This window comes from Rattus norvegicus, chromosome 19 (assembly GCF_021556685.1).
Source record: "Rattus norvegicus strain SHRSP/BbbUtx chromosome 19, alternate assembly SHRSP_T2T, whole genome shotgun sequence".
Lineage (NCBI taxonomy): Eukaryota > Metazoa > Chordata > Mammalia > Rodentia > Muridae > Rattus > Rattus norvegicus.
The window spans coordinates 54,759,957-54,983,052 of record NC_141552.1 but is presented as its reverse complement, the minus strand read 5'-3'; the positions used below and the strand labels follow the sequence as shown (position 1 = coordinate 54,983,052).

The 223,096-nt window shown below is 47.3% G+C and overlaps 4 protein-coding genes and 1 long non-coding RNA gene across 17 annotated transcripts; 4 read left to right on the top strand and 1 right to left on the bottom strand.

Annotated features, from left to right (window-relative positions):
* The first annotated feature begins 954 nt into the window (after positions 1–954).
* Cfdp1 (chromatin remodeling protein CFDP1) lies at positions 955–89,250 on the top strand. The gene is given in 7 exon segments (NM_199378.5): positions 955–1,172; positions 9,388–9,505; positions 12,001–12,208; positions 13,715–13,842; positions 23,653–23,772; positions 77,167–77,325; positions 87,132–89,250. Coding segments are annotated over 7 exon segments (888 nt in total). The 5' UTR covers positions 955–1,108; the 3' UTR covers positions 87,223–89,250.
* On the bottom strand, positions 54,289–81,986 carry LOC134483372 (uncharacterized). Of its 9 annotated transcripts, XR_015644162.1 has the most exons (5): positions 81,785–81,873; positions 78,205–78,384; positions 68,801–68,926; positions 63,405–63,538; positions 54,289–54,575 (listed from the first exon to the last, which is right to left on the bottom strand). It is a non-coding gene; the product is annotated as an uncharacterized LOC134483372 (long non-coding RNA). The 9 variants fall into 9 exon arrangements; XR_015644157.1 differs by lacking the exon at positions 63,405–63,538; XR_015644158.1 differs by lacking the exon at positions 54,289–54,575 and having other exon boundaries at positions 63,164–64,100.
* Positions 89,251–109,645: 20,395 nt separating the features above from the next.
* Bcar1 (BCAR1 scaffold protein, Cas family member) lies at positions 109,646–144,495 on the top strand. 4 transcript variants are annotated; one of them, XM_087593886.1, is made up of 7 exons: positions 109,646–109,877; positions 131,394–132,026; positions 139,048–139,209; positions 139,414–139,530; positions 140,513–141,610; positions 142,260–142,349; positions 143,577–144,492. In XM_087593886.1, exons 2-7 carry the CDS (start codon positions 131,469–131,471, stop codon positions 144,087–144,089), a joined length of 2,538 nt encoding a protein of 845 aa, XP_087450012.1. In that variant the 5' UTR covers positions 109,646–109,877; positions 131,394–131,468; the 3' UTR covers positions 144,090–144,492.
* Positions 144,496–166,029: 21,534 nt separating this feature from the next.
* On the top strand, positions 166,030–170,757 carry Ctrb1 (chymotrypsinogen B1). Its single transcript, NM_012536.2, is given in 7 exon segments — positions 166,030–166,104; positions 168,303–168,406; positions 168,495–168,574; positions 168,679–168,757; positions 168,964–169,144; positions 170,048–170,181; positions 170,537–170,757. Coding segments are annotated over 7 exon segments (792 nt in total). The 5' UTR covers positions 166,030–166,052; the 3' UTR covers positions 170,699–170,757.
* Positions 170,758–176,574: 5,817 nt separating this feature from the next.
* Positions 176,575–200,561, top strand: LOC147999463 (chymotrypsinogen B). Of its 2 annotated transcripts, none has more exons than XM_087596669.1 (7): positions 176,575–177,146; positions 198,084–198,187; positions 198,276–198,355; positions 198,460–198,538; positions 198,745–198,925; positions 199,852–199,985; positions 200,341–200,561. In XM_087596669.1, exons 1-7 carry the CDS (start codon positions 177,059–177,061, stop codon positions 200,500–200,502), a joined length of 828 nt encoding a protein of 275 aa, XP_087452795.1. In that variant the 5' UTR covers positions 176,575–177,058; the 3' UTR covers positions 200,503–200,561. The 2 variants fall into 2 exon arrangements, with proteins under 2 accessions (XP_087452795.1, XP_087452796.1); XM_087596670.1 differs by lacking the exon at positions 176,575–177,146 and adding an exon at positions 195,677–195,886.
* Positions 200,562–223,096: the final 22,535 nt, after the last annotated feature.

Sequence of the window (223,096 nt, the reverse complement as noted above, 5' to 3'; positions counted from 1 at the left end):
CCTGCACGTGTGTATCGAAGGCAGTAGCGAGCCACCAAGTTGGGAATGCTAGAAACCGAAACTAGTTTTGCTGCAAAAGCAACAAGTACTGTTTTCTTTTGGCCATCTCTCCCTTTTCTTTTTTTTTTTTTTCAGAGCTGGGGACCGAACCCAGGGCCTTTCGCTTGCTAGGCAAGCGCTCTACCACTGAGCTAAATCCCCAACCCCCGTCTTTTGGCCATCTCTCCAATCCTCACGAACTCACAGATTTAACTGCTTTTCCATTCATCTTTCCCGTTGTTTCATCATGCATTATAGGGTCAATTTAGCCCTTTGTGCAGTGGCTTCCCTCACAGATAAGCGGATTTCCTTTTCTCTCTTAGGTGATTACCGGATTGTTGTTGATTCATTAACGTTGAACTTACTGCCAACAGTACTTGTAACTCAGGCCTAAAGGTAGCTTACTTAACAAGCATTTTTTCTCAGGTAGGCACGTAGCAGCCTTCTTACGCTTAGAATATCAGACAAGAGTTTTGGTAGTTATCTTGGAAGCCGTTTTAGACAGTAAAATCACCCAGAAAAAAAACAAAACTGCAGGGGGAAAGGCACTAAACTGCATTTAAAGACTCGACTCTAAAGAGAAATTTGAATCAAGAAGGCGGAACCTCAGCCTTGCTTAAAAGTTGCTGGGAAGTTTAGCAACTCTTCGACTCTCAGTTTTTACTCGCTGCGCATGTCCGGGAGTAACATTTTAATCACTGGTTTTAGACTTACAAAAAAAAATAGTGAGTAAGCAAATTTGAAAATAGACAAGTTTAAAGGGAAAGAACTTTCCATAGATAAGCCATTCTCCATCAAGGATGCACGGTAGCATCTAAAACTACAAGCCCCAGCATGCATCGCTTCTGGGAGGGGCCGGAATCCCACAAGGGCCCGGAGAGTGTAGAACGACCAACCGCAACAGCCGGAAGTGTCGTCTTTTATCACGTGACACCGTCTACGCATGTGCGCTCCCCTCTAGGGCGGCCCTAGCTGCTGGTCCTGTACCTCTATGGTCTCGCCCTAGAGCTTCGCTATTTTGGGGCAGTGGCCGCAGTCGTGTTGGTAGCAGGCCCCAAGTGACAGCAGCATGGAAGAATTCGACTCTGAAGATTTCTCCACATCGGACGAGGATGAGGACTACGTGCCATCGGGTGAGCGATTCGGCCTGAGGCGAAAAGAGGGTGGTTCTCACGCTTCACGTCTCACTCGAGACTTTCCTGGTCCCCAGGGCGTGGGCCTTGTGGTCGCGGGGCCCCCGCGGCGCGTGGGCTCTGGAGTTCCGGTCCTCAGGACCCTGGCCCCTAGCCGGCCTGGAACACGTGTGTGTCGGTTCTGCACAGCTGTTCTCCTGGGCCGCCGCCCCCTTGGAGCGCGGGAAGAGAAGCGCGAAGCTGGCGGGCTGAGCGTACGGTCTATCGCCCTGAAGCGTTCTAGAAGCCGACCCGGACATTGGAGGTTGTTTTAAGGGAATTGCCAGCTTCCTCCAGGTCCGAGACTGAATTGCCCACCTCTGGGTTCAAAAGGGATCGGCTTGTTAGAAAGTTCATGTGATAATGTATTTTGTCTCTTTGCAGTAGCTACCCATTGCCCTCTTTTAAGAACTCTTAAAAAAAGTTTTATTTTTAAAGATTCATTTCATGTCATGTATATCAGTGTTTTTCCTGAATGTATGCATCCTGTGCGTGCCTAGGGCTTCTGGGACTGGAGTTACAGGTGGTTGTGGAGCTGAGCCACCTGGCCAACTCCTTATTATTTTTATTTGTGTGTATATAGTAGTGTGTTCAGGTGGCCAGAGAGGACGAAAGTGGGTATTGGATCCCCAGGTGATGGAGGTACACTCAGTTGTGAGCCGCCCAACTCTGGAACCAAAGTCAGACAGAGCCTTTGGAAGGGAAACACACACTGTTAATGGCTTAGCTATCTTCTTTTCTTGGGGTGGCGTAGAGGAGCACACTAAGAATCCAGCTTATGCGAGGTCCAGACAGATCTCCTTTAAAATTTTTATTCATTTTATTTATTTTATGTATATAGGTGTTTTGCCTACATGCACATATACCTGTATATTACATGTATACCCAGTGTCCTCAGAGCCTAGAAGAGGGCATTGGATCCCCTGGAAGTTGAATTATAGACGATTGTGGACTGGTGTATGGGGGCTAGGAATTGAAAGTGGCCCTTTGAAAAAGCTGCCCGTGTTCTTTTTTTTTTTTTTTTTTTCTTTTCTTTTTTTCGGAGCTGGGGACCGAACCCAGGGCCTTGCGCTTGCTAGGCAAGCGCTCTACCACTGAGCTAAATCCCCAAGCCCCTGCCCGTGTTCTTAACCACTGAGCCAGCCCTCCAGTTCAATATATCTTAATACCAAAGCATACCCCCTCCTCACCTTGTACCTGGCCCTGGCTTAACTATTTTCCTAAAGTTATTTATTCCAATGTAGTAGCTTAGGTGAAAAGCAGCTCCAGAGGTTGTGGATGAGAAAGCCAGCTCTACAGCATAAGATCCTGTGTTCAAATGCCCAGCACCCACGTAAAAGCTGGACATGTCTTGTGGATGCCTCTAACAGTGGCATTTTGAGTGTTGACACAATCCTGGGATCTCACTGGCTTGGTGAGTTTCTGTTCAGTGAGAAATACTGTCTCAAAAAATAAGGTATAAAAAGTTATCTCACCTGGGTGGCCTAAGACCATCAGAAGATACAGATTTTTATATTACAATTCATAACAGTATCAAAATTAAGTTATAAAGAAGCAACAAAAATAATTTTATGGTTGGGGATCACCACAACATGAGGATCTTTATTAAAAGGGTCTCAACATTAGGAAGACTGAGACCCTAGAACAAGATGCCCACATCTTCCTTTAGAGACACACACACACACACACACACACACACACACACACACCCAGTCATTCTTATTTATCTGTCCAATCAAAAAGTTATGTTGTGCTATGTATGGTAGTATAAGCCTATAACCCAGAAACTTGATGGGTTCTGAGGCAGGAGGATTGCTGTAAGTTTGAAAATAGTCTGCTCAGCATTGTGAATTCCAGACCCTGTCCTGGGAGAGGAAGTGAGTCTAGAGAGATGCTTCAGTTGGTAAAATGTTTGCCTTTCGAGCATGAAGGCCTGAATTCAATTTACAGGATCATGTTCTATAAAAATGCCTACCGTAAATGCTCAACACTTTGATGATACTGACGGTGCTGGGAAGAGACAGACTGGAGGGTGCCCTTCTGCACGCTGTTCTCACCTAATTTGTGAGCTCCAGCCCCATGAGAGACCTGTCTCAAAAGAGGTAGACAGTTTTCTTAGGAGTGATACTCTATGTTGGCCTCTGGTTCCAGAGGCCCTACAGGGAGGCATGCACATGAGTACCACAGGGTGTGGGGTGTGCAGGAAGAACTTTAAGACTTACTTTTTTTTGTTTTTTTTTAAGATTTATTCATTTATTATATATAAGTACACTGTAGCTGTCTTCAGATACACCAGAAGAGGGCATCAGATCCCATTATAGATGGTTGTGAGCCACCACGTGGTTGCTGGGAATTGAACTCAGGACCTCTGGAAGAGTAGTCGAGTGCTCTTAACCGCTGAGCCATCTCTCCAGCCCTAAGACTTACTTTTTAAATTTCATGTCTATGTCTGTGTGTGTGTGTGGTGTGTGTGTGTGGTGTGTGTGTGTGTGTGTGTGTGTGTGTGTGTGTGTGTGTGTGTGTATGTGTTCCTGAGGAAGCTAGAAGAGACTGTCCGATCCTCTGGATTTAACAGGTACAGGTATTTGTCATGGGTGCTGGCAGTGGAACTCCAGTCCTTTCTGTAAGAGTAGCAAGGGCTCTTTTTTTTTTTTTTTTTCTTTTTTCTTTTTTTCAGGGCTGGGGACTGAACCCAGGGCCTTGCGCTTTCTAGGCAAGCGTTCTACCACTGAGCTAAATCCCCAACCCGTAGCAAGGGCTCTTAACTGATAAACCATCTTTTTAATATCTTTCTGCCAATTTTATTTTCTTTTTTTCGGAGCTGGGGACCAACCCAGGGCCTTGCGCTTGCTATGCAAGCGCTCTACCACTGAGCTAAATCCCCAACCCCATTCTGCCAATTTTTAAAAAAATTTAATAAAATTTAAAATCTCTTTAAATTGTATTTTATGTCCATGAGTGTTTTGCCTGCATGTGTGCTTGTTGAATGTCATGTTAGGTATCTCGTCTGTTGAAGAAACCTCTTTCTCCTTTCGTAGTCTGCCTGGCTAGTTTCCTTTGACTTTATTCATACAGTGAGTCTCATTGAGCACCCAGGGCTCATTCTCCTGTTTCCACCAGTCATTCTTCAACCTTTAGGCCCTCTCCAAGTCTCCCACCTGCCCTTGTACCTGTTTTGATTAGATAAGTAGGCCGTGTTTATCTTTTTGCTGATTGAAGGCCACCCTGTTGTTCATAGCTGAGCCGTATGATATGCTGTGATTGCTTTACTGGGCTACCTTTCTCTGGTGTTAATGACTGTTTTACAAGTAGAGAGAGAGCGAGAACAGGAGAGAGAGGGACGGCGGAGGGATTCTGTCTGTTTGTCTGTCTGTCTGTCTGCCTGTCTGTCTGTGTGTCTGTCTGTCTGTGTGTCCAAGTATATGCCAGAATGTGCATGTAGGAGTTAGAGGATAACATGGAGGAATTGGTTCTCCTGTCTGTCTGTCTGTCTGTCTGTCTGTCTGTCTGTCTGTCTGTCTCTTTGTGTCCAAGTATATGCCAGAATGTGCATGTAGGAGTTAGAGGACAACATGGAGGGATTGGTTCTCTCCTTCTACCATGGGGCTTCCAGAGATAGAGCTCGGGCTGTCAGGCTTGGTGGCAATGCTTATATCCTCTGTGCCATCTTGCTGTTCCCTGTTTTAATTTAGCTGCCTATGCCCTTACCATTAATTTGACTCTAGATCTTCACAATTGCCCAAATCGTCTCCTAGCATCCTTAGATTCCTTGGGTTTTTATTCCATTTCTTGGAAGTTGATCTCTGCCTTGGCCTTGTTTTCTTTTTGGTGTGATTTTTCTCTGCCTTTTGGAATCTTAATCCTTGGGTCTTTCAGCATCATTACTACTCTTTTGGGTCACCTTTATTTCTTTTCTGTATTCTCATGTTCTCTCTCTGTCCTTCTGGGTCTGTTTTTCTGTCCTCTTTGTCTGCTGGCCTGTCTCTGTCTCTCCCTCTGTCTTTTTCTATCAAAGGGTGTTATATATACCAGGCTGGCCTTGCAGTCCACATGTAACTGGTCTAACTTTGAGTTCCTGATCCTCCTCTCTCCACCTATGCAATGATTCTAGGTGTGCGCTACTGTGTCCGCCTCAGATTTCCTTGTGTTCACTGTGCTGCTCTTGTGTTTTGCTGTGTCCCACCAAAATGAGAAGAGACTGTGTAATGGCATCTGAGGAAGGATGCGTGGCAGAAACATTATTCTGAGACCTGGGATGTCTGAAAGTTACCTCAGGCCTGTTTGATGGTTGGTTGATAATAGAATTTTAGGTTGGAAGCAATTTTCTGTAAGAATTGTGACTGATAGTGCTGCTTCACTTGCTTGATGCTGGTGTTGCCAGCAAGTCTGTCTTGTGGGCTGGAGATGCAGCTCAGAGGTAGAGGACTTGTTTGGCATGAGCAGTATCTTGGGTTTGATTCCCCAGTGGATCTGTTTGTCTCAGAAGGAATATTCCCTTTGCTCCCATTTTCCTGATGTTAGAGATCGACCTCATTGTCATCATTGGATACTGTGGCGTGACTTTGCAGTCAGTGAGCCTGCTTCTCTCAAGAATTTGTTTTCTGTTTTGTTTCTCTGGAATCTTAGTTATTCCAGAGATGTTAGACCTTCTGCACTGTCGCAGTTACTGTCCCCTTCTCCCAGCACTTTGCCTACACCCAGATAGGTTCTCTTATGGCTCGTGTGGATTAGTCACTCCAGAAATGCTTGCATGGGTTTTGTGGGGCATTGCACTGAATCTGTAGGTCAGTTTGGAGAGAATTGGTAACTTAACAATCTTCTCTACCAGTCTGTGACAACAGACGGTTTCATGTCTATGTAGGTCTTTTATTTCCAGTTGCTTATTGGTTGCTAGAACATGAGAACACAATACTTTAACATGCTAAAGTGTTGCATTCTTCAAACCTGTTAAACCCATAACTTCAGCTCTGGAGGGTTTTGTAGATGCCACAGGATTCTCGAGGTAGACAATGATATCAAAGCTGAATTTTTTTGTGGTACTCCATGTTTCTTTTGCATGACATGCTGTACTTGATACTTCTATGATGATGTTGAGCAGGAATGATGAGAAGGAACATTCTTCTCTGCTCCCTGCTCTCAGTTGTAAGGAAGTTCAGAGGACCTTAGTGATTTACCATTGGTAAGAGGTTAGCTGGTTCCCATTCTCAAATGCCCTTTGTGTGCACACACCTTTGAAACAGTTCAGTGACAACTTACTACTAACTCACACAGTGCTTTTGTACTGTCCATTTTACAGATGAAAAGGCTGAGGATCAGAAAGCATAAGCAAATAGTTCACGGCCACCAGTCTGGATAGTAGCTGAGGGCAGGGTGTGGTGCTACATACCTGTGATCCCAACACTTGGGAGGTAGAAGCAGGCAGACAGACAGGCTCAGAGATGAATTTGAGGCTAGCTTGGTTTACGTAGTCAATCCCAGACTAGCTAATGGTGCTTAGTGAGACCTTGGTGAAAAAGTGGGGGAGAGGGGGGGGACAGACGGACGGATGGACGGACGGACGGACGGACAGAAGAGGTAGCTGAGCTACCTGAGCAGGCATTACTTAGGCATCTCTCCATAGTGTTCCTCACAGGTAACTTGCAAAGACCTCTGTACTCTGGGAGGTGAGCTGGAGAAGGCCAAGCAGCATGTGCTGTGCCCCAGCCTCCTTTCACGCTCTCCCTCCTGCTTCATATACACCCTGTGAGCCTGCGAACTGACAGCTTTGTGTCATTCACAGCCATAGCAATGGGTACCTCAGCAACAAGGTGACAAAGGGGCGAAGAAAGAACATTGGTAATAGATGACTGCAGAGGAGAGGCACAAAGAATGTTTATGGGCCATGCTCCTCTGAACACCGTTCTGTTGTAGAAGGAGGAGCTGAGGGAGAGAGCTAAACCGTGTACAGTAGAAGTGGGAGAGAGAACCTGAGGATCCTTGCCTGCATCAATCACATCGTGGAACAAAACTCTTAAATCTAGTTTTTAGTTTAATAAGGCCCATTGATGACATATTGAGAAGATTCTGTTGTGAAGAAGCTGTGAGCAGTGTTACTTGGCTCCCAGGTGTGATAATGCACTTCTGTAGTCAGCATTTGGGAGAGAGAGGCGGTAAGATCAGAAGTTCGAGGCCAGTCTTAGCTGCATTGTGAGTTTGAGGCCAGCCTGGGGTACATGGCTGTCCAAACAGTCCAAACCCAAACAGAAAGACTCTTGGAAAGAAGGCAAACAGAAAGAAAATGTGTAGCTAGAAACGTGGATTTTATTGTTACAGGGCTTTTTTTTCTGCCTCATGGTTCTCATCTCTTCATTTGTTCTCTGTGAACCACTTTGTTCATAACTTTGTTGTGAATGCTTCCTTGCTGGCTGGTTTTATGTCAGTTTTACACCAGCCAGAGTCATTTGGGAAGTGAGAACCTCAATTAGAAAATGCCCCCAGCAGGTGGGTCTGTTGGCAAGCCGCACACATTGATGATTGGTGCTTGGTGTGGGTGGTGCTCCTCCTGCACTGGCGCTCCTGGGTGCTATAAGGAAGCAACCTGAGCAAGCCGTGGAAGCAGGACAGGAAAAAGCATTTTTCCGTGGCCTCTGCATTGGTTCTTGAACTCAGGTTCCTGCCCTGACTTCCTTCATGGTGGACTATAAGTTGTAAGATGAAATGAGTTCTTTCCTCTTCAAGGTGCTTTTGGTCATGGTGTTTTATCACAGCAATAGAAACCCTAGTTAAGACAGCTTCCAAGATGAGTCAAATATATGCCTGTCAAAACTGACGAAGTCTACTCTTAAGTTTGGAGAGATGGCTCAGAGTTTAGGAAAGTGAGGTACTCTTGTGGTGGATCCAAGTTTGGTTCCCAACATCCACATGGGATCGCTTCAATCACTTGTACTTCCAGCTCTGTATGTCACAAGTATCTGCCCCCACATATGCCCATAACCCTGCCCACACACATAAGCACTTGAGTCTTAAAAAGTCTTTTTAAGAAGTATCATGTGTGTGCTACTGTATCTAGAGCTTTGGGTTTTTGTTGTTGTTTTGTTTTTAAGATTTATTTACTTTATGTATGTGAGTACACTGTCACTCTCTTCAGACACACCAAAAGAGGGCATCGGATCCCATTTCAGATGGTTGTGAGCCACCACGTGGTTGCTGGAAATTGAACTCAGGATCTCTGGAAGAGCAGTCAGTGCTTTTTTTTTTTTTTGGTTCTTTTTTTCGGAGCTGGGGACCAAACCCAGGGCCTTGCGCTTCCAAGGCAAGCGCACTACCACTGAGCTAAATCCCCAACCCCGCAGTCAGTGCTCTTAACTGCTGAGCCATCTCTCCAGCCTCCATCTAGAGCTTTGTAATGTGCCCAAAGGCCAGCAATGTTGACTTTTGTCAACAAATAATAAGTTTGAAAAATGAATGTGATTCACATTGTCACCTTTCTGATTTGTTATCAGCTGACAGCTTGATATAACTGAAATTTTTACTGTCTTTTTTAGAATTTGTGTGTGTGTGTGTGTGTGTGTGTGTGTGTTTCTGTGTGTTTCTGTTTCTGTGTGTTTCTCTGTCAGAGTTTGAGTGTGTTCACAGGAGTGTAGGTACCTACATGGGCCAGAGGAGTTGGATTTCTGTGGATCTGAAGTTATAGGTGTTGGTAACCTGGACAGGTCCTGGGTATTGAACTTGGAACCTCTGAAAGAGCAGTGCAGTCTATGCTCTTTTTTTTTTTTTTTTAAAGACTTATTCATTTATTATATATAAGTACACTGTAGCTGTCTTCAGATACACCAGAAGAGGGCATCGGATCTCTTTACAGATGGTTGTGAGCCACCATGTGGTTGCTGGGAATTGAACTCAGGACCTCTGGAAGAGTAGTCGGGTGCTCTCAACCACTGAGCCATCTCTCCAGCCCGACTGTATTATTTATTATTAGACTCTATTCTGTCAATGATAGGAGGCATAAACCAATATTACATTCTTTTTTTTTTTTTTTTTTTTTTTTTGGAGCTGGGGACCGAACCCAGGGCCTTACTCTTGCTAGGCAAGCGCTCTACCACTGAGCTAAATCCCCAACCCCTCCCAGACTTCATTCTTAATATTTTATGAAACATTTTCATTTCGATCGTCTGACCAACCTGTTCTGTGGTTTCAGGTGGCGAGTACAGTGAAGATGATGTCAATGAATTAGTGAAGGAGGATGAAGTGGATGGTGAAGAGCAGGCTGAGAAAACCAAAGGGAAAAGAAGGAAGGCTCAGAGCATTCCAGCCAGGTGACCTCACAAGAAGAGACGTCTTATGACTGAGTGCTCTCATGATAGATGTCTGTCTGCCTTTTGTTTGTTTTGTTGCTGTTTTTTGAGACAGGATTTCTCTGTGTAGCCCTGGTTGTCCTGGAACTTACAGAGATCCATCTACCTGTGTCTTCCTTCTGAGTGCTAGGATTGAAGGCCTATGCCATCACCACCCAGCCTGCCCATCTTTCCTTCCTTTGCTTCATCCCTCCCTTCTTCCCTCCCTCCCTCACTCCCTCCCTCCCTTTGTTTCTCCTTCTCTCTCTCCCTCCCTCCTTCCTTTCTTCCTTAGCATTGTGTATGTACCTGCACTGTAGCACGAGCTGGTCTATGTAGCCTAGGCTAGCCTCCAGCTTCAGCCTCCAGAATTGTAGGGGTTTTAGGCATGAACCATTGCTCCTAGCTTTATTGCTAGGGTTTTTAAACCCCTTCCTGTATGAGGGAAATTTTTGTTGATATTCTAAAATTAAAATCTTGGCCTTCAGCCATTTTCTTTTTTTTTTTTTTTTTTTTTTTGGTTCTTTTTTTCGGAGCTGGGGACCGAACCCAGGGCCTTGCGCTTCCTAGGTAAGCGCTCTACCACTGAGCTAAATCCCCAGCCCCTAGAAACATGGGGAACTTTTGCCCATGTCTTTTTTAGCCATTTTCAAAAAGTTTTAGGTCTTAGTTTAAAAACAAAATCACTAAGTAAAATGTGCATGTGGTTAAAGCAGTCTTGTTGCTATAGGATACCCCCTCTGGTCTTACCCTGGAAAGCTGTTACCTTAGCAGCTGTCATACTCAGTGTGGGTACATATTTCCTGCTCTCTCTGTTTAAAAATAAAAATGGTGGCACAGTATGTCATGCTCACGCTCACTCTTGGACAGGTTTCACTATGTTGCTCAGGCTGGGCTACTCCTAAGCCTCTTGTCTGTCTTCTGAGTAAGTGCGATTCCAGGGAGGCCTCACGTGGAGATTCTCACTTAGCCATTGCTTTAAAGGCAGCATGGCAGTCCATTGGATACACCCTGTTCTTTCAGGGACTATAGTGTTACACTTTATGAATAGGCCTGACTTGACTTAATCATCCCCTTATGGAGGATCAATTAGACTGTATAGTCTTTGCTATAGCAAAAGGCTACAGAAAACATTGTTAGAAGATGCCATTACATTACTGGTACAAAGATTTTTTTTTAAGATTTATTTATTTTATGTTTGAGTATACTGTAGCTGTCTTCAGACACACCAGAAGAGTGCATCAGATCCCATTACAGATGTTGTGAGCCACCATGTGGTTGCTGGGATTTGAACTCAGGACATCTGGAAGAGCAGACACTGCTCATAACTGCTGAGCCATCTCTCCAGCCCACAAAGTAATTTCTTAACAGAGACTGTCCATATAGGAGTCCATGAGGGGCTGTTATCTACTGGGAGACCTGAATTTTAACTTTTCCTTAAATATTCCTGAAAGATATAGTTAAACTTTGTAAGTACTACTAGACTCAATGTGTTTTATTATTTAAATAAGAATTTCAGCTCTTCAAATTATAGACTGTTAAGATAGAAATATGTTTAAAATATAATATTTAAACCTCTGAGAATGGCTAGGGTATTGATTTATTGTTCCTGAGTCTCAAAGAGTAATATACCAAGAATTTGAAAACACTGAGAAACTTGTGGGTTTGGTTTTTTTTGTTTTGTTTTGTTTTTTGACTATATGGTGTAATTCTAAATTGTACCATTGTTGCTGAATAAACATACTTAAAAAAAATTAGTTAGGGCTACAGAGATGGCTCAGTACTTAAGCACAGTCACTGCTCTAGCAGAGGACCTGGGTTCAGTTCTAAGCATCTCCATGCTGCCTTACAAGTGCCAGTGATTTTAGTTCCAGGGGATTTGACATCCTCTTTTGACCTCCACAAGTAAATGTGTATATAGTTCACATACACGCACTCAGGAACACACGTATGTACATAAATAAATGAGTAATTTTTTTAAATAGTCAGCTTTTTTTAATAGTTTTTTTAAAAGATTTATTTATTTTATGTATGTGAGTGCACTGTAGCTGTCTTCAGACACACCAGAAGAGGGCATCAGATCCCATTACAGATGGCTGTGACTGAGAATTGCACTAAGGACCTCTGGAAGAGCAGAGCCATCTTAACCACTGAGCCATCTCTGACTCTCTGACGAATAAATATTTCTTTTTTTTTTTTTTTTCTTTTCTTTTTTTTTTTCCGGAGCTGGGGACCGAACCCAGGGCCTTGCACTTGCTAGGCAAGTGCTCTACCGCTGAGCTAAATCCCCAGCCCCCGAATAAATATTTCTAAAAAATTCAATCTCAGTTTGCCTTCTCCATTTCTCTTACTGCGTTACTAGTGATTCCAGATTTAAACTTTGAAGTGTGTAAGGTGATCCGTGGATTGAGGAAAGGAAGTGAGTGACTGTGCATTCTGTCTTGTCTTCCTTTTTCTGGGTGGCTATTGGCGAGTAGGAAGAGAAAACAAAGTGGCCTCTTGTTAGACGAAGAGGAAGACGGCGAGGAAGACTCTGGAGGCAGCAGTAGGGAAGAAGATGAAGAGGAGCAAGAAGGAGGCCTCGGGTCAGAGACTTCGAGGAAGAAGAAGGAAGATGAATTGTGGGCCAGCTTCCTTAATGATGTAGGAACAAAGTCAAAAGCAGCCTCAAGTTCACAAGTTAAGGTAAGCTTAGAGATTGATGGGATGAACGCCTCCCCAGAAACACCCTCAGTTCCCAGGAGCTTCCTAGTGTTAATTTGCAAACTGACTTGAGATTGGCATCTCAAATCAAAAAGCAAACTAGATGTCTTTTGATAGTGACTTCTCTAAGGGAAAAACAAAACATTTCTTTTTTTTAAGGTTTATTTATTTATTATATATAAGTACACTGTAGCTGTCTTCAGACACACCAGAAGAGGGCATCAGATCCCATTACAGATGGTTGTGAGCCACCATGTGGTTACTGGGATGTGAACGCAGGACCTCTGGAAGAGCAGTCAGTGCTCTTAACCTCTTAATCTCTCCAACCCCGAAAGCATTTTATTCTTTTTTTTTTTTCTTTTTTTTTTTTTTTTTTGGAGCTGGGGACCGAACCCAGGGCCTTGCGCTTGCTAGGCAAGCGCTCTACCACTGAGCTAAATCCCCAACCCGAAAGCATTTTATTCTTAACAGTAGAAAAAAATGAACTGTTTTAATCAGGTCAATTTCCAGCAGACTTTTAAAATCTTTTAAAAAAGTTATTTGTTGGGCTAGAGAGATGGCTCAGTGATTAAGAGCACTGACTGCTCTTCCAGAAGTTCTGAGTTCAGTTCTTAGCACCTAAGTCAGGTAGTTCACAAAAGCCTGCAACTCTAGCTCCAGGGGATATGATGCCTTCTCTGGCTTCTAAAGGCACCTGTACACCTACGCACACACATAAATTAAATGAGTAAAAATAAATAAAAATGAGTAAAAATTTAAAAAATGCACTCGTTATTTTTAATTATGAGTATTTGCTTGTCTTATGTGTGGGTGTGTGCTTATTAGTACAGGTGTCCGCTTTGGCCAAAGGCATTCGCTTACCCTGGAGCTCAAGTTACGGGCAGTTATGAATTGCCAGATGGAGATGCTAAAAAGTAAGCTCAGGTTCTCAACGAAAACTCTTAACTGCTGAGCCATCTGTCTATCCAGCCTCTCCAGTGTATATCTGCGTTATATTATTTTTTATATATGTATATTTTTACTTGTATGTCTATGCACCACATGCATGTAATACCTATGATGGCCAGAAGAGGGCATCAGAGATTTCAGAACTGGAGTTATAGGTGGATGTGAGCTGCCTTATGGGTCCTGGAAATGTAACCTGTGTCCTCTGGAAGAGCAGTCAGTGCTCTTAACTATACGTCATCTCCAGGCCCTCCAATAGTGTTTAACTGATTGGAGATGAAACATGAGAGAGCAGCCCTAAGCAGCATGTTCAGACAGTTCTTTTAGTCTTACACTTTGGTCAAAGTGATGTCTGTCTGTCTGTCTATCTATCTAACTTTTTTCCAGGTAGGGTTTCACTGTGTAGCCCTGGCCAGCCTGGAGCTCTATGTAGACCATGCTGGCTTCAAACTCAGAGATCAAGTCCTTGAATCTCTGCCTCCTGGGTGCTGGGCTTAAAGGTGTGTGCTATGCAGGCCTGATTCCATTTCTTACTTGTTTTAGGTAGCAGAGGAGACTGAAGAGACTAGTTCAAGTAAACCATTGGTGAAAGCAGATGAACTAGAGAAACCTAAAGAATCAGAAAAGGTGAAGATTACCAAGGTGTTTGACTTTGCTGGCGAAGAAGTAAGGTAAGAGGATTTCTGCGGTTGGAAACTAGCGCTTTTACAAGGCGGTGCTGTAAATTCTGCTTCATGTCTGTCCTTAGAGCATTTGGGAATTTGTATTTCTGTTTGCTCATTGCCATGCTCTGTGTGTGCTTTGGGTAAATCCTTTATTTCCTTCCATCGCTGTGAGGTAGCATCTCTGGTGAGATCGCTTAAGTCAGGCAACAGTTGAAGTCCTAGGAAGTTTAGCCTCAGTATTATTTGTCCCCTTAGTATTGTTTGAGCTGGCTTATGAGTTTATCTTAGTTTATAAAAGCAGTTTATTTTAGAGGCTTTTGAGTAGTTCAGCCTCCTGGATGCTTTGTTTAGAGGCAGAATCTCACTATGTAGCCCTGGCTATCCCAGAACTCACTGTGTAGACCAGGCTGGCCTCAGATTCACAGAGATCCACCTGCCTCTGCCTCCTGAGTGCTGGGATTAAAGTCGTGTGCCACTAAGACCAGCTTGTTGGCATTTTGTTTGATTAGTTTTTTGGGGGAGTTATGTGGCTGTTTTAAGTAAGACCCACATGCCTAGAATTTTCAGTCTCTCATTTATTTAAAATTATAATGTAAAAGCTGTAGTTTATAATTTAGAACAATGAGGTCAGAATTCGAGCAATAATTTTGTAATAATAATTTTTTATTTTCTATGTCAGTAACAGATTAGACTTGAATGTGGTCTGATAATAGTTTCTTTTGTCTTTATTGCTTTCAAAAGCAATGCCTGTTTGCCTGGATTTGCATCCTTCCCTCTGTGTGGGGTGTAGATTGTAGAACCCCTTGATGATGCTGGAGTCCTCAGATTCCTACATCCCATATATATGGTGTCAGTATATAATCTATACATAACTTCTTTTGTGCATTAAATATCCGATTTGTAATACTTGGTAATGTCGACCCATGGAAGTGGCACAGTATGTAGGGACTAGTGAGAAGGATGATAATGTGTGCGTGTTCTGTACAGATGTATTTCCCACTATATGTTTTCTGCCTATATTGGTTGATCCATAGAATATAACCCACTAATACACAGTGTTGCCTGTTTTTGTCCAGTGAAAATACATTTTGAAAAATTGAGGGTTTGTATTTATAGCTTTATAAGTAGTATGGAGCTCAACTTTTTTCTTTTTTTTAAAAGATTTATTCATTTATTATATATAAGTACACTGTAGCTGTCCTCAGACATACAGAAGAGGGCATCAGATCTCATTACAGATGGTTGTGAGCCACCATGTGGTTGCTGGGATTTGAACTCAGGACCTCCAGAAGAGCAGTTGGGGCTCTTAACGGCTGAGCCATCTCTCTAGCCCGGAGCTTAACTTTTAAAATGTTTAGACTGGGTCTCACTGTAGCCCAGACTATTCTGGAATTTACTGTGTATCCCAGAGTGGATGAAGTTGTGATATTCCATCTCCTCAGCCTCCTAAGTGCATAAGCTTCTGCGTACAGCAAAACTTATTTTTAATGATTTTATGTATGTGAGTCTTTTGCCTGGTGTATGTCTGTGTGCCATGTACATACCTAGTGCCTGAAGGTGTCAGAAAAGGGTGTTAGATCCCCTGGAACTGTAGTTACAGAGGGTTCTGAGCCACTATGCAGGTTCTGGGAACAGAACCCAGGACCTCTGGATGAGCAGCCAGAGCCCTTAACTTCCGAGTCATCTCTCCAGTGCCAAAGTCACTCATTTGAAAATTTTTCTCAAAAAACCTTTTCTTTCGTGAAGTATCCTTAGGACGGTTTTACAGTGAGCACCCTCATGCCAACACTCTTCACGGGTTCACCTGTGTTCGGTCTTCTGTTGTCCTTCTGTGAGGGTGTGGGCACTCCTGTCACAGCATGCGGATGAAGACCAGAGGACAGCTTGTAAAGTTGCTTCTCTCTCCACCACGGGGTCCTTGAGGAGTCAACTCAGTTTGCCCAGCTTGGCAACCTTTATCTACTAAGCCTTCTTGGCAGATCCTGTTGCAAATGACTCATCTTGACAGTTTTATCCTAACTGGACTGATCTCTGGTTTTTAATTGGATGTTTTATTTATTTACATTTCAAATGTTATCCCCTTTCCCAGTTTCCCCTCTGCAAATCCCCTATGCCATCCTGCTTGGATGAGGATGCTCCCCCCACCCACCCACCCACTGTGGCCTCACCGCCCTAGCATTCCTCTACACTGGGACATCAGTCCTTCCCAGGACCAAGGGCCTCTCCTCCCATTGATGCCAGATAAGTCCATTTCAGCTCCTTCAGTCCTTCCCCTAACTTCTCCATTGAGGTCCCTGTGATCAGTCCGGTGGTTGGCTTCAAGCATCCACATCTGTATTGGTCAGGATCTCTTTTTTTTTTTTTTTTTTAAGATTTATTTATTACATATGAATACACTGTGCTGTCTTCAGACCCACCAGAAGAGGGCATCAGATTTTATTACAGATGGTTGTGAGCCACCATGTGGTTGCTGGGAATTGAACTCAGGACCTCTAAGAGCAGTCAGTGCTTTTAACAGCTGAGCCATCTCTCCAGCCATACTCTTTTTAATGCAGTGGTTATAATGGCTAAGTATGAATAATGTAATGTGTTCAACCGATGTCCCTATGCTCATTGAAGTTACTGTACCTCTTCTCTTAGGTCAGTAACAGGTGGCTTTTTTTTTTTTTCTGGAGCTGAGGACCGAACCCAGGGCCTTGCGCTTGCTAGGCAAGCGCTCTACCACTGAGCTAAATCCCCAGTCCCCCCCCCCTCCCCCTTTTTTTTTTAAGATTTTTTTTCACTTTTTTCCCAGTAACAAGTAGTTTTGAAGCCCATATTCTGAGTAGATCTGTGTATGATTCGGTTACAGCCTTTTAGGCCCCAGTTATTCCGTTGATATTCTTTCTAGTTGTTCTTACACAGTCAGGACCCAGTTCAAGATTGAGTAGTGAGTGCATTTGGTGTTTTAAGGGTCCAAACCATTTATATTGGAGAATACACAGTTTAGATTACTGCTTGCCTTATATGTTTAGTTTCCAGTTAATCACCTTAGACTTGTAGTTCTCAGCCTTCCTGATGCTGTAACATTAGGAATATAGTTCCTCATGTTGGTATGACCCTAACCTTAAAATTATTTTGCTGCTTCTTCATAACCAATGTTGCTACCGTTATAGACTGTAACATAAATATCTGATAGCAGGATATCTGATGTGTGAGCTTTGTGAAAGGGTTATTTGATTCCCCTCCCTGCTGGGGTTGTGACCCACAGGTTGAGAACCACTGCATTAAACACTACTGTGATGACAGTACTAGATGTCCCTCAGTAACTCAGTGTTAGTGTTGAGTTAAAGGACATGGGCAGCATCTGTCAGAGCTCCCGTTGTAAGGCACTCTTGGCAGTTAGTCACTTTGAGATCTAGCACATAGTTATTGATGATGTCAATTACTAATGGATTTTGCCTCCAAAAATCAATTGTAGAACATTGACAGTAAACCACCAGTGTTTACAGATCCACCCCGGAGGTGGTGATGCGGGTGGTGATGCGGGTGGTGATGCGTGCCTTCAATCCTAGCATTTTCGAGGCAGAGGCAGCAGATCTCTCTATGTGAGATCCATAGATAGCATGGTATACAGAGTGAGTTTCAGGACAGCTAGGACTATGCAAAAAACAAAATAAACAAAACAAACAAAAACCCTGTCTTGATAAACATAAAAACAAAAACAAGAAAGAAAAAGGAAAGAAGCTAAACTTTTTTTGGACACAGCAGGGCATTTGCACATGAGAAGTTGGAGCAGCTCTGACAGTGTGCACACGACCTGTTGGGGGCTGGAGAGATGACTTCAGCGCTGACTGCTCTTCCAGAGGTCCTGAGTTCAATTCCCAGCAACCACATGGTGGCTCACAACCATCTATAACAAAATCTGATGCCCTCTTCTGGTGTGTTTGAAGACAGCTACAGTGTGATTATATATAATAAAATAAATAAATATTTTTTAAAAAGCTATAATCAAATGCCTTTAAAAAAAATCATCCAGTCAAAATCCCAGCATAGGAAGTGGGTGACAGAGTTGAATTAGCTAAGAAGCTGTTGGTCATTGATGGCTGCTCAGAGAGGGAGGATCAGTCTTCTTTACGAATGTGGCCCCTGAGAGACTATCCATGTTCTAGGTTCCCTACACCCAGGCTTATGTTAGCAGCACTGAATGGGATCAGTGGGTTTTAAGAAAAGAAAAAAAAAAAGATAAATACACACAAAGAAGTAGGAAATGGATATGGTACAATGGTGGTGAGGGAGAGATCAGAAGAGAGGGAATAGGGAGGAACTTAGTCAAAGCGTATTAAGTGCCTGATTAAATTCTCAAACAATAAAAATATAGAGAGTGAATTAACATACCTCAGAAAATACAAGTTAAAAAACAAGGCATTTCAAGGCAGAGTTGAGAGCTGGCCACGTCTGTAGATCAAGTTCCATATAGGACAACATGTTGAGACCGTCGCAAAGCCTGTGTGGGCTGGGACACTTCCCACATGTAAGGTAGAGCATCTGCAGGACAGGCTTCATAAAGACCAAATTAGCTAATTACTGTTGCTCTGAGAAGTCAGCGAGCTTCTGATAAAATTATGAACTTCATAAATTTGTTTATAAATACTATCATTTAATATGTCCCTGATTTTTTTTTTCTTTTTTGAGCCAGAATCTAATGTAGCCCAGGCTGACATTGAACTGACTCTCTTGCCTGTTGCTTCCCAAGTGTACATATTACACTCATGTGATACTACTCTGGTATTTTTTGATTGTTTTTTGAGACAGGGTTTGTTTGTAGCCCTGGCTGTCCTGGAATCACTTGGTAGACCAGGCTGGCTTCAAACTCAGAGGTCCACCTGCCTCTGCCTCCTGAGTGCTGGGATCAAAGGCTTGCCCTCTCACTGTCCACGTTTGTAAATAATGAAGAGTACTCAGGGATCCTGCATGTGTACAGTTTGTCAGAAGAGGGCAGCATCGTCTGTCAAATAAAACAGGACACACTCAGCACATGGATTTATTTATAGTTCTCAGTAAGACACGTTAATTTAAAAACAATTATATATTATTGGGATTTATATATAACAGAACGAGTGAGTGTCTTCTCAAACTCCTTCTCCCAAAAGAATACAAAAGAAAGCTGGAGAGATGGCTCAGCCGTTAAGAGCACTGACTGCTCTTCTAGAGGTCCTGAGTTCAATTCCCAGCAACCACACGGTGGCTTACAACCATCTGTAATGGGATCTGAAACCCTCTTCTGGAATGTCTAAAGACAGTGACAGTGTGCTCATATACATAAAATAAATAAACAAATCTTAAAAAAAACTTTTTTTTTTTTTTTTTTTGAGACAGGATTTCTCAGGCTGGCCTCAAACTCAAATTCATCTGCCTCTGTCTCCCAAGCACCAGAATTAAAGGTGTGTGCCACCACTGCCAGGCTATTGGCAAGACTTTTTTTTTTTTTTTTTTTAAAGATTTATTTATTTATTATATATAAGTACACTGTAGCTGTCTTCAGATACACCAGAAGAGGGCATCAGATCTCTTTACAGATGGTTGTGAGCCACCATGTGGTTGCTGGGAATTGAACTCATGACCTCTGGAAGAGCAGTCGGGTGCTCTTAACCGCTGAGCCATCTCTCCAGCCCTGGCAAGACTTTTTTAAAGAGCACATATTTAAGATACTGTAAGGAGCTTTCTTGAATGATCTTAGGAGATTTGAACTTTGACTTCCAAGGCACAACTTGGTGTTTGTCTTTGAGATATCTTTTAATTTCTTGACATCATTGTTTCCTTTTTTGTCTTTGTCTCAAGAGCATCCCTGCATCTTTAAGAAATGTGAAAGAGCTAGTGGGAGAAATGTCTCAGTGAAAGCATGAAGTAGTGTTGGCATGAGATTAGTCTTTTTAGTTTCTCTAACTTGCTCGTAATGGCAGAATTTAGGATTTGGCTGTTCTGTTTGTCTTTCCTCGGTGAGCACTGTGTACTTTCTTGAAGCCTTGGGAAAGGGAGGTGATTGCCGTTCTTACCCTTTCCTATGGCAGAGCCAGCTGACCCTGTGAGCTCAGACTTTCCAAAATGATTCACCTTTTGGAAAATTCCAGTCATGGAAAAGTTCCATCCAAGTAAAGACCTTCCAGGAAGTTGAGTGAGTGAAAATGAAGTTAAAATGGAATTTCTGTTGAAAAGCAGGTGAATTAATTATTGTTGCTAATAGACCCTTTCCTATCCGGAGTCCCTCATGCATGAGATGATTATAAGCTAACCATTCCCTTACTTAAAAGTACTATGATACTAAATCCTTCACTGCTTCCTAAAAGGGAGCTTACTCTCTGGCACCTGGGGCCGTGAGCACAGGAGAGGGCCAGCTTGGAGCTTACTGCGAGAGACAAAATGGCAGGAAGTGGAGTTGCTCTAGGGATGCTACCAGCAGAGAGCAGTCTGCTGTTACTTTGTGTCAGGGATTAGGTTCCTTCAGAAGTACCTCAGGCTACATAGTGTTTCCAGTGGGGGCTGTAGACATTGGCAGGGAGGTTAAGAAGGATATTCCCATGGGTTAGATTTCCCCACCCTCCACTGTGACTTGTTTCTTGTCTTGTCATTGCTTTTGTGGTTGGCTGTGTGACTGGACTGTGAGGTTTTTTTTTTTTTTTTGGTTCTTTTTTTCGGAGCTGGGGATCGAACCCAGGGCCTTGCGCTTCCTAGGTAAGCGCTCTACCACTGAGCTAAATCCCCAGCCCCGTGAGTTTTTAATGGCAGAAGTCACATCATGTTTCTTTACGTGTCCTGTTGCATCTGTTGCATGCTTTCCAGAACATGTTTACCAAAGTGTGTACTGGGGTCTTGTCAGGCCTGCTACAAGACAAGAACAACAAAGCCCAACATAAGGTCATGATTGCTGCTTTCTTCTCTTTGCTGCTTGGACCACTCGTTCTTCGTTTCCTAGCATTCTTGAAGTCAGCTGTGATTTGATCCTTTAAAGTGCCGTGTCAGTCAAGTATTGTGTGGCTCTTTGCTGAAACTCACCCGTCAATTCTAGACTCTTTTTGTTGTATTTTTCCCTTTTTCTGAAGTGTGTATTATTTGAATTCAGACTAGACTGCACTATAGTTGGGCAGCAGCTGTGTGCCTCAGTAGCGTAACAGTAAACTATTTCTTAGCAGTACTACAAACGTTATGGGTTGGTTAGCTCTTTGCCTTGTCCCTCAGCCCTTGGCAAATACAGCTTTTAAGGACGGCTTTGCATTAATTCTTTAATTTCAGGATGGGGCTTTATTCTTCATGCCTGTCCTTCTGTGGCTTTTGTTTTCTTTAAATGTATTGGATCCCTCTGGATCAGCAGTGGTGGGATAGAGCCTGTGTTTTGATGTAAGAGAGGCTTTGTTCCTAATGCAGACTTTGAGCTGGTTGTGACTGCGCCTCTCTTCCACCTTTGATCATTAAATTTAATTAGCCTTTCTAGGGTTCTGTAAAACAAATCAGCTTTCTTGTTGTCATCCATTCCACATGGCAACAAGCTCCCGAGATCAGAGGAAACCAAAGCCAGCTAGTACTTCAGACTGGCTGCTCCTTTTTGAGTCAGAATCTCATTTAGCTGAGACTGGCCTTGAACTCCTGCACTCTTGCTCACTGTCCTATGTGGAGATGTCGCAGGCGTGTACCACCATGCCCAGCTGGTGTGTTACTTTCTGAAAGTTAGATGGACGTCTTTCTCTGTCCCTCCGCTTACTGCTGTTGTGGAGTTGGTCACATTTATCTGTCACTGTTGTGGGACTTTGACAGGATGTGGACAGTAAAGTATGTGCTGGTTCTTCATTAATCTCACCAGTCTTCTGTAGATCTGTACAAGACAAGGAAACCCAAAGGTTCTATTTTCAGTATAGTATTTTGAGTTCTGCCTTAAGCCCAAGATTTTGATGTAGGTTTAATTTGGGTATTGATTTGGCAATATAACAGATGACCCTAAAGTTTGCATGAAGCAGCTGGCTGTCCCGTTGCAGTTTCTCAGAGTTGCCGAGGCCGCTGGGTTCCCACAGGCAGTTGCTCAGCCTCGCTTGTTCCCTTGAACCAGTGTTGGGACCACTTTCAAGACCACTTACTTCCTCTCCTGATGCTCTTACAAGGACTCAGATACCTTCACACTAGGGATGATTGCCCAGCCGTCTGTCTGTCTTTCCGTGTGATGTGTGCTGTAGAGTGGGTAGAGTTCTGAAGATACATTCCCAGAGCACACAGAAGGCCTTGCGCAGGACTCCCTTAGGTGACACAGTCTTTTTTTTTTTTTTTTTTTTTTTTTGGTTCTTTTTTTTCCGGAGCTGGGGACCGAACCCAGGGGCTTGCGCTTCCTAGGTAAGCGCTCTACCACTGAGCTAAATCCCCAGCCCCTAGGTGACACAGTCTTAAAACCCCATTCACTTTGCAGGGGTTTGCTTAAGGTTCGGGAGGAGCATATGGACAGGAAATGTGTGACGACCAGTTTGGAAAATACCATCTGTTGACAGAATTTTGACTAGCATTGCTGTGTAGACTCTGGATCGTTGAATAAGCCGAGTAGCTGCTTAGATTTCAGTTTTAATCCTTAGGGACAGACGTAATGAGCTTCCTGTCAGGGTGACAGTGGTGTAGACCTGCCAGTATCAGCTGCAGGCAGCAGCAGTGTGTAAGCCTCGGAGTGGTGCCGTGTGTCTCTACCTTAGCTGGAATTTGTCCTGTGTCATCGTAGCTCCTCGCTTAGCTTTGTGCTGCTTACACAATGTTAATTCAGTGTTAAATACAGCAGAGAGTGACTCTTCATTAGAAAAATTATCCTAGAAGGTGGTAGAGACTAGTACATCCTCATAGATGGGTTTATTTTATCATTTTTGGCTAATCTTTGGTTGAATATTTATAATACACTGATGTAGTTTTGGATCTGCCCACTGGTAGATTGGAATTTAAGCAAAATTCCTTAAATGTTTGTGTTGTTCTGGCATGTCAAAACAGGGGTTGCATGTTTCTCCGCTCTTTACCTGAAATATGAGGCGCCTTAGTGTCTTTATTTCATCCTTTAGAACTTTTTATCTGATTGTGTTGCATTCTGTCACTCCCTAGGTAGCTCTAATTTGCCGAGTTTGAAGAAATTGCATTTTGTTTTGGGGTTTTAGGAATAGAGCGGGTAGGAGCCTTCTGTGGGATATTCCCATTTGTTTGCTTTTCTTCTTGCAATGACGGCAGTGCTTTTGTCTCTGTGTCCCATCCCCATCTCACTGTTCATTGGCCCTCTGAGTTGGTGCTGATCTGGTAAGTGAGGGAGAGTGCAGGCAGGGTCTCTATAGATCTGTTAGTAACAAGTGAGCTGAGCCTCGGTGGAAGCTGGAGTCTTCACACTGGCAGATAGAATGGGAGACTTGAAGGTGACTGTTGAACTATACTGTTGTTTTGTTTGTTAGTGTCAGTCTGGGAAATGCCTATTTATAGAACTGTTAGAGTGAACTTATTCATAAGACTCAGTGGCCAGAATTTATTGAAAATTCAGTGGCATGTTCTTGGTTTTCATTTATTTCCTTTGCTATAATTTTTGCTTCTTTTTAAACATTTTATTCCTTTTTAATTTTATGTACATTGGTGTTGCTTGCATGTATGTATGTGTAAGGGTGGATCCTCTGGAGCTGGCGTTACAGACAGTGGTGAGCAGCCATGTGGGCCCTGGGAATTGAACCTGGGTCCTCTAGAAGAACAATCAGTGCTCTTAACTGCTAAGCTATCTCTCTAGCTCCTTAATTTTTGCTTCCTATCCCACTTGTAAGTTTGTTTTCTCTTTCCTTGAAATAGGGTGACTAAGGAAGTAGATGCTACATCTAAGGAAGCCAAGTCTTTCCTCAAGCAAACAGAGAAAGAAAAACCACAGGCTCTTGTCACTTCAGCGGCAACACCACCCCCTGCTGGGTCAGGGTGAGTATTTGTCTCAATTCCAGGTGTAGTTGGCACACTGGGAAACTCTTCTCTGTGTGAGGAGCTGTTTCTAACTGCAGCTGTCTCCACTCCTTTATGACATAAGGAATGAAACTCTGCCTTGACAGAAGTCTACCCAGATGGCGTTTGCTAGAAAAATTAGCATGAATTGCTTATTTAATAATCCCAACCTGAAAGAAGTTAACCACCAAGATGAACGTGTAAATTGCATACCTAAAATTATTATTTTTGCATGACAATATTAGCAGTTCATCAGAATGTTTAATAAATTTTGAATAGAGTTCTTAGTTCCAGACCCCTGATGGCAAAGGAACATCAGAGGGTCAGGTAGGACAGGAATCTACATCTGTAGTCCAACTACTTGAGACTGAGATAGGTAGATCATGTGAGCCAAGGAGTTCCGAGCTAGCCTAGGCATCAGAGTAAACTCCCTGTCTCAAAGAAAACAGTCAAAAATTATTTTTTTTTAAAAAAGAAACTTTGATTGTTTACTTCTTTTGCTCCTAAGCTGACTTCTGTGACCTTTTAGATGGGGACTGTCACCTCATTAAACATAGACACCTTTGGTGTGAACAGGAAAGTTGGTGTTTGTTTGTTTGTTTTTCTTGTTTTTAAGACAGAACTGTACTATATAGGCATGACTTTGCCCGGAGCTAACTGTGTAAAGCAGGCTGGTATCAAATTTACCAAAATCTACCTCTTTCTCCTGAGTGTTGGGATTAAAGGTATGTGTCATCTTGTCTGACAAACAGGAAAGTTTTATTTTACATTTTTTTCTCCCATTAAAAATCCACCAGCTTTTCCTATTAAACTTTGTAGGCAAATTTTCATCTCTCTAGCCTGATTTTGAATAGTGGTGTTAAAGTGGTGTGTGTTGTGAGGATACACTCACTCAGTAGCAGAATCCAAGACAAAGGTTTATTTATGTGAGAAGTGACTCCAGGGAGACCCAGGAAGTAGGTGAAAGGAAGAGGCCTCTCAGATACTGCCAACTGCCTTTTCTGTTACTTATCAGGGTATTGATTGTCCTGAAGACTCTTTCTAAGTGCATCTGGGCCGATTCAGCATAGGACAGTCTCTTTAAATGGACTAGGAGGGATTCCTCCCAAACCTGAGCTGTACAGCCCTGGCATAGACAAGGGTCAACATGGAGACTCCTGAGAAAAGGTCTGAGAAGAGTCTGACTACAGTAAGGGGGGAGTTGTCCTCAGGCTGTGCACAGAAGAGCTCCTGGGGTAAGGGCAGCTGGAAACGGTGCTATTATTGACAGCCATTCTAGTAAGCTACTTTCCAGTAGATGAATGACCTACTGACTCCGTGACAAAAGGTCAAATGAAATCTCTGCTAATCAACTTCTGTGAAAGCTCTAACGGAATATTACCAGAATAGAGAATATCTAAGTATCTGAGTGAAAGTGCATGAATGTGGGACATTTAAAATCTCAAATAGGGGGGTGGGGATTTAGCTCAGTGGTAGAGCGCTTGCCTAGCAAGCGCAAGGCCCTGGGTTTGGTCCCCAGCTCCGAAAAAAAGAAAATCTCAAATGGCCCTTCAAGGTGTATCTGCTTGTTTTTTAAACCCGTGTCTCAGAAAAATGCTTGGAATGCCAAAAGAAATCATCTGCTTTGGGGTTTGAAAGTAGATTCGTTTTATCATTGAAAACATTAGAATCTGCAACAGATTCCATATGTATGGGAGGTCCTTTCAAGGGGAGAGTTTACAGGAGTCATCCAATATATAAAAGAAAAGTAATACAGTAAAATGTTTTCCTGCCCCCCCCCCCCCCACACTTTGGGAATTGCTTTAGTTTATAGAAATATGTGTTTTCGTTTTCTCTAAACAGATTTAAGCAATACAGGAAAACCAGTGCAGCAGAGTAAAACATCCTGTCCCACATCCTTCAGTAACAAATAAGGACAGATACAGAGAGCCAGTGTTTGGATCTGAAAATGCATTTCCTCCACATGTTTAAAATAGCATGCACTTAGGCTATAAAAAGCCAGAATTAGTGTGTCAGGAATGGAGCAAACCCTCTTTTAATTAGAGGACAGTATCAGGCTGTTACATTTCGTAGTGGAAAACACAGTGCTTACCAAGTGTGTCTAAATCCCATGGCTTCATCATCCAAGCCTCTTGATCTCCCTTTTCCTCTGCACACTGAATTCTTGTATTGAGCTTCTAACAGCTGGAAGCTGGCTGGGTTTTGACCCCACACTGCTCTCTTCGTCCAGTCTGACTTGATTACCCCTAGTCTCATCAGAACTCAGTCCTGGCTGTAAGCACTGAGTTGTTTCTCCCATGTGCTTTTGTCTTGCCTTTTGGACATAGGAAAAAAGGCTTTGTTGTTGAACCTCAGACAACCTCCTGGTGGTATCAGGTTAGGCATATTTGTCCCAAAGACAGAAAAGATTTGTGCTAGAGCCATATGAAAATTATGTCTCAAATTGATGATCTGGGCAATAGACTGTCATCCTGGTACCTAGAGGCGAAGTAGTAGGATCTGGGAGCTCAAGGCCAGCTTTGACTGCATGGTGAGTCTGTGCTCCTTCTGGACTGCATGAGATGTTTTCCCCTGAAAACCAACAGTAAATAATGCCTGGTCCAGTGGTCTGTCAGTTGTCGTGTCTCTGACTGTCCCAGGAACCTCACATTTGTGGATAGTTTTCTATCTAAACAGCTAATGTGATTTTTCCCAGAGTCCTGAGAAGTTGGTAATTATGAACTTGGCTCATTTTTAGTTTTTAAGTGAGCACAATCATTGAGTTTTGATAGAGTAGTGAGCATTTCTCTCAGAGTGTTAGAAATCAGACATAGCCACAGTACTGGAGGAACTGGTTATAGAATCTGACTGTCTCAGTTGGCTTCTTTTCCTTTGCTGTTTGGTTGTGTTCATATTTTTCTCCTATGATGTGTTTACAGTCGAATATATATTAAAAGCCTGCACACACTCCAGAGCTGAGTCCTTTGAGTGGTTCAGTTCAAGAAGTAAGACTTCCAGCAGGGTCCTAATAGAACTGTCTAGGATGTCATGGATAAAAGTTTATTGGTAGTTATTAATAATAGAGGAAAAATAGATATTTTAGCAAACAGACCTCTGGTTATATGAGAGATAGGAAAGTAATTTTTTATAAGAAAACAAACAATGCATTGTTTGTTTGTTTAGAAATGTGTAATTGGGGGCTAGATGGCTCAGTGGTTAAGGGCGCTGACTGCTCTTTCAAAGGTCCTGAGTACAATTCCCAGCAACCATATGGTGGCTCACAACCATCTATAATGGAATCTGATGCCCTCTTCTGGTGTGTCTGGATAGCTACTGTGTATTCATATACATGAAATAAATAAAACTTTTTTAAAAAAGAAATATATAATTGGAATGTTTGTTTGTTTGTTTGTTTGTTTAAATTGCAGAGTCTTACGATATGAGTAGGCTGACTTCAAGCCTGTGATCCTCTTGCCTCAACCTTTGAGTGCTGGGGTTACATGTGTGCATCACCAAACCTGGCCTCAAAACAACAAACAGCTTCCATGAGTCTAAATGTGACACTATGTAATTTATCAGTTTGAATTTTACCATTTATTAGTTTCTCGCATACTCATGGGATATATTCACAGTAATGGGCAGCTACAACACTAGACCTGTTACCAGCTACTCTCTGTCTTCACCCTCAGTCTACTCATGGACTTTCTGGGTCCAGGTTTGTTTATTTAGGCATTTCATGAGTGGAATCCCAATATTTTTCCTTTTTAAAAGATGTATTCACGTGATATATATGTATGTATGTATGTATGTATGTATGTATGTATGTATGTATGTGAGTTTGCCAGCATGTGTGTCTGGACGTGTGCGTGCATCTGTGGGAACTGGAGTTATAGGTAGTGATGAGTTGTCCTATGGGTACTCAGAACAGAACCTGGGTCTTCTGTAAGAGCAGCAAGTCAAGCTGGGTGGTGGTGGTGGTGTACCACTGTAATCCCAGCATTCAGGAGGCAAAAGCAGGTAGGTCTCTGTGAGTTCGAGGCCAGCCTGGTCTGCAGAGCGAGTTCTGGGACAGCCAGGGCGACACAGAGAAAACCCTTGTTTCGAAAAACAAGTCAGTGAGTCCTCTTAACCACTGTGGTTCCCAGTGGTTCCCCAGTCCTCGTTCTGACCCCTCTGACTTAACATAATATCTCCAGGGTTCATGTGGCAGCATCTGTCTATAATTTACTCTTTTCTATGCCCTTTGTAGACTAATGTAATTGTAAGGTTATACTCCATTTTGTTTATGTAGGTGCTAATTAACGGACTTAGGGTGGTTAGGGTGGTTTTGTTTTGTTTTGTTTTGTTTTTTAAGATTTATTCATTTATTATATATAAGTACACTGTAGCTGTCTTCAGATACACCAGAAGAGGGCATCGGATCTCTTACAGATGGTTGTGAGCCACCATGTGGTTGCTGGGAATTGAACTCGGGACCTCTGGAAGAGTAGTCGGGTGCTCTTAACCGCTGAGCCATCTCTCCAGCCCCTTAGGGTGGTTTTTAACGTTTGTTTATTGCAAATGTTTTGTGGATATTTATGTACAAACTTTTGTGTTATTGGGTGTTTTCATTCCTCTAGAGTATATCCCTACAAGAATTTGTGGATTAGACAGTAGCTAGAACAAGCTCTTTTTAATTTTTCAAAAAATTTTAATCTATGCATATGGGAGTTTTGCCTGTATGTGTTTCTGTGTCTCATGCGCCTGATGCCCACAGAGGCCAGAAGATGTTAGATTCCTTAGGGGGTAGAGTTAAGGAGATGGTTATGAGCCACACTGTATGTAGGTTCTAGGAACTGAACCCGTGTCCCCTGCAAGAGCAGCCAATGCTTTTAACCACTGAGCCATCTCCGGCCTCCTTAGGTGCTTTTAAACTGTTCTTTAAAAAACAAAATAAAGGGGTTGGGGATTTGGCTCAGTGGTAGAGCGCTTGCCTAGCAACCGCAAGGCCCTGGGTTCAGTCCCCAGCTCCGAAAAAAACAAAAAAACAAAAAAACAAAAAAAACAAAATAAAAACAAAAAACTCTCTAACTGGCTGTGGTGACTGAAGTCCTAGAAGCCAGAGGTAAGAAGATTGACTCATGCAGGTTTGATGCCAGCTTGATCCACATAACAGATTCTAGGCAAGCCAGGGATGTTAGCAAACCCCGTCCTAACAAAATAACCCAACAACAAAAGATCTGTGTGTGAAGTCTTCAAAAAGTACAATTGGAGAGCTGGAGAGGTGTGTCTGTATCATAGACCGTTTCTGTTGGATTATGGTCTTAATTGTGCTACACTTCTCCTGGTGTGAAAAATACTGAAGTACTTTTGAGCCTTGAGTAGAATGGGCATGTGAAGTGACTGCACTTGCAGAATTTACTCAGCTTAATGGTGGGGATGGGTTTGTGAAGAAGGAGGGGAAGACCTTCAGTAAGAGCATTGTCATGATCTGGGGTGGAGTCTCCTGGTCACTTACAGCAGTGAGCAGTGAGTATGCACTAGAGGGCAGAGTTAGTCCTGAGAAAGCAAGCACTCAGGCGCACAAAGCAGTCCTAAGCCTGCACGGTGCTATATATTTTTGTTTATCTAATTAGATTAGTCTTTGATAAGAGATTTCTTTGTTCTGTTTCCTTTGTTTAGTATTTCTAGATATATCAAGTTACAGTTTGGTTTGTTCTCAACTCTGCTTTGTTTGGAAAATGATTTTCCCTCTCTCATTTTTGTAATACTAAGTTTTATTTGTGGAGATTTTTTTGTTAATTACAAGTAGGCGTGCTAACATATGGCACAGCTGTTGTCAAATCTCATGAGAGAACTGACCTCTGTGAGTTGTCCTGTGGCCTCCACACACCGGATGTGATACTCATGATGGTCTCCAGGTTCACTCCCTCCCCCCAAAAAAGAATAAATATAAAAAAGTTAAAGAGAGACATTGTGGCCACTTCAGGGACTGCATTTTTAATATTGAAGCTTTAAAAACGCTCTATGCTGTTTCTCAGGCGCTTTTGTGTGGAAGTTACCATTCTCATCTGTTCTAGTGTCACTGAAGCATGCCGTTCACCTGGAGCATGACAGTCAGTGCATCTGTTCTGACCAAAGTTCTGCTAAGAGAGTCTTAGCACTATTTGTGATGGTTATGAGTATATAGTAAGACTCACATCATATTACATTTTTGATTTCAGTTGGGATTTTCCTCACAGGAGAGACTGAGCAGTGGTGTTCTGGTCATTCTGGTTGAGGATGAAGACCAGGCTGACCTGCATCTGCTGTGTCCAGTTACATGGTCCGGGGCTCTTGCCAAAACCCTACTGTTCAACAAAGCTATCGTTTATGTAAGGTGAAAGAATTTAAAACTTTGAAAACAGGTGATCTAGAAAAACCTAAAGAAGCGAAAGGGGAGATGACAGAGTCTATGCGAGCATATGTCTGACCGAGGAAGCCTGAATGTTTAAGATGTTAAGCACAATATGCTTCTTAGCCGTACCTGACAGCTACCAGCTAACTTGAGGAAGGATGGGAAGCCTGTGCCTTGTCATGCCTTCCATTTTCAACTGAGAGCCCTTCCTTCACTCCAGATGTTTGAGAAGTGTGGAGGAAGAAAAAGGAGTGTACCTCATAGTCAGAAGTTTGAGGGAAATCTCTTTTACTATAGTAATTGTTGGGCAGGTCCCTCACTCCCGTCTCTTGGTGAGCCCTGATGTTAGAAGTAGCTTTGCCAAAAGCCTCTCTCCAGTCCTGCAGTTCCACCAGTTCTCTGTGTTGGGGGATGGGGATGTAACTCTGCTCTCTTGCTCACGAGTGCCCAGACTTCAGAGTTCTTCTCTGCCCCTACCCTGTACCCAATCCAACAAGTTCTTTTAATTTTGGGCTTTTTAAAAAAATCATTTATTTACATTCCCCTTCCCAGTCCCCTTCCCAGTCCCCTTCCTTTCTTCATCCCATTCCTCCTGCCCTTTGCCTCCGAGAAGGTACCCCCACCCCCACCCTCAAGCATCCCCCTTCCCCGGGGCTTGAAGTCTCTACATGATTAGATGCATCCTCTCCAACTGAGGCCAAACAAGGCAGTCATCTGCTACATAAGTGTTGGGGGCCTCGGACCAGGCTGAGTGTACCCTTTGGTTGATGGGTTAGTCTCTGGGAGCGCCCAGGGGTCTGGGTTTGTTTGTACTGTTGTTTCTCCCATAGGGTTGCCATCCTCTTCAGCACTTTACATCCTTCTAACTCAATCATAGGTGTCCTCAACCTCCATCCAATGGTTGGCTGTAAGTATCTACATCTGTAGGGCCTCTCAGAGGACAGCCATGCTAGGCTCTTGTCTGCAAGCACAACGTAGCATCGGGAATAGTGTCAGGCTTTGTTGCCCTCCTCCCCCACAATGAGATGGATCCCAGTTGGCCCAGTCACTGGACGGCCTTTTCTTCAGTCTCTGCTCTCCAGCTTTGTCCCTGCATTTCTTTTAGACAGGAACAGTTCTGGGTCAGAAATTTTGATGATGGATTGGTAACTCTGTCCCTGTACTTGGGGCCTTGTCAACTGGAGGTGTTCTCTTCAGGTTCCCTCGCTCCATTGTTGGGCATTTTGGCTAAGTTTACCCTCATTGAGTCCTGGGAGTCTCTCACATACCAGGTCATTGGGGTTTTCTAGATGGTCCCCTCCGCTTACCCCAGAAGCTGCATATTACCTCCTGGCCCTCTGCTCTTCTTTCCTATCCCCCTCCCCAAATACCGGATCCTGTCCCCTTTTCTCCTCTCCCTTCCCTCTTCTACCCAGGTTCCTCCCTCCTGCCTCCTATGATTATATTGTTCCCTCTTCTAAGTGGGATTGAAGGATTCTCACTTGGGCTTTCCTCCTCATTAAACTTCTTACAGTCTGTGGGTTGTATCCTAGGTACACTGAACTTTTTGGCTAAAATGCACTGATCAGCGAGTACATGCTAAAGTTAAGATTCTAGTCTTGAATCCCCAGTTCATTGCTCTCTCGTGACCCTGAGCAGAGGTGAGCGCTCTCCTGTGCTCCCTGCAGCATCACATGAGCATACTCCTCAGTCCGTCTTCTGGATGTCAGGCCTTAGGTTTCGCCTCTCTAATACCAGACAAGTTCTGTTTTGATTTGGTTTACAAAACCCAGGCCCGGAAGTTATTAAAACCCACTCCCCGCCCTCAATCATTCTGTCAGATCATGTGCACTACTGTGGTTTTTCACTTCCTCTTTGAAATGTAGAGGTTCCCTTTCTTTTGTGAGTCTTTAAAATAGTGATAGTCTGTCTACTGTTTCTAGGTCACAGTGTGGCAGATGTTTAGTTTATCTTAGCCGTCCTTCACAGACGGCCGGTTGGCTTTTCATGTTTCTGAGTCTTAGGTTTCTGTTAGTGTGATGAGTAATGTCCTGACCAAAAGCACCCGGGGAGGAAAGGCTTATTTTGCCTACACTTCCATGCCACTGTCTTTCATGAAAGCAGTCCAAAGGAGCTCCTGGCAGGAACCTGGAGGCAGGAGCTGACCATAGGTCACGGAGGGGTGCTGCTTACTTGCTCAGCCTGCTCTCTTATATACCCAGAGCCACTGCCCAAGATAGCACCACCCACAATGGCGTGGGTCCTCTCCCACCAATCATTAATCGAAAATGCCCTTCAGTCTCACCTACAGCCTGATTTTAGGCATTTTTTCAATTGACATTCCTTCCTCTCAGATGTCTCTGGCTTGTGTCAAGTTGACATAAATGCTAGCCAGCATACTGAACAACTAGTTGAGAGTTGTGATTGCATTTGGTGAAATTTGAAGTGATCCAAGCAATTTCTCTCCCTCTCCTACTCCCCTCCCTCCCCCTCTCCCTTCCCCTCTCTCTCCCCCCGCCCCCATTACATACATACATGATCCTCAGCGTCATCGTTACAAAGAAAGCAACAAGTAAACGTTTGTCTCTGGAGACTTGCTATCCTTTATGAATGTCTATTCTAGTGTTGGTCATGACAGCAGGTTGCTGTGGTTCCATAGCTTGTGTTCGGCAAGTAGCTAAGTCTGAAACAGTTTGCAATGCCAGAAATGTGATTGGAATGGCACCTCCGCTTAATCACATAGTTCAAGTGTAGATATGTATGGAGTTCTTTACCCACCCCACAGGCCTATTTTGCAGTTTCTGCTATTTCCCTTCTTTCTTGTCAACTTGTCTGTGTGGAAGTGTTGTTTCCACGATAACATTTCAGAACGCACATCCTTATTGGGATACTCAGAAGCCCTGCCGTGTGCCTGGTAGCCTTGTTTTCTAGCCAGGAAACACATGGCATTCATTCTGTCAGCCTTTCCTGTCTTAACTTGGGCTGCCTTGTGGACAACAGGAAAGCCCTTAAGTTGCTCTCTCCCCGTAGCACAGGTTCCAGATTAAAGTGTGCTAAAGGGCTTTTGATCTATAGTGCCCGTTACCCAGTGTTTAGGCCTTGGTGGATAAAGTCGTTGGGTGATGTAGCTGTAGGGGCGTAAGCTAAAACCCCGTGCCGTCGGGTCTGATGCTGTGTTTTGCTAAGGCACTGGAATATAAATACCTGTTGTAGCTTTGGGGAATGTTTCTGGGAAGCTTGGTGTAAAGGAAAAAGTGGAGGCATCACTTCTTTTTATTTGTCTTCTTTTTTGAGATAAGTTTCACTAAGCAGCGCTGGCTGACCTGAAGCTTGCTGTGTAGCTCAGGCTGGTCCCTAACTCACAGAGACTCACCTGCCTCTGCCTCTTGGAATTAAAGGTGTGTGTCAGTCACTATGCCCAGGGAAACTTTTCACTTCTGTTTTCCTTTTCGGTTCAAGCATGCCAGATAGCTTCATGTCCTGTTCTCTTGAGATTCAACTGACTAGATTCTTCCCTAACCCTGTGAGTGTTTTCTGTATCTTCTCATAGCTTCTCTCTCATACTTCATTCCCCTTCCTTCCCTCTTTCTTCCTTCCTTTTTCTTTTTCTTTTCTTTCTTTCTTTTTTTAATTTGGACATTGAAAATAAGATTTCGCAGAGAGACACCATGGTGGTGGTGTTCCTATGTCAGTCAGGGCAGAGCAGATGGCAAGGCCTTTGTTCATCCTAGCTTGATGCCTGGCTTGGTGGCCAAAGCTATTTCATGCCTAGGGCACATGAAAATAAGATTTCAGAGACAAGCATGTGGTCTTAGTTGTGGTTAGTGTGCGTTAATATCATTTATAAATAACTAGGTAGTAAAATTGAGGTGATTGGGTGGGCCCACGGCACTGTACGATGAAAGAAAGAAGGAAAGCATTTGAGTTCGAATTCTCCACACTCCACACTCCTCATCTGCATGGAAGCTTAGTCGTGGATTTAGCAGCCTCTGTTGATTGTTACTCTTTTGGCCTTGTAGCATGTAGCTTTCAAGACAGGACGTAGGTTAGTTACCACAGGGACCCTCACTGTGCAGCTCAGTGGGTTTTGACAATTGTATGCTTCAAACCCCAACTAGGATGTTTTATGCCATCTCTCCAGAAAGTTTCTTCATACTCTGTCCCACACCTCTGCACCTATTTCAGAATTTTATGTGAACAGATTGTATGGTATTTTGCTGTTTGTTCCTGGCTTCTTTGACTTGCTGTTTCTGAGATTTTCCTTGGTGTGTGTATTAGTAGTTCATTCCTGTTCATCTCCATTGTATAGATGTAGCAGACTGTGTCCATCCAGCCTACTGCTGGGCTGGCTTACAGGTTTTTTGGTTTTGTTTATAATGTTTTAAATTCTCCTGTGTGTGTATAAGTGTGTGTATACACACTCGTGGAAGCCAGAAGGGAACTTTAGGGGTTTGTTTCTGTTTTTCTACGTTGTGGGTTCCAGGGATGGCCCTCAGGTCATCAGGCTTACTGGAAAGTGCCTTTACCCATTGAGCCATCTCACCAGCTCATGGTTATTTTTAAATCATTTTTGGGATGGGGGTGGGGAGTGTGGCGATGTGATGGGAGGTTGTGTTGTGTAGCCTTGGCAGGGCAGGCCTTGACTTGCTCTTAAGCTACTAATCTTCCTGCCTCTACCTGGGGTTCCAGGCGTGCATCACCATACTCGGTCTCCTAGTCTTTCATAGCCAAACATTTATACTTCCTTTGGATAAATACTTAGGAATGGGCATGGCAAGTCAGGATAAAAGTGTTAAATATTACAACAAACAGAAAACTGTTCTCTAGGGTGGTCATCCCATTTGATTTTGCCATTGGTCCATGAGAGCTCTGACTGGCCCATATCCTGTCTACATTTGGTGTGGTTTGTCTTTTATTTCAGTGTGCAATGGTATTTCCTGTCATTTTAGCTTGCATTGCCTTGAAATTTTATACTGATAATGTCTTTTCACATGACTGTCTGGCATGTGTGCATATGTGTAAAATCTGTTTTCTAGTCTTACTCATTTTTTAAATTTTTGATTTTAAAGACATTATTAAATGTTAGTGTTATTTTATGTGTGTGAGTGTTTTTCTCCGTGTATGTATGTGCACCATGTGGTGGCTGCTATCCCAGAGGCAAGAAAAGGGGGTCAAGTCCCTCGGAGCTTGTTAAGGAGAGCTGTGGGCTTCCTTGTTTTAGGCCTCTGCTGTCTGATGTAGTGGTCTCTAAGCCATGTGTGGCTGTGGAGTGTTGGGAAGAGGTCAGTCTAAAAGAGCTGCTGGAAGTATAATACACACTGAAGTTTGAAGAATTAATAATGAGAATAAGAAAGTCTCAATTTTTATAATGATATTGTTGATATAATATTTTAGATGTATATAATTAAAACTTTAGAATGGCTACTATAGAGTTTTAAATTATATTTCTGTTTTACATTTCTATTCTAGACCTCCTGTGATGGTTTTAATAAGTATAGCCCCATAGACTCATGTGTTTGAATGCTTGACCCACAGGGAATGGCACTATTAGGAGGTGTGGTCTTGTAGGATAGGTGTGGCCTTGTTGGAGGAAGTGTGTCACTGTGGAGGTGGGCTTTGAGGACGCCCTCCTATGCTCAAGCCGCGCCCAGTGTGGCTCATAGTCTCCTTCTGCAGCTGATGGATCAAGATGTAGAACTCAGCTCCTCTTAACAACATGTATGCCTGCTTGCAGCCATGTTTCCCAACATCATGATAATGGACTAAGTCTTTGAAACTGTAATCCAGTCCCAATTAAATATTTTCCTTTATAAGAGTTGCTGTGATCATGGTGTTTCTTTTTTTTTTTTAATTATTTATTTATTTATTTATTTATTTATTTATTTATTTATTATATATAAGTACACTGTAGCTGTCTTCAGATACACCAGAAGAGGGCATCAGATCTCCTTACAGATGGTTGTGAGCCACCATGTGGTTGCTGGGAATTGAACTCATGACCTCTGGAAGAGCAGTCGGGCGCTCTTAACCGCTGAGCCATCTCTCCAGCCCCCAATCATGGTGTTTCTTTAAAGCAATAAAACCCTAACTAAGGCGTCTTGCTATAGGCATTTAGTAAAGAATATATAACTGTGTGAATTATTTTTAATTCAACTGTATATTAAAGAAATCACCCAGCCACTTTCTTCAGTGAAGGATCCACAGAGTGTGAAATGTAAGGATAAGCGAGAATAGACGAGGTGGGGCAGGCACGAAGGCACAGCAGGTAACGCTGTTGACCTGACAACCCAAGCTCTCTGCCCAGGGTCTGCACAGTGGAAGGGAAACCAGACTCCTGCAGGTTGTCATCTGACTTTCACATTTGCACCATAGCTTGAGCGCATGCATACACACACACACACACACACACACACACACACACACACACACACGTAAGTATATAATCAAAGAATGAATGAAATGAGATTGCTTAGGTGTCAAACGGGGTATTTTGTATGAATGTGGCCTAGGAAATGTGCTTGCTTTTTCTCTCGGCAAATGTAGCTGAGTAAACCCAGGTCTGAAGGGGCTTCTAGAGCAAGCAGTGGACATGGACAGCTGAGAGCAGTTGCTGCAGAGAGGGGCACCCAGCAAACTCTCACTGCTTCACCTCCAAGCCAGAACTATGTCTGTTCCAGGTCAGGGAATTAAGCCTGTGGTCTGATTTAAACAACAGAAAACCAAAACCCACTGGCCGTTCTAAGTCCTGTCTTTATAAGTGCATGTACAGTGTGTGCACATGCACCTATGGAACTGAGAACAACTGAGGAGTCACTGTCCCCTTCCACCTTCACATGGGGATCATGCCCGGGTTGCTAGGCTCATGTGGCATGGGCTGTAGACCCACTGAGCCATCGGCCAGCCTATCTTTGATGGCTTGTTTTTGTTTGAGGCAGTCTCACCACATAGACCAGGCAGTCCTTAAACTCCCAGAGATCCACCTGTGTCTGCCTCCCACGTGCTGGCATTAGAATACTGCTCCACTATGCTCACCTTTGTTTTTTGACACAAGGTCTCTTGTAATAGTTCAAGTTGGCCTAGAGCTGCTGATCTTCCTGCCTCTACCCTGAAGTGCTGTGATTACAGGGGTGTTTGAGGCCTCCTGGCGTAGCATACATATGGTAAGTGCTTAGGGGCTTGGCAAGGAAAGCATTTGTTTTGCAAGTATAAGGACTGGAGTTGGGGGTTCGTAGAAAGAAAGGCCTGGTACAGTAGCATGCTTTTATAATCCCAGCTCCTCTGTGACTGGGAGACAAAGACAAGAAAATCCCCAGAAGCTGGCATCCAGCTAGCCTGATTTATTCAGCAGTGAAGAGATCTGCCTCCAAACAAGGCTGAAGGACCTGGCATTGTCCTCTGACCTGTAAACACAGGCGCTTGCACTCACACCCTCCACACACAGTGAGATGATTTTGTAATAGAATGGCAAACTGTTGATGTGGCTAGCATAATTTTGTGTGTATTTTGTAAAGCAAAAATGGCTCTAGTATGAAATGTGGCATTTTTATATTTTTTAAAATCTCCTTAGTATCTGTTTGCATAGAGGATGGCTCGTTAACAGCTACCTAGTGTTTCCACTAGATGTCAGAGTTATAATACATGGTCTGTGGAAAATGCCAACGTAGCTTATATGAGAAAAAGGGAAATACTGTCTCATTGTTGTCACAAAAGTGATTTTAACCTTTTCAGCTCCCTGGAAACATGTGAGGCCTCTGTAGGTCCTGCGACACTGAGAACTGTAGGTTTGGTGATAGTTCTTGGAGGCAAAGGGTCCTTCGCTGGTTCAGAGGCAGCAGAGAGTAAAAGGCAGACTCTCAGATACTTTTTGAGTATATTTTGCTTTGTGTATTAATAGCCATTTTAAGTTTAATTATTAAATAAAACCTTTATCTTCTGGCCAAAAAGATGCTTTAATTAATAGATTGATGCTTGTGGGCGTGGTTTTGTTTGTGAGACAGCATCTCGCTCTTTAGCCTGAGGCGACCTATAACTCACGCTGTAGTTCAGGCTAGCCTCAAATGTGAGCAAGTCCTCCTGCCCCAGCCTGACAAATGCTGAAATTACAACACCGCATCATCAAGCTGGGCTCCAGCCCTTCGTATGGGTCACAGTGCTTCCAGCCTTCTTGTTTGTGTGTAGGTCCCAGATGAGCATTCAGGGTTAACCGTGGAAAGTGGCTTCTCAGGTCAGACTTCAGCTGTGAAGTCTTTCCTCTGTTGTAAAGATTGTGTGGTCACTTTGTTGGGGGGTGGGGTGTGTTTAAGTGTTTTTCCTAGATGAGCACTCCTTTCCTCCCTCCCTCCTTCCCTCCCTCCCTCCCTCCCTTCTTTCCTTCCTTCCTTCCTCAGACTTTAGCTTTGTCAGGGCTCTAATGCAGAACATTATGCCAAGCACTGTATACCTGAGTATAGGTGGCCTAATGCTCTGTCTTCTTGTGATTCTTGAGTATTTGAGCGGACATGCCACTGCATTGCAGAAAGTGAGTGGCCAGACTCAACAGTTAGGCTCATAAACTGTAAGGCTGTCCATTGCTCAAGACCTACAGCTGCCACAGTAGTAGACTCTCAGCTGGACCTTGTGCTGCAGCTTGAGTTCCACGAGAAGCCTCCTGCCCTGGCCTCTGCTTTCATGCAGTCTCTTTGTTTAAAGGGAGACTTAGCAGTTATATATAAAACAGCCCTGCAGGATAGAGATTTTGCTGTCAGAAGTAAATGGGATTTGTGCCTAGTGACTCAGGCCCACAATCCCAGCGCTCTGGAGGCCACTCAGTGGAGAATTGACCTGAGTTTGAGGGCAGTCTAGGATGCAATAAGACCTTGCTTAAAAACAAACAACAACAACAACAACAACAAAAATACACACAAAAAAGTATAAAGGTCGGGTTGGGGATTTAGCTCAGTGGTAGAGTGCTTGCCTAGCAAGGGCAAGGCCCTGGGTTCGGTCCTCAGCTCTGGGGAAAAAAACACATACATTTATTTTTATACGTTTTTTAGCTCAATGGCTGGACACATCTAAGCCTGCTGCCCTTACCTTCACTCCCAGCTCAGCACCTCTGAATCTGCCCTCAGCTTAGATGCCTTTCTAATTTCCTGTCTACTACCCCAGGCCACTCCACCCGAGATCTCTCATGTCTGGTGGCTCTCTCTGCCTCCAAAGCATGGCAAATCCTTTTTCCTCCGGCATCTTCTATTCTTCTAGCCTGCCTGTAGGAACCTGAAAATCCCCCCTCTTCTGCCCAGCCATTGGTGCTAGCATCTTTATTTATCGATCAAGAACCAATTGAGGAGCAGGACATTCATTGTTCACACCCAGACTCCTGCTCGAAGCATCAGAACCACATCCAACGTAGCAGCGATCCAGGCTTGCTTGTGAGGGACAAAATGAAGAGCAGCAGGTAGTCTCGTGGAAGGTACAGTAGTCAGCCCACAGGCTTACGGCTTGTGTTATGGGCGAAGTCTGGCGTGTGTGTGTGTGTGTGTGTATGTGCTGCATATTTTCTTGAACTATAGTGAGCATATTTTCTTAAGCAAAGTCATACCTGCTCTAAAAGTGCCTTTCCCCATCCTGGGATTGAATCCAGACCTTACTTACACTGGGCAAGCATGCTACTTCTCAGCTCTACCCATTTTTCTTCCTTTTTATTTTAGAGTACAGTTTCACAACACTGAGCCCAGACTGAGCTCACACTCAAGATTACCTGCCTTAACACCCCGGAAGATTAGGGGAGGCATGCAGTGCTATACCTGGCCCAACCATATCTTTACTTGTTAACTTGTTGACTTACTTCCTAATATATATTAATATCAAAATAGTATTATTTCATAATTTTAAAAACAAGTCAGCTAGGTGGTGGTTGGGATGTTGTACACTTGTATTCATAACATTCAGTAGTGCGAGGCAAGAGGATCATAAATTTTAGGCCAGCTTAGGCTAAATTCCATGAGATTCTGTCTCTAAAACTCTTTTTGTTTGTTTTCTTGTTTTTTGTTTTGTTTTGTTTTGTTTTCCAAGACAAGAGTTTTTAGTATAACCCTGGGTATCCTCGAACTCACTCTGTAGACCAGGCTGGCCTCAAACTCAGAGGCCCCCGCCTCTGCTCTTGAGTGCTAGGATTAAAGGCATGCGCTGCTATCAGCCTGGCTTCAAAAACTGTCCTCTGAGGTAGGTTATGTAGCTCAGTATTAGATGCTAGCTGTGCCTCAAGGACAGGACGCTGACTTTTCCGAATTGAAACTATGTTGGTCAAAGTTCAGCTTTAAGGTATGTTAACACATTACTGCTATCAACACTTCTGAAGCTGTATCCTGTTCCTGTCTCTGTCCAAAGCAATGTGCCACAGAGTGCGTTGAGCCTTGGCCTGCGTGGAGACTTGCTATTCAGTATGAAGTGTTCTTTCTTTCTCTCTTTTGGATTCTTTGTTTTTACTGGGTTGTTTGTTTTTGAGACTGAGTCTTGCTGTATAGTCTGAGCTATAACCTACGTTGGTAGTCCTCCTGCCTCAGCCTCCCTAGTGCTGGATTACACACAGGAAATACCACACCCATTCCCAAAGCTTCCTTTGCCTTGAAGCCTATAGGATAGAAGTAGAAAGGGGCCAGCATTCCCCACCCAGGATTGTCCGTCTGACTACTGACAACCACTAAAGTTCACATGAGATAAGAAATTGAATATGTTTGATCTAAACAGAAGCACCTCAGGATCCAGTAACTTCATTAAATTCTTGAACTTTTTTGTCTTCTTGAATGGATGGAAATTGAGGTCAAGAGAGACTTTTTTGTTGGTTTTCTTAAACCATGCTTCAGCCCATGCCATGGCTACACAATGTGGGATAGAAGAGGAAGACAAAGAATTAACAAAAGTGCTGAAAATGAATATAAGAAAACAGGAACTGAAAAAGAAACAGCATCAAGAGATTCAGAGAAAGCAGACAACAGAGAGAGCACGCCCATGTGCTCAGAGTGGTTCTGTAGGGGCCTGAGAGCTCTGTTGAAACAAAGTGTGTTTCATCATTGGAGCCTTTTAAAAGATTATCCCTAGCCAGACTCAGTGGTCCGTACCTTTGATCCCAGCACTCAAGATATAGAGGCTAACAGATCTCTGTGAGTTCCAGGACAGCCAGGGATATGTAGAGATTCCTTGTCTCAACAAAGGAGTAGGAAAGGTTATCCTTTCTAAATTATTATAATATCTGACCTAACATTTAGTTTTTTGTTTTTTGGTTTTTTTTGGGAGGGGGGCTGGGGACCGAACCCAGGGCCTCGCGCTTGCTAGGCAAGCACTCTACCACTGAGCTAAATCCTCAACCCCCTAACATTTGGTTTTTAAATGAGATTTTTAGTTCTTGTCTGAAAGAAGCAAGTTCTGTGATATTTAAAGAAGGATCATTCTACCATTAATATTGGTGGCTGCTTATAGAGATGTGAGTTGTGGCTTACACCCAACATTTTAGCTCTAACAGTTTACTGGGCAGGGTCACCTGCATGCATACATAGGGCCATGTTGACAGAAGGAGGCTGTAAACTCTAGGCAGTGGGAACCCAGTCTGCTTGCTCTGGCTTGCTTGCTTCTGTATCAGCAGTATCTATCTTTTCTTTATTTTAGACAGGGTCTGTTTTTCTTTTTCTTTTTTTTTCGGAGCTGGGGACCGAACCCAGGGCCTTGCATTTGCTAGGCAAGCGCTCTATCACTGAGCTAAATCCCCAACCCCCAGGGTCTGTTTTTGTAGTCCTGGCTGTTATGGCTGTTCACTAAGTAGCCTTCAGCTCAGAGCCATGCCCGCCTCTGCCTCCTGAGTGTTGGGATCAAAGGTGTGCACTCCCTGTCTGAGTTGGGGATCACTGCTATGAGCAGACACCAGGACCAAGGCAAGTCTTACAAAGGACAACATATATTTGGGCTGGCTTAGAGGTTCAGAGGTTCAGTCCATAATCATCAAGGCAGGAGCATGGCAGCGTCTAGGCAGGCATGGCTCGAGAGGAGCTGAGGGTTCTACATCTTCATTGGAAGGCTGCAGGTGGGAGACTCCAGGAAGCTAGGGTGAAGGTTTTAAGCCCATGCCCACAGTGACACACCTATTCCAAGAAGGCCACACATCCCAGTAGTGCCACTCCCTGGTCAAACATATACAAACCATCACACCCCACACCCAGGTGAAGGTACTTCTGGTAGTAGAGCTTTGCTTTCTTTCTTTCTATTACATTTCTTGCGTACAGAACATACCTAAGTGAGTGGGTAAGCGGTACAGCACATTTTCAGGCAGCCTTCTTCATGTGGTTGCCTTCTGTAGCCCTCAGGGGAGTTGTTTGTTCATTGTCCACTTACCTCCCTCCTTCCTTACTGAGACACAGGGTTTCTGGAGCCCCAAAACAACTTTATTAGGAAGATGAAGGTTTGGGTCAAGTGTTCTCTCTTTCCATACCATGACAAAAAGCTAACACTGGCTCTGAGTCTGCGGCGGTCTGAACGTGCTTGGCCGTAAGGAGCGGTGCTATTACCTTCTTGTGGGAAGTGTGGGAAGCTGAGGTGGGTTTTGAGGCCGTCTATGTTGATGCTGCCTCCACTGTGAAAGAGAGCCTCCTCCTGGCTGTCATGCTGCCCACCATGATACTGGACTGAACCTCTGAAACTGTAAGCCAGCCCCAGTGAAATGTTCCCCTTTATAGGACTTGTCTTGGTCATTGTTTCTTCTTCACAGCAATAGGACCCTAACTAAGACAGCCTCTTAGTTGATTCATGACCCATTGAGTTACAGCTAGAAGTTTGAAAGAATTGTAACTATACTCTGGCTTGTCTAGATATGGTGACTGTTAAAGTAAGGAGATGGTATATGTAGTTTTCAGAGAAGGCAGAGCTGTCACTCCAGTGCTTACTGTAAGAAGGTTGGAAAGTTGTCAGCCATTCAAGTGTGCAGTGCTGTTCCTAGAGGTTTGGTTTGCATTTCCTCATCACTAATTACATCATCTAGTGAGGAGGAGTTACTGCAGACTGCTTACTACAAGGCAGTCCTGGGACTGTGCGTATGGTGTGGGGAAAGCTAGACATGAAAGCGCCCGGCTGGTCTGCAGTGTTCAGAAAGAGCACTACAGTCAGCCAGGAAGGTTCGAATTTCAGAAGGCATCTCTTTCTTTTTTCCTCCCTCCTCCTTCCCTCTCCCCTCTGTCTGTGTCTGTGTCTGTGTCTGTGTCTGTGTCTGTGTCTGTGTCTGTGTCTGTGCCTCTCTCTCTCTCTCTCTCTCTCTCTCTCTCTCTCTCTCTCTCTCTCTCTCTCTCTCTCTCTTTTCCAAGGGGTTTCTCTGTGTAGCCCTGGCTATCCTACAACTTGCTCTCCTACAACCAGGTTAGCCTCAAACTCAGAGATCCACCTGCCTCAGAGATCCTGAGTGCTAGGATTAAAGGTGTGCACCCCCGGCCCCAGAAGTCATTTCTGATCTGACTTCTTAGATGACTTCTTATTTACTCTCACTACACTTTAATATTTATTTACATTTCAGGTAAATCTTAACCTTTTTTATATCTTAAATGAAGCCTTTGATATTTGACAAAGATGATGGACCTGCTTCCTAGAAAAGGCATACACATATGCAGGTGTGTAAACTTGGCATACAACTTGACTCTTTGGCCCTCAGGAACCCATAAGGGGAAGGGATAGCAAAATGCTATTTCTCCCTTCTGCTCTGAGACATTACTGTGTTGGGTGAGACCCTTCTTTTCCACTTGCCCCTCCTCCCAGGCCAATAACCGGTGGAAATAAGATGTGACCTACAGCCTTACATTTGGTGACAGTTTTGAGTCAGTGGCCATGATGGGTCTATCACCATCTAGAACATTGTGTGCATACAGACACAGTGTGGGCTAAAGATGAGTCATGCTGATGGAGTACTTACTTGCCTAACTCACAAAACCCTGAGTTCAATCCCCAGCACACCAAAGTCAGGTAGGGGTGGGAGGGGTGTAGTAGAAGGGCGAGGCAGGTTAATCATAAAATAAGTTTTTAATACTCTGGATGGTTTTTGATCGCTGTTTTTGAGACAGGGTCTCAATGTAGCCCAGATTAGCCTCAAACTTGCTGTGGTGGTCTTTTGTGTTTGGGGAGTTTTTTGAGATAGTCTCGCTGTATTGCCTGAACTGATCTTCAGTTCAAAGGCTCAAGTAATCTTTCTGCTTCAGCCTTCTAAGTAGTTAGGACTGTAGTCATACACTGGGGACAACTATTTCCTTGAAAAGTAGCTCAGTCAGGGGATTTGAGGTAACACAGTAAACAAAGCATAATATTTAATGGTCCTGAATGTCTAGATTTGCTGGCTGTTAACCCTTGTAGGAGAGAGAATCTGGCAGAAGGTGAGCAGAAGTGGTTAGTCTTGGTATAGTGATGACAGCTTACAGGTCATAACTACGCTGTTATTTCAGGGAAGACTGGTTGAATGGTTTTCAAAATGGCCGTGCCTCGCCCTCCCTCTCCTCCCCTGGGTCTTTTTGCAGGGGTTGGTGCTAATGCACTGACTAGAATCTAACACTTAATCAACAGCATAGTTGCTTCCACAGAGCTTTGCTATTTTAGAGCCGTGGGTGTGAATTATTCCCTGTTAATAGAACCTCTGGCTTCCCCTGCTAATGTGTGAGAAGCTAATGTGCACAACGCTCTAAATCCGCGTTCTGATCTTCAGGCTCTTTCCACTCTTCAGAATTATTGAGCAGGTTTATACATTTTGTTTTTATTATTTTTAATTATGTATATGTTTCTGGGTGTGTGCGGTGTGCGTGGAGGAGTGAGCTGTCTTGGTAATAGGAACTAAAGTCAGGTCATCTGGCAAAGCTGAATGCTCTCTTGACCACTGAACCATCTCTCCAGCCCTTGGCTGAGTTTTAATTTGTTATTTATTGTAAGTAAAATTAGAGTTGAGAGAAAATAAAAATATTTGATATCCTTTTCTGTTTGTTCATTTTTGTGTGACAAGATCTCACTGTGCAGCCCTGTGCACTTGTAAACCAGGTAGCACTTGGCTTTACAACAATCTTCCTGCCTCTACCTTTCAAGTGCTGGGATTATAAGGATGTGTGTCTGTGCTCAACTTGCAATTCATTTTTTAATAACAATAAGGATAAGCCTGTTGCATGTTAATATGTTTTTTTTAATTAGAAAAAATAGCATTGTTGTACATCCCTTTAATGTCTGGCTTAATACAGCATAGCTAGCCTCACATCTGTGTGAGCATGTGGTCTGCCCTGACAGATTGCTTTCTGCAGACAGGTAGTTGAGAAAGGAGCGGTTTAGCAGGTTGGCTAATGTTGGCTGTCCTGTGCTGTTGTGCTACAGTGTGGAGAGTGCTGGTGTCCTCAGCTTTAGTTATGAGTACAGTCTGAGCCCTGTCTGTGCGCTTGATACAGTTTCATCGCAGCCTGAGGAGCTTCTCACCAGCATGACCTGTAGCACGACATCATTCATTTGGAAGATACCTAGTTGCTGGACTATGCTGCTCTTCTAATGTTGGCTGACATCACTCAGTAGCTTCAGTAAATAACATTGATTATTATACTGCCAATTTCCTGAGAAACAGAAAGCACTGGGAGGTTGTCCAACCCATGGTCGTATGTATAAGTTTTTCAAAATGCTAAAGCTCACAATTTGACATTGGCAACCAGAGCTGTTAGCCATTCTCCTTGAAGTGACAGACTTAGTTCATTTTTGAGAAATGAGACTGTGTCTGTGAAGTTTCCAACTGTGAATGAGTATAGTTTTATCTGCCAGTCACTCTTTTAAAATGAAATGGTACCAATTCTTCCTTTCCTCAGAGACACTTTGCCGCCCCTCAGGTAGTGATGGCTATAGAGCTTGGCTCTCTGTTCTTTTAGTAGGACAGACACAAAGAGAACAGAAGTAACAGTTACTTAGTGAACTCCTAGCTTTTTTTAAAAATATTTTTATTTTTTAATGAGGTGTGGGGGGGGGGTGGGAGAGGCTGTATATACACGTGATGTATGTACCCCATTAGTCCAGAAGAGGGTATTGGATCCTCTGAAGGTTGAGCTACAAGCAATTGTGAGCCACTGTACATGGGTGCTGGGAACTGGATTGAGTCTTCTCCAAGAGCAGCAAACACTCTTCAGCCCTGGCTGTCTTTCCAGTCCCCATAACCCTATCATGACTTTCTAATCTGCATCATCTCTAAGACTAGGGAACCGTTTTATCCACTTCTACACATCTAAAAAAACAAGTTCATACAGTTGTATTAGTTTGCTCAGTGTCTTAAGAGACAAGATTATCTGACTTTACAACTGGGGTTCTTCTTCCCACTGTATCGTGACATTTTTCCAAGGAGGTGGGAGCAGGAGGCAAAGGCAGAGAGACAAGGGTGACGGATAAGTATCCTGGTACCCTATAACTGATCATGGCTGCCATGTTGGAAGAGGAACAACCATCAGCGTGGGGGGTATTGGGCATTCCTGGAGTGAGGATGCTTTTGTCCATTTTCTAAGTGAAGGGCTTTCCCCTGTGTGGATGTCATTCATTTTGAGAACTAGAAAATACATAAAGGTTGTAAATCCTAAAATACTCCCTCAGCGGGAAATACTGTGTTCGCCCCAGCAGTCCAGCTTATTTCCTGTTGTGATGTTGGTATGAGGGGACTGCACCTGTTTCAGGGGAGACATGGGTGGTATCATTAAGATTCCTTATGATAATTTCTGCAGAAATCCTTTTAAACATAATAATACTGGAAGCAGAGCGGATAAGCGTTCTATTTCAGTTACAGATAGTCTTTTCTGTTCTCTGAAAGGCACAGAGCAGAGAGTTCAGTAAATGATACAAAGCTCTCGGGAAAGAAGCCAAAACCCTCCTAACGACTTTTAAAATCATTATTTCACAGGCCTTTCTTATTTACTTATTTATTTATTTTTACTCAGCTTCAGTATGTAAAAATTAAGTTAGTTTTATGCCACATCCTATAATTCTAGCGCTTGGCAAATAGAGTCGGGTCAGGAGGTCATTCAGGTCATCCTCAGCTAGAGAGCAGGTGTGAGACCAGCCTGGACCAGGGGACTTTGTTCTGCTGCAGGCATCCCATCATGGTCAGAGAGCCCGTTGTTGTCTGGTGTTCACTGGCTCTGCAGTTACTTGGATCCAATTCTGCCCATTAAAGGTAGTGTTGGTAGTCTCCGTGCCTTTGAGCCTTAGTGAATATTTATTTATTTACACCTGGACTGTATATGTTGAAGAAACTAGATTGTGCTTATCCCATGGCATCTCCCATATCCTAGATTTTGTTGGATACATTCTCAGAGAAAGGCTTTTTTTTTTTTCCCGACAGAATCTTGGGTAGCCCAGGCTGGCCTTGAATATCTGGACCTCCAGTCTTCAACCTCCAAGTGCTAGTGTTACAGGCATGTGCACCCACCTGACTTCATGGTGACATTTAATGTTTCTCTGACCTTTGTGTTTCTTACAGATTGGGAATTGGATCTAGAGACTTGATTAAATCTCATATATATATCTGAGCATATATACATATATAAATGTTTGTTACTTGTTTTGGGGACTGAGTCTCACTGTGTAGCCTTGGCTAGCCTAGAACTCACTGTGTAGACCAGCTTACACAGCTCTATCTCTGCTCCCCCAGTGCCAGGAACAAAAGTGCTACCACCCCTCGCTGAATTACTTTTTTATTACCAAGACTGTATCATGCTCGGTATTAAAAATGTTGAATAAAATTTTGGTACTAGGAAACCCACAAAATTTAAATTTTTGTTTCAATTTTAAAAGTGTTTTGTGGTCCCCAGCTCCGGAAAAAAAGAAAAGGGAAAAAAAAAAAGTGTTTTGTGATATTAGTAGCTGCTGATGGTTCTAAATCTGGTCATGATTGGAAAATGCTGAGGGAGGAGGAGAAATTGATGTCTTTATAAGTATTGTAAGTAATAATCAAAGACTAACAAAATTTCTCTTTAGTTCATATATGAAAAGTAAATGTTTTTATTTATTTACGTGTTTGCAGACTGACTCAGTTATTAACATTTTTCAATAGTGACTGGTTAAGTATTTGTATCATGAAGCCATTACATTATTTTTCAGATTCTGATTGTCATTTTTTGAAACTGTGAATGTAATGAATACTTGGTGTTATTTCAGTTTATTGTAGTTCCCATCTTTACCGATTTGCACATTTTTCATCTTTGTCTATCATTACTTCATATAAGTTCACATGCCCTTTGACAGCTGCCATTTTTTCTGGCGTGGCCAAGTAATCAAGACCCATTTTGTGCATTTTCTGCTTGTGGTGGTTGTCAGCTTGACTATATCTAAAATTAGCTAAGACTCAGGTGGCTGAGTACACCTGTGAGGGATTTTTCCCCCTTAATTAAATCATTTGAGGGTAGAAGACCCACTTTTAATGTAGACCTTTTGAGGTGGAAAGATCCACCTTTAATGTGGGCCCCACGGGCTGCTGGCAGCTTATCTGAAGGACATGGAAGAAGGACACTAGCTCTGTCTGCCTGCTTGCTGTCACTGGCAAGTCTGTTCCTTTCCTGACCTTAGAGCCTATGTCTTTGGGATTCTGTGATAGACTGAAGACCAGTGGAGACTTCCAGCTTTGTGGACCAAGCAGCTACTGTTCTCTTTGACCTTCCATTGGTGGGCAGCCATTGCTGAGCCGGGTAGACCACTGCCTGTGAGCCATTCTGATAAATCCTCTTTCTCTAGAGAGTCACTGAACACCCCGGCTCCTTTTAGTAGGAAAATCTCGAGACAATAGGGATAAGAAGCTGTTTCCTAGTTGGTTTTACTTCTAGGGCTTTTCAATTGACTGAAAAAATACCACCCCTGGCTTTGTTTTTTATTTTGTGACTCTGAAGGCAGTCTGGCACCTTTTTTTTTTTTTTTAATTTATTTTTATTTATATGAGTACACTGTAGCTGTCTTCAGACACACCAGAAGAGGGCATCGGATCCCATTACAGATGGTTGTGAGCCACCATGTGATTGCTGGGATTTGAACTCAGGACCTCTGGAAGAGTAGTCAGTGCTCCTAACCGCTGAACTATTTTTCTCATCCCCCCCCCCCCCCCCCCCCCAGTCTGGCTTTTCTAAACCAAGTTTGGAAGAAGGAGTCTTCTTCCTCCTTAACCCAGGAAGAACAGCAGGAGGGGTGCAAGATCTAGATACACATCTACGTTATCTCAGGACACTCACCCTCAGAGTGACAGACAGCGTCACCATCATTGCCTGTATGATAAGTCAGTGTTGGCTATCTATTATTTTTGGTTCTGTTTGTCCTTGAAGTGTATTTTACTAGAGATGTGCTGGTGACTGTGGAAGGGCTTTTCCCTTCTTTATCTTTGTAATTCACTATTGGATACAAATTAGGCTCATTGGCTATAGAGAAAGATGGCTTTGTTTCTACATAAGCACGGCTATATTTGCTTCCACAGATGAAACTTCTTGTACCAGAGAGCTCCCCCCATTTGGTTTCCATTCACATACCCTGGAGTCACGTGATCATCCACTTACAAGTTTTCTTACCGGTTGTTTGGCAACCAAGGTAGTTGTGGTATTTGGGTAACTTTCCTTGTTAAACTTGGATCCATTTCTCATCTCTGTGACAGCATAAAGTCCTGCAGTGAACAGACTTACACTGTGTGTTCTTGTGGTTTCTGGCAAGAATTTCAGTGGGATTCAAGGTTATCTGGTACTTAAAATCTGGCCAGTTAAGATAATATTTACTTAAAGAGCTTGCTATATATAATTAATTAGGGAAATGCAGATCAAACCACAATGATATTCCACGTCACTCCCACCAGGATAGCTCATATAATAATTGGGGGGCTTACAGGTTAAAAGGTCCTCTTCCAGAGGACCTGGGTTGGATTCCCAGAACCCGTATAGCAATTCTCAACATCTGTACCTTTTTCTGGCCCCACCAGGCACCAGGTACTTTTGTGGTGCATAGATGTGTATGTGGCAAAGCACCCATGTAAAATAAAATAAAAAGTAAATAATTTTTTTTAAAGATGAGCCAGTAGTGGTGGTTGGGTTCATCACTTGTTATCCCAATGTTCCGTAGCCTGAGGCAGGAGGATTGTGTTTCAGGTCAGTGTGCACTGCAGAGAGGCTGTTTCTCAAAAACAAAAAAAAACAAAACAAAAAACCAGAACAACAATAACAAAACGCTGAGCATAATAAGAGTTAGCCTTAGAGTGGAGATACTGAGACCCTTATTGTATATGATGTGCTTTGCAGCCTTTTAGGAAGGAAGTTGACAGTTTCTCAAAAAAATAGTTACTATACAGTTAGGGTCACTATTGATGTGATGAAACACTGTGACCAATGTAATTTGGAGAGGAAAGGGTTTATTTCAGCTTACGATTCCAGGCAACTTTCCATCACTGAGGGAAGTCACGACAGGGACTCATGCAGGGTTTGAACTTGAAGGCCGGAGTTGCTTTGAGTCTTGCTCCTCATGGCTTGCTCAGCCTGCTTTCTTTTAGAACCAAGAACTGCCTGCCTAGAAGTGGCACCACACGCAATGGACTAAGTCCTCCTCTAACAGTCACTCCTTAAGAAAATCCTCCAGCGGCTTGCCTGTGGACCAGTCTATGGAGGCCTTTTCTTAATTGGGGCTCTCTTCTCTCAGATGACTCTAGCCTGTGTCAAATTAACGTTAAACTAGCCAGCACAGATACCATGTTCCCCATAATTCCACTCACTATTCCTGTGAGAAATTAAAACAACCACAGAGGTGCACAAAGGTGCCGAAAAGTAGTTTGTAATTATTACCATTAATGGTCATTACAACCGGTAAGCAGATAAACTTTCAACAACCTCGGAACACCCTGATAAGGCCTGTGTAGGAAAGTCGCATCTCCAGCATACGTACTGTGAGAAATGCGGTACCTTCCAGTGAGATGAGAGCACGACAGGATGTCCATTCCCGCCACTCCTCGCTCGTCTACCTCATTCGAAAGCCGTCCACTCTTCTAGGGTCCATGAGTTTTGTCTTGTAGTAAGTTGCCAGATCTTCTGGGTCTTCACCAGTTGTAACAGGGTCTCTGTTCACTAGCTTCCTTTTTTTATTATTCAGTTTTCTATTTGTAATAAAGATATAATGCTTTGTGTAGTGGTCCATGTCTGTGAGCACAGCATTTGGGAGGCTGAGGCAGGGAATTTCTGTAAGAGTGAAGTCATCCTGAGCTATGCAGTGAGACCGTAACTCAAGTCAGTACTTGGTTCTGACCACTGTCAGATGAAAGGAGAGGAGGCCGTATGCACTTTCCCAAGACAAACCAAGTCATCTCTCAGGGTAGGGAGGCCGCTGACTGACAGAACTCACAGCGCCTTTTTAAGCAGTGGAGCAGAGAGGAGTAAAGGTTTGCTTCCAGAGTGGGAGTGGGTGGCATAGACTCTCTTGCAGGAGTGTTGACTCTTTTTTGGTGAAGTTTTTAGAGCTACTTTGGAAAGTCAAAATCTGACTATTGTAGATTGTGTAGTTGTGGCTTCCCGCATCCTCTCTTTCAGTCTGTATGACGTGCAGTGGATGGTTCCCTGAGAGGTTTGTCAAGTTGACCGAGCCTGAGGCTAAGCAGTTTGCCTTTCTGTCTCTGTTGACCTGTTTCTTTCCTGTCAGAGCCAGGACGTAGTCTCCTGACCTTCAGCACTGATCTCAGGCCTGTAATAGCAAACCCTGAATATGCAGCACACTTTGACTAGGCCAGGTCCTCACAGGCGATTATCATGAAGGCCAAAGGTCCACACCGGAGCCATTGTTTTAAGGTTATTGAACCTCAGTCCTTGTAATCCATGTTGCTCCACCTCAAGTCATCCACAGTAGGAACCTGATCTTCCTCTCCTATTACTGTACTGTTATGCTTGGGGTGTGGCAGGGGTGGTGTTTCCTTCTGTGCAGACCAATGACAGACATCTTAAAGCTCTAAGCTAAAATGTCTATCGGGTAAAAGCCTTGGGGCTTTAGGTGTGAAACAGACTGTGGGAGCTGACTTTTTCGTAGGGAAATGGACCTCAGCAAGGTCAAGAACCAAACAGAGATACGAGATTGGAACAGTTGATTCTTCCAACCAGAGCTGTTGGCATGGATCCATGCATGGTGCCTTTTTATTGGAGAAAAACATGAACCCAGCATGCAAAGAGGATCTTAGCAGTGAGAGTAAATGAAAGCAGGAAGAGGAACAGAGCTCTGCCTTCTTCAGAGGTGCTGAGTTCAAAGCTATGAAAAGTATGGGTATTGTGGGTCAGTTTTCCCACAACCACCCTGTCCCCATTTCCTGCCCAACTGCTATGGATATAAAGTTGAGAGAAACCTTCCTGCCTGTGGTTGTGTCAGCACCATGCTGAGTACACTCTGTCTCATGTCCATCACTGAGAGGCTTGTCTAAGAGTTGTGTTTTGGATCCCTCTGTCAATCCACCAGTCTCTTGCTTCAGAGAGAACCGCCTGGCTTTCTCTTGACAGCATGGTAATCTTGACAGCATGGTAATCTTGACAGCATGGTAATCTTGAATGGTTTTCTCAGATTAGGTGCTGAGGTTCGACATTGTACAACAAAGCTTTCTGAATGTCACAGGAAAGCTTTGAATCTCACTTGGGAGTAGGAACGGGAGGTCAAGGATGGCAAGCGAGAAGAGTAGCCGATGCCAGGCTCTACAGGTCAAAAGGAGGCAATTACTGCAAAACTGTCCTAATGATAACTGTCAGTATGGACACAAAAATCATTAAAAACCAGTGAAGTAAGCAAGCATCATCAGAGCACAGTTAAATGGAAAGGGGGGCATTAGACAGTGCCTGGGGCAGAAGCCCTGTCCTTGCTCATGATGTCTTTTGGCCAAATGTAACACCAGCCTAAGAAAAGAATAGTCATCATGAAAGTATTTTCTTTCCTTCCCAGTCAGGAAGCAGACTCACAATAGAGACCATGGCTCTGCTGTGCGTTCTGAGATGTACAGGAAACAACTAGCCATTACCAGTGGAGCTTTTCCTGCTGCTGATGAACCCTGAGGCCACAGTGAGCCGTCCTGTTAACGAGTTCATGAAGAATCTGGTCCTTGCACTGACCCTGTCCTTAGAAGCATTCTGTAAAGCTGAAACAACATTCCTCTAACTCACAGTTAACTCTTACTGAGCAAATGAGAACCAGAAGCGAGAAAAGAAGCCGAGGCAGAGAAGTAGAGTCTGCAGAGGGGCTTCTATGACTTGGAGTTTTTATTTGAATTTTGACTCCATTTGCAGAGAAATTTTTTATTCCATTTTCTTCTCTTACTGCAGGACCATAGTAAAACTGTTCTTTTTACTGTGTGGTATGTGTATAGTGATCAGACCTACATGTTTGAGAATAGCAAGGCCGGCACCTACCACTCAGCCTTTGCCCCAGTCCAAACCGCCCTCTACTTATATGGTGCTTTTATCCCATATTCTTTAAGAGTTTCATACAGTGAGTTTTTATTATATTCATCCCTCTCCCAGATCTACCCGTCCTTTCAGATCCATCCCACTTCAGAAACAAAAAACAACAAAACTAATTTGTGCTGCCCAAATACTCTTGGCTGTGTGGTCATCCGCTGGAGAAGATCCCTTCTCTCCCAGCATCTAACACATGCCAGCGTGCGCGATTCTGTGCCCAGGCCAGCCCCCCCCCCCCCCCCCCCATGCTGGGGTTTGGTCTGGTCTGAGCTTACACAGGACCTTAGCGTGCTGCTGCCCACTGGGTATAGAAGAGACCTGTTCTTGATGATCATCTACTCATCTACTGCCTCTGACTCAGACTCTTTCTCCCCCTCTTCCTCGATGGTCACTGGGCCGTTGGGGAGGGGAGAGTGGGCTCTGTTCCACTGAGGGATGGACGAACATTATAGTCAGTCTCCTGTTCTCTGCCCTTTGGCCAGTCACCACCCACTGTAGCTAGAAGCTTCTCAGTGAGGGTTAAGAAGTGCACTGATCTGTGAGGACTGATGCTTTAAAGTATTTCCCCCGGGGTTGGGGATTTAGCTCAGTGGTAGAGCGCTTGCCTAGCAAACGAAAGGCCCTGGGTTCGGTTCCCAGCTCTGAAAAAAAAAAAAAAAAAAAGCAGAGAGCAATAAAGTATTTCCCCCTCCTATAATTCAAACAAAAAACTTTCCAGTAGAGCAATTTAAGTGGCTTGGGTTTTATGTAACTATTTCAGTGTGGTAGATGAGGAAAAGAAAGCATTATTAAATAAGTATCTCATTAAAGGAAGCAGATCTCATCCGTAGCCTGCTGTACAACAGAAGTCTCCTTTAAATCAGGCTGTATTAGAGGAACCAGAAATTATTTCTTCTCCCAGATCATTTTTTTTCTCTTATGATTGATTGTTGTTGGTGTCCTGTGATTTAAAAGAGGCCACGGGAGCTGTCAACGCTGTCTCTCCTCTAGGGTCATTTCCTAGTCCTGCAGATCTAGAGAAACAACAGAAAAATCATTTAGATTCTGATAAACTGATTGTGGTACTTGTAAGGCTGGTGTTACATTTATTTAGAAACCCAAGAAGAGTTGCCTCCAAGTCCGATAACCTGAGTTCAGGTCCCATAACCCACGTGGTAGAGAGAAGCCAGCTTCCACAGGTTGTTCTCTGACGTGTGTGTGTGTGTGTGTGTGTGTGTGTGTGTGTGTGTGTGTGTGTGTGTGTGTGTGTGTGTCAGTGTGTCATGTACACACACATAAATAAAATCAACACAAAAAGAAAAACCCAGATGTTTGGGGTTGTAGATTTGCTTCACTTTCTAGAATATTTGCCTAGTGTGTACACAGTCCTGGCTTCCATCACAAGCACTAAATAGGCCAGCAGGATGTCACATGGCTGTAATCTCAGCTCTGAGGATGTGGAGGTAAAAGGATCAGGTTCAAGTCAACCTGGAATACATGGGACTTTGTATAAAAAATAATAATACATAAAGAAGTGGTAAGAATGACAAAAAAGAAATAGAATGAGGAGGAGGAGGAGTACCATTTCCTAAGTCCCAGTATCCAGGCAGTGTGAGCTGTGGGAGAGTGGGAAAGTAGAGAGGAGCAAGAATTACACAAGAAGAAATGTTCCCAGCATGGGAAGAGCCAGGTGTGGTGTGGTCGCTTACCATCCCGACACTTGGAAGGGTGGCATCAGGAGTGGAAGATTATCCTCGGAGTGCAGGAAATTCTAGCTGGAGGAGGGATCCAGGAAGGACGTGGGAGGGATTGGGGGCTTTCTTTTGGGGAGAGAATACATTCTGAATTAAGTGTTGGTAAGAGTTAATGGAACACTGAGACTACACTAACAAGCCACGGAATCATACAGTTTAAGGTGGTAAACGGTGGGCCAGGGAGATGACTTAATAATGCTTGCTTGTTTCATGGTTTTTTGCCACTCAAATCATCTTCTGAGAACTGTTCATTCCATTATCCTGTTTAACTGATTGGATCTTTTGATTCCTTGCTATTTAGTTTTTTGAGTTGTATTACTACTCTGTCTGATGTATAGCTAGCCATATGTATATGTTTCTTCCCATTCCGTAGACCATCTCCTCTTCATTTGATCGTGCCCCTTGCAGTGGAGAAATGTTTAAATTTCATGGGTCTTGTTAGTTATTGGCATTCTTTCCTGAGTGGCTGAAATCCTACTCAGAAAATCCTTTTTCTGATTTTCCTCTTAACAGTTTCAGATCCTACAGAAAGGTCTTTGGTCTCTGTGGAATTGCTTTTTGTACAGGGTGAGAAATAAGAACTGAGTTCTACTATGTGTAGATGCCTAGGTTCCTCTTATTATTTGTTGAAGATTGTTTTTTTTCCCTCTAACGTAATTTTGACATCTTTGCAAAGTAAAATAAAATAAAAAGTAAAGCCGGGTATGGTGGCAGATGCCTTTAATCCCAGCACTTGGGAGGCAGAGGCAAGTGGATCTCTGTGAGTTTGAGGCCAGCCTGGTCTAGAGTGAGTTCCAGGACAGCTAGGGCTACACAAAAAAAAAAAAAAAAAAAAAAAAAACAATAATAAAATAAAACAAAACATACATTCTACAGATTTTGTTTTGCTTTATGTGTATGGGGACTTTGTGTGTATCATGTCCAATCACCACATGCATGCAGTGCCTGTGGGGCCCAGAAGTGGGCGTCCGATCCTCTGGAACGAGAGTTACTGACAGTGCTGAGCTACCAGATGGGTGCGTGGACTCGAACCCAGGCCCCCTGGTAGGGCAGCTGGTGCTCTTATCACTGAACCCTCTCTCCATCCCCAAACCCTCAGATTCAGGTCATAAGAAGATGTCTTTTTTCACCAGGTTTGCAGAAACCATAAGTTCAGAACCTGCTTTTTCAAGGCCTGTGTTTCTTATAGGCCGCCTGTACATTGAAACATCAGTGACTCGGCTCTCCCACACCATCCTCTTCTCCTCATCTGTAGTAACCAGGATAAATTATGGTCCTTCTGTGCCATCGAGTGTCATTCACCTTCAAAGGAGGGAGGATGTCCTTTGTGTATTGGTGGGAAGTGGACTGTAAATGATCGCCAGGGAGGCTTAGGACCATATGGCAGATGAGAGTGTCCTCCTGAAAGTTGTCCTCTGGGTTCCACATAAAACACTATGGTGTGTGCAAGTGTATGCACACACTTCACACAATAAGTTAGATAAGTAAATGGAATAAAAAAATTTAACCTTTTTAAAGCTTGGGTGAAAGGGTCTGTGAGGAACAGGTAGGTAATATTTGACTGTTATCTTCTCGCTCATTTTAAAATATGTCTCCATATGTTTCTCTCTCTCTCTCTCTCTCTCTCTCTCTCTCTCTCTCTCGATTTATTGTGTGTGTGTGTGTGTGTATGTGTGTGTGTGTGTGTGTGTGCGCGCGTGCACGCACATCTGTATGTGTGTGAAGACACTGGGTGCCTGCCAAGGCCAGAAGGGGTCATTAGATCCTTTGGACCTGGAGTTACAGATGTTTATTAGGAATTGAACTCTGGTTCTCATGATTGAGCAGCAAGGACTCAACCTCTGGGCCGCCTCTCTAGCCCACGGTGAGCATAAGTAGTAGAAAAAGGCAGGAGATTTATTGTGCCTTTGCTTCGGCTTCTGCTTACCGCAGTCAACCTTGTAGACTGTCTCTGGCTTGTGCCTCAGGTTGTTAGAAAAGCCAGCGGAACTGCAAGATTCTCTGTACAGTTGAGGTCACTGTGACAGTTCTGTTCTCAGCGTCATACTCTTCTGGCCCTTGTATTCATCTTGTTGTTTTAAAGGAGTTTGTTGGGATTTAAGAGGGGAGGAGGGTCTTGGATGGATACAGTGCTATAAAGGGCTGGCAGGTGCTACACACACTGCGGGGAGCCCAGTTCTGGGCTTTTCTAGAGGACCATGAGGGAACTGATAACCCAGTACTTCTGTTCTACATAGGTTCTTGAAAAGCCTTAATAATTAGTAAAGCTCTCAGTGTCTCCTGACTTCAATAAAGCTTCAGTGTCGGCCACTGAAGGGAAACATGTGCCCAAGTGCTTTCTCCAGGGCTGGGGCAGTCCACATAGCAGAGGAGTTAGAAGTGCAGCCCAGAAGCCTTGTCATGGTCACACCTTTCTCTAACCACCACAACTTCCTTCCTTAAGCATAGTCAGCTTGTGTGTGAGAAGAACAGTGTTCGAGGTTATAATCAGTGTGGAGCAAAGGCTTTGAAGTGCTTCCTTTCTTGTCTTCTTTTGGTTTTAAAGCCCCACCACTGTGGTTTGTAGCAATCTCAATAGCCTTTCAGGGCTTCCCTTCTTGATTCCTGTTTGACAGAGGCATGTCCCTTGTAGCCATCTCCTGTGGGTTTTTTTTTTTTTTTTCTTTTTTTCGGAGCTGGGGACCGAACCCAGGGCCTTGTGCTTGCCAGGCAAGCGCTCTACCACTGTGCTAAATCCCCAACCCCTCCTGTGGGTTTTTTTATTCCTGGAGCAAACACAGCATGTATCTGAAAGAGGCAGCCGTCAAAGATTTAACTTTTTAGAATTAGCTTGTGCTTAGGCAGTGGGATGAGTATAATGTTGTAACTTTCCTTAGAGGCAGTTTTCCTTTTGTGGGGTGGGGCATTGAGACTGTCTTCACTGCAGTGCAGGCTAACCTGGATCTCCCAACCTTTCCCCAGTGCTGAGTATGTACATACAGATAGACACCATCTATGATTCAGACTTCTAAATATAAGCAAGTTGAAATATTCCTTTTCTTTTTTTTAAATTATTGGTATGTACATACATATGTGTGAGCATACATGCCACAGCATGCACGGAGGTCAGGGATGGTAGAATCAGTTCTCTCTGTCCAACTTTGTGTGGGTTCTAGGGATCAAATTCAGGGTGCTACTTTGCATAGCAAGTGAGCCATCTCACCAGCCCCTATTTGATCTTTAAATCTGAGGCATTGATCTCTCTCTCTCTCTCGTGTTGACCCAGTAGCCATGTGGGTACCTCTCTTGCTAATCAAGAAATATTATTAAGAAAATAAGTAGGCAGGGAAAGATAGGAAATGTTTACTGGAGGTATTTTGGTATATGCATACATATCTGTATATATAATTTGACTGCATAAGACAACCCAGTGTTTTAAATAAAAATTGATAGACTTTATAAAAGAAGATAGATAACTAAGTACACAAAACTATGTTCCTCATAAAGAGATTTCAAGGAAGTGAGAGTCACCCTCCATGTTACTTGATGAAATGAGGAACACTGAATGTTGGCATGGACACAGAACTTACCGGAAGTGCTTAGGAGAGTTTGGAGAACTACTGGGCATTGTCGTTGGTTTAATGTGCACCCACTGCACACTAGCAAGTCTGCTTCTGTTTTTATTCAAAAGAAGTGAGAATGTGTGGAGTTTAGAGACTTCATGCAACCATTTTGTTTTATTTACACTGTTTTATCCCTAATAGTGTAAAAGTGCAAACAGCCCAGGTGTCCCGGGATGGGAGGATGGATTAGCAGAGGTGATACCGAGGACTGTTCACTAGTACACGTCAAACCCGAGTCTGAGGAGCACTGTGCTGGTAAGGACAGCAATCGCACAAGGGTAGATACCACACTGCCCTATCTCTTTGTAGTTCAAGATGAGGTGGCACGTATGAGAGGAGTCAGAACAGTGATTACTGGACATAGGAAAGTATCAGAGAACTTTCCAGAATGGAAGTGTTCTCTGGTAGACTGAGGGCCAGTGTTTTACTATGCATAATACATCTCAGTATGGGGGTGGGAGGAATAGAGTGTGGGAAAAGATTCAAGATCCATCGCCCTTCTGCCATGCCATGAGTGCCTGACTCTAAGGTACAGTCCGCTTGGCCTCCATTGGAACAAGACAGGCACAAAGACTACACAGTACTGCTCCTTTGACATTTCTTTTTTTTTTTTTTTTTTTTTTTTGGTTCTTTTTTTCGGAGCTGGGGACCGAACCCAGGGCCTTGCACTTCCTAGGTAAGCACTCTACCACTGAGCTAAATCCCCAGCCCCACAGCCAGTGCTCTTTTTTTTTTTTTTTTTTTTTTTTTTTTTTGGTTCTTTTTTTTTCGGAGCTGGGGACCGAACCCAGGGCCTTGCGCTTCCTAGGTAAGCGCTCTACCACTGAGCTAAATCCCCAGCCCCACCTTTGACATTTCTGAGGTGGAGTTTCACTATGGAGCTAAGGCTGGCTTTGGATTGATCATCATCCTGCCTCAGCCTCCTAAATGCTGGCACTACAGGAGTGAACCATCACATCAGTGGTGAGTTTGCTTTGTTTTGTTTTGTTTTTTTCCCAAGCTCCTGTCTCCTGGAGCAACCCTCACAGCTGCAGAGTGGTGCTACAGCATCGCCCACAGAAGTAGCCCTGGTCAACAAGACCAGCTTTGTGTTTTAAGAGCTGGAATTTGTTTCATTTTTTTTCCTGGAGATTAGATAGCCCGCCTAGAGCCTTCAAAATAAGAGCAAAAGTGTGCTACTTGGATGCAGTGTACTTGGAGAAGAGCTGATTAGTTGTAGAGGGAGGGTCATTGTCACAGACAATTAACTCTTCGTGCTCTGGTTATCAGTTATCCAGCATCCAGTCATCTACTAAGAAGTGGGATTCTGAGAAACCTTTTCTGTCAGGTACTAAAAGAATATTCTAGCTTCTCACCGGTCTTCATTCCAGCACTGTACTCAATGAGAGTTTTAATGGAGAAAGAGCAATAAGTTAAGTGAATTTTGCCTAAAGAGGGGATTCAAAGCCAGATACAGAAGATGAGCTATCCATTCTGGCCACTCCTGAATCTTATTTTATTTATTTTATTTATATGAGTACACTGTAGCTATCTTCAGACACACCAGAAGAGGGCATCGGATCCCATTCCAGATGGTTGTGAGTCACCATGTGGTTGCTGGGAATTGAACTCAGGACCTCTGGAAGAGCAGTCAGTGCTCTTAACCACTGAGCCATCTCTCCAGCCCCACTCCTGAATCTTAAGTCTATACATTCATTGTTTTCTAAACCTGCCTCTTTTTAGTAACCACACCCAGTTACGGCCAAATCAGCTTCTGTCTAGGCTTTAATGTTTGGGTAACTACTTGTGCTTCAGCAAAGAAAGCAAAAGTATGCTCAAATGCTGGTCCTCACCCCCAGTGTATTCCTAGTAATGTGTAGAGGCTGTTGCCTTCCTCCTAAAGGATGCTTTAGGGACCTAGTGGGGTCCCTTTTGACAGTGTTTCTATTTGTATGCACACATATGAAGGTAAAAGGACAACTTGTGGGGTCAGTTTTCTCCTACTACGTGGAGTCTAGGAATGAAACACAGGTGATCAGGCTTGGCAGCCTTCACCCACACAGCCATCTTGTGGGGTGGTTCTTAGACAGAATTCTAAGGAACACTAAACAATATTTAGCAGCGTTGGAGGGAGAAGCAGGCAGCAGAAGTTCTTGGTATTCTATTTATCATGCAGTGTTAGGAGCCAGAGCTCCCAAGAACAGGAACCTGGGTACACTGTGTCCCTGGCTTCAGCATGGCTGCTGGCACGGAGGAAGGAGTGCTGGGCATTGTGAATGAGCACATGGACTAATTGAGAGGTGACACACACAGATGCCGGGAAAACAGCCCCATCTGGGACCTTTGATGCCATGGAGGGACTTGCAGATCCGTAAGCATGGTGTTCAGTAAGAGCAAGCAGGGTGCAGAGGACTGCAGCAGGAGAGGAGGAAAGGACAGCCTCACGGTGGGAAGATGAGGAAGACACATGGGGCAGACTCCCTGGATTTTCCGCTTTAGGTGGATGTTAAATTGAATTCACATAGGCCTGGCATATGCTACACAATTGAGTCACACTGCAACTTTTCCCCCAAAAGGAGGCTTTAAGGTTAATCAAAATTTGCTATCAAATTTTTTTTTTAAGTTTTTTGTTGTTGTTTAATATAGGTTAGGGTCTTACTATGTAGTCCTGGCTAGCCTGGAACTCTATGAATAGTCTGGGCTAGCCTTAGAGAGAACTGTTACCTGTCTCTGCATTTTGGGTGCTAGAATTGAAAGTCTGTGCCATGAACTCTATCATATCCCAGTGAGAGTGTGAGTGAGTGTGTCCGTGTGTGTGTGCGCGCGCGCGCGCGTGTGGTGTGTGTGCGTGTGTGTGTGTGTGTGTGTGTGTTTTCTACCATATTTTAAAATAATATGCTTCTGTAGTTCTGCTTGTTAGAAGTTTTACATATTCTGTTATTTTCCTCTAGTTTTTAAGAAGCTCCAACTTGGCTGGACGTAGCTCATTGGGTAGAACTCATGTTTAGCATGCAGAAGGCCCTGGATTCTGTTTTCAAGGTAGAAAACCTAAGCAGCTGCCTGCCCTCCCATGTGAGGCAAGGAGGTTAGGAATTCTTGCACCAGCTTTCACCCTCAGCACCTTTTCTTCATAGCAGTCATTGTGTGTGTGTTGCTCAGTACCTAAAGGGTGTGGACTCTATGTTTTTCACAAATAATGTATGTTTTATTATTTGGTTGATTGTCTGTGTTTCAGTTTCTTCCATGCTCCATCAAAGCTTAAAATCTGCCTGAAGAATCTACTATATTATATACTTATTGTCTTATATTCTCCTAAGTTGGATTTTTTTTTTTATGATGGAGTAACAAAGTCAAGTCCTCACAAATGCTAGGCACCTATTCTGATCAAGCCATAATCCTAGCCTGCGTTCTATAATCTACCCATCTTTCTCCAGTCCTTCCTAGTCCCGTCTCAAGTCTTTCCTCCTCAGTTCTTTGCTCTTTGGTCTGTCAGTCTTCTGTGCAGCTTTTTCTAGGGCTGCCTTTTACCCTTTTGTGGACCTTTCCTATTCCCCTGCCTGTAACTCCCTCCTTTTAGGTTTATTTTCTGGGTTGTGATAAGCCTCATCTTTTAGTGCCTTCCTGAGGAACAGACTTGGGAGAGGTTAAGTGTGTGGAATGACTGGTCTGCCTTCACTTCACTGCTCATCCATCCCTGCAGGTGAGAAGTGCCTTCAGGATGGCGGGAGGACTGCTCTGCCAGCCGTTAGGCTTCCAGTGTCCAGGACTGCTCTTGAGAGTGCAGAACTATTTAGAGTTTGGGGGTCTTTGTGTCTGACCTCACTTCACCCCTCCTCCTCTGAAAGTTTCTATGGTCCTCTTGTTTGTTTTTGAGACAGGGTTTTTCTGTGTAGCTTGCCTAGCCTTTAGGTCATGGTAATTCTCCATGATCGATCTGCCAAGGACTAAATCACAGATCTGAGCCATCGTACCTGGATCTTAGGAAGTTTTCTAGTCTTCTTTTTGTCTCTGAGGCCCGTAGTGGGCACTAGGAACCCCACCAGTGAGAAACACCAGTTTCCTTTTGCACCTCTTCTAGCTAGTGTCACTCACTGCCTTTCATGTTCTGCTGTGCACACAGCTCAAGTCCCCAGGAAATAGGAAGCTAGTGTCTGCATGAGTCTCACTTTGGTGTGGCTGGGCATAGCTGGAGGGAGGGCTCCATTGCCTGCAGCTATCTTTTGCCTGTAGCGAATCTGCAGTTGTGTGAGTGTTGAGTTAGCTAACTGCTCCGATGATGTTCATGTTCATCAAGTTAGATAGAACTTTATTATGTTCACCAAGTTAGATAGAACTTTATTATGTTCATCAAGTTAGATATAACTTTGAAAATAGCCCTGCTTCCCAAAGACCGGAGTATACAGTGTTGGGGACAGAATGCTTACCTAGTGTCCTGTTGCTAGCAACACATCCTTGTACATATGCCCACATACAACACTAACCCCCAAAACGCATACACAAGCCCTACTGCCCCTCCAAAAACACACACCAGAAAAAGTAGCTCAGCTGTGTCATCAAAGTGAAGAAAGCCTGCACAATAGGAAGTCTTCAGTTGGTTTTATGATTGTTTTTACAGAGTTCCATTTTCACATAAAATTTCTTTCACTTTCTGTAAATTCTGTCCTAGAAGAAGGAAGAAGATTCATCAGCCTTCCTTTCTACTCTTCCTCTGTGGTTCTTGTCATATATGGGATTGTGACTAAGTATCTAGGATTAGAGTTTATGACAAGTAATACAACATTCTGCAGACCTCAGGAAGGTACAGGCCAGCTACAGTAAGTTCCAAGCTGCTGACAACTGTGTAAGAATGTCTGTCATATGTGACAGTAAACAGTTTTCCTCTGCATATTCAAAGCCCACAGCTGCACTGGGAGTGGCTAGGGAAGGGCAGTCACGAAGACCCTAACCCGTGCAGTTTTCTTAAATGCATTTCACTTAGGAGAGTTTATGCATGATATACAAAATTGATATTTCCCAAGATTCATACATTCTTTTAACAAATATTTATGGAGTGTATAGCAGGACCAGGAAGTGTGCCAAGTATTTAGGTCACATCTGAACAAAGCTCACTGGGGACTAGCACATTCGTGTAGTGTTTGTCTCTGGAGCCTAACAGTATAGCTTTGATCCTCGGCAGTGGGCTGGGCAAAGAGAAGTTGGTTCAGCTCTCGTGGAATTTCCATTTCTAGAGGGAGATACAAAGAAAGTATGCAGTAAATACATACTGCGTAAGCAAGTATGTACTGCATAAGTATACGTGAATCGTAGGCACTGCAGGAAAGAGGTAGTGTGTGGGGAATACAGAAGATGAGGAGGGGTGGTGGAGCAGGAGCGTGAGTGTGACAGCTGAGTGTTAACTGGCCGGCCAGTGTTCTCTCCAGCAGAGACTTCGGGAGGCGAAGAAGCTGACCAAAAGGATATGAGAGAGAGGAGCCTAGGTTGAAGAAGTGGCTAGAGACTTGGCCCATGTGGGCTATTTCCTGAAGTAGAGGTCAAGGCAACAAGATGGGTTAGCTAAGATGTGGAGGGTTTCAGGTAGAGCATATCTCGTGTATCCCCTTGGAGACTGCAGTGGGCAGTTGGGTGTGTAAGACTAAGTTAGAGAAAATAGTCCAGACTGAAGTCAGAACACTTGTGTGTCATGAGAGCATTATAGTACCAGTGCCTTAGAAGTAACACATCCAGTAAGTGAATGTTAGGAAAAATGTCCAAAAGGTGACTCTTAGAAGCTCCCAAAGATCTTCAGAGAAACTGAAATTACCAATCAGATCAAGGCTACATAGAAAGCTGTTCTGGGAATTGGGGAGTTTTGACGCAATAGATAGACTTTTCTTGGTTTGAAATTCAAGGTTTTTTCTGGGGGTGTGGTGGGTGAAATGTACCTTGCTGCCAGACATGACTTACCTTCCCAACAGCAGAACAGGCAGCTCTTAGACCCCAAGTCCACTACTGTCCCTAGCAGTAACAGTTTAAACCTGGGGACCACAGGGACCCTCATCATTCAACTGTGCTTTCTGCTCTTCCAGGGCCAAAGTTTGGTACCTAGCGTTCATACCAGGTTCACAACTACCTTAACCCCAATTCCGTGGGATCCAAAACTCCTTTTAGAGCCCTCAAAACCTACTCAAAATGTGGACAAATACACATACATAAAAATAAATATTTAAAAGTTTTAAATTTGTATGTGTATGGATTTTAGAGTGCACTTGTTTGGGACACATGGAGACATCTGGAAAACCGTATTTTCTGTAGTGTGCCGAGCACTGTGGCATTCTCCACTGTGCAGATGCTCTGACCTTTGACCTCTGTTCCACTGCTTCTGTCACATTTCTTCTGCCCTTCTAATGAGACACTGCTTTCCTCTCTTCTTTCCTCACCTCTTCAATCCCGGTCCTGCTCAGCTGCACTTCCCGTGTGCAGTTTTTAAAGAAAGGAACTGCCTGTTTGCATATTTGTCTCCTGTGACTGAGTTAAAGGAGAAGAACTCTGTCTCCAGTGGCCACCAGGGGGTTTGGCTCACTGAAGGCATTCCATAGATAAGAGTTTATCAGTGTCGTATTTCTGGCTTAGTTATTAATTATCATCCTTCAATGTGGTTATCATTACTCTCATTTTACTAATTGATTACTTGAGATTCAGAGAACTTAACTTGTCCAGATTACAAATAAATGTTTAGTAATTACAGGGTAGGGTAAATAATTCTCTTCATTGGTTGCAAAACCTTAGTAACCAGTGTTTTTCAAAGATCCAAGGTAGTATTGGTAACACCTAGAACTTTGCTACACAAATACTTCTCAGGCATTGTGCTATCCTACCCATACTCACTATGAGAATTTTTGTGGTAATGGCAAAGTATTCTAAAATTAGATTATGGTAATATATTGAAAACCATTGTGCTGACCATGGTGGTACACTCCTTTAATCGCAGTACTTTGAAGACAGGGACAGGCAGATCTCTGAGTTCAAGAACAGCCAGGGACACCACATCTTGAACCTTCCCCCACGTCACCCCCTTCAAAAAACAAAAACAAAAAAAAAACCCCACATTGAATTATATGCCTTATGTGGGTGGACTCTGTATTCTCTGAGAATATGAATTGTTTCAGAGCATAAGGATAGTAGCGTATACTTGGATGATGTCCGTCATTTTCATTCCCAGGAGAACTTTGTTGAGTGGTTGCGGCTAAGCTTGGGTTGGGTTCTGGTTTTCTTGAGGGCCCACGTTGAGCTGTGACAGTCAGTGGTCATGCTCAGTCTCCTTCCTGTCTGGACTGTGAGAACATTCATGGCAGAATTACTAGCCCAGCCTCAGGGTGACAGGGGGGCAGATAGCACAAAGCCACTGGTCCCCCAGGAAAGAGGAGCAGCCATACACTCCTTTAAGGTGTGCGGAAGCTTTGTACTGAGAAACCATGAGAGCCACACTCATCAAGGGAGTTTGGCACCACGTTCCCCAGAGCATGTGGCCAGTTCATGGGGACAAACAGCAAACTCTTCTCTTTTTCTTTCTCATCTGTTTGTTTGTTGTTTGTTTGTTTGTTTGTTTGTTTGTTTGTTTTCAAGACAGGGTTTCTCTGTGTGGCCTTGGCCATCCTAGAATTTTCTCTGTCAACCAGGCTGACCTGAGTAAGCGGCCATGTTGGAGATCCACAAGGCATGTGCTGCTACTGCAGGGTCAGTCACACTCGAATCTTACAGCAGCCTCTTAGTTGGCTTAGTTGTCTGGTGGGTCTGCTAGCTTTGTTTCATGGCCTGTCAGCCAGTGACAGCCTGCGATTGTCATCCCCTTTGGAGATGTTTTGACCATGAACACAAAAGCAGGTGCACTGAGGGGCCTGGATGCAAATGGGAGGCAGCATCATTTAGCGTAGGATTTGTGCATTGGAGAACCTTCTAATTTGTATATGAGAAAGCTGCTTTAACATCTAATGATCAGTCAGAGGCTGTGTTTAACCATTTTCTCTTGCCTTAAAGATGGGAATTTGGGGCTGGGGGGGTCACTGATGGCAATGAGTAAAAATCTCCCACCTGTTAAAGAAGCAATATTGTGGTTTACAGATAGCCTGGCTATGGGTACCATCTATGAAAACCACTTCTGAGTTCAACAGAGAGGGAAAGGGGAGTGAAGGGGAGAAAGAATTTTCTCCCGCTGATCCCAAGCAACATGAGATTATTTCTTTGTTAAAAATCCTTTGCATTTTCTTAGCAGAGTGAAGCGGGATTCCAGCTACCTTCCAGGAATCACTTGCATAATAGATCTTTGCTTCTCAGGGATCCCTTAGATTCTGGATTAGCAGGGGTGGCATGACAAGGCAAAAACTGTTGTGGAACATTCTGAGGAGAGACGGAACTGCCCTGAGAGGTAGAAGGATAGGTCGAGGTAAACATTGCATTTTCCAGTGAGGTTTTAGCAGGATGTGGCTTCTCTGAGACTAGAGACACTGACTGTTCTGGCAGCTGAGTAAGCGGCCATGTTGGAGATGCTGACCAAAAAGGAGTTTCGGAGTTGGGCCCCATAGGAGGAGGGCTAGGGGCTTCCTCATCTAATAAAAGGACATCTCTCCGTGGTAGTAGTTCACACCTTAAGTCCCAGCACTCCGGAGGTAGAACCAACTGATTTCCGTGAGTTTAAGAGTAACCTGGTCTACAGAGGGAGTGCCAGGGTGGTCGGGGCGACACAGAGCAACGCTGTCTCACAAACACAAACCGTATCTCACATTCCTCCCCAGACTGAATGCTGCTGTAGGAGAGCCCCATCTCCTCACTTGGAATTTCACATAATATTTAGTGGTAGTCAAAAGTTTAGCAAAGGGGTTGGGGATTTAGCTCAGTGGTAGAGCGCTTGCCTAGCAAGCGCAAGGCCCTGGGTTCGGTCCCCAGCTCCAAAAAAACAAAAAAGTTTAGCAAAGGCTTGGTGAAATGTCTGCAAAGTGTATGTGAGCCAGGTCGTGTAAGTCCATTTAGTACCGTGTGCTTAGTGTGCCTCCTGGTCCTGATAAGGGGCAGACCAGCCGGTTTAACTGGGGTGCCTATGGTATGGGACTGAGGGAATTGTTTCTGCACTGATGGAGACTACCACATGTCCTGACGTTTAAACATGACCTCAACCTTGGAGATGCCTGTGAATTCTAAATTTATCTTAAGTTGACATCTGGGTTTTTCCTTGTTTTTACTGAGGATCACATGTAGTTCATGCTGCCTCAAGCTGCCTTTATAGATGGATTTGAAGTTGAACTCCTACTCCTCTCTTGCCTCAGTACCCCAAACCCTGAATTATGGGCATGCACCACTAAACCTGTCTTTTAAAATGTTGACCAGTGGTTGGTTGTTCGGTATTCTCTTTGTTTTGAGACAGGGTTTCATGTGTCCCATGCTGAGCTCAGACTCAATGTAGCTGAAAATGACCTTGAATTTCTGCTCCTCCTGCATCCCCTTCCTGAGTGCTGAGCTGGCATGCTTAGTTTCCTTGACACTGCAACTGAAACCTCGGGCGGGCTCTCTGCATCCTAGGAAATGCTAGGCCAATGCCGCATCAGTGGGCTGTGTCTCAGCCTCCGCAGGGTTCGTTTGTTGTAAGGAGACAGGGTTGGGGGAGGAAGGGATGCTGAAAGTTCTGGAAAAAGCAGAACACCAGGGCTTAGGAAATATGCCAAGTCTTCACTCAGCAGATAGACAAACAGCCCATCATTGAGACACGTAAGTCTCCTGCTTTGCTTCTCACCCTGGCTAGTTCAGAAAGATGTCTTCAGCCATATTGTCCTAACAGGAGTATAATTGTGTGAGCATATAGCTCTGTCCCTCAGACCAGCACGTGCCTGACCTTCATGGGCTTGGCAGGGTCAGAGCAGAAAGCTAGGCACTGTTCTCCTTCAGAGAGATCCTTACCTTTTAAATGGCAGATTCCGAGTCTGCCTGGGCTCCCCTTAGCTTTGTTGTTTGGAGTGGTTGGCAGCCCATATGGAATCAGTATCTGGAAAATGAGCTTCGTCTTCCTCCACTGAGTTCTCAGGGCTGTACATAAAGCAAAATGTCAGCACGGTTTTTCTTAGAAGCTGTGTTTAATAATTTGTTTAAAATTCCATCTCAGAAGTGTAAATGGTCTGTTGTGTTGGTCAATAAGTCATTCAACCTAATGTGATAATACAAAGGAAAGCAACAGCTGTTTGCAGCTCAGGGACAAAACATCCTCCCCTCTCTGTGCATGATCCTCTTCCATTAAACTGGATATTCCCTCTCAACGTCCTCACCTCTCCCTTCCTTCCTTACTGCCAGGAAGCAGTGGCGTGCCTTTCCCTGTTTACCATGAGGCTCCCCTACCTCACCTTGGGATGACTCCCGGAAGGAAGCTGCTGGAAGGGCTGTGGAATTACCTTTCCCTGGGAATAAGTAAACTAACTGCACTGGAATGGAACTGGACAAGGGAAACTTAGGAGTCGGATGTCCTAGATGTCTGAGAGTCAGAGACTCTGCCTTCCCACCAGCTTCTCATCATTGACCCCTCATGGTTTACACATCTAAGTGCATTTCTCGTGTGTTGGCCTGGGAGGCCCTGTCCTTACTGCTGTACTGTTGAGACCAGGACTCTGTAGTAACCTCAGAATCCTTTGCCATGTCTTTAGTGTTGCTCTCCTGAGTTTCAGAATTTCTCCTGCAGGAGCTCATCATCCTGGAGGTCTTGTGTCCGCTAATCCTTCTAATAGGATCCTGCACTGTTCATTGTACCACGTCTGTATTTAGACATGGCTGGGCTTACAAAATGAGGTTCTAGAAGAAATAAGCAACCAGGACTAGCTGGGCTGCTGAGAACATTAATTCTCAACAGAGGGAGGCCGTGTAGCTATAGTCATCCCTGACCATGGGACCCACACTGTGTCTTCACTGTTCTGACCTCAGGTCATACACCACTGAGAGGGTGCAGCAGCAGATCAGCCTCACAGTAGCAAGCTCAGCAAAAATGTGTAACCTCAATCTGTCCCCGAGAGACAGATAAACCCAGTGAGCTACAGTCTATGAGACAGCCAGAGTAGACTCTTAAAAATTAGTAATGACACCAAGGCCAGGAGGCAGAAGACTGTTGGAGATGAAAGTTTAAAAGGAGATTAAGACTCCTCCAAATGTGCTGTGCTGGGATGTGTATGACCAGGGACTGTCGCTGATGAAAATTCAGAGGTTGCCCTGTTAAAGCTTTTGTCAGCATTGTTTCTTCAGTATAAATGAGGCGTTGAGTTTGTAGGAGTCTTAGGTGCAAACTCAAGTATTGAGAGGTGCTGTGGTATAACGATTGTTCCTTTAAAATAGCACCATACTCTCCCCCAGAGCAAAGTGTGCTTCCAAAGGTATGTGTGGTAAATGTGAACTGGTGAGTCTCAGTGAGGCTTATTCAGATAACCACAGTATCTCTCGCTTTGACACTTTCAAATTGGAACGTTTTCTACTATTTCTCATGACCTTTCTAAATTATCTTCATATTGCTATAAAAACAAGTGGTGGTGTCGGGGTGAAGGGCAACCACCACAAACCGCTGACTAACCCTGTTCCTGTTTCTTCCTTCTAAGAGCGAGCCAAGCCCAGCCCAGCCCTCCTTAGCATCTCCGAGCGCGGTCAGGGAAGTGTGACTAGAGACTGAAGACCATTTCCCTCACTAGTGTCATTATAAACCAGGTGCCAGAAGCCGCTTGTGTCTTTGGTTGGCCGTCTGGCTGTCTGACGAGCTGGCTGGCTTACTTCTTGAACAGGATCTCGCTATGTAGTCTTAGCTGGACCAGAACTCACTAGTAGACCAGGCTAGCCTTGAACTCATGGAGACCTGCCTGCCTCTACCTTATAAGTGCTGGAATCAAAGACATGTGCCACCATGTCTGGCCTGAAAGCCTGATTGACCACATAATTCAATTTTAAGGTACTTTTGGGAATCTGAGTAACATTTTTACTTTAAAAATAGCTTTTATTTCCTTTTATTTTCCCCGAATGATGAGAAATTAATTAGGCACATAAGTTCAGCGTGTAGAGAAATGGTTATATTATCTGGAATAGCTTTCCTGAGGGAGACTGTCCCCATTGAGAGTAGTGTTGCTGACTTTGCATCTGGAAGCACAGTTTTAGAACCAGAATCTGGAAAGTGAGCCGTGTCTTCCAACAGCTCCCGTGGAACACTCCAGGGGAAATTCCATTATCCCAGAAAGGAATCCTGCACCCCTTTTCTGCTATTAGTCAGCTTTCATTGCTGTGGCATACCTGAGAAAAATAGCCTCAGGAAGGAAAAGTTTATTAGCTAAAAAATTGTTTTACATTTATGTATTTTGTGTGTGTGCTCAGGGGTGGTAGATCTGTTCCTTCTTTCCACTGTCTAGGTTCAGGGATCAAATAGCAAACTCCTTATCTTCTGAACCACCTTGCTGGCCCTTTATCTATTTAATTTTGAAGTTATGTATTTTCCATAGTGGTTTTTTTTTTTAAAGATTTATTCATTTATTATATATCAGTACACTGTAGCTGTCTTCAGACACACCAGAAGAGGGCATCAGATCTCATTACAGATGGTTGTGAGCCACCATATGGTTGCTGGGATTTGAACTCAGGACCTTTGGAAGAGCAGTCAGTACTCTTAACCACTGAGCCATCTCTCCAGCCCTTCCATAGTGGTTTTAAAAGTTCAGTCAGTGGTCAGCTTTGAGATATGTGACACCAACACTTTTAGTTATCTATTGCTGGGGGGAAAGGGCTTATTTCCTATATACTTCTATAACTCAGTTATCATCCAAGGGAGTCAAGGGAGGAAGTTAGGCAGTGACCTGGAGACCTGGAGGTGGGAACTGGGGCAGAAGCCGTGGTGTACTACTCACTGGCTTGCTCCTGCTTTCTTATACCATCCAGGATCACCAGCCTAGGGATGGCACTTCCCACAATGAGCAGGGCCCTCCCACATCAACCATCAATCTAGCCATACAACAGGCTTGCCCACACAGCAGTCTGGTGGGGACAGTTATTTCCTAGTGAAAGTTCCCTCTTCCAAAAGGACTCTGACTTGCGTCAGGTTGACATCTTAGCCAGCACACTGGCAGAAAGGCATGGTGGGACAAGCTCTTCACCTCAGTAGCCAGAAAGTAGAGAGAAAAGGAAAGGTCCAGGGACAAAAATACACCCTGAGAAGACATGCCTGAAGCTAGATGTGGTAGCACACGTCTGTAATTCCAGCACACAGAGGCTGAGCAGGAGGAACATAAATTTGAGTCCAGACTACGTAACATAGCAAGTCTGTATCAGGTTTTAAAAGTAAAGGAGGAGTACGCCTCCAGTGACCCTCTTCCTCTCACCAGGCACTGTTTCCTGGTAGCTCTTACAGCTTTGAGCAGATTGATCCGTTCCTAGGCTAGTGATCCACTTACCTGCCAACAGCACCAGTCTGGAATCCAAGTCTTTTTAGTACTTGAGCCTTGGGGGAACAGGGTGTGGAGAGTTCCTATCCCAGCCATAGCAGCTGCCATTGACTGACTCCAGCTCTCCAGCTCCTTCCATTTCCCTCTGTCGTGGAAATTCTTAACCTCGTAGTATTTCTAGTCTGCACGGATTTGCCTGCTCTGGACATTTCATGTACATGGCATCATGTCATCTGCAGTCTCATGACTTTTTCTTTCTTTTAATGTAGTGTTTCCATGGATCGTCCATGTTGAAGCATGTACTTAGGGATTCCCTCCCTCCTGTTTTGCCTCCTTTTCTCCCTCTTGTCCCACATCTAATGTATCTGTAGGAGAAGGTGACCTTAACCATCTGAGCCCTGCTAGGATCATAGGTGTGGGCCACAGTTCCCAGTCTCTGGTTACTTGACTTGAATGTGTCAAATCAGTTAGGGTTTGGTTAGAGGCAGATTCAGCAACTCAGCTTTGAAGCTAAAATCGACGTCTATTTTATATATTTCAAGCATTTGCATGCAAACAGAAACACTAGCTTAGTGGAATCCTGATTTCTAAAGAATCAGGGCGTGCTCTGTCATAAGCTTGCTCAGAGGTAGGGACAGCAGGAAGGTGATATACCATTCCTTACAGCTCACACTCTTGCTGGGAAAGCGTACCCATTGGCTTTTTGTCTTTGCTTCTTCTTCTTCTTCTTCTTTTTTTTTTTTTTTTTAGAAAAGAGTCTCACTGTGTAGCCCAGGCTGGCAGGTTCTGCCTTGGCTACTCAGTGCTGAACACAGAGCATTCCATCCCCTGGATTATCCTTCTGTATTAAATATGTGAACCAGGTATGACAAGCGCTGTGTGTGCCAAGAAAGAAGCAAAAAGGGCGCGCCCAGTCTCCTAACACTTGGTCAAACTGAGATTCCCTCCAAAAGCTCTACACTAGGCAAGTTAGTAAGCACAAGTAATAGACCACGCTGTAGACGCAAACCCACTGAGTTGGTTGGTCTCAGAGATCAGCTGAGGACTCCTCTGCACAGAGGAGAGGGCAGTAACTGTCTCCTGGGGTGTGGTGAGAGCCCAGCAGGCCAGTCACACTGGTGTCACTTGACAACATGGTCTCTTTTGTATTGAGAGTCCACAGCAGGACAGATCAGACCTCTACACTTAGCACATGGAAAGGAGCTCGGAGCATTGTTTTTGGAAGAGAAGTTCAGGACTTTTGCCATCAAAATAATCACATATTTTAAAAATCTGAAGCTAGCCTGGACTGCATTGTGAGACCCTTTCTCAGGGAGAAAACCCATCTGAAGTCAAACCACAGCAGCAAATGCCCTTGGATTATCACAGGACAGGCTATGTGAGGAGCGCTGTGCTAGTGAAAAGGTGTCCTCACTGTTCGCTGGCAGGGGCTACTCTTTCCCTGTGTTCTGTCAGCCCAGTAATGTGGAGGGAGGGCTCTGGGGGGCCTGAACCCACCAGGTTCTTTAGGACTTCCTCCTGAATTTCTGCTTTCCAACTCAGTGGTGAGGTGCGAGGGTCTGGAGATGTGTGACGGGCTTCGGTCAGTCCTTTCCTTGAGTGCTCTGCCCTGAAGCTGGGCTTTGAGGACGTGGGTTAACGGGTGGGTGGTGAAATCAGCCGGGGACTGGATTGTACTTTTCATTCTTACAGACTTCAGCTAAATCTAGGAAACCAGCAGCCCCAAGCCCGCAACAGGGAATTCTCAGCCTGAGTTGCCTCACATTCGTACAAGGTGTCAGACCTGTGCATGGCCCTGGGCAGTAGTTCATGTGTGTGCCCCTCCCTTGTAAACAGACGACAGACACTAAGGAAAACGTAAATCTCTGCCAGGAGTCTTGTTGCAGATGACTTGCGTGTTAGTGGTTCTGCCAGTTTTGATATGAGAGGTGTAGACTTGAGCCCAACTCTGTATATTGCTGTATGAGGAAATGTCACTGGTGTTCCCAAACACGGCCCCGTGCTTGATGGTTCAGGTTTGGGATTAATTTTCCTAATCTGTCATTTCAAGCATGCTATTCAGTCTTTCTGTTGTGAGGGGGAAATTTTGTTTGAGTAACTGTGCTATCAAATCTGGGACTTGGTCAATTGAAAATCCAACACTCTTTCACTGTGAGTAAGCTTTTTTCTTCCCTGTGGGTGAGACAGACTGAGTAAAGCAGCAGGGTGTGGTGGCTCACGCCTTTAATCCTAGCACAGGCAGGTAGATCTCTTTGGTTCCAGTCAGCTCCAGACTGGCCGAGGCTGCACAGTGAGACCATCTCAATAGAAAAAGGGAAGGCAGCGCAAGGCCCTGGGTTCGGTCCCCAGCTCCGAAAAAAAGAACCAAAAAAAAAAAAAAAAAAAAAAGAAAAAGGGAAGGCATGGATCCCGCCGCACACAGTGAATTCCGAATAACAGGGAAAGTAGACGCTTCTCCCAACTGAGCAGTCGTAGAAATTGGAGTGTGCATGCAGCTACGGGGTTTGTGTCCCTTACTGTGAGGTCAAGCACAGCCACTGGTGAAGAGTCCACCACTGTGGACTGTGGCGGGTTACTTTCTCCTAAAATGGAGTCTGGTTATCTCGGGTCTGAATAACATTAAACAGCCCCAGCGATTCCTCCTTTGGGGGCTTTACTAAATGGTCACCGTTTGTCTATTTGTTTCCCCTTTTGCTCATTTCTTTCTCACCGTCGCCAACGATCAGGCCTTATGGCTTTTCTGTGTTCCTAGTCCTCAGCAGTGTGGAGCTGCTTGACGGTCTGGTGCCTTCTGACAATCCCACTGGCAGGTCTGCCTGCCTCTTCATTAGGGCCCCTCTTCAGTTCTTTCCAGGTCTCTTAGAAGCAGACAGGAGGCCCAGGGCTTCACAGGGCACAGAGCAAAGCAGAACATGGAACACATATGTCCTTAATGGGACATTTACCACCTAGTTGCAATGAACTCTGTCCTGGTTACAGAAGGTCAATACTATCGCACACAAAGGACCAGGGTCCCTTACATAGGTACATGCAATGCGTTTGGTCTAATTTAGAATTATCTTTTTTTTTTTTTTCTTTTTTTCGGAGCTGGGGACCGAACCCAGGGCCTTGCGCTTCCTAGGTAAGCGCTCTACCACTGAGCTAAATCCCCAGCCCCTAGAATTATCTTAAGCACAACAAAATTGCTCACAAAAAAACGCTCAAACAGCTTCTCACCTTGGAGATTACTCCAGTCCTGAGGTCCTATTTTGTCCTGGTCTGTATTTTCTGCTGTTTTGACCTTCGTTGTATTTTGCTTAACCTCTCTGAACTTCGCTTATTTATCCAGCTCATCACAAGGACAGTGATGCCTGCCTAGCCATTCAGAATTGATCTTAGCGAGTCCATTGTATTAAGGGGTGTGACCTAGACAGGGATGCTAACATCCTCTGGACCAGTGTCACTAGAGTGAGAATATACCACTCCCAAGTCTTATGTCTGGTGTGGGCACTGACCTGTTGGCCAAGGACACAGGTAGCCGGTGGCCCATGGCTTCATGATGAGTTAGAATGATACCAGGTCAGCTCAGAGACACTGCCCTCGGCACTAACCTGGGAAGACCACTACTAACTATACTCACAGTAACTTGCATTAACTACAACAGGCCACACTCAAGTCAGATGGGCAGAGGCAGAGAAAGTACCACAAGAGTAAGCATGGCATTGTTAGCAGGCACTGCTTCAGTGTCTCAGCTCTCGCCTGTCTCTGTGAAGCAGAAAGGAACCTCTGATTTCTTCCAGCAGACAGCTCATTTACTTTCCTAAAGCCAAAAGCAGGCTGGCAAGATGGCTTGGTGGGCAAAGGCCCTTGGCACCCAACAACACAAGCCTGTAAGTCTGGTAATGATTATCAGATAGAGGGAGAGAAACAAGGCCACAAAGTTGTCCTCTGGGCCGCACATTCCTGCCCCCAACCCATAAAAGATAGGGTGTTTGTTTGTTTAGTCCATGTTCTTTCTATGCTTTCTTCCCCTGCTGTCATCTTCTTACAAACTCTAGCTGCCTCTCTTCTCTTATCTCATTCATGTAGCATTGACTGGAAGCATTTGACCTGCCAAGACTTGAATTTGGCATTTGGGGTTCTCCCAGAGCCCGTGATAGATAGCATCACCAGCAAGCAGGGCACAGGCTGTACAGTCTCTGCTTTCGGGATGTTCTCCACCTCCTGGGAAAATCGGCCCCAGATTACGGGAGTTGAAAGGCAGTTGCCTTTAAAAGGCCCTTTTCCAGTGCTGTGACTCCTTGCTCATATGTACTGGGAACTGTCTTAGTCTGTGGAAGAGTCCCCTGGGGCTTCAAAGCACAAACGAGGACAGTGATTCACAGTGGCCAACAGTTAACTGCACCCTTGACCCTGTGCCGGATGCTGTTTTGGCCTTTTGCATGGACAGTTCCTCACTGCCCAAGAGTGAGCATTCAGTACAGATTGAGAAACCAGGCCATGCCCTTGAACAGCTAGCCCTGAGTCACTGGGGCAGAGCTGGAATTCGAGCCTCTGCGTGCGTGTGTGTGATTGCAAGGCCTTGCCTGAACCTCACCATTCTCCGCCCTCCCTGCAAGCAGAGACCTGCCACACAGCACAAGGAGGTCCAGGGTGAGGGCTTCCTGTCAGCTGTACAGCTGAGCAGTCATGTATGTTAGGTAGGAGGCATATTAGGACAATAGCTACCTATGGTTGCCACACAGCAAAGAAAATATCCTAGGTAAAGCATGGTTTCTATTGAGACACAAGCTTCAATCTGGTATCTTCCTGTCCATCAAAAATTGTAAAAAAAAAAAAAAAAAAAACACTGTTAATGTAAAAATCAGAGTTCTCATATTCATTTTTCTTCCATAGGATAAAAAGAACAAGTGGGATGAGCAGCCTTTTAGGGAAAATTGGAGCCAAGAAACAGAAAATGAGCACCCTTGAGAAATCCAAATTGGACTGGGAGAGCTTCAAGGAGGAAGAAGGGATTGGTGAAGAGCTGGCCATCCATAACCGAGGGAAAGAGGGGTAAGAGGTCCTCTGTAGCCTGAGGGCTCTGCAGCAGTCTGTTTAAGCAAATAGGGCCTTCCATGCTTCAGTTCCTGGCGAAGCTCTGTTCCAAGATGCGGCGATCCCACCCGTCAGCAGCAGTGTTCCCAGGACTGTTTGTTAGTGAGTTACAGCGTCAGTGAACGTAAGTCGCTTGGTTTATTCACAAGACAGGGTCTGGCTCACCGTGACTGGCTTGTCCTAATCTGGATTACTTGGCCTTCAGCTAATCTGGCCTAGTTCAAGTGCCAGGACACTGTCACATTATCATGAAGGGTTTGGTGCTAGTTTGTTCCACTGTGTTCCTGTAGTCCTAAACATGGCACCGTTCGCTGTAGCCTGTATGATCCGTAAGAGGCCATTGCTGTACCATTTCCTACCACTCAGGAACACAAGGATATTCCACAAGTCAAAAGTGATCTTTTCCTTGTTAATGTTTATTTTCTTTTGATTTCCCTGTGGGGTTGTTGAGAAAGGATCTCACTCTATAACCTACTCCAGCCTCACAGTCAAGGTAATCCTCCTGTCTCAGTCCTCCAAGTTCTAGGATCACTGGTAAGAGCCACCACATCCAGCTCTCGAGCATGGGGAATTTGTTTGTTTTGTTTTGGGTGAGTAGACAAAAATGGGGCTCATTAAGTGTTTAGGGAATGCAAAAGAACATAAAGAAACATAAGGCCCATGGCTACAGGTCAGCATTTCTCACCCCTGAGGTAGTGCTTGGGCTTTTATATGGTCCGGCCTCTCATCAACCCTGCCCTCACTGTAGCAGTTATCTCAGAACATTGGGATAATCTTACACCTTCCCTCCAGACGTGCAGGTCTTATGAGATAATGCAGAGTGTATGTACTACTTACAGGGATGTGATGTGCACAGAGCACTTTGAGAAACACCCACAAGAAGGCCTACACAATAAGTACGTGCCATTCAAGTTGTTCATTAGCCTAAATTAGCCTTTAATCTCAGCATTTGGGAGGCAGGAGTAGATCGATCTCTGAGTTTGAGGCCAGCCTGGTCCAGACTAGCCAGATGAGACCCTGTTTCAAAAAAAAAAAAAAAAAAAAAAAAAAAATCAAAACAAACAGGCGGGTAGGTAAATAAATAAATAAACAAATAAATGCACATCCTGAGTTATAATAAGAACAAGTGGAGGGGCTAATTTAGGGGTTATATTTCTTTCTCTTGAGGTAAAGTTTTGCTGTGCAGCCCCAAGCTAGCCCTTGCCTCAGCCTCCTGAGTGCTGAGTGAGATTATAGGCAAGCATATCACACCCAGCTCTTACTAGTCTGTAACTGTATTGAGCCAACCTGGGAGCATTTGGTTTCCCTTTTTTGTTGTTTGTTTGGTTGGTTTGGTTCTTTTACATTTATTTATGAAGAGGGTGGCACATGACGGGTTTCAGGCCATTCCTCACATAGTGGGTCCCAGAGATTGAACTTAGGTCACCAGGCTTGGCAGCAAGCATCTTTACACATTGAGCCATTTCACTGGCCCTGGGAGTATATATTTCTAAATATGTCTTAATGTTATTTAAATCAACCTGGATGCTATCTAATACGTTTTACTTTTTAAAAACAAGATCATGAGGCTGCTTAACCACTTGGATCCAGGTCAGACTGTTTAAGGTATCCAATTTTACACAGGGATCTGAAATAGCAGAAGGGCCAGAGTGTACTACCCTGGATTGCCTCTCTTGAGTATTGATCATGTGGGTTGAAAGCATTCACTGTGTTCAAGCAAATCGAGGTCTTACAAAAGTAAGGGGGTGCTGTTAGAGATGAGGGAGTGTTAATAAAATACAGTGGAAAAGAAAAGATTTAAAGTGAGAGCATTAAAAAAAAGATTTAAAAGACCTACACACGGGCTGGAAAGCTGATGGCTCAGCTCAGTAAGTCGTTAATAGCACTGGCTGGTCTTCCAGAACACCTGGTTCAATTCTCAGCTCCCACATGGCAGCTTTCAACAATCTGTAACTCCAATCTCGGGATCTGATGGCTTTTCAGGCCTCCACTGGCACCCAGCATACGTGGTGCCCAGGTAATGTTAAGCCCAATCTGCTAGACCCCAAGACCACCAAGGACTCAGCATCCAATGCAAACACTAGAGCAACAGGACAGGAGAATGGCTGTGGTGAGGCTCAGGCTCCAGGGTATCAGGGTTTATAAAGAAAAAAACCACAAGTGGGGATGTCCGTGCCTTGGCCTTAGGCATTTGGGAAAGAGTTGTAGGGGTAGGATTGGCCAAACCACCAAGGGGTCTTTCTAAATTTAAAAAAAGGAACAACAGAATTGGGTATTGATTTTCGGGCTAATTGATCAGCTACAAGTGCAGGTGCAGTTGATTTGGTTGGGAATGTACATCTTGTGGTTGTTCTTTGAACTGGGACATACATCCCTGTACCTGGGTGTGTGTGTGTGTGTGTGTGTGTGTGTGTGTGTGTGTGTGTGTGTGTGTGTGTGTGTGTGTGTGTGTGTGTGTGTGTAAAGGACTGGAGGGCTATGACTACTGCCAGTTTCCTCTTTCATTGTTCTTTGAACTGGGACTTCCCTGTACCCAGTAGGGTGGGGAACTGGAGGGCAGTGACAACCATCAATTTCCTCTTTCAATATACATTTAAGCAAAACACATAACATAATAATAAAACAATTAAAGTTGTCTACTTCGGAGAAAGCTGAGATGGGTGTAGTGGGTGTAGCTCTTTTGGTCGAGCACTTGCCTATTGGGCATGAAGCACCGGGTTCAATCCCAGCACCATATAAACTGGACTCGGTAGGGCGTACCTGTAATGCCAACACTTGGAGGTGGAAACAGAAGGATCAGAAGTTCAAGACCATCCTTAGGGAGTTCTAGGCTAACCTGGGAACAGTAAGAAAAATAGGATGGATAGGTTTGGGGTTTTGTTTCAAGGCTTGTTTTCTTTTTAATTATGTGTATGTGTGCCTGTGGGTATGTGCACATTTTTCAGATCCTCTGGAACTGGAAGTACAGGCAGTCGTGAGCCACCCAGTGTGGGTAGGAGCAGAATTTGGGTCCTTAACAGTAGCAATACTGGCTTAGCCATCACACCAACATTCAGGATGGTAGATTTAAGACTACATTTATCGGATTATTCACATTTTTATTAAACGTGAATAAGCTGAATGTTCCGATTAAAGGTCAGAAGTTGACAGATGAAACTTTGTTTTAAAACATTGATGTAGAATGAAGGAATGTTGAAAATACAAAGGTTAGAAAAAGATGAATTATGCAAGTAGTAACCAAAAGAAAATGGATAACACTGACATTCATATTAGACAAAGTAGATTTTAAGACGAACATAACCAGTTATTAAAAAGGCAGGCTCTTCGTGTGAGAGCCTGAGAGGTGTGGATAGTTAACCTGGAAGGCACCACTTACTGTAACCAGCTAGGATTCTTAGAGTTAGTCATGTCTATAATCACAGTAATGTTCATGATTCAGTTCCTTTTAACTTTATTCCCGGAGAACTGCAGATGCATACGAACAATAGGAACACCATCCAAGACAAGAAACTGAGGGCTCCAAGGTCTGTCAGCAGTGTTAGAGTGAAGTCAGATATCATCTGTCTACACTGCGGCTACTACTGTCTAGCAATGAGAGTGGACATAGATAAATCAGAAGAGCACACAGTGTGGGAGGCAGGCTGTGACTCTACTTAAATGAGATCAAAGCAGGCAAAACCAGTAGATCAGTTTCTGTCAGAATCAAAAATAGCAATAGCAACAAACAGAGGTTAATGGAAATACAAAAAAAAAAAGGGTGGGGGTGGGGCTGGAGAGATGGCTCAGTGGTTAAGAACACCGACTGCTCTTCCAGAGGTCCTGAGTTCAATTCCCAGCAACCATGTGATGGCTCACAGCCATCTGTAATGGGATCATATAAGTAGGACCAGAGCCTGCAACTGTAGCTTAGCTCCTGGGAATCTGATACCTTCCTTTGACTTCCATGAGTGTGTGCGTACGCACGCACGCGCGCGCACACACACACACACACACACACACACACACAATTAAAAATAAGGTAAATCATGATCCAGGCTAAGGAAACACATCCTTTTCTCTTTTTTTGAATTATTGTTTTCCAGACAGGGTTTTTCTATGTGACCCTGGCTGTCCTTGAATTATATCTGTAAACCTGGCTGACTTCGAACTCAGAGATCCACCTTTCTCTGCATCCTGTGTGCTAGTATTAAAAGCCTGTGCCGGGGCTGGGGATTTAGCTCAGTGGTAGAGCGCTTACCTAGGAAGCGCAAGGCCCTGGGTTCGGTCCCCAGCTCCGAAAAAAAGAACCAAAAAAAAAAAAAGGCCTGTGCCACCACACCACTAACCTACTATCTCTGTTAGGATTTTATTGTTATGAAGAGACACCATGACCACGGCAACTCTTATAAAAGAAGGCATTTAATTGGGGCTGACTTACGGTTCCAGAAGTTTAGTCCATTTTCATCATGACAGGAAGCATGGAGGCATCCGGGCAGACATGGTGCTGGAGGAGCTGAGAGGTCCACATCTTGATCCACAGGTAGCAGAAGGAGACTGTCTCTCACAGTAGGCTTAGTTTGAGCATATATAATCTCACAGCTCACCTCCACAGTGACACACTTTCTCCAACAAGACCACACCTATTCCAACAAGTCCACACCCCTTAATAGTGCCACTCCCTGTGGCCAACCATTCAAACATCTGAGTCTGTGGAGATCAGACCTATTCAAACCAGCACACCTACCACCCCCACTCCCCTACTCCAGCGTAATCCATACCTTTAATCCTAGCTCTCTCCTTCACTCCTGCCTGGGTTCCTTCCTTGGCTTACTCCATAATGCACTAGTACTTGTCAAACACATAAACCTGCTGTTACGGTTTTTCTGTTAGTTGTGGTCAGTGTACCTCACAGCAACAAAGAGCTAATGAGGACAAGACTGGCCCCCGTTCAGTCATCTTACAGTGGAGACCTTCCCCTGTGCCTCTCAGAGTGTTAGGGAATGGAGCAAATAGGCAAAATGCCTCCTCCTCCCCCCAGGCCTCTGCTTAGAACTCTCTTCTCCCACTTGCCATTAACTGACCATCCTCAGACTCAGGCCTTACTGGAAAGCTGGATGCTTCATTCATTTCATTCTTCGCCAGCTGTTGAGGAATAGTTTCCACAGTGATATGAAGGAGAGCTTGGAGGCATCTCCCTAGGTCTCCCAGGCTGGCCTTTCACTTTCCCCAGCCCCTCACCCCTGTGTGTGGGCCCTGGGCAGCTGTTTTCTTCTTCCTCCCCAAGCAAACACTAGTTCTAAGACTTACCCACCATTTGCTGCCAGTGACTCAGAAGAAAAGGGCCTTTCCTGCCCATCTCTATCTGTTTCTCCAGCTACTTGCTGCAATCCAGCCTTAGAGCCCCTCCCTCTGTAGTGTACCTCCCCTGAGAAGGCTAAGGGCTCAGCTCGGGCCACTCTGGAATAGCTCCACCACTCATCACATCACCACTGTTAGGTTTTATTAGTGTGCAGTAAGCCTCCAGAGTAGGAACCACACAACTGCAGTATCTAAGTGCCCGGTGCACTAGCTAATGGATGCCCCTGGCTCTGTTCAGCAGCCTGATAGTATCAGGAAAGACCAGCATGACAGATGAGAATAGGTTTCTGTCCAGCATTTCCAGTCAGCAGAGTGAGGTGCTGTCCCAGAAACACTCAGGCTGTTAGCCGACTTTGTTCAGGTGTTGAGCATGGCTTCCTCCAGCTCTGTCAACTAATCACACAGACTGCCTGATGGTGGGCGCCATCAACACAGCTTTCCAAATAGTGATGTTGAGGCAGAGGCCCTGAGTGGACGGAATCAGTGTATAAAATGTACAGTAACAAGAAACCAAGCTCGGTCCTGGCCGCTGCTCTCTGTCCAGTAAGCTGAAGGTCACAGAGCTCATTGATTTGGAAGCCAAGTATTTGTTGATTGGGACGATGCGAAGGAGGGACTGCTAAAATACTTTTCATTCTCTGAAGAATCTATCAGGATGTCTCCCAGGACCATCACAGCCTTGAGGTGATATGAGATATGTTGGCTTTGGTGCCAAGCCTGGCCCTGACAGTTTGCATCTTTCAGTTGCATTCCCAGAGTGGAGAAATCCTGCCCTGTTGGCTACCCCAGGATGTGCTGAGTCTTAGCCCTTCTGTTGCCTGCCAAGAGCTAAAGTTGATCGATATGAGCCTTTTGTGTGGCACCAGATATACACAGGGAGCCAGCACCACAGAATGAGTAACAGAGTGCCAGCCCTGACACGGACCAGGTGCGGTTCTCTGACAAGAGGTGCTAACCTCTTCTCTGATAGTGCTCTCTGCTCTTCCCTACCCAGTGTCCTGAATCTCCAGGAAGATCAAAAAGATGTCAGAGCCTATTGTGTATAACCTGACTCTGAAAGGGAAAACTAGAATATCACCTAGGGTTTTGATGCTATTAGCATATTTTGTTAATGATAATAAACAAATAATGTAGCCCACACCTTTAATCCAAGCACTGGGGAGGCAGAGATAGGCTAATCTTAATGAGTTTGGGGTTAACCTGGGCTACATAGGGAGTTCCTGGACAGCCAGAGTTATACAAAGAAAGTCTTTCTTAACAGGCAGGTGGGCGGGCAGACAGACAGACAGACAGACAGACAGACAGACAAGGGCTAGAGAGATGGTTCAGCAGTTAAGAATACTGGCTGCTCTTGCAAAGGTCCCTAGTTCAAGTCCCAGCAACCACATGGTGGCTCACAACCAATGGGATCTGATGCCCTCTTCTGTCATGCAGGCACACCTGCAAACAGAGCACTCGTATTATAAACAAGTAAATCTTAAAATTTATTAAATAAATAAAATAAAAAATCTGCTACTTAACTGGGCCATAAAGGCATAGTAGCAGAAGACGATGACACACCCTTTCAGCCCTAAGTTTCCTTGTGGGTCAGTCTGATTGAGGGTTGGGCACGGGCCAGAAAAACAGCAAGAACCATAATTCCCATTGCACTTGTCAGCCAGCGGATCTGTTCTGGAACTGTGACCCAATTAAAGTTCCTGGAAACCCCGTGGCCCAGTTGAAGTAGGTGAACCCTCAGGTGGCTTTCAAGGCAGCCTTTCCTTGGGAGCATTTCCAGTCTTGGTCTGAGGCCTCGAAGGTAATGGATGTGATTACATTAATGAGAAAGAGCATCTACCCAAAGCCGCTCTCGTGGCTGTCTTCTATAAAGCACTTCTCAGTTTCATTGCATCCACAGAAGTTCAGCGATTACCTACCTAACCCAAAAACACCAATAGTAAGTATCAGAGTCGCTCTCCTCCACAGCACCTGGTCAGCTTCTGTACTTCAGCAAGTCCATGTCCAATGCAAGGTTTGTCTACAGTCACCTCGTGCATGTAGACCACGCTGTCCCAGATCCTCTTAGCAGCTCCAGTGGCTGTTTTGATCTTCAGTGGACTTCCTTGGAGAGCTGAGTTGCATCTGTGATTGTAACTTGTTGCTGCTGCCCCTTTAACATATATTCTGGACTTTGCTCTCCATAGACGTCAAAGACACTACAAGCCCTTATCCTATTTGGTAAACATCCCGATGTTAGGATCTCTCCTTCTCCGTCCTGAGAGCTCTGAAACACCCACGCTCGATGCCTACCAGCACCATCTCTCCCTGTGTTGGCCTCTCTCCTGGCTCTTCAAGGGGCAGTCGGCACTCCTGCCACCAAGTTCCCGATTCCCATGTATCCAATCCAGGTCAGGCAGGGTAAGGGACAACTGATTACAGTTGGTGGGGCCCTCAGTTAATTTCCTAAGCAGCCATGCTTGAGGGCCTCAGGCTGCCACGTTGCGTTGTTTGTGTATCCATACTTCCTCACCCAGGTCCCCATTCTATGCCTATCTGAAGGATCATACAGTATCTGCCACTGTTCTCTCTGCCAGGGAATCTGAATTTCAGATTTAACTGGGTCTCCTTTCTTTTCACTTACTAAATATGACAACTCTGACCCAAGAGACTTGTGTCAAACCCAGGCACAGCATTATTGTGTGTTCTAGCTATTCTGGCCTCATTGACAGTTTCAACACCACAGCCTAATTTCTGATCCAGACCAGATGGCAGTTACTAGTTTCAGACAGCACACATCCCAGTTGGGCCATCTGCTGTCCTCAGGACCCTGATGGAAGCTGGCTGCCTAAAATCACAGCGACATATTAGCTACCACTTCCTTGAACTCCTGTTCCATGCTAAGCATCGTTAATACACTATTTCACTCACTCCTCATAGCAGCCCATCTGAGTACGGAGGATTGAGCTGTCTCCAGCTTTTTGGGTTTGGGTGTTTTGTGCTGTTTTGTTTAGACAGTTTTTCAGGACCTGGGGATATGGTTCACTTGGTATAGTGTTTGCCTAGTATGTACAAAGACCCTGGCATCACATAAGATAGGCACAGGGTGGGGTTGGGGATTTAGCTTAGCGGTAGAGCGCTTGCCTAGCAAGCACAAGGCCCTGGGTTCGGTCCCCAGCTCCGAAAAAAAAGAAAAGAAAAAAAAAAAAGATAGGCACAGGGTTCAGACACACACTCCTACCAACAGGAAGGCAAAGGCAGAAGCTTGCAGCCTGAAGCACATGCAACCCTGTCTCCAAAAAAATAAAAATACAGGCGAGAGAGGGGCAAACACTATACGTATATGTCTTCGTTGTTGTCCACCCCCTTTTTTATATTGCTAGGAAACCAAGAACTGCTAAGTTTATACTGCACAGATAAGAGGGACAAGATTGGAGTCCAGTTCCTCTGGCCTGAGAAGTGTCTTCTGACCAGTCCTTGTGTGGAGGATCAGTAGCTACAGGCTCCACCGGCAAGCACATGGGATGGAAACTGAAGGGCAGGCAGCCCGGGCCTGGATCTGGTCACATCCTCACCGGGAATGTAATGACCTTGTAGTGACAGATGCATTTTCCATGGCGCAACGAAGAAAAATTAGTGCAGGGATTCAATTATGTCTCCCATTTTTAATGACAATTTTGCTCCCTCAGTAGATTAATTAGCAGCAGAGAATTCCTCCCCGAAAGCAAATCGTAGCACACTTTATAGCAAGAAAAGGTACATTAAAATGCAGCTGTGTCCCATTAAGCAGCCAGGCTCTGCAGCCTTCTGACCAGCGTGCCTGCTAGCGTAGGCTGGCCTCCCTCCCACCCTGTCTGGGAAGACTGAAGGAGGCCTCGGGAGAGATCTCTGACCTTGGCCTGAGAGCCAGAGCAGAACCAGAACTCCCACTTCCAAGCAAACCGTATGTGTGACGTGGGTACAGGGGTGTTCCACCTTGTTGCTTAGAGGAATTCAGGGAAGGACCTCTTCTTTTTATGCCGCAGAAGCAGCCTGGCCCCAGACTGAGTCGATATCTAGGGAAAGAGCAGAGGAAACAGAATAGCTCTGCAAACCTCAGCTGCTTCCACTCCCACAGCAGCCCTCGGTGGTCCTGAACTCACTCTGTAGACCAGGCTGGTCTCAGACTCCCAGAGATCCCCCTGCCTCTGCCTCCTAGGTGCTGGGAGGCACCTCAAAACAAACAAAAAACCCATCCTCATCCAGTTTAGTTTCATTCGTGTCTGAACAGAATCATCCTTCTGTGGACAAGCGGGAAGCGGTTTGGATGGAGTCAGATTCCAGAGTAGTCTCCAGACAGCAGCCTGGCTCACCAGTGGGCTGCTTTGCCGAAACCTGACTTATCCCTGGGGTTGGAGCTGCGCAGGCCTCTTCAGCCAGGTTGTGCTGACACTGATTTTGTCTTCACCCAGGTACATCGAACGGAAAGCTTTTCTGGAGCGCGTGGACCACAGGCAGTTTGAAATTGAGCGAGATCTCAGGCTGAGCAAAATGAAACCTTGATGTTCTGGGGAGAATTCGTAGCAGCTTAATTCTGTTGACAATGTGAGCTCTTCTGTGTGTCTGTGAAATCTCCAGTGGTCTCCGTCATGTTTCCAGCAAGTCCCTTTTTCTACGTTGCAGTTTGGTTAATGTATCTTAATCTCACCTGGTTTCATTTTACTTTTTAAAATTTGTTTTTAAATAAACAAATAGAAGCCCTCTGTGAGGTTGGTGAAAGGAAAGCTGCTGTGCCCCTTCCCTGGCCAGCCAGGCCCAGCTGCCACATCTCAGACTGTCCGTTCACAAGTCTCTAAAATCAGCCTTTCCCAGAGACCCCTAAGGGCGTTTTCTGGGGTGGGCACAGTCTCTGAGCATTTGTTCTCAGTTCATTCAGCTTTTCTCTTGTGTGAGAGCCTCTTGTGTGAGGTGGGGACACTGGATAAGCGAACACTGAGTGGCTGTGTATTTCCACCTCAGTGGTTCTTCAGCTTTGTGTATTGTCGAGAGAGATCCTGGCCAGTAATGCTGGCACACACCTACAGTCCCAGCGCTTGGAACTGACCAGAACTTCTGCAAATCTGAGGGCAGCCTGGGCTACATAGTTCCAGACCAGCCTAGGATGGAGAGTGAGTAATGGGGTAGGGAGTAGGTCTTTCCAAAGACCTCGTGTTCTTTATACTCCTTAGGAGACTTCCCAACTCAAACTTCCTGCCCAGGAAGCATTGAAGAGAAGACTAAGTGACAAGCCACCCATTACAGCACTAAATTCTATCCCCTGTTCCAAGGGCATGGGAATGGAGAGAAAATGGGCTGCAAAGACTGCATTCTGTTTCCTGCTCAGACACAGCTCTGTGGCCTTACCATAGCTTTGTTTTCTGGGCTGTGGATGGTGTGAATCACATCAGTCTCTCAGAGGGTCAAATCATCAGTGAGCTGATGCCAGCCTAAGACCAAAGAACACTGGGTCACAATGGGCTTCCCCATTGTATTTGTAACAGCCAAAACTGAGTTGGTGGCACCAGATGGCTGGCATCTCATTAACCAAAAAGGAAGTTTACAAGCTACATTTGAACTCGTGGTCTGTTCACATCCATCTGCAAAGGACTGTACAGGTGACACAGGGTATACCAAGCTGGCATCATGACAGATGGCCTCTACTGAGATTTAGATGATGAAGTCATGTAACCAGAACCAGCCAGCACCCCAGTAGGATAGGACCTCCATACCTGTAAGACGGGGCCCTCCTATAGTCTGCCTGGCATGTCACCCACTGCACTGGCTTGGTATTTCTCTTGCAGTTCTGTGTACCCCAGCATCCCATCTCAGCAGCCATAGTATCATCAGTGCATGAGCCAACTCTGGCCATATATGCAGATACTCTGCAATCCTTAGGCTAAAGGGCCATGTACACAGCGGTAACTTGGGTTTTCCTCTTAGCAAAGTCAGTGTGGATCAGTGAGACTCGTCTATGGGTGTCAGCCCTGCTAGCCCTCACAATAGTCTTTTTCCATCCATGGCCTGCATTCAGTGTTCATTACCTCTCTAGAAAAGGCTGGGGCTGGGGTTGGGGATTTAGCTCAGTGGTAGAGCACTTGCCTAACAAGCGCAAGGCCCTGGGTTCGGTCCTCAGTCGTCCCCCCCCCCCCCCAAAAAAAAAAAAGAGTAGAAAAGGCTGTCTCTTTCTCCTGGGTGTGGGCACTTGTGACCCAGGTGATACTGCTTTGACCGACTTAGGTACATACACTAAATGAAGTGTGTGTATGTAGCAACGTGTGTCGGCATCAGTGAGACTCACAGCAGACCTGGGTCATCATGGCAGTCTGGCTGCAGGGGAGGCTGCAGATGTGTGCATGCAGTTTTCCCAGCCCCTCTCAAAAGCTGACCGTCTTTTTCTGAAGGTGTCCCGGAGAATAGGGAGGTCAAGATGAAAGCCGACAGCCATGTGTTGGCAGTTACTGAGCCTGGAAGAGGGGTGTACACAATCCTCGTGTTATTCTCAGCTTCGATATGGATTTCAACTTTTCATAATAAAATATTTTCTAAAGTTGTCCAAGTGACACAAAATTGTGTTCTGTATAAGGAAGATTTCGAAGCACTTCAAGCCGAGCCAGAAGAGGGTCAGCAGTCTCTCAGGCCTACAGGAGTACAGGCCTGTTGAGGAGAAAGAAGGTCCTCTCTGCTTCAGAGCACACTCTGTCACTTCTGATGGGAATGACAGAGTTGGGGGACAGAGAAACTACCAGCAAGACAGACTGCCTAAAGTAGGCGTGGCTATTGTCTAAAAGTGGCTGTTTCTCATAGGTGTAACCTGAGGAGTCTTTGCAGCCCTGCCTGGCCACACACTGGGCTGTGTGTGATGACTGCAAAATGGAGGCAGAGAACTACATAAGTGGGCACCCACGAGGACACCTGAGGCAGACATGGGTCACTGAGCTTTTTCTCAGTGGTCGGTACTCGCACGTGAGCACATCAGAGTTCTTAGTGGGAGTTGCTCTCTCAGCCACATTGTTAGCTGCCCTGCCTCATTGTCAAAGGACTAAACCACCTTAACAATACCTGGCCTTCCTCAGTGGACCCTGGGTTCAGACCACACAACCCCTCTCCCCGCCAAAAGCACCCTCTTTTCTGACAGTTGGTCAAACAATGGCAGAACTTGGTTCCCATAGGAGGTGGTGTCCTCTATTCAGGAATTAGGAATTGTTAGGGAATGTCCATGGCCTTACTGACTATGGAGGCCTAAGAGCACTCCTGTGGATCAGACTCTTAGGCGCTAAGTTCCCATTAGTCCTTTGTCTTCTCTATGTCCCCATGGTGTGTCAGAATTCCAAAGTATCTGCTACCCTCTAATGGGAGCTGGGGGCAGAGCGCCATAAAGCAGTGTGAGGTCAAGGAGTTAAACAAGCCTCTCTCTGTACTCTGCGTGCCTATTTCTTGAGGGACTCAGTGCTCTAATTACGAATTCTGCATAAGGCCTCTTGAGCCTTACAGGGACACATTAAGAAGTAACCTTGAGAGTGGTATAAACAGCCAAGGAGGAAGAACGGCACTGAGGCCCTGGCCAGCACCACAGGAAGACCAGGACATGTTTGGAGAGAGTGGACCCAGGGTGCTCCTGCACAGTCGGGACGAGGACAACGACCTGACAGGCTCCGGACACTGCTGCCTCGTGTTTGGGTGGCAAACTGGATGTGGGTATTTGATTGCTCTGGTGTCTGGCAAGGTAGGACACAGTAGAAGGCTCTAGAACACTCCAGAAAATAGAGTCTTCTGCCTCTTGGTACAAGTTCCTCATGACAGCTAGAAGTGCTTAGGTGTGCTGGTAAGACATAACATAGTTTGCAGCACACAGATCTAGACAGACAGAAGTGATTTGAATATGACGAGCCAGCAGACCAGAAGGACCCAGTGTCATCAACAAATCATTGATGTTGCCTTACTATATCATCTCTCAGTCACCGCTCCAACACACATGCACACACATATATTTGCACATGATCTCTTAGCACTGCCCCATTTTCCACAGGAGGAAATTTGCCTGAAGTCATCAGGGAACCAACCAGAGCGTCGTATGACTTCACAGCACACTGAACAGCCTCTTGGTACTGTTTGGCTCCTGCAGCCATGTTGTTGGGTGCTGGGGAATTCCTACTGGGAAAGGAAGAGTGTCAGGAGACCAAGGAAGCCCTGAATATAGAAATGTCTGGAGTGAAGGGAACTGGCAGCTGGCACAACAAAGTCAAGAATGTACGAGTCACTGCCCTGGGGCCTCCCCAGCCAGGCCAGCATCCGAGACCTGAGAATTCCTCAGTCTTTTGCCTGGGCTAACTGGTCACCAGGTTTGCTCCCATCCAAGCTCTGCTATGCTAAGGGTAGAAGTGCTCCTTCACTTCTGGATGCTGCTTGGCCCCAGGGAGTCGGGAGAATAAGACTGAGAAGCTAAGGAGAGCATCTTCCAGCTTGCCTTAGAGTCCTCAGATTGAAAAGGTTGCTAGGAATGAGTATTATCTGTGCCCTGCCCACCTTATGCTGTCATACTGGGCGAGATGCTCCCTCCAGGCACTAAGTTCCGGTAGTTCTACACCTGGCCTCTCCTAAGAAGGCCAAGATTAAGGAGATATCAGCTAACACTGCTGTGAAGAACACTTCAGCAATGCCTAAACCTAGAGCTGAACTGCCTTTGACTCTTGGTTTCTAATCCCAGACAAGCACCAGCACTGGCAGAAGAAGTCAGGATTATTGACAGTCATAAAAGCCCAGAATCCATGAACTTTCTCCTCTACCTTCAGGGTCTATGAAACTAAAGCACAATAGATTTAAAGGTGGGGAAGGGAAGTACGTTGAGGTTTCAGGTGTTGAATTTACATGAATGTGCAAGTCCTCACAAGTAATGTGAAAAAGCTGGCAAGATGCCCCAGTGTGTAAAGGCATTTGCCAACAAGCCTGACGACCAGAGTTCGATCCCCAGGAATCCACATGATAGACGGAGAGAACTGACTTCCACAAATTGTCCTCTGACGAGATACAGCCACACATGAGGTATGATACATACATCATGCACAAACACAAATAAATGAGAAAATGCCTTAAAATGGGAATACCCAAGAACGTGCTCAGAGTTGAGTGCTTAAGTACTGAATTGGAACAAGATTAAATTACGACCATGTGTCAAGGCAGAGGGGCCTGGGCCTGGGTGGGGAGTGATGGAAGGCTAAGGGTTTGCCCAGACTTAGTCTATACTGATGTTAAGAATGGCTCCTTCCTCCTGATACAGGAATGATGTATTTCACAGAGACTCTCATCTCCTGTTTTTAGGAAAAAGGACAGAATTGGGTGTGGTGGCTTTTGCCTGTGATCTTAGCACTCAGGAAGCTAAAATGGGAGATGGCGACATGGGGAGAGAGTTCAGGTACCGGGACTGAAGGGACTGTAGGGAAGGCGGCATAAGAGAAGACTGAGGAGACCCCAGTTAGGACGGTTGAGAACACATGTATTCGTGCTCATTGTCGTCAGGATGCTACATGACAAGGAACTTTGGTCCCTGGGATCAAACAGTTTTCTGTCCTGTGAATTTCACCTCAATTTATAAAAGTTTTTAAATTGATAAAGATCGCTAGGAGTCAGTCGATGGCAATGCATGCCTTTAATTCCAGCACACCCAGGAGTCAGGAAGAGGCTCACAGATCTCTGAGTTCTGGGCCAGTGTGGTTGACAGTTCCAGGACAGCCAGGGTTACATAGAGAAACCCTGTCTTGAAGAAACAACAACACCACACAAAAAAGGGTAGCTAGGTGTAGTGGCTCATCTCAGCACTAAGAAGGCAAAGGCAGGTGACTCTCTGAGTTTGAGGCCAGTCTGGTCTACATGGCAAGTTCTAGGACAGCCAGAGGCCATAAAGAGAAACCAGGTCTTTAAAACCTAGAAGAAAAGTGACCTATCAAGAACACACACACACACACACACACACACACACACGTTAAAAAGCAGATTTGAGGGGCTAGAGAGATGGCTTATCAGCACTTGCTGCTGTTCAGAAAGACCCAGATCCAATTCCCAGCATCCACATAGAGGCTAACCACCATCTATAACTAGTTCCAGAGGATCCACGCCCACTCCTGGCTTCTGCAGACACCAGCCATGTATGTGATGCACAGGCAGAGTATGCAGATAAGACACCCATACACATAAAATAAAACTAAATTGTAAAAATGTAAAAAGCAGATCTGCGGGCTTGGGGAGACAGCTCAGTGGATAACCATAAGGGCCTGAATTTGAACCCCAGCACTAACATGAAAGTCAGGTAAGACAGCTCATATCTGGCTTCCAAGCATGACAGACAGTGAAGGTCAAACACTCTCTGGAGCCCAGTGGCTATGCAGTCTTAAGTTGGCAAGTTCAGTGAGGCTGTCTCAAAAAATAAGGTGGGAAGAAGCTGAGGAAGATGTCAAATGTCAACCTTTAGCCTCTCCACAGCATGATTGTACACGTGAGTGTGCGTGCACATGCGCTTACACACACACACACACAGAGAGAGAGAGAGAGAGAGAGAGAGAGAGAGAGAGAAAGTTTAGGGCTGACTGGGGGTGCTGAGGAGACCGGGCCAGGCCGAGAGCCCCTTCCCAGAACAGCTGTGTTAGAACTTGTGCTAGTCGGTGGTGTGAATCCTGCCAAGTTGGCCTCCCCTTGCTGACAGCCCTGACAGATGTACAGAGATAGGTCATCAACAGCCCATATGTTAGAAAGATGCTGTAGCAGGCCCTGGCTTGTTAGATGCAAAATAAATGGTCCCTGACCTGGAAAAATGAATTTCAGATTTGCAGATGCCAGCATGAATCACAGTCTGTCCAGTTTTTCTAGCAGAAGTTATGTATGGAATGGTCTATATTCAAACCCTACCGGGTGTCCCAAGCTGTCCCCAGGCCCCTAGGCCACCAGTATGACCTGAGGCTTGAGTGGGTGCCCTCTCTCAGTAGGAGGAATAGCTTAACTGACTGAGGGTACAGGAATGTTGCTGTCCTTTGTCCCAGTCCTATATAGGAGGGCAAGAAGCTGTGCCCCCTTCCCCACTGAACACAATTGCCCTGTGAAACTGACCAACCAATGGAAGATGTTTTTTGTTCTTTTCTACTTGTGTTTGGGTTTATTGTGTATTGTTTAAGACAGGGTCTCCTGTAGCCTAGGCCAGCCTTGAACTTGCTATGTAGCTGAGGGTGACTTTGAACTTCTGATACCTCATCTCCACCTCCCATGTGCTAGAATTATAGTTATGTGCCACTATATCCAGTTTATATGGGGCATACTCATCAAACCTAGGATTGCATGCATGCCAGGCTAGCACTCTACTGGCTTAGCTACAGCTCCTGCCTTTGTTTATTGAGGTACAATTTCCTATAACTCCCAGCAGGCCTGGAACTCTCTGACTTTGGACTCTGGATCCATTGGCATCCACCCATCAAATACCAGGATTACAGGTGTATATCACCATGCCTCATTTGAAGGCATTTTAAAATTCTGGGTGTCGGAAGGTGTCATCTCAGACTACCCCTCTTTTTTTTTTTTTTTTTTTTTTTGTTCTTTTTTTTTTTTTCGGAGCTGGGGACCGAACCCAGGGCCTTGCGCTTCCTAGGTAAGCGCTCTACCACTGAGCTAAATCCCCAGCCCCCCAGACTACCCCTCTTACTGCAGTTAAAAGGTCTCTTATGGCCCTGCCATGTAACATCATCATGGGATTTCTGAATGTGAGATTCAAGCAAGGGAATGTCCCATAGTCTAGATACACCACTCTCGTCCTTCTTAAACCAACATGGTCTACTGTGTGACAGAGCCAGCTGCAAACAACTGGCCACGGGAGGGGCTTAGTTAGTCTGTTCAAAGCAAGAGGTGTTTATGAACACACACAGCCAGCAAAGAATGGCCCTAGTGGCATAACAAGCAAAACAAAACAGTATTTGGTTATTACATTCCTGTAACAAGAGTTCCTGAAAACCTTGGAATTTGCCCCCTTCTGCATGCTAATGGAAGGCCCATGTGATTGGAGAGTTGGAACTTTGAACCCTTCTTTATCTCCAGACAAGAGAAAGTACCTCCCCTTGGATCAAGGGCAGTCACCAGTGACTAGTGATCAGTGCAGTCCTAACAAAGTAATGAGATCAACATTAAAAACCATAAACAAGGTGCTAGAGATTGGTGCCCATCCACACGCTGAGAGTGTTGCACTCCTAGGTGTTCCAGGAGAGACTCTGGTGCTGATGACCTTACCAAGCCCTTACCTACTTTTTTGTTTGGTTCTTTATTTGCATTCTATGTAATAAACTCTGTTGTAAGTTTCCTGAGCTTATAAGTTCTAGAAAATTACCAAACAATAGGGAAAGGGGTCATGGGAGCCCCCAGATTTGCAGTCAGCTGGGCAGAAAGTGCATAGACTGGACATCACACTTCTGATTGGCATTGGGGACAGTCTTGTGGGACCAAGGCCTTACTGGATAGTTAGGGTCAGAATGGAATCAGATCAATGGATATCCAGTTGATGTTGGGAGAATTGGTTAGCTTGGAGAAAACCCACATACACCTCACTTTTGTATAACTCACCCCTTAAACTTTACATCCAGGGGGACTCTGATATGCAAACACACCTAGATTTAAACTTAGCTCGACTGTCAAGCCCTCTGCCTCTTTTGACCCCATTTCTGCGTCTGTGAAATGAAGGGGTGCATTGAAGAGTCTCTGGGTAGAGATTGGTTTTGTGGTTTGGGTTTCTGGGTTTTTGCTTAAGAGACAGGATACTAAGTAGGCTACTCGTGCTAACCCTGGGTTACTGGGCTTCAGTCTTCCTTCCCCCATGTGTGTATTACTACCATCCAACCCATCTTGGAAATGATTGTGTGTGCAACCAGGGGATTTTTAGGTACACCAGTGTTTGAGAAACACTACCTGTGGCCTTACGCCCTTCCTACCTGTATAAAATATTTCAAAGTCTTCAGCTATATATTTGAGAAAATTACATCTCACCATCTTGATAGTCCACCATCTTTTTTTTTTTCTTTTTTTTTTTTCAGGGGCTGGGGACTGAACCCAGGGCCTTGCGCTTGCTAGGCAAGCGCTCTACCACTGAGCTAAATCCCCAACCCCTGATAGTCCACCATCTTAAACTCCTGCCACATTAGCAAAACCACAGTGAGTCGAACCAGCCATCCCTGGTCCCTCCTACATCCACTGAGACTCACCCACAAGAAGAATTGGTCCTTTCCTAAATCCTTGGAGTCACAGCAAAGAGCTAAGCTGAAGCCTCCTTAGTTCTCAGGAACTTAAAGAAGCTGCTATGGGGTTGGGGATTTAGCTCAGTGGTAGAGCGCTTGCCTAGCAAGCTCAAGGCCCTGGGTTCAGTCCTCAGCTCCGGGGGTTGGTCTTAACCTTCTGTTGCCAATCCGGCGGCAAAGCATTTTGTCATCAGCTGCACTGGCGGGGAATTTTAGTTTTGCTGCTTGTATCTCTTGCCTGCTTCCCAGGCCTGACCTGTGTGTGTGCACCAGCTAAGCTGAGTGTGTAGTGAGTCTGCTAGGTTGCCCTGCCATTTGGAGAGTGACCCAACCACCAGATGCCAGCCCCCTTGTCACATGAGCAGTGCGTGGGTTCTAATGCTCTTGGCTGGTGCGGGGCCAGCCTGAGCTTCCTGCCTTTTCTCCTGCTGCCTGTCCTACTGCTGTGCTATTCTGATTATAAGAGGAATCTGTTCATTGAAACTTTGAAGACAAGGGCCTGGGGGTGTAGCTCTGGTCAGTAGCATTCTTGAGGATCTAGATTCAGTCCCCAGCAACCCGTCCCCTGCCCAAGAAAAACTGAAAAAAAAAATTAAAGAATATAAATCACATTATCTTGCAGCAACAAAAAGTCTATAAACTTTAGGACATTTTTTTCCTTTTAATACAATTGGGGTCTGCTGTCCTTATGTGACATAATACAGGCCACACCAATCACACGTGGTGGTTATTTATATTTTTAGTTATTTATTTTTACTTCATGTGCATTGCTGTTTTGTCTGTCATGTCACCATAAGGGTGTTAGAAACCCTGGAACTGGAGTTACAGATAGTTTTGAGATGCCATTTGGGTGTTGTGAACTGAGCCCAGGTCTTCTGGGAAAGCATCAAGTGCTCTTAACCTCTTGAGCCATCTCTCCTGCCCTCTATTTAGACTTTAATACATCAGGGCCAGTGAGATGGCTCAGGAGGTGAAGGGCTTGCTGTCCAATCCTGACAACTTGAGTTCAATTCACAGAGCTTACATTGGAAAGAGCCTGAAAGTTGCCCTCTAACCTCTCTGTGTATGCATCTCGGCAAGCACGATATTAAACATTTAATGCATTAAAATTATAGGCTGGTGAGATGGCTCAGCAGGTAAAAGCTCTTCTTAAGACTGAAGAACTGAGTTAGATCCCTGGAACCCATCTGGTAGAAGAGAACCATCTCCAGTGATGGTTTTTAAAACAATACATTAAAATTAAATTGCTGAGAGGCGGGGCTGGAGAGATGGCTCAGTGGTTAAGAGCACTGACTGCTCTTCCAGAGGTCCTGAGTTCAATTCCCAGCAACCACATGGTGCCTCACAACCATCTGTAATGGGATCTGATGCCCTCTTCTGGTGTGCATGAAGACAGCTACAGTGTACTCACATACATAAATAATTCTTCTAAAAAAACTGAGGTTAAAAAAATGCATCATTGGTAGTATAGTATATCTCAATAGCACAGCGCTGGCCTGGCTTTTATTTGTAAGGAAGGCTCTGGGTTCAGTTGCCAACTCACACACCACAGACCACATACACACCACACACATACACATCACACCACACACATACACATCACACCACACACATACCACACACCACATACACATACACAAAACACACACAACACACATACACATCACACCACACACATACACATCACACGCATACACATTACACCACACACATACACATCACACCACACTACACACATCACACACATACCACACACCACATACACACACACACACACACACACACACACACACACACACACACACAAATGAAAGTTTGCAGTTCCTCAAAACCACTTTTGAAGCCAGAGACAGAAAATGCCCAGTGGTCACAGGTACTCAGTGTTTGTGTGGGGGCCACTGAGGGATTCTGTCAGACTACACCACCATATGCCATTTTGACAGTCTTGGTGTTTTTTATTTTTTATTTTATTTTTGGTTTTTCAAGACAGGGTTTCTCTGTGTAGCCCTGACTGTCTTAGAACTCACTATGTAGACCAGACTGGTCTTGAACTCTCAAAGAGATCCACCTGCCTCTGCCTTCCAAGTGCTGGGACTAAAGGCCTGTGCTCCCATACCCACTCGGCAGTCTTGTTCTTTTTGTGGAGGTGGGCATCCATCCCAGCTTCTCAGGTATGCTGAGCAAGCAAGCGTTGTCCTCGAGCTAGATCTCTAACTCTCAGTTTTTTAAGACAAGGTCTCACTATGTATCAGAGCCGAGAGTGGCCTCAAACCTCTGATCAAAACTCAGTTTTTAAGCAATACATACATAATTTATTTTATTGACCTTCTGGTCTTGGCCATTTAGGAAACGTGTTTTATTTTGAATAATGCCGTGTGGAACTATCGTGTTAGCTCTTTCTCTGCTTACCTAGTTATTTCTAGATGGCTTTTACAGGGTGGTGTTTTGTCAGGGAAGGGATGTATTTTCAAGGCTTTGAAATAGAATGCCTGGTCCTGAGAAAGGCTCCACTCCACCCCCTACCCCCACCCCTCTTTCTCAGCATACATGGCCCTCACTGCGTATGTCAACCCTCTAATACAAAAAAGCAAAAGCAAAAAACCTGTCTGCCTGCCTCTGAGCGAACATCGTCTGAGTGACTTGGATAAGCTCTACAATGATTTGGGAAGATAAAGACCATCCCAGGAGCAGACTAGACTGTCCAGTTTTGAGTTCCAGAAACTTCTGCTGCACCAGCTACTGTCTGTGGCTTTGAAAAAGACCAGGGTGGGGGATCCTCACCAGCTTAGTTGTGTGACCATTGCCCAGATCACACCTGGAGCAGGCAGAGCCAGACTTGACCCAGCCTTTCCCATAAGGCTTAGCTTTCCCATAAGGCTTAGCTTTTCTACGCACACATGGTAGGGCTCAGGCCACTGGACTCTGAGAGGAAAGCCACTCCCTAGACTGGCTTTCTGCCCAGGGAGACCCCTGATCTCATACACTCTCGGAGCTCCTATTGCAAAGCTGCCTCCTCAGGAAACCGCTGCCACTCCTCCTCCACTCCCAGCAGGCCAAGCGGAAAGCACCGGGCATGTCTGTGTCCTCCATGAGGATCTATCTCCCTCACATTCACAAAGTTGCCACTCCAGAGATGCAGGATGCCCTGCGTAACCAGCACTCTGGGAAATGTGCAGCTTTCTAGAATCTTCCACAGGTCGTTCCCTTGGTTAAACCTTGAGGGTTATTTGAAGAACTTGCTAGAGGTCACCCAGGGATGCCTCTGGTCCTCATTAGTCTCCCCTCAATTAGGCCATCATTAAACACAGGGCACAAGAAGTGGAAAGTACAGGGCGCCACAGGGCAGTATAAACAGAACCTGAATCAAATACGATTCTGAGAGTGTTTCCTGTCGCCATGCCAGCCCATGCTCACTGTGTCCTAATGGTTCCTGGTGAAGCAGACGCTGCATTGATTCCGACCTGGGCCATCCTGTCCTGTGTTATCAGAGTACATCAGGGATGGAGCCCCCTGCACTGCTGAGAGACCTGGGTGATTTATGAAAAACTCAGCTGACAGAAGGGGAAGAAAATACCCTCTGAAAATAAGATACCAGGCAGAAGTTCACACAGAGACCAAAACCCAGGCCAGCCCCACCCCATCCTGCCCTGATACTGGAGGTCAAGGCTGACAAGCACCATGGGTTCTGGCCAAAATACAGACCTTCCTCCCTACGTTGAGTTCCTTCCTGTTTTCACAAAGCAGTCTCATTCCTTGGGAGGATCAAGACTTTCCCAGCACCCTATCCCCTTCCTGGGGAAGACCCTTGGCCTTGGGCAACATCACAGAGCCTCTGAAAGAGGTGCCTGGTGATCTGCCCTCACTGAGAACATGACACTGTGGCTTTGAGGACCAGTGACCCCCATGCTGCAGCTGCTGTTTTAGGCCCTTTAATTATTCAGAGAATGTATACAATTCAGTTCATTGGCTCCATTTCTGAGTTCAGAGTTTCAATGCCCTGGGGATTATTTCCAGTGAAGAACGAAATTCCACTGTCAGGGTCACTGAAGGTGGGAGACATTCCTGGAGGTGGCTGTGGCCCCCCAGGGTTTGTTGTAGAAGGGTAGGAGGCCAGCGGTCAGTGCTCTGGGGGTCTGCCCAGAGAAACTGCTTCTTTCTTCCCTTGCCTGGTTAGGAGTGAGGAGGGTTGGCTTGTGGAATCCATGTTCTGTGGCTCACTGCTCATTACATTCCTAGTCTTCCTCAGTGTCTGCCCTGAGGGGAAGACCCTTAGACTGGGTCCCAGCAGATTGGTGGGTTCTTCCCAGGGCAGCCTGCAGCTTTTAGAAATCAGTCATTTCAATTCTCTCAAAACTTGCTCAAAATTATCTGACTGTGATGTTACACTTCTGTTATCCCAGCATTCAGAAAATGGGAGTATTAGGAATTTACGGTCATCCTCAGCTACATAGAAAATCTGAGGCCAAAAAAAACAAACTATTTTAAAGCAGAGACTGATTATAAATGTAACTTTTATTCTGTAGTAATTGTTGTCTCCGAAGCTTACTGCCTCTGTCTGCTAGCCTAGGTCTAGTCCTGGAAGCTTCTAGCCTCTGTACAATCAAATCTAGGTCTAGAATGTTTTCAGCCTCTGAGACTTGCTACTGAAGAAGCTCACCCTTTCTGAACTCTGGCTGGCTGGTTCAACTCAGCTGTTCTGGCTCAAAACTCCTCTCCCAGGGCTGGGGATTTAGCTCAGTGGTAGAGCGCTTACCTAGGAAGCGCAAGGCCCTGGGTTCGATCCCCAGCTCCGAAAAAAAGAACCAAAAAAAAAAAAAAAAAAACTCCTCTCCCTGCTAACTGGTTAATTTAGCTTCCCTCTCTCTCTCTCTCTCTCTCTCTCTCTCTCTCTCTCTCTCTCTCTCTCTCTCTGCCTCTCCTGAATTGTTCTGCTTGAGGTAGGCTTGGATTTTCTTTAAAACCTATTTTTTTTTTTTTTTTTTTGGAGCTGGGGACCAAACCCAGGGCCTTGCGCTTGCTAGGCAAGCGCTCTACCACTGAGCTAAATTCCCCAACCCTTTAAAACCTATTTTTAATGAGGGTTTTTAAATGCTTTGACACCCCTAAACAGGACAAGGGGATGCGGACTTGTTTAGAAGTAGTTTCTTGGGCTGGAGAGATGGCTCAGTGGTTAAGAGCACTGACTGCTCTTCCAAAAGTTCTGAGTTCAATTCCCAGCAACCACATGGTGGCTCACAACCATATGTAATAGGATCTAATATCCTCTTCTGGTGTGTCTGAAGACAGCTACACTGTACTCACGTGCACAAAATAAATAAGTCTTAAAAAAAAAAAGAAGTAGTTTCTTGGGGCAATTTCAATCTCTATTTGTCAGGATACCAACAGTACAGTTCAGTAGTGTCAGATAGCAAACACGAATCAGCAGCAGTGGCACAATCCAGCAGAAACTGCCAGGCCTCCACTGCAAAATGGCATGAGTCCCGAGGCAGTGACCAGGACCAGAGAGGCGATGGAAAAAGTTCTCTGCTGCCTCTCTCAACAAAGTGAAGATCAGCGCAGAGGAAGACACAAGCCCAACAAAGCATTGCAAAGTAAGCTGTGAAGCCCACTGTAACTGTCAATACTCTCCAAACGTCACGTGTCCTCCCACGGGTCTTACCTCAGCAAAACACCACGTGAGTCTGTATCACCTAACAAACCCAAAAACTTCCACTTCAGCTTGACTTCAAACTACCTTCTGGCTCCTTCTCATTCTCTGGCTTCTCTCTTCAACCTGTCTCTATAAAACTCCCCTGGTAAAACTGCCTCCTTCTTTCCCTCTCTCTGTTAAGTAGCTTCCCTTCAGTCTCTCTTCTCCTGAGAGACTTTCTTTCAAAGAAATCTTTCTCTGATTCGTCACTTTGTATGTATTAGTAACAATTTTTTAAGACATTTATTTATTTATTATATACACTGTAGCTGTCTTCAGACACACCAGAAGAGGGCATCAGATCTCATTACAGATGGTTGTGAGCCACCATGTGGTTGCTGGGATTTGCACTCAGGACCTCTGGAAGAGCAGTCAGTGCTCTTAACTGCTGAGCCATCTCTCCAGCCCCCAGTAGAAACAATTTAAGCTTATGCCTGACTAACTTACAAATAAATGAGACTCAGACTATGGTTATTTTATCTGGCTTTGACCATTACCAGGGGTCACCCCATCAACTCTTCTAACTGCAGGCCTGGCTACCTCACAATACATAGCAATCGACCAAACCTCAAAACTCTGCCTCTCAATTAGACATTACTGTCAGATGGGATGCTTCCTTCTACAAACTAGCTTTACCTTCATTATTTGGAATTAAAGTTGAGTACTAAAGGTATGTGAGTATTTCAGGCAGAGGGATTACCGGTGTGTGCTAAGAGTGAGCCACAGCACAAGTAGAAACAGGCTTTTCAGTAATAACACAGTCTCGGGGTTCACTGTGTGATCAGACATCCTGCACCAGCAGATGGGCAGTTGGATCTCTGAGAGTAAGAGGCCGGCCTGATATACATATCAAATTCCAAATTCCAAGCCAGCCAGGGTTATATAGTAAGACTTGACCCTGTCTCAAAAACAAAACAGAGAAAGAAGGAAGGAAGGAAGGAAGAGGGAAAGGAAACAAGAGCAAAAAGAAATTGTCCTTAGAAAGTTACACTTGGAAGCCAGGTGAGATGGCACACACCTTTCACCCCAGCACTGGGGTGGCAGAGGCAGGCAGATCTCTGTGAGTTGGAGGCCAGCCTAGTCTATAAAGAGAGTTCCAGGACAGCCAGGGCTACACAGAGAAACCCTTTCTCAAAAAACAAACAAAAAAGTTACACTTGGGGTCCAATCCTCTGCTTTCTCAGGTGTGGGGCTGGAGAGATGCCTCGGTGGTCAAGAGCACTGGCTGCTCTTCCAGTGGACCTGTGTTTGAGTCACAGCACCCACACAGTGACTCACAGTCATCTGCACCACCAGTTCCGTGGAGTCTGAAGCATGGGCACTAGGCACACATGATATGCACAGAGATCCATGCAGGCAAAATATACACATTACACTTGGAGAGGCTGGGGAGGTAGCTCAGCAGTTAAGAGCATGTACTGCCCTTGCAGAGGACTTGAGTCGAATATGTGTTCCAACTTGAATCACACACACACACACACACACACACACACACACACACACACACACACACACACACCATCACCACCACCACCACCACCACCACTCTCCATTTCCAGATATTTCCATCATCCTGAACAGAAGCTCTGAGCTCATTAAGCAAGAGCTACTCCATCTCTTTAGCTCCTGGCAATGACCTCTGCACTTTCTGTCCCTTTGGCTTTGTCTATTTGGCTCCCAGTGTAAGTGACATCATACGTTGTTTAGGTGACAGCATACACTGTCTAGGTGACATCATACAGTTTGTCTAGGTGACATCATACAGTTTGTCTAGGTGACATACAGTTTGTCTAGGTGACATCATATACTGTGTAGGTGACATCATACACTAGGTGACATCATACACTATCTAGGTGACATATACCGTGTAGGTGACATCATACACTAGGTGACATCATACACTATCTAGGTGACATCATACACTATCTAGGTGACATCATACACTATCTAGGTGACATCATACACTATCTAGGTGACATCATACACTATCTAGGTGACATCATATACCATGTAGGTGACATCATACACTATCTAGGTGACATCATACACTATCTAGGTGACATCATACACTGTGTAGGTGACATCATACACTAGGTGACATCATACACTGTCTTCTGTTGTGCTTTGCTTGTTTCACTTAGCATCATGTTTTCAAGTGTAAATTTTAAAAGATTTATTTTTAATTATTATTTTCAGGTATGTACGTGTGGGTGCCCATGTGTTATGAACTGCCTGGAGCAGGTGTGGGGATTTGAACTCAGATCCTCATGCTTGCACAACACACACTGACTGAGTCACCTCTCCAGGATCGATCCCACAGAGCTTATGAATGTGTTTAATGCCACTGAAATGTATGTTTAGCACTGATGAAAATGGATTATTTATATTATGCCATAATTTAAAAAGTGCTTACTGAAAAAAAAACCAACATAAATAGTAAATGAACTCAAGAGAGATTAGAAAACAGGAGCGGGACAGACACAGTGGTTAAGAGCATTTGCCGCTCTTCCAGAGAACCTGAGTTCCCAGTACCCACATCAGACTTCTCTCAACATCAGCTCCAAGCATTCTCACTCTCATAAGTAAAAGTTAAAAAATAAAGTCGCAAAATAAAATAATTATTCTTAAGAGAAATGGCTCAACAGTTAAGAGCATTTGGTGCTCTTGTAGAGGACCAGGTTCGATTTCCAGTACCCACATAACATTCACAATCACCCCTAACTCTAGTTCCAGGGGATCGAACACCTTCCTCTGAATTCTGTGGTGCACATACACATTCAGACAAAACACTCATAGACATAAAGTAAAATTAATCTAAGAAACTTTAAAAATAGTTATAGTTGCCCAAACTATTTTCCACTTCAATAGAATAAACAAAAAGCCAGACAATGGTGGTTTGCATGCACGTGCATTTGATCCCAGCACTCTGGAGGCAGAAGCAAGTGGATATCAGAGTTCGAGGCCAGCCTGGTCTACAGAGCAAGTTCCAGGACAGCCAGGGCTACACAGAGGAAACCTTGTCTGGAAAATAGAGTGAACGTGTCAGTGAAGACTGAGAAAAGACAGAAGAGACTCCCTTTCTGAGGTAGTGTGGTACCAACTTCCCATGCCCGCCTTCGACATAACCACAGGTGGTCCTTTCTTGTTACTCCTCGGTCACTTTTCCCAGCACAAATGCATGATGTGAATGTCAACTTTGTGCAAGTGTGAGAGCTTACTTGCTTTTTCTCCTGTTAAAGAAACTGTGTGTTTCCCTGCCAGGCTGTTCCATGCTCAGATCCCGAGGTCTGGTGTTCTCGTTGTTGGAATGCACAGTCCGTGAAGCTGCGTGAGGAGTTCTCTGAGACCCTGTGAGAAAATTCCAAGTGAACAAGACAAGAGTCCCGTGATCTCTGTTCCTTCACAACATGGGGTTTTCTTGGAATGTGTTCTCCAGCGCTTCCCGTATGGCGGTTAGGAATTCACTGCAACTGTCGTTATTCATATCCCCCTATGGAAAAACATGCTTTTGCCACATACGGCTTGTTCTGGATTTTACGCTTTCCTCTCGTGGGTGACTTCTCTTGACCCTCAGAGTATGAATGGTCCTATGCTCACAATAAAGTTGGCTATTGCTTGAGACTTTACTCCACCTCATTTTTAGGCCCCTCTCTCCCAGGTTCCCGGTGCCAACTAGAGCAGTGACCAGCCATGACCTGTTTAACTGATACCCACTACTGAACATGCAGGTGCTCAAGTTTCATTGTCCATAGCCTGTGGCTTCTTGACTACTTGCGAGAATTTCTTAATGTAATAATTCCTGGAATCTGGGTGTCAGAAGACTGTTCATTCGGGAACTTGGATCTCTGGTCCTTTCTTTTGTAGCTATTTCCATGGGCAGAGAAAGATGATCCTTAAATTAAGCAAAGGGATTTCTAAAGGTGGGGATGGGAAATTGGTACCATGCTAGCCCAGAAAGGCCAAACCAGGGTGGAGTTCAGGCATGCCGCCCTGTGAGGGAGAAAAGGCTGCACTGTGCCTGCCGCCCAGGCTGCTGAGGAGTGAATCATCTGCCTCTGAGGGAATGACCGGTGTCTGGGACAGGTTTTCTGAGAGTTGCATGGGTGACATACTGAGTGAAGACTGGTCTTTGTCTCCAAGAACAGCCAGGGCAAAACCTAAGCCTCTCTGTGTGCAATGAATATGACCCTCAAATTCATCCTCAATCTAACCTCTAGAATCTATTACCTAAGAAGGGAAAAGGCATTTTGTGTGTGTATGTGACTAAGGATTTTGAGATGGGAGGAATTTCTTGAATTATTGGGATGAGTTCAATAGAACCACAAAACACTGATAAATATGACTGGTTTGGGGTTATTTATATTTTCGCCGTAATTTAAAAAGTGTTTAGTGCAAAAAAAAAAAAAAGTCCAGCATAACTAACAAATGAACCCAAGAAAACTTAGAAAATAGGAGCAGCAAAGATGTAGTGGTTAAGAGCACTGGCTGTTCTTCCAGAGACCCCGAGCTCCCAGCAATCTGTAATCCCAGCATTTGGGAGGTAGCAGCAGGAAGATCAGGAGTTCAAGGTCATCCTTGGCTACCTAGCAACATCAGGGCCAGTCCAGGACACAAGAGACTTTGTTCAAGCACCATTCATGGGCCCACAGAAGTGACTGAGATATGTAAGTGAAGAGGCAAATTCTCTCATCTGGAAAGTAAATGCCAAGTAATTTAGATGGGAGCTCCTAAAGGAGGAGCAGCACAACCGGACAGACACTTCTCAATGGGGGCCAGTGTCCACTGGCTTCCTTCCAAAGAGCAAACTGGTGGGGAAGGAGGAGTTTCACAGCGGTAGAGCACAGCCTGTCAGGAGACCAGAGTCCATTATCAACGGCAGTGAGCCACGCTGACGGTATGTGCCCTAGTATGATGTAAAAAGAATGGCATTTTACCTCTGTGGCTTCCTCATCAAAACTATGACCCCAAAGTAACCATGAGAAAAATGTCAAGTGAGTAAGAATGGGGGAGGGGGCATTCTACAAACTCCCTGACCCAATACACCTCAAAAATGTCAAGGTCATCAAAACAAGAAGTGTCAAACAAACAAACAAAAACCTGTCTCATCCTGGAGGACTTACATGGCAAGTGGGGTCCTGGATAGGGTTCTAGAACAGAAAAGGACAGTGGGACAAAGATCGGATCAAAGTGTGGATGCTGGTTAATAATAATATGCAATACAGGTGACAAAGGTACCATGCTAAGGTAAAATTGTCACACAGTGTCTGGAAAAGGCTGTTAAAGACTCAGTGCATTCTCTTGGGCAAGGGGCTTCTCTGGACCACGGTGGTCCCTGACTAAGGATAGTAGGGAAGAAGCTACCTCCGAGCCCTTAGTCCCTAGTGATGTGGCAAGGCCCAGGGAACAGAAGTGTCTGACAGCTGGGTATGTTACCTCCTCCCTGTGGTCCTGAGGGAGTGCCCTCCACTGAGGGTCCTGGGCAGCCCTCAAGGACCCTCTCTAGTGTGGCGCCTTAGTCAGGCAGCCCAGCTGCTTCTGGTCTGGACATCCCCACAGGCTATTCTGTGAAGAACTTGGTGAGTCATTCTGGAATAATTTGTCTGCAAGGTTTAGTGAGGGAAGAACAGCCATGGCCTCTAGGGATACAGGATAGTCAGATCCCCGAGGGAACCTCCTCTAGTTGCTTCACACCCTATACCCAAATCCCTGATCTCTGCTAGAAGCAAATGATCTGCCAGGAAGCCTTTTCTCAGAGTTTGCTATGCGCCACGCTGGAGGCAAGGACTAGCTGGCTTCCAAAGCCCGACCCCACATGCGCTGTCCCCTGAGACCCTATTTCTCTGTACCTAGAGTGTGGAAGGGGTATTTTACCTACTGCTCACAGACTTCTAGCCTGTACACCTAGAATAAACAGAAGGGAAGAGAGGATAAAAGCTTGCACATTTCCCAGCCAAAGGAAAAGGAAGGGAGGCGGAGCCTGGGTTAGAGGGGCGGGGCTCCGGGACCTCCGGCGCGTGTGGCCTGGAGCCCAGGCGCCAGGCTGAACTGCTGTTCTCAGCTCAGAAGCCCGGGTGCCAGCTGGGCGCGGGCGGGTGGGCACGGGTAGGGCCATGTGCCAGACACACACAGAATGCCCTTTGAGGAGATGGCAGCTGTCGGCCCAGGCACCCCTCTGGTTGCTGTGGCCTTGTCTGCCCTCTTCTAGCAATACCTTGCACACAGCACTGGGAACATCAAGAGGTAGAGGGGTGACCCTATTCAAGGCATAGAAGACCCCCCTCATCAGTCCTAGAACTAGGACCTAGTTCTGGGTTGTCCTGATGTCCCTCTTTCTCGAATATCTCCCCTCATTGTTGAGTTCCTTCTCAGAATCTATCAGGGAGTTGAGGGACTAAGGTTGCCCCCAAGACCGCAGGAGGGAAAAGCTGGGGATCTGAGGCCACCCCTGAGCCTCTGAGGAAGTCAGATACCCACCCTTGCCTCTTCTCCAATCACTTGGCCCTCTAACCACTGTACATCTGGAAAACAAAAAAGCTTGTCCCTGGAACCAGAGAGATGTCTCAGTGGTTAAGAACATGATCTGCTCTTGCAAGGGACCCAGGTTTGGTTCCCAGCACCCACATGGCTGCGACTAATTTCCATAATTCCAGTTCCAGGGGATCCCATGCTGTCTTCTGACCTCTGAATGCAGCAGGTAGGCACACGCTGTGCATACACGGATTTACAAATACTCACACACCAAAAATGAAATAAACCAGACGAGGGGGAGGAGGAGGAAAGGAAGGGGAGGAGGAGGAGGGGAATGGGAAGGAGGAAGAGGATGAGGAAGAAAGGAGGAAGAGGAAGAGGTGGAAGCAGCAGCAGCGGCCGCCGAAGCAGCTTTGTCCCCAGGTACTATATGCTAGCTAGCTGAAGCTCTTGCCCTCTCGTGGTCCTCTTGTGATCCTCTCATGGGGCTCCCTTAGGAAGCAGTAGACAAAGCCATAGAGTCCAGTTCCCACTTGATGTAAGAATGCACTCTCCTACTCAGGGCATGGCAGCCATTAACTATCTGGGTCTGGCCTTGCTCAGGAAGAGGTCCCATGGAGCAGTGACAGGCTGAATGTGTTGTGCAGCAAGCAGAGCAGACCGCGGGGCCTTATGCCTTTGGTAGCCAGTGGAGCTCCGAGCCTCAGTGTACTGAGAGGGAAGGTGAAAGCAGCAAGGTGTGGCAGTCGGAAGCCCGTGTGCCTTGTGCTTGCAGGTGCATGTTTGGGCATTGTACCAAGTGTGAAACAGCTGAAGAAATTAGGGGTGATTAACAAGGAGGAAAGGAAGGTTCAGGTCCCCGAAGGCCTGTCTGTCTTCCAGCCTTGGGCAGGGGGGCCCATTGTGGGACCCTCCCTAAAAGCCACTGTAGAGGGCTGGAGGGATGGCTCACTGGTTGGGAGCACTGACCGCTCTTCCAGAGGTCCTGAGTTCAGGTCCCGGCAGCCACGTGGTGGCTCACGGCCGTCTGTGGTGGGATCTGATGCCCTCTTCTGGTGTGTCTGAAGACAGCTACAGTGTACTTGTATATAAATGAATAAATCTTCTAGAAAATTAAAAAAAAAAAACCCTTAAAAAAAAAAAGCCACTGTAGATTTTACTTTCAGGGGTATCCAATGTTAAGTCAGGCTGCTTCCTAGGCTGATCTAAGATCGCCTTCAGCCAGACTAATCTGCTCCCAAACTAGGATTGTAGGCGTCTTGGGACCCGCACTGAGGGACGTGATGTGTGGGGGTGGGGGTTCTAGTCTCAGAACCGGGTGGGCGGACCGGATGGGATTGTCTAATAGTGAGTCTGGAGGTGGCCTTTGGAAGGACAGGCAAGGTGTGGGAACTCAGCCTTCTCACCCAGTTGTGCCGACAGAAAAATGCCGGGGTCCCGGGTCCTCGCCTTTAACGCGGCCGGCGGCGCAGCAGGCGGGAGGGGGAGGGGCGGCGCGGGCAGCGCATGCGCGGCGCGGGGGGAGCGGCCGGACAGTCCGGTGGCTGAAAGCAACCCGCGGGCAGCGGAGAGCGCCGGGACCCCGCGCCGGGGGCTGTGAGCGGCGCGGGCCCACCGAGCCCGAGCTAGCCCGCGCCGCTGCCGCAGGGCCCCGGGAGCGGTGGCCAAGATGACCGTGCCGGTGAGTGCTGACCGCCTGAGACCCTGCTCCCCCCCGCCGTAGGCCTGGGCCACCGGGGGTCGCCGGAGGTTCTTTTCAAGCCGAGGTGGGGGTCAGGGTGGGGGCACCGCCCCATAACCGGCATCTCTGACACGGCTTTTCCAGCCTCCTCCAGGACAGCCGAGTAGGACGGGGAGCCGCACTGGCCCCACCGGGAGCTCCGGGGCACGGCTGGGTTGGGCAGGGGGCTTTAGGGGTGCTCCTGAGAGCCTCTGGGACTGGTGGGCTCGGCGGGGTCCGTGCCTTTCCCCGACCTCCTACCAGAGTGGTCAGGCCTACCGAAAAGAGGGCTCTGTCACTTCTTAGAAACCCATGGCCAGGTCAGCTGGGCCGAGTGGTGGGAAGGTCTGTGCGGTTCCCCCAGAAAACTCCCTGGGAGGGCTGCCCTATTGTGCTCTCTGGTCCCTACCCGGATGGCCAGGCGTGGGGCGGGGTCTGTTCTGTCCCCGGAGACACCCTTACCCCAGAATGGTTGGCTTGGCAGGCTAATGGAAATAGCGTACCTCCCCCTACCTCTGGTTTGTACATTCACTTTGTGGGAAGTTTTGTTGGCCCATTGAACTACAGGGCCTTTTGATTAGCAGCTGCTTTCTGTAGGGGCTTCCCCCTTTGCTTGACATCTCGTCTTCTGTCTTCCCAATCCACCAGACACACTCGAGAAGCCCTTGGTCCAGTCCTTAACACTAGGACCTTGGGTCTCCTCCTGAGGTGGCCAGTGATTATTCTACCAGGGGGGTGGACTCAGGCACAGGCTCCAACCCACTTTACAGATGGACACACAGAGGTGTGAGGCCACACCTTCATCCTGTCTGCCCCGGAGTCATGGCCTGCAGCCACCATTTCTCTGCTGACTCAGGCCTTTTCCCCAATGACAGGAAGGGGCAATGGGCCAGAGCCTTGCCTAGCCTGCCCTTATTCTGCTCTGGATCGACTCCGGAGACTGGGTTCTCTCCGTGATGCCGTTAGTTGGCGGGGCAAGTGGCTTCTTAATTAAGCACCATAGAGTATGGAGATTGCTGGAGAGGAGAGGGTTCTGTCAGGGCAAAGCATTGTTATTACAGAATTAAAGATCTCAGCTCCTGCCCGCCCCCAGAAGCGGTAATACTGAGTTACAGATGAAAAAATTAGGGCTTCCAGGCCGCGCTGATGGGAGCCCCCACCCCCATCTCTTCTGGTTCAAAGCATAATTGTCTCATCTCTAGGAAGAGACGGAGAAAGCCTGCCAAACCTCTCTGCTGTTCTGCTCTGCTGTTCTGCAAAGCTCAGGGTTTTCTCCAGCTTGGGGCATAGGGCACCGACCAACTCCGCCTCTGTGGACATTGGCCAGGAAAACAAGACAGACCTGCTGAGTGTGCTGGAGGGCCAGGGTCCCCAAGGCTGTAATGACCATGGAGTACCCCTCTGGACAGGCCTCTGGTCGGGAGGTCCAGGATTGGTTTAGTAGTCTAGCCTAGGTATAGAGCTCTGTATGGGACATGTGTCTTAGACGGCACGCAGACCCTTATCTCACGAGATTTCAGGTAGTCGCCCTCTGCTGTGTGCCACGGTGGTACCATCTATAACTGGAGAGGATAAGGGGTTTGTACAGGTGAGAATCACTGTGAAGAACTAAAGTGAAGGTCTGTCCCTACCACGATCCACTCCAAGTCACTTCTCTCCCGTTCGCTTGTAGCCACAGCCCTCAGTAATTCTGCACAGTGTGTAGCTAGACTAGACTGTCAGGCCATTGTCCTCTATCCTGGGCCCTAAGTAGTGTGCAAGGTGGTGGGGCTATGGAGAGGTCATTTCTGAAGCTTTCATATGCTGGGAGCCCGGGTGGACTTCTAGAAAGATCTGCCTGCCCAGGGAGCCCAGAATGGTGACTGGCCATGTGGTACTTAGGGACACGTTTGAGTTTTAAGCACACCCATTCATTTGGGCAGTCTTTCCCTGTATAGAGCTGACGCAAGCACTTTGGCCCACAGAAATTACAAGATGCTAACAGGCGGCAGTGGGAGACCACTGCAGAGAGAACTTGGGATGAAATAGGTTGAGTTGATGTGATTTCCTGGGTATCCAAGCAGGGCCTGGACAGGGTTTTGTTTTGGTGTTTGAGATAAGATCTCATTGTATAGCCCTGAATACCCTGGAATTTACTCTGTAGACCAGGCTTACCTTGAACTCATACTGAAAGCCATCTGCTTCTGCCTCCTCCAAGTGTTGGCCTAACTTGGAGTTCGCACTTGAAAATGACTGCTGCCATCTCGGACCCATGTCCACAAGTAACGAGAGGTTGGCTGCCCTGCCACGGTACGGTGAAGGGCAAGGCCTGTGCAGAGCAGCCCCACTGCAGCATGGCTCTGCTATGGCTTCTCTCCTGTGAAACTGGGTAGCCCATCTAGCCTCTACCGTGCCCTTTCTTGGGAGATGGGCCCTTTCAAGGAACACAGAGGCTGCCCGGTGTGAGCATGTCCTATGTGCTGGTCCTGAGGGAGGACCGGAAGTGGCCACAGTCACATGACAATGGAGCTAAGGCAGGGTAGGAACTAGCAGGCCTGGCAACATTCAGATTGGTAAAAATGACCATCACCCTGCCTGGCCTCACTAATTTCAGGCTGGAGCCCAGAGAGCTGTTGACAGCTCCCTGTGGCTTTCTAAGCACAACCTACAGTTTTCTCTCTTGCTGTGCTGGAGAGCAAACCCAGAGCTCTTTTTGTCTCTCTCGACAGCCGTCCTGGGTTCAGAGGCCAGGCAGCTTGGCCAGGACTGAGTAGCACAGTTGGTCTAGTTCTGATTAGTCTAGCAACAGCCAGTGGAAGCCAGTAGGCACCTGATTGAACCTGGATGATCCTGGGTCCACTCTGCCTGAGAGAGTTGGCCAGGGAGCCAGAGGTCTGAATCAGGGCTGGATACGGCTGGCCCAGTATCCAGCTGCAGCCTGGTAGGAAGGACACAGGGGGTGGGAGAAACAGTGTCCAATCCCTCACCGAAATCCCCAGAGCCCATGCCTTGCCATGTCGCTGTACCTTGTCCTTCTTACTTCCCCTCGCAGGAACTGGTCTCAAACTTTGTACCCATGTTACCAGGCAGGTCACCCGTGCTCACCCACACAGCTCTGCCCCGGACACACCTCCTGGCCCTATTTGCCATTGTGTATTTGAAGACAGGATGGTGTGGTTGCTGGCAGATTCTGTCACAGGACTGAAGGCTTCATGGGACAGGACCTTTGACCACTTGGCCCCTCATGCGCTCGTGTGCCCATGTACACATGCGTGCTCACGCCTACCCCCCCACCTCACCCCACCCCCGTTGCCCCAGCTCAGCCACCTGCTGAGGGCGTGGAGTGCAACTCTTATCTCATCTCTCTGCCGTCATGCCAGGGCAGAGAATGCCAGGGCCTTACGTAAACCTTAAGATTGTTTAGTCTCTTTCCGGGCAGCTTTATTGAAGGCCAAGTGGGGAATTAAAGAGGCTGCTTCAGGATGAGTGAATGTTTTGGTAGACAGGGCTAAGGCTCCAGTAGGATTCTACAAAAGCCAGTTGCTTCAGTTCCCTGTTACCAGAATGCATGGAGCCCTACCTAGCATTTGGAAGGAAGTCAGCAAGGGATGCATGCAGTACTTTACAAAAGGCTGTGTGGTGCCACAGCTGTGAGGCAGTCACTATTTCCAACCTATGTTGGCAGGTGTGGTAACCAAGCACCCTTTCCTGACCCCTGCACAATCCCATGTGGTATACCATCTCCCTCTGGTGGCCTTTCCTTGTGGTTCACTTTAGCCTTCGTAGTGAGATGCCTCTGCCCTGCTCTGCACAGCCTGTGGGATGCCATCCTCTTAAACCATCCTCACTGCTCCAACAGAGCCCACCACATCTCAGGCCAGCTGGGAGCTCTGCTGCTTGGAACAGACAGGGTCACGCACGGATAAAGCTACTGATGTGCAGATTTGTCCTCAGACATGGACCATACCGAGCTTCATGGCCCAGCAAGGGAAGAATCGGAGACAGGACCTCAACCCCACTCTGTAGCTCTCAGGACCTTAAGATCCTAATCTAAAATGCTAATGTCTTTAAGATGCTAATGTTAATGTTGGCTGTGGAAAGGAGAGTTGCCCAACTCCAGGGCTCTCCTTGTGTCAGCTTTGCCCTCTCCTACCTACTGCCCTGAGGATCTTTTCCACCTCCCACCCTCAGACACAACCTCTTCATGGCTGCTTGCTTTCCTTCTTTCCTGGCTAAACACCATTCTTTCTTTCTTTCTTTCTTTCTTTCTTTCTTTCTTTCTTTCTTTCTTTCTTTCTTTCTTTCTTCTTCTTCTTCTTCTTCTTCTTCTTCTTCTTCTTCTTCTTCTTCTTCTTCTCCTTCTTCTCTCTCTCTCTCTCTCTCTCTGTGATCATGTGTATTATCATTGTGTGTGTATGATATATGTGTGAACACGTGTGCAAGTGTAGAGGCCGGAGGATGACTTTGGCAGGCCAGTTCTCTTGCTTTTATGCAGCTCCAGGGATGGACCTAAGGCTATCAGACTTGCCCGGCAAGGGCCCCTGGTCCTCTCTGGCCCCGCTCCTTCTGTGTGCTCCTATACCCACTGTTTGCTGAGGCATTGTCTTCATCTCTCCCAGAAAGAGCCAGGACCTCAACAGAGGTGATGCGGGACGCCCATTCTGGCAGGAGAGATGGTCACAAGTTGTGGCTCTGAAGTTAATCTCTTTTCTAGGGGAGAGATTAGCGACTAAGAGGGCTTTTCCATAATTTTATTATTAAACCCTGCCAAATTCCAAGAAGGATTTGAAACAGATTATAGTGGAAGACACAATAGTCTCGGATCCTCAAAACCTCCAGAGTTATGTAAAACAGAGGAAAGGTGAGTGTTGTTCCAGGAAGCCTACGCTGACTGGTCATAGACATCTCTGGGCACCTAGGAACTTAGTGGGTTAGGATCCCAGTACCTGCCCTGGGGTCTCTCAAAATACAGCGTGATGCCGTGCATCCATCTGGGCTTTGTTTCACTTTTGTCTGTCAAGACTCAGATTGAGGTGGATTTTTACATTCATGAAACGTGCAGGCACTAAATGTACAACCAGTGGGTTTGGGCTCATGAAGCGTTTCATCAAGATAAGGAACGCCAGCATCTCCTCAGAATGTCCTCAGAGGCCACGAGGCAGCCCCCCTCTGTTTTATCATTGACTTAGATGTGCCTCTTATTCTATGTTAGTTCTGGCTTTTTTCACTTGGCAAAATAGTTTAGAAGTTACCGTCCACATGGGCGTATCACGGGCTGTTCCTTCTTGGTTGCTGAATAATATTTTACTTATGAATATACCACCGTGCATTTAACCTGTGCTCTGGCTCGTGGACAGCAGCTGTCTGTTGTTTCATGTGGATTTTAAAGTGCCGGAACACTGAAATATTGTTGGTATTAGAAAGTCTCATACCTAGTCATACAACCTCGGGTCATGCCCTCAAACACTGCATCTGTCAAAGCGATCTGCTCAGACTGTGTTGAGACCACAGTCTTCCCCAGTCACAGCCCTCCATTGGGGCCGCAAGGATTTGTGTTCTCTCTCATACAGTCATCGAAGGTTAGCATTAGGCTTTTGTGTCACCTGTGTTTTTCTTAGGGCCTCACTCTGTCCCAAGAGGTCCTGCCTGGCTGGAGGGCTGCAAGGAGAGCAGGTCAGAGAAGATCAATTTTGGACACAAGAATTCCAACCGCTCCTTTCTACCCTCCCCAGCCACTCCTGCTTGGTGCTCCCAACTCACAAGCCACTGTGAGAACCCACGTCCAGGATACACCTTACCCTCCAAGAAGCCCGAAGCCAGAGCTGGTACCAGCTTGCCAAGAGCCCCCTCCTGCAGCCCTCGACCCTTAGTCTGCTCTTGCGCTCCCAAGCAGCTCCCGTGCCTCTGCTTTTACATCAGCGTTCACCGTTGTTTGCACACCTATACTCACATGCCTCCTCCTCCAAGAAGCTCCATACACCTTGCATGAAACAACCCCCGACCCCTGCCATCTTCTTCGCCCTCCTTGAGTTCTTGTCACCACAGACAGGAGTGGTGCAGTTCATGCCCACCTCCCACAGCCCAAGTGTGAATTCTCAGAGGAGGAGGCTCCTTCCATGGCACCGTCCTAGTACAGCACAACACTTGATGTGCATTTGATGCTCAGACCATTCGTGCAAATAAGAGAGGTGGATACCATAACCAGTCACCCCCCAGATCGGTGTGAGGGAGGTCCCCACTCACCTCCAGCATTACCTGTGGATCTGGGGCAGCTGCACTCCAAGGGAGGATGGCCCAGGCCCTTAAGTGATGTTCCGAGGGAACTTGAGGAACCTCCGAACATCTGAAGAGGGAGGAAGGGAGCAGGGAGGGCTGGGAAATGGGTTTTGAGGTGTGTACTTGTGTTTGTCGGGGTGGTGATAGAGAGGGTGGGTCCTGGCTCAGGTGAGTGGAACTTGATGTATGGTGATACAGGACGTGGGTGTGCTGTTGGCTTGGAGACACACCAGAGTGCCCTGTGCTTGGTATAGCCCTATGTGCATCCATATCAGTGCCCGAGTGTGGGCCCAGATGCTGGTAAAGGTTGTTCTTACCAATGTGCATGGCCACCTGAAGGGCAGTGACCAGCTGAGGGTGCCACAGACAGCTGGGGTCATTTGTGTAGGCTTAGTCTAGAGAAGCAAATGGGTCCTGCGCTGTAGGCTCATGTGGGATCCACTCTCTCTCTCTCTCTCTCTCTCTCTCCCTATATATATATATATAGATAGATAGATAGATAGATAAATATATAGATAGATAAATATATAGATATATAGATATATAGATATAGATATTTTTTTCTTTTTTTCGGAGCTGGGGACCGAACCCAGGGCCTTGCGCTTCCTAGGCAAGCACTCTACCACTGAGCTAAATCCCCAACCCCTATTTTTTTTTAAGAGAGGGGCTGCTTGTAAACACCCTGAAGTCCCTGGTTGCTGTTGTGACCCTGCTGGCCCTGTAGCTCCCTGACTCCAGCCCCATCCCTGTCCTTCTGGGTGTCTGTGGATGTGGGCACTGTGCTCAGTGGGAGCTGCTGCAGGCACGGAGCAGATGGCATGTGAAGTCCCCTCCGTCTGAACTGCTGGTTGCTATGGGAGAGGGGAGCAGATGGCCCAGCTCCTGAGGCCTCTTGACCACACCCTGTCCCTGCCCACCAGCCTAGCTGACAAAACAGGGCAGCCACGGAAAGGGACCTGTCCTGTCTGTGTCCTCCTCTCCCTTGACACTGCTCTCTGCTACTCTGCCTCCTCCCTAGTGTTGAGGGATGAGACAAGCCAGAACCCAGAAGCAGCTTCAAGGGCAGTCACACTAGGCCCCAGCCTCTAGTCCACACATGAAGCAGTGAGGCCTCTGCGGGAGGGAGGTCCCATCCCTGAAGGTGCCACTGCTGCAGAAAAATGCGAAAGGGGGCGTTGCCCTACCCATCCCCTCTTTGTCCCAGGACCACACCTGAGGGGGGTGTGCTGGGCTTGTTGGGAGGCCTGACAGTTGGTCACCCCTGGTCTCTGTCCCTCCATAGCAGCTAGCATTGCCTTCGATCCTACCTCTGTGTCTATCCAGGTCCTTAGGGACTTGACAAAAGGATGACATGGGGACCCGGCCAGGGAGAATCGGGCTTCAGGCTGCAGGGCCCTGCCCACCTTTCTATAGAGTGACCACTGTAATGAAGAGCGAATTCGTCCATCACTCATTCCACCTTAGAGGACAGGCGAGGTCTTTATGGCCAACAGCTCGAAGAGTGCATGCTCTGCTGTGTGTGGGGGGCAGCAGGGAGGACAGGGGTGTCACCTGGGGTGCTTTAGGGATGTGCTTAGACTGCTGAATGGGCAGTTACAGATGTAAGCTCTCCTATCACTTCCTGTGTAAGCTGGTGGAGACACTGCCCTCTGAGCCTCTGGGAGGTGGTATTTTCCTCTCCTGGTCCCCAGGGTGGTGAAAGGATAGACTGATGTGGTAGGCTGTGTCCTAAGGGTCCCTGTAAGCCTTGCCCAAGCTTTGAGCTTGACCCTGTGAGTAGTCCTCTCAGAAGGAAGGAACAGCCTCTGTGGCCCTTTAGGGACAACATGTCTTCCTGTCCCTGGGGCTTGTAAGCTTACCTCCGGTCTCAGGAAATCCTTTCCCACTGCCACTCCCAGAGCTGGCCATCAGCTGACCTGTCCAACCCAAGCTTCAGGAGGAGAGAGACTGTGCGTCTTTTAAGCAGAAATTCCTCTGTATAATTTTCTCTTTGGAAGTGGTCTTCTTGGAGGGGCTGCTTCGGCCAGCCACTCCCCTAGAGTTGGACATTTCCACTGTTCCCTTCCCCTTCTTTGCTGTTGTAAGTGCTGTAGCGGACATTGGAGGGCATTAGGCAGTGATGGCTCTCCTACGGAGCCTGCACTGCTTCTGAGGCTCAGAGGGCTCCAACCCTCTCTCCTCAGTGGGGTCCAGGACAAAGAGTAATAGGCAGGAGAGTGGCCTACTATGTTCACTGTGCTCATGCCCCTTCCAAACCCTCTGCAGGCCACCCCTGGATGACTGTCACCCATCCTGGAGGGTGGGGACTCTTGTCTGGCCAGGCATGTGCAGTCTTTATCCAGCACTCCCTCTTTCAGCGCCTCTATACACACACACCTGTATACGCTCAGCTCTGTGTACATTGCACCCGTGTGTGTATATAGCTGTACTTGTCCCAGTGTGTGCTTGTGCCCACTATGCTGCATCTATGTGTGCCTGTGTGTGCAGGCATGATTATGCGTGACTTGACCTTCCAGTATTTTTGAAACCCAGTCAGCTCTCAAGCCAGCTCTTCTCACAAGAGTAACCACTTGGGTTTCGCTCTATTTTACACGCTCCTTATCCATGAGGCTCGACTTCAGGAGTGCTTGCTCCAGTGCTGCATGCGGGCCTGATGATGATGATGATGTTGTTGTTGTTGTTGTTTTATTTTTGTTAGGGAGATGGAAAAGAGGTGGTTACTGGGGTCTCAGACACCAGTCCATTTGAAGTCAGTTTGAGTGTGGCAGAGGTCTTTAGCTTTGGCGTGTCCTTGTCCCTAAGTTCCCTTTCCTCTGTAGAGAAGTCAGTGCGGGTTAAGGTCTAGTATCTCCACCATCCAGAGCTCTGGGCCCAGCTCTGTCCCTCCTGTGCACAGATTGTGTGGAAGGAGACAAGGACCCCTCAACTTGTGTGTCAATCTCATCACCTGTAAAGAGGGGCCAGCAGTAAATTGTGTGGTAAAACTGCTGTGGGGGTGAGATGAAGAGGGCCTCTCAGCATCATGGTGGTCGGGTCAGTGAGGGGGAGGGAGGGCTGCCTCACTGAGCACATGTGCCCAGGCCAGCACAGACCACCTGTGTGTGTGTGTGTGTGTGTGTGTGTGTGTGTGTGTGTGTGTGTGTGTGTGTGTGTATGCAGCATCCCTGTCAGCCTCTTACCATAACCAACCTGACTGGTGCTTCTTTCCCAGTAGCTTGGGAAGGAGGACACCCCAGCACAGTGGGGTGCCAATCCTGGGGTCTAGTTTCCAAAGCGGAAATGCCATTTCAGAGTTCACAGGCTTGGGGGGAGTTAAGTGGAAAAGGAGCAAATTTTTGAAATGCCTGAGCCTGAGCCCAGTTCCCTTCCCCCACCTCCACACTCACCCCTAGCCCACTTCAGAGAGAGGATCTGCCTTTCCCAAGATCCTAACTAGTCTGCCTCTCTGTGGTGCCTTCCCTTGGCCAGGGGTGGAATAGAGGCTATCCTCTTTGAGCCCAGCCTTTTGTGTTCCTTTCCATTCTGCAGAGACCTTCTGGGTCTCTGGGTCCTGTTCCTCCCCTCCAATGTAGAGATTTGGTGACATGTTATGGACCCTGCAAAAAAGTGGGACAAATGCTTAGGCATGTTCCAGCCAGCTTAGATCCATTGAGTAGCTGGATGGATGGAGAGGGGGCATGTAGGAAAGAGAGACAGGGACTACTACTGTATGGTGACCAGCAGGAATGTCTCAGAGCACAGGTCATTTATCCTTGCTCCCCACCTCCCTCGCAGCCCCTCATACTGTGAGCTCTAGTCAGTGGTTTGTAAGCCAGAAGCCCCAGGGAAATGCAGGTGCCTAGCTTTTCAGGAGGGCTAAGACCCAGGAATCTGGTTTAACCAGGCATTCACAGGACTTGTGAGCACTTTCTGGTCTGCTGTAGCCCAGCTCCTGACGAAGGAGCCTGTCAAGTGGAGGTTGGCCTTGAGCGTGTGTTATCCACTATTCTTCAGAACTCTGCTGAAATGAAGTGCAGTCTGGCTCACTGCTTCCTCACAGCAGCAGCTGCCAGATAGTGTGCAGTGAGGGTCTAGAGACTGCTGACTGGTCAGGGTCCTGTGTGCCCTGAAATAAATTTCATTCCTGTTTTCCCAGCAGTGTGTGTTCAGAACCTCCGGCATCGTATTTTGTTGCTTGGTATGATATTACTGAACTGTAACCTGGCAAGGAGCTGAGGTGAGCTAAGGCTCTGGCCACTGCTCTCCCTAGGAGCTTTTTTCTTCTCTCAGTCTCAGTGTGCACATTTGGACGTTGCTGAAACAGACAAGCCAGAGCAGGTTTCGGGAAGATTGCTGGGCACAAGTTTTATGTCTGGACAGGACTGACTCAGGAAAGGTGGAGGGGGCACTCCTAGGGCACGACTGTGACCAGAACATGGGCAGCCTTCTTTCAGAGTGGAACCGGTGAAGAACCGGTGCAGAAGTTGGCAAACCTCTGGTTGCTTGCTTAGTGCCCAGAGGCATATATGGAGTGGACATAGTCCTTGCTTCACTCCCCCTGGTCTTCAGGGGACCAGCTGGAGTCCCCAAAAGTCGAGGAATACAAAGTGGTAGGGGTTGGTGCTGCCAAGGAAAAGCAGCAGGTCAGACTGTAGCTGGCCAATCCTGGGGGTCTGTTTTATTTGTTATGAGACAGGATCTTACCCTAGCCTGGCTTCCTGCCTTTGCCTCCCTCTTACTGGAATCTTAGACATTAACCATCGCTCCGGGTTCTTGGGATCCTTACATAGTAAGGCTTCTCTACAATAGCCTTGCACTGTTACTATTTTCAGTAATTGCTTTTGGGGGCGTACTACCCCCATTTTGCGTAGGAATTTAGATCTGAATCGTATGCCGCGGACACGCATGAATATTCCAGTGTTGGTGGGTAGGGAAGGCAAAAGGCCAGCATCTGCAGGGAAAGGAGTGGGGCTACGCCGAAGCTGAACGATGAGCTGGGGCTGAGTGGCGTCTTCAGAGGACCTTCGCTAGCAGGGTCAGCAGCCGCGGGAGGAGGGGATGTCCGCAACCCGCAGTAGCCAGCTCGGCCCGCCCACCTCGGTGCATTTGCATAGGGGACCACGGCGGCCAATGGTAGCGCGGCTAGGCATGCCGGGAGCCGGGCGGGCGGGGCGAAGTGGACCGGCTGCTGGCGGTCGAGGCTGCGGCTGAGACGTGAGGCGCGGGTGGCGGGCGGTACGCGGGTAGCACGGCCTCTGGCCGTGGAGCACCATGAAGTACCTGGTGAGTGTGGGCGCGGGGCCGGCCAGGCGGGCGGGCGGTCTGGAGGACGTTTCCTGGGGGCCCCGAGTGTCCCGCCGGCCGCAGAGTTACCGGGCAGCTCGGCACGTAAACGAGTCCCTCCCTCGGTCCGCCTTTCGAGTCCCCGCAGCTCACGGAGCTAGCGTGACGCCCTCCGCAGCCCTTGGGTCCGGGTTGCCTGAGACTCAGCCCGAGGCGGTATGCAGAGGGACTGAGAAACCGAGATTTGCTGAGGGCTGCAAACCGGCGGCGAGCCGCGACAGGTCAGAACCTGGGAAGATTTGGGGAGTTGAGAATCCCAGTGAAGGCAGCAGCTCATTTTCACGACTCTGGATTGTAGAAGGGTCTGAGCTGAGAGACACACGCCCGAGCTAGGGTTTGCTGTGAGTTTGGTCACCTGTACGTAATGACCGTGTGGCCGTTCCTTGCTAAGTGAGAAAGTTTCCGATTGTCTTAGGCCAGGGGACACGCCCTCCTTTCTTCTGGTGAAGAGTAGGATGGTGACCAGACCGGGCTGATGGGCCAGAATGGCAGGTGTGTATGCCTAGAGGATCAGGAGCCAGGAGCCAGGTGGTGCCTTAGGGAAGGGAGCCCTTGGGAAGTAACTGCCGGCACACCCTCTTGGCACTAGTACTCACCTCCTCTTTGCCCTGAGCAAGGAAGGAACCCATTGGAAACTGGGTGGAGACAACAGGGTAAGGCAGTCGGTTGTGCCTGTAAAGTCACCTTTGGTCAGAGGAGGAAGAGTGGAGCTTTTCTGGCCGTTTGTGGTAAGCAGGAGAGTGAATGAATGCAGTGTGATCTCCCTAGGTCTGTCCAAGGCAGTGTCTCAAGGGGATCTGTCTGCACAAGAAAGACCCCTGAGTCCGGTGTTGCTCCCCATCCTGGTTGTAAGGTTTTTAAATGTGGAAACTGGGGCAGAGAATGGGAGCAATTTGGTCTCTATTTGTGCTCCCTGCTCCTTGTCTGGAATGAGAGAACTTAGCCCTGACTCTGGCTCTCTGCTAGCATCCGAACTTTTAGGAGGCTAATTTTCTTCAAGTCCGGACAGTTTTATCTTCTGCCCACCCTCCACCCCAACCTTCTCAGTCTGGGAGGCCTTTGGAAAGAGGTTGTATTAGTCAGGCTTAATATTGGAGAGTCAGAAGTGGATGCTGCTCATTCTCCAGCACATGCACTGGGTGGAGGGGTGGCCACAGACCCAGACGATGGAGCTGTGCATTCTTGCCTAGTCCTTTGAGCTCTAGAAAGGAAGAGTCAAGGCTCCATGTTTTTCTAGGTAAGGCACAAGGTCAGGCCTTGTGGGAGGGGCAAAGAGAGGAGGGGGTAAGTTTTATATGCTGGAGAACAACAGTTTCTGTGGTATTGTCCCCCTGTCCCTACGTGGGACTACATGAGGAGTACTCAGAGATGAGCCACATTAAGAGCTGCTGAAGCCTATTATCTACAGTTCAGGCTGTAGAGGGTCAAAGCTCCAGGGACCTTAAGACCTAACAATGAATAAACTAAGATTCTACTGTCCCTTTGCTCTGCTCTCTGGATCTCACCATGATGGCAGAGTCAGGGTGAGGATCACCCTTATTCTGGGCCCCATGTTGTCCATAAAGTGAAAGGTCAGTCAGTCTTATACAGAGCTTTGCTAAGGCACCAAATCACAAAAGTGGACTAGAGCCCACCCACTGATAGCTTCACCAATCCTTCGTTAGAACCCTAGGGCCAGGAAAGGAAGCCGTGGTCATCCTACCCTCCATGGTCTGATGGGCCAGGGAAGGAAGCAGTGGTTGTCCTACCCTCCGTGGTCTGCTGGGGGCTTGCAGAGGCCACATTCTTCAGCAGGAGGATTCCTTATGCCACTTCACCTCTGCCCAGATTCCCCAAGGCAGTATCTGTGACACTGTGGCCAGAGTTGAAGCAGGAACCTGCTTCTGGTCCATAGCTGGGCTTAGACACAAAGTCATTTGCTGTTGCTACTTAGAGCCAAGACCAGAATCTTTTTGTATGAGGGTGAATCCCTGGCAGTGGCCACCCCCAGTGCAGGTGGGTGGGCTTTCACTTCTTCCTTTTCCAGACCTTGGCCCTGGCCGTGGAGTGTCAGACATGGATCTGGGAACCGCCTGTTATGCCTCCCTGCCTGTATTCTGGCACATGCTCTCCTGAGGAAGGCAGAACTGGAGCTGTGACTCCCTTGAGCTGGCTCTGGAATGTGGGGCTCGTGCACAGGCCATTTCGAGCACCAGTTCTCACACTCCTGTTCCTTATCAGCCTATCAGAGACATGAACTGGCTGCTCAGTTGTCTGTGAGAGCTAGGGCAGGACACTGCCAACTTAGTTTGTCTTAGACTTCCACCCCAGACAATAGGACAGGGAAGGGAGGGAAGAAGCTGCCTCTCAGGGCTCTGTCACATCTTGGATTGGGGCAAGGAGGGCTGCCAGGTCCTAGTTGGTGGGTTTATGGCTGCATGCTCCCCCAGGTGGATGCCTGGGTATGAATGAAGAGGAATGGTGAGTGGCACTGCCAGTTGGGCACACAGTCACTGGGCCTATAGCCATCAGCCACCACCGGGAGAGCGGGGCTCTTTGGGACAAGCAAACAGAATATCCCAGAAATAAACTTGGCTCACGTTTGCAGTGGCTCTAAGTATGAAGGGAACCAGTGTTTCCTTAGTGCCTGCTGTGTGTGAGGCTGTGTGGCTGGGGTGGGTGCCTGTGTGTGTGCATTGGGGGTGGGACTAGGCAGGGTAGGGAAGGCTTGTACCACTAACACTTCTGGATTCTGTGAAGCAAAGCCTCCAATTCCACTTTATCTCAGAGCCCTAGACCTGCCTGTGTAAACCTGTCTTGTCTCTGTGAACCTGGGTGAGACAGGTGTACCCAACCTGAACTTCTACTTTCCTTCAGGTAAGATAAACACAATTCTGAGTGTCCTGGGTCGTTTTGAAGATTTAGTGAGATGACCATGGGAAGAAGGAGCTTGGCCTATGGCCAAGGATAAATTCACTGTTCTTCTCTTTAGGAACCTATTCTATCATGTTGACCAGTTCCTTTTCTGATTCCCCTGGTTCCCACCTTGAGCTGGTTTAGGGCTGCTGAGAGCATGACTTGCTGTATAAATCAGTATGAACCAGTCGTGGAAGTAGGCAGGCATGCAGAGGACCCTTTGGCTGTGAGCTCAGGCTGGCACAGCTTGAAGGCTCTGTGGAGAGGAAACTGCAGTCTTTTCTCAGCACTCCAAGCCACCAGCTTGCACCCTGCCCTATTGTCAGGGTTTGAGAAATCCCACTGCACTTCAGGACTCCCCCAAGGCAGCCGGAGCTAAGAAGAATAGCCATCGTTACAGCAGTTCTCCCTCTGCTGTTCTGCATTTCAACGTTAGCTCAAGCCCTGTTGTGTCTGAAGCTTTCATAGGCCCCAAGATATAATGAGAGTCATTTTTGGCCAGGCAGTATCTGTGGGGCAGCTCTCTTGTCTTCCATGTACAACAGGGATATGCATGGAGTGGGGAGCATTGGCATCGGGCTAAGGGCTTTTCTTGGCTCTGCTCACTCAGTTGGCACTTGGCCGTGGCACCTCTTATGGACCAGCCTTTTGCTCTAGCACCCTGGGTTCTGCTGAAGACAGACTTGTGTCTCCCATGTTTGTATTAGGAACAAGAATTAGTAACAAGAAATGTCAGTGCGTGAGGTGGGCAGAAGGGGAAGTGAGTGTCTTAAGGTAGACATTGGGCTTTCTTGAAAGAGGGGAGGGAGTGATGTCTGATTGGGTCCTATGGATGTAGGATACAACAGAAGGTTCCCAGAGTGAGGGGCCAGAGATTGGCAAGTCAGGTAGCAGCCTTCATGGACTCTTGTACGTAACTGGCAACATCAGCCTTCCTAATGCTGTGACATTTTAATACAGTTTCATCATGTCGTGTGACCCCCCCCAAACAGTTTGCTTTTGTAATAAATCATAATGTAAATATTTTCTGGAGATAGAGGTTTGCCCGAGGGGTTGCAACCCACAGGTTTGGAACATAACGTGTATATAATATAGCATGTCATAGGCCAACTGTCCAGCTGAGGAAGACCAGGAAATGGGCTTAGGAAGCCGACTACTTTTCCAGCTTCAGTCACGACACAGAGTCCCTGTGCCCTTCCAGATACAGGGTCCCACGGCAGGTGCCACTGAGCTATACTCCCAGGCATGGCAAACATTACTGGATGTCTTTCCACCCTACTGCAGTGGTAAGCTTTGTGCTGACCTGACCTCATGAGTATAATTGGACACTGTCTTGAGGACAGTAGTTCTCAACCTTCCTAATGCTACCACCCTTTAACACAGTTCCTCTTGTTGTGGTGACTCCCAACCATAAAGTTACTTTGTTGCTACTTCATAACTATAACTTTGCTACTGTTGTGCATCGTAATGTAAATATCTAATTTGCAGGCTATCTGATATGCAACCACCCCACAGGGATTGATTGTGAACCAAAAATTGAGAAGTCTGCCTTAGGAGTTTGGCAAGAGCAGCACAGGGTAATGTTGTTAACAGAAGTACAGCTTCATCTTCGCCTCAGCAGTCTGGCCGTTTAAGGTCACATAGCAGTGGGAGTGAGAGCTAGACCTGGTCTGGGGCTGAGCTATTGTCTAGTGACTTGAGAGAGGGAAGGAGCAATATGGCCTTGGATAGTAGCTAACTGGGGAGGCAGAGAGACTGAAAGTTCTCTGCTTGGCTAGCTAAAAAAGTCGACAGGTCAGGCCCTGGCAATGCTTAGGACTTGGGTTGGGCCGGAGAGAGGCCGCTGCAAGGGCTCTGGGCCAGAGCACACCAGCTGACACAGGCAGAGGAACCCCTGGTGCCAGGCTCCTGATGCCACGTGCCCAGTCCATGAGGTGCTTCCCTGGCTCCAGCTGCCCTTGACTGTACAGTTACAACCCTACTTGGCCAAGGCGTACTTGGCAGGCATTCAGTGAGCTTGTGCTGTAGGTAGAACTAGCAGCTCTGGGAGGCTGGAAGCCCCAAGTGGCTCCCCTGGACTGGGCAGTTTCCCTTCTTGTGTGGTTTGTCGCTGAACCTTTTCCTCAGCAATCCCTTTTCTAGCCTTCATGCTTTCACTCTCTCCTGGTGTTCCCAGACCCAGCCAGTGGGGCCTCTTGATGAGCCTGGGCAGCAGTCGTAGAGGTGAGGGACTCAGTAGTGGGGCCCTTTTGTCTACACTTCCACCCGCCTTTGACTTGGCTGGAGGGAATTTCCCTGTGACTCACTCTGCTGGTACTTCCTGTGGTCACCAGGGCTGGGGCCGGGGGACCCAGCCAGGCGGCTTGGTGTTCTGGGGTCACTGAGGGAGGGTGGGCCTGGTGATTCCCGGAGGCAGGCTGCAGACCATATTTGGGAAATTGGTTTTTCTTGTCTGTCGCTTGGGGATGGGGACTCTGAGCTTGGTGGGCTATGGGGTAGTTCCCACCCATGCCTGCTCATCAGAGCTCTGGCCTCTAGACACTGTCTGTCTGTCTCTGTTCCAGCCTGACCCAGAACCCAGGTGGTCCACTGTTTTCTTTTTCTGGATAAGTATTTTTTTTCCTTTCCTTTAAAAAATTGCATTTAGAATAATAGTAGTTTTTAATGACATTTTCATACATATTTAATTTTGATTGATTCCCCCTCAAACATAATTTTTTCAACTTCCAAATAAGGAATACTTATCAAATACATGTTGGAAAATTCTGTAAATAAGAAGAGAGAATATCCACTCTCATTGTCTTGAATGTTTTCAGTGGTATCTGACACCTCATTTTAAAATTTCAAATGATGTTTTATCTTTTATTATGGAGGAACTTTTTGGGAGTGGGGATACCACTGTAGTAACCTAAAACTCTGAGTCCTCCTGCCTCGGCTTCCTGAATGCTGGAAGTGCTGGAGAACTCTATGCCCAGCGTATTTTGTGCACTGTAACTCTTCTGTAGCTGCTGTGACCAGAGTTCAGGGGCTGCCCCCTCTAGGCTGCCTGCCTGCTTGGCTCCTCCCTGGGACCTGTTCTTTTTGGCTCCTAGGTCCTCTGCCCCTGCCCTTTCTGGGGCACTTTCCACCTAGTGCTCCTTACCTGTCAGTGTGGCAGGCCTAAGAGACAACTCAGAGGTAGCCCTCTGGGACTCTAATGCTTCAGAGCCCGGACTTCCACTTTGGATTTTGTCCCAGTGGCATGGCCCTTCCTGCTGCCTGGAATTCCAGCTCCTAATTAATTGCATGGAGGAGCTGAGGTGTGTAGGATGCTGGCGGCTTTGTTGTTTGGTTGGTTTAGCTCTGTTTGACTGCAGGTTGTGTACCACCAGCCTGGCCAGGGAACAGTTTTACTTCCTGGGCCTCAGTAGCCAAGGCCACACAGCCAGAGCCAGAGCCCAGGTCCCAGTGCTAAGTGTAGATCTCTCTATCTTCAGACCCAGGAAACTTAGGAGGGCCCTTGTAGGTCACCCATAGTTAATGTTCATCTGGAGGCCAGTGGGGTGCATCTGACCTGGTTGGGTGCCCAGCGGGGGGTCTCAGTCAGCCCTGCTGAGGCAGCCTGTCTTTTGCTACTCTAAGATGACAGATATCCTAGCCACACCCAGATCAGATTCCTGTCTTCCTCCTGCCCTCTGCCATCTCGAAGCCCAGGAGCAAGGAAATAGTAAAAACAGGACTGCTCAGGTTACAGTGGCCATCTTGGAGCCTCCTACTCTGTCTTGTGCCTTATTCCCTGTCTACCATACTGTTATCCTCCTGCTTCAAGTCACGTAGCCCCAGCATAGCCTACTTGGCTCCTGAGCCACATGATGCGCCCTCCGGGAGCGTCTCCCCATTACAGAAAGGCCATCGTAGTACCCATTTCTTAGAGCAGCTGCGACAGTTGACAAAAGCTCTTCTTTGCTTCTACCCGTTTTTCCTGATGCATCTTCCTCAAGCCCAGAAGCACTCACAGTAGATTACAGTAATATATCTGGGATCTGCTTCTGGATAATTATGACTATAACTCAGGAGGGCGGGGCTGACACCTCACCTATACCTCCTCATTGATCCCCTGTGAATACCCACTCCTGCCTGCACCACTTCCCTAAACACCGGAAAGACCCGAAGGACCATGTGGCCCTCTGTGTGTGTACTTGATGGAACTGAGCATACATCAGTAGTCTTGATCCTTTGATTTCCCTTGGATGGCCTCTCTGTATTTTGCAGGTTTTCTGTTGGTCCTGTCTTGTCTTTTTGATTGTATGAGCTCCTCCAGGTTCCTGCTGACTTTGCTTGCCCAGCGCTGGGCCTTTGTCTTTGATTTCTGATCGGTAGGCGGTGGTGCCAAGTCAGGGCCACGCTGGCTGCCTTCTTGCAGTGAATTTCCTACATTCCCCATCGCTTCCCAGCCCTTGTCCTGCCCCATCCCTGCTTAGAGTTGTCCTCATAGCTAGGAAAAAGTGCTTGTGCCTTTTAGAAGTGGCTTGTTCACGTATTGTCCTCTCTTCCTCCATTTCGTTTTAAAAGAATTTCTCAAAAATAAAATAAAAAAGCCCTGTGGCGTAAGTGATGAATTGTTATGATGCTCTATTAAATTACCCGAGTTCACATTATTCTGTCAGTCTCGGGTGCATTTCAAGACTCCCAAAGATTAATATTAAGCATTCCATATACTATATTTTTTTTCCAGTATGTGTTTGTCTATAATAGTTTTTTTTTTTTCTTTTTGTCAAGGTCTTACCATGTATCCCTGGTTGGCTTGGAACTCACTCTGTAGACCAAGCTGACCTCAGACTCACAGAGATCCACCTGCCTCTGCTCTCCTCAAAGTGCTGGGACTGAAGGAGTGCACTGCCACGCCTGACTTCTTTCTGTCATCTTTAATTTATAAATGTGGTTTGCTAAGAGATTAATAACAATAATAGAACAATTGTAATATATTATAATAAACATTAAGTGATTGGGCCCTCCAGAAATATAAATTAGCTTTAGCCTTTTCACTTAACAGAAGCACTTTTATAGCTTCTCTTTGGCAAATTTGAATTATATAAGAGTTACTGTTGGAGTGCTTTGGGAACATTACAATAGGGATTACGTGAGCATAGTGAACCCTAAGTAGCGGAATCGATCTGATACCCCAGATAGCAACCAAGTAATCAGCAAGCAAGAAGTACACACAGGATGGTCCCAGGGAGGTGGAGTAGAGTAGCAAGAGGTTTCATTATACTTCTTAGAATTGCCTAGTATTTCTGGAATTTTTAAATTAATATTTTTGGGCAATGGTTGACCATATACCTATATATAACTAAAGCCATAGAAAGTGGGACCATGAGTAATGGGCAGGCCACTGTCCTGAGAGAGCATAAGACACTGACCTCGCATTACAGAGGCGAGTCACCCCACGTGGGGTGGGTTGGGGGAGATTGGTGCGGTATTTTCCTTTTGTTCAACTTTTAAAAAAATTTTTTTATTAATTTTTATTTATATGAGTACACTGTAGCTGTCTTCATGCACACCAGAAGAGGGCATCAGATCCCATTGCAGATGGTTGTGAACCACCATGTGGTTACTGGGATTTGAACTCAGGACCTCTAGAAGAGCAGTCAGTGCTCTTAACCACTGAGCCATCTCTCCAGTCCCCCTTGTTCAAGTTTTTTTTTTTTTCTTCTTTTTTCTTTTTTTTGGAGCTGGGGACTGAACCCAGGGCCTTGCGCTTGCTAGGCAAGCACTCTACCACTGAGCTAAATCCCCAACCCCTTGTTCAAGTTTTTATCTGAGTAAAACCATTTTGACCATTTGTCTGTTGCCAGGTGCGTGTGGTAAGCAGGTGACTTCTATTGCTGTGTGCCATTTTCACCCATTGTTGATTCCTTTATGAAGATGGTCATGTGATCTGCACCCAATGACTGATTGTTTCCTGTGGTGTGTGTGTTCTTCTCCCACCCCACCATTTTCTTCCTCTGGAAGAATTGCATTGTCCTGGACACAAGGGTCTGAACCTTGGCACTAGAGTGGAGAGAACACCTTACTTCTCAGCTTAAGGGACACATTTGAGTTTCTCCATTAATTCCTGGCTTTGGGTAGATGAATTAGGATAATGTTCCTTTTATCTTAAGAAACTGTGGTTGCTGGGCAGTCATGGCACACACCTTTAATCCCGGCACTCCAGAGGCAGAGGCAGGTGGAGCTCTGTGAGTTTTGTGGGTTTGAGGCCAGCCTGGTCTACAGAGCGAGTTCTAGGATAGCCAAGGCTACATAGAGAAACTCTGTCTCAAAAAAAAAGAAAAAAAAAAAGACAGAGAGAGACAGAGACAGAGACAGACGGACCTATTTTGGTCAGTTTGTTTCTCGTCTGTGCACTGCTCATTGGTACCCTAGTGGCTAAATGGCCATATCCTTAACTTTCTGGTATAGACTGCCACGTGACTTCAGACTTCAGACTTCAGGGATATTTTTAAAGATTTGATTTTATTTAAAAAATATGGTTGGGGATTTAGCTCAGTGGTAGAGCGCTTAGGTCCTGGGTTCGGTCCCCAGCTCCAAAAAAAAAAAAAAAAATATGTATATATATATATATATATATATATATATATATATATGTGATGTGTATGGTGTGTCTACATACATGTGTGAGTATAGGTGCCTTCAGAGCCCAGAGGAGAGTGTTGGATCCCTGGACCTAGGTTGTGAGTGGACCTAGGTTCCATTGTTAATGCTGGAAACCAAAGTCAGTGCCTCTGCCATAGCAGGAAGCTCCCTTTTAACTGCCGAGCCACCTCTCTGGCCCCAGGAATGATTGTTACTAACACATCGAGAGCTGTCTCTGGGGTGTTGATGGCAGGTACTGCCTTTGAGCATTGGAGGCCCCAGCTCAGCTGAAAGATACACTGGGGTCAACTCCACTTTGTTCCTGATGGACAGGGCAAAGGTGCCCTGCTATTGCCAGATGTGACCAAGTACCTTTTGAAAGCCAAAACTGGTACCCATTGATTCTGGAGTGGGGGGAACCGGGTAAGGTCTGTGCCTGTCCTCCTATCTTCATGTCCACTGTGTCTTCTCTCCTCAGAACGTGCTGGCCAAAGCCCTCTATGACAACGTAGCTGAGTCTCCGGATGAACTCTCCTTCCGAAAGGGTGACATCATGACAGTGCTCGAGCGGGACACTCAGGGCCTGGATGGCTGGTGGCTCTGCTCACTGCATGGGCGCCAGGGCATTGTGCCTGGTAACCGCCTCAAGATTCTGGTTGGCATGTATGACAAGAAGCCAGCAGCACCTGGACCAGGCCCACCTGCCACCCCACCCCAGCCCCAGCCCAGCCTTCCCCAGGGCGTCCATACTCCAGTGCCTCCAGCTTCCCAGTACAGTCCCATGCTCCCCACTGCATACCAACCCCAACCTGACAATGTGTACCTGGTACCCACTCCCAGCAAGACTCAGCAAGGTCTCTACCAAGCCCCTGGGCCCAACCCACAGTTCCAGTCACCCCCAGCCAAACAAACATCCACATTCTCAAAGCAAACACCTCATCACTCATTTCCCAGCCCTGCCACAGACCTTTACCAGGTGCCTCCAGGGCCTGGAAGTCCAGCCCAGGACATTTACCAGGTGCCACCTTCCGCTGGCACAGGGCATGACATCTACCAAGTCCCTCCATCTTTGGACACCCGCAGCTGGGAGGGAACGAAGCCACCGGCAAAGGTAAGGCCAACTTGGCACAGCTGTAAACCCCATGGGCTTAGCCTAGGGCCTTGCTCACCACATTGCCCACACTCCAGTATCATTATGTATTTGGTCTGAGGTCAAGAAGGGTGTTAGCATTTTGTCTAAGCTCTGCCCCACAGTTACTTGGCAACAGCCAGGTATGCCTGACACTATAAAAGGGGCTGTTTATCCCACACCCCTCTCTCTTTTTTTTTTTTTTTGGTTCTTTTTTTTGGAGCTGGGGACCGAACCCAGGGCCTTGCGCTTCCTAGGCAAGCGCTCTACCACTGAGCTAAATCCCCAGCCCCAACACACCCCTCTCTCTTGCTCTCTCTCTTGCTCCTCTCTTGCTCTTGCCTTCCTGCCCCTGTTCTGTCCTCCCATTCCTCTACTCCTATTTCTCTCCCCCTCCTCCTCCTCTTCTTCTCCTTCTTCTTCCTCTCTCTCCCTCTCTCTCTCTCTCTCTCTCTCTCTCTCTCTCCCTCTCTCTCTCTCCCTCTCTCTCTCTCCCTCTCTCTCTCTCTCTCTCCCTCTCTCTCCCTCTCTCTCTCTTTCTCTCTCTCTCTCTCTCTCTCTCTCTCCCTCTCTCTCCCTCCCTCTCTCTCCCTCTCTCTCTCTCTCTCTCTCTCCCTCTCTCTCCCTCTCTCTCCCTCTCTCTCTCTCTCTCTCTCTCTCTCTCTCTCTCTCTCCCTCTCTCTCTCTCTCTCTGCCCCTACTACCCTCTTAACTCCCTTCCCCATGCCCTGAATAAACTCTATTCTATACCATCGTGTGGCTGGTCCCTCAGGGGGAAGGGATGCCTCAGCGGCCCATGCTGAGGCACCTCCTTGCCCCACACCTCACCACACTCCATAGAACATATTATCTCCCTCTCTTTATCTTTTTATAAACACATCAGAGGGAGGTATCTGGATAAACGTTTCCTTTTATCTGATGTGAGCAAGGGATGTTGAGGTGGCCACGAGGATGAGGATCTTCAGCAGGCTGCCCTGAGTTGGAGAATGTTAATCACAGGCTACAGCCTGTGACAAGTCTAGAGGTGTGAAGAAGTGAGATCCAAGTGAGCAGGAAAAGCCAGAGCAGCAAGCCAGGGACAGTCTCTGCCTGATGACCAAAGCTGAAGTGAAGTCCAAGTAGGAGGAACCTGCCGTAGCTCATGGTGAGGTCAGTTTACTCTGGTGTGAGTGGAAAATACGCAGAGCATAAAACCTGGAGGCCATCACAGAGGGGACTGAGAAGAGCAGTGCGTCTCCTCTCACAAGTGGCATCAGAGGCCGCAGGCCAAGACAGAAGAGACTGCCCACTCTGCCCCACCACTGCCTGGGAGGCTAGGCTGAGCCTTGTCAGACGTGTGTCACTTAAAGGGACTTCCCTGAGGAAAAAGGAGCAGGCTGCTGAAGGACTTGCATCCCTCCCCCCCACTCCAACCCCTACCCTGGCCTTCTGGGCCCCATAAGGGTGGGGAAGTCACTTTGTCCTTCGGGAGTTGACCGCTGAGTTGAGATCTAGCTGTCCCTTCCTCCATAGACTTTAATCCCAGCACAGGGAGGCAGAGGCAGATTTATCTCTTTTTTTGAGATAAGCCAAGTCTTTTGTTTGAGACCAGCCAAGTCTACATAGTGAGGTTTAGGACAGCCAGACCACATAGTGAGACTCTGTCTCAAACTAAACAAAACAGGGAGTGGAGGTCCTGGGCCTGCCCTCCAGATGCTGAGGATAGAGTTACCATGCCCAGCTCCATGAATCTCCATGTCTTCCTCTGCTGTGCCCTAAGGCCTTAACAGCTAGACAGGCGCCCAGAGGCCCTGGTGGAGACAGCCAACTGTGGTTAGCACAGCAGCCCCTAGGAGAACCGCACAGCCCAGCAGAGTCAGTGTCATGGTCTGATGTCTAGTCCAGAGCCACCTATGTCTGGTGACATTGGCCTCATGCATGCTCAGCCAAGGGCCAAGGTGAAAAACTGCAGGTAGTGCCTGTCGCCCCATGCCCGCCCACAGAGAAGCTGGCATCCGAGGCCTGTGTTGGCTCGCAGAGGATGAGAGTTCTTGAACCCTGGCCTGGGTCTGACCACCAGTGGCTCCTGAGTCACTGGACCCCACTTAGTGCATGACCTGCCTTTTTAGTCACCTGACCAGTAAAAGGTAATAGCAGCTTCTTCAAACTCCCCCTGGGGGGTGGTCCTGTGGAGATGAGAGTAGTACCTGTCCAGGTCAGCAGGCTGCCCTGAGTTGGAGAATGTTAATCACAGGCTACAGCCTGTGATAAGCCTTGAGACAGGCCAGGGTTCATCCCCTCCACACTCTTTCCCCACACACAAGTGCATGTGCACACCTATTACACTGGTCCCAGTCAGTTCCTCACCTCCTGCCCTTGCAGTAAAAGCTTGGCTCAGCAGTTCATCTGGGCTGGAGGAGGAAGCCTGCCTCACTAGCCATGGCCTTGCCTACATTTGGTGGGGCTGTCCAGGCCAGCGTCCCTAAGACTGACCCATCTGTAACCTAGGAAGAGAAGCCCCTGTGCCCATCCCTAAGAAGCTTGGTCATTCCCTGGCTGGGCAGCCATTGCACCTGCTTTTATCTCATGAACTTGAAAGAAATGCTTGTTTGCCATAGAAAATACATAAGAACCAGAGTCTAGAGATAAATCCCTACTTGGGATACTCACGGGCAGTTGTTAGCACATTTTGTCTAGCCTCTTCTCTATGTGACTTTTACAAATCCGTATGTATACTTTTTTCTTTTATTTTTTTCAAGACAGGGAGAGTTTCACTGTAGCCCAGGCTGGCCTCAAATTCACAGAAATCTACCTGCCTCTTGTCTCCTGAGTGCTGGGACTAAAGGCTTTTGTTTCGTTACCACCTCCTGGACTCCTGGGGCATTCTCTCTTTCTCTCTCTCTCTCTCTCTCTCTCTCTCTCTCTCTCTCTCTCTCCCTCCATCCCTCCCTCCCTCCCTCTCTCTCTCTACACACAGAGAGAGAGGGAGAGAGAGAGAGAGAGAGAGAGAGAGAGAGAGAGAGAGAGAGAGAGACTTACTCTATCTCAGGTTGGCCCCATTGTGCCTGTTGTTTTTGCATTTCAAAATTGTAAGTTCATCACAACACACCAAAAGCACTTTCTTGGTTATTAAATTTCTTCCCAAGACTGGGATGAGGTTTTGATGCTATGTTGTAGTCTCCCCTGAAGATTTTTAGTGTGTGAGTGTGTGTGTGTGTGTGTCTGTCTGTCTGTCTGTCTGTCTGTCTGTCTGTCTGTCTGTCTTGCCTGTCTGCATCAGTATATGCCATGTGTCCGTGGCCAGAAGACTGGAGTTACATGAATTAAAAGCTTCTTGATGTGCTGGGAACCAAACTTGGGTCCTCTGAGAAAGCAGCAGCCACTTTTTGTGAGCCATCATGTAGTTACTGGGGTTTGAACTCAGCACCTCTGGAAGAGCATTCAGTGTTCTTAACTGCTGAGCCATCTCTCCAGCCTCACAGTAAGTCCTTTTTAACCTATGAACCAACTCTCCAGGGCCCCACTCCCACCTCTTTTATTTTTATTTTTTTTAATGTATGAGTACACTGTAGCTGCCTTCAGACACACTAGAAGGGGGCATTGAATCGCATTACAGATGGTTGTGAGCCACCATGTGGTTGCTGGGAATTGAACTCAGGACCTTTGGAAGAGCAGACAGGGCTCTTATTAACCACTAAGCCATCTCTCCAGCCCTCCCACCTCTTTTTTTTTTTTTTTTAAGATTTTATTTATTTTATGTGAGTGCACTGTCACTGTCTTCATGCACATCGGAAGAGGGCATCAGATCTCGTTACAGATGGTTGTGAGCCACCATGTGGTTGCTGGGAATTGAACTCAGGACCTCTAGAAAGAGCAGTCAGTGCTTCCCACCTCTTTTTAAAACATTTATTTGTTAGAAATATTGTTTTTTTAAAGACAGAATTTCTTTGTAGCCTCAGCTGTCCTGGAACTAGCTCTGTAGACCAGGCTGGCTCTGCCTTAGAGTGCTGGGACTAAAGGCATGAGCTGCCATCACTTGGCTTATTTTTCTTTTCTCTTCTTTTCTTTTTTTTTAAATTTATGTTCTCTTCATAAATCTTGTAGCATGATTTTTTTTTCTTTTTTCTTTTTTTCGGAGCTGAGGACCGAACCCAGGACCTTGCGCTTGCTATGCAAGCGCTCTACCACTGAGCTAAATCCCCAACCCCAGCATGATTTTAATTACAAAGAACATGGCAGCAAATTTGTTCCTACATCTTCAGGTCTTGCTTTTAAAAACCTCTGACCCTCTGGTGTCTGAAACTATGACCCCTTGTTTCAGGGACTGAGGGGACAGTGCCATAGCGTGTATTACCTGTGGGAGTAAGTGATAAGGATGGGGCCAGGAGAGCTTGTCCTCGGGAGAGTGGCCATCTGCTGTGTAGGTGGAGAGCAAAGTCTGAAGTCCCCAGGGTCCTCTGGCTAGGCATGGGCACCAAAGGCCGAGGGACAGAGGCTCTAACATGCAGTGGGACCCCAACAGGGAAGGCATCTGTCTGCAAGGCCACTTTTGAAGGCGCGTTCCTGGGTCAGGAACTACAGCTTGCCAGGGGAGAGAAATACATGTAAACCAAGGGGTATGTGTCTGGGAAGCAGTACTAACTGGTCAGCAAAGGGTGATGGTGTGCTCCGCCAAGTAGGCAGGTGGCCCCTGTCAGGCCCATGATAGTCCTGTGGTACTCCATTTCCAGAGGAGGGATAGGCATTTCTATGGGAGGCTAGATTGTGAGCAACCAAGCTGCAGCTGGTATAAGCCAGTGAGATGTCCATTTTGCAGTAGGGAAGATAAGCAGCCAGGCTGTCTGGAGGGGTGGGGCCCCAACGCAGAGTGAGCAGCCAGAGAGACTCCTCTTGTCTTTGTTCCTCCTCCTCAACCCCTGCTGCTCGGATCCCTGCCCTGGTCCCTGTAGCCAGGGCTACTCTGGAGGTTTCATCCCCATTTAAAACAGACGAGCTGGGCTGTGTTTCTGTGTTCAGTCTCCCTTTTTCCTCAAACTTGTGGGAAAGTATAGGCTAGAAAGAAAACAACTCCCTCTAGCCCAGCCTAACATGCGTGTCTGTCTGTCTGTCTGTGTCTCTCCCTCCAGGACCTGCTAATGGGGCATCAGGTGCAGAGCATGCAGCCTGTGATTAGCAGGGCTCAGTAGCTCTGTGATGAATCCATTTCCCTAATGAGCTTCTCTTTTTCCTGCTTTCTCTGTTGAGCAACAGAGAAACATTTGCTAACAGAAAATTCCTAACAGAAAACCATTTGCTAGCCAATATAGCTGCTTACTGTCACCTGACTCAGCTCAGGAATAGGAGCTCCCTTTAATGTTAAGACTAACCACTGGGGGTGTGGCAGTGAGAGCCTCTGGCCTGTGCTCGAAGCCCTGTCTACATGAAGCCTAGATGGGTGCCGATAAGCCAGGGTGCTCTGCTCTCTCTGCTGAGGCCTGGCTTGCCTCTGAGAAGTACACTGTCTGCCCCTTTGGGATTGAATTCCCACCTATGAAGCTTTGGGCCTAGAGAAGCCTCAGGCCTTGCCACAGCCTTCTCTAACCTGCCACGTCCCTCTAGCTCCAGTCTGCTCTGCCGTGGGCAGGTTCCAGCATCTAAAAATAACCCTGGAGGGGACTCAAGTCTGGGGCCTGAGCAGGGAGATGAGTCTGGAGAGGCAGCTGCAGCTCCGCCCCCAGGCCCTGTTACTGGTGGCTGGGGACACCCCACAGAGGAGACCCTGAAGCTGCTTCAGTGGTACACACCAGCCTGCCCCGCTGTCTGCCAGAGGGAGCCCAGAAAGGAGCCCAGCTGGCCTGCATGTCAACTGCCTAGTTCAAATGTGCTGCCTGGGAGGTTGTCAGGTCTGCTGAGTGCCCCTGTGTCCTGTGGGGGCTGGGAATGGGGAGATGGCACTGGTGTGGGCCTGCTGAAGCTTCAGTTAAGTTCTAGGATGTTGAGCCTGAAGGAGGCAGGGTATGTGTGTGGAGGCCCTGAGTCAACCCTGTCCCAGACATCCCCTTTGATTAGAAAACAAAAGGCCTTTCTGTGGAAAGGCTGAGCAGGGAGTCCCATGGGGGAGGTTACCCTGAGCCTGGCTGGAGAATCTTGTGGAGGGGAGGCTGCCTGGCCCACTTCCATCCCTACCAGGCTGAGTGCTGCTGTCAGGGGACAGCATGGTCTGGGGTCAGTATATGAGCATCCCAGAGTATACCTCCTGACGCTGCTGCTTCTCCTCACAGAGCCATAGCTTTGCTGCTGTGGCCCACTGCCGTAGATCCAGGGTCAAGGACCGGGAAGGAAGCGGCTGGCTCTCTGACCAGTGCTTCCCACTGAGGGCTTACCCTTTTAGGTGGGCAACGCAGCCGTGGGTGTGCGTACAGAGAACATAGGGTTGTGGTTCCTTTGCCATGTAGCTGACCTTCTATTCTAGCCCTGTGTGTCTGAAGAGTTAGCTCTGAGGTCATTGATTATGCTCAAGAGGCCCACTAAGTTATGCTCCGGCAAGGGAAGGCTGCTGCAATTCCAGGCAACATTCTTTGCCTCCAGAGTCTAGGAATGATGGTGATTCTTGCTGAGCAAAACTTTGTTTGGCAAGGCATCTACGAGGTGTCAACAGCTATGACACAGGAGCCCTTACATGGGGTCCTGCTGTGCTCAGGACTCCAGGGCAGGCTGCCCCTGCCCGCCGGCAGTGCTTCTGGGGCCAGGCCTTTGTTCCCTCCTACTCCATCTTGTTGACTGAATAACCGTAACCGTACCCTGTTCTGTGGAGCTCCTGGGTTATCCAACTGTAGAGACCTCTGCTTCATGGCCTAGAACCAGGGAGCACAAAACAAAACCTAGGGGTCTGATTACGATTTCACAAACACCGCATTTCACTCCGGAAAAGGAGTACCCGGGGAATGAGAAGCAGCACCGTAAAGCCTTGAAGAGCCACATTACTGTGTGTGGAGCATGGGGGCGGGGCTACACAGACAATGGTACACCTGCTGTCTGTTCCCAGGTGGTGGTACCTACTCGAGTGGGACAGGGCTATGTGTACGAGGCCTCCCAGGCAGAACAGGATGAGTACGACACTCCGCGCCACCTGCTAGCTCCAGGTTCCCAGGACATCTATGATGTGCCCCCTGTTCGAGGACTGCTTCCCAACCAGTATGGCCAGGAGGTAAGTGTTGACCAGAGGCATGGGAGAGGGCAGGGACTGGGCCTTGCTCTGGGACAGCTACATTTCCTCAGCCTAGCCAAGGCCTGGGTAGCACAGCAGCCACAGCTGAGGTACCTAAGGTAGGTTTCTGGGGACTTCCATTCTACCCATTAAACCAGGCATCCCTGACAGTTGTGTTCCTGCACCTTCTTTTGTGCCCTCCAGGTATATGACACCCCGCCTATGGCAGTCAAAGGCCCCAATGGCCGAGACCCGTTGTTGGATGTGTATGACGTGCCCCCTAGTGTGGAGAAAGGCCTGCCGCCGTCCAACCATCATTCGGTAAGGAGTCCCTGAATGCTGTGGCCTTGAAGGCTTCTAAAGGTGGAGAAAGGCAAGACTGGGTGTGTGTACTAGGCTTGGGCTGCTGTCTGCAGACCCTGGCTCTGCCCTTTCTTGATCTGGGGACAGATATAGAAACTGAAGGCCCAGGCTGTAGAGATGGCTCAGTGATCAAGGCACTGTTTGCTCTTCTCGAGGACCCAGAGTCAGTTCCCAGCTTCCATGCAGTGTCTGACTGCTCTCTGTAGCTGCAGTCTCAGGTGACCCAGTGCCTCCTTCTGGCCTCTTGACACCAGGTGCATAGGCGTACACACAGACAAAACAGCCATACACATAAAATACATCAGCCCTTCTGAGCCTCAGACCGTGGCCCATTATATATGCTGAGGGGGGTCAGCAAGGAGACCACAAAATCTGTCTTCCAAACCAGGACACTTGGGGTGTGAAAGGGGAAAGGTTTTTTTTGTTTTGTTTTGGTTTTTTTTTTTTTCTTTTTTTTTTTTTCTTTTTTTCGGAGCTGGGGACTGAACCCAGGGCCTTGCACTTACTAGGCAAGCGCTCTACCACTGAGCTAAATCCCCAACCCCAGAAAGGGGAAAGTTTTATAGAGTTGTCTTGGGAGCCTCCTGGACTAAGTGCTTGCTGTAGAACAGAAAGTCTGTCAGCCACTGCCAGGTCTGGTGATGTGAGGATGATGGAGGCAGCGTTGGCAATGTGGCAGCAAGTCTCTCCTACATGTCTGTAGTTAAGACTTGGACCCTACGCACCTAACACAGACGTCCCTCATACTGCGGGGGATTTCCCATCTTTTAGATAAATAGCCAGGTACAGAGAATTAATTAGTCATCTGGCCCAGAGGTAGGCTCGTGACATAGACAGTATGGCTAAGAATCATGCTCGATGTGTACACCAGCTAGGTCTTGCCTTCAGTTCCATGGCTGGACAGATGGATAAAACCCTTAACCACAACTTGGTCCCCTAGGTGTATGATGTTCCTCCTTCTGTGAGCAAGGATGTGCCTGATGGCCCACTGCTGCGTGAGGAAACATACGATGTACCCCCTGCCTTCGCCAAACCCAAGCCTTTTGATCCGACCCGACACCCATTAATCCTCGCTGCACCTCCTCCGGACTCCCCACCAGCTGAGGATGTGTATGATGTGCCACCCCCTGCTCCTGACCTCTATGATGTGCCCCCTGGTTTGCGGCGGCCTGGCCCTGGAACACTGTATGACGTGCCTCGAGAGCGGGTGCTCCCTCCTGAGGTGGCTGATGGGAGTGTAATTGATGATGGTGTGTATGCTGTGCCCCCACCAGCCGAGCGAGAGGCGCCAACAGATGGCAAGCGCCTGTCGGCCTCTAGCACGGGCAGCACACGCAGCAGCCAATCGGCGTCTTCCTTGGAGGTAGTGGTGCCAGGTCGGGAGCCCCTGGAGCTGGAAGTTGCTGTGGAGTCCCTGGCTCGGCTACAGCAGGGTGTGAGCACCACCGTAGCCCACCTTCTGGACCTGGTGGGCAGTGCCAGTGGCCCCGGGGGCTGGCGTAGTACCTCTGAGCCCCAGGAGCCTCCCGTGCAGGACCTGAAAGCTGCAGTGGCCGCAGTTCATGGGGCAGTACATGAGCTCCTGGAGTTTGCCCGCAGTGCAGTGAGCAGTGCCACTCACACTTCTGACCGCACTTTGCACGCCAAGCTTAGCCGGCAGCTACAGAAGATGGAGGATGTGTACCAGACACTGGTGGTCCATGGTCAGGTCCTTGACAGTGGCCGGGGAGGTCCAGGATTCACTCTGGACGACCTGGACCGCCTGGTGGCCTGCTCACGGGCTGTGCCCGAGGATGCCAAGCAGCTGGCCTCCTTTTTGCATGGTAATGCCTCGCTGCTTTTCAGACGGACCAAAGCCCCTGGCCCCGGGCCTGAGGGCAGCAGCTCCCTGCACCTCAACCCCACCGATAAAGCCAGCAGCATCCAGTCACGCCCTCTACCCTCACCTCCAAAGTTCACCTCCCAGGACTCTCCGGATGGCCAGTATGAGAACAGTGAAGGGGGTTGGATGGAGGACTATGACTACGTTCATCTGCAGGTGGGTGTTCACCCTGCCCAGTCTCAAGAGCTCTGACTCTGCCGTTGTTGTTGCAAGGACCCTGATGCCCGATGCCCCTCTCATCCCACACAGAGAGATCAGAGGAAATTTGGGGTCCAGGATTGGCCACTGGTGAACCCTAGTGCTCTCCCTATATCTTGCCCTGTTTTTGGACTGATAATCAACACGACTATGTCCTTGAGGATTGAAATGCTAACCAGGATTGCTCCAATAACCTTGGGCTTGGGCTTCTCTGGTGGCCATAGATGTAACTCATTCTGTATATAGACATTCCAAGGAGACAGACACTGGGTTCCAGGGAGAGTAGACAGGGTGAATAGGGACATGTGTTAAGAGTAGACCTCTGAAAAAGACCTGCATGCCATCTCATTTGTGGGCCAAGAGCAGAGTTTGGGTTTGATTTCTGGTGTGGGAGCCATTCCAGGAGGGCCATGACCTTGTGGAGTGAGTGCATCCTTTGCATGGGAACCCTCCTGTGCCAAGCGGCTTCATTAGAAGCCACTTCTTCCTGGGACTGGCGTGCCTACACTGCCCCCTGGTGGTTTTTCAGCCCTTGCACCCCTGGGACCTGCTGGTGCTTCTGTCTGAGAAGAGACTTTTCTCAGTCCTGGTCTTCTTTTTCCTCTAGGGGAAGGAGGAATTTGAGAAGACCCAGAAGGAACTGCTGGAAAAGGGCAACATCGTGCGACAGGGAAAAGGCCAACTGGAGCTGCAGCAGGTGAGGCTTCCATTGGTCATCTCTCACGGTGAGACCCAGCAGGGATAGAGCCCTACTGGCCTTCTCTCTAGCCAGTCACCATCCAGCTCATGGCCATCACTGTCTTCTGACGAGTTAAAGATGTCGGTCTTGCTGTGTCGCCTAGCCTCATCTTGAATGCCACCTAACTCACTGGTCTCCTGCAGCACCCTCTTGAGGAGCTGGGACCACAGCTGCGTTCCACCCACTCAGTCTGACACGGCTTCTGAAGCTGTATCCGAGAGCTGAGGCAGTAGCAGTTGACTAGTGTGCTTGAGACCTTACAGGCCTCGCTTAACTAAAACCCAAATGTCAGTACCGTGTACCTTGTAGAGAGCACAGAACATTGTAGGACTAGAAACACTGGCAGCCAGACTCACAGAAGCTGAGACAAGCTGCTTCCCACCGGTCAGCTGCTCTCCACACGCTGCCTCCCTGTGCCTGCTGGGGATGACACTTGTGAGCTGTCACACTGTCTGCTAATGTTGATCTTAACTCCTTTCTCTAGGCTTGGTAGTGTCTGTTGTTGAATGTTTACGTTGTGTCCAGTTCTCCGTACAAATAACAGGGCTGTGTTTGGCCCCAGTTTTCTTCATATTTTGAATCATTTCTCAGGGTAAGAAAGTAGTTCTGAAAAATACTGAAGATGTCCAGTTTTGAGTGTGGAGACAACACAGTGAAAGATGAAGCCTGTCTCCTAGCTGCTCCTCTAGGTGTAGAGAAGGAAGGCAAGGGATAGCCTTCCCCACCCTGAGCTGAGCGGCCACTGTGGGGCTTGTGTTTGGAAGCTGCTTCACGGGTCTGATGGTAGAAGTGAGTGGTGTGTGAACTGCCTGGGGCCTGTGTGACACATAGCAGGTGACAAAGAATGCATGTTATTAACATGAGCCAGGCACACTCCTGTAATTCCAGCACTCAGGAGGCAGAGGCAAAAGGATCCTAAGTTTAAGGCCAACCAGGATATGTGGCAAAATTCTCCTCCCGGATAATAGTTAAAATAGCTAACCATGTGTAGCCGTGGAGTGCCACGTTTGAGGAAGCTGGCATGACGTTGTCTTTTCTTTGCACTCCCAGAACAGCCTTAGGCAGTAATGCTGCTGCTGACACTGGTGCTTTGCTCTGCTTCGATGGGCAGTGCTCTCATGAGTACAGATGTTTGCACATGTCTGTCTGTCAGCTGAGAGTCTAACCTTGTCCTGCCTCCCACAGCTGAAACAGTTTGAGCGACTGGAGCAGGAGGTGTCTCGTCCCATAGACCATGACCTGGCCAACTGGACACCAGCCCAGCCCCTTGTGCCGGGGCGGACAGGGGGACTGGGGCCTTCAGACCGACAGCTGCTGCTCTTCTACTTGGAGCAGTGTGAGGCCAACCTGACCACACTGACAGATGCGGTGGACGCCTTCTTCACCGCAGTGGCCACCAACCAGCCACCCAAGATCTTTGTGGCACACAGCAAGTTTGTCATTCTTAGTGCACACAAGCTTGTGTTCATTGGGGACACACTGTCACGGCAGGCAAAGGCAGCTGATGTGCGAAGCCAAGTGACCCACTACAGCAATCTGCTGTGTGACCTCCTGCGTGGCATCGTGGCCACCACCAAGGCCGCTGCCCTGCAGTACCCATCCCCATCTGCTGCCCAGGACATGGTAGACAGGGTCAAGGAGCTAGGCCACAGCACTCAGCAGTTCCGCCGTGTCCTGGGCCAGCTGGCTGCCGCCTGAAAGCAGAAGACTGGGCTGTGAGGCTGGGGAGTGGGTAGCGGTGGTGTGAGCTACCCAGGCGCTCGTCTTGAAGTGGAGATCCTGCAGGTTTGGGGACAGGTAACCCCAGCTCTGCTTTGGGCCTGGTGCCCTCAACTGTCCAGGGATTTGTACATATTTATATCAAGGCAGGATGCAGAATGCCTCCTCGGAGAGGCTGAGGAGCCCCGTCAGAGTGGACCATGGGCTGGGATCACCAGGGTTGGGGCACATGGGCTCCAGTCCACAGGGCTCCCTGGGACAGGAAGTACAGTGTGGTGTACACCTCTGCACCAAGAAAACCTAAAGAACTATTTTTCACTATTGATTTTTTTCCAATCATTTGACTAATAGTCTACATTTAATAAAATTTTAAAAATGAGAAGGAGCCTACAGAAATGCTTGAGACTGCCTCTGGGTGGGAAGGTGGATGTGTTCTTGACCCACCAAAGGGTCAAGGTGACCAGAAGTAGTGAAGAGTCTAGGAAGGGTAAAGTCCTTCCCAGAAGGTAGGTCCCTTCAGAACAAAATCAAAGCCCAGGGACCTGTGGGAAAGGCAGGCAGCCAGCTGGTCTGGCCACACAATATCCTTTGTGCTAAGGGGAGCATGTTATAGATTCAAGGCCTGAGGCCCAGAGCAGCAAGGTACCTTCTGGGTCTTCTGTGCCCCAAGGAGGAAGTTTACAAGCCAAGGTACGCACAAAACAACCTCGCCTTCCAGTCTTCCTCAAACTTGATAAAGTTCTCTAGAGAGAACTTAGTCTGGGACACCCTAAATTGAACATGAATTTGGCCTCCAGGCTGGAAGGATTGGGACCTATACCAGGCCTTGACCTGGTTGGTGGTTCTTCCGGGAGTTTTGGCAGCCTCTGGTCCAGAGGGGAAGACTAGAGTGTATGTTGGCACCCTGGTGGTCTCAGCTTTGACCACTGTGCATATGAATGTGAGCCTCAGTTTTCTTACCTATGTAAAGAAGGAGCTAGGACTTGGAGATCTGCCACCAAGGAGCCTCACTGAGGGTACCTAGCCTCCTATCCCGTAACTGCCTGGGAGAGCAAAATTGAAGGGGCAAATTCTTTATTTTTGTTTGGATTTTACTCAGATGCAGAGGTAGGAGGGATTCAGTTTCTAGTATCTTCCAAACATGGACATAACAGGCTGGGAGCAGTAGGGTGGGTGATGGTGCCCCAGGACCAGATGCCCACAAGGGGCCTATCCAAGGCCCCTGCATAGAGGGGTACAGGACTTGTTTCCAAAGTCCCTGGGTGCCTCAGCAGAGAAAGGGTGGATAGAATTTGGTAGAGTTTGTACAGTTGCTTGGTTTTACTCATGACTCAGGTCTAGGTTCAGTGGTAACCCCATCTCTAACTTCCAACCTCCTAAGGGACCTGGGCAACTGGTTTCCCTCTATGTTCAGAAGGCACCCAGCTCCCCTCCTGAGGAGAGGCTCCTTCCAGGGTTGTAAGCACCAAGTCTTTGGTACACTGAGAAGGGTCGAGGTTCAGTAGAGGAAGCCAGGGGAGCAGGAAGCCTGTGGTCCTTCAGGCCCAATAAGGTCAGCAGGTTAGCGAGTGGAGAGAACCAGAAACTGGTTATGCAGGAGGAGACTGGTGATGTACAGAGACCCTCGTGCTGGTGATCTCACTGCCCCAAGCTTACAGGAAGGAAGGGTTTGGTCACACAGAGAAGAGACACCCGATGGGGCAGTGTGAGATCTTGGTTTCAGAGGTGGAGGGAGTTGGGGTCACAGTCATAGACTCCAGTCCTACCAGCTCACTGAAATCAACTCTGGGTCCTTAAGGACCTCTGTGGAACTGCTGCTGTCAGGTTCTACCCCAGGCTGGACCTCGAGCAGAGCCATCACTTGTCCAATCCTCCCTGGACAAGGAGCCTGGCACTGTGGCCACAAGCTATGGTCCTCTGAGGTGTATGGGTAGATGTCCCTGATAGATATAGAGGGGGCTTACCACATGTGTCCCTTTTCTGGAAAGCCCTGTCAGTGATGGGAGACAAGGTCCATGGTGAATTGAAGCCTGGCCGGGTAGCACAACTTCAGAATCTACAAAGTCAGACATGCTTGTGCTAGCAGGAAGGCAAAGGGACACTCTGGAGCTGCTTACCTAGCCAGAAGACTCCAGCTGAGGGCCAGCAGTGATGACAGGCCTTTAATCATAGTGCTTTGTGAATGTGAGGCCAATCTTGTTTACTGGGCAAGTTCTAGGACAGCCAGGGGCTACACAGAAAAACAAAATCCTCCCAGCTGAGACCACAGGGCTGAACAATCCCACCTTTCAGGAGCTAGAGACGCGCCACTGGGGCTGTACAGCAGGCTTCCTGGGTGGCGGCCATCTTTTGTGCAAAGCTTTCTCCAGGACCCTGTTAGCTTTTTCTATTTGTTTTTGCTTGGAGTTTTTGTGTTTCTTTGCCCACTGGGGAGACTATAGCCCAAGCTGGCCTCCAGCTCAGCCAAGGATAACCCTGAGCTCCACGCCAGCCGTTTGGTGGATTCTTTTTTTTTTTTTTTTTTTTTTTGGTTCTTTTTTTTCGGAGCTGGGGATTGAACCCAGGGCCTTGCGCTTCCTAGGCAAGCGCTCTACCACTGAGCTAAATCCCCAGCCCCCGTTTGGTGGATTCTTAATGTTTAAGTATGCGTGGGTGTGTGTGCCTGCATGCAGGTATGGACGCCTGAGTGCAAATGCCTGAAGAGGCCAGAGGCTCCCTGGGGCTGGAATCACAAATTGTGAGTCCTTGATAATGGGTGTTGGGAACTGACCTGGGTCCGCTGGAAGAGCAGCAAGAGCTCTTAACTACTGAGCCATCTTCCAGTTTGGCGGGATTGGCTTTTGTTTGTTTGTTTGATTTTGTTTTGGATTGTTTGATTGAAGGGTTTTGCCTACATGTCTATCTGTCTGTGTACCTCGTGTGTGCCTAGTATCCAGAGGGGTCGGAAGAGAACATTGGACTTCTGGAACTGGAATTACACGACGGATTTTGAATACCTTAAAGATGCTGGATTCTCTACAAGAGTTCCAAGTGCTCTTAACCAGGGGCTGTCTCCACAGACCCCTTGTTTGGTAGGTTTTTAAAAGAGGATTTTAAAGAAGTGGGGAATTGCAATTCATGAATACCTTTGGAATTTGGGCCCCTAAACAAGACAGATCTCATGTTCTAACAAGCCACACGGCATTGTGGGTATTGTTGTTCTAGGCTACTGTGGCACTTAGCCTGTAGCAAGTTGTTCAGGCAGACAAGGGCAGCATCTTGGAGAGCTGATGTGGGCAGGCTCAGCAGAGAGATGTCATGGTAGACAGTCTTGTGGGAACATGCGCATGCAAACAAACGTTTCGGGACCAGGCTGGGCAGACCTAAGTGGAGGATACCCCAGATTCTGGAAAATGGCACAGAGATGAAGTGGCTTTGGTGCGGCCATCATGACATGCAGGGATATTCAGTTTTTATATCTGCATCATGTTTCCCAGTAATAAGACAGGCTTATTTATTAATTTAGTTTGGAGATTCAGCCCAGGGATTCACACACACCAGGAGAACAGTCTTATCACCAAGACCCAGCCCAGCCCAAAACAGTTTATACATATTTATTTCTGTGTGCCATGTAGAGGTGCTGGTCCCGGAGAGATCAAAAGAGAGAGTGCGCTCCCCTGGGGCTGGAGGTACAGATGGTTTCTAGCTGGAACCGAGCGGAGATCTGCGGAAGAGCAGCCAATGCTCGTAACCATTGACCCATCTCTCCTTCCGTAGTCTTCTCAGAAGCAGCTGTCCGTGTGTGTGAATAGGCTTCACTTGGGGAACACAGAGACTCCTGACCACCTTACCTGGGTCACACAAGCCCACCTTCCAACTACCTCATCCGTCTCTCAGCACCCAGACACTCCTGGTCAGAGCCAGTGTCAAGTGCTCTGGCTGCCATGTGACCCTACAGAAGTGTGTCAATGGGGTGAGCCACAGCTTGACCTCTGACTCCAGCAAACCACCCTTACCCTGGGTCTCAGTTTCTCGACGTGTACATGAGGGTGGCAGGCGACACCACTGGGTAGGCATCTCTGGCAGGCTGCTGTTCTACCTGCAACTGGGGGGTGGCTTGTCCCTAGCCTGTGGTCTCTCAAATCCTGTTCTACCTGCAACTGGGGGGTGGCTTGTCCCTAGCCTGTGGTCTCTCAAATCCTTTTCCTTTTGCACACAGTTCTGACTTGAGTTAGAGACGCACCATTGCCTGACTCCCAGGGGATTGCCACTGCCTGTGGCAGGCCTCATTTGACCCCCAGTGAACAGTAGTGACAATCCTGTCCTTAATGGAGTAGGTTCCCCTACAAGGGGTAGACGTTGCTAATCCAGTGAGAAGTAGGAAGTCCCAAGTCTCAGTTGAACAACACTTTTCTTTTGATCTTTATCTTTATTAACTTGAGTATTTCTTATTTACATTTCGATTGCTATTCCCCTTCCCGGTTTCCGGGGAAACATCCCCCTAGCCCCTCCCCCTCCCCTTCTATATGGGCTTCCCCTTCCCATCCTCCCCCCATTGCTGCCCTCCCCCCATAGTCTAGTTCACTGGGGGTTCAGTCTTAGCAGGACCCAGGGCTTCCCCTTCCACTGGTGCTCTTACTAGGATATTCATTGCTACCTATGGGGTCAGAGTCCAGGGTCAGTCCATGTATAGTCTTTAGGTAGTGGCTTAGTCCCTGGAAGCTCTGGTTGCTTGGCATTGTTGTACATATGGGGTCTCGAGCCCCTTCAAGCTCTTCCAGTCCTTTCTCTGATTCCTTCAACGGGGGTCCCGTTCTCAGTTCAGTGGTTTGCTGCTGGCATTCGCCTATGTATTTGCTGTATTCTGGCTGTGTCTCTCAGGAGAGATCTACATCCGGTTCCTGTCGGCCTGCACTTCTTTGCTTCATCCATCTTACCTAATTTGGTGACTGTGTATGTATGGGCCACATGTGGGGCAGGCTCTGAATGGGTGTTCCTTCTGCCTCTGTTCTAAACTTTGCCTCCCTATTCCCTGCCAAGGGTATTTTTGTTCCCTGAACAGCACTCAACCCCAGATTAGCCCCTATATGCCCAGAACCCCATCTTGTGTTCAAAGATACCTGCCAAGGTCAGGAGCCAGGGACAGCATCCTCCCCAGCAATAACCCTAAAGGCTAGCTCATGTGGATATAGATGGTCATAGAGCACGACAGCGTGGACAGGGTGGCTAGCGGACATGTTCACAGCAGGCCACAGCAAGGACGCGGGTATTCCAGACCTGTGTGACTCCTAACATTCAGATATTTGGTCTCTACAAGGCCTTTAGCTCTGCTCAGCCCAGCAACTATCCTCAGAGAGCCCTATGTAGGGGAGGGGGCAAGGGCTCAGGGCATCTAAAGTTGGGGCCTGGGGCTAGGAAGCCAGGTTCAGGAGTTCCACAGTAGAAGCCTCTGCCCAGCACACAAGAAGAATGACGTCCTGCTAGAGCTGAGTCCTAGGACACACACGCTGCTCCTGAGGTCCAGGCTGCTATGTTCCAAGAGCATGTGTCAGGAGTGAATTGAGACTCCTGCAGAGACAAACCAAGGAGGCTGTCCACATCCACCAGGCCACAGGTCATACTAAGCATCAGACAGGAGGGGCTTGAAAGCAGTGAGGAGCGTTGTGGGTGACTGAGTAGATGGACAAGATCAGGGCAAGAGAGGGACCAGGGTGAGTCTACTTGAGTTTAAGACTCCCCTTGTAAACCAGACATGGTGGCACATGCCTTTAATCCCAGCACATGGATGCAGAGAGGCAGGTAGATAGATCTCTTGAGTTTGAGGCCTGGTCTGCAGAGTGAGTTCCGGGACAGCCAGGGCTATGTAGAAAGACCCTGTATGAGACGGTCTATCTGGCTACCAGGATGTACTAGCACCCCACCAGGATAGGGTGGGGCTCTTAGAGCAAACAAGCCCTTACATCATCCCTTGTCCTCTCCACTCCCTGTTGCTGGGTATTTGGGCCACAGTTGGTAGGTGTGACCTAGGCATCCCTATCTGGGCCTCGGCCTCACTAAAGCTGAGAACCACCTAGAACAAGGTCACCATGGCGTGTGGCTGGGAGAGCCCCACCTGATGGCCTCCCGGGCCTTCCCGTCACAGCCTGCCTCCACATTCCTCCTTATCACAAGTCCTTGGTCTGATAAAGCCAGTGACTCTAGCATAGCTTGGGAAAGCGAAGGCCTGGAGAGAGCACTGTGGGGAAGAGTCAGAGAGCCACAGGTGTCGGAGGTCAGAATGGGCTGGTTCCCACATGCCTTCTCCCCAACTTGGGGCCCCTGGCATTCCAGCAAGCAACAGCCCTACTGCCTTGTGGGTGAGGGAGCCAGGCTGACCTGGACTCAGCTAGATCCCTCCCTGTGACAATTTGATCTGCCCGTGTCCTGCCCTTCTACCCTCTGGGGAGGTTGGGGTGGGAGCAAGAACCAAGAAGTGACCCTTCCCGAACCCCCTACAACTTGATCTGACTTTTTTCCGGTATGATCTAACCCAGTGAAGCTTGGAGTTCAGGAGCAGAGTGCAATCTTGGAGGCCCCCAAACAGGAGGCAGACATTGACTCACACTCCACGGTTCACTGAGGCTTCATGGGAGCAAAAGTACTCAGCTCACTTGGGTACCAGGGTCTGTGGCACCCAGGGCATCAGCACTTTGACAGGGCACACATCAGGTGTGAAGGTACAGCCAGTGTCACTGCCCTAGGACATAATTGCCCGTAAGAGTACAGGTTCCATCCTTCAAGTAGATCAAGGGGACACCAGAGTTGCACTGCAGGAAAAAGGGAAGGGGCTTCCATCTGGCCATCAGGCAGCCTAGCCACTGAGCATGACTCTAGACCCCAGGACTAGACCTGACACCAGTAGACACCGTGCTCTTGCTTACTAGGTGAATTTATGAAAGACTCCAGTTCCCATGTGAACTGGAAGTCACAGTTCCGTGTCACTGGAAGTTCCCTGCAAGTCAGGTCTACCTCCAGGGCAACATCATATAACACGTTCAATGGAGCTGGTTTGACTGAAAGGAAGTGGGGCTGGTCATGGGGCCGTTGGCAGAGGGGAAGACCTGGGCATCTTCTGGAATCCTCCAGCCTATCTCTGCCCCTCAGCTAAGGTTATCAACGATCCAACTGGATCCCTGCCTCCTTGATCACGTTGGGCAGGTTTGTCCAGGGAAAAACTGAGAAGGCCCTGCAGAAAGGCTTACTTAGTACCTCCTTCACTTTCTCTGCCCAAGACCTGGCCTGAGGCTTTTGCCTGAATCTCCAGCAGGGTGGGAGGGGAGAGGGTATGGGAAAACCCCAGGAGGCAGTACTGTACAGTGGGTGGTACCGCTGACCCCTGTGCGGACCAATTGATCTGTGATCATGCTACCCCAAAACTCAGTGTGTGGTACACAGGAGGGGCAGGGCAGCCTGCTGCAGTCTGGCCAGGGTGTCTGTGTCTGGAGGGGCAGTTATCCATCACTGAGCAGGACAAAGAAGATACCGTCTCAAGAGAAGTGCACAGGAGGAGGGCAGTGTCTTTGTGGGAAGTGAACATGTTGAATGTGGTGTTCTGGAAACCTGCCATTGAGAACCAGAACCCTAGCTACGACCCTGGGACAAATGGGCTGCCAGAAAGGAGATCAGCTTCCAAGCCTGGAAAGAGAATCCCAGGGCCAGTCTCAGGCACACTGTGCCGCATCCTTCAAGCAGTCAGGGCTTCTCCTTCCTAGGCTTGCTCCCCTACCCCTCGGCGAGCCTCTGCCTGTCCAGCACCCGTGTACCTTTGCAGTCTTCAGACGTCCTAGACATTGAGACACATGGGGAATGAGGATAAAAAATAGACCTGCTCCCCTCCTCCACCCCAGGTGAGACAAAAACTAGAGCCTCGTGGCAGATCTCACCTGACTGCAGGAGGTAGCAGTGATCACTCAATCTGCCGTGATTAGGGAACACCACAGAAACGGACACCAGTGCTAGCCTGGGGAGGAGAAGGGGGCAGCCAACTCCTACCTTTGCAGCACCCTCGGGTAAACCACACCCCAGAGTGTGCCCTCAGATTCCCAGAATCCCCCTCTCACCTGCAGGAGGGACGCCTCCCAGAACCAGGAGCCTGGGACTACAGCCTCCCCAAGTGACAATTCTCCACAGCCTGGGAGTTGGGGGAGACCCAAAATTGACCCTAAGGACCTCTTAAGTCTTGCTTCTTTTTGCCCCCTGCCTCGTTTGCATCCCTGACCTATCCCAATATCCGGGGCCCACGAAGACTGGTCCCTTGTCTTCAGTTCTCCCAGTTGAGTGTTGAGAACCCAGGGGAGTCTGTTCTCCTGAGTCTCACCATTGCCACCTCTAAAATGGGGGTGTCAGAGGGTGACTCTAGATCACACACCCATTGTGAGTCCCAGAATCGCCTCAGAACCTGGCAGGGTCCCACTCTCTTCCCCATACCCAGCTGGTCTGAGGTCTGCAGGAGAGGAGACTGATGCTCTTAGGGTTCACCCCAGGCTTTGCACTGTGGGACAGGGAAGAAAAGTTTGAAGAAGCATTGGGCGCTGGTGGCTTGGCACATTTAGGACCTTGATATTTGATCCTTCAAATGTATGTGCTTTGGGGATAGAGACATGAATCAGTGGTTAAGAGGTCCTGAGTTCAATTCCCGCTAACCACATGGTGGCTCAGTACCATCTATAATGGGATCTGAGGCCCTCTTCTGGCATTGCCGATGGACAGGAAGGCAGAGCATCATACACTTGTTTTTGTTTTCAATGTCTGCGCCTTGATGTACATCAAGAACAGAGTGAGAACTCTGTTACTCTTCTGTCACACATCTTCACACCAGTCCTGAGCGCCGCTCCTATGAAGCTGGCCATGGTGTGACCATTGCCGCAGCTGCTGACCCCGAGGCTCCATGCTGAGGGACTGAACTAGGCACCAGAGGAATGCTGGTCCAAACCCTGGGCCCGCCATGCTCCTCACATTCAAGGACTTGCTAGGGCTGAGGATCTAGTGGGAGTCTGAGCTCTCACACCAAGCACAGATCACACTGAGTTAATTCCCAAGGTGAGCAACTTCTCAGAGGAAGAAGGGGGATCTCTGATTGGCTGGGCATGAGGAAGAGGATGGGACCAGCAGCTACCAGATTCTGAACTGGTTCTGGGCCTGGAAGGGGGCATATGATTCTGAGCCATCCTCCAGCAACCCCATTGTAGAGACAGCACTGGGGAGACTCAGGAGAACAGACTCCCTTGGGCTCTCAACCCTTTAGTGAGCAAAGACAATGGGGATCAGCCTTCCTGCCTAGGTCACATGGTGTGTCTACAGGCAGGCCATGGGGCTTGCGTGGGAGGCTGGGAGAGGTTTATTATAGCCTTGCTACAGGCTGGGCCAGAACACCTTAGATACTGAGGTGATAACACTCCTGTGGGCTTGCAGCTGGGTAGGCAGACATTCCAAAGCAGGGCTGGCGTGAGAGCTTGGAAGAATGGCAGCTGCAGCCTACAGCTGACCCTGGGACCAAGGGCAAAAGGGCTGAACGTGGGTCTCCATCTCCTCAGCCTGAGGCGAGAAGTTCTGTGGTCTGGGCCCTAGCCTGGTGGCCTATGATCTGGAGGACCTTGAACAAAATGATTTAGTTGGTCTGTTTGTTCAGCCATTCCCCGCTTCCCCGTGGCAACCAGGTGTTGAAGCACACACCCGTGATGTACTGTACCAGGAAGTGGAAACATTAGCAGTTTTCCATACTGATTACCTAGCAGTTGCTTTTAATAGCAGTACAGAAAGGTTCAACCCCTGCCCCACGCTGAGTATCGCCTTCATGAACCTTCCCTGCTTCCGAATAGCAAAAACCTCAGGGGCTTACACAAGACCTGGGGCCCTTGTCATAGTGTGGTGTGAGTAAGCCTATTTGCTTCTCCGCCTAATCCCTTCTCTCCCAGGTTGATCTCTAGCTAAGTGACTTTAGAGAAAGGTAGTTCTCCCCCTGAACTACCAGAGATCCCGCTGTAAACTGCCCCCACTGTGATCTGATCAACACAAAAACAGCATCCACCCACCCTTCTTCCCCTGCACACAACAGGTCCGGAACCCAGCTACTCTGAAGGTATAGACAGGAGGGTCCCAAGTTCATGGCCAGCCTCAGGCTTCTTAGGGAGCGGTGCTGGCTAGGTCCTTGGAGAGAGCTGCCCTGGGCAGGGAGACACCCACAGGCAATGCTTGTCCTGCTGTTCTGACACCCCCACACAACCTCCTCCAGAGTTGCCTTCAGTGTCCCCATGCTCTTAGGCAGGCTGTGCAGAGTGGGTGCCTGGCCTTTGTGTCAAATAATGATAAAATAATGAACTCATTTCCTGGTGATCTGTCTTTCACACACACACACACACATATACACACATGCACATACACACACAAACACATACACACACATACACACACATACACACACAAACACATACACACACATATACACACACAGACACACAGACACATACACACACACATACACACACAAACACATACACATACACACACATATACACACAAACATACACATACACACACATACACACATACACACACACATACACACACAGACACACACAGACACATACACAGACATACACATACACACACACAAACACAAACACACATACACACATACACACACAAACACACACACACAAACACACATATACACACAAACACAAACACACATACACACATACACACACAAACAAACACACACATACACACACATATATACTCATACACACACACAAACACATACACACACACAGACACATACACACACACAAACACATACACACATACACACACAAACACACACACACAAACACACATACACACATACACACACAATACCCACACACAAACACATACACATACGCACATACACACACACAAACACATACACATACACACACAAACACATACACACAAACACACACACATACACACACATACACACAGACACACACAGACACATACATACATATACACACATACACACAGACACACATACACACACACAGAGACACAGACACATACACACAAACACACACACACACACACATATATATATACATATATATATCAGAGAGGTAAATATAATAACTTGCCTGACACCCAACCTGTGCTAAGAACACAATCATCACAGTCATCAACACCTCGAACTGAACACCAGGGTCTCTCTGTGTCCCCAACTCCTGTGTTCCTAAATGAATGCTTCCCACTTAAACTCAGAGAGTTGCCTGCTTACCAAAACAAATGGGCCCTCTAGTCCCTGGATGCCCCTCCCCCAGCCTGTTCTCAGAAGAGGTCATGGCCATGTGACCCAGGCTGGACAATAGCGTGTCTGTTGTTCTCCACTTTTAGACTCAGCCCAGGGAAGTGTCCCAGTGTGGCACCTCCGTCCTTCCTTCTTTCCAGCTGTCTCTTGGTGCGAAAGGAAGCCACCATGCAGACGAAGGCAGAACAGCAGCATTGCAGCCAGTCTGGAGCCCACCTGCCTAACTACCCTGGAATGTCACCGTGTGGGTGTCTCTTGGTGGCTGCGGCGAATGCTGTGGAAGCCAGGCTGCTGCTCTTTAAGATTCATCTATTTATAATTAATTATTTTATTTTATGTGCATTGGTGTTTTACTTGCCTGTATGTCTGTGTGTGGTTGTCAGATCTTGGCGTTACAGACAGTTGTGAGCCGTCATGTGGGTGCTGGGAATTGAACCCAGGTCCTCAGGAAGAGCTCTTAACCACTGGGCCATCTCTCCACCCACTCTTTATTTATTTTTCTGTATGTGGGAGTTTTGCCTGCATGTCTGTCTGTGTACTTCATGGGTGCCTGGTGCCAACAGATGGTACGGGGTCCTTTGGGGCTTGAGCTACAGGAATTAGAAACTGCCACGTGGGCACTGGGAATCCGACCTGATCCCTCCCCCTCTCCAACTCCATTCACTCAAGATACTTTAGGAAGCTTATTTTGTTCTTTGGAGATTCTTCAAGTCTTCAGAAAATCCGTCAAGTTAGCCCTGTGATCACCCCAACGACTATTCACCTAGATTTGCCAGCTGTAGTGACTTTCGGCTACTTTGCGGATCCTTTATCCTCCACCCTTTCGACCCCCTAACACTAGGAAGGAGGGTAAACAGGACAGAGGGGAAAGGGAATGACAATCTCGTTAGACTACTTCCTGCTGATTAGAGGTGTCAAGTTCCTTGGGGCAAGTTTGATTTTCACCCTCAGGCTACCTAATTTCTTCTTTTTGTCTCTTCGAACACTACTACTTGACAAACTGTATCCCTCCAGGCAACCAGCCCTTCTAGCAGGGGCTCTAGCATTTATATACCAACAGCCGCATAACGATCTGCAGGTAACAAAACCGGGCCCTTGCTAGAGCACTCGGCAAATCATAGTCAGCTGCTGTGGACAGTCTGAGGCAGCCCCGCCCCCCACAGCTGGGATCAAAACAAAAGCATTCTTCTATTATGTCTGTGTTTTTTAAAGAAAGCAAAATTCCAGGTCCTGGAACTCATATGTGGATCAAGCCGGCCTCAGACTTTCAGCAATCCTCCTGCCTCCCGTGTGCTAAGAGGACAGTGGTTCTCAACCTGTCTAATGGGGCAACCCTTTGATACAGTTCCTCACCTTGTGGTGACCCCGAACCATGAAATTACTTTGTTGCTACTTTGTCACTGCTGTGAATCATAATGTTAGCTATCTGAGATGAAGGATGTCTGACAGGCACCTCCCAAAGGGGGTCAGAACCGCTGTGCTAGGATTACAGGAAGAGTCAGCAGGCTGCACTGGACAGATGCATTTTGCCAAACTACTTGACAGTTAGCTACAGACATCACCATTTTATTGCTGTTGTTGTTGTTGTTTTAAGCAGAAAGGCTGGCCTCAAATCCATGTGCCCCAGGCAGCAGCGTCTGGAATGATGGGATTTTCAGGCAGGGGCCACCACACCTGGCTTTATTTCAGAGACTGGGATTAGCAGTGTGTGTGTGCTCATGGCAGAGAACAACACTGTAGAATCAGTTCTCCTTCTGCCTGTGGGTCCTGGGACCAAACTCAAGTCATTAGGCATGGTGACAGGCCCCTTTACTGCTGAGCCGTTTCACTGGCTTTAAAGTGTACCGATATCTTAACAGGGTTTTGGGTTGGGTTTTTTCCAGTCCTGGGAATCAATCTTGTTACCTCCCCCCCATCCAGTGCTGGGGGAGGGGAGAGGGAAGGCAGTGCTGGAGATCAAACCCACAGTGGTCAAAAGCTGTACGGCTGAGCTACACCCCAGCCTGAATATTAGAAATTTTACCTACAGGATGGATGACTGCTTGAATGCACCCTTTAAGAGCAATTACAAGAGCTGTAACAGTAGCTCAGTGCCAGAGAACCTACATAGCAAATGCAAAAGTACCAGGCCGGAGGCCGCAGCACGGAGCGTGTGGTCACTTGCCATCAGAACCGTAGTAAGAGACAGGACCTTTAAGAAGTGATTGAGGGGCTGGAGAGATGGCTCAGTGGTTAAGAGCACCCGACTGCTCTTCCAGAGGTCCTGAGTTCAATTCCCAGCAACCACATGGTGGCTCACAACCATCTGTAAAGAGATCTGATGCCCTCTTCTGGTGTGTCTGAAGACAGCTACAGTGTACTTATATATAATAAATAAATAAATCTTTAAAAAAAAAAAAAAAAAGAAGTGATTGAGCCCTGATGAAAGCACCCATTTTGCCTCTCTAGGCCCTTTCACCTTTCTTCAGGTGGAGACCTGCCAGTTCTTCACGGGGCTGCCTTGGACTCAGATTCACCAATCGGTTGGCACCTTGATCTTGAATGTGTAGCCTCCAGAACAGGGTGGAATTTGATTTCTTTTTTTTTTTTTTAATTTTTTTTTAAGATTTATTTTATATATGACGAGGACACTGTCACTGTCTTCAGACACACCAGAAGAGGGCATCAGCTCCCATTACAGATGGTTGTGAGCCACCATGTGGTTGCTGGGATTTGAACTCAGGACCTCTGGAAGAGCAGTCAGTGCTCTTAACCGCTGAGCCAGCTCTCCAGCCCCTGGAACTTGACTTCTGTTTGCTAGAGGTTGCCTCTGTTGTAAATCAGTACACTGTGCCTTACTGAGCAACGCAGCTTACTCCGTCGTCCCCCATGGCCAGGTGTGGCCCATTTCCACTGATGCTTCGGCCTGAACGTCAACGTGTGCCGCCCTTCAAAGGTCCCAGCCAGCCCAGGTCTTCTGTCTCCCTGTCTCTGTCTCTACTTCTCTCTCATGCTCCCACTCCAAAACACCCTTTTGCTCTCCCCCCATTCTCCAATAAACCTCTCGCTTGGATCATCTTAGCTGCACGGCCCACCTTGGCCCCTAAATTCCATGGTAACTTTCCCAGCTTTACCCTAGGAGTCCGGACATGGGTATGCTGTTGTGGCAGCACCAGCCGGATGCAGGAACAAGCTAACACAAGTGGAACATCCTTCTGGGTTCGTTAGGGGGAGTTGAGGGGGGCGTTGTATTGGGCGATCTCTCTCCTAAATCAGAAAGAAGACTGGGAAACTGTGGTGGTTTGAATAAGAATGGCTCCCGTAGACTCATTCATATATTTGAACACTTAATCATCAGAGTAGCAGAACTTGGAGTGACTAGGAGGTGTGGCCTGGGGCTGGATGTAATGGGGATCCCATGCCCACATGGAATAAATAAATAAATCTAAAAAAAAAAAAAAAAGGGAGGGGTTGGGGATTTAGCTCAGTGGTAGAGGGCTTGCCTAGCGAGCGCAAGGCCCTGGGTTCGGTCCTCAGCTCCAGAAAAAAAAAAAAAAAAGGAGGTGTGGCCTTGCTGGAGTGGGTGTGGCCTTGTTGGAGGAAGTGTGCCACTGGGAGTGGGCTTTGAGGTTTCAAAAGCCCAAGCTGGGCCTCGTTGTTTCATTCCCTTCCTGCTTGTGAAGACGCCGAACTCTCAGGTCCTTCCCCAGCACCGTGGCTGCCTGCACGCCACCATGCTTCCCATCAGGATGACACCGCACTGCACCTCTAAACTGTAAGCCAGCCCTAAGTAAATGTTTTCCCTTATAGGAGTTTCCGTCATCATGGTGGCTCGTCAGAGCAGTAGAAGACAGACTAAGACAGAAGCCTTAGCTAGGTATGGAGTGCCGGCCATTTTGGCCAGAGAATTATTTGGATTCTGTCACTGCTCTGCTTCCTGGGTCTGGCTGCTCTGGGGGGCAGGGTTCTGTTTTTGTACATCATTCCTTACGTTCACATTCCATACATGGTTTCTTGGCAAACCATGGGCAAGGAGGTGGAAGGAGAGCTGGGTCCGTTTCCCAGTCCCCTGCGGGATCTACTCTTGTGAAGATCGTGAGAGATGGAGACCCACAGGGGCCAGTTCTGAGATTTGACCTCTCCCTATGAAGCACCTAATCAGGGTGTGCTTGGAAACTTTTTTTTTTAATTTTTCTTTTCTTAACCCAGGGCCTTGTGCTTGCTAGGCAAGCGCTCTACCACTGAGCTAAATCCCCAACCCAGCTTGGAAGCTTTTATACAGAGGAAGGTTGGCTTCCTCAGTGTGGCAAGGGAAACTCAGGCCATCAGGTCTGCAGCAAAGGCCTTAACCCCATGGTCAAGAATGTCTGCTCCTTTTAGAGTCATTTAATGTATATGAGTGTTTTGCATATATATCCCACAAGTGTGCCTGGAATCCTAGAGGTTGTCCTTGGAAGAGGGTTTGAGATCTCCCCTGGAACTGGAGTTATAGATGGTTATGAGCCACCATATAGGTGCTGAGAATTAAACACAGGTCCTCTGGAATGAAGCCAGTGCTCTTAACTGTTGTGGGTGAGTCTGATGCTGTCCGTAGTCTAATGCTAAATACTGGCTCTCAAGTAAATCCGAAGTTCACCCAGTGGCTTAAGGAAGACTTGCACCCTGGTTTATTAACTGGGCAAGAAAAGGCTAGAGGCCTGTGATTGGGCAGTGGAGAGAGAAAGGTGGGACTTGAGGGTTGAGTGAGGGGTTGTAGGGAGAGAGAAGGCAGAAGAAAGGAGATGGAGGGGGTTGGGGATTTAGCTCAGGGGTAGAGCGCTTGCCTAGCAAGCGCAAGGCCCTGGGTTCAGCCCCAGCTCCGGGAAAAAAAAGAACCAAAAAAAAAAAAAAAAAAAAAAAAAAAGAAAGGAGATGGAGGTGGGGGAAGCCGCCACGGGAGGAGATGGACCCTAACCTCATGGCAAGGAGAAACAGCAAGTATCAAGGGACTTTTAGCTGGGGGATAAGTTAATAGAGCTCTGGACCTGCCCAATCTAGCTTTATGACTTGTGAATAAAATACCTGGATTGTGCGTCTTTTCTACTTCCACATGCAAATTAGGGTTTGTTTGATTTGGGTTTTGATTTGTTCGTTGGCTTAGATAGGACTACGCTATGTCAACCTGGCTGGCCCAGAGCTTGCCATGTAGACCAGGCTGGCCTCAGACTCAGAGATCTGCCTGCCTCTGCCCCCTGAGTGCTGCAATCAAAAGTGTGCACCTGTGTTGGGATGGAAATCACGGCTCGTATCAGGACAAACCACACCAGGCCAACACGGTCCCACGTGGAGAGGTTTATTGGGATGGCAGAGACAAGGGGCAGGGGCAAGAGAGGGAGAAGAGAGAGGAAGAAAAGAGGAAGGGGGCAGCAGAGGTCTGCCTTTTATTTGAAATGTGATGTAACTGCTCCCAGGTGAAGATGGGAGCTGAACCAGAGGTATGCTGGGAATGTATAGCTGTTGCCATGGCAACAGATGTGTAGGTGACCGGGTGACATCACTGCTGGAGGCAAAAGCAGTTCCTGAGATCCACAACCTCCACGCCAGTCTTCAAAACTTTTATTTTTGGTTGTGAACCTTGCCTTGAACAACTGAGCCACCTCTCCAGCCTAAAATCACTCTGAACAGAAACTCTACTCACTGAACTCTAATATCCAATTCTAGTCTTTTCTCGCCAGTCCCACTAACATCTAATCCCCTATGGGAACTTCACGCTTACCACATTTCTATACGGGAGGTTCCTTTTCCTGTTTTCACGACTTATCTACACTGGCTGGTGGCTACGCTGTGTTCCTTCTTACGACTGAATAGTGTTCGATTGTGTGTTTATTCTGTATTTTATGCATCCAGCCATTCATGGCTTAATTGGCTCTCTTGGGTTATTTGTGTGTGAACAGTGCTGCTGTGACCTTCTGTCCGTCCATCCGTCTGTCCGTGTGAGACTGTTTGCCCAAGTCCCTGCTTTTGAGGATTTTTTTCCCCACGGAATTGCTTGGTCATTAAACGACGCTATCTATTTTTAGCTCTCTGGGAGCTGTGAGCTCTTCCTCTGCAGCTGCTCTGTTCTCAGTCCTCTCATCTCGCCAGCATTCCTTCCTTCCTTCCTGGGTTTTCGCTTGTTTGTTTGTTTTTTAAAGACACTCTATCAACAAGCTACATCCGCAGACCCAGTTTTGTGCATTAAATTATAGGCTAGTCATGGTGGCTCCTGCGTCTAATTCCAGCCTGGAATTTAAGGCCAGCATGGGCTACATGATAAATTCTCAGTCAGCCTGGGCTACAAACGGAGACCCTGCAGGCTTCCCATTAGTCAGGAAGTGACGCCTAATGGGGCTCTGCTTTGCCCTTGGTGGCCTTTGCCCTCGATGGCCTTTTCCCATCTTTTTGTGAATTTATTGGGCTACCCTGGGCTATGTCGTGAGTTCCAGGCCAGTCTGAGCTACAGTTGGTCTCTGAAAGCAAAAACAAAAATCTTCAATAATTGGAAGAGGATTTCTGCAATCTGGTTGAGACCTCGAACTCACAGCAATTCTCCTGCCTCCGCCTCTAGCGTGTTGGAATTACAGGTGTGAGCCACCATGTCAGAACTGAAAAACATTACTTTAAATTCATTTTTATTGGGGTTGGGGATTTAGCTCAGTGGTAGAACGCTTGCCTAGGAAGCGCAAGGCCCGGGGCTGGGGATTTAGCTCAGTGGTAGAACGCTTACCTAGGAAGCGCAAGGCCCTGGGTTCGGTCCCCAGCTCCGGAAAAAAAGAACCAAAAAAAAAAAAAAAAAAGAATCAGTAGGAAGCGCAAGGCCCTGGGTTCGGTCCCCAGCTCCGAAAAAAAAGAACCAAAAAAAAATTAATTTTTATTTCATGTATATGAGTGTTTGCATGCATGTGCAAGCAGCATGTGTGTGTCCGGTGCCTGCACGCGTGTTACAGATGATGATAACACGTGTACATTGGGAGCTGAACCCAGATCCTCTGAAAGAACAGCAGTGTTCTTAACTGCTGAGCCATCTCTCCAGCCTGGAGAAAGCATTATTTGGAGAGTCACCACAGGATAGACAGATAGAGGAGAGTTCTAACAAAGCTATTGTTACAGAGGTGGGCGGAGCTTCTGGGAGCGGGGAAAGGCTAGTGAACCACACAGGAGCATACACCTACAGTAGCATTCACCTGATGCTGAAAGGGACAAGGTTAGTAGTAGTTACAGAACACAGAAAGAATGGGTAGTAGAGAGGGCCTCCGAGAGAGAGAGAGAGAGAGAGAGAGAGAGAGAGAGAGAGAGAGAAGAGGAGAGGAGAGAGTCACCTACAGCCCTCTCGAGCCAGAGAATAAAATCCCCTTTTCTCCTGAGGCAAGCCAGTCTGGTTGAAGTCTTTTACCAGCTGAGAGTCGAGAATCCCAGCATAACAGACCCTGTAGAAATTGCCTACAGAGACAACGCTCTCTTGTTTCCAATGAGGATGTTAAAATAGGAGTGAATCATGACGAAAGCCCTGTGCATACGGACCTGGTCCTCCCTGAGCAGCAAACCTGCAGTTTTCTAGGAATCTCAAAAAGGAAGAAAGGAAAAGAAAAGAAAGAGAAGAAAATCCCATTTACAGTAAGAGACGTGTCCCAGCTCCCCTGTGCAACCCTTGTGGCCCATGGCTTTATCTTATCAGATTGCAACCTTGTCCAAGGTATCCTGTAATCTTCCTTATCAAAAAGAAGATAGAGAGAGAAGAGAGACTCCACTGCAGCCCTTTGGGATGTAACCTAGAGCCTCCTCTCCTGTCTGGAACCAGACAACCCTCGTCCTCGAGTCTGGGATGTGTAGCTCTCACAGAAGCCAGGCAAAAGCCAATAATGTGGGGCCTCCGCTCTGGAAAAATCCCCTCGGCACGGAAGGTCCAAATGGGGCCACCTGCTTGGAAAGGCGGACAGGGAAGTATAGCATTTGCTGGCCTGGAGCTGAAGCCAGGATTCCTCACATCAAAGTAGCTAAGAGTCACACCCTGGGCAGCTGCACAGACGCTACAATGGGGAAAAAGCCTTAGCACAGCTGGGAGAGCGGCTGGCCCAGGGTCTGCAGGACCCTCCAGGGTGATCTGACTCTTGCTCCAGCTGCTGGAGGGCTGAACGTCCTGGAGGGACATCTGCTCACACTGAACCTGAGAGTTAGAGGCTAAAACAAATTCAAATGAACAGCTCTGCTTAGGCAGGCTGATGGGCACGCGTCCCCATGACTCAGACCCAACTCCACTACTGTCTTGCAGACCTGACGACCAGAGGGCCTCAGGGCCTTAGATGAAGTCTCCTACTGTTCCTGCCTGCTTTCTTTCTTTCCTTTCAGCATTGTGGTTCTTTTTTTTTTTTTTTTTTTAACTCATGATCTCCAACCCAGGCTAGCTACAAACTTGCTATGTAGTCCAGGCTCTAAATGCTTTTATTTTTGTTTCTCTGTGTGTGTGTGTGTGTGTGTGTGTGTGTGTGTGTGTGTGTGTGTGTGTGTGTGTGTGTGTGTGAGTCTGAGTGTGGCTTTGTGTCCAAGAATGTGTGCTTATGTGTGTACTCAGAAGGCAGAAGAGAGGGTGTCAGATCCCCTAGAGTTATAGAGCTACAGGGGATGCAAGTCACCAGACAAAAATGCTGGGAATAAAACTCTGGTCCTCTGGGAGAAGGGCAAGTGCTCCCTAACCACTGACCCACCTCTCCAGACTCTTACTTATATAATAGTTGAAAAGCCATAGTTGAGACTGGGGGTAGTCCACAGGCTACCCTTGATCTGCAGGTCTCTGTGTCCACAGTGCTGGGATCATAGGCATGTGTTACTGTGGTTGCTCTGCTGGCTTTGTGTCACCCGGCTGGACTGCAAGGCCTGTGTAGCACCCTCTCCAACAGCTGCAGATCCTCTCCTGCCACAGAGATCCTTAGCCTGTCCCTCTGCTTCTACTTCATAGTCTCATCGAGGTAGTGTCCCCTCTGGTCTCTGGGTCTCTGCCCACACAGGCAGAGGCACCATTTGCTTGGGAGCCTCCGCCTGGAATGGTGCCTGGCCACAGGACACAAGGGACTTGCATGTGTGCTTGTGGAGAATATGTTCAGCTGTACTTCCTGTCAGTGTGTCCCTCACGCCAGGCTCGGCCCCCTGTCTGTGGCAGAAATTGAGCTTTATTTTACAGAAGTAAAGCTCTGGGCCGGTGTGATGGCTCGGTGGGTGAAGGAGCTTGCGGCCAAGCCAGAAAACCTGAGGCTCACCTGCGAGGTAGGAGAGAACTGACTCCTCCTACAAGTTGTCCTTTGACCTCCACATGTGCACCATGCCATGTGCGTGCGCCAATCCCCATAAGTAAATGCAATTTTTAAAAATGTGTTGGTGTCCTGCCTGCATATCTGTCTACCCCTCACATGCATGCAGTGCCCAAAGAGACAGAAAAAAGGGAGTCAGACTGGAGAGTAGCCATGTGGGTGCTTGGACTCAAGCAAACCTGGGTCCTCTGGAAGAGCAACCAGTGGGGTTTTTTTTAAGATTTATAAAGGATTTATTCATTTATTTATTTATATGAGTACACTGTAGCTGTCTTCAGACACACATCAGACCTCATTACAGATGGTTGTGAGCCACCATGTAGTTGCTGGGATTTGAACTCAGGACCTCTGGAAGAATAGTCAGTGCTCTTAACCACTGAGCCGTCTCTCCAGGCCTGCTACCAGTGCTCCTAATCCCTGAGTCGTTATTCCAATGCAGTAAGTAAATCGTTTTGAAAAGAAACTAAAGTTTTATACAAAGACAAAGACTGTCTCTCTCTTTTTCCTCTTCCTCCTCCTCCTCTCCCTCCTCTTCCTCTTCTTTTGAGACAGGCTCTTATGTAGCCTAAGCTAGCCCTGAACTCACTCTGTAGCTAAGGGTGACCTTGAATTCTGACTCTCCTGCCTCCACTCTGGAGTACTTCGATAGTAGTGTACACCAGCACGTCTGGTGTGTGAGGCGGTGGGAGCTGGACCCAGGGCTCCGTGCGTATTAGGCTCCACTGACCACAGCAGTCTCACGGGGGTTACTGTCCTGTTGCTATCGGCAACATTCTTGCTTCTCCTCTCCATACTTAGACTGTTTGGTTGGGACTGGAGACCGGGTGATCCTTGGATAGTCCCGACTTTCCATGTAACCCTGTGTTTTAGATGAGTGAAACGCATTTGTGGTCATAGACCATCGGCTCACTTGGAGCCCCTCCAGCCACCATCTTCTTTGAATTTATCCTGGGACTGCCTTCAGTTAAGAGCTGGGGGTCCTTTCTGTGTCATCAGGATGGGCACTGGGTCTCCTGGCCCACCTCCCAGAAAGTCTGCATGAGCTCCTCTTCCACAGGTTTCTTGTCCACATTGTCCACACTGCCACTGTTCATGGGCACTGTTAATCAGGGCACCTGTCCTTTTCCCATGGCCTGGGCATTACAGGCCAAGAGCCAAGCAAGACTGTGATAAGGCGCTTGGTCCCCACTTGCATCCAAGGTCTCTGGATAACAGGGAGGAGAGCTCTCGGACCTTCCTGGTTGGACAGGGTCATGGGGATTGGGCAGGGCTTGAGGACCCTAGGGGACATAAAAAGAGCCTCAGAGTAGGCAAGCTTCACTCACTCCCTTGACCAGCACCATGGCATTCCTTTGGCTCGTGTCCTGCTTTGCCCTTGTGGGGGCCACCTTTGGTAAGTGCTGGGGCTCAGCTGACCCAGCCAGGCACCATCAGAGGGGAAGAGGGCAGAGGGGTTATCCTGAACTAGCTGATCCCCTGCCCTTCCTGTTTGAATATCATCTAAGGACCAGTACCCTGAAGCCTCAGGGAGGACAGGGTCCTCCTGGGACTTTCTGGGCTTATGCCCTGCTTCAGGAGCAAAAAGACATGCCTGGGTCCAGCTGTGGTCTGTAGATCCAGATGTAGATGAGGTAGGGGTAGCCCAGCAGGAGCTGGCTGGCAGATGCTAAGGATTTCGCTTTCTTTCTGTTGCTTGCTTTTATGTTTTATTGTTTGAGACAGGATCGCACTCTGTAGCCCAGGTTAGCCCAGAGTTTATTGTGTACCCCAGGCAGGTTCAGACTTAGAGCAAGCCTCTTGCCGAGGCCTCCTGAGTGGGTTAAAGACTCACACTACCACCTCCAGTTTACTATTTTGCTTTCCATTTATATAAAGATGAAAGACAAAAGGGGCTGGAGAGATGGCTCAGTGGTTAAGAGCAATGACTGCTCTTCCAGAGGTCCTGAGTTCAAATCCCAGCAACCACATGGTGGCTCACAACCATCTGTAATGGGATCTGATGCTCTCTTCTGGTGTGTCTGAAGACAGCTAAAGTATACTCATATCTAATAAGTAAATAAATCTTTTTAAAGGGTGGGGGAGATTATCTAGAGGTTGGGTACACGCCTGTAGTCCTAGCGTTTGGGAAACAGTTGCTTCTTGCAGAGATGGGGTCTCTTGCAGTGCATCCTGGTCCTCCTGCCTCTGTCTCCCCTACGCTAGGATTGCAGGCCTGTGTCCCCCATAGGCATCCCTTGTCCCACTGCCATTTTTCTTTTATTGTTGTTGCTGGCTTTATCCTGAAACACCGTCTTACCCAGTTGCTCAACCTGCAACTCCTGGGCTCAAGCCATTCTCCTGCTTCAGCCTTCAGAACATCTGTGACTGCAGGCATTTGCTGCTAATCGAGCTAACCCAAATTCGCCTGAGCTCCCTCCCTTGTCCTGTTGAGTCATCTCTCTTTAGGCTCACACAAATACACTGCATATTTATACGTCCATAAGCAAAGAGCCTTAAAATTACATGCACAGTAGTCGTCTGTGTCAGCTTTACAATATGCTCTTTTTCCACTCATAAAGTGGAAGATCCAGCCACGTCGCCATGGAAACCCAGCTCACTCACTTAAACACACTCCGCTGTGAGAACACGTCACTCCCGTTTCTCATTTTGTGGCTGGTATAAAAATAGTTGCTTGTGACTTTACGAGGTATTTCAGTCATCAGTGGAGAATCTTGTCCGTTTCCTAGTCTCTGTGCTCAAGAGAGGCAGGTGCTAAGCCCTTGAGCCGGTCAGAGGACTTCCAAAGGAGAGAGGCTGGTCGCAGGGGCCACTGGACAACCAAACTGTTAACGTCCGTCAGCCAGTGTAGCAAGCGTGTCCTGGCATGTCCGAGACGCCTGACCACTCCTGCTGCTCTCTCTCTTCTGTGATGTGTTTTTTCACGGCGTAGATTTAAGGTTCCCCCTTCTCTTCCTCTTCTCTTTCTTTTCTGTCTATCTTTTTTAAATTGAGACAGGGCCTCACTATGTAGCCCTTTCTGGCCTGGAACTTTCTATGTAAATCAGGCTGGCCTTAAACTCAGAGATCTCTCCGCCCATCTCCTGAGTGTTGAGGGCAAAGAAGTACACCAACACACGTGGAACAAAGTCTAATTTTTTTTTAAATTAAGGAACAAAGCTAGGCGGTAGTGATGTCCCCCCACCCCCACCCCTTTTAATCCCAGCACTGGGGAGGCAGAGGCAGGGGATCTTAGAGTTTGAAGCCAGCCTGGTCTCCAGAGTGAGATCCAGGACAGCCAGGGCTACACAGAGAAACCCTGTCTAGCTACCGAAATAGGCAAGTGCCACAGAAATGGCCAGCCTGGAGGTTGAACCAGACAGCCTGTTGGTCCAGTTCGTTTTCTGCTCCTTCTCCTGTGACACACCTGGATGGGGGCAGCTGTGCCTCTCTTCATCCCTGGAAAGATAACCAGGGTCAGCAGGCTCCGTGTGAGAGACCCCTGAGCCAAGAGGTTTAAGGGGAGCCAGATGTTTCCAGGGGAGGTGGTGTGGTCTCAGTGGGGTCCGGAGTCGGCTGAAGCGTTCTACAACATGGCTACTATTCCCTTCCCAGGCTGTGGAGTCCCTACCATCCAACCCGTGCTGACTGGCCTGTCCAGGATCGTCAACGGAGAGGATGCTATTCCCGGCTCCTGGCCCTGGCAGGTGTCGCTGCAGGTGAGAGGAGGATTCTGGGAACATGAGTGCCTGTACTGGTGGTGCTGTCAAGGTGGGACCCGCTAACCTTCCTTTTCGTCCTCCCCAGGATAAAACTGGCTTCCATTTCTGCGGGGGCTCCCTCATCAGCGAGGACTGGGTGGTCACTGCTGCCCACTGCGGGGTCAAGTGAGTCCCAGACTGTGTTGGGGTTCTGCTTCCAGCTTTATTCGGGGATGGGGAAGGGAGCAGACTCATTCCTCATCTTCACCCCTGTGTGTCTCAATACCTAGGACCTCCGACGTGGTGGTAGCTGGAGAGTTTGACCAGGGCTCCGACGAAGAGAACATCCAGGTCCTGAAGATCGCACAGGTACACAGGCTGCTGGATGGGGGAGGGGCTCAGCCCACAAGCTGGGGGAGCAAGCCCAGGAAGGAGATGCCCTTGGCGCCTTAAAGGACAGGAGCACGGTAGAGCTGGGACTGGTCTGAGAAGTCTCTTTCTGGGTCTGTTCTGATGGGGCCAAAAGGAATGCACAGTGTGCCCCCAAGCCTTAGTTGAGCTTCTTGTCCCCACAGGTCTTTAAGAACCCCAAGTTCAATATGTTCACTGTGCGCAATGACATCACTCTGCTGAAGCTGGCCACTCCTGCCCAGTTCTCTGAGACTGTGTCTGCCGTGTGTCTACCCAACGTCGATGATGACTTCCCTCCTGGCACTGTGTGCGCCACCACTGGCTGGGGCAAGACCAAATACAATGGTGAGTGTGGCCTTGCTCCAGTGGGAGCTGTTCTTGGGTCAGACTGCCCAGGTGGCAGTGACCCCCCACTGTTTGTCTGTCTTTCTGTCTCCCTTCTTTTTTAAAATTTATTTATTTATTTATTTATTTATTTATCATATGTAAGTACATTGTAGCTCTCTTATGACACACCAGAAGAGGGCATCAGATCCCATAACAGATGGTTGTGAGTCACCATGTGGTTGGTGGGATTTGAACTCAGGACCTCTGGAAGAGCAGTCAGTGCTCTTAACTGATGAGCCATCTCTCCAGCCCCATCTTTCCATTTCTTTTTTTTTTTTTTTCTATTCTTTTTTTTTTTCGGAGCTGGGGACCGAACCCAGGGCCTTGTGCTTGCTACTGAGCCAAATCCCCAACCCCATCTTTCCATTTCTTAATTGAAATCTGTTCATTAAAGCTAAGCAGAGTGGCACACCTTAATCCCCAGTACTTGGGAGGCAAAAGCAGGCAGAGCCCATGAGTTCCAGGCCAGCCAGAGCTACATAATAACACACCGTCTTAAATTTTTTTATTAACTAGCAATTTATCAAATTAACAATTATTATGTGTCAATTAAGACAAATTTAACACTCATCCAACACAAACAAAGGGTTGCTGATAAAATGGGGCCTAAAGGAATCCCTCTGCTCAGCAGGAGGAATTCTCTCTGAGTCCCATAATGGGTCTCTTAAGACTCCAGGCTCCCAGGGTGGGAGCCATGCTCTCTTGAAAGAAATCTTACACACCCACTACCCATGGCCTCAAGGTCCAGGCCCCGCCTGTGGTAGAATCTGACAGAGGCTCTCCTGCCTGAAAGGACCCATGGTGATATCCAGTAGACTGGGAGGCCTAGGGAGCCTGACTCCATTCCCTGTATCCCTGCAGCCCTCAAGACCCCTGAGAAGCTGCAGCAGGCCGCCCTGCCCATCGTGTCCGAGGCTGACTGCAAGAAGTCCTGGGGTTCCAAGATCACCGATGTGATGATCTGCGCAGGCGCTAGCGGCGTCTCTTCCTGCATGGTACAGCCTCCCACTCCCGACCCACTCATAGACTGCGTAACCTGGTCAGGCTAGCGGGGAGCACAGAGCCCGGAAGAGGATGGGCTAAGGCTAAGAGACACTCCTAGGAGGCACCTCTGCCCAGACTGGCGCTGTACTGCGCATACGGAACCCACTCTTGTCCCCAGCCCTGTGAGCTGTGTGTGTCTCTTCCTCACAGAGGGAAGATATGGGTGTAGGTCCCCTCTAGGAGTACAGGAGCACAGCTGGGGCTGTCAGTGAACCCCAAGGAACTGCCCTACACTTTGCCTCGCACCTCACCAGGTGCAGGTACCCTTGACAGGCTCGAAGACAAGTCCTTTACCTTTCTCTGCAGGGTGACTCCGGTGGCCCCCTCGTCTGCCAGAAAGATGGAGTCTGGACCCTGGCAGGCATTGTGTCCTGGGGCAGTGGCGTCTGTTCCACTTCCACTCCTGCTGTGTATTCCCGAGTCACAGCCCTCATGCCCTGGGTTCAGCAGATCTTGGAAGCCAACTGAGTCCGTGGTTCTTGCCAACCCCCCTCCGAGCATCTACAATAAAAATCATCTAATTAGAACACTGACTCTCTCTGTGTCTTTGTGGTCCAGGGGACATGAGACTGAATTATCTCTGGCATCTATCAAGGGGACAGGTTACTACTGGCCTCTCTCTAAGCTGCTTATACCCTGATGGCCCTTCTTTCTGCCTCCCCACTTCTTAGAACTCCACCCTAGGTCAGAACTCAGGCTACTTCTATTAGAACCAGCTAGACCCTGCTAGCATTCTGTGGAGGGCCGTAGTCCTTGGTCAGACTGTATCGTCCACAGCCCCGAAGGGTCAGTCATCTCACAGTGGTGAGCCTTGTATTGGAGACACACTTGTGTATCTTTAGGCTCCCGCTCCCCATATCCAAACAGCACCCTTCCGCTTCAGACGGAACTCTGTTCCAGACTTGCGGTGAGCTCCTCGATCCAGCTCTGGATGTTAAACCACCACCTGTGGCTTCCACACTCGCACCTCTCCCTGTCTCCTGATTTTCTGCCCTTGGGGAGTTTAGAGGCCGGATTACCCCAGCGTCTTTCTCTCTGCCAGGTTGAAGATGGAATGGCTCCCCCTCCTGTCAGGGCTTCTTCCTGTGAGGGTACCTGACCTCAGCGGCAATGCTCAATGCTACTTAGTGGAGAATAGCAGAGTTATCTCGCTCTTAACGTTTCTCGTGTATTCTTTAGGAGAATGCCCCCTCCTGCCACTGTCTGTCACATAAAGTCCTAGTGCTGGTGTTCACACAGAACACACTGGGTCAATGTTTATTCCATTATCGGTTTTAGACATTTTTTTTCCTTTATTGATTAGAAAAAGTTATCACAGTCATTTAGTGTGCATGGGCACACGTGGGTGGGCATGTGAAGGTTAGAGCTGGTTTTCTCCTTTCAATCTATCTATCTATCTATCTATCTATCTATCTATCTATCTATCATCTATCATTATACTGGTTAAACTGTACCACAGTTAAATCTGCATATCTTCTAGTTTTTACCTGACGGCTTGCTTTCTATCTATCTACCTATGCTGAGAATTGAACGTAAGGCCTGCCTGCAGGTAAGCACTTGTTTTATGTTTTGCTTTTGTTTGCTTGTTTGTTTTGTTTTGTTTTGCTTTTTTTTTTTTTAAAGATTTATTTATTTATTATATATAAGTACACTGTAGCTGTCTTCAGATACACCAGAAGAGGGCATCAGATCTCTTTACAGATGGTTGTGAGCCACCATGTGGTTGCTGGGAATTGAACTCATGACCTCTGGAAGAGCAGTCCGGTGCTCTTAACCGCTGAGCCATCTCTCCAGCCCTTGTTTTGCTTTTGAAGACCCGTTCTCTTTCACTGTGTAGTTCCTGCTGGCTGGGAATTAACTATGTAGATCAGCCTAGACTCAAACTAAAAGAACTCCACCTGCCTCCGCCTCTGGGAATGCTGGATCAAAAGCATGTGCCACAGCGTCAGGACTCCTTGCTTCATTTAAAAGAGGGGGTTTTGTGTTTTCCTTGGGTGCTTTCTAGACTCTGCTTGGCTTGCCCCTGTTGATGTTCGGTTCTGTTTATTTGCTGCCCCAGGGTCAGAACCTGGGGCTTTTGACTCTCAGGTCAGAAGCCTCCATGGCGGTGAGGGATGGCCGGTGCTGTTTTTAATCTCTGTCACAACTGATGTGGGAAACAAACACTCTGAAGATTTGTTCTTGTTTTAATTCCTCCTAAGTCATTCTTTTATTTAGTTAGTTAGGGTTTTCATTTGTTTTTTGTTTTTGAGACAGGGTTTCTCTGTGTCACCCTGGCGTCCTGAACTAGCTCGGTAGACCAGAGACCCGCCTGCCTCTGCCTTCCGAGTGCCAGGGTTAAAGGCTTGCACCACTGCCGTGCTCTTTTATGAGATTTTTGTATTATAAAGACTTGAATAAACACATGGAGGAGGGGCTGGAGACATGATTTCAGAGCGATTAAGTGCACTGGCTGCTCTTCCAGAGGACCCGGGTTTAATTCCAGCACCCACACGGCAGCCCACAACTGTCTGTGACTTCTGTTCCAGGGGTTCCAACACTCTCTCTCACACAGATATACATGTAGCTAAAACACCAATGTACATAAAAATTAAAAAAAATAAACCAGGGAGTAATATATTTTTATTTTTAAAGCTATAACCTGTCAAATTTGAATACACCAAAAACAAACAAACAAACAAACAAACAAACAAATATATAAAATGTTTGTAAGCAGTCAGGTGGGTGCTAGGAATTAAACCCAGGTCTTCTAAAAGAATAGCCCATGATCTTGGCCACTGGGTCATCTTTCTAGTCCTTTCTCTTCTTTCTTGAAACAGATTTTCATGTGGCCCAGGCTGGTCTCAAAACTCCATATGTGACTGAGGATGTCCGGTCAACTTCTGATCCTCCTGCCTCCACCTCCCCAGGGCTTTGATCTCAGGCGTGAGCTATACCACACCTGGCTCCGGATAGGATCTCTCTGAGGTGATGATGGTAAACCACGTCACCAACCTTCTTTTTTTTTTTTAAGGTTTATTTATTTATTATATATAAGTACACTGTAGCTGTCTTCAGACACACCAGAAGAGGGCATCGGATCTCTTTACAGATGGTTGTGAGCCACCATGTTGTTGCTGGGAATTGAACTCATGACCTCTGGAAGAGCAGTCGGTGCTCTTTTTTTTTTTTGTTTTTCTTTTTTTCGGAGCTGGGGACCGAACCCAGGGCCTTGCACTCTACCACTGAGCTAAATCCACAAGCCTCAGTCGGGTGCTCTTAACCAACCGCTGAGCCATCTCTCCAGCCCGGCACCAACCTTAAGGAAGCAATTTTTTTTTTTTTTTTTCCCCCCGGAGCTGGGGACCGAACCCAAGCGCTCTACCACTGAGCTAAATCCCCAACCCCAGGAAGCAAGTTCTTACAAAAGCTCTCTCCTCCTAGTCTCACTTGTCTGAGTGCCTTGGTCATGATGTTGGATTTTATCTCAGGCCCTTTCTGCATCAACTGAGAAGATGGTCATGTGACTCTCTTCCTTCTAATGACATGATACAGTACACAGATGATTTTCTCATGTCAAATCACCCTCTGCACATTTGGGACCAATCCTGCTTGGTCATGGCGTATCATCCTTTTAATATGTCACTGGGTTCACTCAGGTCGTGGTTTGCAGAAGATTTGCTTTCCTCTATGTTTATGAGGAGCGTTTGGTCTGTAACTGCCCCTTCTTGTGGTGTAATATTGCTTTCCCCAGTTCACTCGTGAATGCCCAGTTTATGGGATGGTGCAGACTAATCCTCACATCCTACCAGCTGAGCTTCACCTCTGGACGATGTTATGTGGAGTGTGTGTGTGTGTGTGCGCAAGTGCGCGTGCGCCCATGCATGCTCCTTCTATGCCGACTATAGAGGACAAAGGAAACTTTCTGGTGTCGTTCTCTGACACTCTCCACCTTAATTTGTTTGAGACAGGACCTTCTCTCTGTGAATTAAACTTTGTGTTTCAGAGAGCTTGGCGGGCCAGCTAGCTCGTGGGAGCCCCCTGTCCCCTAAAGCTGGGATTACAGGCATGTACGGCCATACCTGACTTTTAATTGGGTCCTGAGAATTTTAACTCCTGTCGTCTTGTTTTCCCAGTGAGCCCTGTTAGCGCCGCACAATCTTCCCCCTCTTGCTCCGGTGCACTTTTCAGAGAGAGCAGGGTGCACAACTCAGGAATGTGCAGTTTGACGGGGGTTCCTAATACGAGCACGCATTTATGCTGCTACCAGGAGCCCCAGAGCCTCCCCGTCTGTTAGCGGACTCCTGCCAATCTGTGGCAGCTACCACACTGACTTTCACACCGCAGCTCCATTCCTGCAGCCTGATGTGGCACCCAGTGAAGCGTGATTTAGAAAGCAGCGAGGAGCATTCGCCATCTCCAATTTGTTTAAGTGGTGGGTTTTGTTTTATCTAGTTTTGTTTTTGAGATTGGATCTCACTGGTTTGCCCAGACTGGTCTCAGCCTCCCAGGGTCACTCTGCCTCAGCCCCTGAAAACTGGACCTACGGGTTTTGCTTTACCTCTTGGTAAATTGAATCTTTTCTGAAATCTGAAGATTGTACCTCCATTAATTTCTTCAAATGGAGGTTTCTAGTCCTTTGACTTAGTTATCACGCTCCCTGGCCTCCAGTCATCTGAGGGGCAGCATCTGACCTGTCTCTTGTATCGTATTGCTTGTCGTAATTTTTTTCCTTCTCTTTCCTGTTTCTAAGAGCGTCCCTTTCCCCGGCCCAACTTACTGATTTCTCTGCAGCACTGATTTTATTATGAGCGTTCACCTATTACTGCAATCACCACAGACTGTTTTAGTTGTTTATCTGTAACTTAGACTGGCCTGAAACTCACTAGGGTGTTCATTCTGTGCTCAAAATCATGGCAGTCCTCCTGCTTCAGCCTCCTGAGTGCTGGGATTACAGGCGTGGGCTACCTACCACTCCCCTGTCAATAACAATGTCAACACCTGGATTCTTTTTTCCTTTTTGGCTGTTTGAGGATTTGATGGCTAATCTTGGTTGTGAATCTGGCTACATCTGGAATGAACTATAATCCAGAGTTGGAGGGCACGCCTGTGAGAGATTTTCTGCTTGATTTAAAGTGAAATGAGTGAATCCACTCTAGTCTGGACCTTTGAGGTAGGAAGGCACACACCTCTGATCTGGATCTTGAGGTGGGAAGACACACCTTCAATGTGGGCCACACCTTCTGTGGAAAGTCTACATAAGGACATATGAAGGAAGCTTTTGCCCTTTGCCTACTTAACCCTCACCTTGCTAGCACGGCCATTCCTTCCCTAGCTCTGATGCCGCCTTCTTTAGCATTCCAGCATATACCCAGCCTTGTGGACTGAACAACTATTAGATGTTTGAACTTGCCGATCACAGCTGGTCATTGCTGGATTAGCTGGACGGCAGCCTGTGAGTCATTCTAATAAATTCCCCTTTTAAATAAGGAGAGTAAGAGACTCATTTCCTAAGTCCTGGGACTCTAGAGAACCTTGACTAATACACAGGGTTACTTTGTGTAGCTCTGGCTGTCTTGGAACTCACTCTGTAGATCAGACTGATCCTAAACTCAGACACCTGCCTACCTCTCCCCCCTGAGCGCTGGGGTTATAGGCACATGAACCGCCATAGCCCAGCTTCTACTGAATTTATTTAATGACCTGAAGGTAAACAAACAGAATAATTTTAAAAGATTTATTATGTACAGTGTTCTACCTGTATGTATGCCTGCAGGGCAGAGAGGGGGCACCAGATACCATTTCAGATGGTTGTGAGCCACCAGCTGGTTGCTGGGAATTGAACTCAGGACCTCTGGAAGAACATCCAGTGTTCTTAACTGCTGAGCCATCTCCCTAGTCCTACTGGATTCTTTCAAAACATCTTTTGTTTACTATGTTTATTTTGCCTGTTTTGAATCTTGCCCACATCCTGAGATGTTCCTATTTTTAACAATCTGTAATCCCAATGAGTGGATTTTCTTTTCAAGAATTTTCCTTTCTCATTATTAACTCTACTAGGGCAGAGGGAAGGGGTCATAGTCCCAAGATCAAGCATGGTAGGTGAGCCCTTGGAAGAGCCCTACATGCCCCGAACACCAGGGAAACACTTGCCCCTCTTGATGTGCTTATAAAAAGATATAGAGAGGGGGGAAATGTTCTATGGAGGTGTGGTGTGGTGTGGGGGTGCCTCTGGGTCCCATGCTAAGGCATCCCTGAGGGACCAGCCACACAACGGTATAGAATACAATAGAGTTTATTCAGGCCCTGGGGAGGGGACTTAAGAGGGTAGGAGGGGCAGAGAAAGGCAGAGAGAGAGAGAGAGAGAGAGAGAGAGAGAGAGAGAGAGAGAGAGAGAGAGAGAAGAGGCCAGCCTTGAGCACGTGGAGGGGGTGGGGAGAAGGAATGGGGAGAGAGTGGGGGCAGGAGCAAGAGGGAACAAGAGAGAGAGGAGGGGGCAAGCAGCCCCTTTTATAGGGTCAGGCACACCTGGTTGTTGCCAGGTAACTGTAGGGCGGAGCTTAGACAGAATGCCAACACCTCCCACTAAGGATCCTCTCTGAGTGACATCCAGAGGGGACTTGGAGGAACTGGATGGGAACCAGGAGGTGATCTTCCCATTGTCCCTTGCTCCTCACTTGCACCTGACTCCTGTATTCTGAACTGGAGAAGCTGTTTGAGGAAGGCCTGGGGCCGGCACCTCTTGCCCAAGGTGTCAGAGTGAGGAGAAACAGCAGGTTCAGGCCCTCCCCATTCCATCCTCCCACAGCCCATCCCCAGCCTCTGCGGAGACCGGCCTCAGCCCTGACCATGGGTCCTGGTTCACATCTGCTTCCTCTCCATTGTCTCTGGGTCGTTGTGGGTGAGGCAGCCACAGTCGTACGATCCCAACTTGCTGGTAAGCGTGGTGCTGGGCTCCTTCTGTATTTCTCAGAGTTCTTCATAATACTTTTTATCTTCTCTGAAGAATATTAGATGTTCTGATGGTATGGAGTTTGAGGCTAAGGCTGCCTGGAAAACTTAGTTATTAAGGTCATGAAAACAGCCTTGATTCGGGGTGGAATTTGTGAAAAGAAGTAAAACAAAAGGAGAATGGCCAGAGGAGAAGCAAGACACCTTGAAGATTGCAATCAGGCCAGAGTGTTAGCATTTAGTCTAGGCTCCGCCCCACTGTTACCTGGCAACAGCCAGGCGGGCCTGACTCACTATAAAAGGGGCTGCTTGCCCCTTCCTCTCTCTCTTGCTCTCTTGCTCTCCCTCCTTACTCCTCTCTCCCCATTCCCCTCACCCTTCTCTCTCCATGTGCTCATGGCTGGCATCCCTCAACTCTATCTCTGCCTTTCTCTACTACCCTCTGCTACCCTCTCAACTCCCCTCCCATGCCCTGAATAAACTCTACAATATACTGTTGTGTGGCTGGTCCCTCAGGGGAAGGAGTGTCTCCGCATGAGCCTGCAGAGGCACCCCCTCCCCCCCACACCATTCCCTCACACCATATCTCTCCTCCACCAAACATATTCCTTCTCTCCTTATTTTTATAAAACACACGCACAAAAAAGGCATACTCTGAGCTGTGTTTTATAAAAAGATAAGAGAGGAAGGAATATGTTTGGTAGAGATGCCGTAAGATGTGGGGGAAGGGGTGTGCCTGTAGTAGCGTCTCCTATCTCTGTCACCAAACACCGGGCAGCGGAGTTGAGAGAGAATGTGATGTGGAGAGCTGGGGCGGGAGACTGAAAGCTGGGGTTAGGTAGGGGCAGCCTCTCAGCAGTGTCCCAGGCGGGGCGCAGAAGCGCAAGGGGGTGGGGCGAGACCTGCTCCTCCCTCCCCCCCCCCATCAGAGCAAGAGGCTACAAGCCGCAGCAGGGCAAGAGAATGAAGCGGGTAGGGGAAAGCCAACGGATCCCTAGCAAGAGAGTTGTTTTTAAAGTGCCAGTTAAGTGGCCATGTAGAGATATTGCTTGCTGGGTACTGTGAATTAGACCTGGAAATGCCCCATTAGTAGGGACAAGGTGGTAAAGACCAATCCATTGGGTGTGGAAGTTATTAAAAATGTTCCTACCAGCATCTCGAGAACAAAATTTAATAATAAACAAGCAAACAAACAAACCAGCCAGGTCTAGACCCATCGATCACTCAGAGGCTAGTGTCTCAGTCTGAGTCCAGGACTCACGGGGGAAAGCAGTCTGCCTAGGCTAAGGTCTTCTCTACTGCAGCAAGAGAAAACTCCATTTCTGAGGTTAGGGGACGGGTCCCCCAAGGGTTAGAGGGTCAGTGAAAAGACCAGTCATAAAGGCTGGATGTCTCTGTCCTCAAGGGCAGCACAGGGGTGGCTCCAAGCTCAAGAACACTCTCTGGGACCAGGGGATGTTTGGGCTGACCAGCGGGGGAGGGAGGTTACCAGTTCTCTGCAGTTTGAGGGGTAGGTGTAGCGATTGATGGCTCTCCATGTGGAAGCGGTACGAACCTTCAAGTTTCTAATCCGAGTTTTATAAAAATACGAGGGAGAAGGAATATGTTTGATGGACGTGTAGTCAGGTGTGGGGAAAGGGGTGCCTCTGCGTGCCCATGCTGAGGCATCCCTTGCCCCTGAGGGACCAGCCATACGACACAGTATAGTATAGAATAGAGTTTATTTAGGGCATGGGGAGATGTGATTCCGAGGGATATGACACCCTCTTCTGGCTCCTCAAGCACTGATACTCACATAGGCATACCCACACATACACACTTTATTTTTTTTTCTTTTTTTCGGAGCTGGGGACCGAACCCAGTCATACACACTTTAAAAAAGAGTTCAATCTTAAAAAATGTTTATTCTTCGAGAATGTCATATGATGTATTTTGTTACTATCCACCCCTTTCTCAGATCCCCACTCCCGTACACCAACAGTGCCATTTTGTAAAAAAGTCCCAGCAGCTCCAGAAGGCTCTTGGATCCAGAGTTAAGGACGCGTATATTATTATTTCTATAGATTTTTATATACAAATAAATGTAAAGTGTAATTAATATAAAAACAGTTCCCTCCAGGCGAGTCCCAATGTTCCTTCTGGGGGAGGTTGCAGTTCTGAGATGGGGCTGCCACCTGGTGGTCAGTATGAAAATTGCACAGTCATTTTCAAACCCAGCTCTGTACCTTACCAGAAAGAAACAGGTGAATTAATTTTAATAATGTATTTGCCCCAATATACTCAAATATTACCATCCCAACATTAAACCACTTGAATTTTGTTTTGAAATTATGGATATCATAGCTTGTACGAGAATTCTTTGAACCTGAGTGCAATTTGTATTTCTAACACATCTCTCTTTGCAAGCTAACGTTTCATCCAATACACTTGCTCTCTACTTAATTATTACAAAATTTACACTTGAAAGGCAGACTTGAGGTGGTTGTGTTGTCTAATGTATTCAATCCCAGCACTAGAGAGGCTGAGGAGGGAGGGGAGTGGGGTTTAGTTGGACGCAGATTACCCTGAGTTCAAGGGTAACCTGGGCCTGGAGAGATGGTTCAGGAAGCAATTAAGAGCATTGGGCCCTTCCACCAGACCTGAGCACCCACGTGGGGACTCACAACTGTCTGTAATTCTGGTTCCAGGAGATGTGATGCCCTATTCTGAAGTCAAGGCCAGTCTGCGGCATGTAGGCTTGAGTTACAACACGAACCTGTCTCAAAACAGAAATACAAAAACCCAAAGAAAAGAAAAACCAGACTCATATTCCCAAATTCAGCCAAATACACGTAACAGCTAGGGGATAAAAATACTAGGTACTGTGTGCACACACCTGTAACCCCAGCACTTGAGAGGCAGGTGGAATTTCGTGTGTGTTTGAGACCAGCCTGGTTTAAATAGTAAGTTCCATGACAGCCAGGGCTATATAGAGAGACCCCCATCTCAAAAACAAACAAACAAACAAACAAACAAACAAAAAAATCCAAAAAACTAAAACCAAAAATCAAAAAAACAAGCCAGTTAGGGGCTGCCCTGATTGACCTGCCAGTTTCCAGTCAGTTCTTGTTAATCAGGCCTTGCGCCTCAGTTCCCTCACAATGGATCTTGCAGGAGGTAGGTAGGCCTAGCTGCATTTTGGGGCAGCAAGCCTTCAGCTGGCCATTCTGAGTAAGAATATTCAGCTGAAGGGTCTGGTCTTGAACAAGGTCCCACCTCCCTCCTGTGCCCTCAGCTTCCAGCAATTAGTTTGTGGAGAACTTAAGGATCTTGGTCTCTCAGACTCCAATGTCCGACCATGTTGAAGCCTGCTTTGCTTGTCTGGGTTTCTGTTCTCTCTCTCCCCCCCCTCCCTTCTCAAGCTTGGAACTTCAGATTTTCCTGGGAAGTTTCCTGTCGGTCTCAGGTTACTTCCTTTGAAGCTTGAACCGTGGCTGTGAGTCTCTGAAACAAACCACACAGGACTATGGTAGGACTCTGGGCTGGCATGGCTGACTGCCTATGACTCCAGGAGCCCTCACTTTTTGTGGGGGAAGTGTTGGTAGCCCAGGTTTAAAGTGGCAATGAGCTCATCGGATCTTCCATTGCTGAATCATGATAGGTTTTATTTATTTGCTATTTCCGAGACAGGGTCTCCTCTGCCATAGAACTCAGAATGGCTTCCTGCCCCAGCCTCCAATGTGCTAGGACTGAATACAGGCACAGACCACTATGCCCAGTGAGGACAGCCCGCTGCTGGGATAGAACTCATCAGAGGGTTTTAAATATCAGGAGTTTGAGAACTAGTTGGGAGAGAGTAACTAGGAGGATGGTGGCTCTGTGTGGTTGTTGTTAAAGGCTTTGGAAAAGGGCCAAGAAGCCCAGTGTAATAAACGGACGATTTAAAATGAAGTGTGAGGGCTGGAGATGGCTCGGAGGTTGACAGCATCAGTTGCTCTTACAGAGGACCCGGGGTTCAGTTCTTGGTGCCCACTTCTCAGCTTACAACCATCTGTAACTTCAGTTCCCGGGCCTCTGTCGCCATCTTCTGACATGCAGGGGTACTTCATGCAAATGGGGCACAGACTTACATGCAGTCAAAACACCCCCATACATAACATTTTTAAAAATTAGGAATGAAGGGTGAGGGCGGGTGAGGGCACAGATGTGTTTGCAGGGGCCAGACAGCCTGAATCTGATCTCGGCCTGGCGTTTTTTTTTTTTTTTTTTTTTTTTTGGTTCTTTTTTTCGGAGTTGGGGACGGAACCCAGGGCCTTGCGCTTCCTAGGCAAGCGCTCTACCACTGAGCTAAATCCCCAACCCCTTGGCCTGGCGTTTTTGTTTCTTTTTATTAATGGTTCATTTTCAGTATGAGGTGCCCTTCGAGTTCTTCAGAGTCACAGACAATCAGGAGGCCCTGGGTGCCTCTCTCTTCCCTAGCTGGCAGCTCATGCTTGTTTGTCTCAGAACTCGTTGGAAAGTTACAGGCGGTCTGATGGCCTCATATTACTCACTAGATAGAACTTGCATCCTAATAAGATGGGGGCTTGGGGAAGAAGTCCAAGCCTATGGGAAGAGAGGACAAGAATTTCTAAAAATCAGGGGATTTTAAAAACCACTGTCACCAAATGCACCAAATGATGAGGCGGGCACCCCACACTGCAGGATGGTATTACTAAGGAAAGACCAATAACTAGATATTGAGTTCCTTTGAGAGTTGCTTAAAGCATTGCCTGTATGGTCTGCGGCCAAGCATGACTTCACTCGCTGCCTGGATCGGTGCCTTGGGAAGGAGCTGAAACAATGGTTGGTTCCTTGCCCTTAGCCACCCACCCAACCTCAGTTGCCCCGCTCTATGGTTTTAAAATAGAAAGTGGGTTGGACCTGACACCAAGGCCTTTTGAGAGCTGTCCTGGCTTTGGTCCACCAGTGACACCTGCCTTCCACGTTCACTGATGCCAGAGGGCTTATTCCAGAAAGACCCCAACAGCAGTATAGGAAAAACTCCTTCACTTCCCCAGTCGCTAGGGTGTGTTACAGAGCAGAGGACCTTACTTCCCACAGGACGCGATCCTGCGGCCATTCATTCAATCACACCGAATGCCTTTTATCCCACCCGGCACTGGGGAGGTAGAAGCAGGTGGGTCCCTGAGTTCAAGGCCAGCCAGGGCTGCACAGTAAGACCCGGACTCCTGAAACCCAAACCCAACAATAACAAAATGTGCACTGGGGACACATGCAGAGGCATGGGACTTCAAGGGTGGCCAGAAAGACACAGTAAGACCCTGTGTCCGCAGAACTCTGGGGCACCTCCCTCCCATTTGTCCTGGGTGTCCTTCACGTCAGCCAGACCTGGATATGTTCTGTCTACCGCATAGGTAGCCATAGACTGCCATAGGTCTTCCCAACTCCTGCAATCACCACTCCGAGCTAGCGTCCTGGAAAGCAGTGGGCTTGGTTATGGGTAGGGGCCCAGCAAACAGTCCTGAGGAAGCAGCGGGGCTCATCATCAGTGCAAGCTCTCCAGGCCCCCAGGCTGGCCCTAGCCTACAGACTCGGACAGTGAGGGGGTAGGGGCGCTAAGCACTACATCGCAAGTCCTGTGCGTGTGTGTGCGCGTGCGCGCGCATGTACATGTGAGTGCAGGATCCCAGAGTCCAGAAGGAATCACATCCCTTGGGGCCGCAGTTACACACACTTGAGAGCCACCTTACATGCGTGCTGAGAACCAGATTCCTCTGGAAGAGCAGCAAATGTTCTTCCCGCCATCTCTTAATGACTTTAATCTTTTAGGTGCTCAGGTTTGAAAATTGCTGCCCTTCATAGAAACAGGGTTCCTACTTCCCTTAGTGAGCTTTTGAGTAATTGTATCAGGTTTTGAGAGCTTGTTACACTCTCCCGTGGACTTGGGGTCGGCTGCCTGTGAGTCTGCTTTCTTCCTGTTGAACTCTGCAATCGGGCACCTTTGCCTTCTGAGTGACCCCGATCTGCCTCCCAGTCTTCCGTCTGACAACGCCTTCTTCAGGCTTACTGCAGATGAATCGTGCCTTCCCAGCCACTGGCTGGAATAGTCTCATTTACTCACCTGACATTCACCTTTATACTAAAAAAGACTGGGGGTTTAGCTCAATGGTAGAGCGCTTGCCTAGCAAGCGCAAGGCCATGGGTTCGGTCCCCAGCTCCGGAAAAAAAGAAAAATAATAAATAAAAAAGACTGTGTTGTGCATAGAGTTTGGTATTTTAAAAAATTTTTTGATTCAATGTGGTTCCTTTAGATTTTTCTATATATAGGATACACATGTATATATCCTATATATGAGTATATATATATATATATATATATATATATATATATATGCACATTTTGAGACAGGGTCTCACTATGTAGACCAAACTAGCCTTGCAGAGACCTATCTGCCTCTGCCCCCCAAGTGCTGAGATTTAAAGGTGTGTGCCACCACGCTCACTTTTGAGGCAAGTTTTTAAAAAAATGTTCTGAGATTCCAGTTCTACAGAACTTTTTCTAAAAAGATTTATTTTATTCAATTTATATGAGTACACTGTAGCTGTCTTCAGACACTCCAGAAGAGGGCATCGGATCCCATTACAGAGGGTTGTGAGCCACCATGTGGTTGGTGGGATTTGAACTCAGGACCTCTGGAAGAGCAGACAGTGCTCTTAACCGCTGAGCCGTCTCTCCAGCCCATTTGAGTTGTTAGAGCTGGGCCAGTGCATTGATCTGACATGAGTTATCTGTATACTGGAAGAGGCTACTGGGAGTCGGGTGGAAAGGGAAGACAGGTCTGTCTAAGAGGTAGGTGCAGGCAGCCCTGCGGTAACACGGTCCAGGTAAGCTGCTGAGTTCTTCCCTCAGAGGCAAACAGGTACTGAGAGTTTGCATGGATGGGAACCTGAGAGAAAGCATGTAAAGATGTCAGGGTCTGGGATGGGGCAGGACCATCGCTTTCTCTACGGCTGTGAGGATCTGGACTATCTTAGGAGAGCTATCCAACTATTGTGTCGTACAAAACAGCCCAGCAGGCAAGACTTTATCAATGGGAGGCTGAAAGCTTTTTTATACTTCATGCTTTAAAGAATAATGGGACCTTCAAAGAACGTTTTAGGGTCCTTCAGGGCACTGTGATGAGGGTGGTTTCAGTCCGTGTCCAGAAATGGAGGTACCCCAGACTCTGGGCGAGCACGTACTGAGTGAAGTAGGGAGTCTACTGAAGACACAACAGAAAACAACCTTTGAGGACCCAGACTGCTCTGGGCCATTTCAGGACAGATCTGGTGACTGAATGTCATGAGAGACTCTGGAGTTTGTCTCTGGGAGAAGAAGAGGCAGCAAGGTAGGACCAGAAAATGGATGAAAAGATATTTATCATAGCGACCACAAAGGCCAAGAGGAGTATAAATCGAGTTCGTCGGAGCTCGCCATCAATCCCAGTGAGGTGGTCCGGGGATTGGGCCAGACTGGAAAGGGTTAGGTCACATCAATAAAGGAGTAATTTTGACCCCTGTCACATCTGGAGTCACCCAAGGTTCATCCTTAGAAATGGAGAATGGGGGAGCCTGTATGGCCTCAAGGCCCTGTCAGTCTTCAGACACTGCACCTCTTTCCTCATCCTGCCCTTTACAGGTGAAGAACAAGGGTGGGGTGAATGGGACATTCTTGGGTGGAGCTGGCCTGCTCTCACAGTGAGAGGGACATTCTTGCCTTCGGTGTGCCTCTACTTTGTAGACTGGACATGGCCCCAGGGGAGGATTGTAGCCCAGGGGTTTGGGGCACTCCTGGTTGAAAGACTGACTTAGTCCTTTTAGACAGGACTGGGTGATTGCTAGAGAGCGCACTGGGATTTCCTGGGTAGCGCCTGACACAGTCAATTGCTGCAGCCACACACAGTCAGTACTGGGAGGCTAGTCAGTGGGGAAATCGAGTCAGGCATGTGACATCCTTCCCACAGCAGTCTTGAAAGGCCTAAGCCACTACCTACAGTCCTGGGCTAAGAGGTCTGAGTCATTTCCTAAGGACAAGTCTCATTGTTGAATCAGTGATACAGTGGTGTGCCAGGAGGTGGCAGCATTCTTGATCCAAGAGATTTTTATTTTCCTTAACTTTGTTATAAGGGACAATAAGTGCCCCATCCCTTTTTAGAATCTAGGGGTCAAACTGAGGCCAGTTCTGTTTATTTGTACGACTACACTGTCGCTGTCTTCAGACACACCAGAAAAGAGCATCAGATCCCATTACAGATGGTTGTGAGCCACCATGTGGTTGCTGGGAATTGAACTCGGGACCTCTGGAAGGGCAGACAGTGCTCTTAACCTCTGAGCCATTTCTCCAGCCCCCTCTTTCCTTCTTTCTTTCTTTCTTTTTTTTTTTTTTTTTTTTTTGGGTTCTTTTTTTCGGAGTTGGGGACCGAACCCAGGGCCTTGCACTCGCTAGGCAAGTGCTCTACCACTGAGCTAAATCCCCAACCCCTCCTTCCTTCTTTCTTAAGATGGGGTTTTGTGTAGCCCTAGCTGTCCTGGAACTTGCTCTGAGACCTCAGAGATCTGCCTGCCTCTACCTCCCCGAATGCTGAGGCCGTGCCACCACCTCTAGTCTTTTTGTTATTGTTTTCTCCACACCCCACCCCCACTCCACCCCTAGCTGAGGACAGAACTCAGGCCTAGCACTGAGCCAAATCCCCAACCTGTGGGGAAGCCTTTTTCTAGAACAGCCTTTTTCTAGAAGCCTTCCTCTTAGAACAGGAAGACTGGCTAGGTAAGAATATGCACGAACATCTTTATAGACACTGGCGCTGTATCCTCCCGCTCTGAAGGACAGTTGAAAAGGTTGGGTGGGGAAAAAGAGAGGGGGGTTGGAAGGAGGGAAGAGAATCCTAACCAGGAATGCAGCTTTGCCTCAGGGGCTGCTTTCAGGCAAGTTGCACTCTTTTAAGCATGAGAGGCTTCCAGAAGAGTCATCCTCAGCCTCAGCCTTACAGAATACAACAGGTTATTCTCTTAAGTGTCATCAACGCATAAAGGGGAAGTAAGGCTTTCCACAAGGTTCTGAAGGAACACCTCAGATCGTACCTGGTGAACAATGGTCTAGACTCACTGCATAAGAGACTTCCGGTGGCAATGGATTATAATAAAAATAACTTATACTCTTAAGAGACCAGTACCTTTTCTGGACTTTGAGGTAACTTAAGAATTAGGACTGGCGGGGTTGGGGATTTAGCTCAGTGGTAGAGCGTTTGCCTCACAAGCGCAAGGCCCTGGGTTCGGTCCCCAGCTCCGAAAAAAAAAAAGAAAAAAAATTGTAAAAAAAAAAAGAATTAGGACTGGCATCCTACTGTATACTCAGCCTGTTTGATGTGCCTCTGAGAGAACAATGTAACAGTCCAACTTGACTGGCTTTGGACTCTGGCTTACCTCCCCTTTACAGTCTGTAATCTTAAATGATGTATTACATGCTAGTGACTCAGGGCCCTAGTAATGATTTGCCAAAAGCAACAAAATGGAGGTTGAAAGCAATCCTGCAGAGCGGACAACCCCATAAACATCACACATACAGCGACCGCTTTATAAACAAAGATGTCTGGACTAGTTGGAGTCAGTGACTTGATAAAAACCTGTAAAACTGTTAAAGGTTAAGGTTTTCCGTGAAGTACCCCTCATTCCTTCCCATGTGATGCTTTCCGTGATGTCCATCAATATAGAGAAAAGCCATTTGCAAGGAACACTGAAAGGTAAAAGTTTTACAGTTGCCCCCCCAGACACAAAGTTTAGAGCAGAACAGGTTAGGCCCCAGAATTGTATATTCCAGGAAGAATAGGTAATTACATTGGCCGGTACAACAGCTTTCTCCCAGGAACTAGCTGATCATTAAGTTAGATTAGAATCTTAGAGAACAATCTTGAGAAGCAGGAAGCAGCTTCTCCCAGGAACTGACGGACCATAAAGTTAAACAATCTTGAGAAACGGGAAGCTCCTCCTTGTGATTTTTCACTGGTATTCTCGACATTTTCCTATGACACCCTCCCTACCCCCTTGGGTTGCGGTTTCTTCCTTTAAATTCCCCTTGTCTTAGCTACTAGGGGTCGAACTCCACTGCCCCTGCATGGGATACGAGTCTCGACCCCAGTGCACTGGTTCCTATCGATAAACCTCATGTGATTACAGCAAAGATGGTCTTGTGTGAGTTCTTGGGGGGTCATGTCATCCCGAGACTTGAGTGAGGGTCTGTCTCCCTGCTCTGGGGGTCTTTCAACACATGTGGACAGACACAGCTACAGGGACAGATCCAGTCCCCTATGACAGTCAGGGGAGGATGGTAGACACGGGATGTGAGGTAGAGAATGCAGATCTGGACCTGCTGTTGGTTAAATGAGAGCTGAACACCTACCTATATGCAGACAAGGCCTGGCTCGAGTGGTCACAGCAGCCTGAGTGAAAGACTGGAAACCGTGATTTTGCATGGTTGCACTGTATTCTGTCTGGGCCACCAAATGTGCCAGGATTGACGAGTCCAAGGTGCAGGGTTCAAGGGTCAAGACAGATATAAAGGATGTCAGAAAACCTGCTGGGACTAGGGTACGGCTTTGTGAGGGGCTAGCCTTGAAAGCAGAAGGGGCGAGCTTGGTGGCCAGCATGCACATAAAAAGCTGGGCTCTTTCCTATAACTTCAGATCCATGCATGTCATAGCTCATTTTCTCATCTGATCTGGGAGTTCCCTCCTACTCGCTGTTCAGGGAAATTGCATTCAGCCATAGCTCATTTTACTGTTAGTCGCTTTCCCCCCTCAAGATATGGTTTTCATGTGTAACAGCTCTGCTGTACTGGAGCTCTTTCTAAGACCAGGTTGGCCTCAAACTCGGCTCTGTCTGCCTCTGCCTCCTGAGTGCTCTAGCTTAGGGAGTATGCCGTCCATCGTACTTACCTAGACTAGTCACTCACTTTTAAATGGTAAATCTTTCTAAACCTAAACTGTGTTATAATTGGGTTAACATAAAATCTTAGTACTGGCACTGTCTTTCTCTCTGTCTGTCTGTCTGTTTGTTTTAAAGATTTATTCATTTATATATAAGTACACTGTCGCTCTCCAGACACACCGGAAGAGGGCATCAGGTCTCATTACAGATGGTTGTGAGCCACCATGTGGTTGCTGGGAATTGAACTCAGGACCTCTGGAAGAGCAGTCAGTGCTCTTAACCACTGAGCCATCTCTCCAGCCTTGTTTGTTTGTTGTTATTGTTTTTTAATTTCTGGATTGCTAGGAATGAATTTCTGGTATGTAGAAAGTGTGAGTGTGTATTTCTTTTCTTAAGTTTAAAAGTCAGAATCAACTATCTTTAAAGGTAAAAATCCAGGGGCTGGAGAAAGGGCTCAGTAGTTAAGAGCACTGGCTGCTCTTCCAGAGGACCCAGGGTTCAGTTCCCAGTACCAACAGGTTGGCTCACAACTGTCTCTAATTCCACTTTCAGGGGATCCAATGCCCTCTTCTGGCCTCTGTAGGCACTGCATGCACATGGTCCACAGACAAAGATGCAGGCAAAATACCCATTCATATAAAATATTAAAATTAAATCCAGTGTGGATTCCATTTATAATTCTAATGCATAATAAAAAAGCTCAACTTCATGATATGAAACAAAGCTTCAAATTACCATCTTTCAATTATGGGAAAATAGGGTCTTACTATGTAGACCCGACTGGTCTCAAACTTCGATCTGCCTGTCTCTGCCTCCCAGGTGTTGGGATTGAAGGCGTGCACCATCATATGGAGACCACTGAAGTCTAATGGACTGTGGTGGTTTGGATGAGGAATGGTCCTTATAGGTTCATGTGTTTGAATGCTTGCTCTCCGGTTGGTGAAACTGTTTGGTAAGGATGAGGTGTGTCACTGGAAGTGCGCTTTGAACTTCCAAAAGCCCACACCACACTTAGAGTTAGCTTGTTCTCCTGTGCTGTGTCTCAAGATGTGAGCTCTAAGCTACTGCTCCATTGGGAAAGCCACCTGCTGCCCGCTCCCTCCTCTCATGGCAGCCATGAACTGTGAGCCTCAAATCTTGTGAACACCAAAAGGCAAGGTGACAGCTAATACTGAGGCAGTGCTATATGAAGAGGAAGCAGAAACAATTTCTAAAATGGATTAAGCACATGGGAACTATAAAAAGCAAGAAAACAGGGTTTTCTTTAAAGTTTGTGAACTGTAACATTTGTGAGTTACATAGGCACCTTAACCATTTTTTTTTTTTGAAGGACAATTCATAAAGTATTAAGAGGAAGACAGGGGGCTGGAGAGATGGCTCAGAGGTTAAGAGCGCTGTCTGTTCTTCCAGAGGTCCTGAGTTCAATTCCCAGCAACCACATGGTGGCTCACAACCACCTATAATCAGGTCTGGTGCCCTCTTCTGGCCTGTAGTTGCATACATGCAGGCAGAAAGCTGTATGATGTGTTCATAATAAATAAATATTTTTAAAAAAAGAGGAAGACAGAAACATACAAAAATAGTTTTCTGGGGAACAGATTTTTTGGAAATAGACATGCATGTGTATGTAAACGCCTACAGGAGAAAGAACAGGAGCATGAGAGACCAACCCTGCACAGCACAGCTCTATTCTGCAGTGCTCACCGAGTCAGAGCACAGCTCTATTCTGCAGTGCACACCGAGTCAGACCTCAGCTCTATTCTGTAGTGTACACCGACTTCCTTTCCCTCTAGATCTGAATTACCTCAGACCTTTGCATATTTATATAAATAATGCTTTAGAAAGTCTCCAGACCCAGAAGCAACATTGCCTTTTCTTTAGTGACCAGGTAGCTCAATAACCATGGTCACACCAACCTGTATGAGGCAGCTGTAGAGGGAAACGGGCTACGTGCTACTTTAACATCCATCACATTTTTCCTTTGGATGCATGCTAGATGGGAAAGGTACTGTTTCTTAAGTTTTTTTTTTTTTTTTTTCTATTTTTCTGAGCTGGGGACCGAACCCAGGGCCTTGCGTTTGCTAGGCAAGCGCTCTACCACTGAGCTAAATCCCCAACCCCTTTTTTTTTTTTTTTTGGTTCTTTTTTTCTGAGCTGGGGACCGAACCCAGGGCCTTGCGCTTCCTAGGCAAGCGCTCTACCACTGAGCTAAATCCCCAACCCCTGTTTCTTAAGTTTAAAAGTCAGAATCAACTATCTTTAAAGGTAAAAATCCAGGGGGCTGGAGAGATGCAATTATCGAAGGTGAGAATTTCAAATTTCCTGTAGCTACTGAGCTTACATAAGCAGATTTAAAACCATTTGTGTTTTGTGGTCTAGCCTTACATATAAATGTCTGAGGTACTGTCTGTATATGGTTTACATTTCCTCTCAGAATATTCACATCATTCAAGATTTTAAAAAGTTCACTGTGGATAGCAGATATAGATCAGTGGTTTAAAAAGAGTCTTGCCGGGGTTGGGGATTTAGCTTAGTGGTAGAGCGCTTGCCTAGGAAGCGCAAGGCCCTGGGTTCGGTCCCCAGCTCCGGAAAAAAAGAACCAAAAAAAAAAAAAAAAAAAAAAAAAAGAGTCTTGCCTAGCACAGTAAGACCCTAGACTTGATCCTCAGAAGCACAAAATGCCAAAAGCTCATGGACACGGAGCTGGGTGTATCTATTTACAATTGGACCAGGATATGTATGTACTGAAATACACACTCTTTTTTTTTTTTTTTTCTTCTCTATTTTTTGGAGCTGGGGACCGAACCCAGGGCCTTGCGCTTGCTAGGCAAGCGCTCTACCGCTGAGCTAAATCCCCAACCCCTCACTGAACTCTAATATCCAATTCTAGTCTTTTCTCGCCAGTCCCACTAACATCTAATCCCCTATGGGAACTTCACGCTTACCACATTTCTATACAGGAGGTTCCTTTTCCTGTTTTCACGACTTATCTACACTGGCTGGTGGCTATGCTGTGTTCCTTCTTACGACTGAATAGTGTTCGATTGTGTGTTTATTCTGTATTTTATGCATCCAGCCATTCATGGGTTAATTGGCTCTCTTGGGTTATTTGTGTGTGAACAGTGCTGCTGTGACCTTCTGTCCGTCCATCCGTCTGTCCGTGTGAGACTGTTTGCCCAAGTCCCTGCTTTTGAGGATTTTTTTCCCCACGCAATTGCTTGGTCATTAAACGACGCTATCTATTTTTAGCTCTCTGGGAGCTGTGAGCTCTTCCTCTGCAGCTGCTCTGTTCTCAGTCCTCTCATCTCGCCAGCATTCCTTCCTTCCTTCCTGGGTTTTTGCTTGTTTGTTTGTTTTTTAAAGACACTCTATCAACAAGCTACATCCGCAGACCCAGTTTTGTGCATTAAATTATAGGCTAGTCATGGTGGCTCCTGCGTCTAATTCCAGCCTGGAATTTAAGGCCAGCATGGGCTACATGATAAATTCTCAGTCAGCTTGGGCTACAAACGGAGACCCTGCAGGCTTCCCATTAGTCAGGAAGTGACGCCTAATGGGGCTCTGCTTTGCCCTTGGTTGCCTTTGCCCTCGATGGCCTTTTCCCATCTTTTTGTGAATTTATTGGGCTACCCTGGGCTATGTCGTGAGTTCCAGGCCAGTCTGAGCTACAGTTGGTCTCTGAAAGCAAAAACAAAAATCTTCAATAATTGGAAGAGGATTTCTGCAATCTGGTTGAGACCTCGAACTCACAGCAATTCTCCTGCCTCCGCCTCTAGCGTGTTGGAATTACAGGTGTGAGCCACCATGTCAGAACTGAAAAACATTACTTTAAATTCATTTTTATTGGGGTTGGGGATTTAGCTCAGTGGTAGAACGCTTGCCTAGGAAGCGCAAGGCCCTGGGTTCGGTCCCCAGCTCCGAAAAAAAAGAACCAAAAAAAAAATTAATTTTTATTTCATGTATATGAGTGTTTGCATGCATGTGCAAGCAGCATGTGTGTGTCCGGTGCCTGCACGCGTGTTACAGATGATGATAACACGTGTACATTGGGAGCTGAACCCAGATCCTCTGAAAGAACAGCAGTGTTCTTAACTGCTGAGCCATCTCTCCAGCCTGGAGAAAGCATTATTTGGAGAGTCACCACAGGATAGACAGATAGAGGAGAGTTCTAACAAAGCTATTGTTACAGAGGTGGGCGGAGCTTCTGGGAGCGGGGAAAGGCTAGTGAACCACACAGGAGCATACACCTACAGTAGCATTCACCTGATGCTGAAAGGGACAAGGTTAGTAGTAGTTACAGAACACAGAAAGAATGGGTAGTAGAGAGGGCCTCCGAGAGAGAGAGAGAGAGAGAGAGAGAGAGAGAGAGAGAGAGAGAGAAGAGGAGAGGAGAGAGTCACCTACAGCCCTCTCGAGCCAGAGAATAAAATCCCCTTTTCTCCTGAGGCAAGCCAGTCTGGTTGAAGTCTTTTACCAGCTGAGAGTCGAGAATCCCAGCATAACAGACCCTGTAGAAATTGCCTACAGAGACAACGCTCTCTTGTTTCCAATGAGGATGTTAAAATAGGAGTGAATCATGACGAAAGCCCTGTGCATATGGACCTGGTCCTCCCTGAGCAGCAAACCTGCAGTTTTCTAGGAATCTCAAAAAGGAAGAAAGGAAAAGAAAAGAAAGAGAAGAAAATCCCATTTACAGTAAGAGACGTGTCCCAGCTCCCCTGTGCAACCCTTGTGGCCCATGGCTTTATCTTATCAGATTGCAACCTTGTCCAAGGTATCCTGTAATCTTCCTTATCAAAAAGAAGATAGAGAGAGAAGAGAGACTCCACGGCAGCCCTTTGGGATGTAACCTAGAGCCTCCTCTCCTGTCTGGAACCAGACAACCCTCGTCCTCCAGTCTGGGATGTGTAGCTCTCACAGAAGCCAGGCAAAAGCCAATAATGTGGGGCCTCCGCTCTGGAAAAATCCCCTCGGCACGGAAGGTCCAAATGGGGCCACCTGCTTGGAAAGGCGGACAGGGAAGTATAGCATTTGCTGGCCTGGAGCTGAAGCCAGGATTCCTCACATCAAAGTACTAAGAGTCACACCCTGGGCAGCTGCACAGACGCTACAATGGGGAAAAAGCCTTAGCACAGCTGGGAGAGCGGCTGGCCCAGGGTCTGCAGGACCCTCCAGGGTGACCTGACTCTTGCTCCAGCTGCTGGAGGGCTGAACGTCCTGGAGGGACATCTGCTCACACTGAACCTGAGAGTTAGAGGCTAAAACAAATTCAAATGAACAGCTCTGCTTAGGCAGGCTGATGGGCACGCGTCCCCATGACTCAGACCCAACTCCACTACTGTCTTGCAGACCTGACGACCAGAGGGCCTCAGGGCCTTAGATGAGGTCTCCGACTATTCCTGCCTGCTTTCTTTCTTTCCTTTCAGCATTGTGGTTCTTTTTTTTTTTTTTTTTTTTTAACACATGATCTCCAACCCAGGCTAGCTACAAACTTGCTATGTAGTCCAGGCTCTAAATGCTTTTATTTTTATTTCTCTCTCTCTCTCTGTGTGTGTGTGTGTGTGTGTGTGTGTGTGTGTGTGTGTGTGTGTGTGTGTCTGAGTCTGAGTGTGGCTTTGTGTCCAAGAATGTGTGCTTATGTGTGTACTCAGAAGGCAGAAGAGAGGGTGTCAGATCCCCTAGAGTTATAGAGCTACAGGGGATGCAAGTCACCAGACAAAAATGCTGGGAATAAAACTCTGGTCCTCTGGGAGAAGGGCAAGTGCTCCCTAACCACTGACCCACCTCTCCAGACTCTTACTTATATAATAGTTGAAAAGCCATAGTTGAGACTGGGGATAGTCCACAGGCTACCCTTGATCTGCAGGTCTCTGTGTCCACAGTGCTGGGATCATAGGCATGTGTTACTGTGGTTGCTCTGCTGGCTTTGTGTCACCCGGCTGGACTGCAAGGCCTGTGTAGCACCCTCTCCAACAGCTGCAGATCCTCTCCTGCCACAGAGATCCTTAGCCTGTCCCTCTGCTTCTACTTCATAGTCTCATCGAGGTAGTGTCCCCTCTGGTCTCTGGGTCTCTGCCCACACAGGCAGAGGCACCATTTGCTTGGGAGCCTCCGCCTGGAATGGTGCCTGGCCACAGGACACAAGGGACTTGCATGTGTGCTTGTGGAGAATATGTTCAGCTGTACTTCCTGTCAGTGTGTCCCTCACGCCAGGCTCGGCCCCCTGTCTGTGGCAGAAATTGAGCTTTATTTTACAGAAGTAAAGCTCTGGGCCGGTGTGATGGCTCGGTGGGTGAAGGAGCTTGCGGCCAAGCCAGAAAACCTGAGGCTCACCTGCGAGGTAGGAGAGAACTGACTCCTCCTACAAGTTGTCCTTTGACCTCCACATGTGCACCATGCCATGTGCGTGCGCCAATCCCCATAAGTAAATGCAATTTTTAAAAATGTGTTGGTGTCCTGCCTGCATATCTGTCTACCCCTCACATGCATGCAGTGCCCAAAGAGACAGAAAAAAGGGAGTCAGACTGGAGAGTAGCCATGTGGGTGCTTGGACTCAAGCAAACCTGGGTCCTCCGGAAGAGCAACCAGTGGGTTTTTTTTAAGATTTATAAAGGATTTATTTATTTATTTATATGAGTACACTGTAGCTGTCTTCAGACACACCAGGTGAGGGCATCAGACCTCATTACAGATGGTTGTGAGCCACCATGTAGTTGCTGGGATTTGAACTCAGGACCTCTGGAAGAACAGTCAGTGCTCTTAACCACTGAGCCGTCTCTCCAGGCCTGCAACCAGTGCTCCTAATCCCTGAGTCGTTATTCCAATGCAGTAAGTAAATCGTTTTGAAAAGAAACTAAAGTTTTATACAAAGACAAAGACTGTCTCCTCTTTTTCCTCTTCCTCCTCCTCCTCTCCCTCCTCTTCCTCTCCTTTTGAGACAGGCTCTTATGTAGCCTAAGCTAGCCCTGAACTCACTCTGTAGCTAAGGGTGACCTTGAATTCTGACTCTCCTGCCTCCACTCTGGAGTACTTCGATTGTAGTGTACACCAGCACGTCTGGTGTGTGAGGCGGTGGGAGCTGGACCCAGGGCTCCGTGCGTATTAGGCTCCACTGACCACAGCAGTCTCACGGGGGTTACTGTCCTGTTACTATCGGCAACATTCTTGCTTCTCCTCTCCATACTTAGACTGTTTGGTTGGGACTGGAGACAGGGTGATCCTTGGATAGTCCCGACTTTCCATGTAACCCTGTGTTTTAGATGAGTGAAACGCATTTGTGGTCATAGACCATCGGCTCACTTGGAGCCCCTCCAGCCACCATCTTCTTTGAATTTATCCTGGGACTGCCTTCAGTTAAGAGCTGGGGGTCCTTTCTGTGTCATCAGGATGGGCACTGGGTCTCCTGGCCCACCTCCCAGAAAGTCTGCATGAGCTCCTCTTCCACAGGTTTCTTGTCCACATTGTCCACACTGCCACTGTTCATGGACACTGTTAATCAGGGCACCTGTCCTTTTCCCATGGCCTGGGCATTACAGGCCAAGAGCCAAGCAAGACTGTAATAAGGCGCTTGGCCCCCACTTGCATCCAAGGTCTCTGGATAACAGGGAGGAGAGCTCTCGGACCTTCCTGGTTGGACAGGGTCATGGGGATTGGGCAGGGCTTGAGGACCCTAGGGGACATAAAAAGAGCCTCAGAGTAGGCAAGCTTCACTCACTCCCTTGACCAGCACCATGGCATTCCTTTGGCTCGTGTCCTGCTTTGCCCTTGTGGGGGCCACCTTTGGTAAGTGCTGGGGCTCAGCTGACCCAGCCAGGCACCATCAGAGGGGAAGAGGGCAGAGGGGTTATCCTGAACTAGCTGATCCCCTGCCCTTCCTGTTTGAATATCATCTAAGGACCAGTACCCTGAAGCCTCAGGGAGGACAGGGTCCTCCCGGGACTTTCTGGGCTTATGCCCTGCTTCAGGAGCAAAAAGACATGCCGGGGTCCAGCTGTGGTCTGTAGATCCAGATGTAGATGAGGTAGGGGTAGCCCAGCAGGAGCTGGCTGGCAGATGCTAAGGATTTCGCTTTCTTTCTGTTGCTTGCTTTTATGTTTTATTGTTTGAGACAGGATCGCACTCTGTAGCCCAGGTTAGCCCAGAGTTTATTGTGTACCCCAGGCAGGTTCAGACTTAGAGCAAGCCTCTTGCCGAGGCCTCCTGAGTGGGTTAAAGACTCACACTACCACCTCCAGTTTACTATTTTGCTTTCCATTTATATAAAGATGAAAGACAAAAGGGGCTGGAGAGATGGCTCAGTGGTTAAGAGCAATGACTGCTCTTCCAGAGGTCCTGAGTTCAAATCCCAGCAAGCACATGGTGGCTCACAACCATCTGTAATGGGATCTGATGCTCTCTTCTGGTGTGTCTGAAGACAGCTAAAGTATACTCATATCTAATAAATAAATAAATCTTTTTAAAGGGTGGGGGAGATTAGCTAGAGGTTGGGTACACGCCTGTAGTCCTAGCGTTTGGGAAACAGTTGCTTCTTGCAGAGATGGGGTCTCTTGCAGTGCATCCTGGTCCTCCTGCCTCTGTCTCCCCTACGCTAGAATTGCAGGCCTGTGTCCCCCATAGGCATCCCTTGTCCCACTGCCATTTTTCTTTTATTGTTGTTGCTGGCTTTATCCTGAAACACCGTCTTACCCAGTTGCTCAACCTGCAACTCCTGGGCTCAAGCCATTCTCCTGCTTCAGCCTTCAGAACATCTGTGACTGCAGGCATTTGCTGCTAATCGAGCTAACCCAAATTCGACTGAGCTCCCTCCCTTGTCCTGTTGAGTCATCTCTCTTTAGGCTCACACAAATACACTGCATATTTATACGTCCATAAGCAAAGAGCCTTAAAATTACATACACAGTAGTCGTCTGTGTCAGCTTTACAATATGCTCTTTTTCCACTCATAAAGTGGGAGATCCAGCCACGTCGCCATGGAAACCCAGCTCACTCACTTAAACACACTCCGCTGTGAGAACACGTCACTCCCGTTTCTCATTTTGTGGCTGGTATAAAAATAGTTGCTTGTGACTTTACGAGGTATTTCAGTCATCAGTGGAGAATCTTGTCCGTTTCCTAGTCTCTGTGCTCAAGAGAGGCAGGTGCTAAGCCCTTGAGCCGGTCAGAGGACTTCCAAAGGAGAGAGGCTGGTCGCAGGGGCCACTGGACAACCAAACTGTGAACGTCCGTCAGCCAGTGTAGCAAGCGTGTCCTGGCATGTCCGAGACGCCTGACCACTCCTGCTGCTCTCTCTCTTCTGTGATGTGTTTTTTCACGGCGTAGATTTAAGGTCCCCCTTCTCTTCCTCTTCTCTTTCTTTTCTGTCTATCTTTTTTAAATTGAGACAGGGCCTCACTATGTAGCCCTTTCTGGCCTGGAACTCTCTATGTAAATCAGGCTGGCCTTAAACTCAGAGATCTCTCCGCCCGTCTCCTGAGTGTTGAGGTCAAAGAAGTACACCAACACACGTGGAACAAAGTCTAATTTTTTTTTTAATTAAGGAACAAAGCTAGGCGGTAGTGATGTCCCCCCACCCCCACCCCTTTTAATCCCAGCACTGGGGAGGCAGAGGCAGGGGATCTTAGAGTTTGAAGCCAGCCTGGTCTCCAGAGTGAGATCCAGGACAGCCAGGGCTACACAGAGAAACCCTGTCTAGCTACCGAAATAGGCAAGTGCCACAGAAATGGCCAGCCTGGAGGTTGAACCAGACAGCCTGTTGGTCCAGTTCGTTTTCTGCTCCTTCTCCTGTGACACACCTGGATGGGGGCAGCTGTGCCTCTCTTCATCCCTGGAAAGATAACCAGGGTCAGCAGGCTCCGTGTGAGAGACCCCTGAGCCAAGAGGTTTAAGGGGAGCCAGATGTTTCCAGGGGAGGTGGTGTGGTCTCAGTGGGGTCCGGAGTCGGCTGAAGCGTTCTACAACATGGCTACTATTCCCTTCCCAGGCTGTGGAGTCCCTACCATCCAACCCGTGCTGACTGGCCTGTCCAGGATCGTCAACGGAGAGGATGCTATTCCCGGCTCCTGGCCCTGGCAGGTGTCGCTGCAGGTGAGAGGAGGATTCTGGGAACATGAGTGCCTGTACTGGTGGTGCTGTCAAGGTGGGACCCGCTAACCTTCCTTTTCGTCCTCCCCAGGATAAAACTGGCTTCCATTTCTGCGGGGGCTCCCTCATCAGCGAGGACTGGGTGGTCACTGCTGCCCACTGCGGGGTCAAGTGAGTCCCAGACTGTGTTGGGGTTCTGCTTCCAGCTTTATTCGGGGATGGGGAAGGGAGCAGACTCATTCCTCATCTTCACCCCTGTGTGTCTCAATACCTAGGACCTCCGACGTGGTGGTAGCTGGAGAGTTTGACCAGGGCTCCGACGAAGAGAACATCCAGGTCCTGAAGATCGCACAGGTACACAGGCTGCTGGATGGGGGAGGGGCTCAGCCCACAAGCTGGGGGAGCAAGCCCAGGAAGGAGATGCCCTTGGCGCCTTAAAGGACAGGAGCACGGTAGAGCTGGGACTGGTCTGAGAAGTCTCTTTCTGGGTCTGTTCTGATGGGGCCAAAAGGAATGCACAGTGTGCCCCCAAGCCTTAGTTGAGCTTCTTGTCCCCACAGGTCTTTAAGAACCCCAAGTTCAATATGTTCACTGTGCGCAATGACATCACTCTGCTGAAGCTGGCCACTCCTGCCCAGTTCTCTGAGACTGTGTCTGCCGTGTGTCTACCCAACGTCGATGATGACTTCCCTCCTGGCACTGTGTGCGCCACCACTGGCTGGGGCAAGACCAAATACAATGGTGAGTGTGGCCTTGCTCCAGTGGGAGCTGTTCTTGGGTCAGACTGCCCAGGTGGCAGTGACCCCCCACTGTTTGTCTGTCTTTCTGTCTCCCTTCTTTTTTAAAATTTATTTATTTATTTATTTATTTATTTATTTATCATATGTAAGTACATTGTAGCTCTCTTATGACACACCAGAAGAGGGCATCAGATCCCATAACAGATGGTTGTGAGTCACCATGTGGTTGGTGGGATTTGAACTCAGGACCTCTGGAAGAACAGTCAGTGCTCTTAACTGATGAGCCATCTCTCCAGCCCCATCTTTCCATTTCTTTTTTTTTTTTTCTATTCTTTTTTTTTTTTTTTTCGGAGCTGGGGACCGAACCCAGGGCCTTGCGCTTGCTAGGCAAGCGCTCTACCACTGAGCCAAATCCCCAACCCCATCTTTCCATTTCTTAATTGAAATCTGTTCATTAAAGCTAAGCAGAGTGGCACACCTTAATCCCCAGTACTTGGGAGGCAAAAGCAGGCAGAGCCCATGAGTTCCAGGCCAGCCAGAGCTACATAATAACACACCGTCTTAAATTTTTTTATTAACTGGCAATTTATCAAATTAACAATTATTATGTGTCAATTAAGACAAATTTAAAACTCATCCAACACAAACAAAGGGTTGCTGATAAAATGGGGCCTAAAGGAATCCCTCTGCTCAGCAGGAGGAATTCTCTCTGAGTCCCATAATGGGTCTCTTAAGACTCCAGGCTCCCAGGGTGGGAGCCATGCTCTCTTGAAAGAAATCTTACACACCCACTACCCATGGCCTCAAGGTCCAGGCCCCGCCTGTGGTAGAATCTGACAGAGGCTCTCCTGCCTGAAAGGACCCATGGTGATATCCAGTAGACTGGGAGGCCTAGGGAGCCTGACTCCATTCCCTGTATCCCTGCAGCCCTCAAGACCCCTGAGAAGCTGCAGCAGGCCGCCCTGCCCATCGTGTCCGAGGCTGACTGCAAGAAGTCCTGGGGTTCCAAGATCACCGATGTGATGATCTGCGCAGGCGCTAGCGGCGTCTCTTCCTGCATGGTACAGCCTCCCACTCCCGACCCACTCATAGACTGCGTAACCTGGTCAGGCTAGCGGGGAGCACAGAGCCCGGAAGAGGATGGGCTAAGGCTAAGAGACACTCCTAGGAGGCACCTCTGCCCAGACTGGCGCTGTACTGCGCATACGGAACCCACTCTTGTCCCCAGCCCTGTGAGCTGTGTGTGTCTCTTCCTCACAGAGGGAAGATATGGGTGTAGGTCCCCTCTAGGAGTACAGGAGCACAGCTGGGGCTGTCAGTGAACCCCAAGGAACTGCCCTACACTTTGCCTCGCACCTCACCAGGTGCAGGTACCCTTGACAGGCTCGAAGACAAGTCCTTTACCTTTCTCTGCAGGGTGACTCCGGTGGCCCCCTCGTCTGCCAGAAAGATGGAGTCTGGACCCTGGCAGGCATTGTGTCCTGGGGCAGTGGCGTCTGTTCCACTTCCACTCCTGCTGTGTATTCCCGAGTCACAGCCCTCATGCCCTGGGTTCAGCAGATCTTGGAAGCCAACTGAGTCCGTGGTTCTTGCCAACCCCCCTCCGAGCATCTACAATAAAAATCATCTAATTAGAACACTGACTCTCTCTGTGTCTTTGTGGTCCAGGGGACATGAGACTGAATTATCTCTGGCATCTATCAAGGGGACAGGTTACTACTGGCCTCTCTCTAAGCTGCTTATACCCTGATGGCCCTTCTTTCTGCCTCCCCACTTCTTAGAACTCCACCCTAGGTCAGAACTCAGGCTACTTCTATTAGAACCAGCTAGACCCTGCTAGCATTCTGTGGAGGGCCGTAGTCCTTGGTCAGACTGTATCGTCCACAGCCCCGAAGGGTCAGTCATCTCACAGTGGTGAGCCTTGTATTGGAGACACACTTGTGTATCTTTAGGCTCCCGCTCCCCATATCCAAACAGCACCCTTCCGCTTCAGACGGAACTCTGTTCCAGACTTGCGGTGAGCTCCTCGATCCAGCTCTGGATGTTAAACCACCACCTGTGGCTTCCACACTCGCACCTCTCCCTGTCTCCTGATTTTCTGCCCTTGGGGAGTTTAGAGGCCGGATTACCCCAGCGTCTTTCTCTCTGCCAGGTTGAAGATGGAATGGCTCCCCCTCCTGTCAGGGCTTCTTCCTGTGAGGGTACCTGACCTCAGCGGCAATGCTCAATGCTACTTAGTGGAGAATAGCAGAGTTATCTCGCTCTTAACGTTTCTCGTGTATTCTTTAGGAGAATGCCCCCTCCTGCCACTGTCTGTCACATAAAGTCCTAGTGCTGGTGTTCACACAGAACACACTGGGTCAATGTTTATTCCATTATCGGTTTTAGACATTTTTTTTTCCTTTACTGATTAGAAAAAGTTATCACAGTCATTTAGTGTGCATGGGCACACGTGGGTGGGCATGTGAAGGTTAGAGCTGGTTTTCTCCTTTCTATCTATCTATCTATCTATCTATCTATCTATCTATCATCTATCATTATACTGGTTAAACTGTACCACAGTTAAATCTGCATATCTTCTAGTTTTTACCTGACGGCTTGCTTTCTATCTATCTACCTATGCTGAGAATTGAACGTAAGGCCTGCCTGCAGGTAAGCACTTGTTTTATGTTTTGCTTTTGTTTGCTTGTTTGTTTTGTTTTGTTTTGCTTTTTTTTTTTAAAGATTTATTTATTTATTATATATAAGTACACTGTAGCTGTCTTCAGATACACCAGAAGAGGGCATCAGATCTCTTTACAGATGGTTGTGAGCCACCATGTGGTTGCTGGGAATTGAACTCATGACCTCTGGAAGAGCAGTCGGGTGCTCTTAACCGCTGAGCCATCTCTCCAGCCCTTGTTTTGCTTTTGAAGACCCGTTCTCTTTCACTGTGTAGTTCCTGCTGGCTGGGAATTAACTATGTAGATCAGCCTAGACTCAAACTAAAAGAACTCCACCTGCCTCCGCCTCTGGGAATGCTGGATCAAAAGCATGTGCACAGCGTCAGGACTCCTTGCTTCATTTAAAAGAGGGGGTTTTGTGTTTTCCTTGGGTGCTTTCTAGACTCTGCTTGGCTTGCCCCTGTTGATGTTCGGTTCTGTTTATTTGCTGCCCCAGGGTCAGAACCTGGGGCTTTTGACTCTCAGGTCAGAAGCCTCCATGGAGGTGAGGGATGGCCGGTGCTGTTTTTAATCTCTGTCACAACTGATGTGGGAAACAAACACTCTGAAGATTTGTTCTTGTTTTAATTCCTCCTAAGTCATTCTTTTATTTAGTTAGTTAGGGTTTTCATTTGTTTTTTGTTTTTGAGACAGGGTTTCTCTGTGTCACCCTGGCGTCCTGAACTAGCTCGGTAGACCAGAGACCCGCCTGCCTCTGCCTTCCGAGTGCCAGGGTTAAAGGCTTGCACCACTGCCCTGCTCTTTTATGAGATTTTTGTATTATAAAGACTTGAATAAACACATGGAGGAGGGGCTGGAGACATGATTTCAGAGCGATTAAGTGCACTGGCTGCTCTTCCAGAGGACCCGGGTTTAATTCCAGCACCCACACGGCAGCCCACAACTGTCTGTAACTTCTGTTCCAGGGGTTCCAACACTCTCTCTCACACAGATATACATGTAGCTAAAACACCAATGTACATAAAAATTTAAAAAAAATAAACCAGGGAGTAATATATTTTTATTTTTAAAGCTATAACCTGTCAAATTTGAATACACCAAAAACAAACAAACAAACAAACAAACAAACATATAAAATGTTTGTAAGCAGTCAGGTGGGTGCTAGGAATTAAACCCAGGTCTTCTAAAAGAATAGCCCATGATCTTGGCCACTGGGTCATCTTTCTAGTCCTTTCTCTTCTTTCTTGAAACAGATTTTCATGTGGCCCAGGCTGGTCTCAAAACTCCATATGTGACTGAGGATGTCCTGTCAACTTCTGATCCTCCTGCCTCCACCTCCCCAGGGCTTTGATCTCAGGCAAGAGCTATACCATACCTGGCTCCGGATAGGATCTCTCTGAGTTGATGATGGTAAACCACGTCACCAACCTTCTTTTTTTTTTTTTTTAAGGTTTATTTATTTATTATATATAAGTACACTGTAGCTGTCTTCAGACACACCAGAAGAGGGCATCGGATCTCTTTACAGATGGTTGTGAGCCACCATGTTGTTGCTGGGAATTGAACTCATGACCTCTGGAAGAGCAGTCGGTGCTCTTTTTTTTTTTGTTTTTCTTTTTTTCGGAGCTGGGGACCGAACCCAGGGCCTTGCACTCTACCACTGAGCTAAATCCCCAACCCTCAGTCGGGTGCTCTTAACCAACCGCTGAGCCATCTCTCCAGCCCGGCACCAACCTTAAGGAAGCAAGTTTGTTTTTGTTTTTTTTTTCTTTTTTTTCCCCCCCGGAGCTGGGGACCGAACCCAAGCGCTCTACCACTGAGCTAAATCCCCAACCCCAGGAAGCAAGTTCTTACAAAAGCTCTCTCCTCCTAGTCTCACTTGTCTGAGTGCCTTGGTCATGATGTTGGATTTTATCTCAGGCCCTTTCTGCATCAACTGAGAAGATGGTCATGTGACTCTCTTCCTTCTAATGACATGATACAGTACACAGATGATTTTCTCATGTCAAATCACCCTCTGCACATTTGGGACCAATCCTGCTTGGTCATGGCGTATCATCCTTTTAATATGTCACTGGGTTCACTCAGGTCGTGGTTTGCAGAAGATTTGCTTTCCTCTATGTTTATGAGGAGCGTTTGGTCTGTAACTGCCCCTCCTTGTGGTGTAATATTGCTTTCCCCAGTTCACTCGTGAATGCCCAGTTTATGGGATGGTGCAGACTAATCCTCACATCCTACCAGCTGAGCTTCACCTCTGGACGATGTTATGTGGGGTGTGTGTGTGTGTGTGTGTGTGTGTGTGTGTGTGTGTGTGTAAGTGCGCGTGCGCCCATGCATGCTCCTTCTATGCCGACTATAGAGGACAAAGTAAACTTTCTGGTGTCGTTCTCTGACACTCTCCACCTTAATTTGTTTGAGACAGGACCTTCTCTCTGTGAATTAAACTTTGTGTTTCAGAGAGCTTGGCGGGCCAGCTAGCTCGTGGGAGCCCCCTGTCCCCTAAAGCTGGGATTACAGGCATGTACGGCCATACCCGACTTTTAATTGGGTCCTGAGAATTTTAACTCCTGTCGTCTTGTTTTCCCAGTGAGCCCTGTTAGCGCCGCACAATCTTCCCCCTCTTGCTCCGGTGCACTTTTCAGAGAGAGCAGGGTGCACAACTCAGGAATGTGCAGTTTGACGAGGGTTCCTAATACGAGCATGCATTTATGCTGCTACCAGGAGCCCCAGAGCCTCCCCGTCTGTTAGCGCACTCCTGCCAACCTGTGGCAGCTACCACACTGACTTTCACACCGCAGCTCCATTCCTGCAGCCTGATGTGGCACCCAGTGAAGCGTGATTTAGAAAGCAGCGAGGAGCATTCGCCATCTCCAATTTGTTTAAGTGGTGGGTTTTGTTTTATCTAGTTTTGTTTTTGAGATTGGATCTCACTGGTTTGCCCAGACTGGTCTCAGCCTCCCAGGGTCACTCTGCCTCAGCCCCTGAAAACTGGACCTACGGTAAAGCAAGAGGTAAACTTGCTTTACCTCTTGGTAAATTGAATCTTTTCTGAAGTCTGAAGATTGTACCTCCATTAATTTCTTCAAATGGAGGTTTCTAGTCCTTTGACTTAGTTATCACGCTCCCTGGCCTCCAGTCATCTGAGGGGCAGCATCTGACCTGTCTCTTGTATCGTATTGCTTGTCGTAATTTTTTTCCTTCTCTTTCCTGTTTCTAAGAGCGTCCCTTTCCCTGGCCTAACTTACTGATTTCTCTGCAGCACTGATTTTATTATGAGCGTTCACCTATTACTGCAATCACCACAGACTGTTTTAGTTGTTTATCTGTAACTTAGACTGGCCTGAAACTCACTAGGGTGTTCATTCTGTGCTCAAAATCATGGCAGTCCTCCTGCTTCAGCCTCCTGAGTGCTGGGATTACAGGCGTGGGCTACCTACCACTCCCCTGTCAATAACAATGTCAACACCTGGATTCTTTTTTCCTTTTTGGCTGTTTGAGGATTTGATGGCTAATCTTGGTTGTGAATCTGGCTACATCTGGAATGAACTATAATCCAGAGTTGGAGGGCACGCCTGTGAGAGATTTTCTGCTTGATTTAAAGTGAAATGAGTGAATCCACTCTAGTCTGGACCTTTGAGGTAGGAAGGCACACACCTCTGATCTGGATCTTGAGGTGGGAAGACACACCTTCAATGTGGGCCACACCTTCTGTGGAAAGTCTACATAAGGACATATGAAGGAAGCTTTTGCCCTTTGCCTACTTAACCCTCACCTTGCTAGCACGGCCATTCCTTCCCTAGCTCTGATGCCGCCTTCTTTAGCATTCCAGCATATACCCAGCCTTGTGGACTGAACAACTATTAGATGTTTGAACTTGCCGATCACAGCTGGTCATTGCTGGATTAGCTGGACGGCAGCCTGTGAGTCATTCTAATAAATTCCCTTTTTAAATAAGGAGAGTAAGAGACTCATTTCCTAAGTCCTGGGACTCTAGAGAACCTTGACTAATACACAGGGTTACTTTGTGTAGCTCTGGCTGTCTTGGAACTCACTCTGTAGATCAGACTGATCCTAAACTCAGACACCTGCCTACCTCTCCCCGATGAGCGCTGGGGTTATAGGCACATGAACCGCCATAGCCCAGCTTCTACTGAATTTATTTAATGACCTGAAGGTAAACAAACAAAATAATTTTAAAAGATTTATTATGTACAGTGTTCTACCTGTATGTATGCCTGCAGGGCAGAGAGGGGGCACCAGATCCCATTTCAGATGGTTGTGAGCCACCAGCTAGGTTGCTGGGAATTGAACTCAGGACCTCTGGAAGAACATCCAGTGTTCTTAACTGCTGAGCCATCTCCCTAGTCCTACTGGATTCTTTCAAAACATCTTTTGTTTACTATGTTTATTTTGCCTGTTTTGAATCTTGCCCACATCCTGAGATGTTCCTATTTTTAACAATCTGTAATCCCAATGAGTGGATTTTCTTTTCAAGAATTTTCCTTTCTCATTATTAACTCTACTAGGGCAGAGGGAAGGGGTCATAGTCCCAAGATCAAGCATGGTAGGTGAGCCCTTGGAAGAGCCCTACATGCCCCGAACACCAGGGAAACACTTGCCCCTCTTGATGTGCTTATAAAAAGATATAGAGAGGGGGGAAATGTTCTATGGAGGTGTGGTGTGGTGTGGGGGTGCCTCTGGGTCCCATGCTAAGGCATCCCTGAGGGACCAGCCACACAACGGTATAGAATACAATAGAGTTTATTCGGGCCATGGGGAGGGGAGTTAAGAGGGTAGGAGGGGCAGAGAAAGGCAGAGAGAGAGAGAGAGAGAGAGAGAGAGAGAGAGAGAGAGAGAGAGAGAGAGAGAAGAGGCCAGCCTTGAGCACGTGGAGGGGGTGGGGAGAAGGAATGGGGAGAGAGTGGGGGCAGGAGCAAGAGGGAACAAGAGAGAGAGGAGGGGGCAAGCAGCCCCTTTTATAGGGTCAGGCACACCTGGTTGTTGCCAGGTAACTGTAGGGCGGAGCTTAGACAGAATGCTAACACCTCCCACTAAGGATCCTCTCTGAGTGACATCCAGAGGGGACTTGGAGGAACTGGATGGGAACCAGGAGGTGATATTCCCATTGTCCCTTGCTCCTCACTTGCACCTGACTCCTGTATTCTGAGTTGGAGAAGCTGTTTGAGGAAGGCCTGGGGCCGGCACCTCTTGCCCAAGGTGTCAGAGTGAGGAGAAACAGCAGGTTCAGGCCCTCCCCATTCCATCCTCCCACAGCCCATCCCCAGCCTCTGCCGAGACCGGCCTCAGCCCTGACCATGGGTCCTGGTTCACATCTGCTTCCTCTCCATTGTCTCTGGGTCGTTGTGGGTGAGGCAGCCAGAGTCGTACGATCCCAACTTGCTGGTAAGCGTGGTGCTGGGCTCCTTCTGTATTTCTCAGAGTTCTTCATAATACTTTTTATCTTCTCTGAAGAATATTAGATGTTCTGATGGTATGGAGTTTGAGGCTAAGGCTGCCTGGAAAACTTAGTTATTAAGGTCATGAAAACAGCCTTGATTCGGGGTGGAATTTGTGAAAAGAAGTAAAACAAAAGGAGAATGGCCAGAGGAGAAGCAAGACACCTTGAAGATTGCAATCAGGCCAGAGTGTTAGCATTTAGTCTAGGCTCCGCCCCACTGTTACCTGGCAACAGCCAGGCGGGCCTGACTCACTATAAAAGGGGCTGCTTGCCCCTTCCTCTCTCTCTTGCTCTCTTGCTCTCCCTCCTTACTCCTCTCTCCCCATTCCCCTCACCCTTCTCTCTCCATGTGCTCATGGCTGGCATCCCTCAACTCTATCTCTGCCTTTCTCTACTACCCTCTGCTACCCTCTCAACTCCCCTCCCATGCCCTGAATAAACTCTACAATATACTGTTGTGTGGCTGGTCCCTCAGGGGAAGGAGTGTCTCCGCATGAGCCTGCAGAGGCACCCCCTCCCCCCCCACACCATTCCCTCACACCAAACATATTCCTTCTCTCCTTATTTTTATAAAACACACGCACAAAAAAAGGCATACTCTGTGCTGTGTTTTATAAAAAGATAAGAGAGGAAGGAATATGTTTGGTAGAGATGCCGTAAGATGTGGGGGAAGGGGTGTGCCTGTAGTAGCGTCTCCTATCTCTGTCACCAAACACCGGGCAGCGGAGTTGAGAGAGAATGTGATGTGGAGAGCTGGGGCGGGAGACTGAAAGCTGGGGTTAGGTAGGGGCAGCGTCTCAGCAGTGTCCCAGGCGGGGCGCAGAAGCGCAAGGGGGTGGGGCGAGACCTGCTCCTCCCTCCCCCCCAGCAGAGCAAGCGGCTACAAGCCGCAGCAGGGCAAGAGAATGAAGCGGGTAGGGGAAAGCCAACGGATCGCTAGCAAGAGAGTTGTTTTTAAAGTGCCAGTTAAGTGGCCATGTAGAGATATTGCTTGCTGGGTACTGTGAATTAGACCTGGAAATGCCCCATTAGTAGGGACAAGGTGGTAAAGACCAATCCATTGGGTGTGAAAGTTATTAAAAATGTGCCTACCAGCATCTCGAGAACAAAATTTAATAATAAACAAGCAAACAAACAAACCAGCCAGGTCTAGACCCATCGATCACTCAGAGGCTAGTGTCTCAGTCTGAGTCCAGGACTCACGGGGGAAAGCAGTCTGCCTAGGCTAAGGTCTTCTCTACTGCAGCAAGAGAAAACTCCGTTTCTGAGGTTAGGGGACGGGTCCCCCAAGGGTTAGAGGGTCAGTGAAAAGACCAGTCATAAAGGCTGGATGTCTCTGTCCTCAAGGGCAGCACAGGGGTGGCTCCAAGCTCAAGAACACTCTCTGGGACCAGGGGATGTTTGCGCTGACCAGCGTGGGAGGGAGGTTACCAGTTCTCTGCAGTTTGAGGGGTAGGTGTAGCGATTGATGGCTCTCCATGTGGAAGCGGTACGAACCTTCAAGTTTCTAATCCGAGTTTTATAAAAATACGAGGGAGAAGGAATATGTTTGAAGGACGTGTAGTCAGGTGTGGGGAAAGGGGTGCCTCTGCGTGCCCATGCTGAGGCATCCCTTGCCCCTGAGGGACCAGCCATACGACACAGTATAGTATAGAATAGAGTTTATTTAGGGCATGGGGAGATGTGATTCCGAGGGATATGACACCCTCTTCTGGCTCCTCAAGCACTGATACTCACATAGGCATACCCACACATACACACTTTATTTTTTTTTCTTTATTTCGGAGCTGGGGACCGAACCCAGTCATACACACTTTAAAAAAGCGTTCAATCTTAAAAAATGTTTATTCTTCGAGAATGTCATATGATGTATTTTGTTACTATCCACCCCTTTCTCAGATCCCCACTCCCGTACACCAACAGTGCCATTTTGTAAAAAAGTCCCAGCAGCTCCAGAAGGCTCTTGGATCCAGAGTTAAGGACGCATATATTATTATTTCTATAGATTTTTATATACAAATAAATGTAAAGTGTAATTAATATAAAAACAGTTCCCTCCAGGCGAGTCCCAATGTTCCTTCTGGGGGAGGTTGCAGTTCTGAGATGGGGCTGCCACCTGGTGGTCAGTATGAAAATTGCACAGTCATTTTCGAACCCAGCTCTGTACCTTACCAGAAAGAAACAGGTGAATTAATTTTAATAATGTATTTGCCCCAATATACTCAAATATTACCATCCCAACATTAAACCACTTGAATTTTGTTTTGAAATTATGGATATCATAGCTTGTACGAGAATTCTTTGAACCTGAGTGCAATTTGTATTTCTAACACATCTCTCTTTGCAAGCTAACGTTTCATCCAATACACTTGCTCTGTACTTAATTATTACAAAATTTACACTTGAAAGGCAGACTTGAGGTGGTTGTGTTGTCTAATGTATTCAATCCCAGCACTAGAGAGGCTGAGGAGGGAGGGGAGTGGGGTTTAGTTGGACACAGATTACCCTGAGTTCAAGGGTAACCTGGGCCTGGAGAGATGGTTCAGGAAGCAATTAAGAGCACTGGGCCCTTCCACCAGACCTGAGCACCCACGTGGGGACTCACAACTGTCTGTAATTCTGGTTCCAGGAGATGTGATGCCCTATTCTGAAGTCAAGGCCAGTCTGCGGCATGTAGGCTTGAGTTACAACACGAACCTGTCTCAAAACAGAAATACAAAAACCCAAAGAAAAGAAAAACCAGACTCATATTCCCAAATTCAGCCAAATACACGTAACAGCTAGGGGAAAAAAATACTAGGTACTGTGTGCACACACCTGTAATCCCAGCACTTGAGAGGCAGGTGGAATTTCGTGTGTGTTTGAGACCAGCCTGGTTTAAATAGTAAGTTCCATGACAGCCAGGGCTATATAGAGAGACCCCCATCTCAAAAACAAACAAACAAACAAACAAACAAATCCAAAAAACTAAAACCAAAAATCAAAAAAACAAGCCAGTTAGGGGCTGCCCTGATTGACCTGCCAGTTTCCAGTCAGTTCTTGTTAATCAGGCCTTGCGCCTCAGTTCCCTCACAAGGGATCTTGCAGGAGGTAGGTAGGCCTAGCTGCATTTTGGGGCAGCTAGCCTTCAGCTGGCCATTCTGAGTAAGAATATTCAGCTGAAGGGTCTGGTCTTGAGCAAGGTCCCACCTCCCTCCTGTGCCCTCAGCTTCCAGCAATTAGTTTGTGGAGAACTTAAGGATCTTGGTCTCTCAGACTCCAACGTCCGACCATGTTGAAGCCTGCTTTGCTTGTCTGGGTTTCTGTTCTCTCTCTCCCCCCCCTCCCTTCTCCAGCTTGGAGCTTCAGATTTTCCTGGGAAGTTTCCTGTCGGTCTCAGGTTACTTCCTTTGAAGCTTGAACCGTGGCTGTGAGTCTCTGAAACAAACCACACAGGACTATGGTAGGACTCTGGGCTGGCATGGCTGACTGCCTATGACTCCAGGAGCCCTCACTTTTTGTGGGGGAAGTGTTGGTAGCCCAGGTTTAAAGTGGCAATGAGTTCATCGGATCTTCCATTGCTGAATCATGATAGGTTTTATTTATTTGCTATTTCCGAGACAGGGTCTCCTCTGCCATAGAACTCAGAATGGCTTCCTGCCCCAGCCTCCAATGTGCTAGGACTGAATACAGGCACAGACCACTATGCCCAGTGAGGACAGCCCGCTGCTGGGATAGAACTCATCAGAGGGTTTTAAATATCAGGAGTTTGAGAACTAGTTGGGAGAGAGTAACTAGGAGGATGGTGGCTCTGTGTGGTTGTTGTTAAAGGCTTTGGAAAAGGGCCAAGAAGCCCAGTGTAATAAACGGACGATTTAAAATGAAGTGTGAGGGCTGGAGATGGCTCGGAGGTTGATAGCATCAGTTGCTCTTACAGAGGACCCGGGGTTCAGTTCTTGGTGCCCACTTCTCAGCTTACAACCATCTGTAACTTCAGTTCCCGGGCCTCTGTCGCCATCTTCTGACATGCAGGGGTACTTCATGCAAATGGGGCACAGACTTACATGCAGTCAAAACACCCCCATACATAACATTTTTAAAAATTAGGAATGAAGGGTGAGGGCGGGTGAGGGCACAGATGTGTTTGCAGGGGCCAGACAGCCTGAATCTGATCTCGGCCTGGCGTTTTTTTTTTTTTTTTTTTTTTTTTTTTTTTGGTTCTTTTTTTCGGAGTTGGGGACCGAACCCAGGGCCTTGCGCTTCCTAGGCAAGCGCTCTACCACTGAGCTAAATCCCCAACCCCTTGGCCTGGCGTTTTTGTTTCTTTTTATTAATGGTTCATTTTCAGTATGATGTGCCCTTCGAGTTCTTCAGAGTCACAGACAATCAGGAGGCCCTGGGTGCCTCTCTCTTCCCTAGCTGGCAGCTCATGCTTGTTTGTCTCAGAACTCGTTGGAAAGTTACAGGCGGTCTGATGGCCTCATATTACTCACTAGATAGAACTTGCATCCTAATAAGATGGGGGCTTGGGGAAGAAGTCCAAGCCTATGGGAAGAGAGGACAAGAATTTCTAAAAATCAGGGGATTTTAAAAACCACTGTCACCAAATGCACCAAATGATCAGGCGGGCACCCCACACTGCAGGATGGTATTACTAAGGAAAGACCAATAACTAGATATTGAGTTCCTTTGAGAGTTGCTTAAAGCATTGCCTGTATGGTCTGCGGCCAAGCATGACTTCACTCGCTGCCTGGATCGGTGCCTTGGGAAGGAGCTGAAACAATGGTTGGTTCCTTGCCCTTAGCCACCCACCCAACCTCAGTTGCCCCGCTCTATGGTTTTAAAATAGAAAGTGGGTTGGACCTGACACCAAGGCCTTTTGAGAGCTGTCCTGGCTTTGGTCCACCAGTGACACCTGCCTTCCACGTTCACTGATGCCAGAGGGCTTATTCCAGAAAGACCCCAACAGCAGTATAGGAAAAACTCCTTCACTTCCCCAGTCGCTAGGGTGTGTTACAGAGCAGAGGACCTTACTTCCCACAGGACGCGATCCTGCGGCCATTCATTCAATCACACCGAATGCCTTTTATCCCACCCGGCACTGGGGAGGTAGAAGCAGGTGGGTCCCTGAGTTCAAGGCCAGCCAGGTCTGCACAGTAAGACCCGGACTCCTGAAACCCAAACCCAACAATAACAAAATGTGCACTGGGGACACATGCAGAGGCATGGGACTTCAAGGGTGGCCAGAAAGACACAGTAAGACCCTGTGTCCGCAGAACTCTGGGGCACCTCCCTCCCATTTGTCCTGGGTGTCCTTCATGTCAGCCAGACCTGGATATGTTCTGTCTACCGCATAGGTAGCCATAGACTGCCTTAGGTCTTCCCAACTCCTGCAATCACCACTCCGAGCTAGCGTCCTGGAAAGCAGTGGGCTTGGTTATGGGTAGGGGCCCAGCAAACAGTCCTGAGGAAGCAGCGGGGCTCCTCAGCAGTGCAAGCTCTCCAGGCCCCCAGGCTGGCCCTAGCCTACAGACTCGGACAGTGAGGGGGTAGGGGCGCTAAGCACTACATCGCAAGTCCTGTGCGTGTGTGTGCGCCCGCGCGCATGTACCTGTGAGTGCAGGATCCCAGAGTCCAGAAGGAATCACATCCCTTGGGGCCGCAGTTACACACACTTGAGAGCCACCTTACATGCGTGCTGAGAACCAGATTCCTCTGGAAGAGCAGCAAATGTTCTTCCCGCCATCTCTTAATGACTTTAATCTTTTAGGTGCTCAGGTTTGAAAATTGCTGCCCTTCATAGAAACAGGGTTCCTACTTCCCTTAGTGAGCTTTTGAGTAATTGTATCAGGTTTTGAGAGCGTGTTACACTCTCCCGTGGACTTGGGGTCGGCTGCCTGTGAGTCTGCTTTCTTCCTGTTGAACTCTGCAATCGGGCACCTTTGCCTTCTGAGTGACCCCGATCTGCCTCCCAGTCTTCCGTCTGACAACGCCTTCTTCAGGCTTACTGCAGATGAATCGTGCCTTCCCAGCCACTGGCTGGAATAGTCTCATTTACTCACCTGACATTCACCTTTATACTAAAAAAGACTGGGGGTTTAGCTCAATGGTAGAGCGCTTGCCTAGCAAGCGCAAGGCCATGGGTTCGGTCCCCAGCTCCGGAAAAAAAGAAAAATAAATAAATAAAAAAGACTGTGTTGTGCATAGAGTTTGGTATTTAAAAAATTTTTTGATTCAATGTGGTTCCTTTAGATTTTTCTATATATAGGATACACATGTATATATCCTATATATGAGTATATATATATATATATATATATATATATATATATATATATATATGCACATTTTGAGACAGGGTCTCACTATGTAGACCAAACTAGCCTTGCAGAGACCTATCTGCCTCTGCCCCCCAAGTGCTGAGATTTAAAGGTGTGTGCCACCACGCTCACTTTTGAGGCAAGTTTTTAAAAAAATGTTCTGAGATTCCAGTTCTACAGAACTTTTTCTAAAAAGATTTATTTTATTCAATTTATATGAGTACACTGTAGCTGTCTTCAGACACTCCAGAAGAGGGCATCGGATCCCATTACAGAGGGTTGTGAGCCACCATGTGGTTGGTGGGATTTGAACTCAGGACCTCTGGAAGAGCAGACAGTGCTCTTAACCGCTGAGCCGTCTCTCCAGCCCATTTGAGTTGTTAGAGCTGGGCCAGTGCATTGATCTGACATGAGTTATCTGTATACTGGAAGAGGCTACTGGGAGTCGGGTGGAAAGGGAAGACAGGTCTGTCTAAGAGGTAGGTGCAGGCAGCCCTGCGGTAACACGGTCCAGGTAAGCTGCTGAGTTCTTCCCTCAGAGGCAAACAGGTACTGAGAGTTTGCATGGATGGGAACCTGAGAGAAAGCATGTAAAGATGTCAGGGTCTGGGATGGGGCAGGACCATCGCTTTCTCTACGGCTGTGAGGATCTGGACTATCTTAGGAGAGCTATCCAACTATTGTGTCGTACAAAACAGCCCAGCAGGCAAGACTTTATCAATGGGAGGCTGAAAGCTTTTTTATACTTCATGCTTTAAAGAATAATGGGACCTTCAAAGAACGTTTTAGGGTCCTTCAGGGCACTGTGATGAGGGTGGTTTCAGTCCGTGTCCAGAAATGGAGGTACCCCAGACTCTGGGCGAGCACGTACTGAGTGAAGTAGGGAGTCTACTGAAGACACAACAGAAAACAACCTTTGAGGACCCAGACTGCTCTGGGCCATTTCAGGACAGATCTGGTGACTGAATGTCATGAGAGACTCTGGAGTTTGTCTCTGGGAGAAGAAGAGGCAGCAAGGTAGGACCAGAAAATGGATGAAAAGATATTTATCATAGCGACCACAAAGGCCAAGAGGAGTATAAATCGAGTTCGTCGGAGCTCGCCATCAATCCCAGTGAGGTGGTCCGGGGATTGGGCCAGACTGGAAAGGGTTAGGTCACATCAATAAAGGAGTAATTTTGACCCCTGTCACATCTGGAGTCACCCAAGGTTCATCCTTAGAAATGGAGAATGGGGGAGCCTGTATGGCCTCAAGGCCCTGTCAGTCTTCAGACACTGCACCTCTTTCCTCATCCTGCCCTTTACAGGTGAAGAACAAGGGTGTGGTGAATGGGACATTCTTGGGTGGAGCTGGCCTGCTCTCACAGTGAGAGGGACATTCTTGCCTTCGGTGTGCCTCTACTTTGTAGACTGGACATGGCCCCAGGGGAGGATTGTAGCCCAGGGGTTTGGGGCACTCCTGGTTGAAAGACTGACTTAGTCCTTTTAGACAGGACTGGGTGATTGCTAGAGAGCGCACTGGGATTTCCTGGGTAGCGCCTGACACAGTCAATTGCTGCAGCCACACACAGTCAGTACTGGGAGGCTAGTCAGTGGGGAAATCGAGTCAGGCATGTGACATCCTTCCCACAGCAGTCTTGAAAGGCCTAAGCCACTACCTACAGTCCTGGGCTAAGACGTCTGAGTCATTTCCTAAGGACAAGTCTCATTGTTGAATCAGTGATACAGTGGTGTGCCAGGAGGTGGCAGCATTCTTGATCCAAGAGATTTTTATTTTCCTTAACTTTGTTATAAGGGACAATAAGTGCCCCATCCCTTTTTACAATCTAGGGGTCAAACTGAGGCCAGTTCTGTTTATTTGTACGACTACACTGTCGCTGTCTTCAGACACACCAGAAAAGAGCATCAGATCCCATTACAGATGGTTGTGAGCCACCATGTGGTTGCTGGGAATTGAACTCGGGACCTCTGGAAGGGCAGACAGTGCTCTTAACCTCTGAGCCATTTCTCCAGCCCCCTCTTTCCTTCTTTCTTTTTTTTTTTTTTTTTTTTTTTTTTTTTGGGTTCTTTTTTTCGGAGTTGGGGACCGAACCCAGGGCCTTGCGCTCGCTAGGCAAGTGCTCTACCACTGAGCTAAATCCCCAACCCCTCCTTCCTTCTTTCTTAAGATGGGGTTTTGTGTAGCCCTAGCTGTCCTGGAACTTGCTCTGAGACCTCAGAGATCTGCCTGCCTCTACCTCCCCGAATGCTGAGGCCGTGCCACCACCTCTAGTCTTTTTGTTATTGTTTTCTCCACACCCCACCCCCACTCCACCCCTAGCTGAGGACAGAACTCAGGCCTAGCACTGAGCCAAATCCCCAACCTGTGGGGAAGCCTTTTTCTAGAACAGCCTTTTTCTAGAAGCCTTCCTCTTAGAACAGGAAGACTGGCTAGGTAAGAATATGCACGAACATCTTTATAGACACTTGCGCTGTATCCTCCTGCTCTGAAGGACAGTTGAAAAGGTTGGGTGGGGAAAAAGAGAGGGGGGTTGGAAGGAGGGAAGAGAATCCTAACCAGGAATGCAGCCTTGCCTCAGGGGCTGCTTTCAGGCAAGTTGCACTCTTTTAAGCATGAGAGGCTTCCAGAAGAGTCATCCTCAGCCTCAGCCTTACAGAATACAACAGGTTATTCTCTTAAGTGTCATCAACGCATAAAGGGGAAGTAAGGCTTTCCACAAGGTTCTGAAGGAACACCTCAGATCGTACCTGGTGAACAATGGTCTAGACTCACTGCATAAGAGACTTCAGGTGGCAATGGATTATAATAAAAATAACTTATACTCTTAAGAGACCAGTACCTTTTCTGGACTTTGAGGTAACTTAAGAATTAGGACTGGCGGGGTTGGGGATTTAGCTCAGTGGTAGAGCGTTTGCCTCACAAGCGCAAGGCCCTGGGTTCGGTCCCCAGCTCCGAAAAAAAAAAAGAAAAGAAAAAAAATTGTAAAAAAAAAAAAGAATTAGGACTGGCATCCTACTGTATACTCAGCCTGTTTGATGTGCCTCTGAGAGAACAATGTAACAGTCCAACTTGACTGGCTTTGGACTCTGGCTTACCTCCCCTTTACAGTCTGTAATCTTAAGTTATGTATTACATGCTAGTGACTCAGGGCCCTAGTAATGATTTGCCAAAAGCAACAAAATGGAGGTTGAAAGCAATCCTGCAGAGCGGACAACCACCATAAACATCACACATACAGCGACCGCTTTATAAACAAAGATGTCTGGATTAGTTGGAGTCAGTGACTTGATAAAAACCTGTAAAACTGTTAAAGGTTAAGGTTTTCCGTGAAGTACCCCTCATTCCTTCCCATGTGATGCTTTCCGTGATGTCCATCAATATAGAGAAAAGCCATTTGCAAGGAACACTGAAAGGTAAACTTTTTACAGTTGCCCCCCCAGACACAAAGTTTAGAGCAGAACAGGTTAGGCCCCAGAATTGTATATTCCAGGAAGAATAGGTAATTACATTGGCCGGTACAACAGCTTTCTCCCAGGAACTAGCTGATCATTAAGTTAGATTAGAATCTTAGAGAACAATCTTGAGAAGCAGGAAGCAGCTTCTCCCAGGAACTGACGGACCATAAAGTTAAACAATCTTGAGAAACGGGAAGCTCCTCCTTGTGATTTTTCACTGGTATTCTCGACATTTTCCAATGACACCCTCCCTACCCCCTTGGGTTGCGGTTTCTTCCTTTAAATTCCCCTTGTCTTAGCTACTAGGGGTCGAACTCCACTGCCCCTGCATGGGATACGAGTCTCGACCCCAGTGCACTGGTTCCTATCGATAAACCTCATGTGATTACAGCAAAGATGGTCTTGTGTGAGTTCTTGGGGGGGTCATGTCATCCCGAGACTTGAGTGAGGGTCTGTCTCCCTGCTCTGGGGGTCTTTCAACACATGTGGACAGACACAGCTACAGGGACAGATCCAGTCCCCTATGACAGTCAGGGGAGGATGGTAGACACGGGATGTGAGGTAGAGAATGCAGATCTGGACCTGCTGTTGGTTAAATGAGAGCTGAACACCTACCTATATGCAGACAAGGCCTGGCTCGAGTGGTCACAGCAGCCTGAGTGAAAGACTGGAAACCGTGATTTTGCATGGTTGCACTGTATTCTGTCTGGGCCACCAAATGTGCCAGGATTGACGAGTCCAAGGTGCAGGGTTCAAGGGTCAAGACAGATATAAAGGATGTCAGAAAACCTGCTGGGACTAGGGTACGGCTTTGTGAGGGGCTAGCCTTGAAAGCAGAAGGGGCGAGCTTGGTGGCCAGCATGCACATAAAAAGCTGGGCTCTTGGGCTGGAGAGATGGCTCAGCGGTTAAGAGCACCCGACTGCTCTTCCAGAGGTCATGAGTTCAATTCCCAGCAACCACATGGTGGCTCACAACCATCTGTAAAGAGATCTGATGCCCTCTTCTGGTGTATTTGAAGACAGCTACAGTGTACTTATATATAATAAATAAATAAATCTTTAAAAAAAAAAAAAAAAAAAAAAAAAAAGCTGGGCTCTTTCCTATAACTTCAGATCCATGCATGTCATAGCTCATTTTCTCATCTGATCTGGGAGTTCCCTCCTACTCGCTGTTCAGGGAAATTGCATTCAGCCATAGCTCATTTTACTGTTAGTCGCTTTCCCCCCTCAAGATATGGTTTTCATGTGTAACAGCTCTGCTGTACTGGAGCTCTTTCTAAGACCAGGTTGGCCTCAAACTCGGCTCTGTCTGCCTCTGCCTCCTGAGTGCTGTAGCTTAGGGAGTATGCCGTCCACCGTACGTACCTAGACTAGTCACTCACTTTTAAATGGTAAATCTTTCTAAACCTAAACTGTGTTATAATTGGGTTAACATAAAATCTTAGTACTGGCACTGTCTGTCTGTCTGTCTGTTTGTTTTAAAGATTTATTTATTTGTATATATAAGTGCACTGTCGCTCTCTTCAGACACACCGGAAGAGGGCATCAGGTCTCATTACAGATGGTTGTGAGCCACCATGTGGTTGCTGGGAATTGAACTCAGGACCTCTGGAAGAGCAGTCAGTGCTCTTAACCGCTGAGCTATCTCTCCAGCCCTGTTTGTTTGTTGTTGTTGTTTTTTAATTTCTGGATTGCTAGGAATGAATTTCTGGTATGTAGAAAGTGTGAGTGTGTATTTCTTTTCTTAAGTTTAAAAGTCAGAATCAACTATCTTTAAAGGTAAAAATCCAGGGCCTGGAGAAAGGGCTCAGTAGTTAAGAGCACTGGCTGCTCTTCCAGAGGACCCAGGGTTCAGTTCCCAGTACCAACAGGTTGGCTCACAACTGTCTCTAATTCCACTTTCAGGGGATCCAATGCCCTCTTCTGGCCTCTGTAGGCACTGCATGCACATGGTCCACAGACAAAGATGCAGGCAAAATACCCATTCATATAAAATATTAAAATTAAATCCAGTGTGGATTCCATTTATAATTCTAATGCATAATAAAAAAGCTCAACTTCATGATATGAAACAAAGCTTCAAATTACCATCTTTCAATTATGGGAAAATAGGGTCTTACTATGTAGACCCGACTGGTCTCAAACTTCGATCTGCCTGTCTCTGCCTCCCAGGTGTTGGGATTGAAGGCGTGCACCATCATATGGAGACCACTGAAGTCTAATGGACTGTGGTGGTTTGGATGAGGAATGGGCCTTATAGGTTCATGTGTTTGAATGCTTGCTCTCCGGTTGGTGGAACTGTTTGGTAAGGATGGGGTGTGTCACTGGAAGTGCGCTTTGAACTTCCAAAAGCCCACACCACACTTAGAGTTAGCTTGTTCTCCTGTGCTGTGTCTCAAGATGTGAGCTCTAAGCTACTGCTCCATTGGGAAAGCCACCTGCTGCCCGCTCCCTCCTCTCATGGCAGCCATGAACTGTGAGCCTCAAATCTTGTGAACACCAAAAGGCAAGGTGACAGCTAATACTGAGGCAGTGCTATATGAAGAGGAAGCAGAAACAATTTCTAAAATGGATTAAGCACATGGAAACTATAAAAAGCAACAAAACAGGGTTTTCTTTAAAGTTTGTGAACTGTAACATTTGTGAGTTACATAGGCACCTTAACCATTTTTTTTTTGAAGGACAATTCATAAAGTATTAAGAGGAAAACAGGGGGCTGGAGAGATGGCTCAGAGGTTAAGAGCACTGTCTGTTCTTCCAGAGGTCCTGAGTTCAATTCCCAGCAACCACATGGTGGCTCACAACCACCGATAATCAGGTCTGGTGCCCTCTTCTGGCCTGCAGGCATACATGCAGGCAGAAAGCTGTATGATGTGTTCATAATAAATAAATATATTTTTTTAAATTTATTTATTATATATAAGTACACTGTAGCTGTCTTCAGATACACCAGAAGAGGGCATCGGATCTCTTTACAGATGGTTGTGAGCCACCATGTGGTTGCTGGGAATTGAACTCATGACCTCTGGAAGAGCAGTCAGGTGCTCTTAACCGCTGAGCCATCTCTCCAGCCCATAAATAAATATTTTTAAAAAAAGAGGAAGACAGAAACATACAAAAATAGTTTTCTGGGGAACAGATTTTTTGGAAATAGACATGCATGTGTATGTAAACGCCTACAGGAGAAAGAACAGGAGCATGAGAGACCAACCCTGCACAGCACAGCTCTATTCTGCAGTGCTCACCGAGTCAGAGCACAGCTCTATTCTGCAGTGCACACCGAGTCAGACCTCAGCTCTATTCTGTAGTGTACACCGACTTCCTTTCCCTCTAGATCTGAATTACCTCAGACCTTTTCATATTTATATAAATAATGCTTTAGAAAGTCTCCAGACCCAGAAGCAACATTGCCTTTTCTTTAGTGACCAGGTAGCTCAATAACCATGGTCACACCAACCTGTATGAGGCAGCTGTAGAGGGAAACGGGCTACGTGCTACTTTAACATCCATCACATTTTTCCTTTGGATGCATGCCAGATGGGAAAGGTTGTTTCTTAAGTTTTTTTTTTTTTCTTTTTTCTATTTTTCTGAGCTGGGGACCGAACCCAGGGCCTTGCGTTTGCTAGGCAAGCGCTCTACCACTGAGCTAAATCCCCAACCCCCTTTTTTTTTTTTTTTTTGGTTCTCTTTTTTCGGAGCTGGGGACCGAACCCAGGGCCTTGTGCTTCCTAGGCAAGCGCTCTACCACTGAGCTAAATCCCCAATCCCTGTTTCTTAAGTTTAAAAGTCAGAATCAACTATCTTTAAAGGTAAAAATCCAGGGGGCTGGAGAGATGCAATTATCGAAGGTGAGAATTTCAAATTTCCTGTAGCTACTGAGCTTACATAAGCAGATTTAAAACCATTTGTGTTTTGTGGTCTAGCCTTACATATAAATGTCTGAGGTACTGTCTGTATATGGTTTACATTTCCTCTCAGAATATTCACATCATTCAAGATTTTAAAAAGTTCACTGTGGATAGCAGATATAGATCAGTGGTTTAAAAAGAGTCTTGCCTAGCACAGTAAGACCCTAGACTTGATCCTCAGAAGCACAAAATGCCAAAAGCTCATGGACACGGAGCTGGGTGTATCTATTTACAATTGGACCTGGATATGTATGTACTGAAATACACACTCTTTTTTTTTTTTCTTCTCTATTTTTTGGAGCTGGGGACCGAACCCAGGGCCTTGCGCTCGCTAGGCAAGCGCTCTACCACTGAGCTAAATCCCCAACCCCTCACTGAACTCTAATATCCAATTCTAGTCTTTTCTCGCCAGTCCCACTAACATCTAATCCCCTATGGGAACTTCACGCTTACCACATTTCTATACGGGAGGTTCCTTTTCCTGTTTTCACGACTTATCTACACTGGCTGGTGGCTACGCTGTGTTCCGTCTTACGACTGAATAGTGTTCGATTGTGTGTTTATTCTGTATTTTATGCATCCAGCCATTCATGGGTTAATTGGCTCTCTTGGGTTATTTGTGTGTGAACAGTGCTGCTGTGACCTTCTGTCCGTCCATCCGTCTGTCCCTGTGAGACTGTTTGCCCAAGTCCCTGCTTTTGAGGATTTTTTTCCCCACGGAATTGCTTGGTCATTAAACGACGCTATCTATTTTTAGCTCTCTGGGAGCTGTGAGCTCTTCCTCTGCAGCTGCTCTGTTCTCAGTCCTCTCATCTCGCCAGCATTCCTTCCTTCCTTCCTGGGTTTTCGCTTGTTTGTTTGTTTTTTAAAGACACTCTATCAACAAGCTACATCCGCAGACCCAGTTTTGTGCATTAAATTATAGGCTAGTCATGGTGGCTCCTGCGTCTAATTCCAGCCTGGAATTTAAGGCCAGCATGGGCTACATGATAAATTCTCAGTCAGCCTGGGCTACAAACGGAGACCCTGCAGGCTTCCCATTAGTCAGGAAGTGACGCCTAATGGGGCTCTGCTTTGCCCTTGGTGGCCTTTGCCCTCGATGGCCTTTTCCCATCTTTTTGTGAATTTATTGGGCTACCCTGGGCTATGTCGTGAGTTCCAGGCCAGTCTGAGCTACAGTTGGTCTCTGAAAGCAAAAACAAAAATCTTCAATAATTGGAAGAGGATTTCTGCAATCTGGTTGAGACCTCGAACTCACAGCAATTCTCCTGCCTCCGCCTCTAGCGTGTTGGAATTACAGGTGTGAGCCACCATGTCAGAACTGAAAAACATTACTTTAAATTCATTTTTATTGGGGTTGGGGATTTAGCTCAGTGGTAGAACGCTTGCCTAGGAAGCGCAAGGCCCTGGGTTCGGTCCCCAGCTCCGAAAAAAAAGAACCAAAAAAAAAATTAATTTTTATTTCATGTATATGAGTGTTTGCATGCATGTGCAAGCAGCATGTGTGTGTCCGGTGCCTGCACGCGTGTTACAGATGATGATAACACGTGTACATTGGGAGCTGAACCCAGATCCTCTGAAAGAACAGCAGTGTTCTTAACTGCTGAGCCATCTCTCCAGCCTGGAGAAAGCATTATTTGGAGAGTCACCACAGGATAGACAGATAGAGGAGAGTTCTAACAAAGCTATTGTTACAGAGGCGGGCGGAGCTTCTGGGAGCGGGGGAAAGGCTAGTGAACCACACAGGAGCATACACCTACGGTAGCATTCACCTGATGCTGAAAGGGACAAGGTTAGTAGTAGTTACAGAACACAGAAAGAATGGGTAGTAGAGAGGGCCTCCGAGAGAGAGAGAGAGAGAGAGAGAGAGAGAGAGAGAGAGAGAGAGAGAGAGAGAGAAGAGGAGAGGAGAGAGTCACCTACAGCCCTCTCAAGCCAGAGAATAAAATCCCCTTTTCTCCTGAGGCAAGCCAGTCTGGTTGAAGTCTTTTACCAGCTGAGAGTCGAGAATCCCAGCATAACAGACCCTGTAGAAATTGCCTACAGAGACAACGCTCTCTTGTTTCCAATGAGGATGTTAAAATAGGAGTGAATCATGACGAAAGCCCTGTGCATATGGACCTGGTCCTCCCTGAGCAGCAAACCTGCAGTTTTCTAGGAATCTCAAAAAGGAAGAAAGGAAAAGAAAAGAAAGAGAAGAAAATCCCATTTACAGTAAGAGACGTGTTCCAGCTCCCCTGTGCAACCCTTGTGGCCCATGGCTTTATCTTATCAGATTGCAACCTTGTCCAAGGTATCCTGTAATCTTCCTTATCAAAAAGAAGATAGAGAGAGAAGAGAGACTCCACGGCAGCCCTTTGGGATGTAACCAAGAGCCTCCTCTCCTG

Coding starts and splice junctions, on each gene's coding strand:
- Bcar1 (XM_087593886.1), top strand. CDS start 131,469: ATGACAGTGCTCGAGCGGGACACTCAGGGCCTGGATGGCTGGTGGCTC. Junction 139,210..139,413: donor CCAACCAGTATGGCCAGGAG/GTAAGTGTTGAC, acceptor TGTGCCCTCCAG/GTATATGACACCCCGCCTAT. Junction 139,531..140,512: donor CGCCGTCCAACCATCATTCG/GTAAGGAGTCCC, acceptor TTGGTCCCCTAG/GTGTATGATGTTCCTCCTTC.
- LOC147999463 (XM_087596669.1), top strand. CDS start 177,059: ATGGGTCCTGGTTCACATCTGCTTCCTCTCCATTGTCTCTGGGTCGTT. Junction 198,188..198,275: donor CCTGGCAGGTGTCGCTGCAG/GTGAGAGGAGGA, acceptor CGTCCTCCCCAG/GATAAAACTGGCTTCCATTT. Junction 199,986..200,340: donor GCGGCGTCTCTTCCTGCATG/GTACAGCCTCCC, acceptor CTTTCTCTGCAG/GGTGACTCCGGTGGCCCCCT.